We start from the raw sequence: 241,319 nt of genomic DNA, 5'->3' as shown, positions 1-241,319 counted from the left end.
GTGAATGTGAAGCATCATTGTAAATAATAAATGCCAATAATAAAATTACACTACAACAATCAAACTAAATTGCTGTTAATACAGAAAAATGTTGACTTTCATGTTTTGTTTTTTCCTCTTCAAGAGGCATTTTAATCCAGAAATATGGTACGTTAGTTCCAAGTGACTTGGAGACAGAAAATGTTTGCAAAAGTTTTTTTTTTTTTAAGCCATCCAGTTTGGCAGTTTCTGAGTAAAGGTGTCCTACTCATATAGGGACACATTTGATAGAAAAGTAGCCTCAGCCAGAATGTTCTCCTGGATGCAGTTCTTGACTCGTGGCAGTACAACACATTCAGCACATTTACATAATAGACTCTAAAAATGGAATTGTAATATGTGAAAAACTCTTAAAATAGATGTTCTTTTCCTAAAAATGATTTCAAGGAATGTGTTCAATATTACTTTCCACACACAATGTAAGCACATGGGCTCTTCACAGTGAGCAGCTCTACATAAGACTTGTTCACAGCAGCAGACTTTGCAATTCATCACTGAACTACTTTTATTCATTCATAATTACAGAATCAGTGCATCAAAGAAGTAATTCACACCTCAAAATCTTCTGTACCCCATGCTTCTAAATTAAGCCCCAGTGTGTATGATTTAGTGTCATCTAGTGGTGCGATTGTCGACTGCATTATGCACTCACCAGTCACACATTTTTGCTTCTTTGGAGACAGGGATTCATGCACCCTTACTGTGTGACAAATGATATGTATGAGCCTCCATTTCACCAGCATGAGGGTTCTTAAACCTGTTGACATAGTGATCATACCTTTACCATCACTGGAACTCAGTGATGCTAAAGTTACTCTACTTGCTCATGGACATTCAAAAAAGTATTGGTTAAAAAATTGGCAGGTTATGGTTAGTAGTTTAAAAAACAACACAATCCTTTTTATTCCATTCACCAAGAAGACTACACTCACCGGCCACTTTATTAGGTACACCTATTCAGTTGCTTGTTAATCCAAATTAATTTTGGCAGGTCACTTTCTGTTCTCCCTCCAGCTCTCATAAATGACCAGTGTGTAGAGCGGGTCCAGGAGTAGTACTCCTGGAAACTGTTGATTTACTGGATTTTTCACACACAACCATCTCTGGGGTTTACAGAAATTGTCAGAAAAAGAGAAGATGTGCAGTCTGATATGGAAGGAGGAGGGAGATGAGGCCTTCATGAAGGTCCATGTGCACATGTTAAAGTGCAACATCAGGGCATTTGATTTAGATTAGGCAAATCAGACAATTCAAATGTGCCTTAAAAACAGTGCAAAGTAAAATTTTCTTTGAACTTGTTTGTGATTGGGGATGGATCAAATGCCAGTGTACTAGAGTCATCAGGTTTAATCTGTTTTTACAACTCTTTGTGCGCCTCTTTATGTTTTTGGATGTAATCTGGAATGGTCTTGGTGCAGTTGATGAACCGATCCTTCCTCAGGTGCTGAGCAGTGACTTGCTTATCGATATCGATGAACATGTAGTGTTCTTCTGCTCCATACTGAGGCCAGTAGGCAATATCATCCCCATTGGGAGATCTGCACAAACATGCACACGCTATAATCATGCTGGTTTTATCCCACGGTGCATTATAAACAAAGAGGGTTCATTCCTACCCTGTGCGGGCAAAGTTGCCCCAGTAGCTCATCATGATTTTGCTGAATTGTTCCTCTTCTTCTGGACAAGCCTCTAAAACCAACAGACCAGTCAGATGTCAGCTGCAGACTTTGACACTCAGTAAAAAAAACCCAGAAAGCAATTATTTCTGGTGGTCATTTGATGAACATTACTTACTCTCAAATTTGACATGGGCAGTTGTGAAGCAGACGCCGAATACCGTTAAAACTTCATCAAAATGGTCACTCTTTACAAATCTTGGCCTATTTGACTTCAGGAAACTGAGAGTGTACTGGTACTCATACAGGTACACAGGAGCTCCTGCATCTGTTAGTGGACAAATGTGTGCCAATAGCAGTTCTTCAGGGTTAGGAAGATGAGGGCTTAGCTTTAGAATAAATACCTCTGTGGGCAGTTGTCTAGTCTATAAAGATGTAGCTTTAGAATAAATACTCTGTGGCTGCTGTCTTAATGGTGAAAGGTGATATCTCTCCGAGCAGCTTGGTAACCCATCTCGATTTTTCACACGATCTTCAGCAGATCCCAAATATTCTCTGTTAGCATCAGTTTCAGCATGTCATCTGCTGGCTGCAGGCAATATGCAGCAAACATGTCAACAGCTGCTTGATTGGATGAAAAGTGTGATACTCTGAATGATTGGCGATGTTTATCTTACATCAGGGAAAAAAGAGGACAGAACACAGTCCTGTTTCCGGTCCATTCCCTCTGTCCAGTTTGGAGAGCAAAGTTGCAAGTAGCAGATGACAAACAGAAACAAGAAGATTAGACAGAACTTTATTGATCCTTTGGGAAGACTCCCTTAGGGAAACTGAGGTTCCCACAACATTGTATAGCATCACACAGGGTAAGAAGCACACAGAGTATCGAAAGTGAAAGTAAAAAAAAAAAACAGTTTGTAATATAACACAACATAAATACCAGACATACTGATCAAATATTGGCTATTACTGTTCCTCTCATTCCCGACCTCTGTCTTCCTGTTACTCCTCCCCTTTTATTTGTTTATTAATTATTACAGGTGTTTTTCAATCAATCAATCAATTTTTTTATATAGCGCCAAATCACAACAAACAGTTGCCCCAAGGCGCTTTATATTGTAAGGCAAGGCCATACAATAATTGTAAAACCCCAACGGTCAAAACGACCCCCTGTGAGCAAGCACTTGGCTACAGTGGGAAGGAAAACTCCCTTTTAACAGGAAGAAACCTCCAGCAGAACCAGGCTCAGGGAGGGCAGTCTTCTGCTGGGACTGGTTGGGGCTGAGGGAGAGAACCAGGAAAAAGACATGCTGTGGAGGGGAGCAGAGATCATCACTAATGATTAAATGCAGAGTGGTGCATACAGAGCAAAAAGAGAAAGAAACAGTGCATCATGGGAACCCCCAGCAGTCTAGTCTATGCATAACTAAGTGGTGGTTTGTGTGTTGGGGGGTGGCTGGATATTTTGGTGTTCTTTTCTTTTCTTTGCTCTCAGGTGGCATGGAAACTGATTTGTCTGTGGAGAAGGTGCTGGCTGAAGAGTCCTCACCCTCATCAACATCATGTGCACCTGTGATGGTGCTCACATGCAACCTTAAAGACTTTCAGCTGAAGCAGATAATTGGATGGCGTTCTGCATTTAAGCATGTGTGATTCAAGCAGAACTGCCGGGAACTCGACCTTGTGATGTTCGTTTGTGAGACGCTGAGGACCGCGCCTGGGTTTGACACATCGAGCCGTGAAGCAGGAAGGGTGAGGACACATGCTGTCAGCACACATCAAGGTGATTAATTGTTTGACTAATTGTTGATAGTAACTTGGTGTTATACTTGAATTGTGATGAGAATTGTGCAGCTTGCTTCTCACTGCTGTGGCGTGCGGATAAGTGATCCTCCACCTGTTGTGAGAAGCTGCTCATTTGCATAAAGTTAAAAAGATACAGACCTGAATGTGTTGCTGATAGCGTGTGTCTTTTGAAGATATTGTTGTAACTGCTGACTTACCTCACCTCTTCTTTGCTTCACAGAGAGTCAGTTTGTCGTGTCCACCTGGGGGGTGTTTGGCGGTGGTAGTGGCCAGGAGCGCCGGGCTTTGATCCTTGCGGGCGCTGGAGAGCGTGCCAACAGTCACTCCCACCAGAGACGCTTTTTTGTTTTACACTTTTTATGCACAGGGTGAAAATAATTGTTTTTGGAACCGCTTTTCTGGTTATTTTAGCGCTGGGTTCCGTCTGACGCAGGTCCGCTCCTCAACCCGTCGACACATAACCACCTGATCCAGCCCTAACTATAAGCTTTAGCAAAAAGGAAAGTTTTAAGCCTAATCTTAAAAGTAGAGAGGGTGTCTGTCTCCCTGATCTGAATTGGGAGCTGGTTCCACAGGAGAGGAGCCTGAAAGCTGAAGGCTCTGCCTCCCATTCTACTCTTACAAACCCTAGGAACTACAAGTAAGCCTGCAGTCTGAGAGCGAAGCGCTCTATTGGGGTGATATGGTACTACGAGGTCCCTAAGATAAGATGGGACCTGATTATTCAAAACCTTATAAGTAGAAGAAGAATTTTAAATTCTATTCTAGAATTAACAGGAAGCCAATGAAGAGAGGCCAATATGGGTGAGATATGCTCTCTCCTTCTAGTCCCCGTTAGTACTCTAGCTGCAGCATTTTGAATTAACTGAAGGCTTTTTAGGGAACTTTTAGGACAACCTGATAATAATGAATTACAATAGTCCAGCCTAGAGAAATAAATGCATGAATTAGTTTTTCAGCATCACTCTGAGACAAGACCTTTCTAATTTTAGAGATATTGCGTAAATGCAAAAAAGCAGTCCTACATATTTGTTTAATATGCGCTTTGAATGACATATCCTGATCAAAATGACTCCAAGATTTCTCACAGTATTACTAGAGGTCAGGGTAATGCCATCCAGAGTAAGGATCTGGTTAGACACCATGTTTCTAAGATTTGTGGGGCCAAGTACAATAACTTCAGTTTTATCTGAGTTTAAAAGCAGGAAATTAGAGGTCATCCATGTCTTTATGTCTGTAAGACAATCTGCAGTTTAGCTAATTGGTGTGTGTCCTCTGGCTTCATGGATAGATAAAGCTGGGTATCATCTGCGTAACAATGAAAATTTAAGCAATGCCGTCTAATAATACTGCCTAAGGGAAGCATGTATAAAGTGAATAAAATTGGTCCTAGCACAGAACCTTGTGGAACTCCATAATTAACTTTAGTCTGTGAAGAAGATTCCCCATTTACATGAACAAATGTAATCTATTAGACAATATGATTCAAACCACCGCAGCGCAGTGCCTTTAATACCTATGGCATGCTCTAATCTCTGTAATAAAATTTTATGGTCAACAGTATCAAAAGCAGCACTGAGGTCTAACAGAACAAGCACAGAGATGAGTCCACTGTCCGAGGCCATAAGAAGATCATTTGCCTTTAACTACCATGATTTTTTGTGTGTGTGTGTACGTTTTACACTTACTTTGGGAATTAACCACCAGCTTCATCATTATTTACTCCAGTCATGAAGGTACTGTGAGCAGTTCATGATTCTGCAACATTTCATCCACAGGTTTTCTCAGAAAGTGTCCATCACAGTCACAGGAATAGGCCTTAGTAAAATCTGCACACACAACACAAAATGTTGTAAAACAAGATATAGTTTCTGCCTTAATCAAAACAGTCAAAAAATAAAAACCATGTAACTCAAAACTCAAGCTCCTGAAGTACAACGAATGCACAATTAAAAAGTAACTTGGCAATCCATAAACAACCAGCATGTACTAGCTCCAAAGACTCAAATACATAAAAATGATGAAACTGTCAAGGCACATCATACGCCTCAGCCTCAAGTTATCAGCATTGACAGGACAACAGGAGTCCGTAAAATCAACAAAAAGTGGTGTTACATGGTTACCGTTTTTGAGAACTTCCTACTAGACTTATAGTTAAGAATAGATATAGGGGTCTCAAAAAATGTACCCAAAAGTACTCTGAAATATGAATACCAGGAAATGGTTTTATTGGGAATAATGATGTTCACCCTAAACCCTAAAGTTGTTCTGCAAGACATTAAAGTCCAGGAAAAATGCCACAGTTGACCCTAATTCAGAGAGCAAAATGGTCGGGTTCTGTGCAACACATCCTAAGGGCTGACTTGCATCTCTTTCCATACAAAATTCAGTCTCAGCAAATGGCAAGGAGACTTGATTTTGCTAGGCGGTTTTCCAGAAAACTGTAGACGGATGATTTGTTTCTTAGGAAAGTTCAGACAAGGAGGTGACACTGATTATGTGGTGTAAAAGATAAAGGGTTAAAACATCAACAAGGAAAGACTGAACTAAACACTATGCATTGGGGAGAAAAAATACACGCTTTGGCCACATGGTCATGCAGATAATGTCTGATAATATTGTTTTTTTTTTTTTTTTGTGCTGTCAAAACACTTTTGGGTACATTTTTGAGACACCCTATGTGTGTGTGTATACATACATACATACATACATACATATATATATATTATCTATATATATATATATATATATATATATATATATATATATATAATATATATATATATATAGATATATATATATATATATATATATATATATATATATATATAAACACACACATACAACAGGGGTGCACATAACTTTTTCAGAGAGTTACTCAGGTGAGTACCAGGAGATGGTGTTGGTACTCACTCCATATAGCGTGGTCTTAAGTGCAGTCTTCCTCACTGTCCTCCTCACTGTCACCTCACTCCTCTGCTTCAGCTTCCTGCATGGTAGATGATGAAGATACTGCAGATGCATCTCCCGTCTTGGTTGAGCCTCCGATTAGCTGTCTCCATCCATAGGTCACAGCTTGCTTTGGGTCAAATGTCTCTGTGGTCTGCTTTGACAGGTGAATGCGCATCAGGGCTGAGAGACGAGCATGTGACAGACGAGATCTGTACTTGGTTTTTATTATGTTGAGATGTGAGAACCTCTCACAAGCTGCACTCTTAAAGGCAGTGTAAGAGACAGCTTAACCACCTTGTTGATGTTGAGTAAGCATCTGGGTTACTTGTATTTATTATTTGGACCAAGTCATATACAGAAGAGGCTCCCAGGTTTCCTGCCTGCTTTAAGCGCATCCATTCTGTCACAGTGGTGTTTTTGTCAAGTTGCAAGGCAGCTTCATATTTCTTGAGAATGCTGCAAACTGTTTTGTTTCCAAAATTGTGGAGCTCTTGCATTTCCTGAGGCCATGTTGAAGGATCAAATACTAAGAAATGATCACATGACTTGAGGGAATCATATCTGACTTCAAACTCTTCAATTAACCCCTGAGTAAGTTTGTCTTGTCTCTGTCAGCATCAGCATTAGAAACTCTGTGCACTGTGACCTTCACCATCAAGCAGAAGTGTGAACTGTCCAATGGCCACCATGAGTTCATCTTTACATTCTCCAATGGTCAGCTTTTCCTTCTGAAACCTAATGGATGTGGTCTTCAATATGTTGCCAATGTCAAGCATGTTTGACAGAAAGCACTGAAAACGCTCTGTGCAGATATGCTGAAGGTCACTGTTATCACTCGTATCCAGTTGCATTTTAATGGCTGGCAACAGTCTTGATATTTTTATCAGTGTTTCATGCCTCCATGCAGCCATCTGATATTATGAAACTTGCCCAGTTTCACAAAGAGATCCCATTTTCTTCACACAGCTTCTTCAGTGCAGCATTTTTTTTGCTCCACCTTTTTGTAAATAAAACTGCAGCAGCTTGACCACAGAGCGATTGAATGTCTCACAGTAAGGCACATTATCAGCTGATTTTGCGCAATTCTCAGTGTGTGTGCGGTGCACAAAATGTGCACAAGGGAGTCTCCAAACGCAGCAAGTTGCCGGAGTTTTGGTACCACACCGTTGTACATACCGACGTTGACAGCTGCCCCGTCTGTGCACACAGCAACCAACTTTGTTGTCCAGTCATCCAAGCCTGTCCTGGAAAAGTCTCACAAGTCCGTCTGTTACGTCCTGTGCGGTTCGGTCAGCACCCAGTTCAATCAGTCCAAGAAAGTCGGACGTAAACTCTCCGTTGCTGGACACAGACACAATGTAAACGATTTCCTGCTGCTTTTTGTGATGTCCTCAGATCCATCAAAAAGCAGCCCCCAAAATTCAACAGACTGCAATTTGGTTCGTAACTCCTCGCTGATGGTGTGAGCGATGCTCTGCACGATCCGTGTGCCGCCTTCACGTGAAAGATACGCACCCTGACATTTACTCCCAGCCGCTTCAGTAAAGGAATGTCCTCAGAATAGGAAGACATGGGACGTGCATGTTTAGCTTTATGGAAGGCGAGCAGAAAAATATTAAACAGAGCTTGCCGCTGTTCTTCATTCAGCTTGTCGCGCATCTGATAAGTGGACGATTGGACATTTCTTCTCGGCTAGCGTCACATTCGTGTGCTCCTTGCTTTTTTCATGTTTATCAAATAAAGGATGATTGAAATTCTTTGAGCCTTTATAAAATGCACCTTATCTGCTAGATGTGGATGTGAGCGGCAAATCTTGCACCACATTTCAGTGCGCTCATCGTTAGCTTTGAGCCACTGCACATCTTGGAGCCACTTTTCTAGAAAAGTCTCTTCTTTGGCTCTGGCTCTGGCTCCAGTTGTCGTCTCTTTGTGGTGGCGAAACGCCAAAGAAGCTGCTTAATGTTTGTTGTTTTCTGGACATCTCTGACAGTAGTTGACAAGCAACATGTGAGATGAAAGTTAAGACATGATCGGTGAATACGCAAAGGCGTGAAATAACACGTGTCATTACACATTCCAGATTTTTGCCGCACATGTGTACCACTTATGTGCACCCCTGTGTGTGTGTATATATATATATAATATATATATATACAACACACACACACACACACACACACCACACACACCCACACAACACACACAAACACACTGAGGAAAATAATATTTCAACACCCTGCAATTGTGCAAGTTCTCCCACTTAGAAATCATGGAGGGGTCTGAAATTTTCATCTTAGGTGCATGTTCACTGTGAGAGACATAAAAAATACGGAAATCACAATGTATGATTTTTTTAATAATTTATTTGTATGTTACTGTTGCAAATAAGTATTGAACACCTACCAACTACCAAGAATTCTGGCTCTCACAGACCTGTTCATTTTTCTTTAAGAAGCCCTCTTATTCTGAACTCTTTACCTGTATTAACTGCACCTGTTTGAACTTGTTACCTGTATAAAAGACACCTGTTCACACACTCAGTCAATCACACTCCAACCTGTCCACCATAGCCAAGACCAAAGAGCTGTCTAAGGACACCAGGGACAAAACTGTAGACCTGGACAAGGCTGGGATGGACTACAGGACAACAGGCAAGCAGCTTGGTAGAAGACAACAACTCACATTCATTCATCTTCTACTGCTTAGTCAATTAAGGGTCGCAAGGGGCTGGAGCCTATCCCAGCAGTCATACAGCATGAGGTGGGGTACACGCAGGACAGGATGCCAGTCTGTCGCAGGGCCACAAATAGACAAACAAACACAGACATACCCACACACACACCTACAGACAATTTTAAAGATGCCAATCCACCTAACCCGCATGTCTTTGGATGTGGGAAGAAACCGGAGCACCCGGAAGAAACCCATGCAAACACGGGGAGAACATGCAAACTCCACACAGAAAGGCCACAGGAATTGAACCCACGACCTTCTCGCTGTGAGGCAACAGTGCTAACCACTAATCCACCGTGCTGCCCAAAGACAACAACTGTTATGATTATTTATTAGAAAGTGGAAGAAACACAAGATGACTGTCAATCTCCCTCGGTCTGGATTCCATGCAAGATCTCACTTTTTGGGGTAAGGATGATTCTGAGAAAGCTCAGCACTACACAGGAGGACCTGGGCAATGACCTGAAGAGAGCTGGGACCACAGTCACAAAGATTACATTAGTAACACATGATGCTGTCATGGTTTAAAATCCTGCAGGGCAGCAAGGTCCCCCTGCTCAAGCCAACACATGTCCAGGCCCGTTTGAAGTTCACCAGTGACCATCTGGATGATGCTCTGTAAGAAGCATTTCAAGGTCCTGGAGTGGCCTGGCCAGTCTCCAGACCTGAACTCAATAGAAAATCTTTGGAGGGAGCTGAAACTCCAAACCTGAAAGATTTGGAGAAGATCTGTATGGAGGAGTGGACCAAAATCCCTGCTGCAGTGTGTGAAAACCTGGTGAAAAACTACAGGAAATGTTTAACCTCTGTAATTGCAAACAAAGGCTACTGTACCAAATATTAACATTGATTTTCACAGGTGTTCAAATACTTATTTGCAGCAGTAACATACAAATAAATTATATATATAAAAAAAATCATACATTGTGATTTCCAGATTATTATTATTATTATTATTTTTTTAGATTATGTCTCTCACAGTAGACGTGCACCAAAGACCAGACCCCTCCATGAGTTTCTAAGTGGAAGGAAGAAAGAGAATTGCGAAATCGCGCAGGGTGTTGAAATATATATATATATATATATATATGATATATATATTATATATATATATCTATATATATATAATATATTATATTAAAACTTTGAGAACCACTGATTTAAATGAAGTCATGGTTGTTGACCTTGAATGTTCTTGTATCCATCCCCTGATTATCTGAAGTAAACTATCTGAAAAAGAGATACCATGTTTTAAAAATAATCCTTCCATTTATTCTGTACAGTTACTAATGGCTTCGATAACAGAGGTCGCACTGTATACAAATGACCATAGTTCCTAAATGGTTAATGCAACGTATATCTTGATTGCTACATTTTCTGCTCCATTGTAGTACAGTGTAGGCTTGATTATCCTTGTTAAATAAATTAGGAGCTATTCACCTCAAGCATGTGTTTTGTCTTCTGATGCTGTATATGGGAAAAAAAACAATCCATTTTCAGAATTTAGACATGGAATTTGATCATTTATACCAGCCAAATATTTGACTTTTATTTACTTGATAACTGCATGATAAACACTGTTTTCAGTTAAGTAGTCCAACTAGAACGTCTAAGGCCGGAGTTTTCAAAGTGTGGGAGAGTAGAGAGTGAGAGAACAAATGAATAGCTGCCCCCCCCCCCCCACACACACACACACACACACAACTTCAACATCTTCGGCATTCTTTTTATTCTTTTAGACATCATATTAACACATTGGTAAATTATATTATTGTGTTTTAAGGAGCTGTCTATGCCATTACACATTTTACACCCTTTTCAAACATTTTAAAAACTTTGTATTCTTTTATTTTTACCTTTTGTCATATTTTAAACATTTTTTAACATTTAAACATCTGTGTTTTTCTCAACGTATTTGACATAACACATTTTAACATAAATAAAATTAGTTAAACTTTATACAAATTTAGTCTCCTCATCTAGTCTCAGTCTCATCTTGTCTCACCTCTTGTTTGGAGCGAGCAATGAGTCTGGGATTTTTGACGCGCACAGGTGGCTGATGCAGGCTGATGCACTGAGGAGAGCAGCAAACAAAGATCGTCCTCTACTTTCTTCTTTTTTAGTTGCCTCAAATTCTGTCTTCTCACTGGTAGATTTATGCACTAAAAATTTATCCAATTTGCTCCTGGCATGTTAGCTAACAGTGTTTTCTTTGTCCTTTTTTCCCCCATCTTTTTTTGTTGATTAACAGTGTTTACAGTTATTTTTTGTGCCCCCTGAAGAACTCTGGTGCCCCCCAGGGGGCACACCCCACAGTTTGAAAACCACTGTTCTAAGAGGTCCTTGTGGCTCGTTACCACATACCGCATTTATATTGTCCTTAATATACATGGGCCACCTTCTACTGGTCAACGCAAAGAAATTAATTTCTTTACAAAGACCACACCAGCCACAAGTGGCTTTTTTTTTCAGTTTTTTTTGTCATCCACTTGTGTAGAATTTGCACACAGAACACTACAGAGACAAAAACAAGAGGCAACAAACAACTGCTGTAGCTACCAAAGATGCCTATGTATTTATAATGTGTTCAACTCACTAACCGAGTTTCACTTCTACAACTACACACTTTGACTCGCAATTCTCAAGCAACTGACTTGAAGGAGTTCCCTTATTATCATGCTAGCTTCCTGAAGATAGCTTCCCAGCACACACCACATACGTGGTCCCTCAGACATCAAAGAGGCTTCCAAAGAAATTAATGGATAAACTGTTGTCAAAGACACACACACACACACACACACACACACACACACACACACACACACACACACACACACACACACACACACACACACACACACACACACCACACCACACACCACACACACACACAAAATGCGGCCTTAGAAGCTCTTGGTCAAACCTGAACATGCACAAATTTAAACATGTATTTGATATACTTGTTCAAGGAAGTATAATTTGCCAAATTTTGATCATATTTTCACGGGATGGGTGCAAGAAACTGTGACTGAAACAAACACTAACTGAGCGTAATTTTGTATCTCCTTCTGGCCTCGTGGTTAGTGGGGGATAAAAAAATTAATATAATGTAACAGAGGACAAAAGCAAGAATGTTCAACAACTCATGAAGTTATTCTTTCCACTTTTCATGCCTCACCTCACTAAAACTCTTTGCTGCATCAATGTTAATGTTTCTCATGCATTCAGCCATTTCCTTTGTAGACTCGATGCTACACCCAGATTCATTGGCTACTACCTGAGAATGGATATGAGAAATCCACAATCAAGATTACAGTTATATGGTAATATGGTTTTATAATGTTGTAAAACAATGCATAAAAAACACTATAAATAACCTGGATTATTGGCAAGACATCATTATTTATGAAGCCCAGCAGCCCCATGGAAGCAGTGCCACTTTCAGCAATTGCACGATGGAACAGCCCATCAGACAACGGCGAGAGAAGCTGTGAACAAAGAAACCGAAAATACAAAGTGCACAGTGTTAACTTTATAGTAATGTTATTGCACAAAACAATGGCATTAAAATGTGTCCATCCTAAAAACAACAATGCTTGACTGTAGTCTGGCTCTTACCAAAAGAGATACACTCATACCGCCAGCAGACTCCCCAAATATGGTGACTAAATTCGGATTTCCGCCAAAATTGTGAATGTGCTGCTGAACCCATCGAAGGGCTTCAACCTGGTCCAACAGGCCAAAGTTTCCTGGCATGTTCTCATCGCCAGTGCTGGATAGAATACAGAACCATGGTTGGTTAGGCTGAATTAGGCCAAGTGATCAGTCACCGTTAAATGGTAAATGGACTGCATTTATATAGCGCTTTTCCATCTGCATCAGACGCTCAAAGCACTTTACAATTATGTCTCACATTCACCCCGATGTCAGGGTGCTGCCATACAAGGCGTTCGCTACACACCGGGAGCAATAGGGGATTAAAGGCCTTGCCCAAGGGCCCTTAGTGATTTTCCAGTCAGGTGGGGATTTGAACCCATGATCTTCTGGACTCAAGCCCAACACCTTAGCCACTAGACCATCACCTCCCCCACTTTAACTTAACTTAACGTTAACTTTCTTTCTTTGAGTTACTCTGTTTTGCAGAGACACCATAGTGGAACTGGTGTGGATCCATGTTATTTTGACCTGTTTTTCACCAGATGCAATTCCAAACTAGTCCAATTATGAAGCACGGGATATTTGTGAGCTAGCTCACAAAGTGATGCCAATTACAGCCGCTCTGCCATATCACTTATTTGTTTGTAATATATATATCAGTGGTAGTAAATCTGTTGTAATAAAACACCTGAATTAACAAACCGGTCAACTTCTGTAAAGAGCCCAACAGGTTTGTATATAAACAGTAAATGTAACTAACAACTATGCATTAAGCAACAACAGCTATGAAAGTCCTGTCATCTTCTACTGAATACATCAGACAATATTATTTTCATTCATGCACATAAATATGGCGCGCTGCCATTGCGTAAAGTCTCTCTGAAATCCACCAATTGGTTTAAGAGGAGTTGCCCATACAAGACTCTTGGACAGACAGATCGGGTGGTTCCTATTGAAATTCCTACTGTCAGGGTTTGAGTTTTGCTAGGTGTTCGGTTTTATTTTGTTCTTTTGTTCTGTTCCAAGGGAGAGAGACAAGAGAAAGAAAAGACAGGCAGACCCAAGCAGGAAAACCCCAGCAAGAGAAGAAACCAACCAAACCCAACGAAATGTAAAATATTGGTGATGGGTGTTTCTCTCTCTCTCCTGGCCACACCCTAGTTCTGGTACTTTCCATGCACACCTGTTCCTGATTTGCTGATTACCACCTGCGGTTATTCAAGCTCACTGGGTATGTTTGTTCCCCGCCAGTTTGTCGTGCCTTGTGCCCTCATTCCAGCTCTGTTCCTGCGTTCCATAGTCCTGCCTGCCTCTTTGTGTGTACCTGACCTCCAGCCTGTTGCTTCAACCACGCCGGTTTGCCTGATGTTTTTTGTACTGCTGCTTTTTCTGGACTGCTTACTTGTGTACCGACCACCACTATCCTCAATAGGAAAAACCTTCTAAAAACCAGAGCTGTTTGTCTGAGCCGTGCATTTGTGTCCTGCAATTCCAGACCATCCCGCCTGATACCTACATTCCTATATTCTGTGACTGGGTACAAAAAATTAAGTAAACATTAAACGTATGGATGAAATGTATGGAAACCAATGATGAAATTCATAGGAGACTGAGGAATCATAAAGGCACTTGTGTTTTATGATCACTGCAATTGCACTTCCACTTGGGATAATAGTGATAATATTATTATCTTTTCTTTTTTACCTGAGAAAGCCCAGCAGTCCCAATCGGTACTGGATTACAACCACAACTACTTCCTGGTAAGCTGCCAGGGCAGATCCATCGTACATTGAAGCTGACCCTGATGCAAACCCTCCACCGTGGATCCAAACCATGACCTGGTAAGTCAAAAGAGACTTTGAAGAATGCACCACAATAAATCAGTGTTTTGTGAAACATTTGCGTTGTTCACTAATGTGACTGGCCAGCAGCAAACATCTGTGAGACCTGCTCCAGCAACTCTCATCCTGTTACTCCATGCGTGTGCACAGTAGCGCCTCTGAGTGTAGTAGACATGCAATAGCGCATGGAACTGTGATGGTGAAGAATAAATGGTCCCCGCATCACACAGAACAATCAGAGAGGACGTGGTCAATCATATTGTTGGGATGTGCCCGTTTGTGTTGTGTGCTTTCGGCACGTGTAAATGTGCCACTTTTTTTTTTTTTTTTTTAAGAGTACGAAACATCAAATAACTTTGATAGTTACTGTGAGATTACAATGCAACATCAGAGGGAATAAGTGTGGGTTTGAGCATGGATTTGTAGACGAGGGCCAATGGTCAAGTAGTAAAGGGACAAGCTACAAACTTTGTATTATGGGCCATGATGTCTCAAGTTTCCTTGTGGGAAAAAAAAAAAGGTTTTGCACGAATGACACTCATGGAATTTTTCTCTTATCCTGACATTTCAGCATTCAGGTGTCATTGCTGCAGAGTTGTGATCTGTCAAAGATATTCATCAATTTTTGATCTGTCAAAGATGTTGTGTGGGCCGCTGAAGAGGAGGTACTGCTGGCCCACGACCACCAGATGGCGCCCTGCTTGAAGTGCGGGCTTCAAGCACGAGAGGGCGGAGCCACTGGGAGTGACAGCTGTCACACATCATCAGCACCAGCTGTCACTCAGGCAACTCATCAACATCACCATAAAGGCCGGACTGCAACTCCACCTCCTCACCGAGAAATCAGCCACTAGAAGAGGTAATTCTCTGCTAAACTGAAAACTGTGTCTTAGTTTGAACTCTTTTTGCAGCCGCTTTCCTGTGGTGTTTGCCTTATCGGTGGTACTGGAGTTTGGTGTGATCAGCGACGGCTTCGCTTCACACCCCAACCAGATAAGTGGTTAGACAGGAGCTGCACGAGTGTGTGATTGGAGGTGGAGGTGCTCCCTCCCTAAAGAACACAGACGGTGGGATTACTGAGTGTGCGAACTCACACTCATCAAAACTGTTTCTGTTCTCTGCCAGCAGTACCAGGTCTGACAGCTGGAGACGGTGGCCACCTGGGGATGCAGGACTTGGCGGCTCCGGTGTTCTTCAGATCCGTTGGCGGTGAGGGCCGTGTGGGATCCAGCTCGGTTCAGGACGGACGTCTCCTATCCTCAAGCCTGCCCACACGTCACTCAACATATAATTGTCTGTGCTACCAAAACTGTATTTGTCTGTATTCCGTTGTGCACTTCACAACATTAAATTGTTACTGTTTGGCTTATCCATTGTCCGTTCATTTAACGCCCCCTGTTGTGGGTCCGTGTTCCTACACCTTCACAACAAAAGATATTCATCAATTTTTTTGATGATGTAGAGTTGTGATCTGTCAAAGATATTCATCAATTTTTGATGATGATGTGGACTATTACTGAAAGCATTCTCTTCTCATGTGGTTTTATTAGATGTCATTAGTGTTTAGTTGACCTTGACTCTGTTTTCAGGACATCAGTACTGACTTCTAAAAATCTGAAGTTGTGCAACCTCTAGCACAGAAAGTAACACGAACAGACGTTCTCCATTAGATCACCAGTCTGAGAAAATTTCTCAGGTGATCCTGTCAGATGCTCCCAGAAAAAAAAAAAAAAAAATCACAGGTGCTCCTATTCTGAACTTATGGAGAAATCAGAATTATTGGGTCTGTATTGCCAATAGTTTTGAAACTATAGTCATTTGAAATTTTAATTCATTTTGCCAAACAAGCCTAGTCTAACTTCTGACATTTCATAGTTTCTTTGAAATGACACGTACATCTTTGTCATAGGGGCTGATATTTTTCTTTTTAAAAATGTAATCATATCAATTGCATGTTAGAAACTTTTCATTTCACAATGCTCTGAAAATGGCCAAAAAAAAAAAAAAAAAAAAATGTAACCAAACAATGCCACCTATGAGAGCTACTCATTCAAACAGCATAGATAAAGTACTTTTTTCCTGTGATTTACAAAATATTAGGCAATGTGTGTGCAGTAAGCATACATATTACTGATACAGGAGTGTTACAATATATAGTTAGGGAAGTCCTGCAACCTATACTCCAGTGCAACTAATTTCTTGGTTGGGGATATATAATAAAAATTAATAATCTAGTGTCAGTCTGTGTGGCCATTTACCCCCCATAAAACAATGCACCAGACCCTTTAAAATCTCCTTGCTAGTGGTGAGTCCACATGGAGGTGACATCATGTTGTAGTATCATGTCGAGGCATTCTTTTGATGCGTGCAACTTATACCACAGAAACTATGATATCTGAAGATAATCTGACAAACTGTGCAATTTTACTATTATAGATACCGACCCAATATTTGGGAGTTCTCCATAATAGCACCTGTGAATTTTTTGGGGGGAAATCTGAGAGGTTGACCTGCCTCTCTTTGGGTGACTTGATATGGAATAACCCTAAAGGAAGATATTATTGGGCACTGAGTGGTAAAAACAAATGCATCCAGTACAGGGTTACTTACTGGCAGCTTGGCATCAGGAGCTTTGTTTCCAGGTGTGTAAATGTTGAGGTAAAGGCAATCTTCTGAAATGTCTGGCAACTCTAATGTCAAACCCCACATTGTATTCACAAGATCCTTCAACTGTCTTGTATACTGAATACATCTGAATACAGAACACTGTTATTGCAACTGTTGTAATATACATTAACGACTGCAAATTCTATTTAATAGAATAAAGTATGTTTTAAAAAAAAAAAAGCCTTACATGAAAGGCTGACGGGAAGCATCTCTCACTCCTTCCCATCCTTCTGCAGGTTGAGGAGCTCTCAGTCTCAGCGCACCAACAGGTGGTTTTGCAAACGGAACACCAAGAAAGGCGTGGACTCCCGCTTTCCTCCCCTTTACTGACACATACTCACCTCTGAGGCTTCCAAGCTTTGTGTGGACTACAGGACCTATTTAGAAATTAGGACTAAATCAGTATCAGTGCATGTAAATAATACAGCCTTCATTTGTTATCATTTTTAGTATCTAGTTGGTAATATAAAATACAGAGTTATTCCTCTGTCCATATTAACACCAGAAGGCCTGCAATTGGGAGTCAGTGTCCTGCTTGTTCAATTTCAATTCATATATTTGGACCTGTTGAATTCCATCCATTTTCTGTACCCGCTTACTCCAATTAAGGGGGACGGGGGGCTGGAACTTATCCCAGCAGTCACAGGGCACAATACGCAGTACACCCTGGACAGGACGCCAGTCTGTCGCAGGGCCAGGATCTGTTGAATTACGATTTGTTTTTTGTTTTTTTGGGGGGGTTTTTTGCTATGCAAAGCCATGGTAAAAGTAACGGGTACATGTATCCTTGAGAGTACATAGTCTGTCTTTAGCATGTATGTGGGAATTTAGTGACTTACTTCAGGCAAGCTTCACTTGCTTTAACGATACGAAACACTAGAAGATTGAGGATCATCGGTATCTTTACTAAGTCACTTTGGTTTAACAAACTGAATTTTCTTGTGTTTACACAGTGTAGGTTTTTCCACCTCTTTGGCACATTCTGTTTGTTGTTAGCATTTGCATCTGGCCTCTGTGAATAAAGCTGTTTCATCTGTTACTGGTTCACTCTGTTCCATATTGTGCCCTTCGTAAAGGACATTTTAGTCTTCTGGCCTCCCTCCTTTTTTGGTTGTATAAGTTAATGTTTAATCAAAGTTTTAAGGGTACTTATATCTTGTGAGTCCGGTTAGGACAGGTCTGGGAGCATGTGCTAGTGCAAGTGATCTCTAAACAAGTTTCACCACATGCAAATTCAGTTCTGATGGATGAGTCCATGAAGGCACTGAAATCCTGGATGTTAGTCTTGATGGAGGACAACTACAAACACCTATGATCAAACTCCTCACTCCACTTTTCCAAGTGTTGTAGTCGGGAGATTCATGTTAAACATTGCAGTATTATCTTCAACATAATGTTTGGTGAACATTTCTCACTCAGACACCCAAGATGTTGGACTCTAACTTTACCCAACACCCAGTTCATGCACTTATTCAACAGAGTAGGAGGCAGATCCCATCCCTGATGAATGTCCAAATTCATTGCGAAGACTGCCTCCATTTTGTGAAGAACTTACAGTGCCTGTGTCAGAATTTCAGACACAAAATGGCTGGACACAATCAATCAATCAATCAACTTTTTTCTTGTATAGCGCCAAATCACAACAAACAGTTGCCCCAAGGCGCTCCACATTGCAAGGCAAGGCCATACAATAATTATGAAACACAGTCTACGTCTAAAGCAACATAACCAAGGGATGGTCCAGGGTCACCCGATCCAGCCCTAACTATAAGCCTTAGCGAAAAGGAAAGTTTTAAGCCTAATCTTAAAAGTAGAGAGGGTATCTGTCTCCCTGATCTGAATTGGGAGCTGGTTCCACAGGAGAGGAGCCTGAAAGCTGAAGGCTCTGCCTCCCATTCTACTCTTACAAACCCTAGGAACTACAAGTAAGCCCGCAGTCTGAGAGCGAAGCGCTCTAATGGGGTAATATGGTACTATGAGGTCCCTAAGATAAGATGGGACCTGATTATTCAAAACCTTATAAGTAAGAAGAAGAATTTTAAATTCTATTCTAGCATTAACAGGAAGCCAATGAAGGGAGGCCAACACGGGTGAGATATGCTCTCTCCTGCTAGTCCCCGTCAGTACTCTAGCTGCAGCATTCTGAACCAACTGAAGGCTTTTTAGGGAACTTTTAGGACAACCTGATAATAATGAATTACAATAGTCCAGCCTAGAGGAAACAAATGCATGAATTAGTTTTTCAGCATCACTCTGAGACAAGACCTTTCTGATTTTAGAGATATTGCGTAAATGCAAAAAGGCAGTCCTACATATTTGTTTAATATGCGCTTTGAATGACATATCCTGATCAAAAATAACTCCAAGATTTCTCACAGTATTACTAGAGATCAGGGAAATGCCATCCAGAGTAACGATCTGGTTAGACACCATGCTTCTAAGATTTGTGGGGCCAAGTACAATAACTTCAGTTTTATCTGAGTTTAAAAGCAGGAAATTAGAGGTCATCCATGTCTTTATGTCTGTAAGACAATCCTGCAGTTTAGCTAATTGGTGCGTATCCTCTGGCTTCATGGATAGATAAAGCTGGGTATCATCTGCGTAACAATGAAAATTTAAGCAATACTGTCTAATAATACTGCCCAAGGGAAGCATGTATAAAGTGAATAAAATTGGTCCTAGCACAGAACCTTGTGGAACTCCATAATTAACTTTAGTCTGTGAAGAAGATTCCCCATTTACATGAACAAACTGTAATCTATTAGACAAATATGATTCAAACCACCGCAGCGCAATGCCTTTAATACCTATGACATGCTCTAATCTCTGTAATAAAATTTTATGGTCAACAGTATCAAAAGCAGCACTGAGGTCCAACAGAACAAGCACAGAGATAAGTCCACTGTCCGAAGCCATAAGAAGATCATTTGTAACCTTCACTAATGCTGTTTCTGTACTATGATGAATTCTAAAACCTGACTGAAACTCTTCAAATAGACCATTCCTCTGCAGGTGATCAGTTAGCTGTTTTACAACTACCCTCTCAAGAATCTTTGAGAGAAAAGGAAGGTTGGAGATTGGCCTATAATTAGCTAAGATAGCTGGGTCAAGTGATGGCTTTTTAAGTAATGGTTTAATTACTGCCACCTTAAAGGCCTGTGGTACATAACCAACTAACAAAGATAGATTGATCATATTTAAGATTGAAGCATTAAATAATGGTAGGACTTCTTGAGCAGTCTGGCAGGAATGGGGTCTAATAAGCATGTTGATGGTTTGGATGAAGTAACTAATGAAAATAACTCAGACAGAACAATCGGAGAGAAAGAGTCTAACCAAATACCGGCATCACTGAAAGCAGCCAAAGATAACGATACATCTTTGGGATGGTTATGAGTAATTTTTTCTCTAATAGTCAAAATTTTGTTAGCAAAGAAAGTCATGAAGTCATTACTAGTTAAAGTTAATGGAATACTCAGCTCAATAGAGCTCTGACTCTTTGTCAGCCTGGCTACAGTGCTGAAAAGAAACCTGGGGTTGTTCTTATTTTCTTCAATTAGTGATGAGTAGAAAGATGTCCTAGCCTTCACGAAGGGCTTTCTTATAGAGCAACAAACTCTTTTTCCAGGCTAAGTGAAGATCTTCTAAATTAGTGAGACGCCATTTCCTCTCCAACTTACGGGTTATCTGCTTTAAGCTACGAGTTTGTGAGTTATACCACGGAGTCAGACACTTCTGATTTAAAGCTCTCTTTTTCAGAGGAGCTACAGCATCCAAAGTTGTCTTCAATGAGGATGTAAAACTATTGACAAGATACTCTAACTCCCTTACAGAGTTTAGGTAGCTACTCTGCTCTGTGTTGGTATATGACATTAGAGAACATAAAGAAGGAATCATATCCTTAAACCTAGTTACAGCGCTTTCTGAAAGACTTCTAGTGTAATGAAACTTATTCCCCACTGCAGAGTAGTCCATCAGAGTAAATGTAAATGTTATTAAGAAATGATCAGACAGCAGGGAGTTTTCAGGGAATACTGTTAAGTCTTCTATTTCCATACCATAAGTCAGAACAAGATCTAAAATATGATTAAAGTGGTGGGTGGACTCATTTACTTTTTGAGCAAAGCCGATAGAGTCTAATAATAGATTAAATGCAGTGTTGAGGCTGTCATTCTCAGCATCTGTGTGGATGTTAAAATCGCCCACTATAATTATCTTATCTGAGCTAAGCACTAAGTCAGACAAAAGGTCTGAAAATTCACAGAGAAACTCACAGTAACGACCAGGTGGACGATAGATAATAACAAATAAAACTGGTTTTTGGGACTTCCAATTTGGATGGACAAGACTAAGAGACAAGCTTTCAAATGAATTAAAGCTCTGTCTAGGTTTTGATTAATTAATAAGCTGGAATGGAAGATTGCTGCTAATCCTCCGCCCCGGCCCGTGCTACGAGCATTCTGACAGTTAGTGTGACTCGGGGGTGTTGACTCATTTAAACGAACATATTCATCCTGCTGTAACCAAGTTTCTGTTAGGCAGAATAAATCAATACGTTGATCAATTATTATATCATTTACCAACAGGGACTTAGAAGAAAGAGACCTAATGTTTAATAGACCACATTTAACTGTTTTAGTCTGTGGTGCAATTGAAGGTGCTATATTATTTTTTCTTTTTGAATTTTTATGCTTAAATAGATTTTTGCTAGTTATTGGTGGTCTGGGAGCAGGCACCGTCTCTACGGGGATGGGGTAATAGGGGGATGGCAGGGGGAGAGAAGCTGCAGAGAGGTGTATAAGACCACAGCTCTGCCTCCTGGTCCCAACGCTAGACAGTCACAGTTTGGAGGATCCCAAAAAATTGGCCAGATTTCTAGAAATGAGAGCTGCTCCCTCTAAAGTGGGATGGATGCCGTCTCTCCTAACAAGACCAGGTTTTCCCCAGAAGCTTTGCCAATTATCAATGAAGCCCACCTCATTTTTTGGACACCACTCAGACAGCCAGCAATTCAAGGAGAACATGCGGCTAAACATGTCACTCCCGGTCTGATTGGGGAGGGGCCCAGAGAAAACAACAGAGTCCGACATTGTTTTTGCAAAGTTACACACCGATTCAATGTTAATTTTAGTGACCTCCGATTGGCGTAACCGAGTGTCATTACTGCCGACGTGAATTACAATCTTACCAAATTTACGCTTAGCCTTAGCCAGCAATTTCAAATGTCCTTCGATGTCGCCTGCTCTGGCCCCCGGAAGACAATTGACAATGGTTGCTGGTGTCGCTAACTTCACATTTCTCAAAACAGAGTCGCCAATAACCAGAGTTTGATCCTCGGCGAGTGTATCGTCGAGTGGGGAAAAACGGTTAGAGATGTGAACGGGTTGACGGTGTACACGGGGCTTCTGTTTAGGGCTACGCTTCCTCCTCACAGTCACCCAGTCAGCCTGCCTTCCCGACTGCACGGGGTCTGCCAGGGGGGAACTAACGGCGGCTAAGCTACCTTGGTCCGCACCGACTACAGGGGCCTGGCTAGCTGTAGAATTTTCCACGGTGCGGAGCCGAGCCTCCAATTCGCCCAGCCTGGCCTCCAAAGCTACGAATAAGCTGCACTTATTACATGTACCGTTACTGCTAAAAGAGGCCGAGGAATAACTAAACATTTCACACCCAGAGCAGAAAAGTACGGGAGAGACAGGAGAAGCCGCCATGCTAAAACGGCTAAGAGCTAGTAGCTACGCTAAGCTAGCGGATTCCCAAACAGGGAATCCGACACTAGACAGGCTGTGGAGCAGCACAGGTAACGCACGACAACAGTGCTAAAATAAAATAAAAATCCACTAGACAGGCTGTGGAGCAGCACAGGTAACGCACAACAACAGTGCTAAAAAATAAAATAAAATAAAAATAAAAATCCACTGGACAGGCTGTGGAGCAGCACAGGCAACGCACGACAACAGTGCTAAAACAAAATAAAAATCCACTAGACAGGCTGTGGAGCAGCACAGGTAACGCACGACAACAGTGCTAAAATAAAATAAAAATCCACTAGACAGGCTGTGGAGCAGCACAGGTAACGCACAACAACAGTGCTAAAAAATAAAATAAAATAAAAATAAAAATCCACTGGACAGGCTGTGGAGCAGCACAGGCAGCGCACGACAACAGTGCTAAAACAAAATAAAAATCCACTAGACAGGCTGTGGAGCAGCACAGGTAACGCACGACAACAGTGCTAAAACAAAATAGAAATCCACTAGACAGGCTGTGGAGCAGCACAGGTAACGCACGACAACAGTGCTAAAACAAAATAAAAATCCACTAGACAGGCTGTGGAGCAGCACAGGTAACGCACGACAACAGTGCTAAAACAAAATAAAAATCCACTAGACAGGCTGTGGAGCAGCACAGGTAACGCACGACAACAGTGCTAAAACAAAATAAAAATCCACTAGACAGGCTGTGGAGCAGCACAGGTAACGCACAACAACAGTGCTAAAACAAAATAAAAATCCACTGGACAGGCTGTGGAGCAGCACAGGTAACGCACAACAACAGTGCTAAAAAATAAAATAAATAAATAAAAATCCACTGGACAGGCTGTGGAGCAGCACAGGCAACGCACGACAACAGTGCTAAAACAAAATAAAAATCCACTAGACAGGCTGTGGAGCAGCACAGGTAACGCACGACAACAGCGCTAAATAAAAATCCACTGGACAGGCTGTGGAGCAGCACAGGTAACGCACGACAACAGCGCCCAAAAAAATAAAATAAAAATCAAAATCCACTGGACAGGCTGTGGAGCAGCACAGGTAACGCACGACAACAGTGGTAAAAAATAAAATAAAAATCCACTGGACAGGCTGTGGAGCAGCACAGGTAACGCACGACAACAGTGCTAAAAAATAAAATAAAAATCCACTGGACAGGCTGTGGAGCAGCACAGGTAACGCACGACAACAGTGCTAAAAAAAAAAAAAATAAATAAATAAAAAAATAAAATAAAATAAAATAATAAAATAAAAATCCACTGGACAGGCTGCGGAGCAGCACAGGTAACACACGACAACAGTGGTAAAAAATAAAATAAAAATCCACTGGACAGGCTGTGGAGCAGCACAGGCAATGCACGACAACAGTGGTAAAAAATAAAATAAAAATCCACTGGACAGGCTGTGGAGCAGCACAGGTAACACACGACAACAGTGGTAAAAAATAAAATAAAAATCCACTGGACAGGCTGTGGAGCAGCACAGGTAACACACGACAACAGTGCTAAAAGATAAAATAAAAATCCACTGGACAGGCTGTGGAACAGCACAGGTAACACACGACAACAGTGCTAAAAAACAAAACAAAAATCCACTGGACAGGCTGTGGAACAGCACAGGTAACACACGACAACAGTGCCAAAAAACAAAACAAAAATCCACTGAACAGGCTGTGGAGCAGCACAGGTAACACACGACAACAGTGGTAAAAAATAAAATAAAAATCCACTGGACAGGCTGTGGAACAGCACAGGTAACGCACGACAACAGTGCTAAAAAATAAAATAAAAATCCACTGAACAGGCTGTGGAGCAGCACAGGTAACACACGACAACAGTGCTAAAAATAAAATAAAAATCCAGTGGACAGGCTGTGGAGCAGCACAGGTAACACACGACAACAGTGGTAAAAAATAAAATAAAAATCCACTGGACAGGCTGTGGCGCAGCACAGGCAACGCACGACAACAGCGCCAAAAAATAAAATAAAAATCCACTGAACAGGCTGTGGAGCAGCACAGGTAACGCACGACAACAGTGGTAAAAAATAAAATAAAAATCCACTGGACAGGCTGTGGCGCAGCACAGGCAACGCACGACAACAGCGCCAAAAAATAAAATAAAAATCCACTGAACAGGCTGTGGAGCAGCACAGGTAACGCACGACAACTGACATAAAGGCTCGAAACGCTGGCATGAAGCACAAACAACCTGACAGAGACTGAAGGAAAACAAGAGGCTTAAATGCAGGTGATAATTAGAGGAAAGGCACAACAGGTGAGAAGGGAGAGCGGTAACAGGAACGACACACCCCAGACAAAGAGCAAGAGAGTGCAGGAAATGAAAAACCAATCACATACAACAAACTAAAAATCCAACAAACACCCCCTCAACCCCAACCATGACAGCCTGTGAACAGGCCGAATATGATGTCCCACAACTTTCTTGGGATCCCAAATATTCTCAAGATGTCCCACACAGCAGTTCAATCTCCATCAAGGAATGTTAACACAAACACTGGCAATGTTCCTGTTTGTGTCCCGTGAGTCTTCACTGAACTAGGATCTCCTGTCACAGCTAGGAATTATTGGCGTCTGTGGATGTGAGCTTAGGACAACATTTGTCTGTTGCATCAGCAGTTAAATATCTTCATGATGGCAATCTACATATCTCTGATAATGCACAGATTTGTGTGCCCTCTCCCCCTAAAAAAAAACAAAAAAAAACAGTGCTAATATCTGCACTCTTGAGAATTTTATGAAAGTGTCCTATCTGATAATGTTAAAGGAAGTGGAATAATAATAATAATAATAATAATAATAAAGAAGCAATACACACACACACCACAACAACAACCTTTATCCCCCAAAGTGGCTTTGCTCCACAAATTAATGGTTTCTTCCTTGGCCTATACATCACCCTCTCACCAAGTTTCCAGAAATTTGGTTTAGTTGTTTTTGTGTAATCCTGCTAACATTCATCTTTAATAGTTACAGATATGTGTGAAGTGTTGGTGGAGGTTAAGTGCTGTAGGAGCACTTCTTGTGTTGAGTGTGAATGAGCCCTGCGATGCATTTTATAGCGCTTATTGTGCAGGTTTCCAATAATATGTAAACCAAACTGGTAATATAACAAAGAACAATTGTTGAAGGTGGTTTACAGAGGAATAGCTAGGATACCTACAGAACACAAGGTTTACAAATTGTGCCATTTATTATGTGAATATTAGTTAAAAGATAGCAATAAAAGTTGTTGGATTTGGTACTTGTCAGGTTGGGAGGTAGCGAGGCACTGACTGAGGCTGGACGCAACATACAGACTCACAGGCTGGCGTATGAGTAAAGGCTGGGTCTTTAATGGAGACACAGGTACGGTACACAGGCAAGCAGTCCATGGTGCAAAAGTATAGATAAGGGTGAGACAATAAGTCGAGGTTCAAAACAAGCAGAGTTCAGTAAACTAGCAAACAGGGCAATCAGAGCAGAGGCAAAAACGGGTTCCAAAAAGCAGAGCAGGGGTCAAAAACACGGCGAGGCAAACAACAGAACAGAGACGTAAGCTGGTAAGTCACTATGTCGACAAACGAGCGGGGAGGAAGCGAACAGAAGCAGTTTAAATAAGAACAGGTGGTAATTGGATAATGAGGTGCAAGTGGTGGGAGAAGGATCTGGAAAGTAGGTGTGGTCAGGTGAATCCAAGAGGGGAAAAGAGATGCAAGAAAAGGCAATGACAAGTGGGCAAGGAAATGACAGACAAAACGGGGTGTGGCCAACAGATGAGGAAGTGCAGGTGCAGGACAAGAGAGTGCAATGATCAGGGAAGACTGTTGTGTGGGCCGCTGAAGAGGAGGTACTGCTGGCCCACTACCAAAGGGCGCCCTGCCTGAAGTGCGGGCTTCAGGCACGAGAGGGCGCTGCCGCCTTACGGGAACAGCCGGGGTGACAGCTGTCACTCATCAACTATGACAGCTGTCACCAATCACCAGGTCTTCAACTACGCACACAAAAGCCGGACGACATTTCCACCTCGTCACCGAGATATCGTCTACCTCTATGGTAAATTCTCAGCCGTTTTGACTGTGCCGTTACTCACGTAATTCCTTTCTGAGTGTTTGCAGGAGTTGCTGTAGCTGCTGTCTGCAGCGTTTTGTGGTTCCGTGAAAGTGACGTTCTTCACCCTCACGCCAAAACGCTAAGTAGCTCTTTGGCTCTGCTTACCTGTGTTCTGTGTTAAAGGTGGAGGTGTTGTTTCCCACCTGGAATATCGAATTGCTGACTGTTTACTGAGTGTATTGTCACACACTCATCACATCTGTTCTTCTGCCAGCAGTACCAGATCTGACAGTCGGAGACGGTGACCACCTGGGGACTCGGGACTTGGTGGCTCCAGTATCCTTCGGGTTCGGTGGCAGTGGAAATCGTGTGGGATCCGGTTCTTCTCGGGACAGACGTCTTCTATCCTCGAGCCTACCCACACATCACCTTGTACAGTTTGATTGTGATCCAAATTCTGCATTTGTCTGTATTCTCGTTGTGCGTTTTTCACAACAGTAAAGTGCTGTATTTTTGGCTCATCTATTGTCCACTCATTTACGCCCCCTGTTGTGGGTCCGTGTCACTACACTTTCCCAACAAAGACAGTGATAACAATGAAGCTGGGTGTGAGAACTGAGATGAGTGCAGACACGGAGCAGACGAAGACAGCATGGGACAGACAGGTGTAAGTGAGCAGTGACGAGAATTACAGACATGACAACTAAAGACCATACAAAGGAAGTGGCCCAAAGTGGCTTTGCTCCACAAATTAATGGTTTCTTCCTTGGCCTATACATCACCCTCTCACCAAGTTTCCAGAAATTTGGTTTAGTTGTTTTTGTGTAATCCTGCTAACATTCATCTTTAATAGTTACAGATATGTGTGAAGTGTTGGTGGAGGTTAAGTGCTGTAGGAGCACTTCTTGTGTTGAGTGTGAATGAGCCCTGCGATGCATTTTATACCGCTTATTGTGCAGGTTTCCAATAATATGTAAACCAAACTGGTAATATAACAAAGAACAATTGTTGAAGGTGGTTTACAGAGGAATAGCTAGGATACCTACAGAACACAAGGTTTACAAATTGTGCCATTTATTATGTGAATATTAGTTAAAAGATAGCAATAAAAGTTGTTGGATTTGGTACTTGTCAGGTTGGGAGGTAGCGAGGCACTGACTGAGGCTGGACGCAACATACAGACTCACAGGCTGGCGTATGAGTAAAGGCTGGGTCTTTAATGGAGACACAGGTACGGTACACAGGCAAGCAGTCCATGGTGCAAAAGTATAGATAAGGGTGAGACAATAAGTCGAGGTTCAAAACAAGCAGAGTTCAGTAAACTAGCAAACAGGGCAATCAGAGCAGAGGCAAAAACGGGTTCCAAAAAGCAGAGCCGGGGTCAAAAACACGGCGAGGCAAACAACAGAACAGAGACGTAAGCTGGTAAGTCACTATGTCGACAAACGAGCGGGGAGGAAGCGAACAGAAGCAGTTTAAATAAGAACAGGTGGTAATTGGATAATGAGGTGCAAGTGGTGGGAGAAGGATCTGGAAAGTAGGTGTGGTCAGGTGAATCCAAGAGGGGAAAAGAGATGCAAGAAAAGGCAATGACAAGTGGGCAAGGAAATGACAGACAAAATGGGGTGTGGCCAACAGATGAGGAAGTGCAGGTGCAGGACAAGAGAGTGCAATGATCAGGGAAGACTGTTGTGTGGGCCGCTGAAGAGGAGGTACTGCTGGCCCACTACCAAAGGGCGCCCTGCCTGAAGTGCGGGCTTCAGGCACGAGAGGGCGCTGCCGCCTCACGGGAACAGCCGGGGTGACAGCTGTCACTCATCAACTATGACAGCTGTCACCAATCACCAGGTCTTCAACCACGCACACAAAAGCCGGACGACATCTCCACCTCGTCACCGAGATATCGTCTACCTCTATGGTAAATTCTCAGCCGTTTTGACTGTGCCGTTACTCATGTAATTCCTTTCTGAGTGTTTGCAGGAGTTGCTGTAGCTGCTGTCTGCAGCGTTTTGTGGTTCCGTGAAAGTGACGTTCTTCACCCTCACGCCAAAACGCTAAGTAGCTCTTTGGCTCTGCTTACCTGTGTTCTGTGTTAAAGGTGGAGGTGTTGTTTCCCACCTGGAATATCGAATTGCTGACTGTTTACTGAGTGTATTGTCACACACTCATCACATCTGTTCTTCTGCCAGCAGTACCAGATCCGACAGTCGGAGACAGTGACCACCTGGGGACTCAGGACTTGGTGGCTCCAGTATCCTTCGGGTTCGGTGGCAGTGGAAATCGTGTGGGATCCGGTTCTTCTCGGGACAGACGTCTTCTATCCTCGAGCCTACCCACACATCACCTTGTACAGTTTGATTGTGATCCAAATTCTGCATTTGTCTGTATTCTCGTTGTGCGTTTTTCACAACAGTAAAGTGTTGTATTTTTGGCTCATCTATTGTCCGCTCATTTATGCCCCCTGTTGTGGGTCCGTGTCACTACACTTTCCCAACAAAGACAGTGATAACAATGAAGCTGGGTGTGAGAACTGAGATGAGTGCAGACACGGAGCAGACGAAGACAGCATGGGACAGACAGGTGTAAGTGAGCAGTGACGAGAATTACAGACATGACAACTAAAGACCATACAAAGGAAACATGAACAGGTCATCAAAATTTGAACAGGACTGAAAAGCAAACCAGAAGATGATAAACACAGAAGATAAACTGCATAAAACTAATCAGAGAATAACAGGAAATTAAACACTATGACAAAACTAAACTGGAACAGGCAGACAAAAACTATAAGATAACAAAACCTGACATCAAAGTACTATATATAACAGAAATGAGAACAGCAAACATAAGCAGATGATAACTAAATGATAAACCACGAAAACACAGACTGATTGAACAAGAACGGAACTGAAACATGGCTGAAGTATAAAAGTAACAAAGAAAGAAAGTGATAAAGCAAAAATAGAACATAGAATAAATACATGAAGAAAATAATTAATAAAACAAAGCTGGGGCAGATGGAGATGCACTATAGGAGCTTAGATCAGGGCGGGGCATGACAGTACTGAGCAGCCTGGGTATGAACAGGACTTGACTTTAAAACATAGCCTATGCAGGTTTAGGTCTGTAATGCTTGGCATCTAATCAAATATAAGATTTGCTCTAAAGCCAAGTGCGCAGCCAACTTTACACTCACCGCTCAAAACAAATATTTCTTTTGGCAATTTACAGCTAGAGTTCAGAGTTCCTTAATGCACATCACAGCAGTAAAATCAGCTTAATGACCTCTGAATGTTTAACCATTAAAATTAGTTTTTGATTGCTATATGCAGAAATATCTTTGAGAGCAGCAGACATCTTACCTGGGAAGGTCTGAGTCCAGAAGATGAACCGGTCCTTCTTCAGGTGTTGCTTGATTACCTGTTTCTTTATATCAAGGGCCAGGTACTTTTCTTCTGCTCCATACTGAGGCCAGTGGGGAAGACCATCGCCATTAGGAGATCTGCAAACATGCACTCACCATAAACATGTTTGTCTTGTCTCTGCATGTATCATAAATCTTTATCAGAGTTCATTCTTACCCCGTGCGAGCAAAGTTTCCCCAGTAGCTCATCATCTCCCTGCTGAAACTTTCTTCTTCTTCTGTACATGCCTCTGAATGAATAACCAAAAAAAAACTGTTCAAGCTACAGTTGCAGACTTTGACACTCAGGAAAAACTCCAGAGACAGGTCATGATTTCTGATGACCATCTGGAAAACTTTACTCACGCTGTAATGTGACACGGGTTGTTGTGAAGCAGAATCCTAATACTGTGAAGACTTCATCTCCATGGTCACTCTTAACAAAACTTGGTCTTTTTTTCTGCAGGAGTTTGGGGGGGTACTGGTACTGGTACAAATACACAGGAGCTCCTGCATCTATTAGGGTACAGATGAGTAAGACAGTAAATAGCAAGGCCTCTTACTTAAATCTGGCTTGTTAAAAAGTATATATCACATATACCTCTGTGTGCATTTGCAGTCTTAATGGCTGCAATGTTGAAGAATAAGTCTCCGATGAACTCTGTAAACCCATCTCTATTTCTCACACGATCTTCACCATTTCCCACATATTCCTCGCGTATCATTTCTCTACGAATCGCATCTTTGGGCTTGAGAAAAAGAACATTGCATCTGTTAATAGATAAGCCTAAGCAATGAAGAAAGTAGATGTCATTTAACTCTCTAAATTCATATAACAGTGGCATGGTGGTGTTTGGAGGTATCCCCAAGAAGTGTTTTCCATAAATGTATCCAATATTCCAAAGATGGCTAATGCAGAAAGGCTCATGCTTTAGTCTCAGGCATACCTATGTAGGGTTTTTTCTGCCTGTTGAACCCCTCCCAGTTGCTTTATGTGGTAAGCGAACTCAAAGACTGACAGGAGATGGACTTAAAAACCAGATGCTGTATTAAAAAGATGCAGCGTCAACTCAGACAGCGCTGGGATCTTGAAGCAAAACGTCACATGCACCGCTGCGAACAAGAGCCCCGCAATTAAGGTTAGGCTGCTTCGTAAGCATGCACTTGGCCTGCCCCCAGGTGGGCGGGTCTTGCCCTGCCGTGTGGATCAGTGGAGCTATGTGACTGGTTGCAAAGGGTGGCGTGTTTGACGTGGTAAGCGGGTGATGTGATGGCGTTGTAATATTCAAGCAGTATGGTCATATCAAAACGTTGTGATGATTGCGTTTGTGTCAGTGTGACAAGCAAAAAACAGAACATTTCATAGCGCCAAGGTTTGTCCCAGACAGATATGAAGCCCTTGGTTTTATCAGTTTAGACTGTACGCAAATGATGACATTTTTGGGCATGCATCATGGCTGCACGTAGAGCCACGTAGAGAAATCCAGTTTGTAAGACCTGCAATGACTAATAATGCCCTCGCCTGTTACGTGCTTGTATTAATAGTCTCCAAAAGATCAAAAATCCTTTTGCTACTTTCGGCATTAGCCTAATTTCCTTGGCTTCGGGGGATGAGTTAGCCTATTTTTAGGGGTGCTCAAGCACCCCTAAATATATTTTAAGCACCCCTTATATATATATATATATATATATATATATATATATATATATATATATATACGAGGGCTGTCAATAAAGTAACGGTCCTTTTTATTTTTTTCAAAAACTATATGGATTTCATTCATATGTTTTTACGTCAGACATGCTTGAACCCTCGTGCGCATGCGTGAGTTTTTCCACGCCTGTCGGTGACGTCATTCGCCTGTGAGCACTCCTTGTGGGAGGAGTCGTCCAGCCCCTCGTCGGAATTCCTTTGTCTGAGAAGTTGCTGAGAGACTGGCGCGTTGTTTGATCAAAATTTTTTCTAAACCTGTGAGACACTTCGAAGTGGACACGGTTCGAAAAATTAAGCTGGTTTTCAGTGAAAATTTTAACGGCTGATGAGAGATTTTGAGGTGATACTGTCGCTTTAAGGACTTTTCACGGTGCGAGACGTCGCTCAGCGCTCTCAGCCGCCGTCGTCAGCCTGTTCAAGCTGAAAACCTCCACATTTCAGGCTCTATTGATCCAGGACGTCATGAGAGAACAGAGAAGTTTCAGAAGAAGTCGGTTTCAGCATTTTATCCGGATATTCCACTGTTAAAGGAGATTTTTTTAATGAAAGACGTGCGGACGGATCCGCGCGTCGGGACGCAGCCGACGCGGTGCGGCGGCACAGGAAAAACACCTCCGTGTTGATAACCATTTGTAAAATCCAGGCGGCTTTTGATGGCTTTCAGTGGAGTGAGTATATGAGAAATTGTTTAACGGGCAGGACATGTTCCAACTTGTCCCTAAGGCTTCCAACAGAGGTGTTTTTCCTGTGCCGCCGCACCGCGTCGGCTGTGTCCCGACGCGCGGATCCGTCCGCACGTCTTTCATTAAAAAAATCTCCTTTAACAGTGGAATATCCGGATAAAATGCTGAAACCGACTTCTTCTGAAACTTCTCTGTTCTCTCACGACGTCCTGGATCAATAGAGCCTGAAATGTGGAGGTTTTCAGCTTGAACAGGCTGATGACGCTGCCTGAGAGCGCTGCGCGATGTCTCGCACCGTGGGAAGTCCTTAAAGCGACAGTGTCACCTCAAAATCTCTCATCAGCCGTTAAAATTTTCACTGAAAACCAGCTTAATTTTTCGAACCATGTCCACTTCGATGTGTCTCACAGGTTTAGAAAAAATTTTGATCAAACAAAGCGCCAGTCTCTCAGCAACTTCTCAGACAAAGGAATTCCGACGAGGGGCTGGACGACTCCTCCCACAAGGAGTGCTCACAGGCGAATGACGTCACCGACAGGCGTGGAAAAACTCACGCATGCGCACAAGGGTTCAAGCATGTCTGACATAAAAACATATGAATGAAATCCATATAGTTTTTGAAAAAAATAAAAAGGACCGTTACTTTATTGACAGACCTCGTATATGCTTCTATACTACTATTTTTTTTATTAGATTTTTATTAGTTTTTAAGGACAATTGTACATATAATTTACAATGTATTCCATTCATCCACACATAACATCCATTTTTTCAAATAAATACAAAACAAAGTAAAAATAAAACATGTAGCTGAACAACATGGGGGAATACAGATTTATATAAAATCAGATCTTATTGAATTTACAACCACTAACCATCCCTTCCATATTTTCTCAAATTTTTCTTCCTCAAATCTCAAATAATATGTCAGTTTCTCCATACAATATATACTGTGCATCACCTCTATCCAATTTTCAAATTTCGGCGCCTCTTCCTTCATCCACATTTTGGTGATCCCCTTTTTCCCTGCTAAAAGCATGATTCTGAACATCTTGTTGTTGAGATAATTCTTATTATTTACCTCAGGTTTTCCCAAATAAAATACCTCAAAAGTAAAAGGAAGGTCAGCCCTCAATACTTTATCTATACATTTTTTTAACTCAACCCAATAGCTTTGTATTACCGGACAAGACCAAAAGACATGTACATGATGTGCCATTTCTTCCCCACATTTTCTCCAACAACTTGTGTCTCGATATTTTGTCTGTGCCGGAGTTCTAAAGAATCGTATAATATTTTTCCATCCATGCTCTCTCCACATTAATGATGATGTTGTTTTCCATACATGTTGATTGATCTCATCCCAATCTTCCCCTGTTAAATTTATATTGGCTTCTGCTTCCCATTTCAGCTTTATATATTGTGTATCTTGGTTTTTTAGATGTTCTAACCCTATGTATAACTTAGATATCAATTTTCTATTTAGTTTAGATTGGTATGCTGAAATAAATAACAAGATACTTTCTATGTCTAATGAGCAATTTTCCTTTTTGATATCATAATATAAATAATGCCTCATTTGTAAAAATCTATAAAAATCTCTATTTACTAACCCAAATTGCTCCTTAATTTCCTCAAAGCTCTTGCATTTTGTATTCTTCAAAAGTTCCCACCACATATGTGGGCCCAATTCCCATTGTTTAAACTGCTTGTCTCTTTTATTTGGTATAAAATCTGTGTCAAAAGCAATCCATCTTAACAGCTTACAGGGACCAGTCATGTTATACCTTGTGACTACTACATACCATACTTTCAAAGCTACCTCGAGCCATGGGTTTATTTCCAAACTTAAGAGTCTATATAATTTATTATCCCCCATTATTGCTTCTATTGGTGTCCCTCGTATCCTGCTGATTTCTATTTCTTTCCACCTAGCATTATATGAGGGATTATACAAATTTAACAACATTTTGATTTGTGCTGCTTGGAAATAACTCTTCAGACATGGTAGTGCCAAGCCCCCCTTTTCTTTGGGTAACTGTATTGTTTTGAATTTTACCCTTGGCTTTCTGCCCTGCCAAATATACTACTATTTTTTAAAACAACCTATTTCAAGCATTATGCCAAAATATGTATTAGAAGAACACAGTAATTTGATCATCTCCCCTTCTTGGGCAAATGGTTCAATCCACGAAGCGCGCCTACATTCATCTCTCTCTCTGCTCTGACGTGTTTGTGTCACGTGGTGCTACTGCGGGTGGCGCTAATTTAGCAGAGGCGCTGTCCTGTGACCACTGGTGGTAACCTCGCCCACCCGCACTTTCAAGTGATTTTTGCGAGGTATTTATTCACAGTTTATGTCTCTGAATGTGAAGAGCAAGTGCAACTTTCTGTAAAGTTGCTTATTTTACTCACCTGGCTACCTATCGCAAAACAGTATATTGCTCTCCAAATTAGTGCGCGCTGTGCGTGGTCAAATGTAAGACTGATTCAGTATTGTCTTTTTTTTTTTTTTTTTTACTAAATCCTTTTATGACTTACAACGTGGATGTGTGTGCTGCCAGAAAACCGAGACATCAATCAGTTTGTAGAATAAATAAATGAATAGCCAAAACTAAAACACAGTCTAAGTAATGCCTAAAACTGTCTAAATGTAATTGAAAAGTGATACCAGGGTGAGTGTTCTGTACTAAGTACTATGACATAATAATCTGTTAAGATGAAATAAAAAAAATCTTTCTATAACTATAGGCTCATAAGACTAATATAAAAACAAGGATAATATACTTTACTCAGCCTCTGAATATTTCAGACCTGCTCCTAAGTTGTAATTACTATTTGCTCTCACCACATTAGGAGATTAAATTATTCGTTATATAAACTGCACCAGAATGCAGGAATTTTATGTATGGGCTGTTATCCATTGCTAATATGCATGTTTTTTTTAATCATTTTGACAATGAATGCAGCTTTTACAATCAATGTTTTCATTCTGAAATCATGGGAAATTGTATTTCTGGACATCTAGATTTTAAAAATTTTAAAAATGTGCTAAGCACCCCTAAAACTGGAAGTCTAAAATCACCTCTGCTTGGCTTATTACAAATCTAAGATCAAATGTTAATGTTTTACTGATAGTCTATAATTTCAATTCAGTATTATTTATATAGTGCCAAATCACAACACAAGTCGCCTCAAGGCGCTTCACAGGAGCAAGGTCCAGCATCAGCCAGCCAGACTCAAAGGGGTGACCATCCCAACAAACAAAATGCATAAATAAAATAAAAATAAGTGCTAACACATCTAAGTCCACATCAACTGTATGATAGAGAAAACAGATGAGCTTTTAACCTGGACTTAAATGAGGCAGAATCAGAATAGAATCAGACTGCCTTATCTCAATGGGCAAACTATGCCACAAAAAAGTGTGTGCTTAAAAAAAAGGATGTGATCAGCTGACACACAGCCTTCACCTTTGGGACACACAGCAGTCCTTTGTCCCGAAAATGCAGCCCATGAACTTGTACATAAGGCCTAAGCAGATCAGCCAAATATGACGGCACTGAACCAGTGGCGGCTGGTGCTGTGCCAATAGATTCCTTTGCCTTGTCCAGTACAGGCATTCAAGTGAACAGTCAGAAAATTACTACAATTCCACAATAATCATTTCATGTCCTTCTCAAAATCAGCAGTTTTACAGATAAAGTTAACCATTTACAGCTATATTAGGCCCCATTTCTACTTTGGAAAGGAACAGTATCAAATACAACACTCAAGTTCTTGAGCAAAGAACAGTTCACCATTTGACACCAATTACACACATAGTACACCAAACTGTACTGCACTGCCATTATCTTCAGACAAACAGATCCTGGGGTTCACAATGACACCCCCTTAACAAAATAGAAAATATCAGCAAATTTACACTCTTTCAAAATATGGAAAAATTCTTCAATTGACAAAAGAACATTATGTACATACGACAATGTTCACACCACCTTCAGAGAGAGAGAGAGAGAGAGAGAGCATGTGTGTGTGAGAGTGAGAGTGTGTGAGTGAGAGTGTGAAAGAGAGAGAGAGAGAGAGAGAGAGCGTGTGTGTGTGAGAGTGAGTGTGTGAGTGAGAGTGTGAAAGAGAGAGAGTGAGAGAGAGTGTGTGTGTGTGAGAGAGAGACAGTGGGCCTCATGTATCAACGTGCGTACGGCGATATTTGAGCGTATATGGGGTGTACGCCAAAACGGCTGCGCTACTTGGCATTTATCAATGTGGTCGTTGGCGTACGCTGCGCTGAAAATATACACCAGGTCGAGAGGTGGCGCAAATTATACACCAAAATGAACCAGCGCTGGAATCAACATAAAAATGTAAATGATCAACATGATAAACAGTGCCATTATACAAATCAATGCATATGTTACATAAATAACACTTTCCTGATTATACTACATAATAATCAATACAAATCCCGCTTTTGCGGGATTGTTATGGAGCACGATCCGTGGCCACAGCGCTGACCGCAAAGAAAGCACTGCTCGCCTTTTTCTCCAGAGCCTGGAGCCAGAGCAGCGCTGAGCTTAACTTTATGTGGTGTGATTGTTTTAGACAATGGAATTGATAATAACAACTGTAGTGTTCTCATTCCCTTCGCCCGTGCTGCAATCAGGTTGTGTCAAGAATTATTGACATGTGAAAAGAGAATACAGTGGTCCCTCGCTATAACGCGGTTCACCTTTCGCGGCCTCGTCGTTTCGCGGAGTTTTTAGTCCAATTTTGCATGCCTTTTTTTTTTTTTACAGTGCATTGTGTTCTGCGTGTCTGTTTATAAGAATGTTCTCGCCCAGAAGAAAAAAAGAGCGCCAACAACTACTCATAACTGTGTTTGTCACTCGGAATCAGACACCTGCAGCCAGGTGTGAGTGGAAAAAGGCGCGGCGTCAGGACGCAGAGGCGCGATCAGAGGAACAGTGAAATACTGGTCAGTCACTATTAATAATTTCTTATGTGTCCAACCTCGTACGTTGATCGTTAAAATTAAATTCGTTAGTTCTAAAAGCCATCATAATTATTTATAGGAAAACGTTCTATTTTTATTTCTCAAACAAATGTTTGGGCCTGAAAACAGTTTGGTCTTATTTTTCTACTAAGGTTTGAACTTTGCGAGTGTTTACACATGAGAGAAAAGTGAGAAAATGTTCATGCCTGATTGAGAAAGTGTATAAAGTGGTTTTACAGCTTTGAAATGTCTATAATAATTGTAAAAAATAATGCTGACTACGTCGCGGTTTCGGGTATTACGGGCTATTTTTTAGAACGTAACTCCCGCGATAAACGAGGGACCACTGTAACACTTTTTTGATTATACTACAAAACAACTGATATGACGGCCGCTTTTGACTCTCTATTGGCACGCGTCGTGATTGGTGGAGTTCTTTTTCTTTGCCGTCTACCTGGCTTCCATGTCGTAAAATGAGGGTGTGTCTGAAGCGGAGTCTGAATATTTATGGGCGTGTTTATTATAATTACGATTGTTTTCACCCGCCGCATTTATCAAGGTCACGTCAGGCTTACGCTAGAAATGGGCAGGTGTGCACTGCTTGATACATGTCACGGCAACTTTGGTGTACTTCAAATGTACACCGTAAATTTACGCCACAAGTGCGCAACGTTGATACATAAGGCCCAATGTGTGAGAGAGAGAGAGAGAGAGTGTTATGTTTCGGACGTGGTCGGAGCACCGACCCAGCGTTTGAAAGGACCCGCAACTGATCCCGGATCAACTCCAACATCTGCTGCAGCCTTCCCAGCAAAAATACCATCTCTGCTTCCGCTGGTCCATTGTTAAATGGCCAGAGACTACTGTTATGTTTCGGACACGGTCGGAGCACCGACCCAGCGTTTGAAAGGACCCAGTATAAAATAAGCAGAGCACGATTCAAAGGATAACAGAATTTAATAAACATAACAGTGAGTGAAGTGCTAAACAACTAAAAAGTCCGAGGTCTGGTGAGGTGGAAACACGGCGCGCTCTCAACAGCGCAAACGGTCCGGAGCCACAGCAGATCGGACCCAGGGACCCCGCCGACACCCCCCAGGTGGCCGCGACAAACCAAGTCTCAGGAAGTGTGCTGAAGAGCGTGAGACCTCACCCAATCCTCCTTCACAGACTGTGGCGTCAAACCTGGAGCGGTCTCTGCGTCCGTGATGGTGAGATTGTTCTCCTGACGTCGATCTCACACGTCTGCTCACAAGGTCGAGTCTCTGGCAATCACACACTGTGCATTCAAGGTTTAAATGCAGCAATCTCTGATCAAGACAAAATACACCACAGCTGTGAGTCCTGATGACCTGCACGTGAAAACAAGCCTCAGGTGTTCAGGGTGAGGTCCAAATGCTCAGCCACTCAGTCCTGAATGCATACCACCTGGTGGGAGAAACAGAAAACAAAAACCAAGCCAGCCAAACACCCCAGCCCACAACAGTACCCCACCCTCACGGGAAGCCTCCCGGCGACCACACGGATCTGGGCCAGAAAAAACAAAGCCCCCCTCCAGGGACCATGGCTGGAATGTTGGCTGGGAACAAAAAAACACCTCCTGCAGCTTCAGTTTCAGGTCCTTGTGCTGACGATCCAGCTGGGAAAGGCCCGTCTCCAGGAGCTGTGCGTTACTGTGCTCTGACGACAGCTCCATCATCAGCTGCTCCACCTGCAATGTTAATTTCTTCATGCAGTCATTGATCATCTCAATGTTGAGCTTCTCTAGTTCTTCCTTCACCTGGATAATGCACGCTTCCAGCCGCCTCTTCTCTGTCAACAGGGAACTTTGTGCCGAGACTATCACTCTCATCCTGGAGCTCATCCTTTCTCACCCTGAGCCTGTCTGCAGTAGACTGCTCCGCAGCTGACACTCCAGTGCAGAGATATCCTTTGTTGACTTTAATGGTCTTGCCCTCTGTTTCATTTAGCAAACCTGTTAGTCTCCACCTCTGACTGCATCTTTGCGTTCATTCCTGTCGACTCTTACTTTAGTTGTTCACTTTGCATAATTTTGGCCAGGAGTTCTTGAACCTGTGCACTCAGCCTTCTTCCGACTGTGTGTTAAAGTCTGCTTAGTCATAAGACAAAAAAAGACAAACACAAACAACCATACCAACTCCCCCTCCCCAGAGGACCGTCCCATCAAACCCCGGGAAGAGGAGAAAAGAAAAAACACAACCCAAACTTAAGCTTGCAAACAAAAAAAAAACGCTAACACCCCCCCCCCCGGATGACATGTAGGGACCAACACCCCCCAGAGGACATCCCGCCAGCTCCAGGAGTAATAACCACAGCCGAGGTCCCTCTGGGATCCAAAGTCACCCACGGGGACTCCCAGCGCCTCCCAGAGGACTGTTCCATCAAACCCCAGGAGACGCCCCCCATGACTAACAGACCCAGCCCCGGCCGTCTATGGCTAGATGGACCCATAGTCATTTCCCCCCCAGAGGACACCACAGTCACACCCTGAGGGCGGAAACTGGGGGAAAAAAAAACATACAAACAAAACAACAACCCCAACCCCACCCCCTCAGCGCAGTGGAAACTGGAAGTACGTCCAGTGTCACCAACCACGACTATAACCCAAAAGTCAACCGGGAGGAGTGGAACAGCGGTAATGGCGTACGGCACAAGACGGTGCCACCCCTCCGACTTTTAAACCAGCCACCAGCTGCGGGTATATTCCACTGCCCCAAACCTCAGCTACGCCGATGGCGTACGGCTCAAAGGCGCGCTGAAGCTGGAGGTGGAACAGGGAATCAACAAAAAAAAAACCCGAACCCCCCCCTCCCGGATGCAGAGGTTAACTGGGAAATGCCCAGCATTACCAAACTGCACCACTCCAGCAACGCCGACAACGTACGGCCCACACAGCTGGAGCCAGAGGAGAAGAGAGGGAACAACAAAAAAAAAAGAAAAAACAACCCAATTACCCTCCCATCACCCCCCAGAGGACCGTCCCATCAAACCCTGGGAGGTGAAACCAAAAGAAATAAAAAAGAAAGACTAACAGACTAACATAAAGTCACCTGGGTCAAACTATGCTCCAGAGAGCCTGCATTTTCAACTCCACCAGACCACAGACAGTGCTTTAAAACCCACAAAAACAACAAATTAACCCCTGATAAAAACACCTCATACTAAAACAAGAAACAGATAATAGACCAATAAAAAAAACTAACATTGGCATACGTCGTCAAGTGCAAAGAATGGAAAAACATTGTGTTTTCCATCCTTTGAACCTGAACGGTAATGTGACTCTGTCACCAACAGAGGGAGCCAAAGTGGCAAATAAGAAAATCCCCGTGGTAACAGAGTAAAAACCCATTCATACTGCTGTAAATGATAGCAGGTTATAACAAACAGCTTAAAGTGCAAACTAAATACCACCGGGGCTGCTACAACAGGCGTCGGAGCCAGCTGCACGGGAGGAGACGGGGCTACAGCCGTAACAGCGGGGTGCGACACGACCCAAGCTGTAAACTCCGCCATGCGCGCACCAACGCGCACAACCCGGGCGGAGAGCACCCGCAACTGATCCCGGATCAACTCCAACATCTGCTGCAGCCTTCCCGGCAAAAATACCGTCTCTGCTTCCGCTGGTCCATTGTTAAATGGCCAGAGACTACTGTTATGTTTCGGACGCGGTCGGAGCACCGACCCAGCGTTTGAAAGGACCCAGCATAAAATAAGCAGAGCACGGTTCAAAGGATAACAGAATTTAATAAACATAACAGTGAGTGAAGTGCTAAACAACTAAAAAGTCCGCGGTCTGGTGAGGTGGAAACACGGCGCGCTCTCAACAGCGCAAACGGTCCGGAGCCACAGCAGTTCGGACCCAGGGACCCCGCCGACACCCCCCAGGTGGCCGCGACAAACCAAGTCTCAGGAAGTGTGCTGAAGAGCGTGAGACCTCACCCAATCCTCCTTCACAGACTGTGGCGTCAAACCTGGAGCGGTCTCTGCGTCCGTGATGGTGAGATTGTTCTCCTGACGTCGATCTCACACGTCTGCTCACAAGGTCGAGTCTCTGGCAATCACACACTGTGCATTCAAGGTTTAAATGCAGCAATCTCTGATCAAGACAAAATACACCACAGCTGTGAGTCCTGATGACCTGCACGTGAAAACAAGCCTCAGGTGTTCAGGGTGAGGTCCTAATGCTCAGTCACTCAGTCCTGAATGCATACCACCTGGTGGGAGAAACAGAAAACAAAAACCAAGCCAGCCAAACACCCCAGCCCACAACAGAGAGAGAGAGAGAGAGAGAGTGTGTGTGTGTGAGAGAGTGAGAGAGAGTGTGTGTGAGAGAGAGAGCGAGAGAGAGAGAGTGAGTGTGTGTGTGTATGTGAGAGTGAGAGAGAGTGTGTGTGTGTGTGTGTGTGTGTGTCTGTGTGTGTGAGTGAATGAGAGAGCGAGAGAAAATTAAGGTAATATTTTGCATGAACATTACTGAGTGGAATGGAGGCAAACTAAAGAAGCTTGAAAAACTTAAATAACTTGACTAACTAATAACACCAAAACCTTTAAATTAAATTGGTTAGTATACAAAACCACTAAATTAAATGCGTTGCTAAACTTGGGTTTGTCTTACTACAACCCCTGGCAAAAATTATGGAATCACTGGCCTCAGAGGATGTTCATTCAGTTGTTTAATTTTGTAGAAAAAAAGCAGATCACAGACATGACACAAAACTAAAGTCATTTCAAATGGCAACTTTCTGGCTTTAAGAAACACTATAAGAAATCAAGAAAAAAAGATTGTGGCAGTCAGTAATGGTTACTTTTTTAGACCAAGCAGAGGAAAAAAATATGGAATCACTCAATTCTGAGGAAAAAATGATGGAATCACCCTGTAAATTTTCATCCCCCAAATTAACACCTGCATCAAATCAGATCTGCTCATTGACATTGACCCTATGTGTCTTTTTGCAAGGAATGTTTTTGCAGTTTTTGCTCTATGGCAAGATGCATTATCATGTTGAAAAATGATTTCATCATCCCCAAACATCCTTTCAATTGTCCAAAATATCAACATAAACTTGTGCATTTATTGATGATGTAATGACAGCCATCTCCCCAGTGCCTTTACCTGACATGCAGCCCCATATCATCAATGACTGTGGAAATTTACATGTTCTCTTCAGGCAGTCATCTTTATAAATCTCATTGGAAAGGCACCAAACAAAAGTTCCAGCATCATCACCTTGCCCAATGCAGATTCGAGATTCATCACTGAATATGACTTTCATCCAGTCATCCACAGTCCATGATTGCTTTTCCTTAGCCCATTGTAACCTTGTTTTTTTCTGTTTAGGTGTTAATGATGATGCCTTTCGTTTAGCTTTTCTGCGGTTTCTTACAGTTCGGTCACAGACGTTGACTCCAGTTTCCTCCCATTCGTTCCTCATTTGTTTTGTTGTACATTTTTCGATTTTTGAGACATATTGCTTTAAGTTTTCTGTCTTGACGCTTTGATGTCTTCCTTGGTCTACCAGTATGTTTGCCTTTAACAACTTTCCCATGTTGTTTGTATTTGGTCCAGAGTTTAGACACAGCTGACTGTGAACAACCAACATCTTTTGCAACATTGCGTGATGATTTACTCTCTTTAAGAGTTTGATAATCCTCTCCTTTGTTTCAATTGACATCTCTTGTGTTGGAGCCATGATTTATGTCAGTCCACTTGGTGCAACAGCTCTCCAAGGTGTGATCACTCCTTTTTAGATGCAGACTAACTACTGTTATGTTTCGGACGCGGTCGGAGCACCGACCCAGCGTTTGAAAGGACCCAGCATAAAATAAGCAGAGCACGGTTCAAAGGATAACAGAATTTAATAAACATAACAGTGAGTGAAGTGCTAAACAACTAAAAAGTCCGCGGTCTGGTGAGGTGGAAACACGGCGCGCTCTCAACAGCGCAAACGGTCCGGAGCCACAGCAGTTCGGACCCAGGGACCCCGCCGACACCCCCCAGGTGGCCGCGACAAACCAAGTCTCAGGAAGTGTGCTGAAGAGCGTGAGACCTCACCCAATCCTCCTTCACAGACTGTGGCGTCAAACCTGGAGCGGTCTCTGCGTCCGTGATGGTGAGATTGTTCTCCTGACGTCGATCTCACACGTCTGCTCACAAGGTCGAGTCTCTGGCAATCACACACTGTGCATTCAAGGTTTAAATGCAGCAATCTCTGATCAAGACAAAATACACCACAGCTGTGAGTCCTGATGACCTGCACGTGAAAACAAGCCTCAGGTGTTCAGGGTGAGGTCCTAATGCTCAGTCACTCAGTCCTGAATGCATACCACCTGGTGGGAGAAACAGAAAACAAAAACCAAGCCAGCCAAACACCCCAGCCCACAACAGAGAGAGAGAGAGAGAGAGAGTGTGTGTGTGTGAGAGAGTGAGAGAGAGTGTGTGTGAGAGAGAGAGCGAGAGAGAGAGAGTGAGTGTGTGTGTGTATGTGAGAGTGAGAGAGAGTGTGTGTGTGTGTGTGTGTGTGTGTCTGTGTGTGTGAGTGAATGAGAGAGCGAGAGAAAATTAAGGTAATATTTTGCATGAACATTACTGAGTGGAATGGAGGCAAACTAAAGAAGCTTGAAAAACTTAAATTAAATAACTTGACTAACTAATAACACCAAAACCTTTAAATTAAATTGGTTAGTATACAAAACCACTAAATTAAATGCGTTGCTAAACTTGGGTTTGTCTTACTACAACCCCTGGCAAAAATTATGGAATCACCGGCCTCAGAGGATGTTCATTCAGTTGTTTAATTTTGTAGAAAAAAAGCAGATCACAGACATGACACAAAACTAAAGTCATTTCAAATGGCAACTTTCTGGCTTTAAGAAACACTATAAGAAATCAAGAAAAAAAGATTGTGGCAGTCAGTAATGGTTACTTTTTTAGACCAAGCAGAGGAAAAAAATATGGAATCACTCAATTCTGAGGAAAAAATGATGGAATCACCCTGTAAATTTTCATCCCCCAAATTAACACCTGCATCAAATCAGATCTGCTCATTGACATTGACCCTATGTGTCTTTTTGCAAGGAATGTTTTTGCAGTTTTTGCTCTATGGCAAGATGCATTATCATGTTGAAAAATGATTTCATCATCCCCAAACATCCTTTCAATTGTCCAAAATATCAACATAAACTTGTGCATTTATTGATGATGTAATGACAGCCATCTCCCCAGTGCCTTTACCTGACATGCAGCCCCATATCATCAATGACTGTGGAAATTTACATGTTCTCTTCAGGCAGTCATCTTTATAAATCTCATTGGAAAGGCACCAAACAAAAGTTCCAGCATCATCACCTTGCCCAATGCAGATTCGAGATTCATCACTGAATATGACTTTCATCCAGTCATCCACAGTCCATGATTGCTTTTCCTTAGCCCATTGTAACCTTGTTTTTTTCTGTTTAGGTGTTAATGATGATGCCTTTCGTTTAGCTTTTCTGCGGTTTCTTACAGTTCGGTCACAGACGTTGACTCCAGTTTCCTCCCATTCGTTCCTCATTTGTTTTGTTGTACATTTTTCGATTTTTGAGACATATTGCTTTAAGTTTTCTGTCTTGACGCTTTGATGTCTTCCTTGGTCTACCAGTATGTTTGCCTTTAACAACTTTCCCATGTTGTTTGTATTTGGTCCAGAGTTTAGACACAGCTGACTGTGAACAACCAACATCTTTTGCAACATTGCGTGATGATTTACTCTCTTTTAAGAGTTTGATAATCCTCTCCTTTGTTTCAATTGACATCTCTTGTGTTGGAGCCATGATTTATGTCAGTCCACTTGGTGCAACAGCTCTCCAAGGTGTGATCACTCCTTTTTAGATGCAGACTAACGAGCAGATCTGATATGATGCAGGTGTTAGTTTTGGGGATGAAAATTTACAGGGTGATTCCATAATTTTTTCCTCAGAATTGAGTGATTCCATATTTTTTTCCTCTGCTTGGTCTAAAAAAGTAACCGTTACTGACTGCCACAATCTTTTTTTCTTGATTTCTTATAGTATTTCTTAAAGCCAGAAAGTTGCCATTTGAAATGACTTTAGTTTTGTGTCATGTCTGTGATCTGCTTTTTTTCTACAAAATTAAACAACTGAATGAACATCCTCCAAGGCCGGTGATTCCATAATTTTTGCCAGGGGTTGTATAAGTGTCTTGTGTGTACTCAGTGGCTGAGTTAGAATTTCTTTAAAAAACATGCAAATTGCTATTTTAGGGTTTTGTTTTGTTTTTAAACTGAGCAAATAATTTATTTTAGAGTGTGGAATACTCCAAAGAATATTTCACTTCTGTGAACTGATCCTCATAACGTGTAAAGTGAAATCAAAATACCAGCATGGCTGCAGCTTTGAACACTGTTACAAACAGCCCCGGCCTCCCCTATTACCATTATAACTGGTCTGCTGTCCCAATAAAGATCACAGCTTTGACCCCCTAAAACAAACAAAAAAACATCACTCATTCGTTTTATCTTAAATTTTCATCCTCGTTTCCACACCAGGAGCAACATTCAGGAATAAATCCGAGCAGCTCGTCAGCTCACCTGAGCACAAGTGGATCCAGAGGAGTCAGTCCGCAGCTGGCAGAGGTGGATGCGCTCCCCGCAGTAAAGAGCGCAGATCAGCAGCCTCCGTGACGTGTGCGCACTGACAGTGTGAATGAAGCCTGACACGGTTTATAACGAGTCAGACAAACGTCTCTCCTCCAACCGGGATGTGCAATTGTCATTAAACCACGAGAAAGATCTGATGTGCGCACCTCCATGCGCCTCCAAAAGGATCCCCGCCAAACTTTGGTGTCATTGATTTGATTAGTTTTGTCCCGTTTTAAACCTCCGAAGAGTTCTTCAACTTACTCCAGCAAAACACACGGAGACAAAATAAAAATAAATAAATATAACCCAAACGTCGTCGTCACCATCATCTCTTCCTGCCTGACTGACTGACAGCAGCAGCTGCAGCGTCACGTATATCACTGACTGTAGCAATCTAATGTTCCCGCATTTTTGTAGCAAGGGCTAAAATTCCGGCGCCCCAAAGCCATTAATTTTGGCAATGTTGATTTGCCAAATATTTATTCATTTTCCCTAGCAACTACATACAATTGGTTATTTTGCTGCACTTCAAGGGCGCTTTGAATGATCGCCCAAGACGAATGATACGTTCTCTGCTTCTGTCGGTGGAAATGCACTGTTGAATGAGAGTCAGTTGGAGGAAGTGTTTTAATTATTCGTATTACATGTAGGCACATACTATTAAGTAAAACTGACATTGATATCCATTCATCCATCCATTTTCTTCCGCTTTATCCAGAGTCGGGTCGCGGGGGCAGCAGCTCAAGCAAAGCCCCCCAGACCTCCCGATCCACACACACCTCCCCCAGCTCCTCCGGGGGAACCCCAAGGCGTTCCCAAGCCAGCCGAGAGATGTAGTCCCTCCAGCGTGTCCTGGGTCTTCCCCGGGGCTCCTCCCAGTGGGACGTGCCCGGAACACCTCTCCAGCGAGGCGTCCAGGGGGCATCCGGAAAAGATGCCCGAGCCACCTCAACTGACTCCTTTCGACGTGGAGGAGCAGCGGCTCGACTCCGAGTGACATGGGCCCGCCCTCCTGTGGGTTCACCACCTGCAGAGGGGGCCATGGGGGTCGGGTGCAGAGAGGATTGGGTGGTGGTCGAGGGCAGGTGGCCCGGCGGCCCGGTCCATGCTCACAGCCCCTGGCTGTTGGGACGTGGAATGTCACTGACATTGATAATACTTTTTAAATATATACATATTATGACTTTTCCCCTTCACATCTAGGAAGGCAGCGCCCGAACGCCCCCTATGGGCCAGCCGCCACTGCACTGAACCATGTAAAATTTTGCAATAGTACCTTACAGTCACACATGACATGAACAGGAAGCAAGTGAAGAGAGACCAAGACCAGAGTAAAATGGTCAAACTTTGTTCTCCGAGTTGGGAATCTAGCAAAAGCATTCTGAATCATCTGAAGGCCTCAAATGCTTCTACATGACGATTCAAAACAATATAATAGCCAATGTTCCTGCTGAATGAAATACAGTTTTCTTCAAAATGAAAGAAACTAGTTTATTTCAAGCAACATGTAACTTCAAGTATACCTATGCCTAATTTCCATTGTGTATATGTTAAGATTATTTCCTACAACAGGCCCAGAATGTGTCCACCTGGTGGCAGTGTTCAGCAGGTGGCAGACAGGTCTATGGTATATTACATAAGCCCCCTCCCCTTCCCTCGCCCCCCAAAAAGCTGCTTTTTGATTGATCTGGTACATCTAAATAAATTTATCCTGATTATGTGCCTTTTTAATATGATGCGTTATAAGGTGAAGCGTTTGTGGTTTTTGCATTATTGTGTTGACAAACTCTAAAGGATAGACTCATTTATCTATTGATTCATTCCGTCACTGCATTCCAGAGGAAACATGCCAAGGCTTTCTCTAATAACTGACAGAGGAGGGTGGATCCTATGTGATCATGCTTGTTTGTCTATATATGTAGAAACAAAACGGTCCTAATGATTTTATTTTTGGTCACTTACTTCAGGATAGAACAAAGAGGCTAAGTTCAAGATATGCTCCTGATCCATTCCTTCTGTCCAGTTTGGAGGAGCAAATATCTGAAAAAAGAGACAGAAGACAAACAAAGAAACTAAATATTTTTATGATATCAGCTAGACCGGCTGAGCTCTGAAAAATGTGCATCATCACTATTACATACTGTTGCTTTTTTTTTTTTTTTTTAAGTTTCTCACTTACTTCACAAAGTAAATAGCCACCTTCATCATTTGTAACACCAGTCATGAAAGGTACAGTGAGAAGTTCATGATTATCAAACAGGTCATTTATAGATTTCTTCAGGAAGTGTCCGTCGATAGCCAGAGGTAAATTAGGTCTCATATCCTGCACAGAAAACAAAATTTTGACTAAATGGTTTGCTGCTGAAGTGGGATTGAAATATTTACCATATGAACACAGTTGAACAATTAATAGATGACATTAAGGCCCAATTAAAAACAACAACAACAAAAAAACAGTTTATCATCCTTGACATCAGAAAAAAAAGTGGTGGGGAGGGGTGGATTTTTTTCCTCTTTCTTAGAAATGGGTACTTTTTTTTTAATGAGCCTAAAGGAGCATGTTGAACTAATTAATCTATCACCACTGCACATCTCACCTTTGCTCCATCAATAATAGACTCAACCATTAGGTTTCTCATGCAGTCAGCCATCTCCTTTGCAGTATCGATGTCACATCCAGATACATTGGCTATTGCCTGACAAATGAGATCAGGAATCAGTCACATTTTTTTCAGAAGGAACCTGACATTGCCTAATGCAAATTACCTTCATGACTGGCAGGGGATCAATGTGTGTGAGTGACTGAAGGTGAGCAGTGCCACTTTCAGCAATTGCACGGTGGAGCAGACCATCAGACAAAGGTGACAAAAGCTGTTGATTCAAGCAACAGAAAATTTTATGTTTTCTGGGTGACTTTACAGATATTTACCATCATGGCATTGAAATTTGTCATTTGACGTGATGTAAGTCAAATCTGGGAGCATGCGCTGGTAACTCAGTTCGTGGCACCCACCACACCACGGAACCGCGTTGTGTCCTGGACGGCAGCCACTGGGGCACGCATTCAATTCAATTTATTTATATAATCACCAAATCAAAACATAAGTCACCCCAATGTCAGTCTAACCTTACCAACCCCTGTGAGCAAGCTAATAGGCAACAGTGGGAAGGAAAAATTTTCTTGGATTCACTCAGTTAAAAAACAGTACACGTTTGTAAGTTGACTCTTACCAGAAGAGATACACTCACACCACCTGCTGACTCCCCAAATACAGTGACTAAATCTGGATTTCCTCCAAAGCTGTGAATGTTTTTCTGCACCCAGCGCAAGGCTTCAACCTGATCCAGCAGGCCAAAGTTTCCTGGCATGTTCTCATCTCCAGTACTGTGCAGGAAACAAAATTACAGATGTATGTGTGAAAAAACAAAAGAGGTTGTAGAAAACACTCCTTAATGAAGGGCATTTAAGGGCTGACGTATGCCTTTCGCACTCTACACACCATGATATGTACAAGTAAATATACATATGTCTGTAATGGTGTTTGTGACTATGTATGGCTTCATTATGAAGTCATTCATGCCAATCGATCACAAATATTTTACTGATAGTATTCCTCCGCACGTCTTTTCATGACAAAAACTCCTGTAACAGTGGAATGTGCCGAAAAAGTGCTATGTCTACATCTTCTGCCATTTCTCTGTTAGTCAGTCGATGTCCCGGATCAACACAGCGTTCACTTTGGAAATGATCTGGTCGTTTCAGCCTGTCGATCACCGCTCGGAGCGCGACGCGCCCTCCGCTATTGTGTGCCATCTTTAAACCGGTTGTAACACTCCTTAATCTGTGTGATCCCCGTAGAATCGTCCCTGAAAGCCGTATGAATCTTCCGAATAGTGTCCACCTGGCTGTCTCTCACAGTTTCTGGAAAAATTTGATGCAGCAAAGCTCCAAATCGTTCAGACATTTTCCTCACAATGAAAATCCGACGAGGGGGTGGAGCACTGCTCACTCAAAGCCTGCTCACAGGCGAATGACGAAACCGACAGGCCTGAAAAAACTCACGCATGCGCACGAAGGTTTAAGCTTGGCTGATGCAAGCGCACATGATTCAAATCCATATAGTTTTTGCAAAAAATAAAAAGGTCGGATAGTTTTCTAACAGACCTCGTATGCTTAGACCATCCATCTAGGCTCCTTGGTTGTTGAGATACACACAAAAAGAAGGTGTTTTTCAGACCATGTTTTTCTTGACATTGATCTTTGACCTAACTACTCCAAAATCTAATCATCTCTATAGATATCTATCCAAGTAATATTTTTCCCAAATTTGCAGGAAATCCCTTCAGCCGTTTTTAGTTAACTTGTCCACAGACACACAGGCAGATTCCAGTGAAAACAATGTTGCCTCACTGCTTTGTTAGATTACACAGGGTAATAAGTTACAACAGTCACAAGAGAACATCTATGGTAAAGGGATCCTGTCTGAATTTGGGCATGACAACTTTTTATTCATGTGCTATACCTGAGAAAGCCCAGTAGTCCCAAACGGTATTGGATTAAAACCACAACCACTTCCTGGTAAGCAGCCAGGGCAGATCCATCATACATTGAAGCTGAGCCAAACGTAAACCCTCCACCATGGATCCAGACCATGACCTGAAAGTCAAACAAAGACACTGAAGCATACTCAATTTGACTCCTCCTTCACCAGTTGTGTTGCCTTAAAGGTACAGTGCCACTGGGATTTTTAAGATTTAAGTCATGAAAAGAATTTTCGTGGGCACCATTAAAATTTTATTCCTTAGCATTTAGATAACTGTGACTAACTAACTAACTGGGACTCTTGTCTTGTTGCGAGAAAGAAACGAGAATCGTCCTCTGTTCCGTTGCTCCAAATGCTGTGCCACTCGGAATTAATAACTTCAAAGCGAATCGCAGTTTAAATCAAATGACACCTCTTTCCAAACAGCGTAATACAAACAATAAACTGCAATTGATCAAAACATTTTTTTTCCTCCCAAAATGAGATGTCTTGCACTGACATGCAGCAGCCCAAGACTGTATGACTGCAGACTCCAGCAGCCGTCTGAGTTCAGCTAAGACGTATGAAGAGACTTTCATGCTGATAATGTCTGAAAGGAACTGTTATTTACAACAAATACCGATTTTGTTGATTTCTGTTTATGTCCATAGATCAAGGATCCACCATGTAGAGTTTATTTATGTCCAGAGATCAAGGATCCACTGACCAATTTCATATTTATTTACTTTAAGACTCAATAAAATGCTGCTGACATAGAAAACCTGTAAAGCCTACTTTTAGTACACAGAAAATTCACAGGAGGTGAAGGAATCAGATCGATAGATAAAATCTTGTCAATACCCATCCCTAGTCAGGAATCAATTTAGAATTTCTAACCCTGAGGGGGAGAAATTCAAGGGAGCAGATGCTATTACCAACATTTAGTAGATTTGAAAGTGCATTACTATCAGGCTTAGTAGACAGAGATGGCTGGACACAAATGCAGGACTCAAACAAAAATTCTGTGTGTAAAAATAGTTTACTGAAACAGCAAATTGGGTCCGGCACACAAAAAGGCAGTCCAAGAAGAGCAGAAGTAAAAGGAACATCAGGCTTAGGCGTGGTTGGGTACACAAGCAGGTGATCAAAAACACAAGAGGCAAGCAGGTTGAGGAAATACACAAAACAGAGCTAGAAAGAAGGTACAAGTTGCACCAATCTGGTGAGGAGCAGAGCAAACAGTGAATCTTAAATACAACCAGGTGATGAGCTGCAAATAGGAAACAGGTGTGTGTGGAAAGCACCAGAACAAGGATGTGGCCAGAGATAGTGAAATGCCCACCACCAAGAACCAAGAGACAGACAAGAGAGAAAGGGACAGACAGACCCAAGCAGGAGAAACCCAGAAAGAGAATAAACATACAAGAAAGCCACCGAACAAACAAAGCAAACCAAAACATAAAATAAAACAAAAACTTCACAATTTTTTATGTTAATTTACTGTCTTAATGCATTTATAAATTGCTTAGGTTCTTTTATCATATACACACTATTATTATTATTATTATTATTATTATTATTATTATTACTTTATTTTGTCATTTGATTTTTAAATGGACCACAATGGAAATAAGTGTTTTCATTTTCTTGTGTCATCCATGTATTTTTGACATATTTACAATTACATTATGTACTTATATTGAACTTACTAAATAAAATCACTCACGCATGCTCATGCTTTCCATATATGGAATGGCGTGTGAGTCCAGAATGTAATTAGCAACGTCCATTGTTTAGTGTTGTTAGCTAATATGTGTATTTTCCCCAAAAATATTAGTCCTAACAATGTTCCATTTTAGCGTTGTTCACCCTTGACAAAAAATACATAAGCATACCAAAGAGCAAATGTCAGCTCTCCCCAGTTTCTCAGTGATCAAAGTTATACGCACGCACACAGAGCTTTTTGTCTTTTCTGCATTCTGCCGCAAGCAGGTGCTTTTTGCTTTTTTTTTTTTTAAACACACCCACAAACAGAGACGGTGGTGGAAGACATGAAACACAGTACATTTATGGTGATGGTAACATGACACTCAACTAAACTGACTAAACCAATTGAACTACAAAAACACAATAAATCAATAACACTAACAATACTGTTAAACTAACATGAACCAGAATAGTAATATTTAAAACCCCAAAACCCTGAACTCCCATGGTGCATTGCAGCACAATGTTCATTGTTCACTTTGTTAGCTAATATTGCTAATTTCTCCAAAAATATTTGTCCTATCAACTTTCTATTTTCACAACATTCATCCTTGGCTCAACATACACAAGCATACAAAACGGCAAATGTCAGCTCTCCCTTTGATCAAAGCCAAACACACACATGCATGCATACAGAGGCCATTTTGCTATTATAATATAGATTATAATGCTTGGATTTCAGTAAATTTTCTCAGTTTTGTGAAATTTATTATGATTTTTTTTTTTAAAGCTACCCCCACCAACAGACACACACACAACACAAACAAAAGAAAAGAAAGAAAACCTTGTTTGAAAAAGACACTGCTTGGGACTCTGGCGAGGGTGGTCACATCGCCTCCTCTCTCCTCTATCTCTGCTCCAACCTTCAAAGTCCTACTGTGAATTACTGTGACTGTGAATTCTTCAAACTATATTGGATTAACCATGGAATTGATTAGTTGGTCTCTGAACGCTACTGACACCATTTTTTCAACAAGGAAATCAGGGCTGGGGGACCCTGCGTGCCAAGATGGAACCTACCCTGCAGGCTATGTTCTCGACACCTGGGAGAAATGGTGTTTTCACAAGCTTGGCGCCACTCTCTGGTGAGGACGTTGAAGATTTATTTATATTTGGTTTTATCGTAGGAGGGCTGGTACTTATTGGTTTATGTGCTGCCCTGACCTACTGGAGAACTGGCAAGACGGCTGCCACCAGAACCACGACCCCTCACCTGTCCGTCATGATTAATGACTTGGGCAAGGCCATACATTCTCAGACTGCGCTAACCCTTGAACTCAAATGCAAGCTGCATAACATCTCGGAGCAAATGCATGTCTTGCAAAGGAAGATGATGGAGACCTGGGAATACTCAAACTGGATTTGGTTCTTCATGAGATCTGCAAATGTGTTTTCACTGCTCAACCATAAACATGGCAAGCTTATCAGCCTCTGAAGGTCAAAACGCCCTATTGTTTTCCTGCAGAAGAATTTTTATGGCCTTGGTGAACCATTCGGCTGCCTTCTTATCTATTGTAACTCCAGCACACACAGACAGAAACTGACATAAACTTAACTCATCTGCCACTCATACATGGACAGTGACTGATACACATGCTCCCACCCCCTTCCCCTCCTTTGTGTTCCTGTCTCCATCCCCACCCATCCCGTCCCCTGCTCATGCCACTCCCTTCCACCTCCGGAGTGCAGCGCAGCTTTAGCTGCGGCAGCTCCCCATTCCCCCCAAGCTGGCTGCGTGACCACCTGTTGCTGCAGCCCCCCCACACTCACATTTCCTCAATTCGGATGACAGACTGTTTCAAAGTTTAGCGTACATAAACAATCAAATGTATATGTGTTGTTTTAATTCTGATGTTTGCCATTATTACGTTCAACTAGTAATAATTGTGGATTAATTGATGTTTGTATGAAATAATTTGGTGTGAAATGAATTGCTCTTTTAGAGATCAATAAAGTTGTCTGAAGAAGTCTAAAGGGAAAAAAGAGAAACAAAAAGGTATGAGAACTTACTGGGAGTTTGGCATCAGGAGCTTTGTTTGCAGGAGTGTAAACATTGAGGTAAAGACAGTCTTCTGAAACGTCTGGGATCTCTGCCATCAAAATACCCACTTTATCCAACAGCCCCTCAACTACCTTATTTGACTGAACACACCTGAAAGGACAAAACCAGATCACTGTAGGTCAGATCATTATGCAGATGCTACCGTTTCAAATACAATTTATAACTACTAAAATATGCAAAAGCCTTACATGGGTGGCTGATGAGAGGCATCTTTCACTCCGTCCCATCCTTCAGCAGGCTGAGGTGCTTTCAGTCTCAGAGCACCCACAGGTGGCTTTGCAAATGGAACACCCAGGAAAGCCTGGACTCTGGTATCCTTACCCTTGACAGTCACATACTCACCTCTGAGGCTCCCGAAGTTTGTGTGGACAACTGGACCTGTGAAAAATTGAGGACTGAATGATAACAGCAGGTCGAACACAAATAATAATGGGCTAGATCTGTACCAGACCACAGCTCATTCACAGGCAAATACGCAAATCTATCTGTAACGGTATTTAGAGGATGCAGATGTTCGACATGGCCCAATGACAATGGAGCCCAGTTTTATGAAGCACTACTTAGGGAGACAGACTCAGACTAGGCTTAGTACTCAAACATGGGGGCATATGTTGGGAACATATTTGGCAAGTTAGCCCCGTCTAACTCTACTCATTGATTTGGCATAGGTTTTATGCTGGATGCCCTTCCCAACACAACTACACATTACATGGAGAACGGGCAGGGGTAGTCTTGACCCAGGAACCTTCCTCTCTGGAAAAAGCACACTACCCACTTGACTAAGCACTGCCCTCTGTAACTCTAATGCAAGGGTCTAAAATTTAGATCACCCATTTGAGGCTATTTAAGCCTGTTAGTTCCAGGTCTAAGGCCAATTGTCGAGAAAGGGATTTTCATCATTACCAGGGTTCCCCCAGTCTGTCAAATTTGTGACATTTTTTGGCTCATTTTGACTGGAAAGTTAAATAAATACCACATTAAAGAACATTTTATGGAGTACATTTGTTGAAAACTGCAGGAAGATTCATGCAGTATTAAGCCTGCAAGAGTTGAAAATGTGGGTTTGACAGTTGAATCATTCTGACTTTTTTCTTTGAAATCACTGCACACTTTCCACGTGGTAAAAATAGGAAAATTGTGAATAAAAAGTTTGGAAACTTCATATCATAATATTGAGTGTTCCTTACAATTTTCTCCAAGTACCGTAAGCAACAATGTAATAGTATTTAGTTTGAACACATGAAATTCTTAGCCCAAAATCACAGAACCATCATTTATTTTGTGTTTTGTCATCTATATTATAATAGCCAAGTGGCCTCTGTGCATGTGCATGTATGGTTTTGATCATGTCTTCCGCCACCGGTTTGTAGGTGTGTAAATATAGAAGCATCTACTTGTGGCAGAAAACAGAGAAGGCAAAAAGCTGTGCGTGCAACTTCCATCACGGACAAACTGAGAACAGCTGATGCTTACAGTGGGGTAAAAAAGTATTTAGTCAGCTCCTGATTGTGCAAGTTCTCCTACTTAGACAGATGAAAGAGGTCTGTAATTTTCACCATACACTAAAAAAAAAAAAATGCTACTTTGGATCAACTTGAAAAAATTGATGTAATTTGTTACAGCTAATTTTTTTAGTTTCTCACAATGTATATGTATGATTTTGTAAAGTGATTCCAGCAGATTTAAACTGGAAACCACAATTTTCCATTAGATCAATGTAAATAAGTACTTTGAATGAAGTGCACTGTTTCACTTTTTTCAGTGTAGGTACACTTCAACTATGAGAGACAAAATGAGAAAAAAAAAATCCAGGAAATCACATTGTAGGATTTTTAAAGAATTTATTTGTAAATTATGGTGGAAAATAAGTAATTGGTCAATAATAAAAGTTCAACTCAATACTTTGTAACATAATCTTTGTTGGCAATGACAGAGATCACCCGTTTCCTGTAAGTCTTCACCAGGTTTGTTGTTAGCTGGTATTTTGGCCCATTCCTCCATGCAGATCTCCTCTAGAGCAGTGATGTTTTGGGGCTGTCGCTGGGCAACACGGACTTACAACTCCCTCCACAAATTTTCTATGGGGTTGAGGTCTGGAGACTGGCTAAGCCACTCCAGCACCTTGCAATGCTATTTACGGAGCCACTCTTTCATTGCCCGAGCGGTGTGTTTGGGATCATTGTCATGCTGGAAGCCCCAGCCACATTGCATCTTCAATGCTCTCACTGATGGAAAGAGGTTTTGGCTTAAAATCTCATGATACATGTCCCCGTTCATTCTTCCCTTAACACAGATCAGTCTTCCTGTCCCCATTGCAGAAAAACAGCCCCAAAGCATGATGTTTCCACCCCCATGCTTCACATAGGTATGGTGTTCTTGGGATACAACTCAGCATTCTTCTTCCTCCAAACACAATGAGTTGAGTTTTTACCAAAATGTTCTATTTTGGTTTCATCTGACCACATGATATTCTCCCGGTCCTCTTCTGGATCATCCATATCCTCTCTAGCAAACTTCAGACGGGCCTGGACATGTACTGGCTTAAGCAGGGGGACACACCTGGCACTGCAGGATTTCAGTCCCTCCCTGCGTAGTGTGTAGCCTGTGTTACTTTGGTCCCAGCTCTCTGCAGGTCATTCATCAGGCCCCTCCGTGTAATTCTGGGATTTTTGTTCACCGTTCTCATGATCATTTTGACCCCACAGGATGACATCTTTCGTGGAGCCCCAGATAGAGGGAGATTATCAATGGTCTTGTATGGCTTCCATTTTCTTACAATTGCTCCCACAGTTGATTTATTCACACCAACCTGCTTGACTATTGTAGATTCACTCTTCCCAGCCTGGTGCAGGTGTACACTTTTCTACCTGGTGTCCTTTGACAGCTGTTTGGTCTTGGCCATGGTTGAGTTTGAAGTGTGACTGTTTGCGGCTGTGGATAGGTGTATTTTATACAGATAACAAGTTCTAACAGGTGCCTTTAATACAGGTAACAGGTGGAGGAGAAGAAGTTACAGGTATGTGAGAGCTAGAAATCTTGCTTGTTTGTGGGTAACATAAATACTTATTTTCCACCATGGTTTACAAATAAATTCTTTATAAATCCTACAATGTGATTTTCTGGATTTTTTTTTCTCATTTTATGTCTCATAGTTTAAGTTTACCTATGTTGAAAATTACAGACCTCTCTCATCTTTCTAAGTAGGAGAACTTGCACAATCAGGGACTGACTAAATACTTTTTACCCCACTGTATGTATTTTGGGTCAAGGATTAACGCCGCCAAAACGGAATGTTGCTAGAAGTCATATAGGTACAATCTGGACTCACATGCAGGATGGGGTAAATCGTCTTTGTATTAAAAGCGTGTGTACGTGTGTGTGATTTCATTTAGTAAAGTCAATATAAATACAAAACAATTCTAAGTACTTTAAAAATACATGGATGACACAAGAAAGTGAAAACATTTATTTCCATTATGGTCCATTTAAAAAAATCAAATGACAAAATAGAAGTAATAAAAAAATAAAATAATAATACCTACGATAATGATAAGTGTGTATATGATAAGAACCTAAACAATTTACAAATACATTAAAACAGTAAATTAACATAAAAAATTACATAAGTAACAGGAAATAAAAGGGTTGAGTTCGTCTACTAAAAACGGCTGAGGCCTAACATTCTAAAAACACTCTGGACTCACACGCTATTTCATCTCATTATAGAAACTTTTCATAATTTTTTACCACCCTTGAAAAATGTCAGCTAGCTATTTTATAAACACTACCCAATCTGGAGCCCGTGGATCCCCGCGTGCAACGCGCTAGTGTTGTTTAATTTTGACAACAGTGTTTCTCTTTCGAATCACATTTCCTCAACGCAAATGTACATTTTAGTGTGAGTAAAATTTTCACTTCTATTTCTTTTATGCATCGTTTCTACTCATTGCGGAAGAAGAGAGGTTTCATATCCAAAAAATAAGTGGTGACAAATATGAAAAACAGAACAAAACAAAGATACAACTGATTTCTGGATTATCATGCATGCAGGAAGCAAAAGAAAATTCAATGAGTTGGTCCTGGAAGAAAACCTGTCAGTAGGACAATGACCCCAAGCACACAACAGCCAAGATATTAAAGGAATGTTTACAATTTAACCACGGGTCTTGGACTATGACATATGCAAAAACATTTTAGTACCACCACCACAAAAAAAAAAAAGAAAAGAAAAGAAAAACAGGCCCTGCACTGGTTGAAAATCAACCAAGACAACTGTACTAGGCTTTGCAATAGACTTTTCTCTCCTCGAATAAAGCAACAAAAAAAAAAAAGAAGTATTTTACAGACTTGCCATTTCCCCCTAAAATAGAAATGCATTAGAAAAGAAATTCATTCAACAGAAAAGTTGTTTCTTTTGCAAAGAATCTGCCTAAACATGAGGTCATTTTGATAAGCTTTCACCTTTGGAGCTAGTAGGAATTTCAGGTATGAAGGTAAGAGGCATAATAACAAGCAAAGTTCAGTAACACGTCAAATGGAGTGGCAGCAGCACAGTTCTTTGATAGAAAATTAATAGTGACAGTTCATTGTTAAGAATGTTTATACAGTTAAATATGTGAAACATTTTCCTGGTGGAGATTTTGACAACACACTTTATAGAATCAGTAATTTTAAATGATTATATACATATATATATATATATATATATATATATATATATATATATATACATATATATATATATATATATATATATATATATATATATATATATATATATAAATCAGCATTATTTGCAGAATAAAATGCCACATTATTACAGTTACAATTCCAGGTAGAATTACTCCAAATGAGTTAATAAAGACGGTTTCATCCAGAAAGTATTCACAGCGCTTCACTTTTCCCACATTGTGGATTAAAAATGGATTAAATTAATTTTTTTCCTCAAAATTCTACACAAGATACCCCATAATGACAATGTGAAAAAATGCTTTTTTTCAGATTTGTTGGGAAAGTGTAATGACACGGACCCACAACAGGGGGCGTAAATGAACGGACAATAGATGAGTCAAAAATACAACACTTTACTGTTGTGAAATGTGCACAACGAAATACAGACAAATGCAGAATTTGGTTCACAATCAAAATATACAAAGTGACGTATGGGTAGGCTCGAGGATAGGAGACGTCCGTCCCGAGTAGAACCGGATCCCACACGATTTCCACTGCCACCGAACCCGAAGGATACTGGAGCCGCCAAGTCCTGAGTCCCCAGGTGGTCACCGTCTCCGACTGTCGGATCTGGTACTGCTGGCAGGAAGCAGAAGACAGAAGTAATGAGTGTGTGAAAAACACACCCAGTAAACAGTCAGCAAGTTCTTCTTGTATTAGTCGGGTGGGAAAGACACCTCCACCTCAAGTACACAGTTTATGCAGCAGAGTCTGTAATCCTACTTAATGAAGTTCGGAGTGAGGAGTGAAGTGCGTCACTCCTCCACCATCCGCGAACTCAGCCTCCAGCTGAAAGTAGCGATCAAGACACCTGCAAACAGTTCAACACACACGAACACAAGTAACGTGCGTCAACACAACAACGGCTGAGAATTTACCGTGAAGGTAGATGATATCTCGGCGACGAGGCGGAGATGTCGTCCAGCTTTTGTGTGTGATGACCAGGAGATTGGTGACAGCTGTCATAGTTGATGAGTGACAGCTGTCACCCCGGCTGTTCCTGTGAGGCGGCAGCGCCCTCTCGTGCCTGAAGCCCGCACTTCAGGCAGGGCGCCCTTTGGTAGTGGGCCAGCAGTACCTCCTCTTCAGCGGCCCACACAACAGGACCCCCCCCTCAACGGGCGCCTCCTGGCGCCCGACCAGGCTTGTCCGGGTGTCGCCGGTAGAAATCGGCCAGGAGGGCCGGATCCAGGATGAAGCTCCTCTTCACCCAGGAGCGTTCTTCGGGTCCATAACCTTCCCAGTCCACCAAGTACTGGAAACCCCGGCCCTTCCGGCGGACGTCCAGGAGCCGACGCACAGTCCAAGCCGGCTCCCCGTCGATGATCCGGGCAGGAGGCGGCACCGGTCCGGGAGCACAGAGGGGTGAGGTGTGGTGTGGCTTGATCCTGGAAACATGAAAAACCGGGTGGACCCGCAGTGAAGCTGGGAGCTGGAGCTTCACTGCGGCCGGACTGAGGACTTTGAGGATCTTGAATGGACCGATGTACCTGTCCTTTAGTTTGGGTGAGTCCACTTGGAGGGGGATGTCCTTCGTAGAAAGCCACATCTCCTGCCCAGGCTGGTATGCAGGGGCCGGGGAACACCGGTGGTCTGCATGGGCCTTAGCCCTCGTCCGGGTCTTCAACAAGGCAGAACAGGCGGTGCGCCACACCCGACAGCACCTCCGCAGGTGGGCCTGGACCGAGGGCACACTGACCTCTCCCTCCACCACAGGAAACAATGGGGGCTGGTACCCCAGACACACCTCAAACGGGGAGAGGCCGGTGGCAGAGGACACCTGGCTGTTATGCGCATACTCGATCCAGGCCAGATGTTCACACCAGGCCGTCGGGTGCGCAGACGTCACACAGCGCAGGGCTTGCTCCAGTTCCTGGTTGGCCCGTTCTGCCTGTCCGTTGGTCTGCGGGTGATACCCGGACGAGAGGCTCACGGTGGCCCCCAGTTCTCGGCAGAAACTCCTCCAGACTTGAGAGGAGAACTGGGGACCTCGATCCGAGACGATGTCCACTGGTATCCCATGCAGACGCACAACGTGGTGGACCAGGAGGTCTGCTGTCTCCTGGGCCGTAGGGAGCTTCAGGAGGGCCACGAAGTGGGCCGCCTTGGAGAATCGGTCCACTATCGTGAGGATGGTAGTCATGTCCCGGGACGGCGGGAGGCCCGTGACGAGGTCCAGGCCGATGTGGGACCAGGGGCGATGGGGCACAGGTAACGGTTGGAGGAGTCCCTGTGCCCGTTGGTGATCAGCTTTTCCCCTGGCGCAGGTGGTGCAGGCCTGGACATAGTCCCGGACATCGGCTTCCATGGACGCCCACCAGAAGCACTGCTGGACCACTGCCACGGTCCTTTGCACCCCCGGATGGCAGGAGAGTTTGGAACCGTGACAGAAGTCCAGGATGGCAGCTCTGGCTTCTGGTGGGACATAGAGGCGGTTCTTCGGTCCTTTACCTGGGTCCGGGTTCCATGCCAGGGCCTCCTGGATGGTCTTCTCCACATCCCAGGTGAGGGTGGCCACGATAGTGGACTCAGGTAGTATGGATTCCGGCAGATCCGACAGCTCGGTTTTGACTTAGACTTCGTGAACCCGGGACAGAGCATCCGATCTTTGGTTCTTGGTCCCGGGGCGGTAGGTGATCCGGAAGTCAAAACACCCGAAGAACAGTGACCAGCGGGCTTGCCTGGGGTTCACCCGTTTGGCGGTCCTGATATACTCCAGGTTCTGGTGGTCCGTGAAAACCGTAAATGGTACCGTGGCTCCCTCTAACAGATGTCTCCACTCCTCAAGAGCCTCCTTCACCGCGAGGAGTTCCCGATTGCCCACGTCATAGTTGCTCAGCTGGGGTCAACCTGCATGAGAAATAGGCACAAGAATGGAGAATCTGATCGGACTCTCCGCTCTGGGACAGCACGGCTCCTATCCCTGAGTCCGAGGCGTCCACTTCTACCACAAACTGGCGGCTAGGATCGGGCTGCAACAGAACTGGTGCAGTCGAAAACCGGCGTTTCAACTCCCTAAACGTGGCCTCGCACCAATCCGACCAAGTAAATGGTACTTTGGAGGAGGTCAGAGCAGTCAGGGGGCTAACTACCTGACTGTAGCCCTTTATGAACCTCCTGTAGAAATTCGCAAAGCCGAGGAACTGTTGCAGCTTCCTACGGCTTGTCGGTTGGGGCCAGTCTCTCACCGCTGCTACCTTGGCCGGATCAGGGGCGACGGAGTTGGAGGAGATTATGAACCCCAGGAAGGACAAAGAAGTGCGGTGGAACTCACACTTCTCGCCCTTCACAAACAGCCGGTTCTCCAACAACCGCTGCAGGACCTGACGTACATGCTGGACATGGGTCTCAGGATCCGGGGAAAAAATGAGAATATCGTCTAGGTATACAAAGACGAATCGGTGCAGGAAGTCCCACAAGACGTCATTTACCAAAGCCTGAAATGTCGCGGGGGCATTGGTGAGGCCGAACGGCATGACCAGGTACTCAAAGTGACCTAATGGGGTGTTGAATGCCGTCTTCCACTCGTCTCCCTTCCGGATCCAAACCAGGTGGTACGCGTTCCTAAGATCGAGTTTTGTGAATATTTGGGCTCCATGCAGGGGCGTGAACACCGAATCTAACAGGGGTAGAGGGTACCGGTTGCAAACCGTGATCTCGTTCAGTCCCCTGTAGTCAATGCATGGACGGAGGCCGCCGTCTTTCTTGCCCACAAAAAAGAAACCTGCACCCATCGGGGAGGTGGAGTTCCGGATCAACCCTGCAGCTAACGAGTCCCGGATGTAGGTCTCCATTGATTCGCGCTCAGGATGTGAGAGGTTGTACAGCCTGCTGGACGGATACTCAGTGCCCAGGATCAAATCAATGGCGCAATTGTACGGACGGTGTGGGGGAAGAGTGAGTGCCAGATCTTTGCTGAAGACGTCAGAGAGATCGTGGTACTCCTCAGGCACCGCCGCAAGATTGGGGAGGACTTTAACCTCCTCGTTAGCGGTCAAACCGGGCGGAACCGAGGGTCCTAGACATTCCCGGTGACAGGTTTCGCTCCACTGAGCCACAACCCCAGACGACCAATCAATCCGGGGGTTGTGTTTGATCATCCAAGGGAAGCCCAAAATCACGCGGGAGGTAGAAGGAGTCACATAAAACTCGATCTCCTCCCGATGATTCCCAGACACTACCAAAGTTACTGGCAGTGTCTTGTGTGTGATTAAAGGGAGAAGGGTGCCATCTAGTGCCCGCACCTTCAATGGCGAAGGAAGCGCCACCAGAGGGAGCCCTACCTCCCTTGCCCATCTGCTGTCCAGCAGATTCCCTTCTGACCCCGTGTCCACCAGTGCAGGGGCCTGAAGGGTTAGATCCCCACTCAGGATCGTAACTGGGAGTCGTGCAGAAAGACGGGTTTGTCCCACGTGTATTTCTTGGCCCACCCTTAGCCCAGTTTCTAAGAGCGGGCGTTGGTGTTTAACCATTTGGGGCAGTCTCTCTGCTGATGCTCGTTTGAGCCGCAGATAAAGCACTCTCCGCGGACCAGTCTCCTTTGTCTATTAGTGGCTCTGACTTTAGCCCTGCTTGTGTCCATAGCATCGTCAGCAGGGGGAGCTGTCGCCAATAGGAGCGCCGAGGCAGTGGAGCGTGGGGAGGGCGGTACCTTTTTGGAACCGGAAGGGAGAGGGACGGAGCGTACCCGACCACGCCCTTCGTCTCGCTCCCGACGGCGTTCCTCTAACCGATTGTCTAATCGTATGACCAGATCAATAAGCCAATCCAAATCCCGCGGCTCATCCTTAGCCACCAGATGCTCCTTCAGGACTGACGACAGTCCGTTTACGAAGGCGGCGCGGAGTGCAGCGGTATTCCAGCCGGACCTCTCAGCCGCGATGCGGAAGTCGACCGCATACTCAGCTGCACTCCGACGCCCCTGTCTCATTGACAGCAGCGCCGTAGAAGCAGTCTCGCCTCTGTTTGGGTGATCAAATACTGTTTTTAACTCCCTCAGAAACCCAGTATAAGAGGTAAGGAGCCGTGAATTCTGCTCCCAGAGTGCCGTAGCCCAGGCGTGTGCCTCGCCTCGAAGCAAATTAATTACATAAGCCACCCTGCTGGCGTCCGATGCGTACATCACGGGACGCTGTGAAAAGACGAGCGAACTCTGCATTAAAAAGTCCGCGCACGTCTCCACACAACCCCCGTACGGCTCTGGGGGACTTATGTATGCTTCAGGGGATGGTGGGGGTGGTCGTTGAATGACTAGTGGAATGTCTATATTCGACACCGGGTCAGCAGGAGGAGGAGCTGCAGCAGCGCCCTGAGCGCGCGCTTCCACCTGCGCGGTGAGAGCCTCCATCCTGCGATTGAGGATGACGTTCTGCTCGGTCATTAGATCCAACCAAGCAGTAAAGGCAGTGAGGATTTGCTGCAACTCACCAATCATGCCTCCTGCGGGACGCCTGTGCATCCTGCTCTTCCATTGGCTGTTCAACAGATGGTTGACGCCCCTCGGGATCCATGACGATTGGCCGAGATATCCTGTTGGGAAAGTGTAATGACACGGACCCACAACAGGGGGCGTAAATGAACGGACAATAGATGAGTCAAAAATACAACACTTTACTGTTGTGAAATGTGCACAACAAAATACAGACAAATGCAGAATTTGGTTCACAATCAAAATATACAAAGTGACGTGTGGGTAGGCTCGAGGATAGGAGACGTCCGTCCCGAGTAGAACCGGATCCTACACGATTTCCACTGCCACCGAACCTGAAGGATACTGGAGCCGCCAAGTCCTGAGTCCCCAGGTGGTCACCGTCTCCGACTGTCGGATCTGGTACTGCTGGCAGGAAGCAGAAGACAGAAGTAATGAGTGTGTGAAAAACACACCCAGTAAACAGTCAGCAAGTTCTTCTTGTATTAGTCGGGTGGGAAAGACACCTCCACCTCAAGTACACAGTTTATGCAGCAGAGTCTGTAATCCTACTTAATGAAGTTCGGAGTGAGGAGTGAAGTGCGTCACTCCTCCACCATCCGCGAACCCAGCCTCCAGCTGAAAGTAGCGATCAAGACACCTGCAAACAGTTCAACACACACGAAAACAAGTAACGTGTGTCAACACAACAATGGCTGAGAATTTACCGTAAAGGTAGATGATATCTCGGCGATGAGGTGGAGATGTCGTCCGGCTTTTGTGTGTGTGGGTGATGACCAGGTGATTGGTGACAGCTGTCATAGTTGATGAGTGACAGCTGTCACCCCGGCTGTTCCTGTGAGGCAGCAGCGCCCTCTCGTGCCTGAAGCCCGCACTTCAGGCAGGGCGTCCTTTGGTAGTGGGCCAGCAGTACCTTCTCTTCAGCGGCCCACACAAGATTTTTGCAAAAATTATTAAAAATAAAAAAATAATAAGTCACGTGTACATAAGTATTCACAGCCTTTGCCATGAAGCTTAAAATTAAGGTCAGGTGTATCCTGTTTCAACTGATCATGATTGAGATGTTTCTACAGCTTAATTGGTGTCCACCTGGGGTATATTCAGTTTATCCAACATGATTTGGAAAGACACACTCCTGTCTACATATACGTAAGGTCCCACAGTTGACAGTGCATGTCAGAGCACAAAACAAGCATGAAGTCAAAGGAATTGTCTGTAGACCTCTGAGACAGGATTGACTTAAGGCACAAATCTGGAGATTCAGGTTCTTCTGGTGGCTTCTGGAGGTTCATCTTTCAGCAGGACAATGACCCTAAGCACACAGCCAAGATATCACAGGAGTGGCTTCAGGACATCTCTGTGAATGTCTTTGAGTGGTCCAGCCAGAACCCAAACCTGAATCTGATTAAACATCTCTGGAGAGATCTGAAAATGGCTGTGCACTGGCACTCCCCATCCAACCTGATAAAGCTTGAGAGGTTCTGCAAAGAGGAATGGGCAAAACTGCCCAAAGATAGGAACGCCAAGCTTGTGGCATCATATTCAAGAAGACTTGAGGCTGTAATTGCTGCCAAAGTGCATCAACAAAGTATTGAGCAAAGGGTGTGAATACTTATGTACATGTAATTTCTTAGTTTTTATTATTATTATTATTATTATTATTATTATATTTAATTATCTGCAAAAATTAAAAAGAAACTATTTTCCATGTCATTATGGGGTGTTGTGAGTAGAATTTTGATGGAAAAAAATAATTTACTTCATTTTGGAATAAGGCTGTAACATAACAAAATGTAGAAAAAGTGAAGCACTGTGAATACTTTCTGGACGCATTGTAAGCCGCCCCAGCTACAATAAAGCCCTCTAAAGGCAGAGAATTTCCAACAATAATCAATAAACAAATAGGTTAATCAGTGGAAGACATATGTCAAACTGCATATGAAGTTGTTTCTTTTTATGCCCTGAAATGACAATTTTTCCCAACTTACCATGCAAGTCTGCAGTAACACACCAAATCAAAACAGCTGCTGCAAGAATGAAGAAATTTTGAGCTCTGAAGTCCTTAACAGACATATCTGGTCAGTTCCAACACAGCGGCCAACAGTAAGGTCCTCGATCGTCTCCCAGATAGTCACCCAGAAATCTGTAACGTAACATGCTTCAGTCGCACCACCCCCTGATCAGGTCTCCTTTAAAGGCTTGACCCCACCCCTTTGTAAACACTCCTTTGTTACAATCAAGCGACAACACTGGAGCCCGTATTTTGACCCCAATCTGGAAGTGCAATTCCTGGATTGGCCGCTTGAGGCCCATTTTAAAATGTCAAACTTTAGAGCAGAAATAAACATGTTTACAGCCTGTTACAAAAACGGTTTTGGGCTCAACAGATAATTTCCTCCTTCATGACAAGTGTACAGAGGGTGATTTTTTTTTCTAACTTCTTAGTTTAAGACGTTTTACATACGTGGCAAAAAAAAGTGTTGGTACCCTTCTGCTATAGAAAGAAAAACCCACAGTGGTCAAGTTCAAGTTCAAGTTTATTGCGTTCAACGAAAGAACTTTGCAACAAAATAAAACAAAACAAAATAAAACAAAACTGATTTCTCAGCCAGTCAAGTCATGCATCCTAAAGGATGTAGACAGAAGCAAAGCTTAGCTTATATACACCTACCCCTTTTACCTCAGCAACTTTTACTTATCACAACAAAACCAAAACAAAACAAAGTGAGCAGAACAGCAAAACACAGACATCTTAAAATAATCAATAAACTCAAATTCCTCATCATATCCAAACCAACAACAGCACAAATCGCATAATCCCAAAAAATACAAAATCAATAACGTAAGAGAGCCTGAGAGCCTACACAGAAACATAATTGTCCATACTTTATCTAACAGCTATATAGTCCTTCAACAATAATTGAATTTTCACAGGATTCAGAGAATTTAGACAATTTTCACATATTCAGAAAACATCAGTTTCTTATATTGGAGTTTAAAGTGATTGACATTTGGACATTGCTCGAGTTTCTTCGCCAGATTATTCCATATTTTAGGTCCACAAGTAGAAACACAAAAGTCTTTCCTGGTTGTCTGAGCGCCAGCAATTTTAAAATGATACAAGCCCCTTAAATTATATTTTCCTCTCTCTCTCCTTGAAAAATTCTTGAATTCTGAGGGGTGGTTGTTTATTTTTCACTTTATACATTAATTGCACAGTTTTAAACATAATCATATCATGAAGTTTTAATATTTTAGATTTAATAAACAATGAATTGGTGTGATCTCGATAACCTACATTGTGAATCGTTCTTAATGCTCTTTTTTGAAGAATGAATAATGATTGCAATGTAGTTTTATAATTATTGCCCCAAACTTCAGCACAGTAAGCCAAGTAGGGAGCAACCAATGAACAGTACAGAGTATGAAGTGCTTTGCAATCAAGAACATGCCTTACCTTATTTAGTACTGCAATACTTTTTGACACTTTCTTTTGAATATGTTGAATATGAGCTTTCGCTCTATGATTACCCCTTGTATGTTTAACTGAATTTGTACAACTATGTCTTTATTGTAATTCCCAAATAACATTATTTTAGTTTTAGACTAATTTAGTGATAATTTATTAATATAAAACCATCTCTTTAACTTTATCATTCCAATATGTAAATCGGACAATAATTGCTGCAGATTTTCTCCTGAACAAAACAGGTTTGTATCATCTGCAAAAAAAGAACTGCCTTAAACATACTGTTTGGAACAGTTCCAGTTTGAAATGATTTATTAAAAATATATGCTAATGGTTTTGCAATTTCAGCAATTATTTGCTTTACTAAAGACATATGCACATCATTATGATCCATTGACTTTTTACTTTTACCTGTACTAACTACCTTAATAATTTCCCTTTCATCGACTGACCAAGAAACATTGTGTGTGATATCTGTCAATTAATTGATGATTTTCCCATGGGCTGTATGGAATTTCAGCTGCCAGAGCTGGCCCAACATTAGCAAAGAATTTATTGAAACGATCTACTACTTGGCTCATGTCATATTCATCTTTGTTCTTATACGTAAAATATGATGGATAGTTATTTGATTTGGATTTACCATGTTTCCTTTATGTTGTTTTTATTGTAATTTAGTATCTTTCCAAAGTATGATTTTTTACAATTCCGCATGATAGTTGTTAATTTATTTTTATAGTCCTTATATTTAATCTCTGCCTCTCTTGATTTAGTTTTAATGAATTCTCTGTATAGCATTTTTTTTTTCTTGCAAGACTTCTGAAGACCTTTAGTTATCCATGCTTTATATTTATTCTTATTACTATACTGTATAACTGGACAATTTTTGTTATCTATATTGAGAAATATGTTTTCAAATTCTGAATATGCCATGTTAGCATCCTGTTTTGCATAAATGGGATTCCAATTCTGTAAAAGTAAATCATGTTTTAAGGCTGTGATAGCTTCTTCAGATTCCAAATGCTTACAATATTGTATTTTCTCAGTACATTTTTTATTTAAGTTTAGATCAGTTATTGTAAAAATTGGTAAATGGTCACTGATATCTTTGATTAAGAAGCCACTTAGTGTTTTGGTATCAATATCATTCATAAATATATGAGAGTAGCTGAATGTGAAGTCACCAAAATAACTTGAAACTGACAATTCAATTCAAATAATTTTACTTGCGTAGCGCCAAATCACAACAATGCTGCCTCAAGGCGCTTCACACGAGTAAGGTCTAACCTTTACAACACCCCCAGAGCAAGCACACAGGCAACACAACAACAACAACAAAAAACCAAACAAACAGAAAAAAACATAAGAGCAACAAAAACAGAGTTCTTAATTGAAATTAAACAGCAGTCCATCTTGGGTCTTTATGCTGCGTTTACACACAGGCAGGACACGTTACAAATGTCATTTTTCTGTCATTCGTAGCACATTCCTGACATTCTTAATGTGACTTAACGCATCTGAATAGTTTTCTTAACAGTGTGTGTCGATGTGTGATATTTGTGGAGCATGTTTTTGGCTGTCAAAAAATCTTCCATGAATGTCACACACCACCCTCATTTCGCATCATGTCGTGGAGTTCACAACTAAGTGTGCTGATATGTCTTGATTCGTGATGATCCCTAATAGAGCGTGACAGCATTCATAGTAGTTCCTGTGATGGTTCTTGGAGCTCATACTGTCACGCGTTGTTACGAACTGACACGGAAGCTGTCAAGTTTTGACACAGATTGTAACGTGGTGTCACATTTAACATTTTTAACATTTAACATAAACCCTGCTGCACCGCGTACATTTTCATTTTCATTGTTGAAGAAGGACAGTGACGCCAAGTGGGCTAAATCTTGTTTCAGTGTTCCTCAGCGCGCTTCTGCAGGTGTTCCACCTGCCGTTGTGCCTGAAGTTCTGGAGAACGAGTGGGAAGAGAGCCGCGTGCAGCCAGACATTTCTCTCTCCGTCTGCTCCTCCTCCTTTCTGTGCAACTCCATGGCACAAAGCTCAACTAAGTATGCATCACAAAGTTCTTCTGCTGTAGATTCATGGATGTTGAGGAGCAATCTGGAGTGATGTGAACTGTTCAGCAGCTGATGGTAGGATGAATATGGGGGGTGTGTGGAGACAATTCACCTGATTCACAACATTCTTGGCAGATTTGTGACAGAACGTAATTATTCACCGTTGCATTATTATTGACCGTGCGTAATGGTTTGTGATAATTCGCCAGCGATATGTGCCATTAATCGTAATGCATGGTTACAGGTTGCAACGGTTCCTGAGGACTCCTGACACCTCTGCCCCAAATCATCACATTCGTGATCAGCAGCCAAGAATGTATACTTTGTGGCATTCGTCGTTATGTGTAAACGCAGTATGAATCTATGTGTGTCCATGTCCAGTACTGATAGGTCCCAAAGAGGTACGACTTCCAGTCACTGGTGCAACAGGCAGGGCATCCTGATGTCAGTCTGGCACCCTGGGATGCAGGGCCAGCATCCGTTAAAGGTCTCATCAGTGCTTCTTCTCAGTGACAAAAGTAATAATAAATACAAAATTCACTGAAGATTAACTGTTGAATTCTGATTCGACTGACTCATTTAAAAAAAACTCATGAAAGTGGCCTTGACAAAAATGACGGTACCCCAAGAAAAGATGACATGTTAAACTAAGGTGTGTCCTGTAATTAGCATCACAGGTGTCTTCAAACTTGTAATCAGTCAGTGTGCCTGTTGAACAGGTGAAAAGTAGTCACTGTGCTGTTTGGTATCATGGTGTGTTCTACACTGAACATGGACCACAGAAAGGTAAGGACAGAGTTGTCTCAGGAAATTAGAAAGACAATTACTGACAAACATGTTCAAAGTAAAGGCTACAAGACCACGTCCAAGCAGATTGATGTTCCTGTGATTACAGTTGCACATATTATTCAGACGTTTAAGGTCCACAGGACTGTCGCTAACCTCCCTGGATGTGCCCACAAGAGGATAATTGTTGATAAATCGAAGAGGTGGATAATATGAAAAGTAACCAAAGAGCCCAGAACAAGTCAAGGTACATCAGTGTCAAATCACACCATCCGCCGGTGTTTGAGCCAAAGTAGACAAGCCACAAAGCTTCTGGGAGAATGTCCTTTGAACAGATGAGACAAAATTGGAGCTTTATTGGCAAGTCACATCAGCTTTATGTTCATAGATGCAAAAATGAAGCATACAAAGAAAACAACAGCACTGTGAAACCTGAAGGAGGCTCAGTTATGTTCTGGGGCAGCTTTGCTGCATCTGGCACAGGGTGACTTGAATCTGTGCAGGTTACAATGAAATCTCAAGACTATCAAGTTATTCTGGAGCGAAATGCGCTGCCCAGTGTCAGAAAGTTTGGCCTCAGTCCCAGGTCATGGGTCCCCCAACAGGATAATGACCCAAAACACACAACGAAAACCAAACACCCAAGAATAGCTAAGAACAAAACATTGGACTGTTGTGAAGTAGCCTTCTGTGAGCCCTGATCTAACTCCTATTGAACATCTGTGGAAGGAGCTTAAACTAATAGTCTGGAGAAGGATGCTGAGGCTGGACCCACAAAGCAATGAGAGAGGATGGAGGCCCAAGTGGATGTGGTGAGAGAGATTGATGTCCCTTGGGGTCAAATTGACCCCAAGGGACATTTGCCTCCTAAAATGATTTACAGAAAATTGTTGACCACGTTTTTGTGCCAAGCACTTTTATTTGTTGAATATGTAAATACCCCTTGATAATGAAAGCATGATCTGTTCTCTAGCGCCACCACCAGGCCAAACTTTTCAATTACAAATAATTTATCTTGAAATGTTTTCATCCAAATCTTCTAAAATTTACTGACAGCATTAATGATGTTAATGAAGAGTCTGAACCCTACTGGTTTTAGTGATGGTATGACCTTTCTTGCAGTGCCACCATCAGGTCAAACTTTCAGTTTTAGAGGTAGAGTATCTTGAAAATCTTTCATCCAAATCTTTTCTAATTTGGGGTGCACATTCATGACTCTCGCAGAATGAACCATATTGATTGATGTTGGTACCCCCACCTTCCTCTCATAAGCAAATTTACTTATTTTATTTCCTTTTTTGTCACATATTTGTGGTTAACTATAAAACCTGACTCCTCCCTCCTCTTTTGTTTTCCAGGCTTGGGACTGGCAAAGGCAGAGTTCAAGAGGTTTTTTTGGTGGGGGGTGCTTTTTTGGTGTATGTGAGGGGGTTTACATGTTAGAAAATTCACCTGTTTGTGAAACAGAAAATCATAATGACTCAGATAGAACATGGAACACTTCCACAGTCAAGCTTCTAGTCTGCATTACTTTACACAGGATGTGCAGATTGTGTGCGCATGATCCTTGCAGACATATTTCTTGCACAGTGAAACGGTCATGCTGGTCTTCGAATCATTTCAGGTAGGAAAAACCTGACACCTACCGCATTTCTTGCCTGCGGTTTGTGTCATTGGAGGAGTCGGGGTGTTTGTCTCTGACTGTATGTCCTTCACAATAGCTGCAGCAGCTGTTGATGCTCTCGGAAGGCATGGCCTTCTCTCAATCTGGGCTTTCACCAGTGCATTTCCAAGCTGCTCCAGGAAAATCCCCCTTCAACTCAGTTTTCCCCTGTTCCAATCCTTGTTTATTTCACACCATATCACAAACACATTGTATGCACTCACATCAGTGATGTGGAAGAAGATGACAACGGGCAGTCATGCGTTGACAAATGTATGTAGCTGTGACCTTGTCCAGGTTGTCCACCCCACCTTTTCTCTCACTGTAGTCCAGCACCATTTGTGTTTTTTTGTCTTCTCTGGTGCTCAGGGCAGCATCTTTGTGCATGGTGCTGAGCAGAAGGACATTTTTCCCTTTCTTGGGGCAATAGGAGACCACAGTTGCTTTGTCAGTGAAGGCAAACACTGAAGATGTTACTTTCCTGTTTTTGACAGCAAGAAGTTCAGAGGGAAGCTCTGGTTTATTCTTTCTCACTGTCCCCAACATCGTAACCTTCCTTTTGAGCAGTTCCTCACCCAGGGCGTAAGATGTGAAAAAATGACCACATGTAATATTATGCAAAAGCACTCCTTCAGCCGTATCAAGCACAACCCTTGTGCCCTGATTTTTTCAGGTTTTTCGCCAGGAGATTTGCCTGTATAAACCTGCATCTTCCAGGCAAAGCTGAACTGTGCATCACATGCTGCCCATATTTTGATACCATATTTGGCAAGTTTACTCGGCATATATTGTGGAAATGGACAGCGCCCCCAAAATGCAACCAAGCACTCATCAACTGTCACGTTGGGGCCTGGATTGTAAAGCATGGGTAAAGGCTGCACCCACTTGTCCCACACATCCCTTATTGTTGTGTGGGCCGTTGAAGAGGAGGTACTGCTGGCCCACCACCAGATGGCGCCCTGCCTGAAGTACGGGCTTCACACACGAGAGGGCGCAGTCGCCCCTCAGGATCAGCCGGGAGTGACAGCTGTCAGTCATCAGCCACAATCACCTCATCCCATAAAAGCCGGGCAGCAACTCCACTTCCCTGCCGAGAAATCGTTCTGCCCGTCAGGTAAACTTCTCAGCCTGTTTTGTGCCATATGAACACATTTGTTCAGCTAAGCGTCAACAGTTGTAACGTCCTTGCTTCTGTGCTTGACTAATTAATTCTGAGTTTGCAGACGTACCTTTTGTACACCTCGAACTGTAGCTGTGTTTGGGGAGTTGGCGTCTCCGCTCCTCATTCCAGACTCTGCTAAGTGTGACATTAGGATCTGCACGAGCTCCGAGAGAATTGTGATTAGGAGGTGGAGGTTTTTTCCACCAAGAGGGAACTGTGCTGACTGTTTGCTGGGTGTGCATGCACCCACCATCACCTGTCTGTTCTTCCTGCCAGCAGTACCAGATCTGACAGTCGGAGGGAGTGGCCACCTGGGGACTCAGGACTTGGCGGCTCTGTTGTGCTCCAGATCCGCTGGCAGTGGAAATCGCGTGGGACCCGGCTCTTCTCTGGACAGGCGTCTTCTATCCTCGAGCCTGCCCACACGCCACCTTTGTATTATTGACTATTGTTCCAATATTGCATCTGTCTGTTTTCCGTTGTGCACATTCACAACATTAAATTGTTGTATTTTGGCTTATCCATTGTCCGTTCATTTACGCCCCCTGTTGTGGGTCCGTGTCACTACACTTTCCCAACACTCATTGCTGCAAGTTTGTCACGCTCTCGTAGACCTTGCCTCGTTTGTTTGTCATTAAAGCGAATTACACGGGATATAACTTGAAATGTCTTCAAAGACATGGTGGCTGGAAATATTGCCCTTCCAGTCTCACATTCCAAAGGCTTGCTGTTGCTTCACCTTTCGATGAGCAGGACGTTGTAGGCTTCTAAGTCAACCACATCCAAGTCTTGCCAACTGTCCCCATACACACACTTCCCCTCTAAATTTGTCATCCCAAGAACAACATTTTTAATTGTTGAAGTTATGAACAGCTCAAATGATGACTTGATGTCTTCAATATGGCTGACTGCGTATCTTGTGGGGCCTGGTACCATTTTGATTATATTAGCAGCACCAAGTCTACACTGCTGTTGAAGTGGGGAAAGGGACCATTTTAACTTCCAGTTTTTGGAAGTGATCCTGGCTGTTCATGGTTGAGTGAAGACAGGCGGGTCAACAATCTCATTCTCAACAGATGAGAAAACTTCAAAATCTGGGTCCTCCTCAACACAATCCTCTGTCTCAGACATATTCTCCTCTATTTCACTTTCACTGTCAAAACTTCATTCACTGTAAATCTTTTCCCAGATGACATTTTCAAGAGAGACAGAGAAAGAAAAAGAGGGACGTCATGAAGATTGCAGTTCTGATGGAGCACAATAAGGAATGAATTGGCTCAAGGGCTGCGGTGCAAGCTTTTATACGTTTGCTCCTTCCTTATTTTGCATGAACTACCAGTGTCCTTGCAGGAAAATCCCACTCCTCACAGTGCGGGAATTATCAGTTGTATCAGTTCTCAGGAGTGTGAGAAGTAGACCACACATTCATAGACAAACACACATGCATTCATACCCCCAATGCCACCCCCCACCCCCAATGTCATGTATCAACTCAAAAGTATCAACTCTGCACCTGCAGGTGTGGGGATGTTACCTTTCACATGGGTCACACACAGACAGCTAAAAGAGCCTGGGGTCAAATTGACCCCAGAGGACCACCGATGCGTGTAATATGTGTTCAGCACAATGAAAAAAATGGCATTGTGAAAATTTTATGTGAAATCAAATGTACCCATTAAATTAGAAGTCATGAAATATGAAGGAAAACAAACAAACAAAAAAAAAAAAGTCAAGTATTATTTTCTGAATGACAAACTTTGAATGGGGTCAAATTGACCCCAAGGATAAATCCAGCAAAAAATTCATTTTGAGAAAAAGCAGTTTGAGTGGATGATTCCTCATATTAGGACTATGCAGAACAAAATTTCTATACCGGGCCAGTGGCGCAATGGATAACGCGTCTGACTACGGATCAGAAGATTCTAGGTTCGACTCCTGGCTGGCTCGACATTTTTTCTTTTACTCTTTGCAATTACGTTTCTTATTCTCTTGCTTGTACCCTTTTTTGGCACGGAACCGCCACAACTGATCTTTAATGGGGCTTTATGTAGAGTTGATACACATTTGTGAGACACTGAAACAGATTCATCTGTTTGCACTGGTGCACTGAATAAAAAGTGATACTTGGGTCCAGTTTTTTTTTTTAATCATTACTGTGTAATTGTGGTTGGAAGATCTGTTTGCCCTCAGTTGGGAAATGAATTAGCTGCGATCACACTGAGCTTTCCCCACGGCTTCAGAAACGGGCCCATCTCTCGCGAGGAAGGACGCCATTATCGGAATCTCTACAAACAACACGAGAATTCGTCATTCACACGGTAATATAACACAATGTTCCTCAGTGCGTGTGTCGTGTGCCAGCACCTTCGCACGGAACCTGCATCAAAAACAAAAAAATCTTTTTAATTTCGTCCAAACTGTTTCTGTCATTACCACATTTCTTCGTCCATCAGGCCCGACTAGCATGCTAACCATGGCGCTAGCTCATGCGGTTTATTTTGCGCTATTTTAGCTTTAGCACGTAGACTTGCAGGACTGCGCGTAGCTTGTATTGGGGATAGTTAGCTAACGCATGCTGTTCAAATATTGTAGGGATTTAATTCGTTCAGTTAATGTTCCACAAATGCAAAGCCGAGTAATAATTCGGCGTCTGTTTAGTTTTATCCGCGCTTCATATTACCGAGAGACCCCCGCCCAGTTATCCAACTCTAAATAGCTAATGAGCTAATCCAAGAAAGCTACATCATTTGTCTTTTCGTCATAAATATCTTTATTGGCTGTAAAACAGCGTAGGCTGAAACAACTAATAGGTCTATTTGGAGGCGTTTCTTGCCGCTTTTGATTTAACTATTATAATGCTGCTGCCGTTAGTATGTCTCACTAAAGAAGGGCCTCCAAATTTAAGATTTCCATTAAAAGGGATGAATAGAGGAACCTTTTTTGGGGGGGGGGGGCGGTGTTGATTTCGGAAATTGCATTATCTGGTTAAAACTGTAACAGTTATATTGAATTATATACAGTGGTGTCAAAAGTACACACATTTGTTACTTAAGTAGAAGTATAGATACTGCAGTTTAAAAACACTCTGGTAAAAGTTGAAGTATCTACTTGACCTCTTTACTCAAGTAAAAGTGAAAAAGTATGTGCTCCAAAACCTACTTAAAGTATAAAGTAACCTTTAAAAAAAAAAGGTAGATGCCACTATATGAATTGAAAGCTTAATTTAAAAACTGATTCGTTCTACATGTGGCCCAAGACCCAAAATTACCCCCCAACACCACCTGCATGAAAATGTTTCAATTCTACGTAGAAGCTCTGAAATGCAATCTGGGACTATTCCAGACAATAAATTGCAGTGAGTGCAGCATCCATTTAGTGAAGGAAAAAAAAAACAAAAAACACAACTTTCCTTATTCAAATTCATTCCAGTAGTATTCTGCTCTTACTAGGATGCAGCAGTTTTCTAGTTTGGCAGATAGTTCTGGAGAAAATCACAACACATTGAAAATATGGTCTGACCAAAACAAACTGTCATTAAATAAGACAGGGATGAAGTGGAGGTGTAAGAGTCACTAGGTGTTCACAGGAAACACTTATGTATGTATGTATGTATGTTCATTGTTAGTTGCTTTTATATTTTTTGTTGTGTTTCTATTCAGGTTCTTTTTGCCTCTTTCTCTAAAATTGTATATAATCATCATTAGATTATTAATATATAAACAAAAATAAATTTAAGAAATATTACAATTTAAAAACAAATGCACCCAAACGTGATGAGAGCTGCAATTGCTTAATGCTAAGTTTTAACATTGAAAATGCCATAGACATGCTAACGCGTTAGCGTCGCTCCCGTTTTTAAGTTATAAAATACATCTATCAACTGTTTCAGAAGACCATAACAGGTCGGTTTAACATAGAAAAGGTAAATAATACTCACAGAAGTATGCTCTTTAGGGTTTTAGCGGGGGAAAAGTAAGCGAAAGAAAGAAAGAATAAACGAAGCAATAGGTCGAAGCATTGCTTCAATCTGCGAACCACTGCTTCGATTGGTTCACGTTTCAAAGCAAAGCCGTGCTGCAGAAAAGTTGATTACAGTCGCACATGACGTGAAATATATATATAAACATTAAACTGAAGCCAAGAGTAACGAGGCTGTTTGTTTTAAAAATGTAAGGAATAGAAAGTACAGATACTTGTGTGAAAATGTAATGAGTAGAAGTCAGAAGTAGGCAGAAAAATAAGTAATGGAGTAAAGTATAGATACCTAAAAAGTGTACTTAAGTACAGTAACGAAGTATTTCTACTTCGTTACTGTACTTAAGTACAGTAACGAAGTATTTGTACTTTGTTACTTGACACCTCTGATTATATATTTGTAAATATAACAGTCAATATATCATTCAGCTTGCTCCCCACAAATGAGGTACATCTAATACATTTGTGTTTTTTCACACTGTTATAGCTTTGTAGTTTACATTGCAGTATTTGCCACCCAACGTTGTGAAATCTGCAGTGTAACACATCCACTCAAATGGTGCGTGAATATGTGGTAAATTTGCGTCTGACTCCAGATGCAAGGAGCGATCAACAACGAATCCGAGACAGCTATGATTCACTTTAAGGCCTTGGAGAAATGGACATGATCTTTTCCTTTGTCGTTTTCAAAAAGTTCTCTGTAAACACAGCACCGTTTGAAGAAATAAATGCTACCAGGGAATTCCTGTAAAACATACAGCAGCACAGTAGATAACATTACAGACATAATACGTATATGGATTTACAGTGAATGAACCACGGCTGACTCACATTAAAAGAACTGTTAAATCTACAAACAAGAGATCTCTTTTTTTGTACATTTAACTGCTGTATTTTTTACATGAATTCCCTGGTAACCACAGCTGCCAGTGTTTTCCTGTAAAAACAGCAGTCATTTTTTACAGTGTACGATGAGTGATGTTAAAGACTTCTGGCCCGATCAGCTGACAAAGATAACGAATTCCCTCGGCTGAGAATCTATATCTTTCATAGAGAATATCGTCCGGGTATGTCAGCGGATTCTGGTGGTGTTTAAAAACCCTCGCCCTGCGAAGAGAGCCCCTCACAATTTGTGCCCCAATATCAAACGGATCATCCAGGTAGGCCGGCATTGTCTTCGGAGTGATTGAAGGTGGATGGACGGTACTTATAAAGGGAGTGGTTAAGCGAAAACCTCAAGCTAACCGAGAACATAACCTGCTCGGAGCAGGTTTGGCACACAGCATAAATTGCCATAGCAGCATACGTTGATCAAAACCTATCCACCTTTCGTAGTACGGGTTAAATGGGAAGTTACTCCACACGTCATCAACTTACTCACGAAGTTACCCTGATAAGCCAGTAGCCCCGCTTCGTAGTACAGGCCCCAGGACAGAATTTTTACAAAGTTTATAGGTAAATAGGCAATACATCATTATCATAATAAAAGTTTTTGTTCAGAAACAGTTTAGCTGTAACAAAACAAATTTTCCCCATAAACCGTGATGTCTGGATTTTTTCTTAAACAAAGTGCACAAAATTATCACTTGAGGACAAATGAAAGTAAATTATTTTTTCAAGTAGTGTTTAGAAACTTCAATACAAAATTTCTCTCTTCATTGCATTTCTTTTCTGGATGTTTTTTTTAAATAAACAGTATACAAAATTATCACCTCAACAAACATAGAACAAGTAGAATAAGTAGAATGTGTGTTCATGAAATTCAAAAATAAAACAAAATTCCTCCTCTTTAGTGCACTTCTTTTGTAACTGCAGCAGTGTATACAGGAGAAAAACTGAAACTAAAGTATTGATCTTATTACACTGCTTTCGATCAATATCAACATTAGTTTTGATATTGATATTTAGATCGATTTGCCCACCACTACTGTATGTAGACCCACCAAATTTTAGCAGCAGAAGCGAGAACTTTTCAAAGTGGCACACTGAGTAAATATGAAGTTTTTTTTTAATCTGACCTTTTGTGCCCTTTCAGCTGGATTCATCATCCCAGCTTGCCAAAAGCCGTTATCCACATAAGACACCATTGTTTTAGAAGATGATGTCTGGAAATGCTTTAATTCCTTATCATGGAAATTGCTTGTGAATAAACACAGGGTGGTGGTGTTTTTAAAAACGTCCCTAAGATTTTTCCTCTTGGTTTAGCTGGGACTGTCCTCACCACCAGGCTGCAACTGGAGTCCAACAGATTGAGCAGTCTGCTTCGGGTGCATTTCTGAGCCCAAGCTGGAGGAGGCCGCTGCTTGCTTCACCACCAACAAGCAGAAAGAAAATTAACTTTCAAAACTTTTAAAAGTTGAAAGCCTTTTCTGGAATTAAATTGTTATAGTAACAACCCCTTTATTCTTGTCAGCATTCACCATAGCCATCCATCGTCTCTTCAGCATTTTGCCAAGAGTGAAAATAAATGACATTAAGAATCATCCAAGACAAAAAAAAAGCGATGGCATTATCATTTCACAAAAGTTGCGTATTAGTTGTACACATGAAAACGCAAAGGTAGCCTTTTGAGATTTAGCCACTCGGTTTTAAAATATACCATTTTCGGGCTCTGAAAACGCAGGGTCCATGTGGATGTAATACCGATAAGATACAAACCTAAACCTGGATATGCCTAAACTCGCCTCTGTGTGGATAGGCCCTAAGAGGAAGTGAGCCTGATCCGCTTTGAGAATGTGAGAGTTACATGAGCCCAACTCTGTACTGTGGAACACTCAGTGTCAAAAAGTCCAAGTCCATTTTGATTCTTGAGCGGACATGTGCCTCTTCCACTCAGCGGTTCTGTGAGTCATATGAGTCCCATCTCCAAACTTGTTGGTGAGCAGTCACCAACGAGTCCATTTATGCCCTCAGTTTACCATCACATAGTGACAGGTAGTCAACGTGTGTGTGTGTGTGTGTGTGTGTATATATATATATATATATATATACACACACACAATTTTTTGGCAGGAGAAATGTTTCCAAGAACATAGGTAGGGTTTTAAAAAAATCTAAAAGTGCTTTCTAATAATTCACTGTGTTGTTTTCTTACTGTCATGTTATTTCAGCTGTAAACAATGTCACAGCAAGAGTTGGAAGATATTGTGCAAATAACAGTGGAGGACTTCAACCAAGATGACCGTGCAGGTAAGGTTTTTGTGAGACAATACAAATTTTCAACTCAAAGGACCTCTGCCTATGGAGAAATCATGATTATTTTTTTTTTTGTTTATAGTAACACCATACTTCTGCCAAATTTTCTTTCTTTCTTCCTTCCACTCAGTGTTATCCACAATCCTCTTCATGGACTCTTGTCTCTTTTTTTGTCCTAAACCCAAAATACTCCCATTCCAGAGGAGCTGTGAAGTGCTGTCATTGGGATAAATGTTAGCTTCCAAAATACATTTTCTCCACTTTATCTGCTTCACTGTCACTCTGTGTGTGCGTGTGTGCATGTGCGCTGAGCAGCTAGAGTCCCACAAACAGTGAAAACCAGACACAGAGGACACAAATGACAGCAAAACTGTTCTCCTTTGGCTCAGATGCTGTGAAAACCATTTTGCTTTATCAGCAAATCCACGTCATACCTCTAGTTGTCCGCACCTTACTATTTCAATCCACGTTTTCAAAGTTGGAAAGATAGCTCTTTTTGAAATGCTTCTTAAGAAATGCTTGTTTCTGCAAGTAGTGGATTTTGCAGGGTTTGTTGTTCCAAAGAAATGGCAGAGATTGGTGTACAGAAATTTAACTACACCAAAAAATTTGTCTTGGTCACAGTTTGGTTATAATGAAAACAATTACAAAAAATTGTGTAAAACATAGATACATCTTAAATATCTTTACATCTTTGAGAGAGAGAGAGAGAGAGAGAGAGAGAGAGAGAGAGAGAGAGACCTGTCTTGCAATGCGTAAAATAAAAAAAGACCCCTTTTGTTTCTTGAAATTCTTCTGTTAAATTTTGAAATATTTTCTGCCAGATGAAACGGTAAAAAAAAAATAGTGATTAATAATGATTACACAACCTCCATCCTCCTCTGTTAGGAGGTGGAATAAAAACAAAATTCATCTAAACAAATTTGTGATGTGAAACTTCAGATAGAAACACCTTCCAAACTTAGAAGACTGACATGCTCTTATTTTGTTGGTGTCTATTTGATTCATGACAGACATCCTGGACAATAATGAAGACATTGAAGAAAGGCCTCAGAAGAAAAAGAGGAAATTATTCAGCAGTCAGGAGAATAGCAACAGTAACCAAGACATAACATTTATTAAGGTAATAAATCTGTGTTGAATGGATACTATCATAGGCCACATACTTCTTTATTTTGAAGTGTTATTGACTGTATTAGTTGAATGTGTGGACAACTGAATAAATATGACTACTTATTCTTTTCTCTCTTCAAAAGAGCATGTTGGTGTCATTCAGTGCATCAATTGGCCAGCGACTGGAGGCAATTGAATCCAAGTTACAGAGCCTTGATGCAACCTGTAAGGCCATTGGGCGTAAATTGGATAGCATGTTTCCATCTGTGAAAAGTCCAATCCAAGTTCCTATGGTAGCAGGATCACCTCAAGGTGTCACTCAGACCTGGAACAAAGTGCGCTGGTAAGATGCAAGTACACATTAATATAATTTCTTGTTTGTTCTTTCTGTTAGAAAACAATTTGATTGAGTCATTAGTATGTCACACCACTATGCGCATAGCATGCAGGACATGCTATACGTGTTCTTGGGCTTACATTAGTCTCGCTTTCTGTGTATATGTGTGCAGCAATGAATTCTTGTGAAAATTTTGACTAATGCACAGTAAACATGTGAACACTACACCATAGGAATCCCGTGCAGAGCTTTCTTATAATGTGAAATCACCTGCATAACGGGAAACTTTATTAAGTATACATTTCTAGTTCTGAGTTAGACCTCTTTCGCCATCAGACGTGCCTTAACTTAAGGCTGGACAGTATGGCCTGAAATACCTCTGAGAGATGTTGGTCCATATTGACATGATGGCGTCGCACAGTTGCCCATTCCACCAGCCTGCCCATTCCCCTCTGACATCAACAAGACAGTGTTGTCCACACAACTGCCGCTCACTCCTCTTTTTCGGACCATTCTCTGTAAACCCTAGAGATGGTTGTGAGTGAAAATCCCAGTAGATCAGCAGTTTATGAAATACTTAGACCAGCCCATCGACCAACAGCCATGCCTTGTTCACAGTCGCTTAACCCTCTGGGGTCCGAGGGCATTTTTTGGACAGTTCACTCGCCTGGCATAAATGTTTTATTATTGCTGTTAACAGCTCTCCCTGCATCCCACAATCAAGTTTTATATCTCTTTTTTTTTCGGGACAACCTGTGCTTTCAGAATATATATGTTTTTGTTGTGTTTTATAAGTGTAATAAAGGTTTACAATCAAAAATAAGGAAGGAAAAAAATAAAGGGAAAAATAATTTTCCACACACATTTATTCAAAACACACAGCAAACGATAATAACTGTTTTGACACTTTATAAAGGTAATTTGAGGTCTTGTGTGAAAGACTGTACAACAAAAAGGTTCAAACAATAAACACAAATGCACATTTTGAACAATATATACAAAATGGTTTATGACTTTTTTTTTTGTCTTCATGGTAAAAGAAAGAGTTATCCAGTAAAATTCACATGCAAGCTAGTGGAGCAATCCTGGTAGTTACACACTCTTTGTTTGAGCACGTGAGATTGTCATCAGAGGCTCTCTGTCTGCTCTGTCTGCTTTCACTGATCGCTGTGCGTAATGGCGCAGGGCACATTTGGAGCCCAATAGTATGCACTCATTGGAGCACCCAAGGGGGCTCTTCAAACGGGCGAACTACTTGTAGTAACACATTACTCCTGAAAACAATCTTTGGCTTTTCACGTGAGGTGAATCTGCCCTACGATTGGATTTTGGAAAACCATGTGACGGTGAACCAATTCCGATTGGACACTCACATTGCGCACGTCATCACACAGCTTCTATGAGGAGTACAAAGATGGCCGATGGTTGGCTTGAAAGTCCGCAGAGATAACTTTTCAGCAAAATAAAAAAGTAAGTTTCTATCTCATATCATTAAAAAGTTATTTATAATTTAGTAAAGCTTGGTCTTAGACGGCGTCGGCCCCAGAGGGTTAAATTTCCTTTCTTTCCCATTTTGATGCTGGGTTCAAACTTCAGCAAGTCATTGTCACTATGTCTAGATGCTTAAATACAACCCCTGGCAAAAATTATGGAATCACCGGCCTCGGAGGATGTTCATTCAGTTGTTTAATTTTGTAGAAAAAAAGCAGATCACAGACATGACACAAAACTAAAGTCATTTCAAATGGCAACTTTCTGGCTTTAGGAAACACTATAAGAAATCAGGAAAAAAAATTGTGGCAGTCAGTAACGGTTACTTTTTTAGACCAAGCAGAGGGAAAAAATATGGACTCACTCAATTCTGAGGAAAAAATAAGGGAATCATGAAAAACAAAAGAACGCTCCAACACATCACTAGTATTTTGTTGCACCACCTCTGGCTTTTATAACAGCTTGCAGTCTCTGAGGCATGGACTTAATGAGTGACAAACAGTACTCTTCATCAATCTGGGTCCAACTTTCTCTGATTGCTGTTGCCAGATCGGCTTTACAGGTTGGAGCCTTGTCATGGACCATTTTCTTCAACTTCCACCAAAGATTTTCAATTGGATTAAGATCCGGACTATTTGCAGGCCATGACATTGACCCTATGTGTCTTTTTGCAAGGATTGTTTTCACAGTTTTTCCTCTATGGCAAGATGCATTATCATCTTGAAAAATGATTTCATCATCCCCAAACATCCTTTCAATTGATGGGATAAGAAAAGTGTCCAAAATATCAACGTAGACTTGTGCATTTATTGATGATGTAATGACAGTCATCTCCCCAGTGCCTTTACCTGACATGCAGCCCCATATCGTCAATGACTGTGGAAACTTACATGTTCTCTTCAGGCAGTCATCTTTATAAATCTCATTGGACCTTGCCCAATGCAGATTCGAGATTCATCACTGAATATGACTTTCATCCAGTCATCCACAGTCCACGATTGCTTTTCCTTAGCCCATTGTAACCTTGTTTTTTTTTCTGTTTAGGTGTTAATGATGGCTTTCGTTTAGCTTTTCTGTATGTAAATCCCATTTCCTTTAGGCGGTTTCTTACAGTTCGGTCACAGATGTTGACTCCAGTTTCCTCCCATTCGTTCCTCATTTGTTTTGTTGTGCATTTTCGATTTTTGAGACATATTGCTTTAAGGTTTCTGTCTTGATGCTTTGATGTCTTCCTTGGTCTACAAGTATGTTTGCCTTTAACAACCTTCCCATGTTGTTTGTATTTAGTCCAGAATTTAGACACAGCTGACTGTGAACAACCAACATCTTTTGCAACATTGCGTGATGATTTACCCTGTTTTAAGAGTTTGATAATCCTCTCGTTTGTTTCAATTGACATTGCTCGTGTTGGAGCCATGATTCATGTCAGTCCACTTGGTGCAACAGCTCTCCAAGGTGTGATCACTCCTTTTTAGATGCAGACTAACGAGCAGATCTGATTTGATGCAGGTGTTAGTTTTGGGGATGAAAATTTACAGGGTGATTCCATAATTTATTCCTCAGAATTGAGTGAGTCCATATTTTTTTCCCTCTGCTTCGTCTAAAAAAGTAACCGTTACTGACTGCCACAATTTTTTTTCCTGATTTCTTATAGTGTTTCTTAAAGCCAGAAAGTTGCCATTTGACTTCCGGTGCAGTGACTCATGGAGTAGGACGTGTTTTTCTTAGCTCCTGCAACTACTTCTTCAAAACCAATCTTAGGCACACTTTCCTTCATCTTTTTAATCTTTTTTCCTTTTTTTTTGTTTTTTGGTGTGTGTTTGCTTCGCCACCATATCTTCAATTTACCGCCGACCTCTTCCCGGTAAAGATGGCTCCAAAACAAGCTAAGCTAAATATACAGCCGTCGCGGCCTTCTCCTCCCCCTCCATCCTCGGCTGGTGGTGGCTCGTGCTCCCCCTCCTGCTCGTTCGAAGCCGCAAGCGGCGGCTCTCTTCCCCATGACTTCAAGGCCGAATTGCTCTCGTCACTCAGCACCGAGATGTCGGTTATTTTTAAATCTGAGCTACAAGTGGCCCTGACTCAAAATTTATCAAGCATCAAGGATGAGCTCCAGGCTGTGAAGTCCGAGCTATCTGCTACCATTACAAGCATCCAGTCTGATGTCCGCGCTCTGAAGGGCACCGTAGGTGAAATGGAAACGTCGCTCTCCTCCTGCACTGACGACATCTCTATACTACAAGCTAAGGTGGATTACCTGTCAACGGAACTGACAAGACTGGACACTAAATGCGAGGACTTGGAGGCAAGATCTCGGCGCAACAATATACGGTTAGTGGGGATCCCTGAGGATTTTTTGACCTCTTCTATCAATACGGCCGTCTCCTCTCTGCTAAAGGAGGCATTCCAGCTTGAGAAAGAGCCCCTCGTTGACCGCGCTCACCGCACTTTCCAGCCGAAGCCGGGACCCGGAGGGCGCCCCCTCCCCATCGTTGCTCGTCTGCATTATCATATGGACTGTGTGGACATACTGCGCAGAGCCAGGGTCCAGCAATGGATCAAGATCGGTGACATGAACTTTTCCATCTTCCCCGACCACACTCAGAAGACGGCTCGCGCCCGAGCTGCCTTTAATGATGTCCGACGCCAGCTCCGTGAGATACCGGGGATTCGCTTCGGACTGCTCTACCCAGCGCGCCTCCGTGTTACACACAACGGTGCAGTGAGAGAGTTTAAATCAGAAGAGGCCACCGCATTCATCAGGTCACTAGGCACGAAAGAAAACTGAGAAAATATGCACAACACTGAAGTGGTGACTGATAATATTTTGCTGATTCATACACGGTCGTTTTCATGCCTTTGCAGGTTATGCTTTGCTCTTTTTTTTTTCTTTTTTTTCCCCTCCCCCCTTTTTAAATTTTATTCATTTTTCTTTCTTTCTTTATTTATTATTATTATCATTATTATTGTTATTTTTCTTTCTTTTCCTCTTTCTTCTCACTTGTCCATTTTCATGTTAATTTCAGTTCAATTTGGACTTGCATTAGCTGTGCCTTGTCGTAAATTGTTGCTAGGTTTGTAGGAGCTCAAACCGAAATCTGACTTAACCATTAGTCAAAAAAACGCAAGTATTTGTCTTAGAGATTCAACTCCTTGTGGAGTTAGCACTGGGTACTCCATTGTTTGGGGATGGGGTCATTGTAGGTGCTGTGGGGGTGGGTGGGGGTTGGGTTGTTCTATCTTTGAGTGTGTGTGTTGTGTTTTTTTTTTTTTTTATACTCCTTTCCTTTGGGTGGGTCCACATTCAGTCTATGTCTATGTCCAGGTAAATAATGTCTACCAAAGCTAATACTTATGGTATTGGGTCTTCTGTGAGATTTTTGAGCTGTAATATTAAAGGCATGGGGAGTCCAATTAAGAGATCTAGGATATTTACTCATATGAAATGTCTTAAAGCTGATCTAGTGTTTCTACAAGAAACCCACATGCGTATCAAAGACCAGGTCAGACTTAAATGTCCCTGGGTTTCTGAGGTGTTTCACTCGAATTTCAATTCTAAAGCCAGAGGGGTCGCTATTTTAATTGGTAAGTCAATTCAGTTCTCAGCTTCTTAGGTTATATCAGACAAAGATGGTAGATACTTGATTATTGTAAGCACACTATTCCATGTTCCCACCCTATTATTTAATATATATGCCCCCAATTTTGATGATCCACATTTTATGAATAGGCTTTTTGAACGTCTTCCCTCTTTGAATAATAATCTCCTTATATTTGGTGGGGACATGAATTGTGTAATTGACCCCAATCTAGATCGTTCTAACCCACGAACCCTAACCCTATCTTTAATGTCAAGATCTCTTTCTGATTTCATGTCTAAAAATGGTTGCATTGATCCTTGGAAATTTTACAACAACAGAAATGAACCTATTCCTAGATAGTCTTAATTTCCCAGTGATAAACCCAGTTTCTCTTAAAGAACTTGACTCACCATTGACGGTAGAAGAAATAGATTTTGCTATGAGATGCATGCAAAACAACAAGGCTCCTGGCCCAGACGGGTTTTCAGTTGAGTTTTTAAAAAAATTTCAGGATAAATTGTCCCCATTATTGCATGCTGTGTATATGGAATCACTTCAATTGGGAACTCTTCCACCCACTTTAAGACAAGCATCCATAAGTCTCCTCTTAAGAAAAGATAATGATCTGGATCTCTGTAGCTCCTACAGACCTCTGTCATTGATAAATGTGGATGCTAAGATCCTGGCTAAAGTCTTGGCCAATCGCCTGGAAAATATTTTACCATCTATTGTTTCACCTGAGCAAACTGGATTTGTTAAGGGGCGGCAGGTCTTCTTTAATGTTCGTACACTTTTAAATATTATCTATTCCAGAACTACTGCAGTAATACCCGAAGTAGTGATCTCAGTCTTCTTCTTTGTCCTTCGGCTGTTCCCGTTAGGGGTTGCCACAGCAGATCAATCGTTTCCATCTCACCCTGTCCTCTGTATCTTCCTCTGTCACACCAACCACCTGCATGTCGTCTCTCAGCACATCCATGAACCTCCTCTTTGGTCTCCCTCTTCTCCTCCTGCCTGGTGGCTCCATCTTCAGCATCCTTCTCCCTATATACCCTGGGTCCCTCCTCTGCACATATCCAAACCATCTCAATCTCGCCTCTCTGACTTTGTCTCCAAATCGTCCCACCTGAGCTGTCCCTCTGATATGTTCATTCCTAATCTTGTCCATTCTTGTCACTCCCAAAGAGAATCTCAACATCTTCAGCTCTGCCACCTCCAGCTCTGCCTCCTGTCTTTTGTTAGTGCCACTGTCTCTAAACCATACAACATAGCTGGTCTCACTACTGTTTTGTAAACTTTCCCCTTCACTCTTGCTGATATTCTTCAGTCACAAATCACTCCTGCCACCTTTCTCCACCCACTCCACCCTGCCTGCACTCTCTTCTTCACCTCTCTACCACACTCTCCATTACTTTGAACAGTTGACCCCAAATATTTAAACTCATCTACTTTCACCACTTCTACTCCTTGTAACTGCACTATTCCACTGGGCTCCCTCTCATTCACACACATGTACTCAGTCTTGCTTCTACTGACTTTCATTCCCCTTTTCTCCAAAGCATATCTCCACTTCTCCAGACTAGACTCAACTTGCTCTCTACTCTCACTACAGATCACAATGTCATCTGCAAACGTCATAGTCCATGGGGACTCCTGTCTGATCTCATCTGTCAACCTGTCCATCACCACTGCAAACAAGAAAGGACTCAGAGCTGATCCTTGGTGTAATCCCACCTCCACCTTGAATGAGTCTGTCATTCCGACTGCGCATCTCACCGCTGTCACACTATTCTTGTACATGTCCTGCACTACCCTAACATACTTCTCTGCCACTCCAGACTTCCTCATACAATGCCACAACTCTTCTCTTGGCACTCTATCATAAGCTTTTTCTAAGTCCACAAACACACAATGTAACTCTTTCTGTCCTTCTCTGTACTTTTCCAACAGTATTCTCAGAGCAAACATTGCATCTGTAGTGCACTTTCTCGGCATGAAACCATATTGCTGCTCACAGATCTTCACCTGTTTTCTAAGCCTAGCTTCTACTACTCTTTCCCATAACTTCATGCTGTGGCTGCTCCTCCCTTTTCTTAAAGTAGGTATTCACCACAGCCATTTCCATCCTTTTTGCGAAATCAACTACCATCTGTCCTTCCCCATTCCTATCCTTCATACCATATCTACCCATTACTTCCTCATCACCTCTGTTCCCTTCACCAACATGCCCATTGAAGTCTGCTCCTCTCACCACTCTTTCATGCTTGGGCACACTCTCCACCACCTCATCTAACACACTCCAGAAATCTTCTTTCTCCTTCATCTCACAACCTACCTGTGGGGCATATGCACTGATGATATTCATCATCACCCCTTCAATTTCCAACTTCACACTCATCACCCTGTCAGACACTCGCTTAACCTCCAACACACTTTTAACATACTCTTCCTTTAAAATGACCCCAACACCATTTCTCTTCCTGTCCTCACCATGGTACAACAACTTGTACCCACCGCCGATGCTCCTGCTCTTACTTCCCTTCCACTTGGTCTCTTGCACACACAATATGTCTACCTTTCTCCTCTCCATCATATCAGCCAGCTCTCTCCCTTTACCAGTCATACTACCAACATTCAAAGTCCCCACTTTCATTTCCACCCTTCTAGTTTTCTTCTTCTCCCGCTGTTCGTGGCAACGTTTTCCTCCTCTTCTTTGTCGTCTTCGCCCAGCAGTAGCCCAATTTCCACCGGCACCCTGTTGGGCAATAGCACCGGTGGCGGACGTTGTTAACCCGGGCCGCGACCGATCCGGTATGGGAATTCGATTCTGAGTCTGCATAGTTGGGTTGGCTTGTTTTACGCCGGATGCCCTTCCTGACGCAACCCTCCTCATTTATCCGGGCTTGGGACCGGCACTCAGAATGTACTGGCTGCAGATCTCAGTTGACGCTGAAAAAGCGTTTGACAGGGTTGAATGGGACTACTTGTTCCCTGTTCTAAAGAAATTTGAGCTGGGTGACGGGTTCATGTCGTGGATCCGTCTCCTTTACACATCTCCACAAGCTAATATTTCCACCAATAATATCCAATCAAATTTTTTCTCTCTTGCCTGTGGCACCAGACAGGGGTGTCCTTTATCTCCCCTATTGTTTGCAATAGCCATAGAGCCTTTGTCAGTCTTTTTGCGCTTGTCCTCCATTTTTACTGGGATTACTCGACTGGGCACAGAGTTTAAGCTATCACTCTATGCCGTTGATTTATTGTTATATGTCTCTGATCCCGTTCTATCCATTCCAGAAATTTTATCTGTTTTTCGGAGATTTGGATCATTTTCAGGCTGCAAGGTGAATATCTCTAAAACTGAATGCTATCCTATTAACACTTCAGCATTACAACTCAAACAATCTGATATTCCCTTTAAATTGAGCATGTCTGGCTTTAGGTATCTAGGGATCAATGTAACCAGAACATTAAATTCCCTTTTTTCTGCCAACTTCTTGCCTTTAATGTCTAAAGTTAAATCTGATTTCCAAAGATGGGGGCGCTTACCTCTTTCTTTAATTGGAAGAATTAATGCAGTCAAAATGAACATCTTGCCCAAGTTTTTATTTTTATTCCACTGTCTCCCACTTTTTTTTGCCTAAACAGTTCTTTAATACAATTGATCAAACTATTTCTCACTTCTTATGGGGTGGAAAGGTACCCAGGATCCGCAAATCCACACTTCAGAGATGTAAATTCAATGGCGGATTGTCTCTTCCAAATTTCCAATTATATTATTGGGCTGCACATATTCACAAGACCTCATTTTGGTTCAGATCAATAGATTTGCCATGGTGCAATTTAGAGGCACAGTCTTGTGATTCATCCTCCCTTATCGCTTTGCTTACCTCTTCTATTCCATCCAGTCTCTCCGGCTTTACAAATAACCAAGTGGTTCATTCCACACTCAAAATTTGGTATCAATTTAGGAGGCATTTCAAATTCAAGTCTACCTCTATTTTAACTCCTCTATTAAGGAATCATTTATTTCAACCTGCGATTACAGATTCAACCTTTTTTGCTTGGCACAACAAAGGATTGAAACGTTTTAAAGATCTTTACAAGGATGGTATTTTTCGCAGCTTCTCAGATCTCTCAGTAGAATTTAATCTTCCACCATCTCATCTTTTTCGTTATTTTCAAATTAGACAATGTGCTAAGGACTTGTTTCCAGATTTTCCCTCAATACCACCAAGTCTACACTGGGAAGATCTTCTAAGCCATGACCCACTCCAGAAGTCACTCATATCTAAAGTTTATAATCAGATTTTGTCCTTTGATTGCACACCAGTCACCAAAGTCAAGGCTGCGTGGGAACAAGAACTGGGCTTGAATTTGGAAGATAACTGGTGGGACATTGCTCTTAAAAAAAAATTTATACAAGCTCAGCTTGTGCTCGTCTCACCCTTATACAGTTTAAAGTACTGTTCAGAGTCCATTATTCCAAAGCTTGACTCTCACAAATCTATTCCACTGTCACTGACAGTTGCGACAGATGTCAAGCTCCATTTTGCAATTTAACTCATATGTTTTACTCCTGTTCCTTGCTGTCTCGCTTCTGGCAGAACTACTTTGATACCATGTCAAAAATATTTTCAAAGACCATAAAAATATGAGGTCTATTAGAAAAGAAACCGACAGTTTTATAAAAAAAAAAACTATATGGATTTGAATCACGTGCGATTACACCAGACATGCTTGAACCCTCGTGCGCATGCGTGAGTTTTTTCACACGTGTTGGTGACGTCATTCGCCTGTGGGCAGGCTTTGAGTGAGCACTGGTCCAGCCTTCTCGGCTGAAATCCTTTGTCTGAGACGCTGCTGGAGACGGCGCGCGTTGCTTTATCAAAATTTTTTCAGGGCCTGTGAGGGATATCCGAGTGGACACTATTCAAGAAATTCTGCTGGTTTTCGGTGAAAAGTTTAACGGCTGATGAGAGGTTGTGGAGTTTCTTTCGCTTTAAGGACAGCTCACAAAGCGGATTGGCGCGGCGCGGTCGGAGGTGGCGTCCGTCTGGCTGTTTCGAGCTGAGAACTTCCTAATTTAAGGCTCTGTTCACCCAGGACATCGTCAGAGAACAGAGAGGTTTCAGAAGAAGTCGGCATGAGGAGTTTATGCGGACATTCCACTGTTAAAGGAAATTTTGTAATGAAAGAACGTGCGGGCAAATTCGCCGAGTCGGTTCCGTGATGACGCCGCAAATCCGTCTGCGCCGCGACAGGAAAAACACCTCCGTGTTGAAAACCATTTGTAAAATTCAGGCGGCTTTTGATGGCTTTCAACAAGTGAGTATCTAAGAAATTGTTTAACAGCTGGGCATGTTCCAACTTGTCCGTTAAGGTTTCCAACAGAGGTGTTTTTCCTGTCGCGACCCCCCGCGGTCGGGTCCAGCCCGACATGCGAATCTGCCCGCACGTTCTTTCATTATAAAATCTCCTTTAACAGTGGAATGTCCGCATAAACTCCTCATGCCAACTTCTTCTGAAACTTCTCTGTTCTCTGACGACAACCTGGGTGAACAGAGCCTGAAATGTGGAAGTTTTCAGCTTGAAACGGAGAGACGCCGCCGCCTCGGAGCGCAGATCGCCATCAGGCGCCGTGGGCCATCCTTAAAGCGACACTTACAGACTAAAATGTCTCATCAGCCGTTAAAATTTTTACCGAAAACCAGCTGAATTAATCGAATGGTGTCCACTCAGTTGTGCCTTACAGTTTTTGAAATGATTTTGATCAAACAAAGCAGCAGTCTCTGAGCCATTCCTAAACAATGAAAAAATCGCAGAGAGGGTGGGCCACTCCTCACTCAAAGACTGCCCACAGGCGAATGACGTAACCGACAGGCGTGAAAAAACTCTTGCATGCCCATGAGGGTTCAAGCATGTCTGATGTAATCACACGTGATTCAAATCCATATGGTTTTTAAAAAAAATAATAAGGTCGGATACTTTTCTAACAGACCTCGTATCACCCCATGTCGCCATATTCGGGCTCCCAGAAGACCATACCAGGTTTACCTTTAACCAATTAGATATTTTAGCTTTCACTTCTCTATTGGCAAGACGGCATCTTCTTCTTCACTGGAAGTCAACTAAAGCGCCCTCTAGTGCTCAGTGGCTCAATGACACCATGTCTTTTTTAAAGCTGGAGAAGATTAGATATTCAGTGAAAGGTAACTCTAATAAATTTTATAACAAATGGCTTCCCTTTTTAACATTCTTTCGCTCTCAACTCTTTCTCTCATGAATGATGTACCCCCTCTCCTCCTCTCCCTCCCTGTTAAAAATATTTTTAGTATTCTCATAATTTCTTGATTGTTATTATTATTTTTATTTTATTTATTTATTTATTTTTTTACTTCGCTTGTTTTGCCTTTTCATGTTCCAGTTCCTGTTCAAACAGAAAACCTTAGGAGGCAGATTATCATATGCATTATTTTTCATTCAGTGTGATGCACAGTATTTCTACTATACTGATTGTGCTTATTGACAGCTGCATTGCAGATGTGATCTGATCATTATAATTTTGACATCAGTTCCTGTGCCTTACCTCCTAATAAAAAAAATAAAAAATGAAAGTAGCCATTTGAAATGACTTTAGTTTTGTGTCATGTCTGTGATCTGCTTTTTTTCTACAAAATTAAACAACTGAATGAACATCCTCCGAGGCCAGTGATTCCATAATTTTTGCCAGGGGTTGTTCACTGAGCTGCTGCCATGTCACTGGCTGATTTGTGTTAACAAACAATTGAACAGGTGTACCCCGTGGTGGGCACAGTTCCGATAATCCGATAACCGATAATTATCGAAGATAATATTTCATTATCGGAGTATCTTTTCCGATAACTTTGAAAACCATTATCGGACTAATTATCTTCCGATAATTTTTTGTCCGATAATTTTTAGACCGTTAACGTGGTAAACAAAGCTGAACAGCTACAAACTTGTAAAATTTAAAATCAGTTGAGCACCTACCTGTTAAATGTTTTGTAGCTGATGTGTAGTTCTACCCTCTGCAAAAAGAGAAGAGCTGCTTCTAGAAAAAAAACGCTCTATCCTCTGCAGGCGAAGGAGAACTGGTCACAAAAAACTCATTTCTTTTAACTCCATACTGATACAACGGCAATATCACCCAGATCATCCAGAGGCATACATTTTTAACTTATGGTTCAAATTTTAACCAAACTAATTTCAGACAAGTTATTTAAATTAATGTCACGGCTGATTTTTTATAAAGTGAAAATATCAGATATATGTTTTAGTTTTAAAGTAATGGGCTAATTTTTAAGGTTTTAGTGTGGACATACTGTGTCCAGGTGCATTATGGGTATAGGATAATCTCAGTACGTTCACAACATGAAAAAATGCATTTGAGACACTCTGATCAGGCTCCACAGACAACAGCATTAAACTCTAGTGCCTAAAACTCTTGTGAATATATTCTCTGGGTTTATAGACGTTATTCTGTTGGCGTTTATTAAATTCCGTGCATCTTAAATGTAGCAGAGTAGCAGCAGACACAGATTATCTGGAATTTTGTTTTGGCAAGTCTCTACTGCCATCTAGTGTTCATGGCAGTATTCAAACTGAAGCTGGGCTGATATTTTCAATCACTGTACTCGGTTCCAACTCAAACCGTACCACAGAACCGCACGGTGTAAAAGTTCAGAGCGCACGATTTATGTTCTCACACACATTGTACTGTCAAAAACCACACATCAGACTCGTTTTTCCAGAAGCAAAACATAAACAGAAGCTTTTTTTTTTTCCAAACTTAATTTACAGAAATTCTCGATGGAAGACATCAAAGTTTAAAACAAAGCAAAAAAAAATTACAAGACAGGTCTGCGATGTTTGCACAGGCATAGTGTGAGAGGTGGTCGTGAGATGCTAAACACAGCTCGTTACTCCATGTATGCTAAACGTTGCAGGATGCGTGATTAACCTGAAACTCCGTGCAATCCCAAAAATTCTCCTACCAATGAAAAATCAACTGAAAAAGGGCCAAAACTCGCACTGGCACTAGTAGATCATGGCAGTGTTCTATTTATTTTGACACCGGTTATATCAGACGTTTTTTTTTTTGTTTTGTTTTTTGGCATGTTTTACAAAACCACATTTATCTGTAAACACCAACACATGACACACCTCACATTAACGTGTTGGTTTACATAACCAATCAGTGTTAGCGGAGGCACATTTTACCCAGAATGCCATCTGTCTGTTACAAAACTTCAGAATTAGTGCATTATTCAACATTAAAAGATATATGTTATATCTTAACTTTGCACAAATGACAGAATTGACATTAATGGAGTTATTCTATCAGTATTCATTTTATTTACACCAAACCATAAGTCAGCATTGCCGTATTTTCCAAGACCTCGGCCTGACGGCAGCGTTGTGATTGAGTAGAGAGTTGAGCTTTGTGGCTTCTCTCAGCTGCGTTTGTGCTGTCAACCATGTAGTAAACTAGAGCTTCCAGCAGGGGGCAGGACACTCAAAGACAGAAGTGCTGACTCATTGTTTCGGTCTGTTGACGCTTTTGATGCTACAGAAGCGATCAACTCAAAATAAGCTTGTTATTAGTTGCAAGTGTACCGGAGACAATACTGGAATTTATCGGTTATCTGTAACTTCCGATACATTTTTGGGTGGTTTATCATTTGAACTTTATCAAAGATAACTTTTCAGTTATCTGATCATCTGTTATCGAAGTTAATTTTTTGGTTATCTGTGCCTACCACTGGGTGTACCTAATGAAGTGGCCGGTGAGTGTATTTCACATTCTGCAAAAACGGCAGTCAGTAGGTAAAAAAACAAAACAAAAAACAAAACTTAAAATTCTTTTCTGAAGTAACTTCAGCCTTTGAAAAACACTTTCATGGAATATAATGAAAAAAATCAAGCTGCACAAAGCTGTCCTGATTTGCCGAGCTAGCTTTTTTTTCCTTCACATCTGCACTTGACAATTTATATGATTGCCACTGACCCATTCTGTTGCATTCTCATGACTGACAGTTTGAAAATTGTTTCCTGCTCACTGTCTGACTTTTTACATCAGAGCTATGTCTCGAAAATGGATGTTCCATCGGTCTTTTATCATGCATACTGCATAATGCCATTTTTTTAAACTGCAAAACAGTCATGTGACCTGCAGTGTTTTTCAGATGGTTCACTGGTCTGCATATTGTCGACCAACTTTATACACACTATGACTCTATTTTGTCTACCCCAACCTTAATTTGCTCAAGTCGTCATTGCATTAGATTCAACAAAGTGCTGGAAACATTCATCAGAGATTTTGGTCATGTTTGCTAATGATGGACATTTGGTCTATATTGAGCGTGCTCACCCAATCCTTTCTGTGTTGCAGCAGAAATCAAGTCTCACAGACCAGGCAGTGTTTATATAATCTTCTATTGTCTAATTTTGGGATGTCCATGCTCACTGCAGCCTCAGTTTCTTGCTCCTAGCAGACATAAATGCTTTGTTCTGCCACTGTAGCCCATCTACTTCAAGGTTTAACATGTTGCACATTCAGATATCTTGTTGTGTATGCCTTAATTGAAATATGTGTTTGAGATACTGTTGCCTTTCTGTCAGCTGAAACCAGTCTGTCCATTCTTTTCTTTTTCTAACCTTTGCTGTCAAAAATGCTTTTTCTCCTAGACACAACGCTTGTTGCTTAAGTCTTCCTTTTTGGACCATTATCTGTAGACCCTTGAGTTGGTTGTGCAAGAAAATTACAGTAAATCAGCAATTTCTAAAATACTCAAAACATCCTGGCGCCATCAACCATGCCATGTTCAAAGTCATTTTGATCACCTTTGTCACCCAACCTGATGCTTGGTTTGAACTTCAGCCAGTCCACTTGACGGTATTGAATTTCCACCATGTGATTGGCTGATTAAATGTCTGCATTATTAGGAGGTTGAAGAGGCATTCCTAGTGAAATGGCCAATTTGTATGCATTTTTATGTGGGCTCTTGAGAGGACATTATTTTATATATTTGTATTGCAGGCCTGTATTATAAATTTAGCTGCTAGGAAAACTACATTACTTAATGTTATTACATACTGTGCAGTATAAAGCAAGGATATGCAGGAATGTGACAGTTTATTGCTATGTTTTGGTCTTCATCCTCAGTGTTGTTCCACAAACCAATGTGATAGTTAGCAGTGACCAACCAAAGGGTTCTGGCCAAGAGGACAATCCACTAGAGAACTTGCTCAGCAAGTGAGTTGCTTACATGAACTGTTTTTGTTTGAAGCCAAAAAAGAAATCCTTACAAAAGTGTGACCAACATCTGAGTATTTATTATTTTAAGAACTGTATTTGGCAAATCTTTATCAATTTGATCCCAGTCTATTAAACATGCTTGAATTTATCATGTCAACTCTTCCCAGAGTTTATGGATATGTGCGCATCATGGGAAAAGTCATACTTGTGCAAACCTTGGCTAGTTTTTGTCTGTCTACATTTATTTATTTTTTTCCCATCAGGATAATTGTTAACCATTTCAAATAAGAGATGGAAAGACCCACAGTCTCCACCCACAGAGTAACTGATAAATGTTTGCTTTTAATTTTTTTTAATTTGTGATTGGACAAAGGTCCTTTTGTGTTGCTGCTAGTCTTCCCAGTCCACTCTGGATTTTTTAAAAATAGGTTTTAAATTGTATTTGTGTAACTGTAACATGATGTATGAGTTGATTCCATCTTTATTCATCAAATAAAGAAGCAAATTCAGTCACTTGTTAAGGCCCGGTCACATGGCATACAACGATTCCCGAACAAAGGTAAAAAAGCAAAAAAGTCATAAATTGTTGAGAAAAGGTGGACAAACAAGCTTTATCACCAAATAGCCTGTGAATTGAGAGCACAAAAGGGACGAAAATGGAACAAAATGAAACCAAAGCTAATGTTGATCTCGACGCTTTAAACGAAACGTGCTTGGGGCCACAGCTGGAGCAGTGTGTGTCTGCATCTCTGCGTTCCAGGACTCATCGCTGGGACGGAGCTCATAGTACCTGAGTCCTGGAGAAACTGCAAACAGAAGCGCATGATCTGACCCACTGTGGAGATCTGTGGGCACGTCGGTGGATCCACCTGCTCTGGTTCCTCGTTCAGAACAAAAGAGGGATCATCTCCTTCATCGTCAGAATCCTCACTGGTTGAGACTCTGACGACACGCTGCGCGCTCCGTCTTTCTCCAATTTAAAAAAAAAAAAAAAAAAAAAAAACCTGAAGTGCTTATTCAACATTCATAAGACAGCTCATTTTTACTCTCAAATACCAAAACTGTAATCGCCGTCTGTACACCGAAATGCGCGCATACAAGATGGGGTGTGTGTGTTGGGGGGGCGGGGGGGGGGGGTGTGTGTGTGACGTAGACACACTGTCTCTCTGCCTTTTTTTTCCCAAAACACTGGTGTCCCCGGTGTTTCTGAAATACACAGCCATCAACGATCGTGTTGGCCGTCAGCTCCATGGAAACAAACGAGGCTGATCAAGATCCCGCAAAGCCCCCCTGCTGCTAACAGATACACAGCCATCAAAATGATCAAGTTGGAACTCGGCAGCTACATGGAAACAAACGAGGCTGATAGCGTTCCTGCAAAGCACCCCCGCTGCGAACAAATATGCAGTGATCAAGTATCACTTCCTCAAAACTTTGAACTGTCAGACGCTCACGGGGCTAGCAGGCTCTTCTCTCTGCACGAGCTGTAGAACAACAAGCCATTCAGAGTTCATGGACAGAATTCTGCAGCTCCAGCCGGACTTTTTGTGCGGCAACTCTCTCCTCATGTGCACACAGCACTGGCCAACACCACGATCACGGACTGCTGTGCGCTGGCGGAGAGGCCGACAAATTCTCCCTGGCCGGCCAGCACCATGGCATGACCACGGCAGCACTCGCCACATCACACACAGCGGCACAAGCCCCACACTGCACACACCAGCACCGCTGCGGAGGAGCTGCAACTTTTCCACTAAAGCATTCACAAACCAGCTTTTCTATTGTGTGAAAACATTCAGCTGGGTGAACGAAGTCAAACTAAACGCTAACGTTACAAAAACTTAGAAAACAATAAGAAACCATAAAGAACTACAGCAAAACGAAATACGGACAAATTGAGGTTTTCAGTGGCATTCCTTCAAATTTTTTCAACAGTTTAAAAATCCTGACGAAAGGCCAGCTGCAGGAACAAAGCTGCGCGAAGGTTAAACGATACCAACGAAAGTCCAGATTTCTTGTTTTGTTTGGGCTTCATTGCTCTTCATTAAGTGCCGTGTGACCGGGCAGTTAGGGTCATTGCCTTTTACTCAAGACAAACATTATCACCTGTTTATGTAATTCTAAGAATAAAGTCCATGAATGATTAAACTAATTATGATGAATGATTAAACTAATTATGTAGTGACCATTTGAATATGTGCAGTGATGCAGTGTTACTGATATTTCCCTGTAGAATAAAACTTTCAGTGAAATTCTTGGTTTTTCACAGCATTTTCATTTTTTCCTCCCTGAATTTGTCCCTTAAATTATACTCAACAAAAATATAAATGCAACACTTTTGGTTTTGCTCCCATTTTGTATGAGATGAACTCAAAGATCTAAAACTTTTTCCACATACACAATATCACCATTTCCCTCAAATATTGTTCACAAACCAGTCTAAATCTGTGATAGTGAGCACTTCTCCTTTGCTGAGATAATCCATCTCACCTCACAGGTGTGCCATACCAAGATGCTGATTAGACACCATGATTAGTGCACAGGTGTGCCTTAGACTGCCCACAATAAAAGGCCACTCTGAAAGGTGCAGTTTTATCACACAGCACAATGCCACAGATGTCGCAAGATTTGAGGGAGTGTGCAATTGGCATGCTGACAGCAGGAATGTCAACCAGAGCTGTTGCTCGTGTATTGAATGTTCATTTCTCTACCATAAGCCGTCTCCAATGGTGTTTCAGAGAATTTGGCAGTACATCCAACCAGCCTCACAACCGCAGACCACGTGTAACCACACCAGCCCAGGACCTCCACATCCAGCATGTTCACCTCCAAGATCGTCTGAGACCAGCCACTCGGACAGCTGCTGAAACAATCGGTTTGCATAACCAAAGAATTTCTGCACAAACTGTCAGAAAGCTCATCTGCATGCTCGTCGTCCTCATCGGGGTCTCCATCTGACTCCAGTTCGTCGTCGTAACCGACTTGAGTGGGCAAATGCTCACATTCGCTGGCGTTTGGCACGTTGGAGAGGTGTTCTCTTCACGTATGATGCAAAGGAGATGTATTGCACTGCATGAGGCAAATGGTGGTCACACCAGATGCTGACTGGTATCCCCCCCCATGAAACAAAACTGCACCTTTCAGAGTGGCCTTTTATTGTGGTCAGTCTTAAGTTCATCTCATACAAAATGGGAGCAAAACCAAAAGTGTTGCGTTTATATTTTTGTTGAGTGAATTTTGGCTTTATATTTTGTTGTGATGAGTCCAATCTTGTCCTTTCATTATGGCATCCTCAACAAGGACCATCTCCACAAAACATTACAGTCTCTTGTTCTATTCTTGTGTTTCATGTCTGTCCATAGAATATCAGGCTTTGCAGAACCTGAATTCATCATATAAGGAGGCATTTGTTATTTGAAAAAAATAGTGCTGCTCTCTTACAAACCGTATTTGTGTTTTTCAGCACAGTGAACAAGAGGCGGCAAAACACAATCCTAGTAAAGGTGCCCGGCCCTGAGGAGAGTCAGGAAGACCAAGATAGTGGATCAGATGCCAGTGACACCGTTTCCAATGGAGGCAACTCCAGCAGTGCACAAAATACCCAAAATGTTACACTCATCACGCTCAACTCAGAAGGTACAAATTTGGATTTGGTACACATTGTGATGTTGTGGTTGGTTACACCCGTGTGGGAATATAGTTTTGTGTGTATGCATGTGAGGGAAATCAGCATATCTGATGTGATTAAAGCTAAATGTGGTGGACTGTTTCTGATTTTGAGAAAAATTGGTTAAAGGTCAGTGTTACAGGATGTCAAATTTTGTCTCATTGCTTACAGCCGGTGGGCACAGTCCGCTAATCTGCTAACCGCTAATCATCGAAGCTAATGTTTTCGTTAGGGGATTAGCTTTTCAGATAACTTTGAAAACCATCAGTGGACCAATTAGCTTCCGATAAATTTAGTTCCTATAATTTTTAGACCGCTAACATATTTTTGCAGGCATAGTGAATAAAGCTTAACAGTTAAAAACATTTGTGAAGTCTGAAATCAAAGATTTTAGTGCCTGCCTGTTACATGTTTTGTAGCAGACAGCCATGAAAGGACAGCCATGAACACTGCCATAGATGGCAGTGTGCATTTGCTGCCACACATTTGCTAAAAGTGCTGAATCCACTAAACAAACCAAATTTTCAGTTTTCAAATTGCCTTTTTTTTTTTTTTTTTTACAAATGAAAAAAAAAAAAGACATACAGTGAGGAAAATAAGTATTTGAACACCCTGCGATTTTGAAGATGAAAATTTCAGACCCCTCCATGATTTCTAAGTGGGAGAACTTGCAAAATCGCAGGGTGTTCAAATACTTATTTTCCTCACTGTATTTACAAATACTGATTTATTTGTAAAACCCACCACGTTTCAGTAAGTTGTGTGTTATACCAACCAACCAACCACTCATGTCAGGAAACTAATTTACCCATAATGCATTGTGGCCTGTGTGTCTAAACGCTAAAACCTTCAAAATTAGTGGATTACTTTAAAACTAAAACATATAGCTGATATTTTCACTTTGTAAAACAACAAACATGACATGAATTTCAATAACTTGTCCAGAATTATCCATCCATCCATCCATCCATCCATTTTCTTCCGCTTTATCCGGAGTCGGGTCGCGGGGGCAGCAGTTCAAGCAAAGCCGCCCAGACCTCCCGATCCACACACACCTCCTCCAGCTCCTCCGGGGGAACCCCAAGGCGTTCCCAAGCCAGCCGAGAGATGTAGTCCCTCCAGCGTGTCCTGGGTCTTCCCAGGGGCCTCCTCCCAGGGTGACATGCCCGGAACACCTCTCCAGCGAGGCGTCCAGGGGGCATCCGGAAAAGATGCCCGAGCCACCTCAACTGACTCATTTTGATGTGGAGGAGCAGCGGCTCGACTCCGAGCTCCTCCCGAGTGACAGAGCTCCTCACCCTATCTCTAAGGGAGTGCCCTGCCACCCTGCGGAGGAAACTCATTTCGGCCGCTTGTACTCGCGATCTCGTTCTTTCGGTCATGAGCCAAATCTCATGACCATAGGTGAGGATCGGAACGTAGATCGATCGGTAAATCGAGAGCTTTGCCCCCCTACTCAGCTCTCTCTTCACCACGACGGTCCGATACAGCGACTGCATCACTGCAGATGCTGCACCGATCCGTCTATCGATCTCACGCTCCATCCGTCCCTCACTCTTGAACAAGACCCCGAGATACTTAAACTCCTCCACTTGAGGCAAGGATACTCCACTCCTGAAGAGTGCAAAGCACCTTTTTCCGGTCGAGAACCATGGCCTCGGATTTGGAGGTGCTGATTTTCATCCCGGACACTTCACACTCTGCTGCAAACCGCCCCAGTGCACGCTGAAGGTCCTGATTTGACGAAGCCAACAGAACCACATCGTCCGCAAACAGCAGAGACGAGATTCTGTGGTTCCCAGACCAGACCCCCTCTACACCCTGGCTGCACCTAGAAATTCTGTCCATAAAAATAATGAACAGAACCGGTGACAAAAGGCAGCCCTGGCGGAGGCCAGCGTGCACTGGAAACAGGTTTGACTTACTACCGGCAATGCGAACCAAGCTCCTGCTGCAGTCGTACAGGGACCAGATAGCCCTTAGCAAAGGACCCCGTACTCCCGGAGCACTCCCCGCAGGGTGTGCCGAGGGACACGGTCGAATGCCTTCTCCAGATCCACAAAGCACATGTGGACTGGTTGGGCAAACTCCCATGAAGCCTCGAGCACCCGATGGAGCGTGTAGAGCTGGGCCAGTGTGCCGCGACCAGGATGAAAACCACACTGCTCCTCCTGAATCCGAGGTTCGAATTCTCCTCTCCAGTACTCTGGAATAGACCTTACCGGGGAGGCTGAGGAGTGTGATCCCCCTATAGTTGGAACACACCCTCCGGTCCCCCTTCTTAAACAGAGGGACCACCACCCCGGTCTGCCAATCCAGAGGCACTGTCCCCGATCGCCACGCGATGTTGCAGAGGCGTGTCAGCCAAGACAGCCCCACAACATCCAGAGACTTAAGGTACTCAGGACGGATTTCATCCACCCCAGGAGCCTTGCCACAGAGGAGCTTTCTAACCACCTCGGTGACTTCGGCCTGGGTAATGGATGAGTCTGCCTCCGAGTCCCCAGTCTCTGCTTCCTCTTCGGAAGACGTGACGATGGGATTGAGGAGATCCTCGAAGTACTCCTTCCACCGCCCGACAACATCCCCAGTCAGGGTCAACAGCTCCCCACCTGCACCGTAAACAGTGCTGGTGGAGAGCTGCTTCCGCCTCCTGAGGCGTCGGACGGTTTACCAGAATCTCTTCGAGGCCGACCGATAGTCCTCCTCCATAGCCTCCCCGAACTCCTCACAGACCCGAGTTTTTGCCTCTGCGACCGCACGGGCTGCGGCACGCTTGGACTGCCGGTACCTGTCAGCTGCCTCTGGGGTCCCACCTACCAACAAAGATAAGTAAGACTCCTTCTTCAGCTTGATGGCATCCCTTACTTCCGGTGTCCACCACCAGGTTCGGGGATTGCCGCCGCAACAGGCACCAGAGACCTTGCGACCACAGCTACGAGCAGCCGCATCGACAATGGAGGTGGAGAACATGGTCCACTCGGACTCCATGTCTCCAGCCTCCCCCGGGATCTAGGAGAAGCTCTCCCGGAGGTGGGAGTTGAAGACCTCGCTGACAGAGGGTTCCGCCAGTCGTTCCCAGCAGACCATCACAATACGCTTGGACCTGCCAGGTCTTACCGGCTTCCTACCCTCCCAGCGGATCCAACTCACCACCAGGTGGTGATCAGTCGACAGCTCTGCCCCTCTCTTCACTCGAGTGTCCGAGACACGTGGCCGGAGGTCAGATGATACGACTACAAAGTCGATCATTGACCTCCGGCTCAGGGTGTCCTGGTGCCACGTGCACTTATGGACACCCTTGTGCTTGAACATGGTGTTCATGATGGACAAACTGTGACTAGCACAGAAGTCCAACAACTGAACACCACTTAATTAGTTTGTTTAAAATTTTAACCATAAGTGAAAACTATCTGCCTGTGCATGACTTGTGTGATATGCTGGGGAATCTTTATGCCGTGAAGAGAAATGATCCCCTCCTCACCCTTCCTTTTGCTCTTTTCTTTCCTTTCTTTATGGTCACCAGGTCTTTTTTGCTGAAAGAAGGCTGATCTGAGACAGAAGAGCTGGTTCGTTGTTGTGTCAGTAGTTGCCAGTGTACTGAAATCAATGCTAAAAGTTATCGGGTTAGCTTTTATCTGGAACTTACACTAAATTTTTTAGGGGTTTATCAGTTTAGCTTTATAAAAGGTAACTTTTAAGTTAGCGGATTAACGGTTATCGAAGCTAACTTTTTGGTTAGCTATGCCCACCACTGCTTATAATTGTGTTCAAAATAATAGCAGTGTGTTTAAAAAGTGATTAAAGCTCAAAATCCTTGAAATAGCTCCATACGGTGCATCCGGAAAGTATTCACAGCGCTTCACCTTTTCCACATTTTGTTACGTTACAGCGTTGTTCCAAAATTGGGTAAATTCATTTTCCCCCTCAAAATTCTACTCACAACACCCCATAATGACAACACGAAAAAAGTGTTTGTTTTTTTCTTGTAACTTTAGCAAATTTCTTAAAAATAAAAACTAAGAAATCACGTGTACATAACTATTCACACCCTTTGCTCATTACTTTGTTGATGCACCTTTGGCAGTAATTACAGCCTCAGGTCTTCTTGAATATGATGCCACAAGCTTGGTGCACCTATCTTTGGACAGTTTTGTCCATTCCTCTTTGCAGCACCTCTCAAACTCCATCAGGTTGGATGGGGAGTGTCGGTGCACAGCCATTTTCAGATCTCTCCAGAAATGTTCAGTCAGATTCAGCTCTGGGCTCTGGCTGGGCCACTCAAAGACATTTACAGAATTGTCCTGAAGCCACTTCTTTGATATCGAGGTCGCGTGCTTAGGGTCATTGTCCCGCTGAAAGATGAACCGTCCGTCCTCCAGTCTGTAGTAGGGCCGGGTATCAAAAACCAGTTCCTGTTAAAAATAGATAAGAAATGATTTGATCCACTGACATCAATAGCTTTTTTGCTTCACGATTCACTTATTGGTTCTTAAGTTCATTTTACGCCAGAGCCTCCTTTGTTGTTGAGGGTGTGTATCGGGAAAATGATAATTTCTCTATGTTGTTTGTGGACCCGTTGTTTCTGAGAAGCTGCAAAGCAGCGGGTCACATCGCAAGCAGCGAGTCTGCAATTTCTTCATTAACCCCCCTCAAAGCCATTTAAAGATTTCGTGACTTACCTTTGTGCTGATTAAAGTCACTAACTGGGACTCTTGTCATGCTACTGGCAAGAAAGGAGAATCATCCTCCATTCCACACCAGAGTTTTTATTCGTTCCTTATTGAATTGTCCATGGGGCAGCACACATGATGGTTCTCTGGCGTGAGCTGGACCCACTTCGCCGGTTGACAAACTGAAGTTACTGTCCGTCATGTAAAGAAAATAATAAAGGTAATAATCCTCTGTTCTGTGGGACTAACTGCACAGCTCCAAACGCTGTGCAGCTTTCTGCCGAGTAAGGTTAGAAAGCTGGATTTCAGTCAGAATTAATAACTTCAAAGCGAATTGCATTTTAAATCAAATGACACCTCTTTCCAAACGTTGTAATACAGACAGCAAACTACAGGCGACCAAAACCAACCCCCAAATTGAGACGACTTCTATTGTTTATGAACTGCATTGATCTTGACGTGCAGCGCAGGCGTTTGTGAGACCACAGTTCAGGGGCTATGGAGTTAAATTTTTTTATTAATACCTGAAAGGAATTGCTTTTCACAAAAACCTCAGATTTTATTTCTATTTATATTCCAGATATCTAGGATCCAGGGACCATGTACAGATTTTATTTATGTCCAGCGATCTAGAATCCAGTGACCAATTTCATATTTATTTACTTTAAGACTCAGTAAAATGTTGTTGACATAGAAAACCTGTAAAGTCTACTTTTAGTACACAGAAAATTTACAGGCGGTATTGAGAAATAATCAATTAAGAAATGGAATGATAAGCAGAATCAATATTGATAAAATCTCATCAGTGCCCATCCCTATTCTGAAGTCAAGAGCTCTCTGGAGCAGGTTTTCATCCAGGATGTCTCTATTCATTGCGGCATTCATCATCTTTCCCTGATTGCTAACAAGTCTCCCAGTTCCTGCCACTGAAAAACATCCCCACAGCATGATGCTGTCACCATCATGCTTCATTGTAGGGATGGTGCCTGGTTTCCTCCAATCATGATGCCTGGCATTCACGCCAAAGAGTTCAATCTTTGTCTGGGCTGCCATGGGCCTTTTACTAAGGACTGGCTTCTGTCTGGCCATGCTACCATACAGGCCTGATTGGTGGACTGCTGCAGAGATGGTTGTCTTTCTGCAAGGTTCACCTCTCTCCACAGAGGAATGCTGGAGCTCTTACAGAGTGACCATCGGGTTCTTGCTCACCTCCCTGACTAAGGCCCTTCACCCCAATCGCCAGTTTAGATGGGCGGCCAGCTCTAGGAAGAGTCCTGGTGGATCTGAACTTCTTCTATTTACGAATGATGGAGGCCACTGTTCTTATTGCGACCTTCAAAGAAGCACAAATGTTTCTGTACCCTTCCCTAGATTTGTCCCTCAAGACAATCCTGTCTCAAAGGTCTACAGACAATTCCTTTGACTTCATGCTTGGTTTGTGCTCTGACATGCACTGTCAGCTGTGGGACCTTATATGTAAACAGGTATGTGCCTTTCCAAATCATGTCCAATCAACTGAATTTACCTCAGGTGGACTCCAATTAAGCTATAGAAACATCTCAGGGATGTTCAGTGGAAACAGGATGCACGTAAGCTCAATTTTGAGCTTCATGGCAAAGGCTGTGAATACTTAAAGTCGTATTTAAAAATTTGGGCACCCCTGATAATTATCATGATTTTCCTTTATAAATCATTGGTTGTCTGGATCAGAAATTTCAGTTAAATGTATCATATAGCAGACAAACACACTGATATCTGAGAAGTAAAATTAAGCTTCTAGTGTTTACAGAAAGTCAGTCAATCAATCAACATTTATTTATAAAGCGCTTTACAGCATCGACTGGTGTCCAAAGTGCTTAACATTAAAAACACAAATTTACAAAATAAAACACATATAAAATAAAATTTTAAAACAACACATAAAAAAAAAAGAACATAAAAATAACAGAACATGTCACCTCCCCACTAAGTGTTAAAAGCCAGTTTAAATAAATAAGTCTTTAACTTAGATTTAAAAAGTGCTAGGTCAGGAATAGTACGTAACTCAAGAGGTAGCTCATTCCACAGTCTGGGGCCAGCTACCGCGAAAGCATGATCACCCCAGCGTTTATATCTTGACCTTGGAACATCTAAGTAAAGCTGGCCAGACGCCCTTAACGTCCTACTGTAGGTGCGCAAAGTTAAAATTTCAGACAAGTAGGGAGGTGCAAGGCCATAAATAGCTTTAAAAACAAACATTAAAATTTTAAAATCAATTCTAAAACGAACTGGAAGCCAGTGGAGTGAGTATAGGATGGGCGCAATATGCTCACGTCTAGAAGTGTTAGTCAAAAGACGAGCAGCAGCATTCTGCACCAACTGGAGACGCACAAGAGACGACTGATTAATGCCCGCATAAAGTGCATTACAATAATCAAGTCTGGAGCTGATGAAAGCATGAATGGCCGTCTCAAGATCACGTCTACTGAGAAAGTGCTTTATTTTAGCCAAGAGGCGAAGTTGGAAAAAACTAGCTTTGACAACAGAATTTATCTGTTGATCAAACCTCAACAGCTGTCAAATATCACTCCCAAATTCTTGACAGCTGGTTTTACATAGTTAGCCAAAGCACCAAAATTTGGTGTTACCACATTTGGTATGCCAGTGCGCTCAAACACCATGATCTCAGTTTTACCATCATTCAGGTAAAGGAAGTTTCGGGACAGCCACTGCTTTACATCACGAATACAATTAAATAATGATGACAAAGCATCACTCCCATTAGTCCTCACAGGCAGATAGATTTGCAGATCATCTGCATAACAATGAAAGGACAAATTGTGCTGGGTTATAATTGACCCCAATGGCAGAATGTACAAAGAAAATAGAATCGGCCCAAGGACAGATCCCTGCGGCACTCCACAGCACAGAGGAGCAGTTGATGAGGAAAGGTCCCCAATCATGACAGAGAAGCTCCTTTCAGCCAAACAAGAAAGTGTAATTAGTAAGTAATTATTTAAACAAAATTATGCAGGTGCATAAATTTGGGCACACTTGTCATTTTATTGATTTGAATACATTTAGCACTAATTATTGGAGCACAAATTTGGTTTGGTAAGCTCATTGACCCTTGACCTCCTTACACAGGTGAATCCAATCATGAGAAAGGGTATTTAAGGTGGCCATTTGCAAATGTTTCCACTCTTTGCATCTCTAGTGAGTGGCAACATGGGAGCCTCTAAACACCTCGCAGATGACGTGAAAACAGACTGTGGAACATCATGGTTTAGGGAAAGATACAAAAAGCTATTTCAGAGATTTTAGTTGTCACTTTCCACTATGAGAAGCATACTGAGGAAATGGAACACAGCAGGCACAGTACTAGTTAAGGCCCGAAGTGGCCGGCCAAGAAAAATCTCAGATAAGCTGAAGTGAAGGGTGGCGAGAACAGTCATAGTCAACTCACAGACCTGCTCCAGAGACCTACAACATGATCTTGCTGCAGATTGTGTCTCTGTGTATCGTTCAACTATACAGTGCACTTTGCACAAAGAGATGCTGTGTGATGCTGTAATGCAGAGGAAGCTGTTCCCGCATACACGCTACAGAGTCACTTGAGGTATGCTAACGCACATTTGGACAAGCCAGCTTCATTTTGGAATAAGGTGTTGTGGACTGATGAAAGTAAAATTGAGTTATTTGGACATAACAAGGGACGGTATGCATGGCAGAAAAAGAACACAGCATTCCAAGAAAAACACTTGCTACCTACAGTAAAATTTGGAGGTGGTTCCATCATGCTGCGTGGCTGTGTGGCCAGTGCAGGTACTGGGAATCTTGTTAAAGTTGAGGCTCACATGGATTCCAGTCAATATCAGCAGATTCTTGAGAACAATGTTCATGAATCAGTGACAAAGTTGCGGTGGTGCTGGATCTTTCAACCAGACATTGACCCTAAACACTGCTCAAAATCTACTAAGGCATTCATGCAGAGGAACAAGTACAACGTTCTGGAATGGCCATTGATGGCCATTCCAATGGCTGTTTGAATCATATTTATCTAATAGATTACAATTTGTTCATGTAAATGGGGAAGCTTCTTCACAGACTAAGGTTAATTATGGAGTTCCACAAGGTTCTGTGCTTGGATCAATTTTATTCACTTTATACATGCTTCCCTTAGGCAGTATTATTAGACAGCATTGCTTAAATTTTCATTGTTACGCAGATGATACCCAGCTTTATCTATCCATGAAGCCAGAGGACACACACCAATTAGCTAAACTGCAGGATTGTCTTACAGACATAAAGACATGGATGACCTCTAATTTCCTGCTTTTAAATTCAGATAAAACTGAAGTTATTGTACTTGGCCCCACAAATCTTAGAAACATGGTGTCTAACCAGATCCTTACTCTGGGTGGCATTACCCTGACCTCTCGTAATACTGTGAGAAATCTTGGAGTCATTTTTGATCAGGATATGTCATTCAGTGCGCATATTAAACAAATATGTAGGACTGCTTTTTTGCGTTTGCGCAATATCTCTAAAATTAGAAAGGTCTTGTCTCAGAGTGATGCTGAAAAACTAATTCATGCATTTATTTCCTCTAGGCTGGGCTATTGTAATTCATTATTATCAGGTTGTCCTAAAAGTTCCCTGAAAGGCCTTCAGTTAATTCAGAATGCTGCAGCTAGAGTTCTGACAGGAACTAGAAGGAGAGAGCATATCTCACCCATATTGGCCTCTCTTCATTGGCTTCCTGTTAATTCTAGAATAGAATTTAAAATTCTTCTTCTTAATTATAAGGTTTTGAATAATCAGGTCCCATCTTATCTTAGGGACCTCATAGTACCATATCACCCCAATAGAGTGCTTCGCTCTCAGACTGCAGGCTTACTTGTAGTTCCTAGGGTTTGTAAAAGTAGAATGGGAGGCAGAGCCTTCAGCTTTCAGGCTCCTCTCCTCTGGAACCAGCTCCCAATTCGGATCAGGGAGACAGACACCCTCTCTACTTTTAAGATTAGGCTTAAAACTTTCCTTTTTGCTAAAGCTTATAGTTAGGGCTGGATCAGGTGACCCTGAACCATCCCTTAGTTATGCTGCTATAGACTTAGACTGCTGGGGGGTTCCCATGATGCAGTGAGTGTTTCTTTCTCTTTTTGCTCTGTATGCACCACTCTGCATTTAATCATTAGTGATTGATCTCTGCTCCCCTCCACAGAATGTCTTTTTCCTGGTTCTCTCCCTCAGCCCCATCCAGTCCCAGCAGAAGACTGCCCCTCCCTGAGCCTGGTTCTGCTGGAGGTTTCTTCCTGTTAAAAGGGAGTTTTTCCTTCCCACTGTCGCCAAGTGCTTGCTCACAGGGGGTCGTTTTGACCGTTGGGGTTTTTCCGTAATTATTGTATGGCTTTGCCTTACAATATAAAGCGCCTTGGGGCAACTGTTTGTTGTGATTTGGCGCTATATAAATAAAATTGATTTGATTTGATCTCAGTCCCCAGACCTGAATATTATTGAAAATCTGTGGTGTGATTTTAAGCGGGCTGTCCATGCTCAAAAACCAACAATCCTGAGATGTTTTGTAAAGAAGAATGGTCCAAAATACCTGCAACCAGAATCCAGACTCTCTTTGGAAGCTATAGGAAGTGTTTAGAGGCTTTTATTTCTGCAAAAGGAGGATATACTAAATATTGATGTATTTTTCTGTTGGGGTACCCAAATTTATGCACCTGCCTAATTTTGTTTAAAGAATTATTGCACACTTTCTGTAATTCCTATAAACTTCATTTCACTTCTCAAATATCACTGTGTTTGTCTGCTATATGATATATTTAACTGAAATTGCTGATCCAAACAACCAATGAGTAAAATCATGGAAATAATCAGGCGTGTCCAAATGTTTGCATACAACTATATATCCATGTGATTTCACAACACAGATATGAATCAGTTCTGAGAAACAGTGGTTATACAACTAAATATTAGTTCAGTGGTTCATAGGAAAGCTAAATCTCATTTTTTCAGTTTATCATGTAATTGAGTTTGCTATTTTTTGGACAGCCTGTTATTCCTTTTTCTTCACTTTCTGTAAAGTAATCACAAATTTCAATTTTTTTCACGTTTTTATTTGGAATAGAATGTGCAGTTTTCCCAGTGCATTTGATGTATGGAAATAAAAGCTATTATAAGGATTTTGAGCTTCACTCACTTTTTAAACACATTATTTTGAGCACAAATGCATATACAATTATATATTTGACATTGGGTGGCTTTGAAAGGTCAAACTCATTTAAGGCCCTGTCACACCTTGACGACTTAGCCAGCATATGCCACTCGTATTAAAAAACCGCTGACATAAGTCCAATAAGTTAAGAGCACGTTGAAATACACTGAAGCTTGCTTATGTACAGGTGATAGTCATATAATTAGAATATCATAAAAAAGTTGATTTATTTCGGTAATTCCATTCAAAAAGTGAAACTTGTATATTATATTCATTCATTACAAACAGACTGATATATTTCAAACGTTTGTTTTTTTTTTTTGTTTTTTGTTTTTTGATGACTATAACTGACAACTAATGACAATCCCAAATTCAGTATCTCAAAAAATTAGAATAGTATTTAAGACCAATACAAAAAAGGATTTTTAGACATCTTGGCCAACTCAAAAGTATGAACATGAAACATATGAGCATGTGCAGCACTCAGTACGTAGTTGAGGCTCCTTTTGCTTGAATTACTGCAGCAATGCGGTGTGGCATGGAGTCGATCAGTCTGTGGGACTACTCAGGTGGTATAAGAGCCCAGGTTGCTCTGATAGTGGCCTTCAGCTCTTCTGCATTGTTGGGTCTGGTGTGTCGCATCTTCCTCTTCGCAATACCCCTTACATTTTCTATGGGGTTAAGGTCAGGTGACTTTGCTGGCCAATTAAGAACAGGGATACCATGGTCCTTAAACCAGGTACTGGCAGCTTTAGCACTGTGTGCAGGTGCCAAGTCCTATTGGAAAATGAAAGTTGCATCTCCATAAAGTTGGTCAGCAGCAAGAAGCATGAAATGCTCTACAACTTCATGATAGACGGCTGCGTTGACCTTGGACCTCAGAAAACACAGTGGACAAACACCAGCAGATGACATGGCACCCCAAAGCATCACTGACTGTGGAAACTTAATGCTGCATTTACACACAGGCAAGATGTGTTACGAATGTCATTTTTATGTCATTCGTGTCACATTCCTGACATTCTTAATGTGACTTAACTCACCTGAGTAGGTTTCTTAATAGTGCATGTTGGTGCGTGATATTTATGATTTTCGTGGAGCATGTTTTTGGCTGTCAAAAAAATCTTCCATGAATGTCACGCACCACCCTCATTTCGCCTCATGTCGTGGAGGTCGCAACTGAGCGCGTTGATCCGTCTTGTTGACGGATAGAATGTGACAGCGTTTGTAGTGGTTCTTGTGATGATTCTTGAAGCCCAAACTGTCACGCGTTATTATGCAGTGACACAGAAACTGTCAAGTTTTTACACGACTTGTAACGCGGTGTCACATTTCACTGCACGCCACGACGACTCCCTGTTTTCTGTTATATGAGCACAATTAAAACCCTGCTCCACTGCGTTCAGTTTGATGCAGTATGCTGAAGAGGAACAGTGACGTGAAGTCGGCCAAGTGTCATTCCATAGTTCCTGCTGAATCTCCTCAGGACGCTCCTGCAGGTGTTCCACCTGCTGTTGTGATCGATGAGCGGGAGAACGAGTCTGAGCCAGAGGAGCGAGAGGACTCACGTGCAGCCAGACATCTCTGCACCCCCTCCAATCCTGTGGAGGAAGAAGCCCATTCCTCGTGTTGTAGAATTTTTAAAGGGCAACCTCTGCATACATGCAAAACGTCTGCCTGACTACAAAGATGCGCAGAAAAAAGACTTCCTGTGGGAGCGCCAAGCAGAGATGATGGGAGTGTCCGCCCAGGAGCTGAAGGTGTGGTATGACTCTATGCGTACCCTAATGGGCAAATTGAATAAGGCAGTGGTAGTGTCTGGCCAGTCAGCAAATGTTTTCACCCCCACAGAGGCATGGATATGGACACATTTCCAGTTTCTGAATGAACATATCAGCACTGTGACTCACCGTAATGTGGCCAGTTTTAAATCTGCTGTGGAGTTAAGGGACCAGGAGCAGCAGCAGGCACAACCCAGTGCTGCTCTTGGAGCTCCTCTGTCTGATTTGGAGACACCCAGGTCAGCCACCCCTGCTTCGATGACATCCACGTCAACTTCTGTGTCACAGAGTGAATCAAGGGTGGTGTTGAACCTGCTGAAGGGGTTTCCCCAGGACCAGACCTCCAGAGGTGCCAGCTTTGGCATGCTGGTGGGCAGATTTCTGCACAGCCTTCCAACTGAACTCTGTCAGGTGACAGTGACTCGACTCTTTGCCGTGTTACATGAGGCCCAGGCCGAGGGAGAGAGACTATGCCAGTCTGTGTTGTCTCAACAGCAGCAAATGCCACATCGCTCACAACATTCGATGTCAAGATTTCCCGACCCGTCTAAGAGCCGCCAGTGGCAGTCACCTCCATCAGAGTGGAGCACAGTCCCGTCAGGCGCCCCAGACCTGTGGCACATGCAGGGCAGAGAATGGGGACAGCAGCACTTCCCTGGATACGGGCAGCAGCACCCAGTCCTGCAGCACATCTCATTCAGTCATGGGCCTTCTCCATCTACTGAGTGGTTCAGCAATCTGCTGGGCAATTTGACTAGTTCATGGAGCCTGGGGCATGATGACCAAAGTGATGGTCAGTGAATGTCACGTGTGACATGTCAGCATTTATTGACGTGTGACATGTCAGTGAATGTCACATGTGTGACATATCATTCAGTGCCAGTATGTTATAGTACCATTATGGCTATGAGTAGTTGTAGAATTCTGGTGTGGGAATAGGAGGTGATAAGGTGTCAGTGTGGAAAATACACAACTTTTGATTCTAACTTTTGTGGTGTAGTTCAAATACAATCTTTGGTTAAAAACATTGGTGTTTTCCTTCATTTTGAACACAGTAATGATTAAATAAAATGAAGTTCCTAAAAAATACTTGTTCTGATTATAATCCTCGGGCAGTCAGGAGGAATGAAATAGTGAGTTAACGTATGTAACCACAGTTCCGTGAGTTAAGTACAGCTCCAAAAAAACAGTTAAATTCCCAAATCCCGAAAAAGTCCTGAAGGCCGAGGTTGTTCTAATTGAGGGCTTTAATATCTCCATCCATACCCGTGTGTGTGTGTGTGTGTGTATATATATATGTGTGTGTGTGTGTGTGTATTATTTCTGCCAGTCATATAGAGCATTTCATCAGTCCATATTCATATATGTATATCACATCATGAACATTTTATATGCATTTCTGTCAGTCCATATAGAGCCATGAGTTCATATTCACATATATCTCACACAATACGGTCCTACCACTCAACTGCTCCTGCTGGCGAATTGAAATATGTACATAGGTAATCCTTCTGGGTCCTTGCATCGAGTGTGGCTCTGTTCCTGGGTTCATTGGTAGGGGGCACATCCTGCATTCCCAGTTCCTCTCTCCAAGCCACCTTAATGACGTTGTGTTCCTCATCCTCATGGTCAACTTTTGCAGGATACAGCATAGCTCTGACTCATTGTATATTTGGGCATCTGACATATGTCCCACTCCACTGATCTCGATGGTGATGTGCTTGCCATCTATGGCACCGACTGCATGGGGCACATTCCATCTATGCTCAAACTCTTCAGCTGTGGCCCGCCACTCATCTGGAGTCACTGGAAGAGCAAATACTTCATCCTTGTAGGCAGCTACAATAGCTTTGCAGACCTCAGGAACCATTAAGCTTATAGATGACTTGCTGCACCTGAAGGCATTTGCCAGTGAGGCATAGCTGTCTCCAGTTGCCAGGTACCGCAAGGTGAGAGACAGCTTCAAGCCAGGTTGCAGAGATAATCTCCAGCGAGTGTCCTTTGGTTGCATGGAGGGGCGTATCCTTTGCACGATTTCATCAAAGAGCTCTGGAGGCATCCTCAGGTAGTTCTTGAAAGTCTCGACATTAATGAGATGGAGCTCCCTGGAGATGAAAGTGGAGTGACCAAAGTGCTGTCTCCTCCTCTGTCTGAGCCATTCTTGCACCCAGATGCTTCTGGGCCTCCTGCGCATGACAGCACGAGCTTCCTGCAGTCTGGCTCTCTCCGCCTACTCCTCCTTCTCCTCCTTTCTGTGTAACTCTATAACATAGAGCCCAACTATGCAAGCATTGACAAAGTTTTTTTTCTGCTGTGGATTCATCTGGGAGGTGAGGAGCAATCTGGAGTGGTGTGAAGTCTTCATCAGGTGACGGTAGGAAGAATATGCGGGGTGTGTGGAGACGATTCGCCAAATTCACAACATTCCTGACAGATTGTGACAGAACGTAACGATGCGCTGCTGCGCGCAACAGTATGGGACAATATTTTTGACCGTGTGTAATGGCTTGTAATAATTCGCTAGTGACACGTGCCATTAATCCTTGCGCGTCTTAACAGTTCCAAACAGTTCTTGGGGGCACCTGATGCTTCTGAACCGAATCATCACATTTGTGATCAGCGGCCAAGAATGTGTACTTCGTGGCATTCGTGACTTGTCGTCGTTATGTGTAAACGCAGCATTACACTGGACCGCAAGCAATGTGGATTCTGTGCCTCTCCTCTCTTCCTCCAGACTCTGGGACCTTGATTTCCAAAGGAAATGCAAAATTTACTTTCATCAGAGAACATAACTTTGGACTACTCGGCAGCAGTCCAGTCTTTTTTGTCTTTAGCTCAGGCAAGATGTCAAGTCAGCAATCTTCCCCATGATTGTGTAGCCTACAGAACTAGACTGAGAGACCATTTAAAGGCCTTTGCAGGTGTTTTGAGTTAATTAGCTGATTAGAGTGTGCCACCAGATGTCTTCAATATTGAACCTTTTCACAGTACTCTAATTTTCTGAGATACTGAATTTGGGGTTTTCATTAGTTGTCAGTTATAATCATCAAAAATAAAGAAATAAACACTTGAAATGTATCAGTTTGTGTGGAATGAATGTATACATTACACAAGTTTCACGTTTTGAACGGAATTACTGAAATTAATCAATATTTTCATGATATTCTAATTATATGACCTGTATGTCCTAATACGCTGAGCTCCTCAAAATATTTTGGGGATGCTGAAAATTTTCAATGCATGCCAGCGTGTGACTCATACATCCCGCGCATGCGGGACGTAAGTTGTTGTTGGTAAGTTATATGACTGTTGGCACATGTTTCTTGTAATTTACTCATAAGGCTAAATACGTCCATTAATGCTGGCCACTGATTGGCTGAAAGCTGTGGTCCATCACAGATGGACATGAATCGAAGCTGTCTGGTAGCTGTTGCCGGTGTGGATGACGTCAATCTCATGTTACGCAATTCGGTGTCCCCGCGGCTCCGCCGGCGTGGGAAAAATCTCTGTAACCTGAAGACGCCGCTCCGTGTTCAGCGATCCGCTGGGCTACAAGCTCCAGTTCCTACCAGAATTTGCCTTGTGAACGCCAGATCCCTGGCAAACAAAAGTTTTATTCTCAGGGACTTATTTGATACCCGTGATCTGGATTTCCTTTGCGTTACGTAAACGTGGATGAAAGCTGGTGAGTGCAGTCCTGTCGTGGAACTTTTACCAGCCGATTGCTCCTTTTTTAACTCTCCACGGACACTGGGCCGGGGTGGAGGAACGTTGACTGTTTTTAAAAGTTATTTTACCTGCAAACAGTGTTCTGCTTCCTTCCTTCGTTGCCCTACTATGATCGTCTTCTTCTTGTTGGCGATTTTAATATCCATGTCTACTGCCCTGACAAGCCCATGGTGGAAGATTTTTTAAACTTAGTGGACTCTCTTAATTTGAAGCAGTGGGTGTCTGGCCCCACACACCAACATGGACATACATTAGACTTGTTTTTTTCCCATGGTCTGCTTGTGTCAAACTTAGAAATCGGTGACTTTGTTTTTTCTGATCATGCACCAGTCTTTTTTAGTGTTGAACTCTCTTGTGTACCTGAGAAGTGCTGCACATCTGTCAGACTCCGTCGGGCTTTTAACCCCCTCACTGCCGAACGTTTTTCTGCTGCCTTCTTTGCTGCTTGTGTGCTCCCCGTTTCACCCGCGGCTGATACGGAGGAGCTGTGCTGTTGGTTTAACTGCTCCTGCCTTTCTATAATGGACTCTGTGGCTCCTCTAAAACCCAGGCAGTCTAAGTCTAGATCTGAACCCTGGCTTAATGAGAAAACCCGTACTGCCAGACGGGAATGTCGCAGAGCTGAACAGAGGTGGAAGAAGGACAAGCTGCAGGTTTCATTTCTAATTTTAAAGAACCATTGGGGCCACTATCAAAGCACTGTCAAAGAGTCCAAAAGAGAGTATTTGTCACACATTGTAACGGAAAATTACAAGAACCCCTGTGTATTGTTCAGAACAATTGACTCTGTCCTGAATGTACCACAGCCTGTTTGTCTGGAAACATCCACTGACTTATGTAACAGTTTTCTACATTTTTTTATTGACAAGGTTGCTTCTGCAAGAGCTCTCATTTCTCCACCCAGCTTTGACCCCTCTGTCTCTGCTCCCTGCCCTGCGGTTTTTAACAGATTTGAACCTGCGACTCTGTCACAGTTACAGGATGTGGTGGCTCATTTGAAACCATCGGGTTCCCCTCGTGATGTGGTCCCCCCCCCCCCCACTTTTTTAAATAACTTTTTCATACCTTAGGGCAGTCTGTTCTGACCATTATAAACAGCAGCCTATCCTCCGGTGTTGTCCCTGTTAGTTTTAAACACGCAGTCGTTCAGCCTTTGTTGAAGAAGCCTGGCCTCGACAACACTGAACTATCAAACTTTAGGCCTATCTCCAAGTTGCCATTTGTCTCTAAGATCCTGGAGAAAATTGTCTATGCACAACTTTTAACTTACCTTGATGAACATAACATTTCAGAGGTTTTTCAGTCTGGTTTTAAAATGTTGCATAGCACAGAAACTGCCCTTTTAAAGGTTTTTAATGACATTTTAATGGCAAATGATAATGGTCATTCTTGTCCTGCTTGACCTGACTGCTGCTTTTGATACAGTTTTGACCACAACATACTGATAAATCGTTTGCAGCAGCTTGTGGGCATCGGTGGTAGTGCCCTGGACTGGTTCAGGTCCTACTTAACTGGTAGGACTATGTGCGTTGGCCTCGGGGTTTGTGAGTCCTCCTCTGCTCCACTTTTATATGGGGTCCCACAGGGTTCAATTCTTGGACCCCTACTCTTCTCCCTGTATTTCTTCCCCTGGGGTCCATTCTCAGAAAGCATGGCATCAGCTTCCACTGCTATGCTGATGACAGCCAGCTATATGTCCCCCTAAAGAAAAATGATGCCTCTTCTCTTCAGCCCCTTTTGTCCTGTCTTGAGGATGTTAAAGCCTGGATGGCATTGAATTTTCTTAATTTTAATGAAAAGAAAACGGAGGTGATTGTTTTTGGCCCTAGCAGCTCCTGTTCTTCCTCACCTGTCGATCTGGGGCCTTTGTCAGCCTTTTCGAAATCTGTCACAGACTTGGGTTTTAAGATGGACAATGATTTTAAACTGGACCACCAAATCAGTGCAGTAGTCAGATCAAGTTTCTTTCACTTAAGGCAGCTTGCTAAGGTTAAGCCTTTTCTTGCACATCAGCACTTTGAAACAACAATCCATGCTTTTATTACCTTCCGGCTGGATTACTGTAATGCACTTTATTATGGAATTAGCCAGTCCTCCCTTGCACGTCTCCAGCTAGTTCAGAATGCTGCTGCCCGTCTGCTAACTGGTGCACGTAAGAGGGAGCACATTACACCTATCCTGACCTCCCTCCACTGGCTGCCTGTGCATTTTGGAATTCATTTTAAGATTCTTTTATTTGTTTTTAAATCTTTAAATGGCCTTGCCCCGCCCTACCTCTCTGAGCTGCTTCATTGTTACGCCCCTGCTCACCACCTCCGGTCAGCTGATCAGTTCCTCCTGGAGGTGCCGAGGTGCAAGCGTGTGCTCAGAGGGGGCCGAGCTTTTTCTGTTGTGGGTCCAAAGATGTGGAACGAGTTACCGCTCCACATCAGGCAGGCCTCTTCACTTTTTGTTTTTAAAACTAATCTTAAAACCCACTTATGCACTGGCTTTTAACCCGGAATGAGATCTTGATCTGTTTTGGTTGTTTTAACTGATTTTACTTGTTTTAGTTATTTTATTTTATTTTGTACTTTTGTGGTTTGTTACCTTTTTATATGTCCCCTTGTGTACAGCACTTTGTTTCAGCTGCAGCTGTTTTTTTTTTAAAGTGCTTTATAACTAAAGTTGATTTGATTTGATGAATCCACATAAAGCTCCTGATTTTTGAAAATGACATCTGAAAATACTTTAATTTGTGGCTGGAAATGCAGTGTTTTAAAGCAAGTTCCTCTGTGATTTTTCTGCTCCAGGTGCGTTTCTCATGCCAGTGTTGCGCTCTGATCACACAAAAGTGCTGTGATGATTAAACTTTTAAAGCGCCGTCACTGTGTTGTGATCATCAGACGACCTGATCGATCGATCAGGGTGATCACACCTGATTAATGCGCTGTAACTCTTTAAAACATCGTCGCTGTCGGTGTGACAGCTGCATTAATTTATTAGACGTATGTCAGTATGTGTCAGCATTTTTAATACGGTCGGCATACGCAGGCTAAATCATCAAGGTGTGACAGGGCCTTTTAGGATGTCTAGTTTGAAGAATTGGTTAGAAACATGCAACACTAATGAAATTAAATATCAGATTTCTGTGGATCATGTGACCTTTGACCTTAGATGACTGGGAAAGGTTAAGCTCAAAGTTATCTGTTTGGAGCCATTCTGTTAAACCTGGTTAAAGGGGTGTATGTTTGTCAAGAAAACGATGAATGCGTTACTGTATCACCGTATCACAAAGAATGTCTTTGCTTGAATCTCTGTCAGACATGTAAGGTGCAGGTGTTACACCCTCAGTGTCTTACTCATGTGTGTCACTGGTCTGGACAGTGTTCTCTATATTCCTTTGAAAGCCTTTGTGGATGTGCCCCACATCTTTAGCATGATAGTGCTGCTGTAATTAATTGTAAGATAAACCATGTCTTTATTAGCTTTAAAAATCTTACATTTTAATGTGAGTGAAGGAAAGAGCAACAGCAGTACCCTGTGCAATGCGCTATGAATTCTTTTAACATGCTTGGGTGTCCCCACTAGGTGGCAGCATGGGCTCAAATACCTTAATGACAATCAATAATGCTTCAATATCATGTTTGACTGACCAGATACAACCCAAATTTAGAAATTTCTCTGGGCATTTGTGTGCATTATTGTGTTGATGAACTTACCTGTTTGACTTTTTGGGTCTTGAGGCAGGGAAAAATCCCTATGTCACACAGGTAATCTTTGCCAATATGCAGTTCATACTTTGACAGCAGATGACAGCTGTAGTGGATCATCAAGTAGCTGCTTTTGATGTTTGTGTTGACATTAGATTATGTTATGTTAAGGTATTAGGCAAACAGTATTTTACAAAGTTTATGAAAAATAAAACAAATGTTTTTAATTGGGGTTCACTTGTTTTAGGTGGTCTGCTTATTGAAATAATTAAATTCTACATGGAATACTGCATTATGTATTTACACTTGTGCTTACTTATCTCACGGTGAGTCTACCAATATGCTGTGGTGTTTGCTTGGTATTGTTAACTGAGCCAGAGCAGCAAAAAGTCAAATGGTCACATTTTTTAAAAATCTGCTGTTGATGATTAAAAAAAAAAAAAAAAAAAAGTTTCAGTCTCAGCAAAATGGGTGAAACTATGTGCAACATTTTTAAAAAATGTTTGTTGATTAGTCTTAACAGCTAACATGCATGCAGAACAAACGGCAATAGCCACGCATTCTGCTCAAAGATTAAATTGACAACGTTTTACATCATTGAAACAAATTCCCCTTCACTGCCACATGGTTGTGCTGTTGTGTTACAGTAATGGCATGAAAGCTCTGTACCAGGGTAGTGCGTATCAATTATTGTACGCATTACATTTTTTAATATAAATAAATCATTATTTAGAGTATTCATAGTAACAGGCAATATTAGGTCTTTGATTTTTGCTGTGTTTGTAAAAATGTTGCTTTTCCTTTCTCTAGATGACTACCCAGCAGGAACATGGTTGGGAGATGAAAACAACCCAGAGATGAGAGTTCGATGCCCAGTGTCACCAGCTGACATGCTCCATATCACCACAAACTGTCGCACGGCAGAGAAGATGGCATTAACATTGCTGGATTACCTGTTTCATCGGGAGGTCCAGGCCATGTCAAACCTCTCTGGACTGGGCAAACATGGCAAGAAGCAACTGGACCCACTGATGATCTACGGCATTCGCTGTGAGTCCCCTTGAGCTGATGGGATTCAATTCAGTTCAATTTATTGAACTTATAGAGTGCCAAATCACGACAGCGTCACCTCAAGGCGTTTCACGGGACATGACTCAACAATGAAAAACCAAAACAAATTAAATCAAAGGATCAAAGAGCATAATTTAAAGATTAAAAGCATAATAAAAAAGTTAAAAAGGTTAAAAAATGGAAAAGAATAAAAAGCATAGTAAAAAATATGTAAATCATATAAAATAGAAAACAAATGTGTCTTCAGTCAGGACTTAAAAGTTAGTGAGAGATTTGCAGTTTTCAGCACAATGGGTCCAAGAATGAGCCACAGGTCCTTTAACACTTTTGTTGGTATAGGATCAAATAAGCAGGTTGTGCTTTTTGTAGTTGCCATGAGTTTCGTCAGCACGCCTAGTAAGATACTATCAAATTCTGTAAATTTAGGTAACATCTCAATGGTAGCACCCACCTCAATAGCAGGGTGCAGTGGCTGGACCAAGGCGTGCTGAGATATGCTCAACCTAATATCTTCTATTTTCTTCTCAAAGTAATCCAGGAAATCCTGTGCTGAAAAAGGAAAACAACTAACAGGTGGCTGCCCATGAATGAGAAATGCTACCATGTCAAACAAAAACTTTAAGTAAGTAAGTAAGTAAGTAAATTTTATTTATATAGCACCTTTCACAGACAAGAGCCACAAGGTCTTTCACAACATAAAAGCTTATTAAAATAATTATGCTTATTTTAATTAATCAAATCAGAATAATAGGCCTGCTTTGTAGCCAATAGTGCATGCTTAGAATCTAAAATAGCATCACGCCACGCAAGATGGAACACCTCTAAATTGGAACTACGACATTTCCGTTCCAACCCTCTAGCCATCTGCCTGACGTCACACTAGTGAACTGTTGAACCACGGCGACTGTGCCTTGGGAAGGCATGGCCTTAATAGAGGAGGCGCAATCTTATCAAATGAAAACATGAACATGAAATGTAAACATGAACTTTATTATAAATAACTATAAGTGTAACCAACAACATATGTATTATCTTATCGTCACACAGCCTTCACTTGGATTGCCGATTGCCATGTTACACCTCTCAATATCTGCATAAAATAGACTTGTCTATTTTGGTGCCGCCTAGCTGGCATCACAGCGACTACTTGTCTCTTGTCACAGTAAAACACCCACTCTGACTGAAAATGAATGGCAGCTTGTCACTTTGACTCTGTCTCTTGTATTTAATGTGACCAAGGGGTGATTGAGATTCCAGCTGTGCTTGACAGCATTGTAAACAATGCTGCTGGAGCTGGACAGAGTATGTACTAACACCAATTCCAACATCTAAAGTGTTTTCTGCATTGTTTGGTAAAATAAATGTTTTTGTATCTGCAAAAATGCAAATACTGATATATTCAGCCACCTTATATTTGGTTCGGTCTCAGATTTACGGTAAAATAACTACACACTTGGACGGCCTATCATATCAACATCACTTGAGCTCGTGGTTCCCATAGCTATTAGAAAAAAATATTCTCATAGATGTAAATTTTCAAAATATTCTCACAGATGTAAATTTTCAGGCAAATGTAAAAATCTTTGTTTGGATAATATATGAACTTAGCAAAAGAAGCTTGTATGTATCTGTAGCTTCCCAGTGTGGTGGTGTTGCTGACACTTGAAGCCAATGCAGCATAGATATGCAATCCATTTACCATTTATGAAGTGTTTACATTTATATGGAAGCTGCAGTGAAGCTTTCATTTATAGTTCAGAATTCAACTAACCATATTTTTTGGGGGAGCATTTTGTTGGAAAGTAAAGTGGGTTCTCTAGGCTTTGCTGCCTAAATAGGGGATTAGAATGTGAAAGAGTTTGAAAAGTGAGAATAAATTATGGAAAATATAAGATGAAATTGTTTCAAACTTTGGGGTTGACGTTCGACTTCAAAATGTATCATAGTTATGGAATTCATCATAAACTGCTTCGACAAGCCTCAATACTTTCATTGGCTTAGGACAGCCCAAGTTAATTTCTCTTAATTGTTCTGTTGACTTTATTGTGAGCACAGAATCTGGCCAATGGCCCTCAGGTAATCTGACTCTGAGACCACTGGCTTATCATAAATTAGCGTATCAAATTCAAAGTTATTTCATTATATTTTTTATTGGCGTGAAGTATGACCACCAAAATTTTAATAATGTGGAGAAAGATGCAGTAACATTATTCCATGATAAGCACATTTGGTGTTAAAACTGTGGAGTTTTATCTACCAACACACATTCCAGCCTTCAAAGGGAATCCAGGAAAGATGGTTTTATAACTACACACAGGGGTTATCGTTGTGTTGTGTTGATTCAACATAGGTACCTACTTCTCAAGCATTTCCAAGCTGTTGGATCTTGCCAACTTATGTTGACTTTATTGGCAAAATGACCCACAAGTAACTGCCAAGACAGTGTCTATTAATCACGGTTTGTCTAGTGATTATCACATAATTTCTGCACAGCTTATATCATACTAATAAATTTCACTCAACCAGAGTTTAAATCCTTTCCCCTCACAGCACTAACTGAACTTTCTGAGACCTTCTCAGTACAGAATTGAACACAGAAATAGACTGAGCTAGTATTCCCAAGGTGGGTTACAACAACATGCATTCATCATTGCACACGCATTAATGCACAACACATTTTATAACATACCAGACCATAAATGACAAGCACATGTCGAGTGCAATGTTCCACATGCAGTCACCCTTAATTCAGTGAACGCTTTGATTCGTGATTAAGCAGAGTCAGGGATATGATGGTAGACAGATGGATATTTCTGAAAGTCCTGAGGCTCCATTCTCTATTTCTGTGGTGCAAACTGTGGTTTGAAGATGGACTCTTTTAGCATTGACCAGTGGCTCCCAACCCTAGTCTACAGGGACTCCTAAACTAGACATTTATATTCTTCTGTCCCTGCTCTTCATAAAAGGTGATTGGCCCATTCAGGTGTGCTCAGTCAATCACAAACTAACATACACTTAAAGAAAAAAAGAAAAACGCAAGATCAGGGTAGGGTGCCCCTGAGGACAAGGATTGGAAAATTGCTGTGTATGTATGTCTCCCCCGCTTCAAACCTGCCCATTGCAATTCAGAGGTACACCCTACACTTCCTGATTGTGCCTTGAACTCTTTTTCATCAAAATCACAAACAGGATTTGAGACACGGGGTAGCCCTGTGGAGTCCACCACTCACCGGAAATGGGTTTGATGAAATGCTGAGAACGCGAACATAGCTCCTGCTTTTGTTGTATAGAGACCAGAAAGTGCATTGTGGTGGACTTGGCACCCCGTACTCCCACAGCAGGTATGCTCAAGGCTTTCTCCAAGTCAGCACATGTAGACTGACTGGGCAGATTTCCTACATGCCTCCTGGAGATAGTAAATGGTGAATGAACTGCATTTACCTAGCGCTTTAATGCTCAAAGCACTTTACAGTGATACCCATTCATGCACACACTCACACACCAATGTCAGGGTGCTGCTGTGCAAGGCAGTCAACTGCCCACCGCTTTAACCTCTTGAACATCATCTCCTCAAAGTAGTCCATATTCCCCAGGAGTATGTATCCCCCTTGTTGATAAGGGCTGGCCAAGGCCAGTTTGTTTTTTTTTTGTTTTGTTTTTTTTATTCTCCTTCGACCCCCTGTTTGATAATTTTTCATGTTTCCTACATTGCATGCAATAGAATTTATCAACTTTGTAACCTCTCTTTCTTTTCAATAGTATGGGTGTGTGTAGTGACATGCAGATTTGGCTTAACATTGAGGTATGTTGAGGCTGGCACCGTGCCATGGGGCTTGTTGATGACTCATTCTGCCTGCTGAAAAGGGAGGAGGAGGACAGAAGCAGCACCTGCTCTGCCTGCCTGCACAGGACCCATCATATGTCAAAGTGGCTTCTGTCCCATCAGCCACAGATAGACTCAGCTCCACTTCTATCTCATTTTCTACCTACAGGCTTCAGCTGTGTTAATTTATGTGGAAAATGAGCTGTCAAGCTGTCCTCACTCACTAAACGGCTCGTAACGCTAAGCTGGATCACCACTAATATAGCTGCTTGCAATCTTCTCTACACACATCTCAACAGAGAGAGGAATGACTGGATTGTCCCCGTGTATTAAAACCTATTTTTATTGTCGAGCCCAATGTATACAATTACACTTACTACATTACTGGTTGGCATTTTAGTCTATTTTTTTTTTTGTTACTGTTCTTGGGTCCCAGTAGATTTGCTACATTTTGTTAAACTGTGGGGGGGGGGTGTTGCTGGCAAGGACATGTTACTGGATTTCAGAGCCAGCCTATGCAGATGTAATGTGAGTGCTGTAGGGAGCAGGTGCAAAATCTTTGAGTTTTCTCAGTGAATACTGGTGTTCTAAAGGGGTGTGCTCTGGCTCATCCACTGTTCAGTTCTTGTATGAATTGTGTGTTGAGTAGGGTTGTGGAAACCAGCGGATTAGGTGCCTTTGTTGGTAAGATAAGATGACGTGGAAATAGGAAATTTGATGTCCCGGGACTCCATGGGGTAAAAAAAAAAAAAAAAAAGTCATATGATGGAGTCCCCATTCAGTCACTGAATTTTGTTCAGCTGTGATGTACAATTGAATACAACCCATTTACCTTTCCTGCACACCTTATTTGTTTTGTTTCTTTTTTTTTTCTGCCTCCAGTATTCATAATACGTTCCTGCAATGTCTTGGTATTTCATGATGTTGTGGCAGCTGTTCTAAAAAGTTGCAGTGCAGGTTGTGATGGTTTTAGGCTGTGTTTATTTTATAATTTTTTGCATTGAAGTTCCGGGAACCAGTGAAAATTGCACAAGTAGTTGCAATCATTATTTGTGTATAAAGCATAAAAAATTAAAGGAAATTTGTTCCAGTGAGACATTTTGACATTTTATTGAACTACAGTGGTCCCTTGCTATAACGCGGTTCACCTTTCGCGGCCTCGCAGTTTCGCACATTTTTTTTTAGTGCAATTTTGCATGCTTCTTCTTTTTTTTTTTTTTTTTTTTTTTTTTAACAGCGCATTGTGTTCTGCGTCCTTATCAGGCAGGCCGGTCGCAGCACCGGTCGGCATCACCATGACTGCTCTCACTGCCTCCGATGCGCTTACTGAGTCTGCGGGCTCGGTAAGTGCCGCAGCATGGTCTCGGAAACCGCAGCCGCAGAGCTATGTGGCCATGACTTGGATTCTTTGCGGGTCCCGCATCCGTACCCCCAGAGGCAGTGAGCAAAGGGAGAGCATGCGCATTGTGTTCTGCGTGTGTCTGTTTATAATCTTCTCGCCCAGAAGAAAAAAGAGAGTGTTTACACAGGAGAGAAAAGTGAGAAAATGTTAATGCCTGTTTGAGAAAAGTGTATAAAGTGTGTAGTGAGGGGTTTTACAGCCTTAAAACATCTATAATAACTGTAAAAAATAACACTGACTACTTCGCGGATTTCGCCTATTGCGAGTTAATTTTAGAACGTAACTCCCGCGATAAATGAGGGACCACTGTATTTTCTGGATCTCTTACTCACACAGTTTGTCACACAGACAGCATGCCTGCATCACTTTGTGATATATTGTTGTCATGAAACATGCATATTTCCTGGAAATTACATTGATTTTTTTTTTTTTTTAATTTTATTTTTAGTACAAGCTCCTGTGATGGACCTTAAGCCCCTTTCACACAGGGGCTGCTCCCAGTTGCTTCCTGTGGCGTCATGACGACGCAGAAATGTCTGCGTCAGGTGCACGCAGCAGGGGGCAGGGAGGAGGTGAGAACGCAGCATGCAGGTTCTCTACACAGAGAAGTCAGAGTGCACAGTTTGGCTGCAGCCAGACTGTGCACTCTGACTTCTCTTCTAGCTTATATTTGTTCTTGTGCTGAGCTGCAGGGCTGCGCTCTGAGTTCCGTTATAGTTTATCTTTCCTCCTTTGACCGCGAGATGCGCGCGCGAACGAACGAACCGTCCGTGAGCAAATGTGGAGATGTCTGGAGTTCTACTTGATGTTGACATGTCCTGTCTCTGGCAGTCAGTCTGTGAGCAGGACTTATGTCCTTTTTTTGTCCTTTTTTTTAACAGTGAAAAGAGAGTTTGAGGGGAGAACAAGGAACTACCTGCAGCAGCCAGACAGTTTTTTTTTTCTTTTAATTGTTCACATGTGCGCGTGTGAACGAACCGACCGTGAGTGGACTGGAGATATCCGGACTTTTTACTGGATGTCTCTGGTAAACACTCTGTGAGCAGGACTTTTATGGATTTTATTTAAACACATTTGTGAGAGAAGAAGCTGCTTCACAGTGCCTCTCTTCACCAGACAGCTCCACACAGAGAGGAGCTGCAGCTGCAATCAGCATTTTTTTTTTTTCTGTGGTCTTTTTTTTAAGCGTGTAGTTTTTACTGCATTGAGTACACGGTATAAAAACAGTCCTGTGTGATTTATACTTCGGGAAAAATGGAACGCAGCAGGAATCATAAATTGGCGTCTGGTAACACCGTCTTGTGAGTGTGTGGCTTCCAGTCACGCTGAGTACCGTCCTGTTGCTCTGACTTGCGCTGAAACCACTTAATTCTGCGTCGAGCAGAGGACGGCAAAAAAAAAAAAAAAAAAATTAAACGTTTAATTTTTGTTTGCTCCCCTCGCGCTGTTGTGGTGCTGAGCTGCATCGTCTCGGCACTAGATTGCTTCCACGTGGCTTTGTCATAACGACGCACGACGCAACTGGGGGCAGCCCCAGTGTGAAAGGGGCTTTATTGTACAAGCTCCACACACTGCTCTTGCAGTGATAAGTCTTTACATGCTGTTCATCCTGCACACCCCTATTTAGCAGTACTTTGTTGATAGCTTGCGCATATGGCAAAAGAGTTTCCGCATCCCCGGAATGCTATTGGTATGTAAAATCTGAGTCTTTTTTTATGTTTGTTGCATTTTTCTTTTTTTTCCTGTAACTTTGCTGAGAGTGCTGTGATCTTTTTGGAATCAGTGGATACCTTTATTGTGGCACTTGAGAAGCTGTAAGTACTGCAGTCTGAATAAGGAATCTCAGTGTCTGGGTTTGCAGTTGTCGTGGATCAAGATTAAGATCCAGTCTTTCAGTGATTTTCTGGACTCAGTCATCAGAAGTATACGTACAACCCCAATTCCAATGAAGTTGGGGTGTTGTGTGAAATGTAAATAAAAACAGAATACAATGATTTGCAAATCCTCTTCAACCTATATTCAATTAAATACACCACAAAGACAAGGTATTTAATGTTCAAACTGATAAATTTTATTGTTTTTGTGCAAATATTTGCTCATTTAGAAATGGATGCCTGCAACACGTTTCATGTATTGTGCCCATGCATCAATTGGGCACCATAGTCTCGTTTGAGGGTGGGCGTTAAAGGGGTAAAATGTGAAGCAATACATTTACTTTACTACAGGACCGGGGCACTCTTTGCTCATTGACATCTGATGGGATGGAAATTTGTAGTAATGGTGGCACATCTGGCCAGTTTTCAGCATAACAGACATCTGATCACAGTAGCAGTAGCCACACCAACGCATATGTGATGAAATGTTGTCCTCTGCAGGTTACAATAATTATTGTTCACATTAATCAAGTTATGTCCCAAGCTTTTCTGGACAAAGGTTTGTCATTGGGAAATATCTCCTGTAGTAGATGGTGCCTTCATGTTTTCTCGAGAAAAGCCAACAAGCGATTTAGTTCTAATCTACAGTATTGGAATAGGCATATTGGCAAGTCAGATCCCTAAAAGGCCGGAAAGGCAATTCATTAATATTTCGTTCTGCGTAAAATTATGTTTGACCTCTTCATGCTCTTACAGGTCACTTGTTCCACAAATTTGGCATCTCCGAGTCAGACTGGTACCGCATCAAGCAAAGCATTGACTCCAAGTGTCGCACTGCATGGAGACGCAAGCAACGTGGACAGAGTCTCGCTGTAAAGAGCTTCTCCAAACGCACACCTCGTACTCAAGCTGCAGGTATAATACACTCAGACCAGGTTTGTCTCTGCCACAGTTATGTTCCAAAACATATTTAATGTCAGTGGATCATAGTTGCTAGCATTTTGTTCAGTCGATGTTGATATGTCTGTGTCATAATTCCTTCTGCATAGTGCACGCCCTGATCTGTGATTCACTCAGGCTAAACCTTAAAACCTTAACCTTTAGTGCCTTTTGTTCAGTATTTTTTCTTTGTATAATCACAAAGTAAATTCAAACAAGTTAGAATAATTACTTTTTTGCTCAAGTTGATGAGTTTTCAAAAAGCAGGGGTGTATTTTACTCTGTACATAGCATCAAAAGTGAATTTTCATCTGTTCATATCCGCTATGTCCTTTGATTGGATAGTATTTAGGCTGAACATTGTTAAAGAATGAGGAAGACTTTTGCTCTGAAGCTTGCCTCTCATGAAACACATATTCACACTTGCCTGTCAAAACTGATGTGGACTGAAACATTTGCATGAAAAGTGCATCAGTACACCATTACCCAAGTTTGTCTGTCTGTCTATCTAAACTTTTAAGCTGGTCTTTTTCATTGAAGTGTAATAAGAGAAGTACAAGTCTCTGGCATTCTGTTTGATACTCTTGTTGTCAATCTATAATCTCTACATTGTTCACCTCACAGCCAGCAGTTTGAAAATTTGTTTTCTCTGCGCACACATTGGTGAGCAGGGGGATAAAATGATAGCATCTCTTCACACATAGTATAAATGTGGCTGAATTGCGCATAAAGCAGGAATCGTATGCAATATGTGTAAAATTGGAGCTGCCTCCGATGCCTCGTACACCTGTTGCTACAACAATTTGTGCACACCAGTGGTTGAAAGACAGAGTGTGCCCTGTGAGAGCCCCTTCGATCCCTCTCGCGGCGTGTCCGCCGACAGCTGCAGCTGTTGAGATCTCTGGTTCTGGATGTCCCAGCTGGGGAACACGTGCCGTGTTTTGACGGACCTAACCTAGCAACTGTCCACTGTGACGCGTGTGTGTCTGCTTGCTGTCCTCACGTGGACATACATAAAAACATATATCGCTGTTGTTATGAGCTGCAGCGAACACACAGCGCGCACATTGACATGCTGCCCCAGGTGAAACGGACCGTCAGATCATAACATGCAGTGGGCAATCTGAATGTCACGTCACCCACGTGAGCTTTGTTCCACATGACGCAGTGTCAGTCCTGCGGCACACCATCCACAGGACATGTGTGTCAGGCAGAACACATTCCGAGCCGGCTGGACACACTGACGCAGCAGGTATGGACATAAGAGCGCACTTATTCATTCATGTCATTTCACGACTATACGTCTGTGACCATGGGTCATCTACAGAGGAACAGACGGTTCATACTTGTTTTGTCCGCTCGATAGAGGGATTCAATAAAATGCAGTGTTTTGTATGGTGCATGGTTTTATTTTTTACGTTTATATCCTTGTTGATTTTGGACATTTTACACACCTTTTATAGGACAACGATGGTAGTGCAGTGGGTGGTAAAGTTTCTGCCTGGCAATCAGAGCTTTTGTAAATTGCAAGTTCGAGTCCCGTGGATGGAATGTATTTTTTTTTTTTTCCAAAGCAGCTGCGACATGACCTAACAATGGTTTCGTGCACGCGTGTGTACGAAACCGTTGCAGTGGGATCATTCACACCTGCCCTTTGGCTCTATGTTTTTGTGCGGGCTGTTTTGCTGTGATCCTGATTTGTACGTATTTGTACTATGTGTGAAGGGGCCCTAAATAATGTACATTTTCTATCTGCATACTCAAAAGTAGTGCTGACCTGTCAAATATCATTTAACAAGACAAACAAAAAAAATGTAAATTCTGTAATTGAAAAAATTAACCCAAAGGAACTTTGGCAAAGCCACACTGTTCAGTTCATGTACTTCAATTCAGTAGTTGGTAGACAGGAGGAAGAAGTCAGATTAAACAATGAGAAAATACATTTGTGTGAAGCCAAGTTATCCTGACAGAGAAAAGTAGAGGTTCACAGTGCATGAGCCTCATTGCTACACCTGACTAAATTTGAACTTGATATACAACCCCTGGCAAAAATTATGGAATCACCGGCCTCGGAGGATGTTCATTCAGTTGTTTAATTTTGTAGAAAAAAACCAGATCACAGACATGGCACAAAACTAAAGTCATTTCAAATGGCAACTTTCTGGCTTTAAGAAACACTATAAGAAATCAAGAAAAAATATTATGGCAGTCAGTAACGGTTACTTTTTTAGACCAAGCAGAGGAAAAAAATATGGAATCACTCAATTCTGAGCAAAAAATTATGGAATCACCCTGTAAATTTTCATCCTCAAAACTAACACCTGCATCAAATCAGATCTGCTCGTTGACATTGACCCTGTGCCATGACATTGACCCTACGTGTCTTTTTGCAAGGAATGTTTTCACAGTTTTTGCTCTATGGCAAGATGCATTATCATCTTGAAAAATGATTTCATCATCCCCAAACATCCTTTCAATTGTCCAAAATATCAACTTAAACTTGTGCATTTATTGATGATGTAATGAAAGTCATCTCCCCAGTGCCTTTACCTGACATGCAGCCCCATATCATCAATGACGGTGGAAATTTACATGTTCTCTTCAGGCAGTCATCTTTATAAATCTCATTGGAAGGCACCAAACAAAAGTTCCAGCATCATCACCTTGCCCAATGCAGATTTGAGATTCATCACTGAATATGACTTTCATCCAGTCATCCACAGTCGACGATTGCTTTTCCTTAGCCCATTGTAACCTTGTTTTTTTCTGTTTAGGTGTTAATGATGGCTTTCGTTGAGCTTTTCTGTATGTAAATCCCATTTCCATTAGGCGGTTTCTTACAGTTCGGTCACAGACGTTGACTCCAGTTTCCTCCCATTCGTTCCTTATTTGTTTTGTTGTGCATTTTCGATTTTTGAGACATATTGCTTTAAGTTTTCTGTCTTGACGCTTTAATGTCTTCCTTGGTCTACCAGTATGTTTGCCTTTAACAACCTTCTCATGTTGTTTGTATTTGGTCCAGAGTTTAGACACAGCTGACTGTGAATAACCAACATCTTTTGCAACATTGCATGATGATTTACTCTCTTTTAAGAGTTTGATAATCCTCTCCTTTGTTTCAATTGACATATCTCGTGTTGGAGCCATGATTCATGTCAGTCCACTTGGTGCAACAGCTCTCCAAGGTGTGTTCACTCCTTTTTAGATGCAGACTAACGAGCAGATCTGATATGATGCAGGTGTTAGTTTTGGGAATGAAAATTTACAGGGTGATTCCATAATTTATTCCTCAGAATTGAGTGATTCCATATTTTTTTCCTCTGCTTGGTCTAAAAAAGTAACCATTACTGACTGCCACAATCTTTTTTCTTGATTTCTTATAGTGTTTCTTAAAGCCAGAAAGTTGCCATTTGAAATGACTTTAGTTTTGTGTCATGTCTGTGATCTGCTTTTTTTCTACAAAATTAAACAACTGAATGAACATCCTCCGAGGCCGGTGATTCCATCATTTTTGCCAGGGGTTGTACTGCGTTGCTTGCTCAGCATTTTATTTGGAATTTTAACAGAGTCACTGATCACTACTACTTGATCAATTGACAGCATCAATAATGTTCGTAGGCTGCTGACAACTTCGGATGTGATTTGTGAGTCTGGAGAGATTTTCAATGCAGAAACAGATTAGTTCCCCTCAGTATTTCTTTAATATTTTGAAATTTTAAATTAATCATTAAATGCTCTGCTGACACTTAAGCGGGGGTTTCTGCTTTCATAATTTAAGATCTGTAAACGGGACTGGCGTGAACTGTAGGGATGATTTGTGGTCATTTGACTCAGAACCATGTTGTCATGACACCACCCTAATGCCATTAATGCACTGCAAAAGTGTTGCTAGACACCACCACAACCTCATCTAGACCTGACAAAATATTTGCAGTAATCACCACATACCGTCACAATGACATAAAATGTCACAAATATGTTATGATGCTGTACAACATTCCACAAAGTATAGAGATGTTGATTTTTATGTCTTCATGATGCAGCTACACTTTGCCCAATGTGAGTGAAAGCTTGCCAGAATCTCTTTTAAGTACACTGCGCTTTATGTGTTTTCATCATTATTAAATATGAGCAGTGATGATGAATGAGTGATGCTGCTGCTGCAGCTGTAGAGAGAATGGCTTCCGTCACTGGATATTGACTGTGTCTTGGCGGTTTCTGGACAGTATCTGGTGAGCTTTGCGTTACTTTCATGATGGCTTGCTGGTCCAAGGCCACTGGTTTCCCCTCATGTATTGCCGGGATTACCCATAATTTACATAGCAAGATACTGTCACATAATTGCCAAAATGGCCAAATACTTTGTGATGACATGTCAAGAGGCTAACAGTTGTAGAAAATGAAGATAAATATAAAAAAATAGTATGAAGTGGGGTCATATCTCAGAAATGCTTTGATGTATTCAAACAAAACTTGTTCCATGGTCTCAGGCCCCCATAGTGAGAAGAACAAAAATCTTCTATTATTTAACCTCTGGGGAGCAGGGGTGGGGCTTGTTAGTGCACTTGGTTTCAGTGTGGAAGGTTCCTGGTTCAAACCCCACCCCTGCCACCCTTCTCCATGTAATGTCAGGTTGCATCATGAAGGGCATCCGGCATGAAACTTGTGCCAGATCAACATGCAGCTCCACCTCAGATCTGCTTTGGCGACCCCGAGTGTGTTACACTGTATATTAATGTATTTTAGAGATACGAATCAATTCAAACAAGGGAATAGCTGAAGGGAGTTACTATTTAACCTCTAGGGGTAGATGCTTCCAGCAGACATGCTCAGACTGATTGGCTTCAAGGCTTTGTTATGCTCACTGGCATGTACTGCAAACTTCACATTGGTTTACAGTAGTGTTCAGAATAATAGTAGTGCTATGTGACTAAAAAGATTAATCCAGGTTTTGAGTATATTTCTTATTGTTACATGGGAAACAAGGTACCAGTAGTTTCATTAGATTCTCACAAATCCAACAAGACCAAGCGATATGCACACTCTTAAGGCTATGAAATTGGGCTATTAGTAAAAAAAAAAAGTAGAAAAGGGGGTGTTCATAATAATAGTAGCATCTGCTGTTGATGCTACAAACTCAAAACTATTATGTTCAAAATGCTTTTTTAGCAATCCTGTGAATCACTAAACTAGTATTTAATTGTACAAACCCTGGCAAAAATTATGGAATCACCGGCCTCAGAGGATGTTCGTTCAGTTGTTTAATTTTGTAGAAAAAAAGCAGATCACAGACATGACACAAAACTAAAGTCATTTCAAATGGCAACTTTCTGGCTTTAAGAAACACTATAAGAAATCAGGAAAAAAAATTGTGGCAGTCAGTAACGGTTACTTTTTTAGACCAAGCAGAGGGAAAAAAATATGGAATCACTCATTTCTGAGGAAAAAATTATGGAATCATGAAAAACAAAAGAACGCGCCAACACATCACTAGTATTTTGTTGTACCACCTCTGGCTTTTATAACAGCTTGCAGTCTCTGAAGCATGGACTTAATGAGTGACAAACAGTACTCTTCATCAATCTGTCTCCAACTTTCTCTGATTGCTGTTGCCAGATCAGCGTTGCAGGTTGGAGCCTTGTCATGGACCATTTTCTTCAACTTCCACCAAAGATTTCCAATTGGATTAAGATCACAGTTTTTGCTCTACGGCAAGATGCATTATCATCTTGAAAAATGATTTCATTATCCCCAAACATCCTTTCAATTGATGGGATAAGAAAAGTGTCCAAAATATCAACGTAAACTTGTGCATTTATTGATGATGTAATGACAGCCATCTCCCCAGTGCCTTTACCTGACATGCAGCCCCATATCATCAATGACGGTGGAATTTTACATGTTCCCTTCAGGCAGTCATCTTTATAAATCTCATTGGAACGGCACCAAACAAAAGTTCCAGCATCATCACCTTGCCCAATGCAGATTCAAGATTCATCACTGAATATGACTTTCATCCAGTCATCCACAGTCCACGATTGCTTTTCCTTAGCCCATTGTAACCTTGTTTTTTTCTGTTTAGGTGTTAATGATGGCTTTCGTTTAGCTTTTCTGTATGTAAATCCCATTTCCTTTAGGCGGTTTCTTACAGTTCGGTCCCAGACGTTGACTCCAGTTTCCTCCCATTCGTTCCTCATTTGTTTTGTTGTGCATTTTCGATTTTTGAGACATATTGCTTTAAGTTTTCTGTCTTTACGCTTTGATGTCTTCCTTGGTCTACCAGTATGTTTGCCTTTAACAGCCTTCCCATGTTGTTTATATTTAGTCCAGAGTTTAGACACAGCTGACTGTGAACAACCAACATCTTTTGCAACATTGCGTGATGATTTACCCTCTTTTAAGAGTTTGATAATCCTCTCGTTTGTTTCAATTGACATCTCTCGTGTTGGAGCCATGATTCATGTCAGTCCACTTGGTGCAACAGCTCTCCAAGGTGTGATCACTCCTTTTTAGATGCAGACTAACGAGCAGATCTGATTTGATGCAGGTGTTAGTTTTGGGGATGAAAATTTACAGGGTGATTCCATAATTTTTTCCTCAGAATTGAATGATTCCTCTGCTTGGTCTAAAAAGTAACCGTTACTGACTGCCACAATTATTTTTTTCCTGATTTCTTGTAGTGTTTCTTAAGGCCAGAAAGTTGCCATTTGAAATGACTTTAGTTTTGTGTCATGTCTGTGATCTGCTTTTTTTCTACAAAATTAAACAACTGAATGAACATCCTCCGAGGCCGGTGATTCCATAATTTTTGCCAGGGGTTGTATAACCACAGTGTTTCATGATTTTTTTCACATCTGCGAGGCATTAATTTTGTTGGTTTGGAACAAAACTTTTGCTCGTTTACTAGTGTGCTTGGGGTCATTGTCTTGTTGAAACACCCATTTCAAGGGCATGTCCTCTTCAGCATAAGGCAACATGACCTCTTCAAGTATTTTGACATATCCAAACTGATCCATGGTACCTGGTATGCGATATATAGGCCCAACACCATAGTAGGAGAAACATGCCCATATCATGATGCTTGCACCACCATGCTTCACTGTCTTCACTGTGAACTGTGGCTTGAATTCAGAGTTTGGGGGTTGTCTCACAAACTGTCTGCGGCCCTTGAACACAAAAAGAACAATTTTACTCTCATCAGTCCACAAAATATTCCTCCATTTCTCTTTAGGCCAGTTGATGTGTTCTTTGGCAAATTGTAACCTCTTCTGCACGTCTTTTATTTAACAGAGGGACTTTGCGGGGGATTCTTGCAAATAAATTAGCTTCACACAGGTGTCTTGTAACTGTCACAGCACTTACAGGTAACTCCAGACTGTCTTTGATCATCCTGGAGCTGATCAATGGGTGAGCCTTTGCCATTCTGGTTATTCTTCTATCCATTTTGATGGTTGTTTTCCGTTTTCTTCCACGCGTCTCTGGTTTTTTGTCCATTTTAAAGCATTGGAGATCATTGTAGATGGACAGCCTATAATTTTTTGCACCTGCGTATAAGTTTTCCCCTCTCCAATCAACTTTTTAATCAAACTACACTGTTCTTCTGAACACTGTCTTGAACGTCCCATTTTCCTCAGGCTTTCAAAGAGAAAAGCATGTTCAACAGGTGCTGGCTTCATCCTTACATAGGGGACACCTGATTCACACCTGTTTGTTCCACAAAATTGACGAGCTCACTGACTGAATGCCACACTACTATTATTGTGAACACCCCCTTTTCTACTTTTTTTTTTACTAATAGCCCAATTTCATAGCCTTAAGAGTGTGCATATCATGAATGCTTGGTCTTGTTGGATTTGTGAGAATCTACTGAATCTACTGGTACCTTGTTTCCCATGTAACAATAAGAAATATACTCAAAACCTGGATTAATCTTTTAGTCACATAGCACTACTATTATTCTGAACACTACTGTATATTGATTTTCAGGTTCCTTTCCATTGTTTGTATGCTATTTTGGTTGGAGTTTCCCCTGACGTTTATGCAGGAAAATGACTGTGTGGAAACTGTCACACTCAGTGTATTTCGACGGATAATCACTTATTTCATCAGGGGTTTTTTTTTAAAGGCTATTTCAAGACCTGGTCCCAAATGCAGATAGCGTGTTACTGCAGATGGTTGCAATCTCCACACAATGCGTGCTGTCCTTCCCTCCCCATGAGCCATCACCCTTCACCTCTGATCAGGGAAAGTAATACTGCAGAGAAAACCCATATATCCTGTGAGGACACACTAGGTGTGGGTTGTCAGGCCTTGCATTCTCAGGTTGCACACACCACCGATTGTGTAGCACAACTGCAAGATCAAATGGCACATGCACAAACACACATCACAACAGTTATTCCTTCCTTAATCAGATTACACGTTCTTGGAACGGGAAGAGGTAGTTCTTCTGCTTTTATAACCATTACGTATCAGCGAACCAGCAAAGTGAGCTCAGATAAAAGCTGTAGATTCCAAAAGCCATCTGGATTGTTCTTCAGCTGTCAAATGAAAAGTACAGAGGATTAAATACAAAAACAATTTTTTGTTTCAATAATGAGAGATGGGAGAACAGTGAGAGGGGGTTCAAATCCAGTGACTTGTCACTGCCTGTGAAACAGATTTTCATTATGCAGCAAAAACACTGACGTGACCAAACAAAATATTTTCTTAATTCTGGGAAGAAAGAAAGCAAAAAAGAAAAAGAAATGGAGTAATAACTTCAGGAGCATTAAACATAATCTAAAACTCTAAAAAGCAGTAGTGGTATGTGACAGAAGTTTTCTTTCCCCAGTGAAGAAAAGCTCTTTTATACAGTAATTGGCCAGATCAAGAACATCCTACAAGACGTCACCTGTGTATCACAGTGAATTATTTCTGTTCTATCGTCAAATGAGACAAAAGACTGTTTTTGTAACAGAATGATAGTATGAAACAAATGTCTGCATGTTAAGTGTTCATGATCCTACTGTAAGTTTACCACCTCATCTGTGAAGAATGGCAAATTTAGTGTTCTTATGCAACAGGTAGTACGGTACTTGAGGTAATTGAGGAATTATTTCTCTCTAACAACTTATTTTGTTCTATAGTTTTATGGGTTAAATCTGTTCTCCTGTGCACATCAGCACGTGACTGACAGTGTTTGTTTTCTGAACCAGAGGAAGGCATTGAAGGAGAAACAGCCCACATTGAGGCTTCAGCCCAGCAGACCGTGCACTACACCCTGGCCAATCAGCAGGTCCAAATCCATCGTATTGGTGAAGATGGACAAGTACAGGTGGTGAGTAACAAACCTGTAATATTGATGCAATTTCCTCGCTCTCTGAATGTGTGGGGAAAAAAAGGTTTTTATTCATATGCAAAGAAAATCATCTTACTATAAATGAACCACTCTCTCACAATACGTCTCAGACCTGTCTTACAGTTGCCATCTCTTATTACATATCTTTTCTTGGTTTAACCCTTTTTTTTTTTGCTGCTCTCACATTTTGACCTACTGTGGCCTCATTTTTCACTGCACCTCTATTGAAACAGCACAGTCAAACATCTGTGCAGTGCAATACAATTATAATGTCATGAATCATAAAAGAAGTCAAATGTAAGTCCCAGTGTTATGGCTGATTGGTTTTTGTGTGTGTGTGTCTGTATGCTGGAAGAAAATATACAGACACTGTACATACACAATAACTATTTCATTTTGACAATATGGGTTTGGCCTCTCCACCTTCTTTTCTCTGCTTTAACCTGTAGTTCAGTTAAAAATTTGCTGAAGTTTTTTCTTGTGCTACTGGTGGTCTCAGACATGTTCTTCAAGGCTTCAAAGTTGCACTGAACAGTGTAGAATTTTTGTGTTCTAAGACCTGGATCAAGCAAATGATTTATTTTTAGCCAAACTGTAAATGAGACGCATAGAATAATAATTTTGATGAAGTATCACTGTGGTTAGAATTTATTTTTCCTCACAGCATCATTCAGCACAGATTAGTCCAAAGGCCACAGAAAATGTGAGAACCTGATGATAATTGCTGTTTTTACAGTTTCGGGCTATGATAAGTCGAGTAATTTTTATGCTTTGTTTGTTTTCTTTGGAAAGAAAACATGACTTTCAAACCCGCTGGCAAGTTGTGGGGTTTCATAGATTAATGCTGTCATATTTTGCTCCTGCAGTGAATTTTGTAGATAAGGGAATCAAACACAGAACCACAGAATACATATGGTAGTCTGCAGAAATGGGATGCAGCAAGTGCTATTGCGGTTGTCGCTCATGTTCTGGGACTGCATCACCTTGTATAGTTGCTCAGGATGAAGGTCATAAGCAGGCCCACAATGGAATTGTAAAAAATAAGAAGTGTCTGGGCCTATCAACATAAGTTATGATTTTGTATTGGTTTTTGTTTTTTTAAGTTAAACAATACACATAAGATATCACATGTGTATCACACAAGGAGTGGGAAATAATAGAGACTACTTTGTAGACATATTCACTAGTCATGTGGAATATGTGTGTGTTCACAGAAGTATATGGATGGCTATGCTTGTATTGTCTGTATAATTAGTTAATTTGCATTTTTGTTGCAGTCATATACATATATGTGATGTGGTGTTTGTATTAACACTGAGGAATAGGTGTTGATTTTGATATTCTGGTCACTTTAGGTGGAATGTCTAAAATAAATTATTTATTCATTCAGAAGTCACTAGGGTTCAGCTGCCTGAACAATGATACAAAGCAGAAAGCATATTGAATGTTTACTATAATTTCAACCAGTCACATTACTTGTCTAATAGCTTTTTGGACAGTAGATCATGACACAAATATTTCACCAAATGAAGAGATGCAGAGATGCTTTTTGATTAAATAAAGTTGTCACCTGGATTGACACGAATGTGCACCAGAAGAATTCCAACACTTCAAAAGCTAAAGTTTGACCGTTCCTTTTATACTTGTTTATGTTGAATTCAAAATGTCAGTTACCTTTTTCATTAATTGCACTGGTTATGCCCCCATGCAAAGAAAAATGCGGGATGCATATAGGAATCACACTGTCTGTTCCTCCGTCTGTGAGGCTTGTCAGCACAACTCTTCCTAAACCCATTTATGGATTTCAGTAAAATGTTACACAGAGGTGGCAGTGGCAGATCATTTAAAGATGAGCACGTAGGAAACAATTGTAGTCTGATTTCTTCAAGGGCACATGATGTGTGTATATGTGTAACTATGGCAGAGTGGTATCAGTTGGTGATCCTGCTAAATGATTTATAAGTGAATAGTTTAATTTACTTTTAATTCAGAACACAGTGATTTAAAACCTTCATGTGTTAGTGACTATTATATGGGCAACAATAAACAATAATAGTTAAATATATTGATATAAATGCATGACTTCAAATACTGTTTGTTTTGTACATTTGGCTGTATCCCATGAAATTGTATTTAAACATAAATTTCACCAGTCAATCTGACACTTTTTTTAATAGAAAAGGTTTAAAAGAGGTCACAACACTTAACAATTGACTTAGCAGAATATCAGTATATACTATACCTGACTTGATGAAATATGTGTAGTGCCAGGACTTTAATCCACTTCACATTTCTGTAGGACTGTTGCACATGTCCTTGAAGTTTGCTTATCTGAAGTAAGGAGTGTAATTTTGTTCACAGTGTAAATCTCTCTCTTTTTCTGAATCAGTAAAATGAAATCAAATTGATGTTTTTACATTCTAGTCAGATAGTGCTCCTGTGATCTTGCAGGGATGAAATACTAACTCCAGTGGCCTTAATACTGATTTATTTGGCAAATCAATATTCAAAATAAAGTATATCTGTGCAGTCTCAGTTCAACGTTTCCTGCAGAGCTCACAGTTGTTAATCCACTGAAGTGAGCTTGGCCACACAGACCAGTAGTTTACTTTTACACTCATCCACCCAAGGAGAGATGCATGTTTGAATATTGTGATTGTGCTGTGGTGGCTTTTCTGATCGATGCACTGGCTGCAAGGAATGATGATATACAACTACCACATGATTTACATTCATGTTAATGTAACGGTCGCTACGATTCAAGTACTTCATTGCTGATGTGTCAGAGAAAGGAAGGATCACATGTAAAAGCTGGAAGGCATTAAGACATGATGGAGAACATCGAAGACAGAATTTTTCAGAGCTCAGTGCGCAGTTATTACCATGCTGATACTCCAGTAACTAATTTCTGAATTTTATCAATGCTGATTGCACAGCATAGGGGTTTGGGTATACTTGCTGGTAGTGGCTGTGGTTTGCAGCTGTTGTCCCATAGTAACTAAATAACCTGCATGCTGTTATGATCAAAATGGTTATTACCATTGTTACCATCTATGGTTTATTTAGTAATCCACAATTAATGACCTGTATAATAACTATATGTGATTTTACTTTGATGTTGGAATATATTATGAAATTTCAGTTGTTGATCATATTTGTTTCTGCTTTAGCTATCACTGATTTTGTCTGCCTGTCTGTCTGTCTGCTAGATTCCACAGGGTCAGTTGCACATTGCCCAGGTGCCACAACGAGAAGAGATGCAGATAACGCAGGACAGTGAGGCAAGTGTATGTGTATTTTGTGTAAAACTGAGAAAAGATTATTATTAGTATTTTTTTTAAAGACATTTCTGGAAGTGAACAAATTTATGACTGTAGAAAGTGGGTGCCAGTAGATGGCAGTGTTCTATGCATTTTGACCCTGGTTATATCACACGGTTGTCGACCTGAATCACAGCTTAACAGACTTTTCGGTTTTGCAAAAGCCTTTTTTTTTTACAAATGAAAAAATTACATATTGTACAAAAGTACATTTATTTGTAAACACCAACACACACGTTATAGTCACTTGTGTTGGTTTTTACATAGAATGAATTAGTCAACCAAGCAGTATGAGTGGAGGCTCAGTGTACCCATAATCCCTTTGGGCATCTGTGTGTTAATGTTCACATCATCAGAATTAGTGCATTATTTTAAAATTAACAGATATGTGTTGTATTTTCACTTTATACATTTTAAGAGTTGACATTAATGTAGTTATTCTATCTGGGTTCATTTGATTTATAAATAAAAACCATAAGTCAGATCTGCTTTCCTTTTCAAGACGTCTCCCTCATGGCTGAACCGCTGTATGCTGTCAAGGGGTAATGATTTTTTTTTTTTTTTGTAGCAGCTTGGTGGCCAGGCCCCTTCTGCTAAGGTAGAGTTGAGCTCAGCCCCTCTCACTTGCCTCACTGCTGAAAAATATGTAGCAGACAGGAGCCAACAGGGTTTATCAGTGTTTTTCACCATTACTATGTAAAAAATGTTAGCGATCTAAAAGTTGTTGGAACTAAATTTATCAGAAGCTAATTGGTTTGGTGATGGTTTTTGAAGTTAGCTGAAAAGTTAATCTGCTAACAAAAAAGTTAGCTTGTTAATTAGCGGTTAGCGGATTAGCGGAACTGTGCCCCCCACTGATTATGAGCCACGTTGATGTACAGGCTGTGAATCCCACTGAGCGATTCTCATGATTTTGGTTTATACAAAGAAATGTGCTGCATATAACAGTAGCCCTAGTGAACAGGAAATTGATAAGTTGGGCAGTAGAACCAGACAGCTTTTCCTAAAGCACCATTGGAATTTGGGGAATCTGTGCCACACCAAGTCAAATAGCCTGTGTGCAGCAGTGCCAACCCATAATCTCCCTTCAACTGTAGCTACACTGGGATGTTTTCATGTACTTATACAGTAAGAAAAAAATAATTGGCTTTGATGGTAGTGGCAGATTGCCTTGAAGGTAAAACCAATTTTAAAACATTTGAAATTCATTAGACTTTGAAGGTGAGTAAGAAAAAAATTGTGAATTTTGTACATAGTAGATACACAAAAATAGTGTACCTCTATTTGACACTGTTGAGGTCCCTTTTTCTGAATTGAAGAAATATAGATAAGTGGGTGGGTTAGTCCATGCCAGCCAGCTTGTGTAGAAAATAAGTCAGTAACCAGTTAATGGTATTATTTTGTATGTGTCCAACTTAAAAGGGAACACAAGGATGTGTGTGCTACCTGCTGGAGCATTGCTCTATTTTAACCTTGGAGAGAAATATGACACATACATTTTTTTTTTGTTATTTATAAATATATATATATATATATATATATATATATATATATATATATATATATATATATATATACCCCCCCCAAGCGGATTTGGTGGAGATGCACACAGGGATTTGGCACAGGTTAATGTGCTGGATGCCCTTCCTGACACATCCAGTTCTACACAGAGAAACTTCTGCATCTCCTGATGTTCCTAAGTGGTCTCCCAGCCAAGTACTAATTACTAATTAGTCATCAGGGCCTACTGTGCATAGCTTCTGAAATCTGATGGGGTCATGTGTGTACAGAGTTACATGGCTGCGTCTACTACTTTTCCAAATACAGGACAAAGCGGAACCAATGGGGAAAAGTAAAACTAATTAAACAATGGGTAAAACATGTGAATGCATTTCGCACTTTATATCTCCGTTACATACGGTATTTTTATGGTGGCACAATACCATTACATTAGATTAGATTAGATAGAAGCTTATTTAGAACTTTAATAATCCCTTAGAAAGTGTATTATTAATGTTTTTAAACAAAAATACCATCAAAAATTTCAAGAAGCACATAGAACCTTTATTATTAAACATACATAACAGAGTCAGACTATTTCATGACATCTTGCCTTTTATTGTTCCATGCAAAGGTTATGTTAAAGGTTGGCCAGCAGATGTTGCCATACCTAATTGTATCAAAATGGTTCGAAACACTGAACCATTGCTTCGTCTTGATTCAGTGGTTCAAAACACTTCAGTTTCTCCATCACTAATTTCCGTCAATAAAGTACATCAGTGACAAATGTGCCCGGATAGACTTCCAATCATGAATACTTTGATGTTGTGTTGTGAACCGGGACGTTAGTTGAAGTGCAACAACCTTAAACACTTAACTTACTGAAGAACGTAGCAGAGAGTAATTCGCCTGGATCTCACATAACGCCTAATCCGGTACCTGATGCCTGCGATCTGTGAATGTTCCTGGCATCAAAATCACCAGTTTCGTCCGTGTCTATTGTCTTTCCAAAGATTTTGACTCATTTTGTTTGTTTGTTTTTTTTTGGTAGCACTGTGACATCTCATGTGCGCCTTTAAAATAGACTGATTTATAGCACACGCACAACACTTTGGAACAAATTTTTAAAATGCATAAATACGCAAAAATGTGCAAATTAATCATTGTGCAGAACTCCAGTGTCCAGGCCCGCCCACAGCTTCATTCACCTGCAGAGACACTGGACGTACGGGGACGGGACAAAATCATGGCATTTATCCAATGACCGTTGAGTTTCGAGGAAATGAAAAGAACCTTTCCAGGCAGTCCCATTGAAGTGAACGGACACTTGCCTTCTACGGTCAAATTCACTGACCGCAGACTATTTGAGAAAAAGATTTATGAGAAGTTAACAAAATAGAGTCAGTCAATTTGTGATAAGTAGCTGATTCTGAACAAACTCGTCTTCAAAATGAACGTGTTCGAATGCATTTGTAGTCGATGAAACATTAACAGACCGTACATATTTGACCACTTAATTTTTTGACATTTTAGGGGAAGCTGAGCTTCCCTTGCAGTCTTAGAGAAATCACCTCTGGTCTGTATGTAGTGCACTAGCACACGGGCTGCTTGTGAAACCACAACTAACAGGAAATGGAAGTAGAGGGCTGTAGATGACATTCCTCCAGGCCCCGGTAATTACCACACTGACTACACTCCACAACAGTCATGGAGCGCCTGCATGTTTATAGCTGCCTGCTTGTGCATGTGGACTTTTGCTTCCACATATCCAGATGTCTCATGTACCCTTCCAGACATCATTGCATGCACACAGACTGCCACTTGACATGAGAATGTAATTCAAAACCACACCAAGTGATGGAGGAATTTCTGCATCACTTTCAATCTTTATGTTTTTGTATTTTTTTTAAGGATGTGGGTTATCCATTTATCTTAAGGCGCCAGTGGTTGTGCACTTATGCAGATGCGATCATGCACTGTCTATACTTTCCATACATGCATGGGAGTTTTTGCAACAACATTTGACACCTTAGCCAACCGTTTTCCTCATTTCACTTGTGCTAAACAGCACAGACAAATTGCACGATTGAGTGAGAGAGAAGTTGGAGGCAGAAAAGCTCTAAAGCCTTTCCTGCTCTTTGTGGCTGTGCCCAGATTTTTTTTTCTCCTTCCTATTCCATGATATTGTTTGTTTTGTGGAATTCAAAGCTTAGCAACAAAATCCCACTTCACCCAACTGCCATTCGCCGAATATGTTTTCATTAGGAATGGGCCCCTTTCATCAGAGTTATTGGTTTTAGTGTGCCTGAAAAGGAAATGAGCTGTTTGAGAGATTACATTGCTCTCTGTCCATATGTCAGCTCAGTCTGCACTGGACATACATATACATGAAATTCAGTTATCAAGGCAAAGCTGGAGTTTGGCTAAATATAGCCTATATTGTCTTCCCTCATGAGGCCTTGTTCATATCAGTGGTGGAGGGCAGAGTTTAAGAATTTTTCCTGCAGTATGATAGTGATGCAATAACAGTTTGTATTTGTGATTTTATTTATTTTTTATTTTACAAGGATTTAAATGATGGCTTGGCTAAGCCAGACTAATGGTCACCAACTGTTATCACTGGATGGAATAGGCTGGACCTACAACCAATCATGATGTACACTGAGCAACGCACAAAGCTCATTAGTTACCACTGAAGCTATGAATAAGATTAATATTGTGACTTGGTTAAAAAAAAAGTGCGGTGTGAGCAGTCAGCCAAGGCTGTGGGCTAGTAAAATAAAAGCCATGGTCACAAATCGATTGTGAATTTACACTGCTATTTATGGCAGAACATGTGTGTGCCTGCATGATGCATTAAATCACATCTTGCAAAATCTGAAGTCTGTGCTTGAAGACCCACTTAGACTGTTTAAAACTAGGAAAGTTTTTTTTTTTCTTGAATTCCTGGGTTGAAATACAGACTTCTGCCTTTATTTTATTTTAATAAGATTTATAACCCATCCTTTTAAGATATCATAAGACATAGAGTTATAAATAATTCTGTGCATGGTCACTTTAAGTGACAATTGTGTGTGCTGCTGAGCCAAGTTCAAAGCCCACTAGGCTGCTAGTTGTTGTGAACTCGACTGGATTTGTCCATTCCGAGAATTTTATCATAATTTTCTGAGATAATTTGGCTTGCTGTGCGGTTTTGTACTTGTGGAGTGCTGCTGATCTGAGTCCAGAGTTCTTGTCGCTGCTGGCTGTGACTGCTACCTGTTCAAAGGACTGTGTCTTTGTTTTCTAGGCATTTCAATGCAAATATCCTAATAATATTGCTTATTTTGTGGCTAGTTGTCCTTCTAAGATGTCTGTGCTCCAGTATTTCCATCAAGAGAAATTGTCATCTTATTACTGAATTACACAATTACTGAGGAAATAAATGAGTCATAATTTTTAGTATGTACAACAAAGGCAGACATCATGAGACCTCAAAATATGATTTACTTTAGATTATGATTTAGATTAACACCTGAACTGAGGTTAACCTTTTACCTAATCCTGTTCAGTGACTCTGACGATGGGGCGTGTTTGGGCTTCATTTGTCCACCCCAGGTCATGCAGAGTTTCACCCACATGCCACCTGTTTATTAAAGTATGGGTTGGGCATGAAGTAGGCAGAGTAAGCACCCTCAACATGACAACACCCAGTAGTTTCTGGGCTTCAAAACATCTCTTGTGGGTCATGATAGAAAACCTATTGGTGATATCTCACAAGGTTTGGCCAGTGTATGTGTGTGTACACACACACACACACACACACACACACACACACACACACACACACACACACACACATATACTTCGTTCTCCCATCAGAGGGCCCAGAGCCCTCCACACAAAATTCTGCCTGAAGAGGGGGTGGACGGATGCTCGAGCATGGCTGATATCAATGTACATTGGAATGCCAATTTCAATAAAATGTCTAATCACAAATTTAAAAATATATCACAAATAACTCACCTGATTGTGTCCATTTTTTTGTCCTATTCATTAAATGTATTCCATTTAATTTAATTTCAGGTGTGTGTTTAACCAACTTTCTTCAAAAAAGGGGGTGGGCTGATGCTTGACCCTGGGTCCTCAGACGGGCATATACAGTATATATGGTGGTCCCGCCCATGTCCTGTACAGACTTGGCCATGCTCCATCTTTTAACCCCTTTATGGGTTGGTTGGGATTTCAGTGAAGTAAGCACAGTGAAGGACATCCATTCAGTCATACTTTTTAAGGTACATGTTACGACTTAATAAGTTATCCTTTGAGAGTGTATATAGAGTAAGTCAAAGAGATGTATTTTTTGAGGTTATGTGTAAAATGCTGAAAGGCATCAGCTTTAAATTGTTTCTTATGTGCCCTCAGACTGTTGTGATATGTTGTTTCTCTCTCTCTCTCTCTCTCTCTCTCTCTCTCTCTCTCTCTCTCTCTCTCTCTCTCTCTCTCTCTCTCTCTGTGTCTCAGGGAAACCTTCAGATCCACCAAGTGCATGTTGGTCAGGATGGACAGGTGAGAACTTGCAAACAAACAAAAAAAAAAGAGGACTTTTAATGCAATAATTATTCCAGTTATGGGTCCCATCATTTAACCTGAAATTATCAAATGAGGAAAAGGAAAAACTGCAGTCTTCCTGCAAGGGAATCTGTTTTATTGTATTGTGTTTTGAAACCGTGAATGGCATAGAGCTGACACTGCTTGGTGCTTTAGTCTTTATGAAGGGGAGTTCTTTTAAAGGCTTGTTCAAATGTTTTGTGTCAAGTTAGAAAACTTGTTCATGTCCAGGCTTTTACTCATCATTACACAATAACTTGAGCACAGCTCATCCAGTGATTCGTTTGTCTGATGGTCATAAACCCGAGTCTGGATAATCTGACAAGTCATTTTTATTCATTTTGCTGATGGCGCAGATGTGGAGGAGAGCTATCGTCCCGGTTTTTTCATTCATTTATGTTTGCCTTCTTGTGAAAGGACCAAAAAAAGTTTACATCTCATGGCAGTGTTTACTGAGAGTTTCACACACCACCCACATTTGTTTGTGGTGGGGAGGTTGTCTGTCAGTGATATGAGAGAGAGAGAGAGAGAGAGAGAGAGAGAGAGTGTGTTTCTGATCATGCAGTTAGTCACACACACGCACGCGGGTTGGATTACCAGTTCAGATCACGCATGCACAGGTGCTGTGTACGTATATCAGACACACACACACACGTTTCACTGCACTTCAATGCATTCAGTGTTTGGATGTGTTGTAACACACGCTGGGTTTTCTGTTTTTATTTGTCACACCTTTGTGGATCAAAGCTGTTCACACGTGAATGTCCTCTACTGCTGGAACATTTTCTACACTTGATGCTCACAGTCACGCTTCTGTAAACTGCCGCCTGGTTTGCACAAACCGAGGCTGAGTTCACTCTGAGAGATCACTGCAGACGACACAAAATATTATTACATCGTGTCGGCACTCGGCTCCACGGAAATGAGGCTTATCCCACTCCTGCGAAGCCCCCCTGCTGCAAACAAATACGCAACCATCAAGGATCATGTCAGCATGCAGCAGCGACACAGAAACAAGGCTTATCTCACTCTTGCAAAGCCCCCCAGCTGCAAATAAATACACAGCCATCAAGGATCATGTCGGCCATCAGCAACTCCACGGAAACAAGGCTGATCGCGCTCCTTCAAAGCCCCCCTGCTGCGAACAAATACACAGCCATCAAGGATCGCGTCGGCTCTCAGCAGCGACATGGAAACGAGGCTGATTGCGCTCCTGCAAAGCCCCCCCGCTGCGAACAAATACACAGTGATCAAGGATCACTTTCTCAAAACGTTTGAACTGCCAGACTGAAAGGGCCAGCAGGCTTTTCTCTCTGCACAGGCTGGAAGACAGCAAGCCCTTCAGAGTTCATGGACAGAATGCTGCAGCTCCGTCTGGATTTTTTTGTGCAACAACTCTCTCCTCAGCTGCGAGCAGTGCTGCAACAACACCACGATCACGGACTGCCGTGCACTGCCAGAGGAGGTTGACAAATTCTTCCTGGCTGGCCAGCACTATGGCGTGACAGCAGCCACACTTGTACACACAGCAGCAGAAGCCCCACACCACACACCGGCTCCCCGCAGAGGAGCTGCATCTCTCCTCCAGAAAAGCATTCACAAACCGGCTTCTGCAGTGTGTGAAAACATTCAGCCGGTCGAATGAAGTCAAACTAAACCCTAACAGTACAAAAACTAAGCAAACTATGAAAAATCGCCAAGAATGACAATAAAACATAATACGGATGAATTGTGGTTTTCAGCGGCATTCTTTCAAATTTTTCGACAGTTTAAAAATCCCAAAGAAGCGCCAGCTGCACGAACGAATCTGTGCGAAGGCTAAATGATGTCAACGAAAGTCCAGATTTCTTGTTTCGTTTGGGCTCTGTTGCCCTTCATTAAGTCCTTTGTCACTGGGCCTCAACTTCCATGTCTTTGGAGGTGGGAGGAAGCCGGAGCACCTGGAGGGAACACACACAAACAAATGGAAGAACATGCAAACATGTAACCTTCCCACTGTGAGGTAACAGTGCCAACCACTAAAATATATCATTACCTTTGCTGGGGGGGTCATGTTTTGGGAGCCCTTTGTCCTTGTCAGGACTATGCAAAAACTGCAGAATCGATTTTCATGGAAACTTGTGAAAGGTAGAGGTATGGGCAAAGGAAGAATCCATTGCATTCTGGAGCAAGCCCAATTAAGGGGGAGGAGCCAGGAACTAGAGTCCCTTTATTCAGAGAGTAGCCACATGATAAGCCGAAAAAAACAGTCATGCGACTTGTGGTGCCATCTTGTGGCCAAAATAGCATTCGCTGTTTATCTGTCTGCATGTAAATCCAGCTATTTCATTTATTTATTCGCTGAAAATGCTGGGTTGCTGTGCATTTGGATGCATAAATAGACACAACAAGGAGTTCAAGATGTACCTTCAGATCCGAACAGAAGAAAAATGAAGTCAGCCGTGTCGGATGGAAGCCGACATCATCTTCACAGTTTTGAGAGGTAAATTTATTCGTCAGTCCCATGTACAGTAAAACTCACCTAAACCATCATCATATAAACCAGATGTTTTTGTATTGTTCTCCATGTAATAAACACTGTATTTAACGGATTTTGTTTAATGGATTTTCGCTTACATAGGATAAAATGTCCTGTCCAATCGCAATGTATTTCCATTAAAAACCCCTCGCACGTACCAGACCGATCAGTCTGGATGTGCGGAATAACATAGGCACAAAATTAAAGTTCAGCACTCTGAAACTTGCAGATTCCAGTAAAGTGGGACCGGAGTCATTTCCGTGATTAGAAGACCGACAGTTTATTTTTTCAAACCGTGCTTACACTCGACCTGCAGCCTGACGTGCACCTGTTAAATCAAACACCACAAAATGCTGTGATTTGACACTTTTCTGCTTTCTCTCTTTCCGCTCATATTTGAATAGTTTTTGCATGCTGATTACATTTCAGGATCACATACATTTGGCAGAAAAGTCCGCAAATTTACAACACGGAGTTGGAAAAAAAAGAAATTGGACAGCTTACCTTTGAATTGGAGGTGATGATTGTAGAAAGAAAAGCTTGCTGAGGGAGAAATTAGTCCAGAATAAAGCATAATCTAGCAACGGAGAACTTTAAAACTGTCATGCGTGTCATTGCATGACATGGAGTTACAGATGTGCAGAAGCATAAATCAGGATTCAAATTAATTAAATGAATCATCATAAATTGTAAATTCATATAAATTTCATATCTTAACTACTTTTTACATTTATTTTGATAGTACCTGTATCTGGATGTGTTGCTGTATGTGGTTAAATGATAAAAAAGTTGAAAATATAAAAGGTTTGTTCAGTAGTTCAGCACAATTGGCCCCAAAATGGCACGTTCTCTGTTGTCGCTACTCTCTGATTAAAGGGACTCCACCATGATCGCCCCCTCCTACTTTCTTAAAAATTGTGAGAGATGGCATTTTTTAAAATTTCTCAAGAGATAATGCACAGTCATATGTCAAATGCTAATATCTATATGATATCTTCTCAAAAATGTTGAAAAAAAATTAAATGCTCCATTTTGCAATGTTAAAGGATTGGATTTACTACAAACATTAGTAGTTTCTTCCTTGGCACTTTCACCAAGTTTCAAGAAAATCTGTTTTGTAGTGTTTATCTGTAATACAACCCCAATTCCAATGAAGTTGGGACGTTGTGTAAAATGTAAATAAAACAGAATACAATGATTTGCAAATCCTCCTCAACCTATTTTCAATTGAATACACCACAAAGACAAGACATTTAATGTTCAAACTGATAAACTTTATTGTTTTTGTGCAAATATTTGCTCATTTTGAAATGGATTCTTTCCCATTCTTGCTTGATGTACGACTTCAGTTGTTCAACAGTCCAGGGTCTCCGTTGTCGTATTTTGTGCTTCATAATGTGCCACACATTTTCAGTGGGCGACAGGTCTGGACTGCAGGCCGGCCATTCTAGTACCCTCACTCTTTTACTACGAAGCCACGCTGTCGTAACACATGCAGAATGTGGCTTGGCATTGTCTTTCTGAAGTAAGCAGGGACGTCCCTGAAAAAGATGTTGCTTGGATGGCAGCATGTGTTGCTCCAAAACCTGGATGTACCTTTCAGCATTGATGGTGCCATCACAGATGTCTTAGTGGTACATCAAGCAAGAATGGGAAAGAATTCCACCTACAAAGCTTCAACAATTAGTGTCCTCAGTTTCCAAACGTTTATTGAGTGTTGTTAGAAGGAAAGGTGATGTAACACAGTGGTAAACATACCACTGTCCCAGCTTTTTTGAAACATGTTGCAGGCATCCATTTCAAAATGAGCAAATAATTGCACAAAAACAATAAAGTTTATCAGTTTGAACATTAAATATCTTGTCTTTGTGGTATATTCAATTGAATATAGATTGAAGAGGATTTGAAAATCATTGTATTCTGTTTTTATTTACATTTTACACAATGTCCCAACTTCATTGGAATTGGGTTTGTAGTTACAAAGATAAGTGTGAAGTAATGGTGGAGGTATGGAGGTATAATACTTGTGATATCATTTTTCTCTGAGCTGATCAAGAAGATTGCAATTGGGACAGATTTGACTATTTTACGATGTATCACTATTGGCTCCATGGTGCTTGGTAGTTTTCCAATGCTTTGTTTATCCTACATGCTCCAGCTGCCATACGTTTCTTGTTATGTGCTGTTAAAATTCTGTTCATGACACCTAGCATTGGGAGATGATGAGAGAACAGCACAGCTGCATCAGTTGACAGAATGTGAACATTGTGATAGGTCTCTGATGAATGTTTCACCACTACAAGAAGTGTGCTATTTACTGTACAGATATTCAGCTGTACTTTGGTTTTATAGGATACTTTTGTGTGTTGTGCAACATTCTGTAAGACAAATAGATTGGACTTGAAGAATGGAGGCTGGGTCTTGAAACGCACTGGTGGTGGATCCATGACCTCATGGAACTGCTTTGGGTTTCATCTGGCAAATCACCCAGGCAGACCTGCAAGCCATCCTTGTTTCTACAATGTAACCATCTAAGCTGCTGCATCCAGGTGTTATGTGGGCATCCCCTTAGCCAAATACAGCTGCTGAGGTTCTCAGCAGTGAGGAACATATATGCTGGATCATGCTTTGGAAAATGCACCGCAGTGATCATGGTGTCATAGCTGACACTCTCACAAAACTCACATACTGGTGCATATAAAAGAAATTAGGATATAGCTCCAAAAAAATAGAAAACGCATATCTCAAAATATTAGACTATTTTATTTTAAGTCATTATTTATGCAGTATGAATACCATGAATCTCTCAAAGTTGGCTTAATACACACAACTGCAATCATGGGTGAGACTGCTGAAGTGACAGTTGTCCAGAAGACACTCATGGACACTTTCCACAAGGTTAAGTCACAGAAGGACATTACTGAAAGGCCTGGGTGTTCACAAAGTGCTGTAAGAGAGCATATACGTGGAAAGTTGGCTGGAAGGGAAAGGTGTAGTCAGAAAAGATACACAAGAAACAGGGATGACTGCAGCCTTAAGAAGATTAAAGAAATTGGCAGCTTCATAAGGCATGCACTGAGGATGGGGTCAGTCCATCAATAGTCACCATGCACAGATTTGTCCCTGAAAATGGAATACAGTGGTCACATTCATTGTGTCAAGCCATTCCAAAACCAAAGACAATAGCCCCATTTGCATGCACATAAAATTCCGGTTGCTATCTGATTATTAAGTGGTCATGTAAACAGCAAAATCCGATATGCTTTATCTGATAACTGCTGTTATCTGATTATGAGGAGTCAGATTAACACATCTGGATTTCTCCCCAATATTCCGATTTCTTAGGTACATGTATACCATTAGTCAGATTTATTTTGTTGTTTTACAACTGTGCATGTGTAAAACCAGTTATCGCTCACATTTCCAGAGGTGCTGTCTCATCGCTCCTTGTAAACATCCTTCATCACATCTCAAAGTTCAGATGTGTGTCCAAACAAAAAAAAAATCTGACAGGACGCCCAAGTGTCCTTCAATGACCCTGTGTGTTGTTTCAGTGTTCTAAAGAGCAAATGTTTTGGGGATCTATGCGGTTTATAGACAAATATATTAAAACCATGACATCACATTTCGAGTGCAAGGACGTCAACTCTGCGGGACACAGAGAGTGAGACAGACAGACAGAGAGAGAGAGAGAGAGATCTTTTTTCAGTCCATGCTTTTTCTTCAGGAGCTGCCCTTTCTTCTTTCTCCACTTCCAAAGAAGTCCAACGAATGAACTCAAATCATGCAAACCCAGTTTTTCCAATTATGGGTTTACTGAAGTGCATGTAAATGGAAGAGATCAGATTATTACAGTTATTTGATTACTAACAGTTATCTGATTATTATGGCCATGTAAATGTGGCCAATGTTAGAAGCATCTTACCTGGGCTAAGGAGAAAAATAACTGGGCTGTTGATCAGTGGTCCAAGGTCCTGTTTTCACATTAAAGTAAATTTTGCCTTTCATTTGGAAATCAAGGTCCCATAGTCTGGCAGAAGAGAGGAGACACACAAAATCCAAGTTGCTTGATGTCGAGTGTGAAGTTTCCACAGTCAGTGATGGTTTGGGGTGCCTTGCTTCTGCTGGTGTTGGTTCACTGTGTTTTATCAAGTCCAAAGTCAACCTTGCTCTCTACCAGGAGATTGTAGAAGACTTAATGTTTCTATCTGCGTACAAGCCTTATGGAGATGATAATTACCTCTTCCAGCAGGACTTGGCATTTGCCCACAGTGCCAAAACTACTAGTACCTCATTTGCTGACCATGGTGTTACTGGACTTAATTGATCCACAGACGAGCCCTCATAATTTTTTTTTAAGGGTATTGTCAAGAAGAACAATCCAGATGAGTTGAAGGGTGCTGTCAAACCGACCTGGACTTCCAGAACACCTCAGTAGTGCCAGAGGCTGATCGCCTTCACACCACACTGATACAGGAATTCATTCAAAAGGAGCCATAACCAAATACTGAGTGTGTAAATGAACATACTTTTTCAGAAGTTTTCTGTATTAAAGCAAGTCCCTTCGGCTGCTCCTTTGTTTTCTTTCAGGGTCGCCACAGCAGATCCAAGGTGGATCTACATGTTGATTTGGCACAAGTTTTATGCCGGACGCCCTTGCTGATGCAACTCCACATTACATGGAGAAATGTGACAGGGGTGGAGTTTGAACCGGGTACCTTCTGAACTGAAACCAAGTCCTTCTTTGAACTGATCTTCTGAAATATTCTAATATTTTGACATATACATTTTCTATTGTTTGGATGGTGTAGGCTGTAATTATCAAAATTAAAATAAAAAGAAAAATGACTACATTTAAATTTCTATGTACTGAAACTAGAATATGTAAAAATTTCACTCCTTGAAATACTTGACAGAAGTAATGGAACTTTTTATGATATTTAAATTTTACACACCTGCAGTAAGCCTCTTCAAGGGCTCCTTAAATAACCACTCAGTTATTCCAGCTCTGGTCTCATTCACTGGTTAGTAGGGATATAGCAAATAACAGATACAAATCAAAAATAAATTTTCAAGGAAGAGATGTGACTATATTGATACACAGACCACTGAATTGATCTAAATGTACTATGGACTGGTCAGTGGCCTCATTTTAACATACACACTCATCTTCAACTGCTTAATTCAATCAAGGGTTGTGGGCGGCTGGAGCCTATCCCAGTAGTCATAGAGCGCAAGGCGGGGTACACCCAGTACAGGATGCCAGTCTGTCACAAGGCCACAAACAGACAAACATTCACACCCACTCGCAAACGTATGGACAATTTAAAGATTCCAATCCACCTAATCCGCATGTCTTTGGATGTGGGAGGAAACTGGAGCACCCAGAGAAAACTCACGCAAACACGGGGAGAACGTGCCAGCTACACACAGAAACGGAATTGCACCCATGACCTTCTCACTGTGAGGCAACAGTGCTAACCACTAAGCCACCGTGCTGCCACATGAATCAGTTTAATTAAATTTGTCTAATTGGTACTTCTGCATCTTTAAACTCTTGTTGAAGTTCAGAGGTGGGTGGTAGGCTCTCATGAGGCTTGGAAAGTTAACAAGATGTAAAAACAAAATCACCATGTTTGATAGTCGTAGACAGTGTAATAGATAAATGTATCGATTTGAACTTTATGCTCAGTTCGCAATTTGTTAATACGGTCATAAATAGTGGTTCAGATCACAAAAGGTATGCTGTGCTATTTGTGCTATGCAAACAACAGCTGGTTTCTTCTTTTGGCCTCCTGTGCTGTGCTTATTCCTACTGTATGTGATGCTGCCCTCACTGGTGAACAAAATATGAGCGGTGGCAACACATTGGTAAAACCCTGAAGAAGGTCCCTGGTTTTTCCTGAATTATATTTTTGAAGGTAAGCAATGGCACTTTTGGCTTATTCTGATGTCTCATTCATGCACTCATCTTCAACCGCTTTTCTGGGTTCTGGTCGCGGGGGCAACAGCTTTCCTTTCCCGTGCCACATTGACCACCTCTGACTGAGGGATCTCGAGGCGTTCCCAGGCCATTGTGGAGATATAATCTTTCCACCTACAACCCCTGGCAAAAATTATGGAGTCACCGGCCTCGGAGGATGTTCATTCAGTTGTTTAATTTTGTAGAAAAAAGCAGATCACAGACATGACACAAAACTAAAGTCATTTCAAATGGCAACTTTCTGGCTTTAAAAAACACTATAAGAAATCAGGAAAAAAAACTGTGGCAGTCAGTAACGGTTACTTTTTTAGACCAAGCAGAGGAAAAAAATATGGAATCACTCAATTCTGAGGAAAAAATTATGGAATCATGAAAAACAAAAGAACGCTCTAACACATCACTAGTATTTTGTTGCACCACCTCTGGCTTTTATAACAGCTTGCAGTCTGAGGTATGGACTTAATGAGTGACAAACAGTACTCTTCATCAATCTGGCTCCAACTTTCTCTGATTGCTGTTGCCAGATCAGCTTTGCAGGTTGGAGCCTTGTCATGGACCATTTTTTTCAACTTCCACCAAAGATTTCCAATTGGATTAAGATCCGGACTATTTGCAGGCCATGACATTGACCCTATGTGTCTTTTTGCAAGGAATGTTTTCACAGTTTTTGCTCTATGGCAAGATGCATTATATATGCATTCATAAATCTCATTGGAATGGCACCAAACAAAAGTTCCAGCATCATCACCTTGCCCAATGCAGATTCGAGATTCATCACTGAATATGACTTTCATCCAGTCATCCACAGTTCACGATTGCTTTTTCTTAGCCCATTGTAACCTTGTTTTTTTCTGTTTAGGTGTTAATGATGGCTTTCGTTTAGCTTTTCTGTATGTAAATCCCATTTCCTTTATGCGGTTTCTTACAGTTCGGTCCCAGACGTTGACTCCAGTTTCCTCCCATTCATTCCTCATTTGTTTTGTTGTGCATTTTCAATTTTAGAGACATATTGCTTTAAGTTTTCTGTCTTGACGCTTTGATGTCTTCCTTGGTCTACCAGTATGTTTGCCTTTAGCAACCTTCCCATGTTGTTTGTATTTGGTCCAGAGTTTAGAAACAGCTGACTGTGAACAACCAACATCTTTTGCAACATTGCGTGATGATTTACCCTCTTTTAACAGTTTGATAATCCTCTCCTTTGTTTCAATTGACATATCTCGTGTTGGAGCCATGATTCATGTCACTCCACTTGGTGCAACAGCTCTCCAAGGTGTGATCACTCCTTTTTAGATGCAGACTAATGAGCAGATCTGATTTGATGCAGGTGTTAGTTTTGGGGATGAAAATTTACAGGGTGATTCCATAATTTATTCCTCAGAATTGAGTGAGTCCAGATTTTTTTCCCTCTGCTTGGTCTAAAAAAGTAACCGTTACTGACTGCCACAATTTTTTTTCTTGATTTCTTATAGTGTTTCTTAAAGCCAGAAAGTTGCCATTTGAAATGACTTTAGTTTTGTGTCATGTCTGTGATCTGCTTTTTTTCTACAAAATTAAACAACTGAATGAACATCCTCCGAGGCCGATGATTACATAATTTTTGCCAGGGGTTGTATTCCTGGGTCTTCCCCGGGGTCTCCTCAGATGGACGTGCCTGGAACACCTCCCTTGGGAGGCGCCCAGGAGGCATCCTTACCAGATGACCTCAGCTGGCTCCTTTCAATGCAAAGGAGCAGCTACTCTACTCCGAGCTCCCCACTGATGACCAAACTTCTCACCCTATCTCTAAGGGAAACACCAGCCACCCTCCTGAGGAAGCCCATTTCGGCCACTTGTACCTGTGATCTAGTTCTTTCGGTCATGACCCAACCCTCATGCCCATAGGTGAGAGTAAGAACGAAGATTGACCAGTAGATCGAGAGCTTTGCCTTTTGGCTCAGCTCCTTTTTCGTCACAACAGTATGGTAAAACGAATGCAATCTGGCCCCTGCTGCGCCGATTCTCCAGTCGATCTCACACTCCATTGTCTCCTCAAGACCGAGGTACTTGAACTTTTTTGTTTGTCTATATGAAACCAAAAATATTGTATTGCACCAAATTGCATCATATTGAATCATTCCAAAATAAAAGATATTGTTTTTAAATCATATTGTAGCTTCTGTATCTAGATACATATCACATTGCTTTATAAGGGAAAGAGACACACTACTACTGGAAGCACCCAGGTCTCACAACCAAACCAAACCAAGTCATACCTATGGCTTATGTTACATTTACTTAAGTCCTTTTCTCCTTTAAGCATCGGAGGCAGTTGGTGAATACTTTCCATCTGGCTGACTTTGGTGCCAGCTGAACTCCAACTATAACTGTGATTATCCAGTTCTGTCTCTTGATACCAGGTGTTTCCTGGCTGTCATCTGTTTCTTCTTATTTGTGTTTGGTGGTGCTGCATGTTTTTTTTTTTCTTTTTCAGTGTTTGGCCTATCCATGCCCATTTTCGTCTTTGAATTTGGCTGTCAAGTGTCATGTTTAGTATTGTCCTCAGGCAGAGGTTATGGACCTTTTTAATTCTTGACAAAATGGCTTTAGCTGTTGAATGTGTCTGCGTATATGCGTTGGCCTTGCAATAGACTAGGGTCTACCCCACCTCTTGCCTAATGACTGCTCGGATAGGCTCGAGCTTCCTGGGACCCTTAATGGGAATAAGCAGGCTTAGAAAATGGATGTATGGATTTTCTCCATGTTTTGAACCCATACAAGACCAAAGAGTGTGTTCCACTTTGGCTTGTGCCTTTGTCCTTGCCATTTATGCACTGAAATTCCTTGAGATTCCTTAAATGATTTCATGATATTATGCACTGTAAAAGGAAAAACATGCAAATCCCTTCCTGTCTTTCTTTGAGAAGCATTGTTTTTGAACTTTTCAATAATTTCTTTAAAATTTTCTTTAAATTAATATTATTTTTATTTAAAATTTCATTATGAGCTCTAAATTACTCTTGTACCAACTTTTTTTGGAATGTATTGCAGCCCTTGAATGCAGGAAAGAATGGATATTAACAAATGAAATGAAATTGACCACACAAAACATGAAATGTCTTGGGTTCATTCTGTCTGCAAGCAGAAGTCAAAGTAAAGCCTGATTTATGCTTCTCCAGCTCTGCAGAGCCCTCTTTGTCGCTGCGTACCCTCTCCGAGCCCCTCACCATAGCCTGACATGCACTTCCCAAAATTTAAACTATATATCGAAATGACTGAGGCCGCAAGGGCTGTGATTTTTCAGGTTTCTCTCCTTCCTCTCGCATCAAGTTTTCACAGTGTTAACACCGATTACATTTTGATCATGGGTCAAATAGAGGAATGCTTGGCAGAAAAGTCCACAAATATGACCAACTTTACAACACAGAATTGAAAAGCTGCAAAGATGCTCAAATGACCCGCAATTCATAGAGGAAAATAGCAGGTAACATTGGTTTGGAGGTCGATGACTGTATAAAGAAATGGAGCTCATTGAGGTACAAATTGGTCCAAAATAAAAAGAAGACTAGGAAGTCCCTGCCTTGTTCTTCATGTCGTGCCCCCTGCTATTCCCGCGGTAAATTGCATTAGGGCAACCACCAAAGCGACAGAGAACTTTGAAAGGGTCATGCCCACGTTGATATCATTGCATGGCCACAGCGATACGGAGTTGTAGAAGCATAAATTGGACTTCAGTGTAACAATCACTGCAGTTTTTCTTTTTGTTTGCATTTTCCATACTGACCCAGCTTTTTCTGAGTTGGGGTTGTAAATTGGTATATGTTATCATTTCAGATTTGATCTTTATTTTATAAACAATAGTTTAAACTTGTATGGTTGGACTTGTGGGGTTGTTTGGGGTTTTGTCTTTGTTGTTTTTGCTGTCTTAGTTCATGATTGGGTTTTGTGTTAGGGATTTCTCTTGTTTGGTGTTGATCGTTTACCTCCTGTCCTCCCTTCTACTTTCCAGATCCTTCCACCACACCTGTCTTACATTTCCTCATAATCACTAACTCTTTATTAGTTGCATCTTTTCCCTCATCTCCTTGCAAGATTGTTGTGCCTTGTGCCTCTTTCGAGCCTTCCTTCTGTGTCTCTAGTCCTGTTTTTGCCTTGCTGTGTTTTTGATTTACATGTTTGTATTTTGGACCCTGTTTTCTGCCTGATGGTTTGGATACTGTTGTTTGTAACAGCCAGCCTTTTTGTGTAACGAACCCTGCTGAAACTATTATTAAACCCTGCCGAACTCGCTTCTGAATCCTGCAGTTGTCCTACCACCTTGCATCACAGAGTCTGACAGAACTGCATTACAATATATATCGCTGTATCATCTGTGTGTGTCTGAGTGAAAGTGAAAAGGTACTGCCATAGTTATGTCTGTGGTTTTGCCTGAAGTGGTCTTTCTTGCACTTCATTGGAATGAATCTGTTGCTGCATTTGCTTCTCATCTGCCTGAACTCATCAGAGAGTGGGAGGATAGGATTAACCACTGTGGCTTTGGTCCTGTCCTTTGTCCTCATGTCTAACTACATAACTGCCCTCCTTTGTGAACTTGTTGAGTCTGCTAGCAGCACATGCCTTGATGCCCCACACCACAACACACTCTAGCAAAGAATAAAGTATGAACTATGAGAGACTAAAATTCTGAACAGCTTGTTGCATGCTTGGATCATTTCTGAAAAGGGACCAGAAGGACAATCAGTTTTGACCCTTCCGCAAAATGTTGTCAGTATTATGTGGCCGGTCCTGTTTTTAAGTTGGTAAATTTGAGCCTCAAGGTACTACAGTCTGTACGTCCTCTAAATGGATGATGTCCAAAACATTCTGTTCTTTCTGAAGTTGACATGCAAGTTTAGCTTTATAAATTTCAGATGGGTCATCCTGCACCATGTGACAAAACTCTGCAGAAGACCTCTACTCACCTACGTATCCTGTTCTGACTGATGCATTCAGTGATGCAGAAGTTATCAAATAATATTTGGAGGTAACTTTATTCAAAGATGGAGTGGACTACTTTGGCTACTGAGGTAATTGTTTCCGGGCTATATGTCACACCAGAGTACGAGTCCCATCTGTCAATACGAGGTCTGTGATAAAACTAACGTACCTTTTAATTTTTTTCAAAAACTATATGGATTTGAATCACGTGCGATTACATCAGACAACCTTGAACCCTCGTGCGCATGCGTGAGTTTTTTCACGCCTGTCGGTTACGTCATTCGCCTGTGGGCTGGCTTTGAGTGAGGAGTGGTCCACCCCTCCCGTCGGAATCTCTTTGTCTGAGAACTTCCTGAGAGACTGGCGCTTTGCTTGATCAAAATTTTTTCAAAGACTCTGAGGCGGCTTTTGATGGCTTTCAGTTGAGTGAGTATCTGAGAAATTGTTTAACAGCTGGACATGTTCCAACTTGTCCTTAAGGCTTCCAACGGAGGTGTTTTTCCTGTGGCGGCGCGCGGCGCTGGCTGCGTCCTGACGCGCGGACCCGTCCGCACGTTCTTTCATTACAAAATCTCCTTTAACAGTGGAATGTCCGGATAAACTGCTGATCCTGACCTCTTCTGAAAGTTCTCTGTTCTGTCACGACGTCCTGGGTTAACAGAGGCTTAAATTTGGAAGCTTTCAGCTCGAAACAGGCAGACAGCGGCGGCTCAGGGCGCGTCGCGACATCCCGCTCCGTGGGCAGTCCTTAAAGCGACAGCAACAGTCCATAATCTCTCATCAGCCGTTAAAATTTTCACAGAAAACCAGCTGAATTTCTCGAATGGTGTCCACTTCGATGTGCCTCACAGTCTTTGAAAAAATTTTGATCAAGCAAAGCGTCAGTCTCTCAGGAAGTTCTCAGACAAAGAGATTCCGACGGGAGGGGTGGACCACTCCTCACTCAAAGCCAGCCCACAGGCGAATGACGTAACCGACAGGCGTGAAAAAACTCTTGCATGCCCACGAGGGTTCAAGCTTGTCTGATGTAATCGCACGTGATTCAAATCCATATAATTTTTGAAAAAAATAAAAAGGTCCGATACTTTTCTAACAGACCTCGTATGTGTCATGAAGAGGGGAAAAAACGCTTCATCTGTCTATAAATCACATTTGTTTTTAAACATGGTGCTGCTGCAGCATGGTACCTTAGTGGTTAGCACTGTTGCCTCACAGCAAGAAGGTCATGCGATCGATTCCCACCTTTGGCCTTTCTGTGTGGAGTTTGCATATTCTCCCCATGTTTGCATGGGTTCCCTCCGGGTGCTTGGGTTCCTCTCACATTCAAAGACATGCAGGTGAACTGGAAACTTTAAATTCTGTTTGGTGTGGCTCAGACGGCACCTCATTTACATCAGTATACAAGAGTGGCTTATGTGTTTAGATGGTGCCATCTTGTGGCCATAGATGACAATGCAGGTTTTTTTTAACATACAAGTCATTTTGAAAATATAAGTGTCAAGTCCAGCCAAGCAAGTTAAAAAAAAAAAAAAAAAAAAAAAGCAAGCTTAACTTATAGTCTGCACAATACAGTAGTGTATTTGGATGCAGTTACATTGAACAGAGCTTTCTGATTTTGGACAGTTGTGAGTAAATGGAACGTAAATGACTCTCATAATGCTTTCCAGCTTCTCCAGGTCTGAGTAAGTTCAGTACAACAGAAACAGGACTCCATGCCAGTGTGTGCCTGATGAGCAAATCATCCAGGAAATTACTTTGCAGAGCACAACCATTTTGTAATCTGGTGTAAATGCTTTCAGGACCACTTGCCTTCTTTGTCCATTGCTGGAGTCTTTTTCACGTATGCATTGCACTCTTGAGCTTGTCTTGACGCTACTTAGAGGAGCTATATGTGAGAACGCAAGTTTCTAAATCAGTAGGGGGATTGCATACCCACCATATTAGATATTGGTCACGCAGGGGATTGTGGGAAATGTGTGCCTGCTGCGGACGCACAAATACACTCAGGAAGTAAACAAAAGACTTGGAATGCCAGAGATTACTTTTTGTGTCCCTGGATGCTTCAGTCAAAAATCGGTTTTGACCCTTCAACAGAAGGTTGCGGAATGTGATCAGGGATAAACATGTAAACTTCTTAAGAGAAAGTTTAGTAAGCTCAAGCCAACATCAACCCACTGAGTCTGCAGCAGCCAGAAAACATACATGGTAGATGCACCAACAGTTTTTCCACTCAAACCACTTCCATCAAAACCACCTATATAGTGCATCGGCTTAAAGCTTTTGGCCATGTAATGCGATTCCCTGTGCATGATCCAACACTATGCGCCTGAGTGCATTTTAAATATAGGCAGAAAATATATGAATGTAAATATGAACTGATGAATAATTTGAACTAACTAGCACCCGTAATGAAAACAAACAGCCAGAGTGTCATAGGTTCAGAGCTGGAATTATTAACGTCCATCATCATATAACATAAAGATTACTTTTGTTTTTGACAGAAACATAAAACCGCACCCTCAGGCTTTGTTAGTATATGGCTGCCGTATACTAATCACCATTGGCAGTGTTCAGACCTAAAAATTAACCTAAAGTGACCCTTTATATAAAATATTTGTTAATTGATCACAAGTCATATCGTCATCGCAGTATTGAACAGTGACATTGCAGGATTTCCTCATATTGTACAGGCCTACTGTAGACAGAGTATGAACATTATCCACTGCAAGAGCAAGCACATTTGTAAGAATTACAAGCGAAAGCTCCCTGTTAACAGTAAGAACGTTTGAGCAGACCTAACTCCATGGTGGTGGCCAACTGACAGATGGCCAAAGAGATGGAGAGAAACAGGAAAAAGGTTGGTTAGAAAGAAAAACTACAGAATTAACAACAACACAGCAGTGTTATCAATTTACTGTAATCATTTAATGTTCTCTTTAGCACTAGAGTTCTGTGCTCGGCTAACAACTTAATATTTTGTGTTTGTCAAGACTGAATCCTGACACATTTGGGTTATTACATATTAGGATGACAGAAAAGCCAGTGATGCTAATGTTGCAGATGATGCTTATTTCAAATTGGAGAGAAAAGCTGTCACTTGGGCCTGGATTTGAAGGACTTGATGGAATCAGATTGTCTTGCTAACTTCTTTTCACTTTTGGTAGTAATCCTGCGTTTTGAGAATATGGTGCATAAGGCTTTTCAAGATCTGCAAAGATATATAATTTTCACTTTATCCATACAGGTTATGGAAAAAAAAATATAAAACTGATCTTTAGTAGGTGCGTGGTCTTTCAGGTTGTTAACTTGTCTTCTCTGTCTCTCAGGGAAACCTCCAGATTCACCAGGTCCAGTTTGGCCCAGAGGGACAGGTACGAATATGTACACACTTCAGCTTTAAACAGGGGTTTAAAAAGGGGGGGTAGGTCCTTGCTTTGTACCATTCCTTTGTTTTACATTTTAGCAAATTCCATGCACCGTATGCAATCTTATATGTGTGAAATTAAACCTGAAAGTAGGTGAGTGTTATGGCAACCTATCCTGAATGCTCCTGATAATTGATTTGCTTCTTAATATGCTTCACAATAAAAACATTTTAACATCAGACCACTGATGGATGCATTGACAACACAAATCTTTTTGGCTGCTGTGGTTCACTTGGTATGATGCACTTTTTGATTTGGCACAAGTTTTACACCAGATGCCCATCTTGACACAACTCCAGATGGACAAGGAAAATGAGTATGGACAAGCGTGAACCCAGGACCTTTTGACTGTGAGGAAGAATGCTCAGTGCTGTCTCATCATGCTCTACTGTGCCACAACATGGTAAAGTGGTCATGGGACACTACTGGAGATAAGCTAATAATGAAGCTAAGACCTAAAATATTACCTTCTGGACTTATGGCACTTGTATTTGAAAGCAACTTGTATGTGCTTGACAAGCTGCTCCTGTATACTTGTCTGATTGATGGACTGTCTGATCCACACACTTTTGCAGAAGGTAGTGGTAATGCATGATTAAGATGGAAAACAACCATCTTATAACAAGAACAAGAAGCTCTGAAGACATACTACATCTTAGAGCATGAGCAAAATGAATACATTTCAACAGACATGCTGTCATACTGTAAGACCGCACTCTTCAATAAAGAGAAAGAATAACCTTTGTACATTTGAATAAAGACATCCAGAACAGCACTGATGAGGATGGTGAGGCTAAGGTAAGGCTAACTGTAATGTTTTAAAAATGTATAATTGTTTAAAAGTTTATTTACATTTGGGGAGGTGAAAGAGGGCAAGTTTAGCTGCTTCTTAATGTTTCATCTGTTCAGTTACAACAAGAAGCAGTTTACTCTTACTCTTAGTATCTCATACACTGACATTAATTACCTTTTGCTCACTGATGCAGTGTTTGTGTTGTAAATAAATAAAAAATACTCAGATTAAATTACAGTGCATCCAGAAAGTACAAGGTCTATTAGAAAAGTATCCGACCTTATTAAAAAAAAAAAAACATATGGATTTGAATCACGTGTGCTTGCGTGAGCCAACCTTGAACCTTCATGCGCATGCGTGATTTTTTCACGCCTGTCGGTTGCGTCATTCGCCTGTGAGCAGGCTTTGAGTGAGGAGTGGTCCACCCCCTCGGACTGCTGCTTTGCTTGATCAAATTTTTTTTTAGAAACTGTGAGGCACATCCATGTGGACACCATTCGAGAAATTCAGGTGGTTTTTGGTGAAAGGTTTATGGGCTTCAAAGACATTAAGGGACGTTACTGTCGCTTTAAGGACAGCCCACAGCAGCTGTGGGGTGTGCCGCGCTCCAGCTGCCATCGACAGGCTGAACGACCATTTCATTTCTAAACGGATCGCTCTGTGGATCTGTGACCATCGTGTGCACTTTCTCTGGTTATCACAAGAGCTGGACATCACCCATTTTCCTGCAGATTTCACTTTTAACAAGAGATTTTGTCGTGGAAAGCCGAGCGGACGCTTCGCGCGTCATGATGGATTCGCTGCTGGACCGACACAAAACCACCTCCGTTTTGATCTCACAGGACGGCTTTGAGATGGCGTTCAGACAGCTGTCTGTGGTTTTTCAGTCGAGTGATTATCCAAGAAATTGTGGATGTGCCTGGACATGCTTCATCACGGCGTAACTTTGCACGTCGCGGCATTCCTCCGCACGTCTGTCTCAATTCGCCGAAAAAGTGCTGATGTCCATGTCTTTTCACAATTCCTGTGCTAGTCCAGACGACATCCCGGATAAAACACAGCGTCCAATTTGGAAATGAACGGCACATTCTACTGTTACGAGGAGTTTTTGTCGTGGAAAGGAGCAGACGCTTCGCGCGTCACGACGGCAAGCGAGACAAAGAACACCTCCGTTTCAGAGTGCCAGAAGGACAAGCTGGGACATGCCTTTCAGTGCTTACCAGTCGAGTAAGTATTAGAGAAAGGTAAGCACTGAAAGGCATGTCCCAGCTTGTCCTTCTGGCACGCCGTGATGAAGCATCACAGAACATGTTCTGGCATGTCCAGGCACATCCACAATTTCTTGGATAATCACTCGACTGAAAAACCACCGACAGCTGCCTGAACACCATCTCAAAGCCGTCCTGTGAGATCAAAACGGAGGTGGTTTTGTGTCGGTCCAGCAGCGAATCCATCATGATGCGCGAAGCGTCCGCTCGGCTTTCCACGACAAAATCTTTTGTTAAAAGTGAAATCTGCAGGAAAATGGGTGATGTCCAGCTCTTGTGATAACCAGAGAAAGTGCACACGATGGTCACGGATCCACAGAGCGATCTGTTTAGAAATTAAATGGTCATTCAGCTTGTCGATGGCAGCTGGAGTGCGGCGCGCCCCACAGCTGCTGAGGGCGTCCTTAAAGCGACAGTAACATCCCTTAATGTCTTTGGAGCCCATAAAATTTTCACCAAAAACCACCTGAATTTCTCGAATGGTGTCCACATGGATGTGCCTCACAGTTTCTAAAAAAAATTTGATCAAGCAAAGCAGCAGTGTCTCAGCCATTTCCCTGACAATGAAAATCCGCCGAGGGGGGTGGACCACTCCTCACTCAAAGCCTGCTCACAGGCGAATGACGCAACCGACAGGCGTGAAAAAAATCACGCATGTGCATGAAGGTTAAAGGTTGGCTCACGCAAGCACACGTGATTCAAATCCATATGTTTTTTGTTTTTTTTTAAATAAGGTCGGATACTTTTCTAATAGACCTCGTATTCACAGTGCTTCAATTTTTTCAGATTTTGATATGTTACAGCCTTATTCCAAAATGGATGAAATTCATTTTTTCCCTCAAAATTCTACATGCAGTACCCATAATGACAATATGAAAAAGGTTTTTTTGTTAGAGATTTTTGCAATTTTATAAAAAACAAAAACCCTAAGAAATCACATGTACAGTGCATGTCAGAGCACAAAATTGAGCTTACATGCATCCTGTTTCCACTGAACATCCCTGAGATGTTTCTATAGCTTAATTGGAGTCCACCTGAGGTAAATTCAGTTGATTGGACATGATTTGGAAAGGCACATACCTGTTTACATATAAGGTCCCACAGCTGACAGTGCATGTCAGAGCACAAACCAAGCATGAAGTCAAAGGAATTGTCTGTAGACCTCTGAGACAGGATTATTTCGAGGCACAAATCTTGGGAAGGATACAGAAACATTTCTGTTGCTTTGAAGGTCCCAATGAGCACAGTGGCCCCCTTCAACCATAAACGGAAGAAGTTCGGATCCACCAGGACTCTTCCTAGAGCTGGCCGCCTGTCTAAATTAAGCAATCGGGGTTGAATGGCCTTAGTTGGGGAGGTGACCAAGAACCCAATGGTCACTCTGTCAGACCTCCAGCATTCCTCTGTGGAGAGAGGAGAACCTTCCAGAAGTACAACAATCTCTGCATCAATCCACCAATCAGGCCTGTATGGCAGAGTGGCCAGACAGAAGCCACTCTTTAGTGAATGGCACATGGCAGCCTGCCTGGATTTTGCGAAAAGGCACCTGAAGGACCCTCAGACCATGAAAACAAAATTCTCTGGTCTGATGAGGCAAAGATTGAACTCTTTGGCGTGAATGCTAGGTGTCATGTTTAAGGAAACCAGACACCATCCCTGCAGTGACACATGATGGTGGCAGCATCATGCTGTTGGGATGTTTTTCAGTGGCAGGAACTGAGAGACTAGTCAGGATTGAGGGAAAGATAAATGCAGCAATGTACAGAGACATCCTGGATGAAAACCTGTGCCAGAGCGCTCTTGACCACAGAATGGGACGACAGTTCGTCTTTCAGCAGGACAGTGACCCTAAGCACACAGCCAAGATATCAAAGGAGTGGCTTCAGGACAAGTCTGTGAACATCCTTGAGTGGCCCAGCCAGAGCTCAGACCTAAATCTGATTGAACATCTTTTGGAGAGATCTGAAAATGGCTGTGCACCGACGCTCCCCATCCAACCTGATGGAGTTTGAGAGGTGCTGCAAAGAGGAATGGGCAAAACTGCCCAAAGATAGGTGTGCCCAGCTTGTGGCATCATATTTGGGAAGACCTGAGGCTGTAATTGCTGCCAAAGATGCATCAACAAAGTATTGAGCAAAGGCTATGAATGCTTATGTACATATGTGGTGTTTTTAGTTTTTAGTTTTTATTTGAATAAATTTGCAAAAATTTCAGAAAGCTTTTTCATGTCATTATGGGGTGTTGTGAATACAATTTTGAGGGAAGAAATGAATTTACGCCATTTTGGAGTAAGGCTGTAACATAATAAAATGTGGAAAAAGTGAAGCGCTGTGAATACTTTCCTGATGCACCGTACTTTTTCCCCTCTGTCATCCCATTTTATTTCACATAATGTAATGTACTTGTTTTGGTTTCTTTGCATGTGTGGATTACTTTGGTTGTTACTGACATCTGGTGAAAATTTCATGTTGGTAGAACCTTTTAGAAATACGAAATACTATATAGAAATATATAAATAATATATAAATATTTTATATATATATATATATATATATATATATATATATATATATATACTATATAGAAATAGAAATACTCGTATATTTATTGAGAAAAATGATGATGTGTTCAATAATTATTTTACCAGTTGTATGCAGTGACATAATACTTCTGCTACAGGTACTCTTGCTTGGTGCCTAAGGTTGTCTTCTCTCACTGAGTACCGCCGAATAGTTTTTCAGGGCCACTCAGAAGTACCGGAGCAAGGACTGATCTGACACCTGAAAAATGCACCAAAAGTTACCTTTAAGGGGCAGTCCCTAGTGGAGATGCGTAAAAATGTGTTGGACCTCTAAAATGCCCCTCATGTTCCCGTGGTGGAAACAAGCTTTAAATTTGACAGTTTCTTATTGCCTCTTTCGTTTTTCTTGTGAAGGGGTATTTCTTTGATCGCTAATATTTTAAGCTCATGTTTGCTGACTTTTTATCCTATCAGTCAGCTTAATTTCTGATTGTTGACTTGTGATTGTGATCCTGAACTTTGTTTTTGAATACTCTTCTTTGGTTACTGATCATGGAGTGTTGAGGCCTTTGATCTTGATTCTTGCACTTTGATCTTGAGCGCTGATGCTAATTATGGATTTCTGATCCTGATTCACATTTGTTCCAGAATTTCCACTACTGCAATTTTATTGTGTTTTGATACTGATCATAGATTTTTGATACTGATCACCTGTCTTTGACCCAGGCCTTTTATTCTGATTTCTGAAATTTGATCCTGATCTTTTATCTAGCCCTTCACCTTTAATTCTGACAAGTGGTCTTTGAACCTCACAAAGATCTGTCTGCCCGCCCATGTGCATCTGTCTTGCTTTGATCATGATTACAGGATGCACATAATAAAGTAACAACCGGTCCAAAAATCTGCTTTGAGGATGCTTGTAATGTCATGAGCCATCCAACATAGAAAAGTAAAATTAGCCTAGTTTTGAGTTGTATTTGCCATTTTGGTGAGTCATATTTCATGATCTGAAGGCAGGCTAAGACTAGCTTGGTTTCCATTTACAGTATGTCACTGACGAGGCTTAATGTGATTGAGAGTCAGTGGTGGGCACACTTCCGATAATCCGATAACAGACAATTATCGAAGATAATGTTTTCATTATCGGATTATCTTTTTAGATAACTTTAAAAACCATTATCTTCCGATTGATTTTTGTCTAATAACTTTTAGACCAATAAACAAAGTAAACAAAGCTGAATAGCAACAAGCATTTTTAAAATTTAAAATCAGTTCAGCACCTACCTGTTAAAAGTTTTGTAACAGATGGACATTTATACCCTCTGCTAACAGAAGAGAGCTGCTTCTATGAAAAGCATCTCTATTCTCTGTAGACAAAGGAGAAATGGCAGAAAAAAAAAATTCCTTTAACACCATACTGATATGCTGGCAATATCACCTAAGTCATCCAGAGGCATACATTTTTAACTTAAGATTCAAATTTTAACCAAATTAATTTTGGACAAGTTATTTAAAATTGCTGTCATGTCTGAAGTTTTATAAAGTGAAAATATCAGATATATGTTTTAGTTTTAAAGTAATGTGCTAATTTGTAAGGTTTTTTGAGCACATGCTGTGCCCAGCAGTGCATTATGGGTAGGATGATGTAATCTCAGTACGTTCACGACAGGACAATTGCATTTCAGACACTCTGTTCAGGCTCCACGGACAACAGCATTAAACTCTAGTGCCTAAAACTCTCGTGAATATATTCTCTGGGTTTATAGATGTTGTTATTGTATTTACGTTTGTTAAATTCCACGCATTTTAAATGTAGCAGACAGGGATTATTTGGAATTTTGTTTTCAAGGCCTCTACTGCCATCTACTGGCCAGTAGTGTTCATGGCAGTATTCGCCCTACTAAGCATCTGGGCACCAGTAGATGGCAGTGTGTTCTATTTATTTTGACCCCGGTTATATCAGATGATTGTCAAATCAACTTTTTGGCTTTGCAAATGGATTTTTTTTTTTACAAATGAAGTTTAAAAGCAAAACAATCATCTCATCAAAAAAATCATCTCGCACAGTGTAAAGCACGTTTTACAACATCATAAAACGTGCGCACATTCTCTCCACATGCAAAACATTTTGCGATGACACTTCCAGGGCTCTGTAAAAATGCCTGTTTTTACAAATAAAAAAATGGAATATTTTACAAAAGCACATTTATCTGTAAACACCAACACACGACAGACGTCACATTAATGTGTCGGTTTACATAATGAATGACTGAACCAATCAGTGTTTAACAGAGGCACTTTTACCCAGAATCCTTTGCGATCTGTCTGTGTTTGTTACAAAACCTCAGAATTAGTGCATTATTCAACATTAAAAGATATATGCTATATTTTAACTTTGTACAAATGACAGAATTGACATTAATGGAGTTATTCTATCAGTATTAATATTATTTATAAATCAAAACCATAAGTCAGCATGACTTTATTTTTCAAGACATCCACCTGACCGGAGCGTTGTGATTGATAGAGAGTTGGCTTTATGGCTGCTCTCAGAGTGCCTCTGTGCTGGGAGCTCTGTAGTAAACAAGCGCTTCCAGCAGGGGCAGAATGTTCAAAGACGAAAGTGTGGTCTCATTGTTTGGGTCTGTTGTTACTTTTAATATTACTAGAAGCTGTTGTGGCATTAAAACTTAAATTCGTTTTATTAGTATTTGTAAATGTACCAGAGACAATATTGGAATTTATCTGTTATCGGTTATCTGTAACGTCCGATACATTTTTGGGTGGCTTATTGTTTTATCTTTATCGAAGATAACTTTTCAGTTATCTGATTATCTGTTATCAAAGTTAATTTTTTGGTTATCTGTGCCCACCACTGTTGTTCACCCAACAGCTGCAGTTGTAATATGATAAGATGCTCATTTATTTCAGCATGATGTTATCTTTTTGTTGTACTCCAACAACATGCTCTCTTCTTTCGGGAAAGAATGGCTCTGGCCACCCACGGTCTGAAATCATGTGCTGTCGGCTGCTCTATTCTTCATTTTCTAGACTGATTAAGATCTCAGTCCAATTTGCTCATGCATTCGAGGCGTGATTGCCTCTCTGCATGTGCATGTGTTTGTTTTTTGTGATTGCATCTGCTTTGTATGGGGCTTTTTTTTTTGGTTGTTGTTGTTTGTATTGTTTTATTGCCTGTTTGGCAGGGTGTGTTTTCAATTGTCTGAAGTAGACACACCATATCCTTGCACACCCTCCCTCTTACATACAAAAACACATGGATGCTTGTGTCCTTAGATGATCTTCTTGCTGACTGGTGGCAGTATTTTTTCCCCCAGTATCTCTCTGTATGTTGCATCACAACATACGCTGTTCACATACACACACAGAATATGTAAAAAAATTTTTTTCACATCCTACAGTTAGCCCTATAAATATTTGAAATAGAAAATGCTTGGTGTTTTTCCTGTCTATCACAGTATAAGAGTTGAAAGCAAAAATGAATGAGCTTTTAGGGCAGCTCTGCATCGAGGGTGATTATGTCAACATGAGATAAACATTTTTGGAGTCCAATTTACTTTGAAAAAAATACCATCATAATGGAACAAACAAGCATGATCATATATTTACTTGGAACCTTTAATACTTGGTTGCAAGCAGAACACTTTCAGTTGCTGCCTGAATTCTGGAACTCATCTCCAGCTGGTAATGCAACTTTAATGTGTAATTTCTCATGGTTTGATATCAAATTACATTATAAACAATAATTACACATTACACCCTTAACAGAAAAAGAGCAACTTCCACATTTCCTTAAGAGCGTGGAGTCCACCACAGCATCAAACTGAACAGTTTTTAACCTTACTGCTAACAGTGCTGCAAGCAACACTTCTCAAGTGGATTTATTCTGGCTATTCCTTCCATTACTTCCAGGGACACTGGACAGTGAACAATCTTCACACATAGCCGTGGAGCCAACAAATATTATTCCATCTGACATACCACTCAATACTCTTCCAACATTCTGCCTAAAAAACTTTCATTTCCCAGTGTGCTCCCTTAATGGTGATGAACTACAACTTGGAGCACTCTTTCTTAAATGTAGATGACAGATATCACTGTGGTTGGCTGAATTTATTGTTTGCCCACAACATGCTCCTGTATAATGTCAATCATTAATCCAGCCACTTTCTGCATAGCACCATGGTGTGTGCTGTTATTTACAATCTAAATAACAGTGGACCTGCCCCAAAAAAGCACTTGTATGAAGTGTACTGCAGGTGTCTTGTGGTCATGTTATTTGTTGGGGTACTTTGCCTTCAGTTTTACCTTCAAAGCTTGAAATGCACATTAACGTGGGGGATTTGGTGGGGTGACAGTCTAGTGGTTAAGCGTTGGACTTGAGACCAGAGGATCCTCGGTTCAAACCCCAGCCTGACTGGAAAATCGCTAAGGGCCCTTGGGCAAGGTCCTTAACCCCCTAGTTGCTCCCAGTGTGTAGTGAGCACCTTGCATGGCAGCACCCTGACATCGGTGCGAGTGTGTTTGTGTGAATGGGTGAATCTGAGCCATAATTGTAAAGCGCTTTGAGCGTCTGATGCAGATGGAAAAGCGCTATATAACTGCAGTCCATTTAACGTGGATTGTGACCAGGTGATTAACCTAGCTGTTGCATAGTATTCTTTTTTTGTCTTCAAAAGGAGCCATTGGTCACTTATAAAGTATGGTTCAGGTCATTTTCCATGTGCCTGTGAATGAATATGAACAATTTGAGTCAGTATGAGCAGATTTAGTTCCTATTTATTATTTGTTTTATGCACATATGTTGTGATATGCAGATAAATTTTAAAAAGTGAATTAAAAACAAACATTAACATTGAGTCCCATAATTGTTGGCTGTTCATGCTATTGGGTCTTCTGCATAAAACATGATTTGTACATTCTAGACTACATTCAGATGCTTGGTGATGTTAGTTATTAGTTTTTGTTTGTTTGTTTTTTGCATTTTTCCTTGGACTTTCTGCAACTTGCTAAGTTGGATATGTGTTTCCAGTACTGAGATTCACTACCAGTAATAATAATCCGAAAGTGGCCTGCACGACATTTCTGTTGTTGTAGTATGTGTGGATACAAATCTGGTCACAATCTGTGGTCGAAAGCATCATTATTCAATGAGCAAACGTGATGCAGCTCCAACATTAAAAGCTAACATGTGCACTCATTAAAAAAGACACCATATGGGATCCTATCAAAAAAAAAAAAAATCCCAAACAAACAAAATATAATTTATGTGACATTCTAATAATTCTCAAAACTATGTGTTGGTGGGTTACCACTTACTTGAGCAAATGTGCATACAAAAGTGCATGCATTTTATAAAGCTTGAAAGTGAAAAGTGAAAATAAACTTGGGTTCTCAGATCCTAGATATTCTTAATGGGCAATAATTGTCAGAGGAGAGAATAGATGCACTGTTTGCTAAGTATTATTTTTGGCTTAAAATGGGGATGAGACAGAAAAGTGTTTTGGAAACAGTTTTGTTGTTTGTTGTTTGTTTGGTTAGCAAGTAATAACCATAGACTGTATATATACTGGTCAAATCATTTTCTGAAGAGCTGGTTTGAAGCTCAAATGGGACGGTTCCAAATGTCATCATCTAGGCACTGCCTGACTCCGCCCAGTTCTGCCAAGTCATAAATGGGTAAAGAGGTAGAGCATGAGCAAGATTGGCATGACCTGGGTGGAACAAATTAATTCCGAATACACCCCATCTCGGAGTTATAAAACAAGCTAAAGCTAGCAGGTTTGTTATTTTTATGATTTTGTTTTATTAATACAAATTTGGTGGCAGTTTTCATAACAGGTGGCTTAGGCATGGGTAGTAAAAAGTTATAACCAGTATATTGACTCTGAAGTAGTGGAGATAGCACTAAACTTGGTGCTACCATACAAATTAAATAATACTCAAATTTCACTGAATATAAATACTGGAGCACAGACATCTTTGATAGTCAGTTAGTGCAATTGGCTGCACAGCAAGCCATATTGTCTCAGATATTTGTAATAAAATGTTCAGAAAGGGCAAAAATGATTGACTCCACAACAGCTAGCAGCCACTGCTAGTGGATAGCAAGTGGCTACTCAAACCCACCTGCTGTTTAAAAAAAAAAAAGGAGAAAAAAAAGGCTATAAACATGTTTATTTCTGCTGGAGTTGGAGTTCATAACATGTCTTGATGGGGGATTTTACTCACTTTTGCAGCCAACCTCAAGTGGTCATTCAAGGAACTAAAAGATTTGGTACTTCCCCAGTGGCTTAATTTTTCAGCATAGGAGGTTGGCATTTTGTTTTATAAGGAGCTTTGCCGACCTATAAAAATGCTTTTTGCAGAGTGAGTAAAAGGCAAACCGATGGAGCTCTGTCTGTCATAGCCTCTTATCTAGTGCTTTTATGCCTGTGCTGTGATCTAACTGTGCACTGTTGCAGACCAAATGGATGATTGGAACATGAAAGGGGAGACTGATGAGGAAAAGGGGAAGGAGAATAAAAGATGGACAGAGGAGAGCGAAATCGAGCTTCTCTGGACATGTTTTCTGCTCTTGATCATTGACAAAAAGTATATACATCCTCATTTATCTACATGGTGGTGGCAGTCATATAAAACAGTTGTCCGAGCTGCTGAATTTGTTAGAAAGACTTGCAACATCTATGTGCTCATGGTTTTTCCCCTGTACTTTTTTCTGTCAGATCGAAAAATCAGACATATCTCTAACAACAACTATAAAGCTTTACCACATTTGCTAGTCCTGTCATGTGCTTGCATCGTTTTGCGAGGATCCAAATGCCAAATGTTGGTGGATGTTTTTGCGTCTGTCAGAAATTCTGACACACACCTCCTGCACATTTTCTCCTCGTTAAATCCCGGTGTTCTGTCAGCACAGTTGAATTCTTTCAACTGTGGTGTCCTCGACACTGTGGTGCAGACTTGCTGTCTGATGCCCAGAAAAACACCCTGCATGTCCGAAATGTCATCACTGATGCTCCCTCACAATCCAAGTGATAGTTCTCATCTGCATTTCCATAGATAACCGTTTGTTTGATATAAAGTCATTCAAGCGGTACCCAATGTTCTTGCGAAGAGACCTTGTACCAAAGACATCCTTGGGTCACTGGTTAGCTTTCAGGACTCACAACTATACATTGAGACAGGAAGCACCAGGATCGTAAATGCTGCAGATGAAGAGATGCAAAGTGTCGCTTTATTCACAGTTGTGAATTGTTTGTCTGACCATTGCCAGATATCAGATGTTTTGAAGGCTGTTGTGAGTTAGATTGGGTCAACATCTCCATCTGCATTTGAGGTCAACATGTCTTGATTTGCAATTTTTGCACACAAAGCATATGCTTGGGTTAACAGAATCAAAGTGTGAATTGTGCTAAACTCAAACCTTTGGTTCATGGTATGAGGTAATCTGTTGTCTCCGAGTGAAAATAAAGGACAGACGTGAGATGAAACAATGCGGACAATATGTTTTATGACCTTTGCTTCAGTATTAGTGGGATGTATGTAAGCAGTCAAGGATTTAGAGTTCTGGAAGTGGTGGGTCATGTTTCAAAGAGGAAGGGGTCTGTTTTGTATCCTTGTGGCATTGTGGGCCTGAAGATAAAGATCCCTACAGTGGGGAATCCTTACTTGTGACTCTCTCTCTCTCTCACTCTCTCTGTGTGTGTCGTAGTTACTCAGCATTTCAGAGCAGTGCAGAGGAGGGTACCCCCAGTGGTGTGATCTTTTGCTTTTGTGTTTAGAGCCCAGGGCTAGTGACTGTATAAGAAGGACCACATGTTTAGACACATTTCCTTGTGGTGCAGCCCTGCCTCAACTTTCCCAGGCCCACAGCGTTTCAACACACTTATCAATTTTATTAGAATAGCATTCAGCCTGGCAGGGATAGGAATTGTAATTTACAAGCACTTTATAACATGGGTATGAGAATCAGTTTGTAATATGCTGCAACTGTGACCAAAGTACATTATTGACACTCATGTGTAAACAAGCACAGCTTATTTAACCCAGCTGGATTGTTTCAGTCTTTTGAATTTCTTTTGACATAACGTTGTGCAATTTGTATTTGTTTGCATCTATATTATAATAGCCAAGTGGCCCCTGTGTGCGTGTGGCTTTGATCACTCAGAAACTGGGGAGAGCTGACATTTGCTGTTTGGTATGCTTATGTATTTTGGGTCAAGGATGAATGCTGCGAAAACGGAAACTTGATAGGACAAATATTTTTGGAGAAATTAGCAATTTTAACTAACCAGTAAACAATGGATGTTGTGCTGCAGTGCATCAGGAGAGTTTGGGATTTGGGAATTTTAAGTGTTATTGTGGTTCATGTTAGTTTTACAGTGTTGTTAGTGTGTTATTTATGTATTTATTGACTATATGCAGAGGTGGGCACAGTTCAGCTAATCCGATATCAGATAATTATCGAAGCTAATGTTTTTGCTGTTGGATTAGCTTTTCATATAGTTTTAAAACCATCATAGGACCAATTATCTTCTGATAAATTTAGTTCCAATAACTTTCAGTCCAATAACATTTTTTTGCTGGTAAAGTTTAATGGTCAAAAATGTTTGTAATGATGTCATCATTAAGCGCAAAATGTGATTGGCTGCTCGACGCAGGGAGCGTTGTGGGTAGTGTAGTTCAGGTTCACTTTGGACGTTACAGTGACTTGTCCACTCGACACAAAAATAAAACAGACTAATTTTAACATTATTATATTTTATTTCTTTGTGGCTGTAATTTGAAAGCCAAGTCTCAGTAGGGGAGAGGAGCTCTCACGGCGCAGCTGCGTGTACTGAGGGAGGGACTTTTCTTCTCGTTTAGACACTTTTGGATTTTAAAAAAGGATGCTTTATGTGGATTATTTATTCAGATGAATCCCACTGTAACTAACAGGTATGAATTTACTATGTGTCTTTTACTTTGCCAATCAATGCATTAATGGACGTATTTCAGTTGTTTAAGCCACGGGGTTCAAAGCGTGCGAAAAAAGCGCCAGCTTTTAGCTCGTAAATGACGGTGTATCTAATACCGAGATAAACTGTGACTTCTAATACTGTGTTTACTGCTTTTGAAAGATGATCACAGTGTTTGGTTTTATTTATTTATTTATTGATGTTTTGTGTGTTCTTTGTGTTTGTGATCCTTGAATTTACCAAGCAGCCCGTGCGGCGCATAAAGTGAAACTGGTTTATCAGATGCCGACAGTGTAATCTGATGTGGCCGTGTCCAAATCAGTACTAATAGTTATTGGTTATCTGTAATAAAAATCAATTTTTTAGCAGTTTATTGGTTTATCGTCATAAAAGATAACTTCAGTTATCTGATTAATGGTTATCGAAGCAAACCTTTTGGTTAGCTGTGCCCACCACTGACTATATGCACGCATTAGTTCCGTGTTCTATGCCTGATGGCACCGGAATGTCTGGTCCAGGGGAGAGACTATCGCAGAGCGGGTTAGGGTTAGTGCTAACATATTTTTGAAACATTAATTTTAGTCATTTAAATGTTCTAGCCTTCTTGCCTTGTATACAACACCAATTCCAATGAAGTTGGGACGTTGTGTAAAACGTAAATAACAACAGAATATGATAATTTGAAAATCCTCTTCAACCTATATTCAATTGAATACACCACAAATACAAGACATTTTATTAAATATTAAAAATGTACACAGTAGATTCTTTTGCAATTATTTCTGTAGATATTTTGATTGACGTACGTGAAAATCAGGGTTGGCAATAATTTTGTCCAGGACTGCAATGACTCACTCCTATGTGCCATCAGAGGGCTAATTGATAGTGACATATTTGAGAAAAGAACCAGAGTTGGGGGTATGAACCCACCAACTCATGGCCCTTTAACCCACAGAAACAGTGAGGATTTCTGTAGGTCAAAGGGCCATGAGATGGTATATGTTTAAGACATACTGAGTTTTCATCAAGAAGTAGGAGGTGTTTGTATTGCTCTAAAGGTCACTCTGACATTATGTGAATATTTCATCATAAAATTGTTTCCAGTGCATGTTTCAGTTTAAAACAAAGCAGAATAACATCATAATGAGATTTGACTAACTTGTTGACCTCAATTGATTTGCATCCTAAGAGGAAATTACTGACTCCAAGATGGTAGCATTTATTGTTTTTTAGTTATTACTTGCACAAGCTGACTCATATCGACTACCATACATTTTTGCTGTTCATGCCTTATGTTGTTACCAGTGCAGGGAATTAAGTACCTTTTTAAAACAGGTGTTTTTTTTTTGTTTTTTTTTTTTTAAGAATGCAGTATTTTGTTACATCAGTTTTACAACCTGTGTATGTCATTTCCACTGGGTCCATTAAATTAATCAGGATAATTGGAACCACAATAAAGTAATCATCTTAAAATTCAAATTTACAGACATTGTAAAAATGTCTTTGTCAATTTGGCAAGCCAAGTTTGGATTTGTACTTCATAACAGAAATGCTCACAGGAGTTTTCTTCCCTTTCGTTTTTTTAGGCCAACTCTTAATTATGGGCTGTTATTTTTGTCATCAGTTTCCTTTTGATTTGCTGGTTCTGGACAAGAATTCAAGTCAAGCTGGTTTTGTCGTAAAACTTCTCTAAGCCCTGTCTGAATCTGACTCCCAGTATGCTGGTGGGAGTTTTAAACCCAGGATGCAAGGGAGTGTTTGATTAAGTGCAGGTGTTGTGTTCTGATGTAGAAACAGTGTCATGCTGGATATGGGAAGCAGTGAGCCAGGTTACAAAGTCAGGGGTCTTACGAGACATATAGACTTCGACCAAAGATGTGTTTTAAAGAAAAGGAGACAGAGTATAGATAGATAGCTAAATTATTGTAACTAGGTGATATGTAGTACCCGTGGACACGAAGACAGTAATGGCCACGGCAGTCTGACACTTCACTCCAGTGACCTTCACCAACGCCTAAATGGTTGACTTCTGGCTGCCCTTGCCAAGGCAGTTTTGGAACTTAGCTCCTGTCCAGGGTGTATGTCGCCACCTCATGTGCTATGACTGCTGGGACAAGTGAGTGTGACTGAGTGAGTGTCTAAATTGGGTTGAAAATCATATTCCTTGACCTTTGCCAAAATTCATATTTTTGATTTTAATGGCAGTTTCAAGACCGACATTCACTGGCACACTAAGTTTGATAGAAGTGAGTAAAAGGACCTGGGAAGAGTAGGCCAACAAACACATTGGCAGACATGTCGTTTACCCCAAAGAGTGATAATTTCAGAGGCCACCTCCATGTATGTCAAGTGTGGTGCAAATCGTAATGAAAAACTTCTATTTTGACCACTGACCCCAATTACCTTGACCTATGCCACAACAAACCCCTTAAGGCCAATTGTGGGTGCAACCTATATGTGTGACGGAGGCCAGCAGGAGTCGCTGTGTATTAGTAGTCAGTAAACCTCACAACCCAACAGCTAATTGGACCCTCTGGCCACAGGGCCAGAGCCCAGGTTTTGGTCTTCTGGTTAGAGCATCCGCTTCCATGCTACAGATTGTGAATTCGCGTCCCGAGGGGAGCGAGTGGGAGGAGTCAACACAACACAGAGAGTACAGCCGCTAGACATGCACACAGCAACTTTTGTGGAAATTGGCCCGAGCACCTTAGAGGAGTAGTGCCACAAAATACATTTCTTAAAATATAGTATGATATCACGAGACACATTTTAGTCTACAACTCAGTTGGAATATGTGATTCTGCCATCAATTTGTTTAGCTAGAGAATATTTGGCTCTGACTGCAGCTTGACACTTTTAAAAATTTGTATTTCATATCCACGTCAACCGTGATGCAAATGATATCATCACATTATGAGGTGAAGCCCAGCTGAAATCCAAACAGACCATAAAAGCAGAGGTGAAATACAAAGCATGTTAATTGAGGAATAAACAGCTGCAGTAAGATGTGCAGTATTTAGACCAGCAGGATAATTTTCCAATGCTACAATAAAGCTTGAACAAGCCCTGAAAATGTTTTATTTCTCCACCCCGACCTACCCACCCCGCACTAATGTTTTTGCTTGGACATCTGTCCAGAATTGGCAGTTACAGATGTTGTTGACGGCTGTGTGGCTGAAAGGAAGTTCCAGTCACTCTAAAGTCCAAATGTTTCTTTTTTCACTTCCCTGTTTTCCTTTTTTCCCCCTTCCCTCCTCAAAGATCTAAAAGGCGTGGAGGTATTTTATTCAGAATGATGGAAAACAGATTGGTGTTGCTTTCGTTTATGCCCCCCCCCCCCACCAAAAAAAAGAGAAAAGATTTTTTTTTTAGTGTAGAATTATTTATTTATCTATCTATCTATCTATCTATCTATCTATCTATCTATCTATCTATCTATCTATCTATCTATCTATCTATCTATCTATCTATCTATCTATCTATCTATCTATCTATCTATCTATCTATCTTAGATAGATAGATAGATAGATAGATAGATATACATACATACATACATACATACATACATACTCCACAACTGGGGTCTCCGGGGGGTCCCAGTGTAACTTCACTTTAACAAGGATGAAGTATAAATGTGCAAAACATCCTCGTGGTCTCTCTCTCTCTCTCACTCTCTCACTCACTCACACACTCACACACACTGAACAACAAACGAGTGACTCACAGTATCGTCTGATGCACAGCTGAGTTTAACAGACCTCCTGTGAGCCTGAAAATTGATGCCAGGCTCTACCAAGTATGTGCATTGTGGAAGGAGGTTTTATTATTTATTCAACTCTAATGGTGAGAACAAACAAAGATGCACACAGAGATATGAATCCATTGTTGTATTTATCAGCCACTCATTTTTCTTACAGCCTTCATCAAAATGTGATTTGCCTCATATGAAATAAAAGGTGAAAAAGTCCTTGTACACTTTTGGAGTTTCAGGGGGACGTGAAACAAAACCCGTTCTCTTTGTGGTGCAGTCATTAATGATTTTGGCTTTTAACTACTGCTATTCATTTTGCCATCTCCACTCCAGCTATGATTTTTAGGATTTTGAACAATTACAGTCAGCATACCACCAGAAGAATAGTTATTTATTTATAAGCAAGTTCTTAGTAATGGGCAAAGCCTGCCAAGAAGAGCTCCAAATGATCTTGATTGTTCAGTAATCTTCCAGTACTGTGCTGGTAAAATACCCTTTTAATCTTGTGTGCCGGCTCTGGTCTTTGTCCCCGTGGCGTGGGGGCGGCTAGTCAGCCAGTGCTGATTATTTAAGGGCCCTAATCCACAAATCCTTGAGGTTAACAGTAACTGCTGCACTTAAGATTTGCTGATGTGCTTTGTTTTTGATAAATTACGCCTGCAATATCAACTTTAATATATTGGGCTTGCTTAAAAGAAAAGTGAGTTTCCAAGCTCTGAGTTGAAAATCTGTTCATTCAAGCAATCCAGGCATAATTGCAAAAAAATTTCCCCCGTGTGACAAGGCACCAGAGTCTTTTTTTTTTTTTTTTAAATATACAAACCATAACACAACAGGGATCAGCTTGCTGTTGAACTGACTGATTGTTTTTTTTAATTTTCCTTTCTTCATTTTTTTCTCATCTCCTTTTTGACACTTATTTGCAGCTGCTTTCAGCACCTGCATGAAGCTGCCCCCCATTTCTAATATTAAAATCGCACTACTGTTTGTTTGTGCCTTTTAAAATTTTCGTTTGTGCTTTATAGCTTTTGAGTAATTCAAAAATACATTTTCTGACCCATGATGTCATACAGCTCCCCCCCCCCCGTCCAAATCTCTCCAAACTGGTCTCTGTTGTTTGTGCTACGTTTGTGCTCATTTGTGCTGTTAAAATAATTTGCTTAGCTGTTAGCCGACTGCCTACTTTTTTGACCATTGCATGCCGCCTGCCCACATCGTGGGTTAAGTGGGCGACGCACAACAGTTTGCGGCAGTGGGGTTGCCTACAGCCTCCCACGGGCCCCACCCCCCTGCCGCACTGCCTTGCTAGAGCGCCACAAGTCAGCCAGTCAGAGGGAATCCACAGGTTAACGTCACGCAGTCCTGAGGGAATCCCTCAGTATTGAGGCGAGCGAAGAGGGAATCCTGGGAATCCTTCTAATTGAGGCTCAGCCCGTGGATGGTATGAAACTGGTAACAGCCCCTGTCGCACCGGAGTCAGGTCTTCTGTAAATCAGGTTGTTTGGGAATGCAGATGGGTGGTAAATTCCATCTAATTAGTAATATGCTTAAATTCATCGGGTCATCTTGTCTGATTTGATATTGTAGCTGAAAGGTGTTGGCTTGTTTGCGTGTGGCTCCCCCAGAGGGGGTCGCGGTGCTCTCAGGAGGTCAGCGTGGCAGGGGGGTGGAGCCCGTGGCACGCTGCAGGCAACTCCACCGCTGGAGACTGTCGCGCATCAACCGCTTAACCTACAATGTGGGCAGGCGGCACGCGGAGGTCTAAAACGTAGGGTGTGGGCTAACAGTCAAGCAAATTATTTTAACAGCATGTAATGGGTAAAAAAAATATTTTTGATTTACTCAAGAGCTTTCATGGCACAAACAAAATTTTTACACCACAAACGTAGCACAGAATAACAAAAGAGCTACTTTAATATTTTGAATTGGTGGGGGGGCAGCTTCACACAGGTCCATTCAGCCATTACGCAAAGAGCATTAATTACCACATAAACATTGCCCTCATGTGTATAATACAGACGTGTCTGAGCTGTACAAACAAAAATAACATTGGCACTGGTTTAATGACAAACAAGGACAAACTGCTGGGGATAAATACACACATGTAACCAGCTGAAAAAAAATCACCTCAGCTCTGGCATCATCTGCTGATCATCTGCTGTTACCACACATGGTTGTGTCCACCACACTGCTTTTATTTATTACAGCTGCTGAGGTCCTCAACAATGATGCTGGATCATACACAGAGAAACATGCCACATGGCCAAAAGATCATAGCTGATGCTCCCTCACAAGTGATACGTCTCATTTAAATAAATGCTGATTTGACATAAAGGTCCAATCCCGATACTCTGCCTCGCCCTACCACAATGAAGGGAAAGGGCAAAGTGGCAAGGTGAAGGGAGACTTAAGATTGGGCTAAAGTCATTCCAGCAGTACCCAAGAATCCTCCAAGGAGTCCCGGTGGCCACAGTGTCCCGTCATTACCTTACGTAACTGGCTACTCACCAAGTCTCACAACTTTACAGTAAGCCAGGAAGCACCAAATTCCTGAAGACCTAGAAATTTGTTTAACTGCAAAGATACCGGCATTGCCAGACACCTCTATCCAGCAATCTCATGATTCCATAAGCTTGTCCCAGGCATTTCTTGATCTCAGAGATGAAGGACACAGCCACTTGAAGCCTCACCTATGGACAAGAACAAATGATGGCTGGTGTGGTGTTGAGGTATCTTCAAACCTGATACAACTCATGTGAGTGGGTACCTGTAACATCCTTTCCATTAGTTACCTAAACAAACAAACTAAAAAACCCTGAATACATTTTCCGTAAGTGTCGTTGCATTCTTCCACAATGAAAGGCAAAAAAATTTGTTTCCTATTATTTTAAATGAGTGGTAATTATCAGCGGTCTTGTGCTTCTGTTAATATTCTTGCTTTGCTCATTACTATATTATTTAATTCATGTTCAGGAACTAATCAGTAATTCATCGGTATTTTTTGATATGCATAATATACAACAAAACCAGAAAGTTAAAAAAAAAAACCTTATGAGACATTTTGTGTACAATCTATTTTGTCAGTCAAATGTAAACCTCTTGACTGGACTGTAAATTTCGGTGAAAAATGTTTTTGAAAGTCTGTTTCCAAGCCAAACATGACCGTACTACACCCAAATAGTGGAGATGAGATCTAATAAAGTGAGTCGTGGGACAGGATGTTGACCAGGGAAGTTCCTGTGAACCCATGACAAAGATCTCACACACTGTTCCAACTCTGTAAATGCTTTTGTGAGCCACTATGTGCTGCTTCAAACAGCTGAGAATGCAAACCGTTCTCAAATGGAGGTTTGAGATTGTAATTGAGTGAGACAAGTGTTTACAGTCTCAAATATCAGCCATTGCATCCATTGAACTCCAGTAATCGGACACTGACATACACCATTTGGATGGTAGAGACACATCGCCATGGTTGTGAGGTTACATGCACAAACAGTACTGCAGGACGACAATCTCCTGGCAGAAGCAGCTTATTGATTCCTTGTAAAAGTGGTGTGGAGAAGGGGATGCATCTCAGTGGCAGTGGTTGTTTACCATGGCAACTTGTTGTCTTTGTCTGGGTTCTTACTGTCCGCAGAGAGTTGACTCCCTGACATTGACAGAAACTGGGTTTCCAATCAGATTTCCACAAAAGTGAAGTGATATTTTCAGAATGTCGACAACAAAACAATTGCGAAATGGCAGCATTTCTGTTAGCAATTGATTAACACTGCTGGGTTTTGTCCTCTCATGGTAACTAGGGAGATTCTCACGAGAACTGTAATTCCAACAGTCTTGGAGAAGGATTGGTAACTCCTGTTAAATATTGGAATTTCATTGTTTTTTTCTTTTTTCTAATCAGATATTGCTAGCATGTCATATCTTATAATGTTAAACAAGCTCTCTGTCGCTTACTTCACCTCCATCTACTGTACCTTGTACTTTAGAATGGTATATCACTTTCTGTGTGTTGTGTGACCTGTAATAGTGGAAAAACCTTTCTTTGCATTTTTGCAAGCATTTTTTTTTTTTTTTGAGTTTTTGAGTATAACAGGGCTATGAAAACTCCGCGGATCCGCATGATTCCGTGGATTACATCATGGGAGTAGTGTTGTACTCTTTAATCGTGATCATCACTGAGTTTTTAAAATGCTTATCACAAAGCGTTCTTTTTTTACAACATCGTGCAAGTTTTATAAGTCCGTGGACATCGATCTGTGTGTTACAAATACAAATCAGTTTCCTTGGATCCGCGGAACTTATGCGGAGAATAAATGGCACTCAAAGCCTGGCTATTATGACAGTTGACGTAAAGCGGGACTGGTTGGTTGCTGCGGTGACGCTGTGTGGTTTATGGTGCATTTACACATAGACAAGACGTGTTACGAATGTCATATTTGCATCATTCTTGGCACATTCCTGACATTGTTAACGTGACTTAACGCATCTGAATAGGTTTCTTAATAGTGCGTGTACATGATAGTCGTGATTTTTCGTGGAGCATGTTTTTGGCTGTCAAAAAATCTTCCACGAATGTCATGCACCACCCTCATTTTGCTTGATGTCGTGGAGGTTGCAACTGAGCGTGTTGATCCGTCTTGATTAGTGGTGATCCTTAATAGAGTGTGACAACGTTCTTCTCTGACGTGCGCACAATTACACCCTGCTGCACCGCATTCATTTCGCGTTTCATTGCTGCAGTATACTGAAGAACGACAGTGATGCCAAATCTCCTGCATATTTTCCTCGGATTTAACAATTTTCATTTCACAGCCCTGGTATTAGTTTTGTATTGTATTTATGATTGTATATTGTATTAGTATTGAGTAGTAGTTCTATAGTATTTGGGTTTCCATTAAGCATATTCTTCAAATTGTGCAATTTGGAGGGTAACGACAGCACAGTGGCTTAGTAGTTAGCACAGTTGTCTCACACCTGTGGCCTTTCTTTGTAGAGTTTGCATGTTCTCCCCATGTTTGCATGGGTTTGCATGTGCATGATTGTATGTTTCAACCACATTACACCCATTTTGGCGTCTCTTCACTGGCTTCCTGTCCCAGTGAGATCAGATTTTAAGGTTCTGCTACTAACCTATAAAATTATTCATGGACTGGCACCTCCCTACCTAGCTGACATAATTAAACCTTATGTACCGGCCCGGGCTTTACGTTCTCAGGGTGGAGGACTACTTTGTGTCCCTAGGGTGAATAAGAAGTCTGCGGGTTACAGAGCTTTCTCTTATCGTGCCCCTGTTCTGTGGAATGGTCTCCCTGCGTCAATAAAACAATCAGATTCTGTGGAGACTTTCAAGTCCAGACTTAAGACGCACTTATTTTCCCTTTCTTATGGCTAGCATACTGGTACAGTTTTGTTTTACGCTTTTTACTCTCTTAATTCATGTTATTAGTAATTGGAGCGGTCCACGGCCTCAACTTCACCTAAATTCTGGGTCTTTTATTGAAGCTTAGGGCTAGCGGCCGGCGATTACCTTAGTATTTCTTCTGTTTTTCTTGTTGATTAATGCTGGCAAATTATAAAGTATTTTTTGTCTTTCTGATGCCTGATTCTGTTTTTTCTCTGTTTAAGGTGCAGCTCCATCCAGAGATGGGAGTTGTGTTTGTGTTGGCAACCCTCCTGTCCTGTGCACCAACAGCAATTCTTGTATATTCGTCCGTGAATTGTTCTGTGGATTATTTCTGTAATTTATGTTTGTAGCATGGCTCAAGCAGAGGGTCACCCCTTTGAGTCTGGTCTGCTTGAGGTTTCTTCCTCAGAGGGAGTTTTTCCTTAACACTTTTGCTCTGGGGGTTGGTAAGGTTAGATCTTACCTGTGTGAAGCGCCTTGAGGCAACTCTTGTGATTTGGCGCTATATAAAGGAAAATAAATTGAAATTAAATTGAATTGTTCTCTCCAGATACTCTGGCTTCCTCTCACATCCAAAGACATGCAGGTTAGGTGAACTGGGAACTTCAGAATTGTCCAGGTCTCCCTTGATCCCATTGGTCCCATTGAGATCTCGATCTCAATGGGACAAACCTGGTTAACTAAAGGTTAAATAAAAACATGTATTTAATGGAAGTCCACCTATAGATTGACACTTTCTGGGACAAATCTGATTTCAAGTGTGCACGGTATGTGCATACTTCTGTGTGTTTACATTTCCATTGACCTTCCAGCCTAATGCCTCGGTTTCTGAAGCATGTATATAAATGAGCAATGCTGTGCTTTTGACACAGATCCTGACATTTTTGACTATGTACATAATCCCAGTTCACCTAACCTCAATCCATGTTTGTGCTTGATGTGTCTTGTGTCTGGACCTTTTTTTTTTTTTTTTTTTGATTGGGTGACTCATAGAGACTTTTTTCAGTAATAGCTTCCATCGTGCTAGGTGGGGGTGGCACACTTTAGTGATGAGGCAGCAGATTTTGTGGTGAAACACAGTCTCCCAGCCTCTGGGCACTGAAAGGAGGGGCTTCACCAGATCTTTTAGGATCACTGTATACTGGAAGGTGGGGAGGCTTAACTGAACCTTTTGGGGCTCTTAGCTAACTTAGAACTTCAAAGCCATGGTTTGACTGGGGGCTGGGAGGCATTGTGGGACTCTGGAATTGCAAGGGTTAGGGGACAACAAACATCATCTGTAATTGAGGTTTGTGAGGTTTGGGTTTTTCCTCAGGGTAGCATATTCTCCCTTACATTTTTAATGTGCGTGGAGTTTTTTTGCAACCAGCTGGAGCGGGGCTGAGCTCAAGATGAAGACCTCACATCTCAGAGAAATCACACAAAGACAGACACTTAAAAGCATGTGTTCCAGCCCAGGGACATTAAATACCTACAGTCTGTAAATGGGACCATGCTGTCATTTTATTTTGGAATTCCATTTATTCCAAACCAGGAATCTCATGTCTTTCACACCAGATTTTTGAGAACCTATAGCCTCACTGAATGCAGCCTGCTGAGTCACTGTTTCCCTCCATCTGTCTTTCTGGCGTATGTGTTGACAACATGATTGTATGTTAATCTGTGTGTCTGTCACATCAACATTAAACTGTCCATCTCAACAACACTTTGCTTGTTCCGTCTGCCTGACCTTGTACAAGTGTATACACACATGTACTTCTCTGTGAGTTTGCGGTCGCAGTCTATCTATAGAAATTGCCTCAACAAACTATAGGAATAGCCAGCAACACTCCAGCTGCACTGCTTCAGTTTGTAATTACAGTCATGCAATAAACCCACAAACCTCTAACATCTCCTGATTTACATTACGTGCTGTGGGAGATTAGGATCTCCTTACAGTGTCTCTGTCACTCTCATTCTATACATTATATACAGTGCATCCGGAAGGTATTCACAGCGCTTCACTCTTTCCACATTTTATGTTACAGCCTTATACCAGAATGGAGTAAATTCTTTTTTTTTTTTTTTTTTTTGCTCATAATTCTACTCAACACCCCATAATGACAGCATTATTATTATTATTATTATTTTTGCAAATTTATTAAAAATAAAAAAAAACTAAGAAAGCACATGTACATAAGTATTCACACCCTTTGCTCAATACCATGTTGATGCACCTTTGGCGGCAATTGCAGCCTCAAGTCTTATTGAATGCGATGCTACAAGCTTGGTGCACCTATGTTTGGGCCAGAGAATTTTGTTTCTCATGGTCTGAGAGCAAACTAAAGGCAGGCTGCCATGTGCCTTTTACTAAGGAGTGTCTTCCATCTGGCCACTCTACCATACAGCCCTGATTGGTGGATTGATGCAAAGATGGTTGTACTTCTGGAAGGTTCTCCTCTCTCCACAGAGGAAAGCTGGAGCCCTGACAGAGTGACCATCAGGTTCTTGGTCACCTCCCTGACTAAGGGCCTTCTCTCTTGATCCATTTAGACAGGCGGCCAGCTCTAGGAAGAGTCCTGGTGGATCCGAACTTCTTCCATTTATGGATGACGGAGGCCACTGTGCTCATTGGGACCTTCAAAGCAGCAGAAATGTTTCTGTACCCTTCCACAGATTTGTCCCTCAAGATGATCCTGTTCTGGTGGTCCGCAGACAATGCATTCGACTTGATGCTTGGTATGTGCTCTGACATCCACTGTCAGCTGTGGGACCTTATATGTAGACAGGTGTGTGCCTTTCCAAATCATGTCCAAGCAACTGAATCTACCAGATGTAGTCCGAGTAAGCTGTAGAAATATCTCAAGGCTGATCGGTGGAAAATTTGCAAACTCTAACCCCCTTCCCCCCAACTTTTTTCACTTTGTCATTATGGGATATTGTGTGTAGAACGTGAAGTGCTGTGAATAATTTCCGGATGCACTGTGTTGCTGTTTAATTATGCCATAATCATAGTATCAAGATCATAGTATTGATCTCTGGGAGTGTGTGCTGTGCATCACTGCATGCAACACACTATGCAAGTGCCTTGGGTCCTTGTTGGCAACCACTCAGACAGACAACCAGTCCATCCCCACTTCTCAAAGGTAGCCATGTATTTTCCGCAGGCAGGTGAAACATGGGTATCTCCTCCCCTTTCTCTAGTTCCTGTGTTCCTTAAAACTGAGGCACCAGTATGCTGGACCATGACCAAATGGCCAAAATATTGTTGCTGACATTTCCTGATAATGTAAGTGGGGCTCCTCATCTTAATCTTCCTAAGTAAGCGTTCAGTTGGCATGGTACCTACTTGACTCGACTCGACTCTAACCACATTTATAAATTTTCTGTTGGGCGTACTTAGTCCATGTTCTGGTAAGTTTCCCCTTCATTGTGGTTCCAGGCAAACTGAGGCAATACAGAAATGTGTCATGAAAATGCTGCAAATTCCTAATTGGCCAGACAGAATCATCATTATCACTCCATCATCGTGTGAGACTGGAGACAAAAGAAAAAAATACCATGAGGCAAGTAGCGATATCTAATCAGAATTCAGGAAATCTTTATTGTCATTGTAGCAATGTGACATTGTACAACAAAATTAGGGTGCTGTCTCTGCAGTGCAGAGTAAAAAATATAAATGGGTAGATAGGTAAAGGGTCTATTAAAAGGGAATGAAAACTAGACTAACATCATTCATACAATCATCCAGTCAAACATTTTTCAGAACACTATCATACATTCAGAAAATATCTGAAAAAAAAATATATTGCGCATGTTGCACATTCAGAAAATATTGCACATCTTGCACATGGTGATGATTTATTGCACATGGTATATTATTTAGCAGCGTTTCGTGACGTAATGGCTGATGTGTAGAAGCTATTTCTTAGTCTGTTTGTCTTTGACTTTATGGATCTGAAGCATCTGCTTAGAGGCAGATGTTCAAACAGTCCATGACCGGGGTGTGAGAAGTCCTGAAGGATCCTCACAGTACTCTTGTGGCAACAGGAGCTGTGCACCTCTTCAAGCGAGAACAGATGATTCTCTGGCTGTACGCTGGGCAGCACGTATGACCCTCTGGATCTCTTTCTCCTGTGCTACTGTGCAACTAGAAAACCATACACAGAGTCAGTAGGTTAGGACATTCTCTACTGTGCAGTGAGAGAAGGACACCAGAAGTTTTTCTTAGATGTTGTTCTTCCTGAGAACCCTCAGGAATAGAATCTTTTCGGAGCCTTCTTCACCAGCGCCACAGACTGCAGTCCCCAAGTCAGGTCATCACTGATGTTTACCCCCAGAAAACAGAAGTCACAGACCCCATTGATGTGTAGTGGCCAGATATTGTTTCTTTTTCCTGAAGACTCAAACGAGCTCCTTAGTCTTAGATGTGTTCAGGAACAGGTTGTTGTTAGGACACCGCACTACCAGTCACTCCACCTCATCCCTGTAGGCGGACTCAGCCTCCCCAGAAATGAGCCCCACTACTGTGGTGTCATCAGCGAACTTGATGATGGTGTTGCTGTGGTGGATGAGAGGTGCAGTCATGTGTGTATAGACTGTAGAGGAGGGGGCTCAGCACACAGCCCTGCGGCGAGGCGCTGTTCAGACTGATGGCTTACTCACTGGCATGCCATCTGAGTCAAATTCATGCAAGTGTCAAGGTGCCTTAACCCTCTGGATGCGCTCTGTGAGAAAGTCCTTAATCCAGAGACAAATAGAGTGTGAGAGTCCAACAGCATGCAGAGCAGTGATCACGGCATCCTCTGTAGACCTGTTAGCTCTGTAGGCAAACTGGTGTGGGTCAAATGGTGGGGGTGGGGTGGGGAGGTGGGGGGTAGGGTTAGGGTTGGGGGTGGGGGTGGGGAGTAAATGTTATGATGTGGTTCCTGATGAGCTTCTCAAAGCACTACATTGCCACAGGGGTTGATGCTACTGGTCTGTTGTCATTGAGACTGGTCTGTTTTTTTTGGTGATAGTCTGTTTTTTTTGGGAGAACAACTATGATGGAGGATTTCAGACAGGGTGGACTGGCACAGAGACTGGGTAAATATCCTTGTGAGGACCCCAGCCAGTTGATCTATGCAGTCCTTCAACACACATCCTGAGATGCAGTAAGGACCGGCTGCCTTCTGTGGGTTGACAGACCGCAGTGTGCGCCTCACCTCATGCTCCTCCACCCTAAACGTGGAGTTGTGGCTTTCTGGAATAGGCTGCCTCCGGCATTTCCACCTCGAACTGGGCAAACTAGTGGTTAAGCTCCTCTGCTAGTGATACAGCGATGTGCTGAAGACCCAACCACACCTGCCTGTTGTTGTTGCTCTCCAGCTGGTCCTCAGTCTTAATCTTGTTGTCCAACGTGGCCTCCAGAATGCCCCTTTTCAGTTTGCTGTGGGCTGAACTGTAGAGGACCGTATCACCAGACCTGAAGGCTGTATTCCTCTCCTTCAGCAGCTTCTGGACCTTACTGGTCATCCAGGGCTTCTGATTGGGGTATACCCAGATGTGTTTCTCTGTTGTGACAGTGTCTGTGCAGTGTTTGATATAGGTCAGTACGCTGTCACTAAACACCTCCAGGTCTGGATATTCAAAAGTATCCCAGTCAGCCCTCCTGAAACAGTCTTGTAGCTGCTGAGATGCTCCCTCTGGCCATGTTTTGACTGTCTTTATGATGGTGGAAGCAGCTGTCCTGAGTGGGGTGTACGCTGGGATTAGAAAGAGTGATATGTGATCAGACTGGTCCAGATGCAGTAATGGTTTAGCTCTGTACTACTGTCTGATGTTTGTGAAGACTTTATCCAGTGTGTTGTCTCTTCTGGTAACACATTTCATCTGCTGGTGGAATTTTAGGAGCACTGGTTTTATATCCACGTTGTTGAATTCCCTTGCGACGATATGCACAGGGTCAAGGTGCTTGGTTAGCCGAGTACTAACGCTGTGGTGTAGAAGTCTGGTGGCTGTCAGCATTTGGTGCTGTATAAACAACAGTAATCAGGACTGTGGTAAACTCTCTGGGGAGCTATATGGATCTGTATTTAACAGTCACATGCTCCAAGTCCAGGGAGCAGTGACTGTCCACACTCGCTGTGTTTGGACACCACTTGTTGTTCACGTACAGACACAGCCCCCCACCTCTGCTCTTCCCTGGTCTTGTCCTGGCGCTGTACCATGTAGCCTGTTAGCTCAATAGCAGAGTCCGGAATCGATGAGTGGAGCCAGGCTTTTGTGATCAGCAGAATGCAGATGTTCTTGACGATGTTGTTAGTCGTCCCCTGTAGCCTCAGTTAATCAGTTTTGTTGACTTGGGATCTGGCGTTGGTGAGAAACGCACTTGGAAGCGGTGGTTTAGCAGACTGCCTCCATAGTCTCGCTAACATACTGGCCCTGCAGCCTTGCTTATGGTTCCTCTCCCTTCGCTGTCTGCGTTGCCTACCTGTGGGGATGATGATCCATGGGGAGCTGGGACTCCTCCCTATGTCTGCCGGAATGTGGTATAAATGGGGAAACTCTGTTGTAATGCTTCTCTTGTTACTAAAACTGATCTTAAGAAGTTTGTGCCGACTGTAGATGTTGATCGCCTGACAGAATGTAGATGTCACAACAGCCAGTAATAACATAGACTAACATACAAACCATTGAAATAAGGAGTACTGGGCCGCTGCATCCATGCACGCTGCCATCTTGCTATGCTCAATTGCTACTCTGCTATGATGCAAAATCTAAACTCATTGAATAGTGTGTGTTGTATTCTTCTTTTGTGTGTCATGTTAAAAATGATATCATGGTACAACCCCAATTCCAATCAAGTTGGGACGTTGTGTAAAATGTAAATAAAAACAATACAATGATTTGCAAATCCTGTTAACCTATATTCAGTTAAATACACCACAAAGACAAGATATTTAATGTTCAAACTGCTAAACTTTGTTTTGTTTCTTTTATAAATATTTGCTTATTTTGAAATGGATGCCTGCAACACATTTCAAAAAAGCTGAGACAGTGGTATGTTTACCACTGTGTTACATCACCTTTCCTTCTAACAACACTCAATAAGCATTTGGGAACTAATTGTTGAAGCTTTGTAGGTTCCATTAACTTTAACTAGTAATGACTTCATGACTTTCTTTGCTAACAAAATTTTAACTATTAGAGAAAAAATTACTCATAACCATCCCAAAGACGTATCGTTATCTTTGGCTGCTTTCAGTGATGCCGGTATTTGGTTAGACTCTTTCTCTCCGATTGTTCTGTCTGAGTTATTTTCATTAGTTACTTCATCCAAACCATCAACATGTTTATTAGACCCCATTCCTACCAGGCTGCTCAAGGAAGCCCTACCATTATTTAATGCTTCGATCTTAAATATGATCAATCTATCTTTGTTAGTTGGCTATGTACCACAGGCTTTTAAGGTGGCAGTAATTAAACCATTACTTAAAAAGCCATCACTTGACCCAGCTATCTTAGCTAATTATAGGCCAATCTCCAACCTTCCTTTTCTCTCAAAAATTCTTGAAAGGGTAGTTGTAAAACAGCTAACTGATCATCTGCAGAGGAATGGTCTATTTGAAGAGTTTCAGTCAGGTTTTAGAATTCATCATAGTACAGAAACAGCATTAGTGAAGGTTACAAATGATCTTCTTATGGCCTCGGACAGTGGACTCATCTCTGTGCTTGTTCTGTTAGACCTCAGTGCTGCTTTTGATACTGTTGACCATAAAATTTTATTACAGAGATTAGAGCATGCCATAGGTATTAAAGGCACTGTGCTGCGGTGGTTTGAATCATATGTGTCTAATAGATTACAATTTGTTCATGTAAATGGGGAATCTTCTTCACAGACTAAAGTTAATTATGGAGTTCCACAAGGTTCTGTGCTAGGACCAATTTTATTCACTTTATACATGCTTCCCTTAGGCAGTATTATTAGACGGTATTGCTTAAATTTTCATTGTTACGCAGATGATACCCAGCTTTATCTATCCATGAAGCCAGAGGACACACACCAATTAGCTAAACTGCAGGATTGTCTTACAGACATAAAGACATGGATGACCTCTAATTTCCTGCTTTTAAACTCAGATAAAACTGAAGTTATTGTACTTGGCCCCACAAATCTTAGAAACATGGTGTCTAACCAGATCCTTACTCTGGATGGCATTACCCTGACCTCTAGTAATACTATGAGAAATCTTGGAGTCATTTTTGATCAGGATATGTCATTCAAAGCGCATATTAAACAAATATGTAGGACTGCTTTTTTGCATTTACGCAATATCTCTAAAATCAGAAAGGTCTTGTCTCAGAGTGATGCTGAAAAACTAATTCATGCATTTATTTCCTCTAGGCTGGACTATTGTAATTCATTATTATCAGGTTGTCCTAAAAGTTCCCTAAAAAGCCTTCAGTTAATTCAAAATGCTGCAGCTAGAGTACTGACGGGGACTAGAAGGAGAGAGCATATCTCACCCATATTGGCCTCTCTTCATTGGCTTCCTGTTAATTCTAGAATAGAATTTAAAATTCTTCTTCTTACTTATAAGGTTTTGAATAATCAGGTCCCATCTTATCTTAGGGACCTCGTAGTACCATATCACCCCAATAGAGCGCTTCGCTCTCAGACTGCAGGCTTACTTGTAGTTCCTAGGGTTTGTAAGAGTAGAATGGGAGGCAGAGCCTTCAGCTTTCAGGCTCCTCTCCTGTGGAACCAGCTCCCAATTCAGATCAGGGAGACAGACACCCTCTCTACTTTTAAGATTAGGCTTAAAACTTTCCTTTTTGCTAAAGCTTATAGTTAGGGCTGGATCAGGTGACCCTGAACCATCCCTTAGTTATGCTGCTATAGACGTAGACTGCTGGGGGGTTCCCATGATGCACTGTTTCTTTCTCTTTTTGCTCTGTATGCACCACTCTGCATTTAATCATTAGTGATCGATCTCTGCTCCCCTCCACAGCATGTCTTTTTCCTGGTTCTCTCCCTCAGCCCCAACCAGTCCCAGCAGAGGACTGCCCCTCCCTGAGCCTGGTTCTGCTGGGGGTTTCTTCCTGTTAGGGGGGGGGGGGGTTTCCTTCCCACTGTAGCCAAGTGCTTGCTCACAGGGGGTCGTTTTGACCGTTGGGGTTTTACATAATTATTGTATGGCCTTGCCTTGCAATATAAGGCGCCTTGGGGCAACTGTTTGTTGTGATTTGGCGCTATATAAAAAAATTGATTGATTGATTGATTCTTGCTTGATGTACGACTTCAGTTCAACAGTCTGTGGTCTCCGTTGTCATATTTTGCGCTTCATAATGCGCCACACCTTTTCAATGGGCGACAGGTCTGGACTGCAGGCAGTCTAGTACCTGCACTCTTTAATTACAAAGCCACGCTGTTGTAACACGTGCAGAATGTGGCTTGGCATTGTCTTGCTGAAATAAGCAGGGGCGTTCCTGAAAAAGTCGTTGCTTGGATGGCAGTATGTGTTGCTCTAAAACCTGGATGTACCTTTCAGCAATGATGGTGCCATCACAGATGTGTAAGTTGTCCATGCCATGGGCACTAACACACCCCCATACCATCACAGATGCTGGCTTTTGAAGTTTGGGCTCTTAACAATCTGGATGGTCTTTTTCCTCTTTTGTCCGGAAGACATGACGTCCATGATTTCTAAAAACAATTTGAAATGTGGACTCATCAGACCACAGCACACTTTTCCACTTTGTGTCTGTCCATTTCAAATAAGCTCAGGCCCAGAGAAGGTGGCGGCGTTTCTGGATGTTGTTGATGTATGGCTTTTGCTTTGCATGGTAAAGTTTTAACTTGCACTTGTAGCTGTAGTGACGAACTGTGTTAACTGACAATGCTTTTCTGAAGTGTTCCTGAGCCCACGCGGTAAGATCCTTTACACAATGATGTCGGTTTTTAATGTCGTGCCACCTGAGGGATTGAAGGTCATGGGCATTCAGTGTTGGTTTTTAGCTTTGCCACTTATGTGTAGAAAGTTCTCCAGATTCTTCTGATTATATTATGGACTGTAGATGATGGAATCCCTATATTCCTTGCAATTGAACATTGAAAAACATTGTTCTTTTCCCACAGTTCTTCACAAAGTGGTGATCCTCGCCCTATCTTTGCTTGTGAACGGCTGAGACTTTTGGGGATACTCCTTTTATACCCAGTCATGACACTCACCTGTTTCCAAACAGGTGTTCTTTGAGCATTCATTAACTTTCCCAGTCTTGTGTTGCCCCAACTTTTTTTGAAATGTGTTGCAGGCATCCATTTCAAAATGAGCATATATTTGCACAAAAACAATAAAGTTTATCAGTTTGAACATTAGATATATTGCCTTTGTGGTGTATTCAATTGAATATAGGTTGAAGAGGATTTGCAAATCATTGTATTCTGTTGTTAATTTACATTTCACACAACGTCCAAACTTCATTGGAATTGGGATTGTAGTTTCATGCGGCATTGCTATGACAAGTTAGGGGTAATACAACTGACAGTGGAAAAGGAAGCATCTGTTACCGAGGAGAGTTGAGTTGAGCTGGTACCATCTGGTGGAAAAGTACAAAAATTCCTTACAGCAGTACTCGTGCCCTCTGACAAGACTAAATACTGAAGACATCCCTTTAAATAGATTTCAAATATGACTTAAATGAAGTCTAGGCTAAGTGTCGTCTCTGTGTGTACAGCTTAGCCAAACAAAGCTTGGGAAAAAATAGACTGTAACTGAATTGAAGAGACCATAATGGTCCTATCCAGCTTGATGTATAAATGTGGCAAGATAAGGAGAGACAACAGTGCCACTGAAATGTTTACTTAATTCAGATAGAACTCTTTTGTTGCCATAAAGTTACTTGATGTGTTTTTGTGGCAGCGTGCTAGTGCACACTGATGGCTGTAATCAATGAATGAACATAAACACTCTGGATTGCGCATACATGAGACTTTATGATGTTTGTTTTAAGTGGTCATTCCCAATGACTGCTGGGATAGGCTCCAGGCACCCAGCTCCCCACCCCCGTGACTCTTAATAGGAGTAAGTGGTTGAAGATGAGGGAATGAGTGAGTGAATTTTAATTGGTTCTTATTTCCAATGCTGTGTGCTGTCAATCATTAAATCACTTGCCAGATAGACACTTTAAAGTCAGCTGGATGAAGGTGATGGAGAAGGTTTTCATTCAGATCTGCACAGAGAAAATGAGAGTAGACTGGTCCCTGATGACTGACTCCATAAACGATCACCATCTTGAAGAAAGCCCTCGTGTACAATGCCAGCTCTGGTTAGGGTAACTATAGAGCCTAGGGTGCAACTTTAGACCCCGGGTCTGGGACCCACTGCATTCTATTAAAAAGAAATCAAAGATAAATGAAAAAACAATGACTGAAAATATCAGTGACAGTTGCCTGTGTTCTGTCTTCACTCTCCATGTCTGTCCCAGGTGCTGCGTGGGGCTCAGCTGATTGCGGTGGCATCAACTGACACTGGAGGCACAGCAGTGGAAGGATCCACACTCCCACCTGATATCCAAGTACAGTACGTCCAACTAGCACCTGTCGCAGATCACACTGGTGCCGTACAGGTAAAGAAGTAAATTCAAAATGCATATCTACACACGTGCACAGTCACACTGGAGTATGTAGGTAATGTCTGCTTGAGATGAACCAGACCCAGCTAGTAATGGAACATGTGTTTGTTTCTAACCAGACCAAATAAAGAGCTGTGCTCTTCACCTTCTATCCCACTCAGATTGAATTACATTTGAAGTCCTTTGATAGAATACAATTACTTTGTGTTTTGTACTGTTTGCACAGCCAGCAGATGTCAGCAGCTGGAATATTTCACCACCGTGATAGCATCCTTGGTGTTGGTGATATATGACCGTATCGCTCGAGTTTGAGCATGTTCAAAAATATGCAATGAGATTTGAGCTATCGTGAGGCATTATTGCAAGGTTTTGTATATGGACAAAGAGGCACAACAGGCATGCGCACACATTACACATTTGATGGAACACTCACCTCTCACCAGTTACCACAGTTTGTAAGTGCACCCTCTGCAGTACTAGATCATGGTCATATACAAGGTCTATTAGAAAAGAAACTGACCTTTTTATTTTTTTAAAAAACTATATGGATTTGAATCAAGTGTGATCACGTCAGACAAGCTTGAACCCTCGTGCGCATGCGTGAGTTTTTTCACGCCTGTCGGTTGCGTCATTCGCCTGTGGGCAAGCTTTGAGTGAGCACTGGTCCACCCCCCTCATCGGAATTCCTTTGTCTGACTTCTTCCTGAGAGACTGGCGCTTTGCTTGATCAAAATTTTTTCAGAAACTGTGAGACACATCCAAGCGGACACCATTCGAGAAATTCAGACAGTTTTCGGTGAAAATTTTAACGGCTGATGAGAGATTATGGAGTGTTACTGTCGCTTTAAGGACTGCCCACGGAGCCGGATGGCGCGCCGCGCCCGAGCCGCCATCGTCAGCCTGTTTCAAGCTGAAAACTTCCAAGTTTAAGCCTCTGTTGACCCAGGATGTTGTGAGAGAACAGAGAAGTTTCAGAAGAGCTCGGGATCAGCAGTTTATCCGGACATTCCACTGTTAAAGGAGATTTTGTAATGAAAGATGTGCGGACGGATTCGCGCGTTGACACCCAGCCGCTCATGGCGCGGCGCCACAACAAAACACCTCCGTGTTGATAACCATTCGTAAGATTCAGGCGGTTTTCGATGGCTTTCAGTCGAGTGAGTATCCGAGAAATTGTTTAACAGCTGGGCATGTTCAAACTTGTCCTGTAATGCTTCCAACGGAGGTGTTTTGCTGTGGCGCCGCGCGATGAGCGGCTGGGTGCCGACGCGCGAATCCGTCCGCACGTCTTTCATTACAAAATCTCCTTTAACAGTGGAATGTCTGGATAAACTGCTGATCCCGAGCTCTTCTGAAACTTCTCTGTTCTCTCACGATGTCCTGGGTCAACAAAGGCTTAAATTTCGAAGTTTTCAGCTCGAAACAGGCTGACGACGGCGGCTCGGGGCACGGCGCGCCGTCCAGCTCTGTGGGCAGTCCTTAATGCGACAGTAACACTCCATAATCTCTCATCAGCCGTTAAAATTTTCACCGAAAACTGTCTGAATTTCTCGAATGGTGTCCACTTGGATGTGTCTCACAGTTTCTGAAAAACTTTTGATCAAGCAAAGCGCTAGTCTCTCAGGAAGAAGTCAGACAAAGGAATTCCGACAAGGGGGGTGGACCAGTGCTCACTCAAAGCCTGCCCACAGGCGAATGACGCAACCAACAGACGTGGAAAAAACTCACGCATGCGCACGAGGGTTCAAGCTTGTCTGACGCAATCACACGTGATTCAAATCCATGTAGTTTTTGAAAAAATAAAAAGGTCGGTTTCTTTTCTAATAGACCTCGTACAGTAGTGTTCAGAATAATAGTAGTGCTATGTGACTAAAAATATTAATCCAGGTTTTGAGTATATTTCTTATTGTTACATGGGAAACAAGGTACCGGTAGATTCTCACAAATCCAACAAGACCAAGCATTCATGATATGCACACTCTTAAGGCTATGAAATTGGGCTATTAGTAAAAAAAAAAAAAAAGTAGAATAGGGGTGTTCACAATAATAGTAGCATCTGCTGTTGATGCTACAAACTCAAAACTATTATGTTCAAACTGCTTTTTTAGCAATCCTGTGAATCACTAAACTAGTATTTAGTTGTACCACACCACCACAGTTTTTCATGATTTCTTCATATCTGCGAGGCATTAATTTTGTTGGTTTGGAACCAAGATTTTGCTCATTTGTGTGCTTGGGGTCATTGTCGTGTTGAAACACCCATTTCAAGGGCATGTCCTCTTCAGCATAAGGCAACATGACCTCTTCAAGTATTTTGACATATCCAAACTGATCCATGATACCTGGTATGCGATATATAGGCCCAACACCATAGTAGGAGAAACATGCCCATATCATGATGCTTGCACCACCGTGCTTCACTGTCTTCACTGTGAACTGTGGCTTGAATTCAGAGTTTGGGGGTTGTCTCACAAACTGTCTGCGGCCCTTGGAGCCAAAAAGAATAATTTTACTCTCATCAGTCCACAAAATATTCCTCCATTTCTCTTTAGGCCAGTTGATGTGTTCTTTGGCAAATTGTAACCTCTTCTGCACGTCTTTTATTTAAGAGGGACTTTGTGGGGGGTTCTTGCAAATAAATTAGCTCCACACAGGCGTCTTCTAACTGTCACAGCACTTACAGGTAACTCCAGACTGTCTTTGATCATCCTGGAGCTGATCAGTGGGTGAGCCTTTGCCATTCTGGATATTCTTCTATCCATTTTGATTGTTGTTTTCCGTTTTCTTCCACGTGTCTCTGTTTTTTTTTTGCTTTTTTTTTTTTGTCCATTTTAAAGCATTGGAGATCATTGTAGATGAACAGCCTATAATTTTTTGCACCTGCGTATACGTTTTCCCCTCTCCAATCAACTTTTTAATCAAACTACGCTGTTCTTCTGGACAATGTCTTGAACGTCCCATTTTCCTCAGGCTTTCAAAGAGAAAAGCATGTTCAACAGGTGCTGGCTTCATCCTTAAATAGGGGACACCTGATTCACACCTGTTTGTTCCACAAAATTGACAAACTCACTGACTGAATGCCACACTACTATTATTGTGAACACCCCTTTTGTACTTTTTTATTAATAGCCCAATTTCATAGCCTTAAGAGTGTGCATATCATGAATGCTTGGTCTTGTTGGATTTATGAGAATCTATTGAATCTACTGGTACCTTGTTTCTCATGTAACAATAAGAAATGTACTCAAAACCTGGATTAATGTTTTTAGTCACATAGCACTATTATTCTGAACACTACTGTATCTGAGCATGCGCTAGTGCCACTGTGGATCATGCCCAGAGATGCATACTACATGGCCAAAAAAGTTTTACCTAGTGTTCCCTCACAATGCTCGTGGTGTCCCTCATCTTTGCCTCCCTAAGTAACCGCTTCTTTGACACAAAGTCTTACCGATAATACCCAAGAATCCTCCGAAATGACCAAGTACTAAAGTTGTCACTTTAGATGACTGGTTAGCATCCAAGACTCAAAACCGTGCTGTAAGATGGGAAGCACCAGTTAAAGACTTGGACCTTCTTTCTGTAGTTATCGGCAATATCAAACAACTATTTCTAGGGATGTCATGACTCCATAAACTTTTCCCAAACATTTGTGCATCTCAGAACCTGAGGCCACAGAGACATGAACATCAATGCCAACATAGGTTAATCACCCTACAAGTATCGCTTACACTGCTTACAGATACACGTTTGATGACCTGTCCTCTAAAGTCTGAATCGTCGTCTTGATCCAGGACAATGAGAAATCCAGACAACACCTCACCACCTCACCTCAGTTTCCCAACTGCTGCTCCCAGGCAGACAATCAGTGTGTATTCACCTCTCAAAAGAAACCATCTCTGTGCTCCAGCCAGGTGAAAAGAGGGCATCCACTTGGCCATCTCCAGCCACTGGCATCCTCAGCACTGAAGCACCTGTGTGCTGGATCATGCCCATAAAAATGCACCACGTGGTTAAAATGTCATGGATTATGTTTCCTGGAGTTGTGAGGGAATCTTAGCTTTAACATTTTGGCCTCATAGCCAGAAAATTACGGTTGACATTCCCTCACAATGCAAGTGATAAGTATATACCATATTTTCCGGAATATAAGTCGTGATTTTATTCCTAGTTTGGGAGGTCCTGTGACTTATACTAAAGTGTGACTTATATACCGAAGAATCACACATTTGTTATTAATAATAGTATTTATAATGGCTTTTTATGTAGGACTTTCCAGGAATCAAAGCACGAAAAAAAAAAAAAAACTAAAGAGCTGATAATAGAGAAAACAGGTGTGACCATAGACTGTATATATATACTGGACAAAGCCTCCATGACAACACCCCTAGATTTTATATAGAGACCTGGAACAGCCGATATGAAACCCGTATCTGGGTATTGCCATGTTGGCAGCAGTGGTCTCTGATTCTGACTACGTCACATTGAACTCAATGCATAAAAAGGTGGACTGTAGGTGGCTCAGTGTGGGATGAAAGAAGCCTGAACATGCTGTATCTTTGAGTCCAAACCACCTAAGCTAACAGGCTAATCTCTGTTATGAGTCGCTTATTTTGCAGTGCGTTAACGTCTTAACAGATCAGGCAACCGATAGCTACTAAAAACACTGTTAGCACACATTGTTAAATCTGACCAGAGTTTCACTCAGCGCAAATACTGTATTCAGGAAGTTCACCACACAATAAGCAATATTATTCCAGTTGTTTGTCATAAAATACTCCAAACAAAACAGATGCAGCCTCCACAACCACAATAACTTTTTAGTTAGCGGATTAATGGTTATCGAAGCTAACTTTTTGGTTATCTGTGCCCACCACTGGTACAGAACGTGTGTGTGTGTGTGTGTATATATATATATATTGATTCAGCTTGTTGAAATTATTCTAAAAAGCTACAGCATTCATTTCATTTATATTCCAGAATTGGTGATTAGTGGGAGAAGTCAACGGAAGAGATAAACGAAAGTCTGCACTTCAGTAAATTTAACCAAAGCGTTCAAATCCCAGCCTGACTGGCAAATCACTAAGGGCCCTTGGGCAAGGTCCTTAATCCCCAAGTTGCTCCCGGTGTGTAGTGAGCGCCTGGTGTTGCAGCATCCTGACATCGGAGTGAATGTGAGGCATTATTGTAAAGCGTTTTGAGTGTCTGACGCAGATGGAAAAGCGGCATATAAATGCAGTTCATTTACCATTTATATTTTATTTTTTTAGCTGTCATAATTCCCCTCCCTGAAAGTTATCAGTCATGTGTGATTATTGGAGCGAGGCCTGTTTCTGTTGTTCTGTAATAACTAAGTAAACATCATAATAAGGAACACTGTATCCTATAATTGGTTATTACTGTAATATTAAAGCAAAAATTAGTAAATTTGTCTTGATTGCTAAGAAGTACCACAAGTCTGCATTTCATCAGTTCATAACTAAAGTCTCTGAACTCCTAGTCGCTATGAACAGGTATTTGTGCACACAATAATTTTACAGTAATGTGTGAATGGAGTTTTGAAGATAAAAGTAATAATAAGTAGAGTGATTTAAAATCCCTTAAGAATTGAGCCTGTTCAGCAACTGACACGTGGAATCAGAGTGGTGCACAGGCATGCAGCCCACTGGGTTTTGAAGTGGTCATTCTCACTCTGCTCGAAAATGTATGTCACAGAACGGCACTTTTCCCATTGTTCTCTCTGGTTTTGTGTTTCCCCCAAACATGTTGAATATCGCATTTTCTTCTCACTGCTTATTTTCCTGAAAGTCAAATAAAACGACTACCTCTGTTCCTGATTTGAGCAAAGTCTTTGTTGTGCTGTTTCAATGTAAACAGAAGATTTAAGAGAGTGAGATTCTTTAAATGGTTTATTATTGCTTAGATTACCACCACCATTCTGATGTGGATCTACTTTTCACTATAATTGCTAATGCTAAAAATAAATGTGCAGACCAGCTACACATCAGGCATTACGTTTACTTCATTAATGATTTTGTGTGTGTGTGTGTGTGTGTGTAGGCCATAAACAATCTGGTAGATGGTGCAGTTCTCCAGATTTCTTTTATCACAAGCATACATCATGATTTCTACGTTCCCTCTGAACTGCATTTCAGAATGTGTGCTCCATCTTGCTTGGCTCAGCGAGCCAATCAAGCTGTTTGTTTATTTGACTGATTCATTTCAATGGATTTTGGTTTATAAAGAGCTAAATTTCTTTTAATGTTTGATTATACACAGACCACAACAGAAATCAACAATGCTGACAGAGGTCTGAACAGTCATTAGCTTTGTTGTTCAATGGAGTTTGTGTTCATTGGTGGGGGGGTGCATATGAAGATGTAGACAGATTGAGATTGTGAGCAGTGACATGTCATAAAAGCTCAGCGGAAAACACTGTAGGTATCACTGAGTCGAGTACATGGCTTGTCTGATCCATTACAGAATGGATTATTATGTTATCTGGGGTTTACTGATGTAGAAGATTGACATGGGTGACCTTCAGTTCAAAGGTCAACAGAATGTTTGAACTACTATATCGTTTCTCTTCCCCTTTTTCCTCCTTTAAAAAAGTTTTGATCTAGAGAATTGCTCTCATCTGTATCCACACATATGGTAACATTCATACAAGTTTTTGAAAAATTACTTATTTGTCACTCTTTTTTCCCCACTTCTCCCCTTAAAGTTTCCATTACATTACAACATAAATTGTTTGCTCTTGCTTGCCTCTACTGGTGGTTGGCTCTCACTGCGGTATTGTATCACTTCCTGTTCCGGAGCACAGTGGTGTTTTGCTGTATCTGTTAGCTGTTTAATCTGCGCAGTTAGATTGATCTAGTTACCTAGATAACGATTTGTTTCACAGTGTAATCTTCACGTGCCTTAACTAAAGCACTCCCTCTGCTGAATCACCTCTAAATTATTTACACGTTATTCACTTTGCGTGTTTTTAGGAATCCGGTAGCTTAGCGCAGCTACTAGCTCTTAGCCGGTTTAGCATGGCGGCTTCTCCTGTCTCTCCCGCACTTTTCTGCTCTGGGTGTGAAATGTTTAGTTATTCCTCGGCCTCCTTTAGCAGTAATGGTACTTGTAATAAGTGTAGCTTATTCGTAGCTTTGGAGGCCAGGCTGGGCGAATTGGAGACTCGGCTCCGCACCATGGAAAATTCTACAGCTAGCCAAGCCCCTGTAGTCGGTGCGGACCAAGGTAGCTTAGCCGCCGTTAGTTTCCCTCTGGCAGATCCCGAGCAGCCGGGAAAGCAGGCCGACTGGGTGACTGTGAGGAGGAAGCGTAGTTCTAAACAGAAGCCCCCTGTACACCGCCAACCCGTTCACATTTCTAACCGTTTTTCCCCCACTCGGCGACACACCCGCCGAGGAACAAACTCTGATTATTGGCGACTCTGTTTTGAGAAATGTGAAGTTAGCGACACCAGCAACCATAGTCAATTGTCTTCCGGGGGCCAGAGCAGGTGACATTGAAGAAAATTTGAAACTGCTGGCTAAGGCTAAGCGTAAATTTGGTAAGATTGTAATTCACGTCGGCAGTAATGACACCCGGTTACACCAATCAGAGGTCACTAAAATTAACATTGAATCGGTGTGTAACTTTGCAAAAACAATGTCGGACTCTGTAGTTTTCTCTGGGCTTCTCCCCAATCGGACCGGGAGTGACATGTTTAGCCGCATGTTCTCCTTGAAGTGCTGGCTGTCTGAGTGGTGTCCAAAAAATGAGGTGGGCTTCATAGATAATTGGCAAAGCTTCTGGGAAAAACCTGGTCTTGTTAGGAGAGACGGCATCCATCCCACTTTGGATGGAGCAGCTCTCATTTCTAGAAATCTGGCCAATTTTCTTAAATCCTCCAAACCGTGACTATCCAGTGTTGGGACCAGGAAGCTGATTTGTAGTCTTACACACCTCTCTGCAGCTTCTCTCCCCCTGCCATCCCCTCATTACCCCATCCCCGTAGAGACGGTGCCTGCTCCCAGACTACCAATAACCAGCAAAAATCTATTTAAGCATAAAAATTCAAAAAGAAAAAATAATATAGCACCTTCAACTGCACCACAGACTAAAACAGTTAAATGTGGTCTATTAAACATTAGGTCTCTCTCTTCTAAGTCCCTGTTAGTAAATGATATAATAATTGATCAACATATTGATTTATTCTGCCTTACAGAAACCTGGTTACAGCAGGATGAATATGTTAGTTTAAATGAGTCAACACCCCCGAGTCACACTAACTGCCAGAACGCTTGTAGCACGGGCCGAGGCAGAGGATTAGCAGCAATCTTCCATTCCAGCTTATTAATTAATCAAAAACCCTGACAGAGGTTTAATTCATTTGAAAGCTTGATTCTTAGTCTTGTCCATCCAAATTGGAAGTCCCAAAAAACAGTTTTATTTGTTGTTATCTATCGTCCTCCTGGTCGCTACTGTGAGTTTCTCTGTGAATTTTCAGAACTTTTGTCTGACTTAGTGCTTAGCTCAGATAAGATAATTATAGTGGGCGATTTTAACATCCACACAGATGCTGAGAATGACAGCCTCAACACTGCATTTAATCTATTATTAGACTCAATGGGCTTTGCTCAAAATGTAAATGAGTCCACCCACCACTTTAATCATATCTTAGATCTTGTTCTGACTTATGGTATGGAAATTGAAGACTTAACAGTATTCCCTGAAAACTCCCTTCTGTCTGATCATTTCTTAATAACATTTACATTTACTCTGATGGACTACCCAGCAGTGGGGAATAAGTTTCATTACACTAGAAGTCTTTCAGAAAGCGCTGTAACTAGGTTTAAGGATATGTTTCCTTCTTTATGTTCTCTAATGCCATATGCCAACATGGTGCAGAGTAGCTACCTAAACTCTGTAAGTGAGATAGAGTATCTCGTCAATAGTTTTACATCCTCATTGAAGACAACTTTGGATGCTGTAGCTCCTCTGAAAAAGAGAGCTTTAAATCAGAAGTGCCTAACTCCGTGGTATAACTCACAAACTCGCAGCTTAAAGCAGATAACCCGTAAGTTGGAGAGGAAATGGCGTCTCACTAATTTAGAAGATCTTCACTTAGCCTGGAAAAAGAGTCTGTTGCTCTATAAAAAAGCCCTCCGTAAAGCTAGGACATCTTACTACTCATCACTAATTGAAGAAAATAAGAACAACCCCAGGTTTCTTTTCAGCACTGTAGCCAGGCTGACAAAGAGTCAGAGCTCTATTGAGCCAAGTATTCCTTTAACTTTAACTAGTAATGACTTCATGACTTTCTTTGCTAATAAAATTTTAACTATTAGAGAAAAATTACTCATAACCATCCCAAAGACGTATCGTTATCTTTGGCTGCTTTCAGTGATGCCGGTATTTGGTTAGACTCTTTCTCTCAGATTGTTCTGTCTGAGTTATTTTCATTAGTTACTTCATCCAAACCATCAACATGTCTATTAGACCCCATTCCTACCAGGCTGCTCAAGGAAGCCCCACCATTATTTAATGCTTCGATCTTAAATATGATCAATCTATCTTTATTACTTGGCTATGTACCACAGGCTTTTAAGGTGGCAGTAATTAAACCATTACTTAAAAAGCCATCACTTGACCCAGCTATCTTAGCTAATTATAGGCCAATCTCCAACCTTCCCTTCCTCTCAAAAATTCTTGAAAGGGTAGTTGTAAAACAGCTAACTGATCATCTGCAGAGGAATGGTCTATTTGAAGAGTTTCAGTCAGGTTTTAGAATTCATCATAGTACAGAAACAGCATTAGTGAAGGTTACAAATGATCTTCTTATGGCCTCAGACAGTGGACTCATCTCTGTGCTTGTTCTGTTAGACCTCAGTGCTGCTTTTGATACTGTTGACCATAAAATTTTATTACAGAGATTAGAGCATGCCATAGGTAATAAAGGCACTGCGCTGCGGTGGTTTGAATCATATTTATCTAATAGATTACAATTTGTTCATGTAAATGGGGAATCTTCTTCACAGACTAAGGTTAATTATGGAGTTCCACAAGGTTCTGTGCTAGGACCAATTTTATTCACTTTATACATGCTTCCCTTAGGCAGTATTATTAGACGGCATTGCTTAAATTTTCATTGTTACGCAGATGATACCCAGCTTTATCTATCCATGAAGCCAGAGGACACACACCAATTAGCTAAACTGCAGGATTGTCTTACAGACATAAAGACATGGATGACCTCTGATTTCCTGCTTTTAAACTCAGATAAAACTGAAGTTATTGTACTTGGCCCCACAAATCTTAGAAACATGGTGTCTAACCAGATCCTTACTCTGGATGGCATTACCCTGACCTCTAGTAATACTGTGAGAAATCTTGGAGTCATTTTTGATCAGGATATGTCATTCAAAGCGCATATTAAACAAATATGTAGGACTGCTTTTTTGCATTTACGCAATATCTCTAAAATTAGAAAGGTCTTGTCTCAGAGTGATGCTGAAAAACTAATTCATGCATTTATTTCCTCTAGGCTGGACTATTGTAATTCATTATTATCAGGTTGTCCTAAAAGTTCCCTGAAAAGCCTTCAGTTAATTCAAAATGCTGCAGCTAGAGTACTGACAGGGACTAGAAGGAGAGAGCATATCTCACCCATATTGGCCTCTCTTTGGCTTCCTGTTAATTCTAGAATAGAATTTAAAATTCTTCTTCTTACTTATAAGGTTTTGAATAATCAGGTCCCTTCTTATCTTAGGGACCTCATAGTACCATATCACCCCAATAGAGTGCTTCGCTCTCAGACTGCAGGCTTACTTGTAGTTCCTAGGGTTTGTAAGAGTAGAATGGGAGGCAGAGCCTTCAGCTTTCAGGCTCCTCTCCTGTGGAACCAGCTCCCAATTCGTATCAGGGAGACAGACACCCTCTCTACTTTTAAGATTAGGCTTAAAACTTTCGTTTTTGCTAAAGCTTATAGTTAGGGCTGGATCAGGTGACCCTGAACCATCCCTTAGTTATGCTGCTATAGACTTAGACTGCTGGGGGGTTCCCATAATGCACTGAGTGTTTCTTTCTCTTTTTGCTCTGTATGCACCACTCTGCATTTAATCATTAGTGATTGATCTCTGCTCCCCTCCACAGCATGTCTTTTTCCTGGTTCTCTCCCTCAGCCCCAACCAGTCCCAGCAGAAAACTGCCCCTCCCTGAGCCTGGTTCTGCTGGAGGTTTCTTCCTGTTAAAAGGGAGTTTTTCCTTCCCACTGTCGCCAAGTGCTTGCTCATGGGGTCGTTTTGACCATTGGGGTTTTTACGTAATTATTGTATGGCCTTGCCTTACAATATAAAGCGCCTTGGGGCAACTGTTTGTTGTGATTTGGCGCTATATAAATAAAATTGATTGATTGATTACATAGATTTGACAATGTAGTTGGGAACAGGCACATTTTCTGCATAACAAGGGCTGTTTTTCTAATATATTCTGGATGTCTTTGGTAGTAGGTCTCTTCCGAGGATCCTTGGGTACTGCTGGAATGAGTTTGTATCATGAGAGAGACAAAGATGAGGAGTATCACTTGGATTGTGAGGGAGCATCAGCTTTGACATTTTGGGCATGTGGCCCATTACTCTGTGCATGATCCAGCACGTTGGTGCCAAAGTGTTAGGGTCGCAACGCTGTGATGAAACCTCACAGGACATGTTGGGGCATGTCCAGCTCATGCTCAATTTCTCGGATATTCACACGACTGAAAAGCAACCAGAAGCCGTCTGAAAGCCGTCCTGAGAGACCAACACGGAGGTGGTTGTGTCCCGCGCCATGAGCCGCTCGGTGGCGCATTCATCCGCTTGTTTTTCCATGAAAAAAACTCCTGTAACAGTGGAATGTGCCGAAAAAGTGCTGATGTCCACGCCTTCTACCTTTTTGTGAAAGTCAGACGACGTCCCGGATCAACAAAGCCTTCACGTTGGAAATGATCTGGTTGTTTCAGCGGGGTTTGAGACTGTCGATCGGTGTTCGCAGCGTGCCGCGCTCTCAGACGCTGTGGGCGATCTTTAAACCGGCTGGAGCACTCCTTAATCTGTGTAATCCCCATGAAATCATCCCTGAAAGCCATATTCATTTTCCGAATGGGCTCCAAATCATTCCGCCATTTCCTTAACGACGAGAGGGGTGGACCAGTGCTCACTCAAAGCCTGCTCACAGGTGAATGACGCAACCGACAGGCATGAAAAAACTCACGCATGCGCACAAAGGTTCAAGCTTGGCTGATGCAATCACACGTGATTCAAATCCATATGGTTTTTGAAAAAAATAAAAAAAGGTCCAGTACTTTTCTAACAGACCTCGTATATAATATCCAAATGGTCTGTGTATGCGTGCATGCATATGGCTTCAATCATGGGCAAACTGGAGAGAGCTGACATTTACCATTTGGTATGCTTATGTATTTTGGGTCAAGGATGAATGCTGTGAAAACAAAGATGATAATATTTTTGGAGAAATTAGCAATATTAACTAACAGTGAACAATGGAAGATGGGAGTTCGGGGTTTTGGTGTTTTACAGGTTATTGTGGTTCATGTTAGTTTAACAGTGTTGTCATTGTTATTGATTTGTTTTTTTGTAGTTCAGTTGGTTTGGTCAGTTTAGTTAAGTGTCATGTTGCTATTACCATGAGTGAGTTAAGTGTCATGTTGCCATTCCCATGACTGAGAACTATAGTGCATTTTATGTCTTCTGCCACCGTCTCTGTTTGCGGGTGTGTAAAAATGAAAGCACCTGCTTGTGGCAGAATGCAGACAACACAAAAGCTCTGTGTGTGTATAACCTCAATAAGGGACAAACTGGAGAGAGAGCTGACATTTTGTATGCTTATGAAAACAATGGATGTTGATAATTATATTACATTCTGGAATCACACACCACTCCAGCAGGGCACGGTAAATAATCTATATATTAAAAGCATATGTGTGTGATTTTATTTAGTAAGTTCAATGTAAGTACATCACTGTAAATATGTTAAAATACATGGATGACACAAGAAAGGGAAAACACTTCATTTAAAAATCACATGACAAAATAGAAGTAAAACTAAAATTAAATTATGATGATGATAATAATGATAATAATAATAGTTATAGTGTGTATATGATAACATAAGCCTAAAAGATTTAGAAATACATTAGGACAGTAAATTAACATTAAAAACTTTATGTAATTAACAGGAAATAAAAGGGAGTTCTTCTAAAAAGCTGTTGAGTTCTACGGTCTATGGTTCTAAAAACATTCTGGACTCGCATGCCATTCCAACATTTCGTGTGTGTGTGTGTGTGTGTGTGTGTGTCTGTGTGTACAGTAGTGTTCAGAATAATAGTAGTGCTATGTGACTAAAAAGATTAATCCAGGTTTTGAGTGTATTTCGTATTGTTGCATGGGAAACAAGGTACCAGTAGATTCAGTAGATTCTCACAAATCCAACAAGACCAAGCATTCATGATATGCACACTCTTAAGGCTATGAAATTAGTAAAAAAAAAAAAAAAAAGTAGAAAATGGGGTGTTCACTATAATAGTCAAATCTGCTGTTGACGCTACAAACTCAAAACTATTTTATCAAACTGCTTTTTTAGCAATCCTGTGAATCACTAAACTATTATTTAGTTGTATAACCACAGTTTTTCATGAGTTCTTCACATCTGCGAGGCATTCATTTTGTTGGTTTGGAACCAAGATTTTGCTGGTTTACTAGTGTGCTTGGGGTCATTGTCTTGTTGAAACACCCATTTCAAGGGCATGTTCTCTTCAGCATAAGGCAACATGACCTCTTCAAGTTTTTGACATATCCAAACTGATCCATGATACCTGGTATGCGATATATAGGCCCAACACCATAGTAGGAGAAACATGCCCATATCATGATGCTTGCACCGCCATCCTTCACTGTCTTCACTGTGAACTGTGGCTTGAATTCAGAGTTTGGGGGTCGTCTCACAAACTGTCTGCGGCCCTTGGACCCAAAAAGAACAATTTTGCTCTCATCAGTCCACAAAATATTCCTCCATTTCTCTTTAGGCCAGTTGATGTGTTCTTTGGCAAATTGTAACCTCTTCTGCACATGTCTTTTATGTAACAGAGGGACTTTGCGGGGGATTCTTGCAAATAAATTAGCTTCACACAGGCGCCTTCTAACTTGTCACAGCACTTACAGGTAACTCCTGACTGTCTTTGATCATCCTGGAGCTGATCAATGGGTGAGCCTTTGCCATTCTGGTTATTCTTCTATACATTTTGATAGTTGTTTTCCATTTTCTTCCACGCGTCTCTGTTTTTTTTGTCCATCTTAAAGCATTGGACATCATTGTAGATGAACAGCGTATAATTTTTTGCACCTACATATAAGTTTTCCCCTCTCCAATCAACTTTTTGCTCAAACTACGCTGTTCTTCAATTTCAATTTTCAATTTATTTTCATTTATATAGTGCCAAATCACAACAGAGTTGCCTCAAAGTGCTTCACACAGGTAAGGTCTAACCTTACCAACCCCCAGAGCAACAGTGGTAAGGAAAAACTCCCTCTGAGGAAGAAACCTCAAGCAGATCAGACTCAAAGGGGTGACCCTCTGCTTGGGCCATGCTACAAAACATAAATTACAGAACAATTCACGGACGAATATACAAGAAATGCTATTGGCGCACAGGACAGGAGGATCGCCAACACGAACACAACTCCCATCTCTGGATGGAGCTGCACCTTAAACAGAGAGAAAAAACAGATCCAGGCATCAGAAAGACAAGAAATACTGTATAGTTTGTCAGCATTAAACAACAAGAAAAACAGAAATACTAAAGCCCCGTTTACACAGTGCCGGTAAGAGCTCCTGGAAGCATCCCGGAAGAGTTTTTGGCTCTTTCGGGCCTTCTTAGGGATCACACGCCGTTGTTAACGCCGGCGCTAGGGGGCGTGGCTTAGTTTCAGCTTTACCGGGAATCATCGAAAAAATTATTCAACATGTTGAATAATTCCGGGAGCGCTCCCGGAGAAGACCGGAGAATTCGCGTGACGATGGAGACAACGCGAACAACGGCGTTTGATACTTTTTAATCGCCGTTTCATCCTTTCTCTTCCTGTAGTGCCGCAGTTTACACCGCCGTTATTCGGCGGCCGGTGTTGTATCCATAATCAACGGCGTATAGAACGGCGACAGAAGCGGTCAAAACGGCGGCGCTAGCGGACAGTTAAAACGGCGTTCCAGTATAAAAAGTATAAAAAGGAGAAGAAACAGAAGAAGAAACAGAAGAAGAAGAAACAGAAGACGAAAAGAAACAGATAATAATAATAAAAAAAATATGATCCTGGAGTAACGCAGGATTTACCCTGTTTGCCTTGGTAAAAACCTGAGTATTAGCCAGCAGTATACAGGGCTTTATCGGCGTCAGCAGAACACTGCCGTTCTCACCCGCGTCTTAGCCTGCGATTGTAAGGGATAGAACTGGGTATTAACCCCCGTTGCCTGACGTGTGCCAAATGCTACGGCTTCAAAACATCGCTTTATTTGGTGGATTTAGCGGCATTTTATCCGCCTATTTGCAGATAGTACAGTGGTCAAAACGCCGGCAAAGTGCTCCACCCCTTTCCACCGCGAAAACAGCCGGAACTACCGCGAACTTCGGTCTACGTACTACCTGCCGACTAAACCGTCTATGTGTAAACGGGGCATAAGGTGATCGCCGGCCACTAGCCCTAAACTTCACTAAAAGATCCAGAATTTAGGTAAAGTTGAGGCAGCGGCCCGCTCCAATTACTAATAAAATGAATTAAAAGAGTAAAAAGCGTAAAACAAAACTGTACCAGTATACTAGCCATATGAAAAGGAAAATAAGTGCATCTTAATTCTGGACTTGAAAGTCTCCACAGAATCTGACTGTTTTATTGACGCAGGGAGATCATTCCACAGAACAGGGGCACGATAAGAGAAAGCTCTGTGTCACCTTAGGGACACAAAGTAGTCCTGCACCCTGAGAACGTAAAACCCAGGCCGGTACATAAGGTTTAATTAGGTCAGCTAGGTAGGAGGGTGCCAGTCCATGAATAATTTTATAGGTTAGTAGCAGAACCTTAAAATCTGATCTCACTGGGACAGGAAGCCAGTGAAGGGATGCCAAAATGGGTGTAATGTGGTCGAACTTTCTCCTTCGTGTCAAAAGTCTGGCTGCAGCATTTTGAACCAATTGGAGACCCCTAATGCTAGACTGCGGTAAACCATAAAATAGAACATTGCAGTAGTCCAATCTAGAAGAGATAAATGCATGGATCAGGGTCTCAGCATCAGCCATAGACAGGATGGGACGAATCTTCGCTATATTTCGCAGGTGGAAGAAAGCAGTCCTAGTAATATTTCTAATGTGGAGGCCAAAGGACAACGAAGGATCAAAAATTACCCCAAGGTTCCTCACTTTGTCAGTGTGATGTATGACACACAAGCTGAGGCTGAGCGGAACTGGTCAAATTGATGCCGATGTCTCACTGGACCAAGAACCATCATTTCAGTCTTATCAGAGTTTAAAAGTAGGAAGTTTCTAGACATCCAAGAGTGTGCATATCATGAATGCTTGGTCTTGTTGGATTTGTGAGAATCTACTGGATCTACTGGTACCTTGTTTCCCATGTAACAATAAGAAATATACTCAAAACCTGGATTAATCTTTTTAGTCACATAGCACTGCTATTATTCTGAACACTACTGTATGTATGTATGTATATACACACACACACACACACACACACACACACACACACACACATATATATATATATATATATATATATATATATATATATATATATATATATATAAAACTGTAATTTTCAGACTATAGAGCACACCTGAATATTAGCCGCACCCACCAATTTTAAAAAGAAATTGTACATAAATAGACTGCACTTGTCTATAAGCCGCAGGTCTCCACGTTGCAACTTGAAATATTTACACAGAAAGATGTTAGCAGAAAGATTTTGTAACCTTTAATTAAATATGTACCGTAAATACTTTAAAAGGGCTGAGTTCTTCTAAAAAGCTGTTGAGTTCTATGGTGTAAGGTTCTAAAAACATTCTGGACTCAAATGCCATTTCAACATTTTGTCTGTGTGTGTGTGTGTGTGTGTGTGTGTGTGTGTGTGTGTGTGTGTATGTATATATATATATATATATATATATATATATATATATATATATATATATATATATATATATATATATATATATATACGAGGTCTGTCAATAAAGTATAGGTCCTTTTTATATTTTTTCAAAAACTATATGGATTTCATTCATATGTTTTTACGTCAGACATGCTTGAACCCTCGTGCGCATGCGTGAGTTTTTCCATGCCTGTCGGTGACGTCATTCGCCTGTGAGCACTCCTTGTGGGAGGAGTCATCCAGCCCCTCGTCGGAATTCCTTTGTCTGAGAAGTTGCTGAGAGACTGGCGCTTTGTTTGATCAAAATTTTTTCTAAACCTGTGAGACACATCGAAGTGGACACGGTTCGAAAAATGAAGCTGGTTTTCAGTAAAAAATTTAACGACTGATGAGAGATTTTGAGGTGATACTGTCGCTTTAAGGACTTCCCACGGTGCGAGACGTCGCGCAGCGCTCTCAGGCGCCGTCGTCGGCCTGTTTCAAGCTGAAAACCTCCACATTTCAGGCTCTATTGATCCAGGACGTCGTGAGAGAACAGAGAAGTTTCAGAAGAAGTCGGTTTCAGCATTTTATCCGGATATTCCACTGTTAAAGGAGATTTTTTTAATGAAAGACGTGCGGGCGGATTGCAGCGTCGGCTCGCAGCCGCCGCGACGCTCCGCCACAGGAAAAACACCTCTGTTGGAAGCCTTAAGGACAATTTGGAACATGTCCAGCTGTTAAACAATTTCTCATATACTCACTCCACTGAAAGCCATCAAAAGCCGCCTGGATTTTACAAATGGTTATCAACACAGAGGTGTTTTTCCTGTGCCGCCGCACCGCGTCGGCTGCGTCCCGACGCGCGGACCCGTCCGCACGTCTTTCATTAAAAAAAATCTCCTTTAACAGTGGAATATCCGGATAAAATGCTGAAACCGACTTCTTCTGAAACTTCTCTGTTCTCTCACGACGTCCTGGATCAATAGAGCCTGAAATGTGGAGGTTTTCAGCTTGAAACAGGCTGACGATGGCGCCTGAGAGCGCTGCGCGACGTCTCGCACCATGGGAAGTCCTTAAAGCGACAGTATCACCTCAAAATCTCTCATCAGCCATTAAAATTTTCACTGAAAACCAGCTTAATTTTTCGAACCGTGTCCACTTCGATGTGTCTCACGTTTAGAAAACATTTTGTTCAAACAAAGCGCCAGTCTCTCAGCAACTTCTCAGACAAAGGATGGACGACGACTCCCACAAGGAGTGCTCACAGGCGAATGACGTCACCGACAGGTGTGGAAAAACTCACGCATGTGCACGAGGGTTCAAGCATGTCTGACGTAAAAACATATGAATGAAATCCATATAGTTTTTGAAAAAAATAAAAAGGACCTATACTTTATTGACAGCCCTCATATATATATATTATGGTGGTCTTCTACAGTCTGCTACAAATAAAAATGCAACTTTCTAAAGGTGCTTCCTGACAAAATTGTTAATCTTGATGAGAAAATGTTTTCTGCAAAATTTAATTTCGATACAACTATTCTAACCACCCCAGCATGCAGGGTGGAAATTGCAATGGTTGAGCATATTAACGCAAACCAGCAATAGTAATGTACCTGTTCACAAATGAAATACAAATTGAAACAACAGTCCTTTCTCCTTTAACTGACCATATAGGAGAGATAAAAAAAGTATTACATGTCACTGTCCACCTATTTGAAAACGTACAGTCATAGGGCGTGGCATTTGGTTCCACTTTCCTTCATGTCCGTGAACTGACGTTGATGCCACTCAACATTTTGCATCAGGTATTGGTGCTGCTGTTCATATTTTGTTAGGATCTGATTGTAATCCTGGATAAGTGCATCTCCTCACTCAGCAAAATCACTGACAGCAGCAATGTTATCCACGACCTGTGGGACAACTGGAATGATGTCATCCTCCACTCTGAGGGGTCCTTGATTAGGAAGTCCATGTTGATGTTGAATGCCTCAAAAATACATCCAAAGGCAGATGTAACAAAATCTGCCACTAATGAACTAATGTATCCAATCCATTACTCAAAATGCGGCTCACACTTAACAAAAAACCTGGGCCGGGCAGCAGTGGTTAATATTTATATATTTAAAATTTCACCCAATTTATTTTTACCTCTAAAGGAACCAAAAAATTTAATATGTATTTATATATACACTCAGTCACATGAGGTGTGCAGCCAGTACGCTCTGAGTGAATCAAATATAACATCTGTTGGTAATTGGACCAACAAAAAATCAGATCAAACATGGAAACAGAGGATAAAATATATGACATAGACACTAATATTGATGAAAGTATATTTGACTTAAAAACGATTGGTTGTGAGTATTATACAGTAGAACAGCTGAATAGTGAAAAAATTGCAGAAGATACCCTGTCACTCATACATATAAACAGTCGAAGCTTGTATTGTAAAATGTCACAAATAAAAGATTATTTAAATCAGTTTAAAAATAGATTTAGTATTGTTGCAATCACTGAATCTTGGCTTAAAGATGATCTCATGGATGAAGTTCAAATGGAGGGATATGAGCTGTATTTTCTAAACAGAAGATATAAAAAAGGCGGTGGTATTGCTCTGTATACAAAAACAGATCTGATGTGTACAATTGTTGAAGAAATGACAATTATGAATGATGTCATAGAAATTGTAACAGTGGAGCTTGTACATGAAACATCTAAGAATATTTTAATCAGTTGTGTATACAGAGCACCAGATTCTTGTGTTGTGAAATTTACAGATAAAATAATTGAATTATTCCATCAAATTAAAAACAAAACGCTTTTTATGTGTGGGGACTTTAATATTAACATAGAAAGCTCCAGCTGCCAAAGATTAAGTGATTTTGTGAATTCAATGTATAGTTTGGGGTTATTCCCCTTGATAACAAAACCAACCAGAATTACATCGCAAAGTGCAACGGTAATTGATAATATATTTACAAACAGAACAGATGAAATTATCAAGAATGGGATCTTCATGACAGATATTAGCGACCATTTACCAATTTTTTCAATATTTAAATCTAAAAATAGGTACAACAAAAAAACTGATATAAACTTTAAAAGAGATAAGTCAGTAAAAGCCTTAGAGGCATTAAAATATGACCTTAAAAATCAAAACTGGGAAGAAGTTTATGTCAGTGATGTTAATGTAGCATATAACTCATTTATGAAGATATTGATGAAATCATACAATAAAAATTGTAAATTAATTGAAATTAGTAAGAAAAGAGTAAATAAACCATGGCTGACAAAGGGAATAAAAAATGCTTGTGCAAAGAAAAACTGTTTATACAGGTGCTTTTTAAAATTGCAAACAAAGGAATCAGAACATAAATACAAAAAATATAAAAATAAACTATTAACAATAATTAGGAAACAAAAAAAAGATTATTACAGTGAAAAACTAAATAAGAGTAAAGATAATATGAGGGTAACATGGGGAATTATAAAAAGTGTGATTGATAGTGATGGAACGAAATAAACTATTCCAAATTACTTTGTTAAGGAAAATAAAGAGATATATGATATAAAAGAAGTTGCAAATAGGTTTAATGATTATTTTTCAAATGTAGGGTCAAGTCTGGTGGGAAATAAACCAATAATAGAAGATAAATTATGTACATTGGTAAATACGGTCAATAGTATTTTCCTGGACAATGTGGAAAAAGATGAAATAAGAAATATTGTAAAAAACTGTGTAAGCAAAAGATCAACTGACCATGAAGATTTAGACATGGTGACTGTAAAAAGTATAATAGAAATGTTATTGAACCATTTACTTATATTTGTAATCTGTCTCTGTCAACTGGGGTTTTTCCAGATGAAATGAAAATTGCTAAGGTAGTCCCATTATATAAAAATGGAGACAAACATAATTTTTCTAATTACAGGCCAGTATCATTGCTTCCACAGTTTTCTAAAATTATGGAAAAAGTTTTTGTAACAAGATTGGATAAATTTATTGAGAAACATCATATTTTAAATAATGCTCAGTATGGATTCAGAACAAAACATTCGACAGCTATGGCAATTATGGAACTAATAGAGAAAATATCAACAACAATAGATAATAAGGATTATTTTGTAAGTATTTTTATTGACCTGAAAAAGGCTTTTGATGTTATAGACCACTCAAGATTGCTCCACAAGTTACAACAATATGGAATAAGAGGTGTTGCACATCAGTGGGTAAAAAGCTACTTAGAAAATAGAAAACAGTTTGTTCAGATAAATAATACCAAATCAGAATTGTGTAACATTATTTATGGAGTACCACAAGGATCGGTACTTGGACCCAAACTGTTTATTTTGTATATCAATGATTTTGTGAATGTATCCAATGTGCTTGGCAGCATTTTATTTGCTGATGATACAATGCTGTTTTACTCTGGATCAGATATACAGGAAGTAGCACAAGTGATAAATACAGAGTTGGAAAAAGTTAAACATTGGTTTGATATAAACAGATTGTCACTAAATATTAATAAGACAAATTTCATATTGTTTAATGATAGAGCGAAAAAAAATAATGTGTCATTACAAATAGATGGAATGGATATACAAAGGGTAAAAGAAATGAAATTTTTAGGAGTCATGATTGATGAAGATCTTACATGGAAGTCACACATAAATTACATAAAAGGAAAAATAGCGAAAGCCATTGCTGTTTTGCATAAAGTAAAATATTAATTAAATAGTTATGGTTTATTAACATTGTACAATTCATTGATTGTCCCATATTTAACTTACTGTGTAGAAATCTGGGGATCAACATATACAACCTATATACAACCTTTATTTATTTTGCAGAAAAGAGCTTTAAAAGTGATTAGTAACAGTGGTTTTAGAGATCCATCTAATCCATTGTTTATTAAGTATAGGGTACTTAAATTTCATGATTTAGTCGATTTGAAAATATTACAAACGATGTACCAAGTTAATAAAAATACTTTACCAACAAACATTCAAAATATGTTTGAAAAAAGAGTAAGTAGTTATAAATTGAAAGGAATAGAAGTCTTTAAAAAACCAAGATTTAGAACCAAAGTAAAGGAAAGGAGTATTGCAGTAAATGGTGTCAAATTATGGAACAATCTTAATAAAGAAATTAAAGAATTAAGGTCGCTTAAATTATTTAAAAAACATATTAAATTAGATGTATTAAGTAAGTATGAAACTATGAAGTAAGTCAGTGGGCTGCAAGAAAGTCAAAAAAAAAAAAGTAAACTTAATGTTTGGAGTGTCTTAAGTTTAAATGTAACCTATCAGTGATGTAATCTATTAATTAATGGTCATAATTATGAAATGGGTCAGTGGTATGTGACAAGTTAAAGAAATGCAATCTGTTAAATAATGTTGACTATGATGCTGTATATTGAAAGATTGTATTGTTAAAAGGGGCAGAAATCATAAGACTTGTTCTTCTTTCTGCTCCTGTTCATTCTGGTATTGTGGTGCTTTTGTTTTTTGCTTTTCTGTTTTTCTTTTAAATGAATGAAATAAATATAAAAAAAAAAAAAAATGTGTAGCCGGCGGAATGGTCCCCCTGCCTTCACTGCACATGCATCATCATCAGCATTGTCATTTAAGCGTTAGCTGCTATCCACCGATTATCACCTCATTTCTGCTTAAAACTGCACTCCAGTCATCTGTCTCAGCGACAGATATCTGAATCTTTTGTACAACAATCATTTCCACATAAATTCAGCATTATTTCGTAATAAAAGACGGACCGATCAGAGCGCAGCAGCATCACGGCATTACTATTTCGGTGCATCAGTAACGAATTATCGCCTCTTTTCTGCTTAAAGGCCCGGTCACACGGCACACAGCATTAGCTGAATGAAGGAAAAAACTCCCAAAGTCGCAAGTTGTTGAGAAAAAGTGGACGAATGAGCCTAGACTTCTCCCATCATCGAAAAGCCTGTGAGTGCAGAGCGCATAAAAGACCAAACCAAAACTAACAAAAGAAAAACAAAGTGAACGGCAACCTTGACACTTCAAAACAAAATCAAAACAAAGCGCCAGCGTGTGATCATTTCTGCAGCGAGTCTGTGCTGTCCACAGCTACCTGCAACTGCGTTGTCTTGACATCATGTGCAGGCACACGCATGTTGCAGCCAGAGACATTGAGAGGCTGTAGAGAGAGAGAGAAGCTGGAGGTTGTGTTGTGAAAGTGTAGGAACACGGACCCACAACAGGGGGCGCAATGAACGGACAATGGAGGAAGATAAATAACAAGGTTTACTATTGTGAAACAAGCACAATAAGTACAACAATCACAATTTGGGGTCGAATTTGCTGGTGTCGTGTGGGCAGGCTCGAAGGTAGGAGACGCCCGTCTCAGTCGAACCGGAACCACCCCGATCTCCTCTGCCACCGAACCCTGGAAATACTGGAACCGCCAAGTCCCGAATTCCCAGGTGGCCACTGCCTCCGCTCGTCGGATCCGGTACTGCTGGCAGGAGAGAGCAACAACACACAGGCGTGATGCGACAGCACCCAGTAACGAAGAGGGGAGAAGCCGCCTCCACCTCTTGTCAATGCACAACAGGAAGGTGAGTACTTATCCAAGCAATATAGCTTTTAGCAGTCAACAATCCTGAAAAGGTTTAACAAATGATTAGCTGGTTAATCAGAATAAGAATGCAGAGATACTACCTCAGTCTTAGGCGATATCTCGGCACTGAGGTGGAGACGCCGTCCTCCTGATATACCTTGGTGCCGAGTAGAAACAGCTGTGTCCAATAATGGGTGACAGCTGTCACCCTGGCTGCTCATCTCAGGTGGTGACGCCCTCTGGTGGTGGTGGGCCAGCAGTACCTCCTCTTCAGCGGCCCACACAACAGGTTGGATGAAGTTGGACGACAATCAAATGGAACACTGATGGTATGGGAACTATGCAAACGATGAGGAACCGTCAAGACAGAAAGCAAAACGGAATACGGACGAATTGAGGTTGTCGTCAGTATTCGTTCAAATCATTTTGAAAATTCTGACGAAGAGCCAGCTACAGAAACGAAGCCTCTGAAAGTCAACGTAAGTCCAGATTTCTTGTTTCGTTTTGGCTTCATTGTCCTTCGTTAGTGCCGTGTGACTGGGGTTTAGAACTGACTTTAGACTGATTTAAGAGGTTTTACCTTGTCATCTGATGGATAATAATCCCATTATTCCCTTTGGTAGCTTTGGGTGTAGAGAGTCCATCTCAGACGTGCTGCAGTGGTCCGAAATGATGTATGCACAGTGAAGGCAGGGTGGACAAATTTTTAGGGGGGACCGTTCGGTCTGTGAGACACCGGTCCCAAGCCCCGATAAATGAGTAGGGTTGCTTCAGGAAGGGCATCCTGTGTAAAACAAGCCAATCCAACCATACTGAATAAAAATAGAATTTCCATACTGGATAGGTGAGACCCAGGTTAACAACGACCGGTGCCGTTGCCCAACAGGGTGCCGGTGGCAGTTGGGCTACTGACAAAGAAGAGGAGGCGGAAAACTTTGAATGCTGGCAGTATGACTGGTAAAAGGAGAAAGATCTGGCTGAAGCTGAAGGAGGAAGACTTCTGTGTGAAATTCAGTGAGCACATGAGAGACGCACTGGATGGAGGGACAGCAATTTTAGACAACTGGAAAAGTACTATAAATGCGGTGAGGGAGACAGCTTGGAAGGTACTGGGTGTTACATCTGGACAGCGGAAGGAAGACAAGGAGACTTGGTGGTGGAACAAAGATGTCCAGAAAAGCATAAGGAGAAAGAGGTTGGCGAAAATGTTTTGAGATAGTCGCAGAGATGAAGAAAGTAGACAGGAGTACGAGGAGATTTGGCGTAAGGCGAAAAGAGAAGTGGTAAAAGCTAAGAAAAAGGCATATTGTGAGCTGTACAAGAAGTTGAATGTAAGAAAGGAGAAAAGGGCTTGTACCGATTCGCTAGACAAAGGGACAGAGCTGGAAAAGATGTGCAGCAGGTTGGGGTAGTAAAAGATATACATGGTAATGTGCTGAGAAGCAAGGAGAGTGTGTTAAGGTGGAGGGAATATTTTGAGGAGCTGTTGAATGAACAAAATGAGAGAGAGAAAAGGTTGGATGATGTGGCAAGAGTACAGTCAGGAAGTGCAAGAGATTAGTAACTATGAAGCTATGGTGTGGTAGCTATGAAGAGGATCCAATCCAATCCAACTTGATTTATAGAGCACTTTAAAAGAACAACAGAGTTAACAAAGTATTTTCCGAATAAGACATTAATAACATACAGCACAAATAAAACAAAAAAAATAAGTAAAAAAGTGACCAACATGACTAACACTGACTAGAACAATTTTGAAATGCCTTAGAGAAAAGATGTGATTTTAAGCAAGACTTAAAAACCTCTAAAGAAGGAGCCAGTCTAACATCCAAAGACAGCTCATTCCATAGTTTGGGGACCACCGCAGCAAAAGCTCAGTCACCCCGGTGTTTCATTCTCGACTTCCGAGTCAGCCGATCTGAGAGACCTTACAGGGGTGTGTATATATGTAAGACGCCTGCCAGATACATGGGAGCCAAGCCACTCAAAACTTTAAAAGTAAACAGTAGTAAGTCCCTTCGGCTGCTCCCTTGTTTGCACTCAGGGTCGCCACAGCAAGTCCAAGGTGGATCTGCATGTTGAATTGGCACAGGTTTTATGCCGGATGCCCTTCCTGATGCAACTCCACATTACATGGAGAAATATGGTAGGGGTGGGATTTGAACCCCGAGCCTTCTGCACTGAAACCAAGCGCATTAACCACTTGGCCACCACCCCTGCTTTAAAAGTAAACAATAAAATTTTAAAATTAATTCTAAAATAGACAAGCAACCAGTGTAGAGAGGCAAGAACAGGGGTAATGTGCTCACATCTACTTGTTCCTGTCAGGAGACGAGCAGCGGTGTTCTGGACTATTTGTAAATGCGATAGCGAAGCCTGATCAGTACCAACATAAAGGGCATTACAATAATCCAGGCGAGTGGTTACAAATGCATGCGAGACACTTTCTAAATCTCGACAAGATAAAAAAGGCTTAACTTTGGACAGTTGCCTCAACTGAAAAAAGCCATTTCTCATCACTGTATTTATCTGCTTGTCCATTTTAAGAGCTGAATCAATTTTTACTGCAAGGTTGGTTACAACTGGTTTGACACAGGATTTGAGGGGCCCCAGGTTGAATGGTAAAGTACCTGGCCCACTTGGCCCAAATATAATGACCTCTGTTTTCATTAAAATCCAAGAAATTCAGGGCCAGTCATGCTCTGATGTCCTTAAGACATTCTAACAGAGGTCTCAAGGAGTTCGGGTGATTACGTTTCAGTGGTAAGTAAATCTGACAGTCATCTGCATAAAAATGAAATGACACATTGTACTTTTTGATAATAGAGCTGAGGGGAAGTAAATAAATACTAAAAAAAAACAGAGGCCCGAGATTGGATCCTTGTGGTACACCACATGGGAGAAAGGCAGATGATGAACAAAAATTACCAACAGCAACAGAAAAACTTCTGTCAGTCAAATATGACAGGAACCACTCCAAGGCAAATCTCTAATGCCAACATACTGTTCTAAACGAGATATTAAAATATTATGAGCCCCTGTGTCAAAAGCTGCTGTTAAATCTAAAAGTATAAGTTAGACAGAATCCCCAGAGTCAGCAGTTATTAGAATACCGTTAAAAACTCTCAAAAGTGCAGACTCCGTACTATGAAATGCTTTAAACCCTGACTGAAAAACTTCAAAAATGTTGTGAGTGTTTAGAAAAGATTGTAGCTGTGAGGCCACTACTTTTTCCATAATTTTAGAAACAATAGGAAGCTTTGAAATCGGTCTAAAATTAGACAGCAAAGAAGCATCCAGGCCTGGGCGTTTCAGTAAAGGCTGCATCACTGCCCGTTTCAAAGATACAGGTACTTCACCCAAAACAAGACTGCTGTTTATAAGCCTTTGGACAAAACTTCCAATACTGTCCCAAACTTCATTAACAAACCGAGGGGGTAGAATATCATTAGGAGAGCCTGATTTAATTTGTGTAACAATTTCCCCCAAATAAGATAGAGACACAGGTTCAAAATGGCTAAAAACTGCAGGTGGAATAGTAACAATAGAAGGATCATGAGAAGGAGGTGAAATATGTGCTCTGATGGTTAAAATCTTGTCAACAAAGAAGTTTAAAAAGGCATCACATATCTCAGCAGATGCTTCTACCAGGTTGGATTGATGGGGGTTAAGAACAGAATTTAAAATACTGAATAAAACACGAGGCTTGCCACTGTTGTTATCAATTACACTTGAAAGATACGCAGATTTCTGGGTCCTAACAGTTTTCTGATATTTACGCCAACTATGCTTGAAAGTGTCATAAGACACTTGAAGCTTGTCTTTTTTCCATTTACGTTCTGCTTTTCTGCATTCTCTTCAAGCAGCACGAGTGGTCTCATTTAGCCATGGCTCAGACTTGAATTTAGGCTGCCTGACCTACAGGGGAGCTACAGTGTCCAGAATGCTTTGACAAATGGAAGAAAATTCCTTGGTCAGCTCCTCAGTGCTAGTACAAAGAGAACGCTCTGAGTCATCCTCAACAGCATTGTTAAGGGCAACAGAAAAATGAGCAGCAGTTGAGGGTTTAAACATACAAGACACCATAGGAGGTCCGTGCATAGCAACGGGACAAGGAAAAGGTTTCAAATAAAGCAGGCATACGAGGTCTGTCAATAAAGTATAGGTCCTTTTTATTTTTTTCAAAAACTATATGGATTTCATTCATATGTTTTTACGTCAGACATGCTTGAACCCTCGTGCGCATGCGTGAGTTTTTCCACGCCTGTCGGTGACGTCATTCGCCTGTGAGCACTCCTTGTGGGAGGAGTCGTCCAGCCCCTCGTTGGAATTCCTTTGTCTGAGACGTTGCTGAGAGACTGGCGCTTTGTTTGATCAAAATTTTTTCTAAACCTGTGAGACACATCGAAGTGGACACGGTTCGAAAAATTAAGCTGGTTTTCGGTGAAAATTTTAACGGCTGATGAGAGATTTTGAGGTGATACTGTCGCTTTAAGGACTTTCCACGGAGCGAGACGTCGTGCAGTGGTCCCAGGCGCCGTCGTCAGCCTGTTTCAAGCTGAAAACCTCCACATTTCAGGCTCTATTGATCCAGGACGTCGTGAGAGAACAGAGAAGTTTCAGAAGAAGTCGGTTTCAGCATTTTATCCGGATATTCCACTGTTAAAGGAGATTTTTTTAATGAAAGACGTGCGGGCGGATTGCAGCGTCGGCTCGCAGCCGCCGCGACGCTCCGCCACAGGAAAAACACCTCCGTTGGAAGCCTTGAGGAAAAGTTGGAACATGTCCAGCTGTTAAACAATTTCTCATATACTCACTCCACTGAAAGCCATCAAAAGCCGCCTGGATTTTACAAATGGTTATCAACATGAAGGTGTTTTTCCTGTGCCGCCGCACCGCGCCGGCTGCGTCCCAACGCGCGGACCCGTCCGCACGTCTTTCATTAAAAAAATCTCCTTTAACAGTGGAATATCCGGATAAAATGCTGAATAGGAGACAGATGACAACTGACGACAGTGGAAAGTGTTTTTAAACACTGTAGCCACTCCTCCACCACGACCAATAGTCCTCGGTGAATTAAAATAAGAACAGTCAAGTGGCAAAAGTTCTGCAATGGAGCTTGTGTCAAACAAAGGAAATCAAGTTTATGAGAGGTGAAAAAGTCATTCATAATGAATGTCTTATTTGCTACCAATCTAGCGTTAACCGGGACAATCCTAAAAGGGTCTGGAGAGCAAATATCGGCTGTCTAAGGAACCTGTTTCAGCGGCCGAAGGCTCCGCAAATTCACTCCACCTTTATGAAGACGAGGTGAAACAAAACAGGGAGGGCAGCTTACCTCAGCCGAATCGACAACAGGTATTAGCCAGGTGCCAACAGGTTCCAAAAAGCGATAGGAGAAAAAAAAAAACCGCTGGTGCAGCAATCCGAGATCCGCCAACATGCCATGGAAAATTTTGTTGTTTTCAAATGACAGAGTCAGGCATCTTTTCAATTTCACCAACCATCCACTGTGTTTCCTCCTTTGAGGTGGAGCAGGAATACAGCACAAATATGCCATGCTGGTGTTCCAGATAATAGCGGAGGTCGGGAAACCATCCCAAAGACGTATCGTTATCTTTGGCTGCTTTCAGTGATGCCGGTATTTGGTTAGACTCTTTCTCTCCGATTGTTCTGTCTGAGTTATTTTCATTAGTTACTTCATCCAAACCATCAACATGTTTATTAGACCCCATTCCTACCAGGCTGCTCAAGGAAGCCCTACCATTATTTAATGCTTCGATCTTAAATATGATCAATCTATCTTTGTTAGTTGGCTATGTACCACAGGCTTTTAAGGTGGCAGTAATTAAACCATTACTTAAAAAGCCATCACTTGACCCAGCTATCTTAGCTAATTATAGGCCAATCTCCAACCTTCCTTTTCTCTCAAAAATTCTTGAAAGGGTAGTTGTAAAACAGCTAACTGATCATCTGCAGAGGAATGGTCTATTTGAAGAGTTTCAGTCAGGCTTTAGAATTCATCATAGTACAGAAACAGCATTAGTGAAGGTTACAAATGATCTTCTTATGGCCTCGGACAGTGGACTCATCTCTGTGCTTGTTCTGTTAGACCTCAGTGCTGCTTTTGATACTGTTGACCATAAAATTTTATTACAGAGATTAGAGCATGCCATAGGTATTAAAGGCACTGCGCTGCGGTGGTTTGAATCATATTTGTCTAATAGATTACAATTTGTTCATGTAAATGGGGAATCTTCTTCACAGACTAAAGTTAATTATGGAGTTCCACAAGGTTCTGTGCTAGGACCAATTTTATTCACTTTATATATGCTTCTCTTAGGCAGTATTATTAGACGGTATTGCTTAAATTTTCATTGTTACGCAGATGATACCCAGCTTTATCTATCCATGAAGCCAGAGGACACACACCAATTAGCTAAACTGCAGGATTGTCTTACAGACATAAAGACATGGATGACCTCTAATTTCCTGCTTTTAAACTCAGATAAAACTGAAGTTATTGTACTTGGCCCCACAAATCTTAGAAACATGGTGTCTAACCAGATCCTTACTCTGGATGGCATTACCCTGACCTCTAGTAATAATGTGAGAAATCTTGGAGTCATTTTTGATCAGGATATGTCATTCAAAGCGCATATTAAACAAATATGTAGGACTGCTTTTTTGCATTTACGCAATATCTCTAAAATCAGAAAGGTCTTGTCTCAGAGTGATGCTGAAAAACTAATTCATGCATTTATTTCCTCTAGGCTGGACTATTGTAATTCATTATTATCAGGTTGTCCTAAAAGTTCCCTAAAAAGCCTTCAGTTAATTCAAAATGCTGCAGCTAGAGTACTGACGGGGACTAGAAGGAGAGAGCATATCTCACCCATATTGGCCTCTCTTCATTGGCTTCCTGTTAATTCTAGAATAGAATTTAAAATTCTTCTTCTTACTTATAAGGTTTTGAATAATCAGGTCCCATCTTATCTTAGGGACCTCGTAGTACCATATCACCCCAATAGAGCGCTTCGCTCTCAGACTGCAGGCTTACTTGTAGTTCCTAGGGTTTGTAAGAGTAGAATGGGAGGCAGAGCCTTCAGCTTTCAGGCTCCTCTCCTGTGGAACCAGCTCCCAATTCAGATCAGGGAGACAGACACCCTCTCTACTTTTAAGATTAGGCTTAAAACTTTCCTTTTTGCTAAAGCTTATAGTTAGGGCTGGATCAGGTGACCCTGAACCATCCCTTAGTTATGCTGCTATAGACGTAGACTGCTGGGGGGTTCCCATGATGCACTGTTTCTTTCTCTTTTTGCTCTGTATGCACCACTCTGCATTTAATCATTAGTGATCGATCTCTGCTCCCCTCCACAGCATGTCTTTTTCCTGGTTCTCTCCCTCAGCCCCAACCAGTCCCAGCAGAAGACTGCCCCTCCCTGAGCCTGGTTCTGCTGGAGGTTTCTTCCTGTTAAAAGGGAGTTTTTCCTTCCCACTGTAGCCAAGTGCTTGCTCACAGGGGGTCGTTTTGACCGTTGGGGTTTTACATAATTATTGTATGGCCTTGCCTTACAATATAAAGCGCCTTGGGGCAACTGTTTGTTGTGATTTGGCGCTATATAAAAAAAATTGATTGATTGATTGATTGATATTTCTCCTTCCAAATTTCTCTGTTGCAAGTCAAATATTGCACAGAGGTTCATGATCGTAAGTCAGTAAAGAGCCAGTATGGTTCACTAACAGTGACAAAAACAATATAAGCACAGACAGAAAAAAACCTGACAGCTGCACATGGTGAGCCACAAACACTGGCGCCATCTTGGAGAGGTCAAAGAGGATGAAGAGTGGAAAGGCAGTTGGTCCAGATGACATTGCAATGGGGGCATGGAAATGTTTATGAGAGATGGCAGTGGAGTTTCTAACCAGATTGTTTAATAAAATCTTGTAAAGTGAGAGGATGCCTGAGGAGTTGAGACAAAGTGTACTGGTTCCCATTTTTAAGACAAAGGGTGATGTGCAGAGCTGCAGTAACTACAGATGCATTTAAGTGGATCAGCCACAGCATGAAGTTATGGGAAAGAGTAGTAGAAGCTAGGCTTAGAAAACAGTTAAAGATCTGTGAGCAGCAATATGGTTTCATGCTGAGAAAGCGCACTACAGATGCAGTGTTTGCGTGTTGGCCCATTTGGAGTGTAATTAAAGTGCACCCTTGCCAGCTGCTACAACAGAGTAGCTAAAGTGCTGCCTGACCTGAGTACCACGTGAACTGCAAAAATAAAGGCTCCAGTGAGCTCTTCATGCCTCCAGATAGCTTACAGTGGAGTGGATTTGTTTTTTTGTTTTTTGTTTTTTTGTGTGTGTATGTGTGTGTGTTAGAAGAATTAGCACCATTAAGTAGCCCCTTCACATTGTTGTCTGTCAGCAAAACAAACTCTGCTGTGTTTAGCTAAGTGCCACCCTCGGTAGTGTGAGTGCACATGGTGTTCGGGGCGTGCAATAGCAGATTTCGTATAGCACCAAAATTGCACTCTAAAAAAAGAACTATTGCACGTTCAATGAAACACAACAGCAAATGATACGAATAATCCATATCATCTATAATCCATATCATATAATGTGTGTGTGTGTGTGTGTGTGTGTGTGTGTGTGTGTGTGTGTGTGTGTGTGTGTGTGTGTGTGTGTGTGTGTGTGTGTGTGTGTGTGTGTGTGTGTAAAGATGGAAATTCAGTGCCCCAGTGCTTTTGTTGTGGAAACTAAAAATCCCATAGCAGTGTCTAAAGTACAGTGTCTAAATAAAGTTCCTTTTGGTGTAAACAGGAGCCATGTGGATTCCTTTATTGCATTTACCTTCTGCCTTACATTAATTGCACATAAATTATGTAAATTTGAAGCACAGTTCATCAGGGATGTCAAACACAATGAACATTTGGGAAACAATTACAGAATGAAGGCTAAGAGAAGAGAACAAACCACCATCAGGAAAGCTTGGTTTTATTCCAGGTGGATGAACAGCTGATGCAGGATTTACACTGAGATGACTTATAGAGAAGTATGGGGACATGCAGAAAGGCATTTGGTGGAATATGCTGTTGATTTTCGGGAAGGCTTATGATGGGCAGACACACCAAGAGAAAGGAGTACCAGAAATATTTTTAATTTATGTACAGTATGTGAGAAAGCGAGAACCTGTGTTGGAGACATTTCCATTTAAACTAGGAGTGCAGCTGCAATCTTCTTTTAACACAATACCTTTCTTGCAAGACTAAAAATTTTTGGAGGAAGTTCGAAGAATGGAAAAAGGCTTTGGAACACAAAGAATTGAAGATTAATGCAAAGAACACAGAATATTTCAAGCATAATGATGATCAGTATTCAGTGGAGTTGGATAATTGAGTAAAGGAAGACTTGAAGGAAAGATGGACATAGATATGGAAACAACGTGAACATGGCTGGTGTTCATGGTGCTTTTGCATTCCAAAAAGTGATGCACAGCAGAAAACACGGAGGAAGGGCTTCTCACCACGGTATCCTGGGGTAAGCACCAGCCTGATGGGCTTCAGAGCCTGTCTAGGATTTAGTTCTTCATTTATTTTGAGGCTTTGTTGTGTTTTGTCTTTCAGTGGGCGTGGTGGTTGATATGCTGCCATTTAGATGAAAAAAACATCCAAGAAAGTGGAAAACTCTCCCAGGCTGCTATTTTTCCTGGATGAATCCAATGTGTTTGGAATTTTTTTTCTCTTATTTTGTAGAAAGACTTTTAAATCCCCATTTTTTGTCTACAAAAGAATACCTCTGAGGTGATTTACAAGACATCTTGCCATCAACCATATTTTAGCAAGCTAACCATCAACACAGGAGAGTCAGCAAAAAGTTTGGTTCCACCAAGCATGGAGGAAAAGCTTGTAGTGATGGCGTTTGAGTTCTCTGGACTTGGTATTCTGTCATTACACATTATGCACAGAACACACATGAAGTGAAAAATGCCAACTGCTTGTCACCCTCATTTGTAGCTAATCTGACTGTGGGGTTAACCTAAACTCTAAACCACATAAGGGTTATACCTAATGTAATCTGACTGTGGGGTTAACCTAAACTCTAAACCACATAAGGGTTATACCTAATGTATTGTTAACGCATCATCCCATAGTTTAAGGATGGGGACTGATAACCTGTTCCAAATTTTTCAGTCCTTGGGAGTCAAAGCCCTCAAATGTTATCAGTTCCTGTTATCACTGCTGCCATGGTTTTCTGACAGTTGAGGTGTAGCAAAAACTCATATACCTAATGACATCAGATGTGGAGTTGTGATACCAAAGTCTACAAGAAAAACCTCTGCATAGACACTGACACCCTGTGTAGATCTCCATTTTTCCACAGGAATTGATAAAGAATCAGAATAATGGTAACGATAGATAAAATCTCATCACTTCCCATCTCTACTACGGGTGGGACAACTAGTTGTAATAGTTGACTACGACTAGTTTACATCCCACTAGTCAACTATTTTTATTAGTCGACTAGTGGACAGCCATTTATTAACTTCCTTTAACCTTTAAAGGAATAGACCTGCAGGTGCTGCCTCCACTCCCTTCATTCAGCGAAGAAAGCGCGTGAACCTTGGCAGGTAAATTAGTCAGCTCAAACGGGTAGTCTATGCCTAGTAAATGAGTGCAGGTATCGTCTTTGTGCTCATGCTGTTTTTTGTACTTATGATTTTATACTTACATTTGTTAAAAGAAATGTCACATTTGAGTTTCACCCTGAAGATTCAAAATTGGCTTAATTCATTCAATGTCAAATTTAGTCACCCACTAGTCGACTAGTCGATGACTAATGGTACCCGACTAGTCGACTAATGATTTTCATTAGTCGTCCCACCCCTAATCTCTAGCATAGTGCTTACCAAATGTCTCGTTTTGCATTTTTCCATTTTAATCTCATTGCTTACTCATGTCCCTTGAGGTTAGGGAAAACATTTGACTAGTCAGTGATTAGTCAGTGTGGCAAGTTCTAGTCTGACATGCCTCTACCATCAGGGATAATTTACTGTTGAGCTGTGAGCAGTTCACTGAGTGGTTCCTAGTTTCTAAATTAATTCCTGTTGTGTGAAAGTGGTTACACAGCATCTTTAAAGGGTCCATAATCAATCAGTAAATATTCCTTTTTGAGGCCTCTGCTATGTATGTGTTCAAAAGGGTCAGTGTTTGAAAACTTCAGCGAAAAACATGGATCATATGACTTTTACTCTTCAGTTCCAGTGGTTGCATTATATCAGCCTGATGTTTTTTGTGCATTGTGTGTGCTGCTGTGGTGCAGCTGTGCTGTTGTCTGTTGTCTAGTGACAGCATGCTGGGCTGGAGGATTAAATACTGCAGGTGTGTTTGAGGGAACCTTTGGCGTGCATTTGCGGAAGGAGTGAGTCACTCTTCATGGTCATCATCCAGGACTGAGTCATAAATCTCTCATCTTTAAAAGGGGATTATCCACACAATACCTCAATCTGTCTGACATCGAGCACAGGCGCATTCAGGACAGAGACAAATGAAGTACAAATGTTTCATGTCCAAACTCTTATCTGCACCTGTCACCTTTCACATTCCTGCCAGGACTGTTATGCCTCCGTGTCCATTCCGATGTGTCTAAGCTCTCCTGACCATTCAGTGTGATTGTCCCCCACAAAGACAGTGAGGCAGGGTCATCTTTTCATTCCCAGTAAACACTCTGATGGGTTTATGATAAAACTTGGACAAATGATATGTCTCATCTGTGTATTCAGTCAGCAATTGTCATGAATAAACTCTTCTGTTTTATGCATCCCAGGCTGAGCTGGCTCCAGCCCTGCAAGCAGACTTGGAGGTGAAAGAGGCCATACAGGGCACCATTCAAGGAGAAAGCGGCGAGGTGGTCCAGATTGTCACCTCTGTGGCTACCTGAGAGCTCTCCTGGACTCAGCATGTGTTCTACAACATGACAGTGATTCTCCTTTGGCCAGCAAAGGCATAATGTGTACAGTGATGAGTACTCTATAAACACAGAGGGTTACTGATGAGATAGAAGAGGATTTTTTTTTTGGTCTTCTCCTCTGCAACTGTTTGTTTCATTTCCAACGAGATGTCATATTGTGAGAATGTTCACAGAGTGACTTGAAAAGATCATGATTCTCGAAGATCAACTATGGCCCACTGCAGAAAACAGTGGGATTAAACACCTTATGAGGAGAGGATGCCGTTAAGGCAGACCATCAGTCTGCCACTTCATGAGCAATATACATAAACTTGTTTACATCAGCTTAAAAAAAAAAAAAAAAAAAAAAAAAAAAAAAAGAATTATGTGGAGTTAAGCTACTTGGCTAACCCTGAAACCCCGTGAGGGTTTGCAAAACCCCCGCATTTGACCTTTTTAAAAAAGAAATTGTTCTCATTGTAGTTTTTCCTCTTCATGTTTGAGTCCTGGGAAAGGAGATGGAGTTGAGGACAGCTACTTTTTTGGGGGGGGAATGAGGTTTCCTGTCAAGCTGTATGATTCAGTAACATCCACTTAATTCAGTTTGTCCACACATTGCTTATTTTGTCTGATTTATAATTGTAACATCAAAAATTTGGTGAGGCTTTAATTTTGGAGGCAGATGACTTTGAAATAGAAGAGGCGGTCCCAGAATTTAGTTGTAGAATACAAAGGATGTTGATACCCCCCCCCCCCCCCCCCCCCCCCAACTCCTATCTGCGATTGCTGCATTTATGTGAAGAAAACATGTTTATGGTTGCCATAAATGTTTTTATTTTTGTTTGTTACTATATATTTTTGTTATTTTCATCAAACATCTGTCATTTTTAAGGATTCTCCGGAAGAACACTCACTTTTATCCACTAGTATACAAATAATGAATGTTTACGAGTGCAATGGTAAGAGTATTTCATGAGGTGAAAGGTGGAATGTTGGCTCCGCCTCGGTGAATGGAACATTCCATCTTTCACCAAATGAAATATTCTTGTCATTGCATGGATGAAAAAAACATTGATTATTTGCTTTATATAACTGGTAACATAGATCCTTGTCATTTCATATTTTATTAATTTAGAAACAACAGAAAATGGACTTAAATTTTGGTGTTCCACTGGTGCTTAACAGTCAAACATGAACTGGAGTCCAAAATTGCGATGATGTAGTCTGTGATACCGTGCACTGACTTCATATACTTCCAGAAAGAAAAAAAAAAAAAAGACTGTGTGTGGTTCCTCAGTCCAAAAATCACGACAGAAATTTGTCCAGCTTTTCATCCAGCTTTTCTTCATGCCTCCAGGCGGCTTAGTGGATTAGTTTTTTTGTGTTAGAAGATATAACAGTGTCAGTTAGCTCCTTCAAATTGTTGTCCTCCAGCAAAACAAACTCCACTATGTTTTGCTAAATGCCACCCCAGTAGTGTGAGCATGCGTGGAAGTGCAATAGCACATTTCATATAGCACCAAAATTGCACGCTATAAAAAGAGCCATTGCATGGTCTATGAAACACAACAGCAAATGTTATGAATAATCCACATCATGTGACATACAAACTACCAATCAAATGACAAGGATCTATTCAGGGGTTATATAACAACAGATACGACATAAGCACTTGAAATAATAATTTGGTTGGAGGTCTTGTTTCATATTGAGCTGATATATTTACATTTGCTGATATAAATATATGCATAATGGCTCTCAGGGGAGACCATTGTATTGGACAAAAATGTAACAAAATAAGGTTTGTTCTGTTGGCTGTTGGGCCAGTCACAACACTTTATAAAAGAATCAGAGTTAGTGTGATGTCCACTGTGCGGTCATGTTTTATTTTCAGTCAGGCTGCGCAATATTGTTGTGAGTGATGCTCCAGTAACAACTTTTTTTGCGCTAAGCAAGAGGGAAAAAAGAGAGGAAAAAAATAGGTATCGTGAGGTTCTGTGAGAGTTTGGGGAATTTTCCCATGAGTAGCATGATTTAATAGTGTATTTTGGAGTGTTTGAAAGAACCAAGTAACAAAAGGAACTTGATAAAACAACAGCCACAGTTTTGGCTGCTTACTCTTGTTTCCTGTCTGACTCCTTGATACTTGTGTGAATTTCATTCATCTCCATTCTTGGTCAGCTTTCTCATTCAGATATGATTGCACACTAATTTGGTTTAAAATCTTGTTGGCATGCACTGGTGGGTATGTCACTTTTCAAGACTCTGGATGTTGTAGCTGAGTGCAGATGTTGGCTTGTACAACAGTTTCTCCCAGTGACCTCTCCATTAAATCTTGGAGTTGTATTAAAACACATCTTAGTTGTAACAGCCTGGTCTCTTCAGTTTTACAACCCTGGCTGCCACCCAGGAGCTGGAATGGTTACTGGAGAGGATTTGAACTAACATCTAGTGTCAACGGTTGAGCACTAATGTCCACCATATTAGTGACCATTTGTTGTGTGGCCCAGTGTTCCTGTTGGGTGTTCAGATGAGAGGTCTTTATGGTCCCATTGGACCATTGACCAAGTCCAAGACATGAATTGGATCATGCCAAAATACCAGTCTGTGTAGTGAAGACCAGATGTTGTTCTGTGAAGGTCTCTTTTTGTGCATGTTTAATGGGCTGGGGTTGAGGAGGATCAGAGTGCGTACTATCTTAATATGATCATGAAAAGTCCTAAAATGGAAATTGTTGTTATTCAAATCCTTGGTTATTGGCACACCTCTCACTAACTTTAAAAATGGAAAATTTTAGAGGTTTGACAATAATCAAGGATTTGAGTGACAGTAAAAAAGAAAAAATGGAATGAGTTGATTCAATGTCAAAATTCAGTTTTAGAGTTTTTATTTAACACTGTCACCACTGTGCTTGCTCATGGGATGGATAACATCTTATTACCAATGAAGTTTGGCGGAAGTTATGTTTTCGCCCTCGTTTGTTTGTTTCTTTGTGAACAACCTGGAGCCCACAATTTTTCATATATAATTATGAACATTTTACTGAAGATTCATATCCTGATAGAAATGATTAAGTTTTTAAGGTCATAGGTCAAAGATCAAAATCTTGGAAATTTGGAAAAATCCCCATCTTTAACATTGAACGAATTTTCAACAATTCATTACTCTGTGTTGGAGCAGACCTTTTTATCACAGTATCACACAACTATGAACCCACTACATCAACATGTGAATATTAAACAATTTACCTTGGTCACCCCTGCACGTTGGTTTAATGAGAAGAGAAGACTAGGACTCAAACCGGTGCTCAGCTTGACCTCGTCACAGTTTTAATAACAGACTGAGTCAAAAAACTGTAACAACAGAAGTTCTGGTGGGTTCAGCACAGGCCTGACAGAGTAAATCTATAGCCCAGTAAAGAACCTTGTTATTGCTTCTACCTTGCTTTTGTACAATTCTTGATCCTAAACTGACATTGCGTGACTATCTTTGATGTTGTCCTCTTGTCAGATTGGTCATCTGTGCAGCCTTCTTGACAAGACTGTTTTCACACCTTCTCCAACATTACACAAGAAAAGAGTTATGTGTGCACTCAACAGATATTGAAACAATAAAAGTCACATCAGGTCACAGCAATTCAACGATGGTTACATAGAAATAAGAAAAACATTAAAAAAAAAAAACTAGTTCAAACAGCATATCATGAAAATAAACTGCTAGCCTTAGCACAAGCAAGTATAATCATAGCCATAATATATCTTCAGTTGTCAAAAAAGATCACATTTCTTTCTTATTTGATAGCATTTTGCAGGATTGTATCATTTATTGACTGACAAAGTTAGATCCAGAACTGATCCAGATTACAGATTTTATGGCCATTTAAATTTAACATTGAAAACCCCATTTAATGTATATTTTGCATTATATCTTAATCAAATGTGCCCCAATCACTCTCATATTTGAAAGTGAGGTGCAGACTGGCACTCACTATTGCCTAACAAAGTTTAATCTGGATCTAATCCAAATTGTGGATTTCGTAGATATTTGAATTTAATATTTAAAAAGCCCATTTGGTGTACATTTTGCGTTATGTCTCAATCAAAAGTGCCTTAATCACTCTTATTTTTCTGTTATGAATTTACCTACATCAAAGCAGTCCTACATATGTAGGACTGCTTTTTTGCATTTGCGCAATATCTCTAAAATTAGAAAGGTCTTGTCTCAGAGTGATGCTGAAAAACTAATTCATGCATTTATTTCCTCTAGGCTGGACTACTGTAATTCATTATCAGGTTGTCCTAAAAGTTCCCTGAAAAGCCTTCAGTTAATTCAAAATGCTGCAGCTAGAGTACTGACAGGGACTAGAAGGAGAGAGCATATTTCACCCATATTGGCCTCTCTTCATTGGCTTCCTGTTAATTCTAGAATAGAATTTAAAATTCTTCTTCTTACTTATAAGGTTTTGAATAATCAGGTCCCATCTTATCTTAGGGACCTCATAGTACCATATCACCCCAATAGAGCGCTTCGCTCTCAGACTGCAGGCTTACTTGTAGTTCCTAGGGTTT

At 41.4% G+C, this 241,319-nt stretch overlaps 2 protein-coding genes and 1 non-coding gene across 4 annotated transcripts; 2 read left to right on the top strand and 1 right to left on the bottom strand.

Annotated features, from left to right (window-relative positions):
- Nucleotides 1-2,142: 2,142 nt before the first annotated feature.
- Nucleotides 2,143-67,212, bottom strand: ces2b (carboxylesterase 2b). The gene is made up of 22 exons (XM_034176812.1): nt 67,086-67,212; nt 55,127-55,316; nt 54,887-55,028; nt 51,110-51,243; nt 49,818-49,971; nt 49,353-49,457; nt 49,184-49,282; nt 48,766-48,909; nt 48,549-48,626; nt 31,141-31,288; nt 30,906-31,055; nt 30,718-30,790; nt 30,499-30,638; nt 17,499-17,688; nt 17,255-17,396; nt 14,508-14,641; nt 12,765-12,918; nt 12,524-12,634; nt 12,325-12,423; nt 5,148-5,290; nt 2,333-2,404; nt 2,143-2,244 (listed from the first exon to the last, which is right to left on the bottom strand). Exons 1-20 carry the CDS (start codon nt 67,168-67,170, stop codon nt 5,246-5,248), a joined length of 2,517 nt encoding a protein of 838 aa, XP_034032703.1. The 5' UTR covers nt 67,171-67,212; the 3' UTR covers nt 2,143-2,244; nt 2,333-2,404; nt 5,148-5,245.
- An 8,911-nt stretch (nt 67,213-76,123) lies between these two features.
- trnar-acg lies at nt 76,124-76,196 on the top strand. Its single transcript has one exon. It is a non-coding gene; the product is annotated as a tRNA-Arg (tRNA).
- Nucleotides 76,197-76,445: 249 nt separating this feature from the next.
- Nucleotides 76,446-238,875, top strand: banp (BTG3 associated nuclear protein). Of its 2 annotated transcripts, XM_034176810.1 has the most exons (16): nt 76,446-76,567; nt 81,335-81,413; nt 82,433-82,542; nt 82,676-82,875; nt 98,131-98,220; nt 101,687-101,859; nt 122,781-123,020; nt 130,897-131,055; nt 140,277-140,398; nt 143,629-143,700; nt 149,743-149,787; nt 166,610-166,654; nt 200,875-201,015; nt 201,968-201,970; nt 236,629-236,811; nt 236,853-238,875. In XM_034176810.1, exons 2-15 carry the CDS (start codon nt 81,344-81,346, stop codon nt 236,740-236,742), a joined length of 1,584 nt encoding a protein of 527 aa, XP_034032701.1. In that variant the 5' UTR covers nt 76,446-76,567; nt 81,335-81,343; the 3' UTR covers nt 236,743-236,811; nt 236,853-238,875. The 2 variants fall into 2 exon arrangements, with proteins under 2 accessions (XP_034032701.1, XP_034032702.1); XM_034176811.1 differs by lacking the exon at nt 201,968-201,970.
- The last annotated feature ends 2,444 nt before the right edge of the window (nt 238,876-241,319 follow it).

This window comes from Thalassophryne amazonica, chromosome 8 (assembly GCF_902500255.1).
Source record: "Thalassophryne amazonica chromosome 8, fThaAma1.1, whole genome shotgun sequence".
Lineage (NCBI taxonomy): Eukaryota > Metazoa > Chordata > Actinopteri > Batrachoidiformes > Batrachoididae > Thalassophryne > Thalassophryne amazonica.
The sequence above is the reverse complement of the archived record's forward strand: the minus strand, read 5'-3'. Positions and strand labels throughout refer to the sequence as shown.

What these genes read in the sequence shown, in the direction of transcription:
- ces2b (XM_034176812.1), bottom strand. Translation starts at nt 67,170, where the DNA reads ATGTCTGTTAAGGACTTCAGAGCTCAAAATTTCTTCATTCTTGCAGCA. An exon ending in CTGGACTCAGACCTTCCCAG is followed by an intron (nt 17,689 to 30,498) that starts GTAAGATGTCTG and finishes ATTTCTAAATAG; the next exon opens with GTCCTGTAGTCCACACAAAG. An exon ending in GGACTGCTGGGCTTTCTCAG is followed by an intron (nt 12,919 to 14,507) that starts GTAAAAAAGAAA and finishes TATTCTATCCAG; the next exon opens with CACTGGCGATGAGAACATGC.
- banp (XM_034176810.1), top strand. Translation starts at nt 81,344, where the DNA reads ATGTCACAGCAAGAGTTGGAAGATATTGTGCAAATAACAGTGGAGGAC. An exon ending in GATGATCTACGGCATTCGCT is followed by an intron (nt 123,021 to 130,896) that starts GTGAGTCCCCTT and finishes ATGCTCTTACAG; the next exon opens with GTCACTTGTTCCACAAATTT. An exon ending in AGTTTGGCCCAGAGGGACAG is followed by an intron (nt 166,655 to 200,874) that starts GTACGAATATGT and finishes TGTCTGTCCCAG; the next exon opens with GTGCTGCGTGGGGCTCAGCT.